The sequence below is a fragment of the Anomalospiza imberbis genome, chromosome 9, assembly GCF_031753505.1.
Source record: "Anomalospiza imberbis isolate Cuckoo-Finch-1a 21T00152 chromosome 9, ASM3175350v1, whole genome shotgun sequence".
Taxonomy (NCBI): domain Eukaryota; kingdom Metazoa; phylum Chordata; class Aves; order Passeriformes; family Viduidae; genus Anomalospiza; species Anomalospiza imberbis.
In genome coordinates, this window is record NC_089689.1 from 31,021,091 (window position 1) to 31,307,942 (window position 286,852).

Consider the following 286,852-nt stretch of genomic DNA (forward strand, 5'->3'; position numbering starts at 1 on the left):
AAAGCTTTACCTTTATTAAAATGTATTTTCCTCTCACATAAAATATACACTTTGCACTGACGTATTTTACATGGGACACCTCTCTGGGGAAGAACAGCTCACGAACAACACGACAGGGCCACCTTCTCTACCCCACACAAGAGCACATCGAAGCGAGACACACGGCTGCTCCCAAGGGCTGTGGCTGTGGAACTCTGCTGCATCCTGGCCTGGGGGTCCTGCAGGGCCCTCCTGCTCCACACTGCTGGGGTTGGTGCATTTTTGGGGTTGGTGCATTTTTAGGGTCGGTGCATTTTTGGGGTCAGTGGATTTTTGGGGTCGGTGCATTTTTGGGGTCAGTGGATTTTTGGGGTTGGCCCATTTTTGGCATCAGTGGGTTTTGGGGGTTGGTGAATTTTTCGGGTTGGTGGATTTTTAGGGTTGGTGGATTTTTAGGGTCAGTGGATTTTTGGGGTCAGTGCATTTTGGGGTCAGTGGATTTTTGGAGTCAGCGGATTTTCAGGGTTGGTGCATTTTTGGGGTTGGTGGATTTTTGGGGTCGGTGCATTTTTGGGGTCAGCACATTTTTGGGTCAGAAGAAGGGACTTTGGGGCAGGGGTGAGCGCGGCTCTGGCGGCTCTTCCTGGGGTTCAGCTGCCAGGAAAGCCCTCCTGGGGTGTTCCTTGTCGCCCTGTTCTTTTGCAAGTTTTAAAGTTCTTTTACAAGTTTTTTGTGCCTTCTGATAATGTTTACCTATTTCTACTGGAGTTCTCACGCCGTTCATGTAAACAATGATTGTTTTGCATTCTTCTCTGTGGGAGGAGAGAATTGATGACCTGTTGGTTTGACCAGTGTGGTTGGAGAGGTGGCAATCCCATCCTCCAATCCACTGCCGCTTTTGGAACTCTATATATTGCGAGGTCAGAAATAAAAGTTACTTCCTTTTGCTCTTTTAGTGTGAGTGCTGAGTTATTTCGTGTCGTAGTGCGACAGTTCCTGGTGCCAGGGCGGGGGTTTGGGGGTGCAACCCCACCGAGGGTCACTCCAAAGCTGCCCTGATTCCAGTGGAATTCTGCATCCACGGGAACCAGTGGAAGTCTTGGCAGCAGAACAGGTGGAGCCCTGCCGTGGTGCTGGGTCCCCAGACCACCAGGACAAACCCCAGGAGGGTGAAAGGGGTGTGGGAACAACTCTGGGTCAGCGGGAGGCTCCGTGGGAGCCCCACAGGAACCACTGGATGGTTTTGGGATTGAATTTGGAGAACAGATGCATCAAGAAATGCACGCATCCCTATAGGCTGGAGTGAAACCTGGGATGAACTTGGGACTCTGCCAACCTCAGGTGAAACGGATTAAAGAAAGGGGGGAAAGGAAATGTCACCGTGGTTTAATCCTGGACAGGAGAAGTTCTGCTCTTAACCGAAGGAAAAACTTCTGGGAAACGGGTTTTCCTCCCTGCCCCGTGTACAGCAGTGAGGGGACAGGGAAGTCAGCGAGTGGCTTTGGAAAAATCTCAGTGTATTTTATTTTAAAGAGGATTTTTATGGAATTGCAGGGAGGGAGATCTGTGGGACATGGACGCAGACGCTCTGTGTGCTGCAGCACTGGGCCTGTAATGATCTGCCTCGGCTTGAGACCCCCAAAAAGGCACCAGCCACTTCTGAGGGCTTGGAGGGCTCAGGCAGCGCTTGGATCTGGGAATGTCAGCCCAAGCCTGGGCTCTTCAGGCACCTCTCAGACCCAGCTCCTCCTTCTGCTCCCGTCCTGCTGCCCGTTGGCTTTCCACAGAAACACCCTCCCTGCCTCAGGCATCCCTGCCTGCCAGGACCTGGGAATAGGGGCTTGTTCCTCTTCCAAAACCTCCTGCCATCCTCAGGAATAAGGCATCTGTTGAGTTTGGTTACTGTAAACCGCTTGTGAAAAACGAAAATCCTCACCGTGTCCTGGTACCCCCGGGGGATTTATTTAGACATGAATAAAAAAGAGTAAAATATATATTTTTTAATATATATAATTATCCTTTGCTAATCGTAACACAATGTACAATCTGAACCTGATTTGGGAATAAAATACAATCCTGGACAGAAACAGAGGGGATGGAGGGAAAAGGGACTCACCACCTCCTGTTGTTTGTGCATTTACTGGGTTCAATGGCTTTGTCCTCTCTGGGGCTCGGGGTCCCTCAGGGACCTCAGGGCAGCTCAGGGGTTCTGCACCCCCAGGTTCCTCCCACGGAGCCAAATCCTTACTGGGAATGAGGATCAAATCCTCACTGGGAGCAAGGATCAAATCCTCACTGGGAACGAGGATCAGACCCTCCCTATGAGCAACGATCAAATGCTTGCTGGAGCAAGGATCAAATCCTCACTGGGAACGAGGGAGGATCAGAACCTTACTGGGAAAGAGGATCAAATCCTCACTGGGAGCAAGGATCAGATCCTCCCTGGGAATGAGGATCAGATCCTCCCTGGAATGAGGGTGAATCCCTCCCTGGAATGAGGATGCAGCTCCCTGGGAGCGAGCCCCAGTGCTGGATTGTTGGGCTGACAGAGGGATGGGCACACACGGAACAAGATCCTGGCTCGGGTGGATGAGGAATTCCCGGCCCCAGGTGCCTCTGGAGCCTGGTGGGAGCTGGCCCTGCTCCACCAGCCCTGCCAGGAGCTCTGGGGCTGTGTTTCTGCATGGCTGCTGCTGACTGATGGAGTTTAAGTGGAATTTGATGCAGTTGGAGTGGCCCCAGCTGTGGGAATAGATTTCTGCAGCAGTGCAGGGGTGACCAGGGCACTGCCAGGGATTTGATTTCCTTGGATTCGCTTGGCTTGTGCTGCTGTCAGCTGTAAACAAGCCAGGAGACAAATACAGGATCTGACCCTTCCAAACAGACGCTGGACGTTGGGCTGGAAGAGGGATTTTGGCAGGGATGGGCGGTGAAATTATGGCTCTGGAATTGTGAGAACTGCACATTTCACAGAAACACTTCCAGGCTGATTATCCAGAGCAGCTGGGGCTGCCCCTGGACCCCTGGCAGTGCCCAAGGCCAGGCTGGACACTGGGGCTGGAGCAGCCTGGGATGGTGGGAGGAGCAGGGAAGAAGAACTGGGTGGGCTTTAAGGCCCTTCCCAGCCCAAAACATTCCATGATTTCATGATTACTCTTGGATTTATTATGATTTCGCCTGTGAGGAAGCTGCCCGTGCTCGCACAGGGCTGGGACTTGGCTTTGCTTTTCCCTCGTGCTGTGGGATTGCCTGGGATAAAGCCAGGACTGTTTGTGGCTCCCCCCTGGGCTCGGTGCTCGCAGACCTGCAGCTCCTTAAGAGTGGCTCCCGTGGCTGAGTTTCCTTCAGCCCCATCATTGATAAAATCAGAATAAATTTATTGAACTAAGCTGAGGTTTGGGGAATTCAATAAAATGGTTTTCTTAACAGTTAAGGTGCATTTGTGGGATATTCTTTAGAATATCTGGAGCATATCTGAAGTTTTTTATGGTTGGGACTGAGCATTCCACATGTCCTTGCTTTCCTTGGATCACTGGTGTGGCTCTGGCTCAACTTTGGAGACATTCTGGAATTGTTTAGGATTACCTGGCTTTTTTCACTGTGGACTGCAGTGAAACCCCTCCATTTGCAGGTTGATTTTATTCTTTCCCACATTTCATTTAATGGTTCTGCCTCACTTTCTGCAGGAAATGAGGAGGGGAGGCCAATATTTGCCATGAATGAAAATGGAAATTCATAAGTCAACAGCCAGGGCCAGCCCTCCCTCTCTGCTACACAAACCCAGCACGGTTTGCTTTGTTTGAACCACCGAGGTCTGACCCTCTCTGATTTTGTGTTTATTTTAATAAAAGCATCTGATGGCTGTGGGTGGCTGCTTCTCACAGCACACGTGTCAAACCTGGCAGGTTTGCTTTTCCAGAGAACGGCTTTGGGCTGGGTTCACCTCAGCCCTTTATTCTGCAGGAGGAAGAGTGCTGGCCTTCTGCCAAAGGGCTTTTTGAGCACTGGAGGGATGGAAGTGAATGGGAAATACGGGTTTTCACTCATCAGCCTTCTGCAGAATGGGCTCTGACAGAGCTTTTCCGAGGCAGTATGATGGAATGGTTGGAACTGCTGATGCTGGAGGCCTTTCCCAGCCCTAGTGGTTCTGTGATTCTTTGTGGTTCTGTGGATCACAGGAAAGCCCCCGGGGTCAGACTGAGCTGTCCCACAGGGAATGCTCCCCGTGGGTCCCCTTCTCTTGTTCTAGGCTGCTTTTAACAAACAAACCCTGTTTAAATGCCATTTACCCAGCCCCCTGCACCGGGAATCTCGCAGGCTGTGCTGCATCGCCGGGATGTGGAGATTCCCTGCCAGGAATGCTGGCCTTGGCCTGCAGGGACCACCGGGGACAGGGGGGAACCTGGGGGAACCCCAGGTGGGCACTGCATCCCAGGGCATCCCCAAAACACCCAACTGCATCCCAGGGCATCCCAAAACCACCCAGTGCATCCCAGGGCATCCCAGTACACCCAACTGCATCCCAGGGAATCCCAAAACCACCCAGTGCATCCCAGGGCATCCCAGTACACCCCAGTGCATCCCAGTACATCCCAGTGCCTCCCAATCCACCCCAGTGCATCCCAGTACATCCCAGAACACCCCAGTGCCTCCCAGTACACCCCAATACACCACAGTGCCTCCCAGTACATCCCAGTACACCCCAGTGGCTCCCAGTGGCTCCCAGTACATCCTAGTGGCTCCCAGTAAATCCCAGTACATCCCAGTACACCCCAGTGGCTCCCAGTGGCTCCCAGTACATCCCAGTACATCCCAGTGACTCCCAGTACATCCCAGTACATCCCAGTGACTCCCAGTACATCCCAGTACACCCCAGTGCCTCCCAGTGGCTCCCACTACATCCCACTACATCCCAGTGGCTGCCAGCCCTCGGCACCACTGTCCCTGCCCCGCGGATCCTGGGGTCCTGCTCGCGCCCCGCAGATGTGCTGGGGATTGTCGAAACGCTGCGTTTCGCTGGAAAGGGAAACTGCTGAACAACCCGCTGTTGGGTGAGGGTGGCAGGGCTTTTGTGGCTGTGCCCAGGGCTGAAGGAGCCGCCTTCCCCCTGCTGCTCCCGGCAGCATCCCTGGAGCCTGGCGCCGGGTCGCTACCAGAATTCATCACAGGAATGGTGTGGGAGTGCCACCTTGTTCTTTTGAGAGTTTTAAAGTTTTTCTAAAAGTTCCTATGCCTTCTGATATCTACATATTTTAACTGTGTTTTTTCACGCATGCTCATGTAAATGATGATTGTTTTGCATTCTTCTCTGTAGGCAGAGAGAATTAATGAACTATTAGCTTGACCAGCGTGGTTAAAGATCTGGCAGTTTCACCCTCCAATCCACTGTCATTTTTGCTATTGTATACATAGTGGAGTCAGAAAAGAAAGTTTACTTTTTTTCAGTTCTTTTTCTTTCCTTTTACATCTAGCCTGCTTCTGTGAGGTGTTTCGTGTCACAGTGTGACACAGGAGCGGGGCAATAACGGGACTGAGTCACGGGGGTGATGCAGAAGTGCAGAACTGGGAACTGCTGAGCAAATACTGATGTCCCACGGGACAGGCCCGCACCTGTCAGGGAGGGAAAAAGGAATCAAATCCCTGGCAAAGCCGTTCTCCCTTGTCACAACGGCCAGCGCTGCTAACAGGATTTCTAATGGATGTGTTATGCTCTGCCCCCCAGCATGCTGCTAATAAAAGTCACACTTGGTCACAGTGTATGGATTTACTCCAGGGTGTAAAGGGAGCCCCGATGCTGGGAGCACAAACTGCTGAGCTGCTGCAGAACCCTGGGGAGAACGGGGAAAATCCCTCAGGGAGCAGACACGGAGGAGAGGGAGCTGATTCCAGGGCGGAATGAGCTAATTCCAGAGTGAGGGAAGCAATTCCAGAGCCGGGGAAGCAGCTCAGACACAGCTCCTGTGCTGCTGTGCCTCCGAGTCCCACCGGGCCAGCCGGGCTGCCCTAGCTGGGTGGGATTTCCTCATTTCCCCATTTCCCTGCCTTGGGTGGGATTTCCTCATTTCCCCATTTCCCCATTTCCCTGCCCTGGAGGGGCTCCCAGGGAGTGTGGAATGCTCTGCAGGCAGGGGCAAGGCCAGGCTGGATGGGCTTGGAGCAGCCTGGGGCGGTGGGATTTAGGGTCCCTCCAAAGCCCTGGGTGGGATTTAGGGTCCCTCCAAAGCCCTGGGTGGGATTTAGGGTCCCTCCAAAGCCCTGGGTAGGATTTAGGGTCCCTCCAAAGCCAGCCCAGACTGGGATTCTAAAATGAAGAGGGAGCAGCTTTGGAATATTGAATTGTTTGGGCACTGGCCACGTGATCTGTGGAATTCCAGCAGCACCTTGGAATGGATGGTGGGCAGAGACAGAGGTCAATTTTATTATTTTATTTTATTTTATATTTTACTTTATATTTTATTTTATATACTTTATTTTATTTTATTTTATTTTATTTTATTTTAATTTCAAACTTCTGAGCAGGCCCTGCCATTGGCCACTGTCACCTCCCTGGAGAGCTCCAGATTGCCCTTGGTGTGCCAGGCAGGGATCAGCCCGCACAGGAGGGGGAAATGGCTTTTATTCCCTCAGCTGTGCAAACAGTGCCCATTTTCCCTGCCCCGATTTGCAGTTTTCCCCCGGAGGTGCCTCCCCTGGTTCCCCAGGAACGCCTGCGCCTGGTTTCTCCCTTTCCCAGTCCTGCCCTGCAGAGGTGGAGCTGCCTCCTGGAGCTGCCTGCTCCCCACCCTGTCCCCCTCATTGCTTTTTCTGTGAGATGAAGATTTTAACAAACCTCTCCTTCGACCCGTGTCCCTCCCTGGGCAGCCAGGGAGCTGTGAAACGCCCGGGGGGTGAGAGCGAGTCATTAACACACTGAGATTATTGTGTTCACTCCAATTCCACTGCTCACAGCTCAGCACAACGCCAGCGCCGCCTAACTCCTAATAAATCACCTCAAAAACACACTTTCATTACTTGTCAGCGAGTATTTTTGTTTTCCTGGGCTATTTTTGGCTCTAATCTCCGCTGCATCATTCAGGTGTTGCTGTGTGTGGGCTGCTGGGTGCTGAGCTGGCTCTTGAGGGTTTGTTTGTTCCTCGAAGGTGCCTGGGGAGGTGATGCTGCCCCAAGCCCTGTGCTTAGGGAAGGGGTGCTGTGGGCTGGGGAGCAGGTGGCTCCGAGGCAGGTGTGCCCCCGGGCACTGCTGCGCACGGGGATTCACACACCACAGGTGCCCCAGCACCGGAGGGGCTTGTGCTCAGCCTGGGGCTGCGTCCCCGATGGAAAACAGGAGGGAAAATCCCGAACTCTGCCAGGGCAGGGGGAGAATCGACAGCTCCAGGCTCTCAGGGACGAGCTGTGCTTGAACTGTGGGGCGCTGCAGCATCCCAGCCCTGCCTGCAGCTGAAGGAGGGGATTGGGATGGGATACTGGGGAGAAATCCTTCCCTGGCAGGGTGGGATGGAATTCCCGGAGCAGCTGGGGCTGCCCCTGGATCCCTGGCAGTGCCCAAGGCCAGGCTGGAGCAGCCTGGGACAGTGGGAGGTGTCCCTGCCATGGCAGGGGTGGCACTGGGTGGGCTTTGAGGTCCCTCCCAATCCAGACCAGTCCGGGACGATGTCCTGTCCTTGTCCTGAGCTTTCACTGAGGACGGGGTGGGATGTGCCTCACAGCTCTGGCTCCACCAGGCAAAGTCCATTTGTGAAAGAACACTTCGCTCACAGATGATGCCACTGGGCCATATTTGGGCAGCACATCCTGACTATGTTTCAGCTATCCTGACTATATTTCAGCTATCCTGAATATATTTCAGCTATCCTGACTATATTTCAGCTATCCTGAATATATTTCAGCTATCCTGTCTATATTTCAGCTATCCTGAATATCTTTGGCCATTCAGGTCACCCCAGTGCCAGTATCAAGCGAGGTGCCCCAGAAAACACGGGTTCTTACACTCGGCCCGTTGGGTTATTTCAGCATCACTCACTTCACCTTCTTATCCTACTGCATTTAAAGCTCTGTCGGTGGAGAAGAGCTCCTGGAATACGTGATCATTTTCCTGGGAGTGGGTACTGGATTCCATGTGCCAGAGCTGACAGTGCACGTGGCAGGAGCCTCCCACGCAGCACTCACTGTCACCACAGCCACCCACAGCTGCTCAGGGATTTTGCTGATGGCTGTGGATGAATATGAGGGAAGAAGTCGGTGTAAAATAAACCTATCACCTGGGAATGAGGGGAAAAGGGCAGGCGCAGGGCTTGCCAGCACCCAGCTCGCTGTTTGGGAGCTGCCTGAGGAAAAGTCAGGGCTGTGCTCAGGCAGCTGCTGCTGGTGGCAGCTCCTGGGCTGCAGGAGCTGGGCTGTGATCACCCTGGCGGGCCCTTCCAGCCCGGCACGTCCTGGGATCCTCTGGTGCCCCCCAGCTCTTCTGTGCCCTGGTGCTGCCCTGAGCCCTCCCAAAGGCAGGGCTCAGGAGCAGCGAGGGACACACCGGCTGCATTTCCCAGCCCGGGCCATTCCCGTGCCTGAGTCAGGGATGTTAGAGATCCCAGAACTCTTTGGAGCCTCTGCCTTTGTCACACAAACCGCTCTTGCTGCCAGGGCCAGTCCTGCCCGATGAGAACGGATTCCCCAGGAGAGGCAAAGGCTGGCTGGGAGTGCCCTGCTGTGCCTGCTGTGCCACATCTGAAGAGAGCAGGCGCCCTGAGCAGCTCCAGGAGCACAAACCAAACCAGCCCCACGTGCCCAGGCACAGCTGGAGCAGTGGCCCCACGGTGGCAGGGGTGGCCCAGTCCCAGGTGTCCCTGAGCTGGCTGCCCTGGAGCCCAGAGCCCGGCAGGGTCACACCCCGGAATTCTGGGGGCTGGGAGTTCATAATGGTGTGTCAGCAGTGACAAAGCTCTTCTCTTTCCCCTTTCCACGTTAATTCCACATTAATTAATAGATGACTTTTATATGTACCTAGGAAAGGTGTGTTTATCTTAATTAGGCGAATTCTGAATGCCAAATGACAGCCTGTATTTTCCTTCTGCCCATTGCTGTAGAGCAATATTCTCCTTTGGGAAGGCATTTAAAGCTCCTCACAGCAATTTAAATATTTTTATGTCCTCTTTACAACGATCTCTGTGAGATTTGCACAGATTGCAGAGGTTTCAGGGATCCCCTTCTCTCTGGGCTGAGCAGGGGCAGCAGCCTTGCTGAGGAGCCAGGAAGCAGCTGCTCTAAGGGCATTGCTAATTAGGGACCACTAATTATGGAGTTTTAAGCCTTACACACACAGACATCAGGGGACTTGTGACAGCACCCAGGGACTCTGGCTGTGCTCAGCCTGTGCTGTCCGTCCCTGCCTTATCTGAGTTAGAGCTGAACCCAAATCCCAGAGCTGAACCCAAACCCCCGAGCTGAACCCAACCCCCAGAGCTGAACCCCAACCCCAGAGCTGAACCCAAATCCCAGAGCTGAACCCCAACCCCAGAGCTGAAACCAAACCCCAGGGCTGAACCCCAACCCCAGAGCTGAACCCAAACCCTAGGGCTGAACCCAAATCACAGAGCTGAACCCAAACCCCAGAGCTGAAACCAAACCCCAGGGCTGAACCCAAACCCCAGGGCTGAACCCAAATCCCAGAGCTGAACCCAAATCACAGAGCTGAACCCAAATCCCAGAGCTGAACCCCAACCCCCGAGCTGAACCCAAATCCCAGAGCTGAACCCAACCCCAGAGCTGAACCCAAATCCCAGAGCTGAACCCAAATCCCAGAGCTGAACCCAAATCACAGAGCTGAAGCCCAACCCCAGAGCTGAACCCAAATCCCAGAGCTGAACCCAAATCCCAGAGCTGAACCCCAACCCCAGAGCTGAACCCAAATCCCAGAGCTGAACCCAACCCCAGAGCTGAACCCAAATCCCAGAGCTGAACCCCAACCCCAGAGCTGAACCCAAATCCCAGAGCTGAACCCCAACCCCAGAGCTGAACCCAAATCACAGAGCTGAACCCAAATCCCAGAGCTGAACCCAAACCCCAGGGCTGAACCCCAACCCCAGAGCTGAACCCAAACCCTAGGGCTGAACCCAAATCACAGAGCTGAACCCAAATCCCCGAGCTGAACCCAAATCACAGAGCTGAACCCAAATCCCAGAGCTGAACCCCAACCCCCGAGCTGAACCCCAACCCCAGAGCTGAACCCAAACCCCCGAGCTGAACCCCAACCCCAGAGCTGAACCCCAACCCCAGAGCTGAACCCAAATCACAGAGCTGAACCCAAATCCCAGAGCTGAACCCCAACCCCAGAGCTGAACTCAAATCCCAGAGCTGAACCCAAACCCCAGAGCTGAACCCAAATCCCAGAGCTGAGCCCAGGGCTGAACCCAAACCCCAGAGCTAAACCCCAACCCCAGGGCTGAACCCAAGCCCCAGAGCTGAACCCAAAGCACCCTCCCTCTCCTCCTGGCTGTGTTCTTACTCCCTGTCTCACCACTTCAGTGCACAGCCCTTCTCCAGCCTGGACAGCCTCATCTCAGTTGCCACATTAGCTCTTGGGGCACTTTTTATACCTGCTGGGGCATTTTTTCTATCTCTTGGGGTGTGTTTTCTCTCTGTTGGGGTACATTTTCTCTCTGTTGGAGTGCATTTTCTATCTGTTGGGGTACATTTTTGGTCTGTTGGGTGTGTTTTCTATCTCCTGGGGCATTTTTGAGCTGTTTCCCTGTGGCTGTCCTGGAGTACCAGGCCAGCCCCCGTGCTGGGTGGATCTCCCTCTCTCCCTCTCTCCCTCTCTCCCTCTCTCCCTCTCTCCCTCTCTCCTCCCCAGGAAGGAGCAGATGTCCCCAGCATCAGCTGTGAGCAGTCTGGGGGTGCTGGGACTGCTCTGCTCCAGCTGGACGAGCTTTGCAGGACTCTGATGGGCCACTGGAATTCCTTAGGAATAACGGAGGAAAAGCTGCTGCAAAGCCCATCTCCATTTGGGATGGTTTTTCCTCCTCCCTTGGAATTCCAGGAGCCTTTCTCAGGACACTGGAGGTTGAAGAAGCCATAAACAAGATCTCCCCATCAGCCTGGGCTGGCTGAGCAGCCCCAGTGAGCCCCCAGGGGTTCATTGCAGGAGGATGGGACTGCTGGGAATGCTCTGCTGCAATTCCAGGCCTCAGCTTTATTCTGGAACTGCAGTTTGTGCCACACATTCCTCACAAACCACTTCAGCCTGTTTGAGACATTTTGAAGACTAAAATAATTCTGTGTGTTACAGTTTTACAGCGAGCGTGGCTTTATATGAAATAGGTCTCCTCTCCTTAAAAATGAATTCTTCACTTTTAGAAAAGAACTCCATCAGATGCATCATTTGTCTGACTACAAATCTAATTTTCAAGAGAGGTTGATTTTTCCACTAGATGTTTTTGATTTTGGGAAGGAGGAGGGCTGGAAAGGCTGCCTCAGGGTGCCACAGGAATTCCACAGAGCCCAAGAAACCTGAATCTTCCAGGGGGGCACCTGCTGCAGCCCCCTGGAAGGTCACTGGCACGGTCACATTTCGTTGGGAAGCCCTTCTCCATCTCGGTGTGAGAGATTTCTAAAGTTAATTACAAAATCTTGGCCATTAAATATTCAGCAACACTTATTTTTGAGTACCTCAGGTTTAATTTAAGTTCCTTGAAATTTTAATATCTGACTTTAATATTTAATACTGCCCTGAGATGGGTGTAGGAATTTAAAGTCTATGCTTTGAAGGAGAGGTATCCTGGATTTCTTTATGGAAAAGGCTGAGATGGAGGCTTGAGGAAAGGGTCTGCCTTGAAAGGATGCAACTTTTCCTTCTGCCATCCTACACGTGTGTGTTTTATGTGGAGGGGCACTGTAGGGCTCACTCTGCTCTAATGAAGGCCTCTCATTTATTAAAATATCTTTAACACGTTTGCAGCACAGCACCAAAAATGGGACGCATTATGATAATTTTCAAAGTTGTTGTTTTTTTTTCTTCTGGGAGGGGGATTAGCTGCCCAATTAACACACACCATTAAGTTGTGAGCTGTGCTTGAAGTGAAACGAGTAACACAGGACTTGTGGAATTATTTAAGAATCTGCATTAGAGTCAAAAACACAAAAGCACTTGGAAAAGTCTCGTGAGCTGCTCGTTAAGTGCTCCAAAGCTGCAGGCGAGCCTGGAGCTGCCTGAGCCCGGGATTAGAAGGGTTCATGGTAAGGCCGGGTGTGAGGCTTGCCTGGAGAGCTCTGCCTCGAGCAGAGGGAAAGGAAAAACCCCATGGAGGGTGTGGGGCCAGCCTGGAGGTGCTGGTGCCAAAGAGCCAGAGGATGAGTGGGAACATGGAACAGCAGCAGGACAGGGATGCGTGTCCCTGATTTTTAAAAGTGTTAAGTTTTCTTTTGTAGTTCTTTTGAAAGTTTTAAAGTTCTTTTACAAGTTTTCCATGCCTTCTGATAATGTTTACCTGTTTGTGCTGGGGTTCTCACACTGTTCATGTAAACAATGATTGTTTTGCATTCTTCTCTGTGGGAGGAGAGAATTGATGGCCTGTTGGTTTGACCAGTGTGGTTGGAGAGGTGGCAATCCCATCCTCCAATCCACTGCCGCTTTCGGAACTCCATATATTGCGAGGTCAGAAATAAAACTGGCTCTTTTTCTCTCTTGAGCTCACCAAGCTTCTGTGTGCTCATTTTGTGTCCAACAGCGACAGGGATGGGCACAGAGGCTGTGGGAGGAAGGTTGGGAAGAGCAGCTTGGGCAGTCCTGCTGCGGCATTTTCCCGGTGCCAGAGCTCCTTCTGGCCACGTTTTATGCTCTCAGATGTTCCCTCCCAGCTTCTGCTGCCCCGTTTCCAGGGCTCTTGCTGTCCCCAGGGATGTCCCCTCTCTCCGGGCTCAGCCACTGCTTGTGCCAAGGCGGTTCATTGTCAGAGGTGGGAATCCCTGGAGTGATAAACCCCTGCCGACCTCTGCAGCAGCACTGAGAGGGTCCTGGGGGGTTGGAGCCGGGTGGGAATGGGCCTCTGCTCCCAGGGATCAGGGACAGGACGGGAGCCATGGACTGAGGCTGTGCCAGGGCAGCTTTAGCTTGGGCACTGGGAAAGTTCTCATGGAAAATGTCAGCACTGGAGCAGCTGCCCATCCCTGTGGGATTTAACAGCCCTGTGCATGTGGCACTTGGGGACAAGAGGCAGTGCTGGGGATGGCTGGGTTTGAGAATCTCAGAGGGCTTTGCCAGCCTGAAGAATTCCAGGATTCCACGTGATGTATCCCATCCATTGCAAAGGAGAAGAGGCCGGGTGTCAGCTCTGGTGGCAGTGGCGCTGTTTAAATCCTGCAGCTGTTGTAGATGCCTTCCAGGGAAATATCCCATTCCATTCCATTCCACTCCATTCCATTCCATTCCATTCCATTCCATTCCATTCCATTCCATTATCCCCCTTTCCTGAGGATGCCCATCCTGCAGAACCACCCTGCTGCTCTCCAGAGGCTGTGGATGTTCCTGCACAGCAGGCTCGAGGGGGGATAAGGGTGAGCTTGGCTTTGAAAGCTCAGAAAATGTGATTTTATGACAGAACTGGAGGCAAACCCTGTCCTTTCTCCTGTCCAAACCCTGTCCAATCTCCTGGGGATTGTCCCTGTGGGAAGATGCAGCTCAGGAAAGGGAAGCTGGGGAGTGGGAGCAATTCAGGCTTGAAGAAGTGACAAAGAAGGGAAGAGTGCCGAGGCCTCTGATGGAAATTCATCAGCTCCCGGCTGAACAAGGAGCTGTGAATCTCTTTGAGTGCAACAGCTCTGCCAGCTTGCAAAGGAGCAGATGTGCTCGCAAGATGGATAGTTGCAAATAGTCAAAATACTGTTTTTTAGGCGTTTTTGTGCTTTGGTGATTATCTTTTTTCATCTAAAATAAATCCAGATTGTGCATAGGCTGGAAAACAAAATAACAATATTTGGAGAGTGGGAGTGTTTATTTAACAGGTGGCCTATTTAGCAAATGGTTTACTCCTACAAAAATAATATTCCTGCAGGATCCTGCAGCAGTGATTGGGAACATCTGAGAGCAGGAAGACGTTTTGGGGGGTGATTGCTCCGTGTGGGCTCGGGGTGGGCTGGTTTAATTAAGAACATCTGCAGGAGCACTTTGCTGAGTGCATTTGCATCTCTAATTGACTGGGGTGGGGGTGCTGGGCCCTGGAGAGTCCCCCCTTCCCTGGGAACAGGGGACCCCAAGGATGGGTTTGTAAGGGACGCTGGGATAGTCCCTATAACAGGGAAATTCCTGTAAATTCCCAGGAATTTATCCCATGGAGGGAACGAGCAGGAAGATGCTCTGGTAGAAAAGGGGAAGGGCAGGAGCTGAGCTGATCCCAGCATTTTCCCTAAGGCTGTTTTTAGCTGCAAGTCGCTCTTTGCCCTTCAGTCCCCAACTCCAGCCCTGGAGTCTGCCGAAAATGTTGAGGGATTTTGGGAATTTGAGGGCTTTGGAGGACGATGGTGTCCCTGTGCTGGGGCCAGGGACCTGCCCAGCTGCCCCCCAGGCCGGGTCCTGGCCCAGAGCAAAGCTGTGTTTGGGTGTTCCCTGCACTGGCTGTGATCCCTGCGCTGGGAGCTGTTCAACAAGGAGATTTTGGGCGGCCAGGGGATAATTACACACAGAGCTGGCTCCCTCCACGGCCTGGCTTTTGTTTTCAGCTGGTGCCTCTTGACATTTAGCAAATACTAATGACTCCAAGCTGTGGGGCTTTTTCACCTAAACCATAAGTAACCCCTCCAGAGGCACTGTCCATCCCCACTGGATGATCCTGAAGGCCCCTTCCAGCCCAAACCACTCCGTGATTCTGTGATAAAAGTTGCAGGTACTGAGCAGCACCTGCTTTGGTGGGCTGTGTTTTGGTTTTGCTTTCTTGCCTCAGCTTGTGGAAAGAATTCTTTTCCAAAATATTTGTAATCCATTGGAATAGTAAAGCATTTGTCTGAATTCCTAGGTTTTTCCAGAGGCCTGAGCATTAAATTCAGGTGAAGTGCTTTTGATGACAGACATAATGAGCACAATAAAGTGATTATTAAATTAGAGCAGCCCTAATTCTTGACATTCATTTGAGGTCTCCCCCAGGATGTATCTGATTTGTCATTTACAGCAGTGATGCCACGATTTTGGGTGGGAGATGATTAGAAATGGAGGAAGTTTTGGAATGGGGGAAAGGCTGGGCTGTTTTTTGCCTGGGCTGGCCAAACCAGCCCTTCTGTAGGAGATCCTGGTGAAAGGGGAGGGGAAGAGCCTGGCAGCAATCCTGGCACCTTCCCCCACGTGGCAAAAGAATTCCTTTGCACCAGCACCAGCTGGATGAGGAAGCAAGGAGAGGAATTTAATTCAAGATCACAGTTCTCAGGGAGATGAACGCACTTGGAACGCTCAGAGCGAGGTCCCGTGTGCTCCGTGGGGATCTCAGCTGAGAACAAAGCCCAGGCCTGCAGTGAAACCCTGTTTCCTCCATCCTCTGGGAAATCCTCCACTCCCTGGGGAGGCTGTCCTGGTGGCCGGGGGGAGCAGCTCCTGCTGCCAGAGCAGCCCTGTGCGTGCTGCATCCCGCCTCAGAAGCGTTCCGTGAAGAAGCCTCTCCTCCCTGCTCGTGCTCATTAACCTTTCCTGGAGTGCTGATTCTGTACTCCAAGAGAAGGTCAAAGCCCTCGGCTGCGTGTTTCCCGGGGAATGAAGTGTGTGATCCGCAGTCTCGTGGAGAGAAATGCCGCGGCAGGAGCGCTCTCAGGGCTCTGCCTGCGCGGTGCCTCCCGCGCGGCGCGGCCGGAGCGGGAGCGGAGCGGCAGAGAGCCCGGGGTGATTAACGCTGGACATTAATTAATTCCCAAAGGCACAGCCACAGCAGGGCCTCGGCAGAGAGCGGCTGGAGGGGCTGGACAGAGCGAGGCTCTCAGCACTCACCACTCACCGGGCTGCGGGACAGCAGGGAACGGGCAAGGCTCAGGAGCCTCTCCTGCTCCCTGGGACATCAGCCGTTCTGTGTGACATCAGCCGCTCCGTGTGACATCAGCCGTTCCGTGTGACATCAGCCGCTCCGTGTGACATCAGCCGCTCCGTGTGACATCAGCCGTTCTGTGTGACATCAGCCGCTCCGTGTGACATCAGCCGCTCCGTGTGACATCAGCCGCTCCGTGTGACATCAGGAGTTCCGTGTGACATCAGCCGTTCCGTGTGACATCAGCCGTTCCGTGTGACATCAGCCATTCCCTGTGACATCAGCCGCTCTGTGTGACATCAGCCATTCCCTGTGACATCAGCCGCTCTGTGTGACATCAGCCGCTCCGTGTGACATCAGCCGTTCCCTGTGACATCAGCCGCTCTGTGTGACATCAGCTGTTCTGTGTGACATCAGCCTGTCCATGTGACATCAGCTGCTCCCGAGGGCGGCAGGATGGCCGTGTCCAGCCTGGAGAGGGAAGCTGGGCTGGGCCCAGGGAACATCCCGGAGCTCCGGGCTCTGTTCATGTTGAACTGGCAGCCAGGGAAGGTGGGAGCTCAGCCCTCCGAGCATCAGGGGGCCCTCTGCCATTCTCTGGCTCTGATGCCTTTTGTAGGGTCCAGGGAATGGGGTGGGAGCTCAGCCTGGGCTGCAGCCTGCTCCTGCTCCTGCTCCCTGCCTGCCCCTTCTGCCTTTGGGGAGAGAAGGGGACCAAGAGATGGCGACCAAGGGACAGGGATCAAGAGATGGGGACCAAGAAATAGGGACCAAGAGATGGGGATCAAGGGACAGGGATCAAGAGAGGGGGACCAAGAAATAGGGACCAAGAGATGGGGACCAAGGGACAGGGATCAAGAGATGGGGATGGAGACAACGGACCAAGAGATGGGAACGGAGAGAAGAGGACCAAGAGATGGGGATCAAGAAATGGGAGGACCAAGAGATGGGGACCAAAAAATAGGGACCAAGATATGGGAACGGAGAGAAGGGACCAAGAGATGGGGACCAAGGGACAGGGATCAAGAGATGGGAATGAAGAGACGGGGATAAATACACAAGGACCAAGACCCAGAGTCCAAGGCTTCAGGAGCAGCACACAGGAAGGTTCCCTGTCCCATCACACACTTTATCTTTCTGCCACTCGTAACACAAAGTACAGGGGAGGATACGTGCACCTGTCCTGCTAAAAGGCATTTCTAAATGAGTCACAGGGATTTATAATTTTTGGCAAACAGACATTAAATCCTCTTTATACAGAAAACAGTGGAACTGAGAGCCATTGCTCCCCTGTCCCAGCCTCCCAGGCTCTGTTTTTAAATGTTTTTGGGGAGGGATTTGCAGTAATTTACTCCAAAGTTAATTTCCTTCCCACTTATGGTAAAAAAAAAAAAGTGAAAAGGTCAAGGATAATGAAAAAGCAGTGAATTTGAAATTCTGTGGAGGAGCAACTCAGTGCTATTAGCAGCTCACTTAAAGGGGGAGGAAAAGCAGTTCCTTCAAGGTTTGAAAGCTTTTTCAGCCTAATGAGCCCTGCTGCCTCCTGCAGAGCCCAAATTCCTGCCAGGACCGGGCTCGTTAGTGGGGTGGAGCAGCTCCTGCCCGCCCCACCTGAAGGGACACATCACAAACGCTGAGCGCCTCTCAGAGGCTGCCCCTGCACGCCACAGCTACCCACGCTCCGAAGAGGAAAGGCTGTTTTATATTCCAAAAGCTACAAAACAGATGGAGGGCAGCCTGGCCCTGCCATCCCACCCCCAGCCACCCACTGGAAAATGAGGCTGCTGCTGCTCCATCTCGGCCTGGAGGGGTGTTCTCGTCTGGGGCTCACGTTTAAGTGGCTGTCGTGGGGATTAATGTGCCTCTGACTCTAATGGGGCTGGGAGGGGGACAAGCTGATGGTGCTGCACAGAAATCACAGGGTGTCGTGTGCCAGCTGTGTTTGTGCGGAGAAATCCTAAAAGGAGGGAGCAGATTTTCCCCTCTGGATACCGACTGGAATAAAGATCATCACTGCAGGCTGTTTGTGAGCTGGGAAAGAAGAGGATGGGGATAATGAGTATCCCAGCACTTGGCTGGTAAGGGGAGCTCCTGTGGCTGGAGCAGCGCTCTGCTGTCCCCACCCGTCCTTGCAGTGGGGCTGCTGCAGAAGGGTCATTTCTGGTGTCCCTGCTGTCCCCTGCTGGGCTGGGGCACTGCCTGGGAGCGTGGGGTCACTTTGGGCCGGGCTGGTTGTCACAGCTGCTCCTGGAGGGTTCCGAGTTCACTGTGGGAGAGCCCAGGCGCTGCTCTGCCCAGGTTTGTGCAGGGAGGGAGCCAAGGTGCCTGTCACACGCCTCCCATCCCCGGGGTGGCTGTGGAATACACTGGAGAAACCCTGGGGATGCCTCTGGCAGTGGCGGGTGATGGAGCCAGCACCTGGGACTGACCTGCACCCCCTGGACGCCCAGGCAGAGACCCCAGGGCCTCTCCCAGCTCATCCCAGCCAAGGGCAGAGCAGCTGGCGCGGGTGGGAACTGCTCCTCCCCATCCCATAATGCGGACTTTCATCCTGCCGACTGACGGGAACGCTTCGTGTGCCCTGAAATGTGAATGACTGAGAGCTCGGCTTATGAGAGGTGGCAAATGTGCTGATCTCCGCATTTTTTAACATGAGAATTTTCTAATAAAAAGGAGCCTTGGAGCTCCTCATGAATTAGGCATCAGGAGCCAGAGCAAACAGCGCTGAAGGTGCCCCGGTAAAGCCCTTGCTCACACAAAGCTCCGAGAGCAGGATTTGCTGAGATCCCTTCCCCATCAGCGCGAGGCCTCGGTGCCACTGCCTTGCCCTGGCTGTTTCCAGGTGGATTATGGACTTGCCTGGCTGCAGAACAAATCCCTGCCCTGCCCTCGGAGCTCAGGGGAGGAACACAAACGAGGAGCCAAGCCAAGCCCGGCACAGCACGGCCCAGGTCCCTGCCCCGCCACATTCCCCTTGCTCTTGGCCAAATCCAGAGCCAGTTCCTCCCTGCCCTGCCTGCACTGATTCCTCTGCTCTCAACACTAAGGCGCGATGGAGAATGTTTAATTCCCGTTTCCTAAATTCCCTTTTTTGGTCAGCATTTCCTCATTTCCCAGGATCTGTGTTGCCAGCTGCGGCATGGCAGGAGGCTGTGGGTAGGTGGGCTCATTCCCACAGCCCTGTGGGACTGAGAAACACCCAGACCCCTCACTCTGCCCCAGCTCCGAGGAGTTTGAGTGTGTGGGGGGACACGGGAGAGGATGTGGCAGTTTGTGGTGGCACCACAGCACTGCCAGCCCCACAGCAAACCCCGCACTGCCAGTGCTGGAGTGCCAGGCTCAACTTCATCCTCTCCCCACTCCTCCTCACACGTGGCAGTTCATGCAAGGATTTTAAAACTATTGAAGATTCTTTTAAAAGAAATGCTCCCCCCCCCTTCTTTTTTTTCCTCCAAAGAAACGCCCCTCTCCATGGCAGCTGTGAAATATGGATTATTTACCTCCAGACTGGGCACGAGGCTGATCCAGCCTTAGAAGTAAATGCATATTTAGTCTTTAAGGCATATTTATCCATGTAAATACATATTTTGGTATACACATTCTTCATAACACAGTTCTGTGGGCTCTGTGGAGGTTTTGGTAGCAGAACATTTGCCATTGTCTATTTTGAACACTTGCTCAGAAAATGTGCAAAAAAAGCAGCTGTCACTGGGATGGGTTTAACACTCCTGGATCTTAAAAACAGCATCGACTCTAAAAAAAAACCTATTGAAAAGTTTAAAAAAAGCTGTCTGGCTCCGAGGGATCCTGCCAAGATACAAACCCTTGAGGAACTGCATTTGTTCCCGAGTTGTGAGACGTGCCTCAGCCGAGTGTCAGCTCCGCTCCAGGGCCAGCAGCGTGTGACAGCAGTGTCACCGCTCCCTGTGGGGACGCGGCCCTGAGGTACTGCACCAGGAGGCCCTCCCAGCCTGGGGGCTCCCACGGGGCAGCAGCCCTGCTGGAAATACTCTGCTAAACCTTTTCTTTTCCTGTTGGGAAGGTGGGGATCCACAGAGTCAGGCTGGCCCGGCAGCCACCAACAGGGGGGCACAGAACAGACCTTCAAACAGCTGCCCCAAGTGCCCCCCACAAATGAAGGGCTGCAACCAGCCCCGAGCACCCTCCCGTCCTGCAGTCCCCGGGAGTGGCTGTGCTCACTCTGGTGCCTGCTTTGGGAGCACAGATCCCAGCCTGTCCCAGCCCAGCTCACCCAAACCTGGTGTCTCCCCCTGACCCCCTCTGCTGCAGCTCCAGCCCTGCCCAGATCCGGGCTGCAGAGCACAGAGCCTCTCAGCCCCCTGCCCCTCACACACCCCAGCACACTCCTGCCTCACCAAAACACCCCTGGCACCCCGACACGGCTCCCAGTTCCGCTGCTCTTGTGGGTTTGGGGTTTTCTTTTTGGGCTCGACGAGAAGGGCGTCCCCCCCAAGTGGAACCAAACGTGGGGCAGGATCTCTCGTCCGTGCCACCCAGTGGTGGGTGGCAATGCAAACATTCAACACTTCACTGTATCATCCTTTTTTCATATTTAATAAAGCTGCTGTTCATTCTATTCTGTTGCTGGAAAGATCAGGTTCCAAATGTCAGGAATCACTGGAATGCAATGTATCACTGGAATGCAGGGTTTGATCCAGCCACAGCATAGAACCCTCTCCCAGTCTTACACACACGGGTTGGGTTATCCATATCCTCAGTTTTCCCTTCTTAAAACTGCACTGACACAAGACTTCCTGCAGCACCACTGTTTCTAGTGAATGGATTCTAAAATAGAGCACTTTAAAGCTGCAATACAAGAGAGATCGGGATATCAGGACTGATAAACTCATTTGAGGTGACTTTGTACCCTTTCCTTCCAGAATGGGTTTGTTCATGTTATTCCAGGTTTTAAAAAATGCCACATTTCTGAAAACAGCAACTGCTTGGCACATGGCTGTAAATAATAGGAGAAATAATACAGTCTGTCACTGACGACATGCAGAGTGACCCAGGATGTTGTACTGCCATCTTTTGGAGTGAACATCTCTGTTTTCTCAGCAGGGACAGCAGAGGCACTGCACCTCCTGGCTGGGACAGCCCAGGCCGAGCCCAGGAAACTCCGAGTCCTCCTTGCTGAAAAACCAGGATCTTGGGACTGCCGAGTATTCCCAGGGCTCAGCTGGGGCTGCCCGCTGCCAAGACCTGCCGTGAGGACAAAAAGTGGGGAGCTGGGCAATTGGTGTCACCTCCTGGAGCTCACACACAGAACCTGGGAGTGATCACAGTGAAAGTGGTGCTGTCCCACCCAAGGCCAGGTTGGACAGGGCGTGGAGCAGCCTGGGATAGTGGAGGTGTCCCTGTCCCTGTCCCTGTCCCTGGCAGGGGTGGGATGGGCTGGGCTCTGAGGTCCCTCCCAACCCAGCCCAGCCCGGGATTCTGTTATTCAGGATTTTGTTATTCCTGCTGTCAGTAGTTGTTGGTGAGCAGGTCAGGAGCTCTTGGGGCCACCAGGGGATCTGGTGCCCAAGGGCTGCTGGCCACGGCCACCCCAGTGAGTGACACAGGTGGCAGTTCTCAGTCGGGTGTGAGCTGCGGGCAGCACTGCACACCACCACTGTGTGATGGACAAACACCATCACACACGGTTTTGATTCCTGGGCTGGTCCTTCAGTGGGTGCCAGCAGGGTCCCCTCGAGGGCTGCAGCAGGGGAAGGTGTCTGGGGGCTGGGAGGGACAGCCCTGCCCAGGGGAGCAGGTCCCCCAAGCCCTGCCTGCCCAGGTGGCTCTCCCAAGTGCAGCCACGTGCCCTCAGCAGGAGCACCCTCGCTGCTGCCACAGGGATAGAAAATTCTGCTTGATGCTCCAGGGATTTGCAGGTGTCTCATGGTTCAAAGCATCCTTTATCATTGCTAAATCAGCCAAACCAGTACAAAACTGAGTGCAAGAAAAATACCAATTCACGTCGGCTTTGCCAGCGATACAAAAGGGACGATCCTGACCTTTACAGCCAGGTGGGAGTTTGGCTTTAGGGGAACATTCTGACATTCAAAAGGTGCCACAAAATAATCTGAGTTCTGTTTTCTAGTGGGAAATGTCGTTTTTACAGAGGTCACCTGCTGCTCAGTGGTGGTGGAGTTGGTGCTACCCTTGAGCTGAGCCCTGCCCCTGGGAGCTCCCCTTTCCTGGGAGCCCCTGGCACCTCTGGCCTCACCCAGAGATCCCTTACGCTCAAAAGGATGCTCCAGCATTTCCCAGAACACATTCCAGACTGGTTGGAGAGGAGGAGGAAAGTCGTGTTTCATGAAGGCACAACCATGCTGAATTGGCAGGAAAGAGGGAAGAGAACAAAAGCAGTACTGCGCAACGCAGTTATAGTACAAGGCTCATTCTTGAAACCTGAATATCATGCTAGAAGAAAATCTAGATATGTGTAATATTTTGAAGAAATATTTTGAAGGCAATATTATTTGATTTTTTTTTGACTCAAAAAAGAACAAATGTTTTTTGTGTAAGTTTGGAGAGAATGCTAGTTGCGAAGGGAACTGAATGTTTGTATTGCAGCCTTAAAGAAGCACATTTTTACTGCAATATCCTTTTTTTGTAAACTACAGTCTGCGACTCAGCAGACCATGACTGAATGCTTCTGAAAACTTGTCGATTACAAACATGAAATCACAATTAATATCCTCTAAAAGTAATTTCAGAGTTCTCACGTCTTAAAAAAGGACAATGTGTACTGCTCCACAAGGTAATGCAGCTAATCAAAAAAAAGGAGTGGAATTAAAGTATTTACATAATGAGCAATTCTACAGAAGGCGATCATCCCCATGTAAGCACTGATTATATCCCACGCCGCTTTTAACAAACTCTACCAGATTGGATCCAGTCATCAGCACTTCCAGAGAATCCTTAAAAGCCTTTTATGGGTCTTTACATTTAGTGCAGAAGGATGTTCTTCAGGTAGAATATGCTGCTGAGGGAGGACAGCGTCAGCACCAGGGACCAGCAGGAGAACAGCACCTCGGCGTGCCCGGTGATCCCGTACTGGGCTGTGCTGGGAGCTGCAAGGCAAGGACAGGGGTCAGTGACAATCCCCTCTCTCAGCCCCCCACATTCTCCTTTTCCAGGAGTCCTTCCCAGCTGCCTCTCAGGGCAGCAGCAGAATTCCTCTGGGAAGCAGAGGGAAGGCTGTGAGCACAGCCCAGCCCCGCCCAGGGAACAGCCCCGCTTGCTCCAGGAGCAGAAATTGTTTTCAGGGCAGGCACTTGGAAATGGGAGTGCTTCATTTTTAACCAGCTGAATAATCGATCCATTTTTAACTTACTGAGCATGAAGATCTGCAGTGCAATCAATGGAAGGGGACTGGATTAAGCCCTGGTGGAAAACAGCTCATTTTCTGGCCAACTCCAGAAGCCAGAGTTTCACAGTTGTGCTCAGCTAAAGACATTAATGCTTATTTTGAAGAAACTGTATTTATTTGTTTACCACAGAGCCTTTCTCGAATTCCTGGGTAAGTGCACACAAAGTGCAAAGAGGGGAAATACAAGAAATCAGTGCTGAGGAGCAAGGGAGGAGCTGGTCCCTGGGACTGGGAATGTCCCAGCTGTGCCTCAGGGATGGACCTGGCAGAAAGCTTGTCCTTGACAGGACACAGGGAATGGCCTTGAGCTGGATGAGAGTTGATTTAGATGGGACATGGGGCAGGAATTGTTCCCTGGCAGGGTGGGCAGGCCCTGGCACCGGTGCCCGAGCAGCTGTGGCTGCCCCTGGATCCCTGGCAGTGCCCCAGGCCAGGCTGGATGGGGTTTGGAGCACCCGGGACAGTGGGAGGTGTCCCTGCCATGGCAGGGGTGGCCCTGGGTGGGATTTAAGGTCCTTTGCCACCCAAACCATCCCAGGATTCTGTGAAAGCCATGGGTTTGCCCTTGCAGAGCCACAGGCAGGAGGGAGCTCGAGGAGCTGTTCCCTCACCCTGCACCAAATCCTGTCTGCTTTCCCAGCTTGCAGCCTCCCAGTCCCAAGGCTTGTTCAGCCCAAATCCTGGATCAAATCCAAAGCACCGGCGTCCCTTTGCTTCCTGTGCACACCCCTGCAGCTCCACGTGGAGCCTGTGACATTTTACTTGGCGCAGAGAATGTGACACAACCCGAAATCCTCTGCTTTCCCCCCGTGCAGAAGGGTTCAGGTAATAACCCAAAACAAAACAAGATTTAACTTGCTTTTGAAGCTTAGTTTAGTGACTGATGACTGTGACTAACTGCAGGCCAGGGCACTTCCTCTCCTCTCATTAAAAAAGGACTTTCTGTGCTAAGTCAGGATGACAAATCAACCTTTAATTTATTACGAGGGCTGGGCGAGGAAGCTGAAGCATAACACAGGTGCTATTTCATTTTATGGTATGAAGAGAGTTTCCCCAAGTTAAGGATAATTTGAACTGCAGTAGCTATAAAAGCGAGCGGAAAATTATGTAAATCTGATTTCCTGCATATGAGCCAGCTCTGTCTTTCCAGGGCTTATTAAATCATACCTGGATTGTTTCTGCACAAAGGCAAGAGGGAGTTAACGGGGGGAAAATGCACTGACTTGGGAGATAATAGAAAAGTTACAGTTCCCAGAGCTGCCTAAGCAGGAGAGTTGGATGGAAAAGAAACCTGAAGGAGAAGCAAACGTGGAGAAGCTTAATTATCAATTATGATGTCACACGAGGCCTACTGGATGACACATAGTTTAAAATATTGGGCTAGACTCTTAAAAGTTTTTAAAAATTAATAATCTCCTCCAGACTTTTTCTTCTCCCCCTCAGAATTTTGATTAATTTTTCCCGTGGCTCCCTGAATTCTTTGCTGGCCAAGCAAAACGCTGTTGATGGATATTAATAAAATTCCGTAGCTTTGTGCTGATATGTAAACTTTAAAAATAAACACACCTTTAAAATTTAAAGACTCTTAGCATGGTCTGCTCAGTCCTTGATCTGCTCTGAGTAATTATTTTGGTAAGGACTGAGCAGTCCTTGCTTTCCTGTGCAAGGCCATGCGGGGTCACTTTGTTCTTGGACTTGGTAATTTTCAAAGCGCTTTTGGATGGTTGTTTGTGTCAGACTAAGCCCTCAGTTTAGGGAAAAATGAAAAGGTTTAAATGCTTGAGAGCAGCATAAGCCAGCTGCCTTTCTTTCCCCCACTGAAATATTACCATGCCATTGTTTCACACACACACACGCACACGCACAAGCTCCCAGTCTTAATATTTATGCAGGGAGGTAATGGTGGAGGAATGTGTGATTAGGCTTTAAATAAAAGCTGGAATTATTTGAGTCTGTGATTACACCTGCAGCCATCCCAGGTATTTCCATAAGCCCCATCCCCAGCATGACACAGAGCTGATTTTAGAGGGTTTGGCAGAGCTCTGGGTGCCCGCAGAGGGGGAGGAGAGCTGTGTCCAGGGAGGGTCGGGATGGACTCGAGGAGTTTCTCCATGGAAAGGGCTGCCCTGCCCTGGCACAGCTGCCCAGGGAGGTTTGGGTTCCCCATCCCCAGGGGGATCTCAAAGCCCGGTGGATGTGGCCCTTGGGGACGTGGCTCAGGGGTGACCCTGGCAGTGCTGGGGATGGTTGGACCCCGTGGTCTGGGAGGGCTTTTCCAGCCTAAACGATTCCATGGCTTTATGATCTGGTGCTGCAAATTCACTTCAGAGCCTGGGGAGCGATACCTTGAAATGCCTGAAAAGAAAGTGAATTTCCATCTAGAAGAAGATTAAAAGGAGCTCCACGAACAGCCTGATGTCTGAAATACCAAATGACCCAGGATTTAGAAGACACAGTGAGTTTAAAATGTCAGCTGCAGCCACCGAGGAGTAATAATTTACTTTTGTGTTACTGGGTAAGTCAAATTTTGCTCAGAGCCAGAGTGGCTGCATCCCTCTGGGAAAGAGAAAGGGGACACACACACAGAGCATCACCAGGGGCTGGGAAGGGACCCACAGGCGCTGGGGGGTGGAAACTGAGCTTGTAGGGGACCTTAAATGTCCCCTCAGGGCAAGGAGAAATCCCTGCCTGGGCCACGGCACCACCCCGGTGCCAGGCACACCTCGGGTGCCCACGTGCCTTTGTAAGCTCTCCTTTCTTCCAATTTAGGGATTATTGGACCTAATCCTAATGTTTTACACCAGCCAGCACTTGTGGAAATATTTAAGACACCCTTAGCACAGATAGGATTATATTCAGACATCTCTCCTGGTGCTGAATAGAAAGGAACAAAGTAATATTATATCAGTATCTCTAATTAATACAAGAGATTAGGAGAAGTGCTATGCTGGAACACACAAGCCAGCATTTCCTAGCACCAAGGGCTGCATTAACCAGAAATAATTATAAGCTTTAATGCTGATGCTGTGTAGACAAAAGCACAGACCCCTTTAGGTTGTCTGAATAAGCAAGACTAATTCTGTTAAATGGATTATGCAGGGAGATGTTAATAAGCATTTCATTTAACCATATTCAGGTTAATCATTTACTAAAGGAAAGCCTTAATAAATTGGATTTTTGGTGCAACATTTAAAACATACAGAGGAGGAAGAAATAAACTAACTCAAGGTCAGAGCAGTAAGGCAAAAAAGAAGGATGAAAAAGGCTGGGCTGTCAAATAACGTTCTTTTAAAAGAAAAGATGGGGAGATAATGGGCCTCAGAAGGCTCCGGCGAGGCCTAGGGATAACATCTCTACATTTTGTTCCACTTGAAGCTGCTGGAGGATTTATGGCTGTGGAGGAGGAGGTCGACAGTCTATAAAAGACTCTGTTAGGGAGCAGCAGTGGTGATGGGTGCCTGCGGAGCTCTGGAACCAGCTCCTCTGGCCAGGGGGAAGAGGAGAAACCTCCTCGGAGGCCAGGGAGGACTGGGCAAAGCTTGACCTTGGGAGAACAAAACCTGAAAGTCTTGTCTGAAAATGAATCCGTGAGGAAGGGATTGTTTGGTGTTACGCAAATGGAATCATGCTGAAGGCTGAGCGAGACAGGAGCTGCACTGGGAGGGAAAGGCAGGAGGGAAGGCACAGGGATCACTCTGAAGGAGCTGCCAGGGGGAGGCTGCCACTAAACACAGCTTTGGCCACGATGGCAACACCTGGAGAAGGCGGGGAGTTTCAGAAACGTGGAAATGCCTTTGGAGCCATTGGAGCCTTTTGGAGCCTTTGGAGCAGCAGGCATGTGGGCACTGGAGGTTCTCTCCAGCCCGCTGTTCCTCTGTCCCTGGCCTGGTTCACAACATCCCTCCTGTTCCGGAGCACCCTCAGCCCTGGGGTCAGCTCTGGGGTCAGCTCTGGGTCAGATCTGGGTCAGTTCTGGGTCAGCTCTGGGTCAGTTCTGGGTTAGTTCTGGGTCAGCTCTGGGGTCAGTTCTGGGTCAGCTCTGGGTCAGCTCTGGGGTCAGCTCTGGGTCAGATCTGGGTCAGCTCTGGGTCAGCTCTGGGTCAGCTCTGGGTCAGCTCTGGGTCAGTTCTGGGTGAGTTCTGGGTCAGCTCTGGGGTCAGCTCTGGATCAGTTCTTGGATCAGTTCTGGGTCAGTTCTGGGTCAGCTCTGGGTCAGTTCTGGGTCAGCTCTGGGTCAGCTCTGGGGTCAGTTCTGGGTCAGCTCTGGGTCAGTTCTGGGTCAGTTCTGGGTCAGCTCTGGGTCAGCTCTGGGGTCAGTTCTGGGTCAGCTCTGGATCAGTTCTGGGTCAGCTCTGGGGTCAGTTCTCGGATCAGTTCTGGGTCAGTTCTGGGTCAGCTCTGGGGTCAGTTCTGGGGTCAGCTCTGGGTCAGCTCTGGGGTCAGTTCTGGGTCAGCTCTGGGTCAGTTCTGGGTCAGTTCTGGGTCAGCTCTGGATCAGTTCTGGGTCAGCTCTGGGGTCAGTTCTGGGGTCAGCTCTGGGTCAGTTCTGGGTCAGCTCTGGGGTCAGCTCTGGGTCAGCTCTGGGGTCAGTTCTGATCAGTTCTGGGTCAGCTCTGATCAGTTCTGGGTCAGCTCTGGGTCAGCTCTGGGTTAGTTCTGGGGTTAGTGCTGGGGTCATTTCTGGATAAGTTCTATGTCAGCTCTGGGGTCAGTTCTGGGTCAGCTCTGGGGTCAGCTGTGGGTCAATTCTGGGTCAATTCTGGGGTCAGTTCTGGGCCGCTCAGGACAAGAAGGACACGGAGGGGCTGGAGCATGTCCAGGGAAGGGAATGGAGCTGGGAAGGGGCTGGAGCATGTCCAGGAGAGGCTGAGGGAGCTGGGAAGGGGCTCAGCCTGGAGAAAAGGAGGCTCAGGGGGCCCTTGTGGCTCTGCACAGCTCCTGACAGGAGGGGACAGCCGGGGGGTCGGGCTGTGCTCCAGGGAACAGGGACAGGAGGAGAGGGAACGGCCCCAGGCTGGGCCAGGGGAGGTCAGGTGGGATTTCAGGGAAAATTCCTTCCTGGAAAGGTTCTCCAGCCCTGGCACAGCTGCCCAGGGCAGGGCTGGGAGCTGCAGGGACAAGGACTCTGGCAGGAATGTCCTGTGAGCTGCCCCTTCACAGGATGCTCTCCAGGAGCTGTCCCAGCCCAGGGCACAGATTTGGCTCAGCCCATCCCTGGGTCGGGGGGCTGCACTCTGGATCTTGTTTTTTGTGTCTTATCTGTCAAGAAGAGCTCAGCACTGCTCAGACAAATCTCTCAGAAAATCCTTGAAGAAGGACACGGAATATTGCAGGAGCTGTCCAAGAGCTGACTCTGCCCGTGGATAAGCCAGAGCTGGGGAGGATAAAGCTGGGAAGTGCCAGGTGCTTAACAGAGGGCCTTTATCATCCTCTGGAATGGGAGTGTTGGCAGAAAGATCCAGGAGATGAGCTCCAGAAGAGTGATAGGGTTGATAAGAGAGGGGTGTTATCAGGCCCTGTCCATCACCATTCACACAGGGCTGCTGGCAGGGCAGGAACTAGGAAATTAAATGCTGATTTGTCCTTATTTTGAATTTAAATGAATAAAAAAGCATTTTATGATTTTTAAAATGGGAAAACAGGGACTAAAATATGATTGCTAGAACTGCAGAAGCAAAAATCAGCTGTTTGTTGCACTAAAATCTGAAAGCTTAGTATTTTAAACACTTGAGACATGCCACCAGCAATGTCTTAAAGTGAAATATTATCCCAGTCTGTGTTTGTGCACGCACAGAAAATGAGACAGAAGCATTTCTTGTTCCAGTCATGAAGACCCTAGTTGGGATGTGCCCTGTGTCTAATGCAAAACCGATCCTGATGCTGGTTTTGACTGAGGTAAAATATAAAATATGATATTTACAGGTTGAAAAAAAAAGTCAGGCAATGAACAGATGGTAACCATGGCCACCAGCTGCGTAATCCTGAATTGTGGGGATCTTTGCCTGGGCACTGGGGCCCAAGGAGGCAGGAGGAGACACACGTTCCCTGCCTGCCCTCCACAGCAGTTAGAGTCACCTTTCCCCGACAAATAACTCATGCTAAATACTGTAAACAGCCACAGACTCATTTCAGACTGCTAAAAATACACCCAGCGCTGGAGATTTTAAAGTCAGATCACTTTGCTTGTGAGGGTGGTGTGGCTCAGACCAGAGCTGTTCCACGAGAGCTGCCAGCCCCGGCTCGCCCGGCACGGAGGGACAGCAGGGCTGGGACTGAGGCTCCGGGGGCAAAGGGGGCTGAGGGTCTCAAAGAACCCTCTGGAACAAAGCATTTCCCGAGCCAGCAGCTGCTCAGGAGCACTGAGTGGTTCCTCACTCGGTGGTACCTAAAAATCCCTGCAGTCCCTGTGGGTCCCACTGTGGTTCTGCTCAGGCATGGAGAGGAGAAGGATCCAGGGAGAGCTGGGGGTGCTCACCTGGAGAGGAGAAGGATCCAGGGAGAGCTCAGAGCCCCTGGCAGGGCCTGAAGGGGCTCCAGGAGAGCTGCAGAGGGACTGGGGACAGGGCAGGGAGGGACAGGACACGGGGAATGGCTTCACTGCCAGAGGGCAGGGATGGATGGGACATTGGGAATTGGGAATTGTTCCCTGGCAGGGTGGGCAGGGGCTGGGCTGGAATTCCCAGAGCAGCTGGGGCTGCCCCTGGATCCCTGGCAGTGCCCCAGGCCAGGTTGGACACTGGGGCTGGAGCAGCCTGGGACAGTGGGAGGTGTCCCTGCCATGGCAGGGGTGGCACTGGGTGATCTCTACAGCCCCTCCCAGCCCAAACCATTCCAGGATCCCGTGGAAATCCCTGGGTGTCCCAGGATCAGAGCAGTGGTGCTGCTCTGGCAGGGCAGGACAAGCTTTAGTGACAGCTCCAGGAACGCCCCCCGTTTTCAACCTTCACACACTGCTCAGGTGTGTCTTCAGTGGAGTTTCATTCAGACAGAGATAAACCTGGTGGCATCAAAGGAAGCACCTTCCCTGAAATACTGCACGGGAAAAGAGTCCCTGTGATGCCTGGGTGGGATGAATGAAGCACAGAGAGCTCTGAGCTGAACAGGATGAAATAGCACAGCCCTGATGGACTTGGATTCTGCTGCAAGGAGTACTTCACAATCCCGAGAAGCATTTATGAGGAAAATTACTGTGAGGGAACAGAATGAAATTTGGCTTTATATGTTATCCTTTATCCTGGAGTCGTGCCCCATTTCTTTGCGTGGCTGAGGAGTGCAGTTGTGTTGGAAAACCTAAACATCTCTGAGCAGCTCTGGAGTGACGGATGGGAGCAGCCCTGAGGAGTGAGCTGGCTTCGGCGCACAGAGGAGATCTGGGCCCCAGCCCTGGGGTGAACTGGGCTGAACCACACCACCTCACTCCCCTCTAACCAGCACAGGAGACAGCAGAAATCAGCCAAGGGAGCAGGGACTCGAGGGCTCTGGGCAGCAGGAGCACACCCTGTCACCCACGGTCCCAAATCATGGCCCCTGGGCCTTCCAGCACTGTCCAAACGCTCCTGGAGCAGCCCTGGCAGGTTTGGGAATGTGCCCGTTCCCTGGGAGCATGGGCAGTGCCAGCAGTCTCTGGGAGAAGCACCTTTCCTGATCTCCAGCCCTGATGGATGAGGTGCTGAGTACAGCTCAGCCTGTCCCTCCCCTTGGAAGAATCCTCCAGGTTTACTGCTCTTGGCACACTCAGGGCAAACCAAACCACACATCCAGCTTGGATTTCTGCATAAACCCCGTTGTCTTGTCTGGAAGAAGTGGAATAGCAACAGCTGTTGAGGGGAGCAGCCGCTGGAAGGGATCCCTGGAAGGGAACAGGCCAGTGCTGTGTTATTTCAGGGCTCTGTGCAGCCCTCTGGTCACACAGCTGGCTTGGGATGGGACGTGCTCAAGGCTGGGACTCTGTCCTCCCCCACATCTGCCCTGATTTTGGGTTCATCTGCAACAAACCCAACCCTGTTTAGCCTGAAGTTAAATAGAAACCAAGCCTGAGGCTGGGTCCTGCCTGGGAATCCAAAATTAAACAGGAGAATGGCTCAGGTTCCTCCACTGGACGTGGCAAACACAGCTTTGGTTAAGGGGACATTGAGAATAAACCATGGACGTGCCAGAGAAAGCACTGGGAGAAGCAAGCTGCTCATCCCCATCCCCATCGCCATCCCCATCTCCATTCCCATTCCCATTCCCATTCCCATTCCCATTCCCAACCCCATTCCCATTCCCATTCCCATTCCTATTCCCATTCCCATCCCAATCCCAATCCCAATTCCAATCCCAATCCCCATCCCTATTCCCATTCCCATTCCCATTCCCATTCCCATTCCTATTCCCACTCCCAATCCCATTCCCATTCCCCCATCCCTGTGTCCCAGACCAGGAGGTCTGGAGAGGTTCCTCAGGGAAGGAGAACCAGGAAGAGGCAAGCACTGAGGCTCTCCATGAGGGATATTCCCACACCAAGGGATGGGGAAACTTTGGAGCCACTTGCCAGGGTTCCAGCTGGACAAATTCCCCGCTCCCACGTGGGGTGAGCAGCACAGCCATGGAGGGAAAACGTCGACTGCTGGGAAGCTCAGGTTCTTCAGGCATCATTCTGGCAGCCTACAATAACTGCTTCCCTGACAATGTAGCTCTCATTTGTAAGTGTCACATTGGAGACAAGGAAAAGCATTTTAATGTGACAGAAAAATTTGACTTGGGAGCTAATTACTTTAATTTGAGAGAATTTTTGGCTCATCTGCATACTTGACAATTATTTACAACTTACATTGGTAATTAGAGGTTGGGTCTCGTGCTGAAATATTGCAAATGGCTTTGGAGACATTTGCTGATCCTCCTAACTTTGAGAGGAAATGAATTTATTAGTAGTTAATATGTAAAATATTTGTACTTCTGACCTTTTGTTAAACATTCTTCCTATATTTTAAATGATTGGTTGTCAGAGCCATTTTTCTCCAAGTGACGTGTGACATTGTAAATAAGCTCTTGAATTAAGCAGCACATTAAATCTCCGTGTTCAGTGGCAATCTTTGATAGTTCTCATATATCAGGAAGACTTTGTTGGTTCTGCTGTGTTGAGGCAATGTCATACAGCAGCGTGAATGATAATTTTTTACACTGAGCTTTCCAGTTTCTGCACGGTTTCCACATCATTCTTGTGCTCTTGACAAAGGATGTGGAGCTAAGCAGGTTGGAACATGATTTCTCTCCTTTTTTGGGTGTATGAGGAAGCAAGTTTTTGGCTGGAAGTGCTGGTAGCCTTTCAGCAAATTTTCCACTGAGGTGGCTGGCAGATGATTTCTAAGATGTGGGGTTTATTCAGATTTCTGTTGATTTTCTTAAGCATTTCTGGTGGGTTCCTCTTGGTCACATGTGTGCATAGTGCATGTATTCCTCTCTTTTTATCGGAATATTAAAAACCCCATAAGCCAGGGAAGTCTATTCCCAGACTGTGCCAATACAGGCAAGGAATTAATCATCAATAGAGTTTTGATTAGAAGGCGAAGGTAGATGAAATAAACAACCAAGTCCCACTGTTCGCTAGTTCCAGAAGTTACAGTGACACCTTGCATCCTAACAGCCTCAGGGGGGACACCAGCAGGAATTTCCCCATGGAAAGGGGGGTCAGGGAACTGCCCAGGGTGGGTTGCAGTGCCCGTCCCTGGAGGTGGCACTCAGAGCCCTGGGCTGGGGACAGGGTGGGGATGGGGCAGGGACTGGACTCAGTGGTCTGGGGGGGCTTTTCCAACGCCCTGGTTTTGGGATTGAGTGACTCTGTGAGCTGTGCCATCTCCCAGGGCTGCCCTGTCCTTTGTAACAGGGTATGGCTCAAACTGAGGGGCACAGGGAAAGTCCCCTCCTTGCAGGGATGCCAGCTGAACTCCCCCAGACCCATTTCTGCAGAACTGCAGCACTGTCTGTGCTCAGCAGCAGGGAGGGCAAAGCAGGCTGCCCTGGCTATTCCCACACCGCCAGCCGAGGCAGTGGCTGCAGCGAGCAGCGCTGAGCCCCTCATGAGGGATGGCTGCAATTTCCACGGGGCCGTGTGTGCGAGGAACAAGCATAACTCACGGCAGGCTGAGCTATTTGCTCTTCAGAGCCAGCAGCGTTTGTCTGCAGCCCTTGACGTGACATTAACTATTCATGGAGCTCCAGAGTGTTCAAACACTGCCCCAGAAAAATTGTTGCTACTTTTCAACTTGATTGAGATCTTCTTCCCCGAACCAGACTGGGCTGCAGCCAGCACCGGGCTCTCCTCACGTCAGGAATGCAGGAGTGTCCAGGTGCTCAGCAGTGCCAGTGTCCAGGTGCTGGGAGCCATCATTCCCGGGGCTCCTCCTCCCAGCTGGTCCACCAGAGCTGTGGGGCACACGGGCTTCAATGCCTGAACCTTTTCATGGAGTGGTTTAGTGATTTGTCACTCTGAGCACAGCGATTGCCACCTGCAGCTGTGCCTCCCTGGGGGTGGCTCCAGGGAAGGGATCCATCTCCCAGCACTGACCCCGCTGAGGAATCCTTTTGTTAGAACGGGCAGGCCCTGGCACAGGTGCCCAGAGCGGCTGTGGCTGCCCCTGGATCCCTGGCAGTGCCCAAGGCCAGGCTGGTGGACCAGCTGGGAGGAGGAGCCCAGGGAATGATGGCTCCCAGCACCTGGACACTGGCACTGCTGAGCACCTGGACGCTCCTGCATTCCTGACGTGAGGAGAGCCCGGTGCTGGCTGCAGCCCAGTCTGGCTCGGGGAAGATCTCAATCAAGTTGAAAAGTAGCAACAATTTTTCTGGGGCAGCGTTTGAACACTCTGGAGCTCCATGAATAGTTAATGTCACGTCAAGGGCTGCAGACAAACGCTGGGGCTGGAGCAGCCTGGGACAGTGGGAGGTGTTCCTCCCACTGGGATGGGGTGGGATGGGATGGGATTTATTTAAGGTCCCTTCCAACCCAGGCCATTCTGTGATTCTGTGGTTCCATTTACCTTTAATCACTGCTCCCTGGGATGAAGTATTTAGGATTGCAGCAGGAGCTGATTTTCCATTGGGAGGACTCTGAGCTCCTGCAGCTGCCTGTGGGTGAGAGGGAATGATCCCCCCACTTTCAGAGTCATTTGGGGTGGGATTTCTGCTGGGGGTCCCTTTCCAGAGCCCCTCACCCTTCCTGCCTGCTGCTACTCTGCAGTTTTTCCTGCTGCTGGAGGATTTTGCATCAGGAAGCTTTTCATGCCCCAGCCTTCCCCACTCGCTTTTCAGCTTAATCCTGAGGATTTTGAAGACATTATGGCTCAGCTTTGCATATGTTATTGCACAGAAGAGAGGAAAAAAACCCAACAGCTGAGATTTTTCAAAGCTGACTGAGAGCTTTAGGCATGCAGGTTCTGTTAAGAGCCATCCCTTTGAAAACCTCTAGCAATTAGTACAGTATATTGGTGCTTTTCGGACAGAGATGGATGCCTTAAAACTGACTCTGAGACACGTGCAGAAAGACATACTCTGCCTCAAAACCAATCTTTTTTTCCTAGTTTGTACCATGCATAACCCCTAAGCACTAAAACCCTTCAGGTTTCTCCAGCACCTGACTGGGAATTGCACTGTGATAACCTGCATCGAGCAGGGTGGGATTTCCACCTCTTTGTAAAACACAGCTCCTTCTGCTGGGAGCTGGACTTGGGTCCTGGTGGGTCCCTTCCAGCTTGGGATATTCTGTGATTCTGGGAAAATTGAGCACAAAATGGGGCTGTGCAGCGTGGGAGGGCAGGGCACAGCAGGCTGCGGGTTTGGGATCCTTACAGCAGCACGGCAGGCATTGCTCATTCCTGCGGGGTCTCTCTGAGCAGAGCTCTCTGCTCTGGCAGTTTCCTGTGGGTTATTCACATCACTCCCCGTTTTCCCATTCCAAAATCCACAACCTGTTTGTTCCAGTGAACACCCTCCGGAGCTTCCAAAGCCAGCTGTTCCCTGAGCTGCCTGGCTTTGCAGAGCACTCACTCTGGGTGGTTTTGAGCAGTGGGTGCTGGGCCGGAGGGCTGAGTGGGAGACAAACACTGCACAGCCATCAGGGGCAGAGGAAGGCTGAGTGACAATCCTCACTGCACAAACAGGCAGCATCTGGGGGGTGATGGAGAGAGAAACGCAGAGCTGAGCCGTGTACCTCCAAGTGAGGGGGACAAAAGGGGCCAAGGCCAATCACTTCACCCCTGTGTTTGGAGTGGCAGGCGCTGCTGGATGTCCCAGTGTCACCCAGCATCACCCCAGCACCTGGCTCGGTGTGGAGCAGGCTGCCACCCACCCACTGGGTTCATCTTCCACTGCCTCATGCCAGCAGCCTTTTCTTATGGAGCTGTCTGACTCAGCAGCTGAAAACGGGAAAGTGTTTTGCACAGCTTCCATCTTAATGAAAAGCATCTTCAAAATTTAAATCAGATAGCTCCACACTGTTCTGTGGATTCAGAGGCTCGGTTAAAATCTGGGCTTCCTGAAAACCATGAGCAGGAACAGGTGCCAGTGCTAAAAGAGTATTTATTTAATTGTTCAGAGCCGCTGCTTGAACCTGTTACCACCCTGCTCCTGGAAGCACGCAGGCCTGGCTCAGCTGTCATGTTTCTACCTACAAATTTTGGTGCTGCTTTGGAAAAACCCACACTCGGCCTTTCATGGGTTGCCTGGTGACATGTTAAGAGCTCATCTGGAAAGTTTAAAGAAGGACAAAACCCAGCTTAAAATCCACCTCAGTGCAGTGGACTGGGCCTTGCAACTGTTTGTCGTGAAGGAAAGGAAAGGAAAGGAAAGGAAAGGAAAGGAAAGGAAAGGAAAGGAAAGGAAAGGAAAGGAAAGGAAAGGAAAGGAAAGGAAAGGAAAGGAAAGGAAAGGAAAGGAAAGGAAAGGAAAGGAAAGGAAAGGAAAGGAAAGGAAAGGAAAGGAAAGGAAAGGAAAGGAAAGGAAAGGAAAGGAAAGGAAAGGAAAGGAAAGGAAAGGAAAGGAAAGGAAAGGGAAAGGGAAAGGAAAGGAAAGGGAAAGGAAAGGGAAAGGAAAGGGAAAGGAAAGGGAAAGGAAAGGGAAAGGAAAGGGAAAGGAAAGGGAAAGGAAAGGGAAAGGAAAGGGAAAGGAAAGGGAAAGGAAAGGGAAAGGAAAGGGAAAGAAAAGGGAAAGGAAAGGGAAAGGAAAGGGAAAGGAAAGGGAAAGGAAAGGAAAGGAAAGGAAAGGAAAGGAAAAGGATGCGGCAATGCAGCTTTTATACACCAGGTTCAGAGTGAGGAAATGGCTGATCCTGTGTCATCCTGGGATGTTGTTTTCCATCCTGGCTGGAAATATTGTTGGCAACTCCATCAAAATGTCCATGTTGCACAGATACTCTAAATGCAGCTGGCATGGAACTGAAATTTCCATTTGGTGCGAAATTCAGACAGGGAAAAGATAAAAAAAGAAGTGTTGCCTGGAATGAGATGGGGAGCCTGGAAAGAAGCCAATGTATTTTTTTTTTCCCACTCAAAACTCAACAGGCCTTTATTTGAATTTCTTTAAAACTGACATATTCATGGAGTTTTCAAACAGGCTTTTTCTGACAAGTCCCCTAATCCCCCAAGCCTTCCCTCCCTCAACAACCCAAGTTTGTCAGATCCTTCCCTGCCAGCTGTAGCTGTAGGCTCCTCTGTACTCCACACAGAACTGGGCCCTCCCTGAAGTTCTGGATACACAGCTCTATATACATTTTAAATCTCTGCACATGGGCACCCATCTCATCGAGATGGATATATGCATATTTATTCCTGTACAATTCCTGTAGTCAGCCAGTTCTGGCTGATCAAACCTTCACTTAAAACATATCCTTCTGTGATAAATAAAAACACGGACTGCTCTCTTCCTGCTGGTGAATCACATTCTGGAATCTCCTGCTTGTCTTCTCTCAGTCAGAACTGGGACTTGTCTCAGTCTCGGGGAAGGTGTAAATAGGTTGTATAAAGAACAAGGGAACAGCTGGAGCCGGGCCAGGGGGGGTTTAGGTTGGATTTTGGGACAGGTTCTTCTCCCAGAGGGTGCTGGCACTGCCCAGATCCCCAGGGAATGGGCACGGCCCCGAGGCTGCCAGAGCTCCAGGAGGGTTTGGATGCTGCCAGGGATGCCCAGGGCGGGATTGTTGTGGGGTCTGGGCAGGGCCTGGGGCTGGATCAATGATCCTTGGGTCCCTTCCAGCTCAGGATATTCCCTGATTCTGTGAATATCTGTGTTTTAAATGCCATTAACTGCGGGAAGTTAGAGCTGCACTGGAAGAGCCCTCCCCGTGTCCCCGGGTTCCCACGCTGGAGTTCCTACACACAGCACACACCTGACAAAGGCTGATCCCATCTACAAAAACATAAACTGACCTGGACACCGATGCACACCCAGCACCAGGGACACTGATCCCTGGATGCTGAGAACCTCCCTCAGAGGTGGGGGGAACCTCCTGGCTTGCCCCCTGTGAGTTTGCTGGCCCCAGGTTGGGCAACTCCCTGGGGGCTCCCCTGGCAGGGGAGACCCTCCTGGAGCAGTTCTGTGTCAGGAACGAGAGATGCATTGGACTTTTTCGGTCTGCAGCTTCTGTTTATTGTTATCTTATCAAAACTTCAGCACACTGTCTGCACCAGACTCTGCGTGCAGGAAAACAGCACAAAAATGGCCAACAATCTCTTGTTACAAGGCCATTTAAGTCTAATCAAAAACTGAGCTACCCAATTAAGAAGTGACACCTAAATTATTTTCCTTTGTACCCCAATAACTGACCCCTAAAGACCCGCAATGAGGATTTTTCTACCCAATTACAAGATACCACCCAAACCCAAGAATAAAGAGGAAGAAGAGGAAAGAAGAAAGGAACACAAGACAACACCCTGTACCCTCCATCTTGAACCCATCTATAACATACCAAAAAATCCTAAGACCTAAATTTCTCACCCTTTTCTCTACAATCTCTACAATCTATTTCACCCTTTTGTGGTCTCTAGTTTACCTTGAGGCTTTGGAAGTTTTCTCCATGAGTGAGGGTCAAAGTCAGTGCTCCCCTGGGGGTCAGGACACCCCAGAGCAGACAGAGAAATATTCCCGGTGCCCTGGGTTTCCACAGCCCCCGGCATCGGGAACGCGCGGGCGGGAGAAAGCAGCAACAGGAGGTTGAGCATCTCCCCACCCTCCACATCCTCCACCCTTCTCACAGCCTCCAGGAGCCATTTCACACCTGGCCCTGCTCTGCTTTCCTGGCATCTCTCAGAAGCTCTCCTTGGTTAAAATGTGAAATTCCAGCCAACTGATCCATGTGTGATATTGTAAAATATTCAGGATTCTCAGAGCAGCTTCTTCTCCTAAGTGGGCTTCTCATATTCGTGGGAAAACTCATTAATATTGAAATCCCCACTGACAGAAGGCTTGTAGGCAATACAGTATCAGGAAAAAAAAACATTCTTGTATTTTACATGCCGGCTTAGAGAGTGGGAATCAATGGACTAAAAACGACCTAGTTCTAGTCCTATTTTTCAGCTGATAGAAAGCAGCTCTCTTGATATTAAATAATGCATCTCTACAGCAAGCAGTGAATAATATGATTTAGTGTGTTCAAACATTCTGCTGGAATGATGATGCAGGCTCTGAACACGCTGAATGTCACTGAGCACACCCTGAGACACTCGTTCAGCTTAAGCAGGAATGTTTACCTAATTCCACACATTCACTCGGAGGATGTGCCTTCACGGGATGATTTACAAGCACGGAGTTCACCTGCTTGAAGCAGCAGGTGACTGCAGCACTGGAAGGCAGCTATTTCCCCCAGGATGTAATTCCCAGTGTGGCTCGGCCGCGGGTTCCCGCAGAAACCCAGAATTAACGGTGCAGGTGCACAGAGCTGGCTGCATGCAGACACCAGCTTTTCCTGGAGCCACGCTGGAATTTCACACCTGCCTGCATTCTGGAATGCGGCAGCAATGCCCTCGATGTGCTCTGAACATAAAGCTTTCAGCCGATTAACAAGGAGGTTTAATATATTGATATTTTCGAGATATTCACCTGTTTGATGCCAAACTACTGACAGCAAGACTTGATAGCCCTGTGTCTGTACTGGGACAGAAGAAGCTCTGGTGTTCTGGGACTGGGTGCTGGAGGGTGATTCCCATCAGCTGATGAAGATGGGAGACTCTGCCTTCGCTCCCAGGAGGGGGATTTGGGAGGCAACAAAGCGGCCACCAAGCATCAAAGGCTCTAAGAACAAACACACATCTGCTCCCAACAGGGTGTAGAAGTTAAATTTGCCATGATCCAGGATCTGCTACCCGAAATCTGGATCACCTTTTCATCGCCCTTTAGAGTTTTGGCAGGAATTGCAGGAACAGGGAGAAGGAAGAGCGGTTGGGCTTTGGCTGCTGAAGCACAGCTGGCCCTGCCTCTTGCCCCAGGGCTCTTCCCTGCTCCAGGGTTGCTGCACCAGTGTCTCCTGCTGCCATGCAAAGTCCCCCAGCTGCAGGAACACGGTGTTTTCCTCACCAACAGACAGAACTAATGGCAAGAAAGAGCACTGTGAATCCCGAAATTCAGAGTCCAGCCCTGCAGATTCTCCTTACACAAAATCACTGATTGATTTAAATGGGATTTGCAACTGCACAAGGGGAGAAAAACTGGAGGGGTTGGCAGGTTTCCCATGAAACAAACAAAGCCTGCTTGAAATGAGGTATTATTTGGTGTTCTGGCATATTAAATTTGTTAGATATGCAGAAAGGCAGAGCAGGGAGAAGCAACTGGAGTTCAAGGAGTTGTCCAACCTGCCCAAGTGCTCATTTGAACACACGCTTTTGTTCCTGAGAAAATTAAATAACTTAAGGTCCTTCTCTCTCCCACTCCAATTTTTATAGAAGTGCCTCATAAGATGTGAAATCATTAATTATAAGAAGATTCCTCAATTATTCCCTCTGACCTGTCACAGTTACTTGTTTAGTCAGCGTTAAGAATTCAGCAACATCTTCAAAGGCTTTCCAAGACACCACCTGTGAACTAATTATGCTGAAGGAGGAAAGATTTGTAAGGAGCTCCAGCTCCTGGCGCTGGCTGACAACACAGATACCAACCGTGGCCCCAATTTTGTAACTTTCTGCAGCTAATTCTACATGCTTGAAGCACTGTCGCTTCAAATTAGGAGAGTAAATCCCCAAATGTAGGGAAAAGGGTTCCAGCAGAGAAATGCACAAATGTGCCACCAGGGCTCTCGAACACGGCGTTGCTTTGCATGAATTAAAAATGTCTTAAATGCTTTGTCCCCTGCTGGGAACCAGGGGGGATCCTGAAAGTTCTCCAGGGTTGCTACAGATTCCTCACTTCCTACAGAGAGTCACTTCCATGCCTGGCCTTTGAGGAAGACCCTGGGCGACCCAGGCAGTGGTGACGGGACATCGACCATCCCACCCGGCGTTTCCCTGCATTTCTGGGGGAGCCCTGGCCCCCAGCTCTGCCTCACCCAGCTGCAGTTAGAGACTGCCTCCCCTTGGGGTGTTCTCACAACCTCTGGCTCAGTACTGAAACCCTACCGAGGATCTGTGTCCTCCCAGCAGCAAAACCTTCTCCAGGCAGCACACCCCCCGAAGCTGCGCTGAAGTGGTGAAGGATGGTGGTAATTAGCTAATTATCTGCAGAGCCTTGATTGAGCAGGAAGGAGGCTGATGCTCTGTTTTCTGACTGATGTGAGACACGAGGCCAAAATGAGTTCCTACAGATTATCCATGTTTTGTATTCCTGCACAAGGGAAGCGGGGCAGGCAGACCCAAAGGACTCTTGGCCAAAACCTCCGGGGAGGACTCGGACAAAGCCAGCAACGTTGGCCCTGCTCCTGGCAGGGGGTGGAACAAGATGATTTTAAGGCCCCTTTCAGCCCAAACCATTCTGTGGTTTATGATAAATCTAATTTTACTGTCATCAGCAGCTGTGGACAGATAACCCAGGTTTTCTGCCACCATCAGCCCAACCTGCTGCCTTCACTGCTGATGCTGCAGCACACGAGGGACTCAGTTCCCGGCACTCTGGGAAGGTTTTCATTGCTTCTGCAGCTGAATAACTTGGTAACAATAGTGCTGGCATTTCCCAGCTATCTACCAGGCTAAAATTAGCTAAGTAGAGGGACTATCACAGTGTTATTTAATTATGGAAGGCAAACAGAACAGTTCATTGCAATGTCACTGCTGGTACCAGGGCTCATTTCCAGGAGGAAAGACTTAATAATAAATTTTCAACCATTTTGAGGACTGTCTTGAAACCCTCCTCCCCTTTTCTGTTGTCTTTCAGCAGAACAGATGTTGGTTTTCAACTGCAAACTGAGCTCAGTGCTTTTCCTGGTAATTTAAAGTTGGATGTGCTCACGTAGTTTCATAACTATTGCAACTTTAATGACTCCCAAATTTTTCTACTATTGTGTTCAGAGGTTTTCATATTCTCAATTTCATGTTTGGAAAAAGCCTTCTCTATTTCACACTGTGCTTTCAGAATTAAGAGAGGGATCATTATTAAAGGACTCTATTCCTTTCCACTCCCCCATCTCCATGCTGCTCCCAAAAATACACATAATTTTGCTTATTTGGTGCAAATTTCTGCAGGAAAGAATGCAAACACATCTTAAAGCTGTGCTACTTGAACAGCAGTTTTTGAAAGCGAGGAAGCACCGTGACTCTGTTGGAGCACTCACTTATGGAGATTGAACCCAGAAATGTTACTGGACTCCATTCCAGCTGCAACCACCCGGCATTATCCCTCCTTCCCTGGACAGAGCTTGGAAGAGGATCAGGCTGAGGGCACTTTTTCAGGAATTACAAACCCCAGTGTTAAACAATAACAGAGTGAGGTTCTCCTATCGCCGCTTTGCACCACCGACACAGCAGCGACCCTTTCCTTCTTCTCAGCTTCTCTTAACTCCAAAAATAATTCCCCAGCTTATTTCCAACTGCTTGCTAGTCCAAAGCAACTGTGGAAAATCCCAAGGATATGGACTTTTATTGCAGGCGCTATCAGCTTTTTGCAGTCCAGTTCCCCCTCCCGTGCCGTGGGTTTGGATGGAGACGTTGTGCAGAGGTTTTGCTGCAGCTCTGGCTGCAGGCACAGGACAATCTCTGCCCTAGAGGAGACGGAGACAGGGCACAGTCTCTGCCCTAGAGCAGATGGAGAGCTTTGCGAAGCTCCCTGGGGCCCAGGGAAGGCAGGGAGGCAGCACCTCTGTCCCCGAGGGACCCTGGAGCTTGCCCTCCCCAAGCTCTTTAATTAAAGCACTGCAGATTTAAACCCTTGGCTTGCTGCTCCTGTAGGTCTGAGGGCGTTGGAATCACCTGTGCCTGCTTCTCCTCCTACAGCCCTTGGTTTAACCTGACTCACTTGGTTTAATCACCTCAATTTCTGTGGTTTTCTGGCGCAGTCCTTCCAGTCTTTAGTTAGGAAATAAAAGCACACATCTGGTGAAGGTTTTGTCAGAGGAAAATTCTGCTTGCTATCCTGGGTGGGATACTGGGAAGGAATTGTTCCCTGTGAGGGAGGTAAGGCCCTGGCACAGGTGCCCAGAGCAGCTGTGGCTGCCCCGGATCCCTGGCAGTGCCCAAGGCCAGGCTGGACAGGGCTGGGAGCACCTGGGACAGTGGGAGGTGTCCCTGCCAGGGCAGAGAAGGCTTTCCCCAGTGTGGGAGTCCAGCACATCCCTCTGGCTGCCCTGGCTGTCTCCAGACCCTGGCAGGGGGCTTGGGGACCTTGGCACCAAGTCAAAAACACCTGTGGCTTCCATTTTAGCTTGTGGGAAAAGCTGCCAACTTTGTGTGAGGAATTACAAGCCACAAGGTTTCAGTAGCATTTTAGGGTTTTAAAATAAGGGGTTCAAGGGGACAAGATGGAGGGATTTGGGTGTGTCCTGACCTTCTTCTCCTTCTCCTTGCCCTCCATGTTTTGCTGTGATGGTGACACTTTTCTGTTGGTTTAAGGTACAGATACGCTGCCCAACATAAATGATAGATATTGGCACGTTATTGTAAACAGACTGTACGTAACTTTTGATATAAAAGGTAAACACCACCAAAGAGGGCAGAGAGATTGCCAATGGCTTCCTTTCTGGACAGACTTCAGCAGGTCAGAGACAAAATGTTCTAGATAAGGAAAAATAAACAACCTTGAGAACGCAATGGGACGCATTCCAGACTCATTCTTTGGCTTCACGGGCTGGGTAGCAAAGACTCTTTACAATCCTGGGGTCACCTCAACCTTCTGAATCCTGAGACATTGACAGCACTGGAGGGGCTTTTAGGTCCCTCCCAACCCAAACCATTCCAAGATTCTGTGAGCAGCTCCCCTGAGGGAGTCGTGCTGGGGAGCAGCAACAGGAATCCCCAAGAAAAGGGGGATGCAGCAGGAGCACCCAGGAGCTGTGAACGCCCTCCAGGCACACGGAGAAGCGTTCAGCCCCCACCAACCCCTCCTGGCACCAGCAGTGAGAAGCACCTCCCAACAGCTCCTGGCTCCATCCCACAGGCAGTCAGAGATGAGACAGCGAGAAATCTGCACGTCCTCGAACCAACATCCACATTTGCAGCAACATCAGCAAGGATTCAGAGGGTGAGGTGGTTCCAGAGCAGGGAATTGCCCACACGGAGCAGTGCCCTGCACAGCCCCACTGGGAGAGACCCATGGCAGGGACAGGAATGGGGGAGAGGCTGCTCAGAACAGGGAGAAAGAGGACGAGACACAAAGCCTGGAGGGAAGACACACCAATGGAAGCACAAAGACAGGGACAGTCCAGCACTACCACAACACAGCAGCCCGGGTCAGCCCCGGGCACGGATGGCAATGAGGCCCTGCAGGCACCGACCCTCCTGCGGGGGGATACTGACCTGGGCTTGAGACACGACTAGAGGTAGTAGGCTCAATAATTTCTACAAAAAGGGAAAAGGAAAAAAAAAAAAAAAAGAAAAAAAAGAGAACATTTGGGAGTTAATCACACATGGAAGACAAGTACAGAATGAGACAGCAAACAGTCATGCAAGAGACAGCACAGTTTAATCTCGACTGGGGCTGGGACAGAGCTCTGTGCTGGAGCTGCAGCCAGCACTGCTCTTACCCACACTTTGTGCACACCATCAGCACCATCACACTCCCACCGGGCCAGGCTTTTTGCCCCTGGAGTTCTGGAGCTCCAAAGCATTTCTCCCAGGAGGCACTGAAACCTGGCTAAGGGAAGGGCTTTGTTCACTCCACTGAAGGCAATTTCCTCCCATGAAGATCAGTCAAGGTAACAATTTTGAACAAAGAATGTTTTTAAGCAATAGTTTTGTGCTTCGGTGAACTTTTAAGAAGGCACATCTTTTTAATTATTGAAGTCTTTCCAGAAGAGAACATTTATCAGAAACATCAAACCCATTTGGAAGTTGTTTACTTCCCCCAGGGCAACCAATACAAACAGGCAAAGTTAAGAGAAGACACAGTTCTCTTGCATCCTGCCTAATGAAACAATCACCTGTGGCTTTTCATTATAATTTGACTTTAGAACTCATTATTCTGGGCCTTTTTATTAGCTTTGAATAGTGCTATGCAAAATGAAATACCGGTCCCAATTAATCTTGCACGGAAGCAAGCTCCCGTCTCAATGCAGCAATTCAACACTGCTCATAAAAAAGGTTTAACAAAATTACCAAGCTCAAAAGATCATTGACCATATCTTGACTATAACAAGAAACTAATGAAAAAAAATGGGAGCGAGTTGACAAGCAGGGATGTGCAGGGAGTGGCTGAGCAGACACCAGCTCCTGGCCAATTTTGAGGGTTTTTTCCACTTACAATTGCTTTTCAGGTTAATACTGTGCAAACACGAGTCCAAGAGAAATAGCAGACAAATATTTCCCCAAATGAAAAGTTATGAAGGTTCTTTACCCAGCTGCTAAACTTCTGCTAATGCAGATGAATGTTTCCAACCTTAAAACCAATTATTCAACACCTTGACAAACACATTGTGGGTGCTGATGAACCCAGATCACGTTTTAAAAGTGAAATGAAATTTGAGCTGTGTTACACTTTTAATTGGCATTAAGATCCATGAAGTTGGTGACACCTTCAGCATAAAAAGGGTTTCAGCTACGAGGTTTTCCACCCCTGTGCAGGAGCAGGAGCAGTGGAAGTGCTGTGGACTGATGGATCTGTCCCTGATATCCCACCTCACTTCCCAGCATGGCACTGGGAGAGAGAGGTGGAGATGAGGCTGCTCTCCATGCAGGAGCATCCCAGGGATGTGCAGCTGGCTCCAGTGAGGAAGAGGAGGGATGGGGAGGATCCCTGGGGGCTGCATTGTGCCTCAAAGCTCTGCTCAACCGGCCAAGGCACAAACAAAGGTTTTTCCCAGAATATTTAACAGAGAGAAAGCAAAATTGCCCAGAAATGCAGAAATTTGTGAGACACCAAATTCATGCCAGTGATGCCTAAGTTTTAAGAAACTGAAGAAACTTGGACTTTGTGACACGGGTGTGGATTGGGAAAGGGGGAAAGAGCCACAATGATGCATTTGTGGGGTTTGGATCACGCTGCTGAAAACCCCAAATGTGCTTTCCCAGGCAGGGGCACAGGGAGGGCCTGGCTGCCACCTGGACCCCTGCAGGGGACATCAGGGATGGTCCCAGCAAGAGGAGCTGCTGGAGCTCCACGGGAGGGAAAGGGAAACTCAACCCGAGGGAAAAGGGAAACTCAGCATGAGGAAAAGGGAAACAACATGAGGGAAAAAGGGAAACTCAACATGAGGGAAAAGGGAAAGGGAAACAGCACGAGGGAAAAGGGAAACTCAACACGAGGGAAAAGGGAAACTCAACACGAGGGAAAAGGGAAACTCAGCATGGGGGAAAGGGAATCTCAACCCAAGGGAAAAGGGAAACTCAACATGAGGGAAAAAGGAAAATTCAACATGAGGAAAAGGGAAACCACACAAGGAAGAAAGGGAAACTCAGCTCAAGGGAAACTCAACACAGCAAATGCTCCCAGCCCAAAATGTTCCCCTGGGAAAGGAGGCTGTGCCCCTTCACGGAGAAACCCTGACTTCAGCAGGACAAACAGGAATTGGGGTCCAACGAGAGGCTCAGAGAAAACAAAAACATATCAAGATTTCCTCAATTTTCTATTTTAGTGGCTGTTTTAAAAGTGTGACAATAATTTGATTTAGTGCTTCTTAACTTCTCCCAAACCTCCATGTTCTGAGCAGTTACAGCCTGCTCCTCATGGATGATTCTCAAACTGGCTCAAATGTGTTGTGCAATGATGACAAACGTTATTTTTCTGGCTACCTTAAATTAACAGCATCCTTTTCTTGGGAATTTAGGAGTCAATCCTCGTGACTGTGGCTTCCTGGGAAAGGGAAAGTTCCTCTTGCTGCAGATGAACACCATTCTTTCCAATAATCAGGCACATCAACACACTCAGTCAGTACATTATTTCATTAAAAAGCAAAATACCCTACCCAAACCAGCAGGGGTTGTGCTGGGATCGTGTCACTCTGGGAAACATCAGATCTAGACTTAATTATAGGTGCTTAAGGTAGCATAAAGTCACAGATTCCTGGCAGCATTGAGGCTGGAAGTGAAGGCAGTGATTTAATCTATTATTCTTGCAAAAAAAATCTCATTTTTAAATACATTATTAGACCAAGGCATTGGAGACACGGATCTATTTCTAGTTTCAAGTTCTGAAACTCTTTGCAAATCTTTATTCATGAAAATGTTCAGGTCTATAGAGAGAAAACAAAACCAGCTGGTTTTGTAGAAGCACGCTAGGCTGGTTCATTCAAATTAAAATCTGTTAATGACTCCTTAGGAGCCCTGGGAGGCAGGGATGCGTGGGCAAGAGTGGCACTATCTGCACTGCACTTCCCTGGGACCCCAGTCCTACAGTATCAGGACTGCTCACATTTCCAAGGATGCTTGTGGAGAAGGAATCTGCAAGTCTAATGGAATCCCACGACTTTCTGTGGCTGCAGTGGGGAATTCTCCTCCAGCTGAACTTTGGGGCTTTGGAAGAGCAGCGAGTGTCCAGCAGCTCCTGGTGTGCCCGTGGCAGAGCTGGGGCTGTGTGTGCCCTGCAGAGCCACCTCCTCTGGGCAGAGGACAGCCAAACCCAGCTCGCTGGTTTAAAGCAGAGCTTGAAGTCAGGCTGGGCTCAAAAACATAAAACCAGGAACGTTCTGGGCGTAGGGATACTGGCACAACATCCCTGGCTGCCAAACATACCTGGAGAACTGGGTATTTCTGCCCAGCTCTAAATACACCAGTGGCCAAGCCCCTGACTGACTTCCTGGCCTGAACTCGCCAGCGAAGGAATTTTCCCTCATATCCAAACTAGACCTGCCCTGGTGCACCAGGGAGATGCTCTGGCAGGTGCTGGTGTGGCAGCTCAGCTCTGCTGGGAAATGTGGGTGCAGGAATCCCTAGCAGGTTGTCATGGGAGGAGGTAAAGCCTGCTGTTCTCCTTAAAATCAGTTTTGGTTGGGGGTGGTGAGCCGGATCTAACGCTGGAAATGACCCAGACAGTCAGCAGCTGAGAGGGTTTAAATGGAGTGGGAGAATAAACCCTGGGGATTTGTAGCTGCAGCTCTAATCCTCAAAAGGGAAACCTCTGCAGAATGTAAGCACTAAAGACAGCTGGGCCAAGGAGGTGAGGGTAAATGTCAAGGACGTTTAGCAGCTGACTTTTACCAAAAGCACAGAGATTGTATCTAGAAATTCCTTTCTGATCCCAGCAGAAAAGAGCTGGCAGAGAAAACCTCTTATCAGAATGGGAAACCATCCCATGAAAGGGGAGCAGAGGAGGCAAATTACAGGGAACAAAAGGAATTGGCTGCAAAAAGGCCCTGTCTGGGAAAGCCAGAACAGGAAGGGAACCACCAAAGCAAACCTGACCCCAGAGACTGCAGGATCATTAAGGCTGGAAGAGACCTCTGAGATCAAGTCCAAGTTAAGCACCACCATGCCCACTCAACCACACAGTGAAGGAATGAGGTACCCTGAGCGAAATGAGAGCCCCTCTGCTCACACAGAAATCCAGCACAGACCCAATCCTATTTTTGTCTCAGTTTTATCACAAGCTGAAACCCTGGAATTCTGCATTAAAACATGGAAATGGAAATTGCCAGACCAAAGTTAAAACAAAATTCAGTCGGCTCAGGAGGCTGAGGTCAGAGGGATTTAAATATGTTTGCACATAAAATTGTCAAAACAACAGTAAATTCCCAGGCAGGGGAGGACAGCGGGACCAAGAATTACAGACGTGCTGGAGGAGGGCAGGACCCACAGCTGCAGCTTCCTGACATCCAAGGCTTGGGAAAAATATGAGCTGGAAGGAGCTATTAGAGGATACAGGCAGGTAAAAAACAAGCAAGTAAATAAACCCTGACTTTTAGTTTACCAGAGGCCAATTACTTGTAATTATTTTCCCAGCAAATCTCCTTGTATGTGGTTAGGAAGGCAGCAATTCACCAGCCCGTTTGCCTGAGCAAAGGGAACAAACTGGGGGCAGATTCCTCCAGAACTCCGGTGGGGATCTGCACCTCTGCAGCCTGGCTGTGCTCACGCTGCTCCTCCTTGGAGCTCCTGAAACAAACCCCGGCTCCTGTGGGGAGGAAACTCGGGTAATTTGAGCAGGGATTACCCGAGGGAGCAGAGCACTGACCCCGGCTCCTGTCCATGGCAAAGCCCAAATTTCATCCCCCACAGAGCAGGGGGAGCTCAGCAAAGGGCAGAGCAGTGATCTCAGCCTGTGCCAGGAGAGGAGAGCCTGTGCCCCCAGAGACATCCATCCCAGGAGCAGCTCCCAGCAGAGCCAGCAGCAGCCTGGGCACTGCCCAGGGCATTCCAGCTCCTTCCCATCCCATCCCATCCAGCCATTCCATCCCATTCCATTCCATTCCATTCCATTCCATTCCATTCCATTCCATCCCATTCCCAACCCATCCAGCCATTCCATTCCATTCCATTCCATTCCATTCCATTCCATTCCATTCCATCCCATTCCCAACCCATCCAGCCATTCCATTCCATTCCATTCCATTCCATTCCATTCCATCCCATTCCCAACCCATCCAGCCATTCCATTCCATTCCATTCCATTCCATTCCATTCCATCCCATTCCCAACCCATCCAGCCATTCCGTTCCATTCCATTCCATTCCATTCCATTCCATTCAATTCCATTCCATTCCATTCCATTCCATTCCATTCCATCCCATTCCCAAGGCCGGTGCCCTTTCCCAGTCCTCTGGAGCCCCCTCCCAGCACGAGCTCAGCACCAGCCCATCCCTGGGACCAGGTCTAGAGTTCAAGCTACCCATCCCACTTTTTGTTACAGTGGTGCCTTCTTTTATCACTCTGCAGCTGGTCCAAACGCAAACGGCTGTGTTGGAGCAATTAAAGCTGCTAGGGGGATACCAGGTTTTAAATGTGAAGAATGTGCTTTATTGTGAGTAAAGCCACACCTAATTTCTGGTTTGGGGAGTAAAAAAGCAATGCTATAATGAATTCTCAGTGTCCTTCACTGTTTCAGTGGCAGAAAAGCCAACCTGTTTTCCAAGGAACAGAAGAAAGTCTGGAATGTTCCATTGCTTTCTGCAGCCCCTCACTCGTGACTTTGGTGTCTGCCACTCCTCAGGGATTTGTCAGGGCAGGTTTAGGGTGGATCTCAGGAGAGATTCTTCCCCCAGAGGGTGCTGGGCACTGCCAGGGCTCCCCAGGGGACGGGCACATTCCCAAACCTGCCAGAGCCCCAGGAGCTCCCAGGGATGCACAAGGTGGGATTGCTGGGACAGTCCCAAGGAGAACATTTCCCAGCTGGAGAATACAAAAAGCTTCTTTCATTTCCATCTGCATCAGTACAATTGTTTGACTTTGATATTTCTGCTCTGAGGAATCAATAACTGGACCAAAACACAACTGGCAGTTAAATACCAACTCATTAGTTAATTAAAAAAATGCTCATAACTGCTTCAATTTATGACCTTTGATAATTAACTGGGTTTATTTAAGCTAATCTCCCCCAGGCTTCATCAGCTTTGTTAAAGATTAATGATTTATTGTGAAATCAAGGTCTTTAAGCCTAGGGAAGCTAGAGCCTGTTTGAGTACCACGAGAAATGGAAAAACACTTCATAATAAATCTTTTGGATGGAAAGTGTGAGTGGATGGGGCAGAGACGTGACCTTAATTTATTCTGTGTCTTTCTCTCACCCTTAATATTTTGCAATTACAATTAGAGCTTTTCTGCAGGTTTGAGTTATTACACCTTAATTGCCTTGTAATGGTTTATTTTATTTAAATGGTTTATTCTTTTATTACAGGATGATAAATATTTAATAGCTCTACACCGGTGAGACGTTAAAAAAATAATAATTGTGAACTTGAAGTTTGAGGCCTGAAATTGCCAAGGAGTTTTCTCACTCCATTCTCTGGCAGCTCTACACCTCCAGCTGATTGTTTTGCTTGATAACAGGGGCTTCTCAATAAATACTCAAATATTCTTATGGCTGTAGAAAGCCACATTATTGACAGCTTTTCGTGCCCTGTTGTAAAAGAAGTCCAATGGAAGGTAATTTTTAAAAGCCTCCAGGTTTGTGCCAGAGCCTCCAGCCCCGGGTCCCAGACTTGTTCTCAGCTGGCAGCACGATGGGATGAATTTCAAATTTGACTTAAATTCAGATGGAATTTGCTTTCTAAATAGAAAGGCAAAGATACTAAACACATTGTTTTACTGCCCCAGTCTACTAAAAGCTTTTTTATTTATTTATTTTTAATAAGTTCCAGAGTAAGCCGTCATGTTTTGTGCAGGATGAACGACTTTATTGTGTGAAAAAAAATAATTTAATTAAATTTAATTTAGTTAAATTAAATTAAATTAAATTTAAATGTGAGGGGCGGTGTTATGTGTGTGTGTGAACCAGCAACAGACAAATTTATATTTTAATTAAAAACATTCAAAATAATATTTTAATTAAAGGTCACACATTTTATTCTCTTGGCAGTAAAAATATGCAGTTTCCATCATCACTCTCATAACAATTTCACATCTATAAGACACTGGTACAAGCTCAAGGCTTTACCTTTCACAGGACTGCCTGTATTTTGAATAAATGAATAAATCAGGGAACTTTGTCCTCAGCAAATGGATGTTGGCAAAAGCAGCCATTCATTTGCAGGCCTCTTTTTGAGTATCACGAAAATATACCCACTAATGTGAGGGCCTGTCTTTGCATCAGTATTTCCAGCACCAAACCATTAAAAATGAAAAGGTGCAACACAGGAAGAAAAAAAATCTACTAAATTAATAATGGATTTTATCAGATTTGAGGAATAAATGTGAGCAGTGAGATCTTCACAGGTTTCAGAAGGACCCCCAGCACTTGCACCCCACCGAGGTGTGCCTGGAGAGGCTCCTGCCAAGCACAACTCCGAGGAAAACCTAAACCAGAGCAGGCCAGGAAGAGAGAAACCCACTGAATTTCACACACTGGGATATGTCTGCGTCACCCAAGGGACATGAAAGACAATGCTTTGATTTCCTCATTCAAGGTACACTGTTCTAAAGGACAAACAATATTTGCTCACTAGCCCTCATCGCCCATTTCGGATTTTTCCAGGGAAAACTGCTGCTTTAATGGTTTTTACAGCTGTTGACACCATAACAAAAATGAAGAAAAAGTGACAAAGTTGGCTGTGTCCTTTGAGCTTGGTCTTTCATTCATATGGATAAATGGAAGCTCATGAATAATGCAGACCTGGAAATCTGTTAGCATTTTCCTGCTCAGAAACCTATGATTAGCACTGCTCTGACTCGCAGTAATGATACTCCTGTTCTCGGAGGTCACTCTTTAAATCTGCACAACTGTCAGCGTACTTCTGGAGATAAATACGGCCAAACGCCCGCCGGAGATGCTGCAGCAGGGGACACCTGTGAGGGGGCAAGTGCCGGGGCAGGGAGACCGGTCTGTCACTGCCCAGGGCAGAGCTGGGAGCCCCCGGGGCCACGGGAGCACCGGGCTCGGGACAAGCCCAGCTGCAGAGGTGACCAGCAGCTCACACAGCCCCCACGGGGTTAGAAAGGATCTTAAACCCACCCAGTGCCACCCCTGCCGTGGCAGGGACACTTTCCCCTGTCCCAGGAGCTCCCAGCCTCAGTGTGCAGCCTGGCCTTGGAGATTCCAGGGATCCAGGGGCAGCCCCAGCTGCTCTGGGCACCTGTGCCAGGGCTGCCCACCCTGCCAGGGAACAATTCTGTCAAAGGGGGGGAAACTGATACCTTGGGGTTTAAGTTGTTCTGTTCTGCTTTTTTGTGCAGCTTTTAGCTTTATACTAAGTGTTACTGGGATCTTTTCTTATGTTAAATGTTACTGGGATCTTTTCACAGGGTGGTGGAGACAAAACAACCCTCTTTCAGCTGGAGACTCAAGGACAATCTCTCCAAACTTCAGGCCCAAAGCATAAAAAACGTGAAGGGGGGGGGGGGGGGTGGGCAAGCAAGGAGGATGAAACTTCATCATTTGAAGCTATTAACTGGACAGTTGGCTCCTGTATGCAAATGGAGCAGAACTTATAAAAATGTCAGCTCTTGTGACCAAGCCCTCTTTTGCTCCCATCTTGGAGCCTGTGCAGAGCCAGGACTGTGGCTCCAGTACTGCCGGGGTGTGGCCTTTGAAGGCCCTTCCACGAATATCCACTTAATTCCTCTTAACTCCATCTAGCCTCGGCTCCAGCTCCTCCAGGCATCACTTCCCAATGTCCCATCCAGCCCTGCCCTCTCGCAGGGGCAACTCATCACCACGTCTCCCAGAAAACCCGAAGGAGGAACCTGAGGAATCTGCCTGGGTTACATGGGAGCAGCAGCTCGGACATGGGAGCTGACTGGGGAGGGTTCCCGTGGATTCAGGTGCCCAGACGCCCAGCGTTTGGGGTCCACTTGTGGCCCAAGGGATGGGCCTGTGGGATTGGGCTCGCTGTGCCTTGGATTCCCAGCCCCCTGTCCCTCATGATCCATGGATTCCCAGCAGCTCTTCCTGATGATCCATGGATTCCCAGCATCCTCTCCCTCATGCTCCATGGATTCCCAGCAGCTCTCCTTCATGCTCCATGGATTCCCAGCAGCTCTCTCTCATGATCCATGGATTCCCAGCCCCCTGTCCCTCATGCTCCATGGATTCCCAGCAGCTCAGAGCAAGCCCCAGCCCCACACTCCCCTCACAGGCCGAACACGTGCCCAGAACTGGAAACTCTTCAAGTGCTCTCCTATTTGCTTTCACTGGCACAGCAATTTGTGAATAACTTATTTAGTAATTACTGTGTAATTATAGCTCTGCTGATCCCTGACGAGCCGAAATCCACAGACAATGCCTATCAAATGAATCATTACAATCTCTATAAATTACACAGGAGATGTGCCCATGTCATGATGAGATTCATGAAATGGCTACAATTTCTGTGAAAGGAGATTAATTAAGATGGAGTTAGAGTTTAAGAAGAAGCAGATTATCCTGCCCCCGTGCCCAGCCCTGGAGGAACCTCTGGGTGCTGTGTCCAGCTCTGGATCCTCAGCACAGCAGGGACAGGAGCTCCTGGAGCTGAGCAAGGGCCTGGAGCATCTCGGTGCCCAGGAAAGGCTGAGGGAGCTGGGGCTGCTCAGCCTGGAGAGGAGCCCCAGTGAGAGGGGCCTCAGCCCTGGGTGTCCCAGTCTGTCCCTGTGTGTCCCTGGGTGTCCCTGTGTGTCCCTGTGTGTCCCAGTCTGTCCCTGTGTGTCCCTGTGTGTCCCTGTGTGTCCCTGTGTGTCCCTGGGTGCCCCTGTGTGTCCCAGTCTGTCCCTGGGTGTCCCAGTCTGTCCCTGGGTGTCCCAGTCTGTCCCTGGGTGCCCCTGTGTGTCCCTGTGTGTCCCTGGGTGTCCCTGTCTGTCCCTGTGTGTCCCTGTCTGTCCCTGTGTGTCCCTGTGTGTCCCTGGGTGTCCCAGTCTGTCCCTGTGTGTCCCTGTTTGTCCCAGTCTGTCCCTGGGTGTCCCAGTCTGTCCCTGGGTGTCCCAGAGTGTCCCAGAGCCACGGGCAGGGACTGAGCCCAGCAATTCCCCTGCACACGAGGCAGAGCTTCTGCCCTGGGCAGTGCCCGGCCCTGAGCAGTCTGTGCAGAGAGGATGTGGACTCTCCTCTCTGGGAATATTCCAGAACCATTGGGACACAATCCTGTGCTCGGGGATGTCCCTGCTGGAGCAGGGAGGTGGCTCCAGAGGAGCCCCTGTGGTGCCTTCAGCCTGGCCCAGCCTGGGATTCAAGAATGAATCTGAAATTTGCAGGTGCAGTAGGGCCAGGAGTGCCGCAGGGCAGGGAGAAAAGAGCAGTGAGCACAGCAGTGAGCACAGCAATCCCTGACGTGGATTTTCGCAGGGCCAGGCGAGCCCCAGGGAAGCACAGCTGCCTCCCTTGGTACAGCTGTGTCCTGGAAAACAGAGCAGGGACGAGCAGCACCTGCCTCGGAACCAGGCTGGTGACGCCCCGGAGCAGGGCAGGGCTTCTGCACAAGTACTTCCAAAAGCACTTTCTGGAACCAGACATCCTTCATGCAACGTTCTGCTCTGGTACCGGCAGGAGCTGATTTTTTAAACTCTGCACTTGATTAAGATGAATAAATTGAATTACCCTGATGGAGAAGCTGAAGACAGGCACAGAACTACTTCTGGCTGTAAAATTACATTAAAAAAAAACAACAACAACAACAAAAAAAAAAAAAAAAAAAAAAAAACAAAAACAAAAACAAAAACAAAAACAAAAACAAAAACAAAAAAAAAACCTAGCAAAACCCGCATTTTTGTGGTTTGATTTTTATCCACATTTTTATCCTTTGATTCAGCTAAGCCACAGCTCAGTCCTGTCTCTGATTTCCCATTCCTGCGGGCATTTCCTCACGTACTTGCAGCACCCTGGACAGCTCAGCACCAGCCTCAGAAAAAGGGCTGGCGAAAGATGGACAATTTATTGACTAGATTAAAGCTGCTACATCGCCATAGGGTGCAGCCACTCCATGAGATTTGCTCCTTTCTTCCTCACATCCCCGGCAATTTAAAATTTCTCTTCTCTCCCTTGGAATATAATTTTAACTGAATAAATTAACAGAATTTAAATGATTCAGCTCTCGTGCTTGTGTTTTATTTTTGAATAAAGTTAGTAAATCTAAATATTGCCAAGCCTAAAAATCTGAATATCAGGGCAATTTAAAGAAATGGTCTCTAAAGGAACAGCGCCTTCCCCCATAGTAAAATTCAGGTTATTTCTCTAGGTGCTTCATGGCAGGACATTTAAAAGTCAAGAAATCAGCTTTGTTACTTTAGATATGTGGGGGAAAAAAGGAAGTTTCTGAAAAATTCATTACAGGCCCTTTTCTGTGAATAGTTCTGGTATCACAAATCAAAGCCTCTGATGCCAGCGCGTTCCACCCGAGGCTTGGAAGAGCCCTGAGAAGAGAAAGCTTTTATGCTCAATTTATTATTGTAAATCCAGTCCAAATCTCCACACATAAACCTGGAGGAGGAATTAAGGGTAGCAGTAATTGAGCTCTTGATTTTCGAGGCTCATTGAGGCACCTCAGCATTTTGTTACCTCTGTGGTTCAGCACTGAGGTTAATTAGTGCTTCTAGTGTGGGCTCACTGAAAACCTCTTGTTTCTAAATCTCTGAAGTTATTTTTAGCTTTCTTGCAGCCAAAAAAAAAAAAAACCAAAAAGGATTCATTTTTTTCCCCTTCCTCTTTTCCTTCAGCTCAGCGAGTGCCCAGACACTCAGGAACTCACAGCAGCTCCCAGGAAGATGCAGTGAAGCTGTGGAATCACCATCTCTCTGTATTTTCTGGCAATCCCTAAATTACAAACACTCGACTCCGTAGAGGCACACAAACTTTACAGATAAATGTTTGGGTTTAAGCAAATGCTTTTGTCAATTAACCCAGAATTTGTCTGTGAAATTATTTCAGTTTTGGCATTTTCCAACCTGTTAGATTATTTGCTTAAATACCAAAGTTTGAAATCTATTTTCTGATCTCTCTGAAAACTCAGCATATCCTTGATCAATATCTAATTCCTTTGTAAAGCCCCCTGAGCTTTGCTCAACAACTCGATATGAAAATAAGTTCTGCACTTAATAACCTTCTAATGAAGAAGTGCTTTGCATTGGGTTTAGAATTGGCCACTGATCAGTGTAAGTGACTCTCTCCTGGGCCTGTGTTATGAGAAAACTTCCTAATGCACCTTTGCCAATATTCCAATAACCCACTTTTCCTGCCCAGGAGAGACAGTAATTGTCTTCAGTCCCTTCATCCGGGGATTGTTTCATCCTCTGTTTCCTGTCTCCCCTTTCTGAGCCTCCTCCCTCCGTCTTCCTCAAGTTTTGAGGCCAGGCTGAAGTTTGTGTTCCAGACTGAGCTGTAAAATAAATCTATACCATTATTTATAATGCTATTTATAGCACTTCTTGTCTCCATCCCATTTATTACACAATGTGTTCTTTGGATTTTCAATTTTTTTTAATTTACTTTGAGGTTTTTGTACTCTGAGAAGAAACTCGAGGTACAGGGAACTCTACCCATGGGTGCTTCTCACCCTGAGCAAGCACAGGCAGGGAATTAAATTCCATGGAATGTTTTAATCATTGTTTGGACACAATCAGGGACAGGGGGGATTGTGGGGTGTCTGCAGGGCCAGGAGCTGGATCAGTGGTTGCTGTGGGTCCCTCCCCACCCAGGATATTCCAGGATTTTATGGTAATTAACTGATGCATAAGATGAAGATCTGGCCACACTTCAACCCCTCTGATTTAACCAGGTGGGCAAGAAGAGGAGTCTGAACCCCGTGGGTAACTGCAAAGTTTGTGCATATAAACAAAAATGGAACAAACCAAAGCACTGGGGCAACTTCAGCAAGAACCCACAGCAAAGACCCTAGGGCTTTTGTTTGATTTCTGTTTGATTTTTCCCTGATCCACTCTCAGGCCTTTACATTTCTGCTAAATGTCAAGGAGAAACTTGTGTTCCTGGCCTTGCTCAAATGGGTTATTTCTGCCTCATCCCATCTCAGTCACTTATTGTCATATAATTCATAATAAAGCTCAAGCTGGAAAATGGATTTAGAGAAAATTCCTTCATAACTCTCGGTAATTGTTACCTGGAGCAGCAGTTGGCATCCATATGGAAGGAGCTCAAACCCAACATTTAACAGAATTATTATGACTCACACAAATGGGGGATTTGGCCATTTATCTAATTCTCTGCAATACATGAATCCGAGGTGCCGAGTTCCCAGCAATGTGCTCTGGAAGGGCTCCCACAGCCCTGCCAGGGGAGGGGGCTCTGGCTCAGCTGAGCTGCTGTCCCAGGGGACAGGGCAGGGCAAGAAGGTTTTCTCTGGCTGGGAATCCCCCTGGGGCTGGCTGGGAGCTCTCAGAGCTGTTTTCCTTTGGGAACAGCAGCGCTCCACCAATGCCCCGGGTCTCTGAGGAGGCTCTCTGTGCATTTACAGCCCTGCTGCTCTGAATTCTGCCCCGGGTCTCTGAGGAGGCTCTCTGTGCATTTACAGCCCTGCTGCTCTGAATTCTGCCCCGGGTCTCTGAGGAGGCTCTCTCTGCATTTACAGCCCTGCTGCTCTGAATTCTGCCCCAGCCCTGAGGAGCTGGGACTTGTTGGACTCCAAGAGCATTTCACTGTGGAATGGGTGCCCTCAGAAAAGAGATCTCCACGAACATCCATCTGAAGGGCACTGAGGGCAGGTCCAGCAGGTGCAGCTGGACTCGGAACACTCCTGGGGACATGGTGGGAGCTGTAGGAACCAGAGGCACCAAGTGATCAGCCACGGTCACCAAGAAGCGCCCAGGAGATCTGGGAGCAGGAAGAAAAAATCCCCAATCTGTGGTTTTGTGCTCAGTCCTGCCCTGAGCTGCAGGAGCTGGGTCCGTGTCCAGGACGGGCCCTTCCCAGGCTGGACCAAAACCTCTCTCCTGGAGCAGCCTGTGCTGTGTGCCCAACGGGCTGGATCCAAACCTTACTAAATCAATAACTGTCCTCAGACTGACTGCTGCAGGCTTTCAGCAGGCTCCTAATGAGAACAGGAATTTTCATTTAAGCTTATAAATATATATATATACCTACAGACACTTCTTCTATTGTATTTTCTGATGCAGACCAGCCCGCCTGGCTGAGACAGAACTATGCAAATTGAAATTTGATTTGCTTTCCAGGCTGGTATTTGAAAGATAAAATAGCAAAATCTTTCTTAGGTAATTGGACAACAGCAGAAACTGTGGACACAAAGGGAATTTCCCTGGAGAGTGTATTTCTCTCCAGAAATGTCAGATTTGGAGGGCCAGGCAAAGCTGTGGAGCTAAACCTGAGCAGAAACCTGACACAGACCCAAAGGTGTTGTTATTGGACACGAAATGAGCATACAGAAGTTTGGTAAGTTTAAAAGAGAAAAAGAGTAATTTTTTTTTTTTTTTTTACTTCGTAATATATAGAGTTCTAAAAGTGACAGTGGATTGGAGGATGGAATTGTTACTTTTCTAACTATACTGGTTAAACTAACAGTCTATTAATTTTTTTCTTCTTACAAAGAAGAATGTAAAACTATTATTATTTACATGAACAGTGTGTGAGAACTCCAGTAGAAATATTATCAGAACATTATCAGAAGGTTAAAGAAGTTTTATGAGAACTTTGGAACTTTTAAAAGAACTGTAAAAGAAAACTTAACACTTTTAAAAATTAGGGTAACACAAAGGCCCTGGGATGTGATTTCTCAGTCAATAAAATGGAGCTGCCGAGTGTAAGGATGAGCTTTGGGAACAGGGCATGCCAGTTAATTAATGAAGTCTGGGTAAACTCCTGATGAGCCTGCCACGCCTGCCACACTACGACACGAAATAACGCACACACGCACGCTAGATGCAAAAGAGGGAAAAAAGAGGAAGTTTATTTCTGACTCCGCAATATATAGAATTCTAAAAGTGACAGTGGATTGGAGGGTGAAATTGCTGCTTCTCTAACTACATTGGTTAAACTAACAGTCTAGTAATTTTCTCCTCTCACAAAGAAGAATGCAAAACAATCATTATTTACATGAACAGCGTGTGAGTACTCCAGCAGAAATGTGTAACCATCAGAAGGCACGGAAAACTTTCAGAAGAACTTTCAAACTTTTAAAAGAACAGGGTGACCCACGCCCAGCCCGGGGTCCAGAGGCGCTGGGAGGTGCGGGCTCAGGGCTGGCAGAGGAGCCCATCCTGCTGCGGCAGGGACATTGCGGGCAGAGCCTCCTCAGGGCACTGCCCTGCCCTTCCCTGTGCCCAGCTCTCCTGCTCCCGGCAAACCCTGCTCCTCTCCCTTCTTCCCCCAGGGCTGCACAGGCTGCAACAGCCGGGGAAAGCCCAAAGGAGAGGGGCCAAAGGGAGCAGGAGCAGGGCTGCACGATGCCCACGGTGCGGAGGCTCTCTCTGGGGCACAGGCAGCGAGTCCAGCGCCTGCCAGGAGCGGGGAGCAGCCGCTGGGCTGTGCCCTCAGTTCCCTCCCTTCTCTCAGGATCATTCAGCCTGGAAAAGACCTCTGAGACCTCAGTCCATGGCTGAGGAGACCTCTGGAGCCCCCTGAGGTCTGGTCCTGACTGCCAGGCCCTGCAGGAATGACCGTGGGGACGGTGCCTGGGCCGTGGGTCAGCAGAGGGGTCACAGCAGGGTCCTGCCCCTCTGCAGGGACCCTCGAGCCAGCACCGACGGCTGCTGGTGCCTCTGGGGAGCCCCCGAGAGCGATTTACACCGAGCGCATTCACATCTGGGGGAGAACACCCACGGTATTTACGTCTGCGACGCGCGGCCGACGTACCGGGAGCGTTAAGACACAAGTTTAATTAGGGATCTCCGTGTCGGAGCCAGCACGCGAGGCAATCAGCACATGGAAATTGAGGGTACGGTCTGGTGCCTCCGCAGTGCTGGAGACAAGATTCCAAACGTGTGGCACTCACCAGGAGTGCACAGTCAGATGCTTGCTCAGTGAAGTCCTCGTGTGATGAAAGCAGCACAGAAAATGCCACCACATCCCTCTCACAAGGCTCCTTCTCCTTCCAAATGTCACTCCTGACCTCTTGGGCAGCTTTCCACAATTATTTACATTTTTCATAGTTTCTGGGAGTATATCCAAGGATTCTGTGTAAACCTGGACATCAGTAACACCTCTGGATCATAGAACCAGCCATGTAAAAAGCAATTTCCCTGGCAGCTGTTAGGAAAGGACAAGGATGCTTCCTGTGGATTGCAAGGTCTTCTTAAGAAAGGTGTCCCTTATCAGGGATCCCGTGCCTCAAATGCTTTCCCACCCCACAAAAACCAACACACCTGGAGGATCCCGAGGACCCAGCCATGAATAATTAGCAAATTGCCATTGATTACCCATTTTTGGAACCACTGCTTCTCTGTGTGCTCCCCGCCAGGCTCAGACTTCCTCTCCTCCGGCTGGGTTTTTATTAATGCCTGGATCTTGGGCAGGGTCTCCAGGCAGGGACAGGACATACTCCGTGTGCTCAGGGGCCTGGGATGTTCACACCCCTAGGCGCCGATCTGCCAGCCTGTCCCCAGGGCAGAAGAGGTCTGGGTGACCTCAGGGGGTGTCCCCAGCTCACAATGGGGCTGTCCCCTGTCCTGGGTGAGCAGCCACAGCCCACAAGGTTCTCCTCATCCTCCTCACCCACAGGCACTGCCCGTCCAGCTCCATGGAGCCACCGTGTCCCTGGCTCCGTCCGTGTCCCAGCTGCTCTCCCAGGGCCAGCCTGGACCCTGTCCTGACACTCCCTGACCCTCCTCTGTCAGCTCAGGGCTCCCTGATGGGTCACAGAGAGCCAGATAAAGGCTTTTCCCGTGGTAAAGGGAACAATCCTTTTCCTTCTGTCCTGGGCTTTTGTCTACGTGGATGCAGATCCCAGTAATGGAGACTGGGCTCAGTCCTGTCCCCAGGCTGGGTCCCCAGCTGTGCACAGCTGCTGTGCCATTTGGGTACATGATCTACATCGTGTGCATTTGTGCATTATGTACATTAGGTATATTATTATTATAATTATTACTATTATTATTATAATTAGGTGTGTTATGTTTGTTATATGAGGACGTGCAAAGAAAAACCCACAGGTTTTCCAACTCTGCTGCAACCTTTTTGTTAAAAAGCCTGCCCTGAGAGCAGAGAGCAGCCAGTGGCCACTGAGTCCCCAGGGGTGCTGGCCAAGGAACTCACAGTGACCATGCAGGGTGCCCTGTACTTGGGGTCACAACACGGGGTCACACTGGGGTCTGAGCTGCTCCCACTGGGGATTTGGGATCCCCCTCCTGTTTCTCTGCACTCCCCAGGGGTTTCCCATGGGATGGAGGATCCCAGGCTCCCCCAGGTCATGGGACAGGGTCACACTGGGGGATTTGGGATCCCCCTCCCGTGTCTCTGCACGCCCCAGGGGTTTCCCATGGGATGGAGGATCCCAGGCTCCCCCAGGTCACGGGACAGGGTCACACTGGGGGATTTGGGATCCCCCTCCCGTGTCTCTGCACGCCCCATGGGATGGGGCTCCCGAATTGCCGCCGTTCTGAGGCCACCGCACCCCTCAGCCTGTGTCACAGCTGTGCAGCCACAGACTGCAGCACGCCCTGAAATAAGGCAGCAGTTCTATTTTAGCTCTCCTCGAGTAACAAACGGGACTCTGCTGAACCCTGCATTTGGTTTCTGAGCGCTGCAGCCAGGCAGAGCTCGCAGCTCCCTCGCACATACCTGAACCAGCACATATGGCCCTTCTCACTGCCAACAAAATGAAATGCAAGAGTTTCACAGGAGGAGATTCTCGCTGAAGGATTAAGGAGGCTGCACTTAACGAGTTGCTACCCTGAGAATTATTGTTACTTCTTTTTTTTTGTTTGTTTTTTTAAAGGGATAATGCTTCTAGATAATATTAATGTAAATTATAAGCAAAGGAAAACTTCACCAAATGATCCTCATTCCCAACCAAAATCCAGATCACCACCTTTAGGACAGCTCTCCTTGTTTGCAGAGCTGGATTAAAACAATCACAGTATAAAATAAGACAGTTGATCTTGGTCTTTGAGTCAAACCTCTGAGCCAACATCCCCCATTTCCCTCCTGAGGTCAGGAGCAGACCCAGATTTCCATATTTTCTCTCAGACCATTCTGCTTCCCCCCTCCCCTTTCTTTCATGATGGAGAACATCTATTTTTATGATTTGTACCAATGCACTTGGTACTTCTATGACATTTTCAACCTCTGCCTCTCAAAGTGTTTTTCAAGGGTGGCTACAGGGCACCTCACAATTTAAGATGGAAAAAATCCTGGCAGCAGCTCAGAGACAGATTCAGCTCTGCTCTGTTCAAATGAAGCCAGACCTTCCTTCTACCTGCTCTGAATTGCAAATACACCAAATTCCAGCTCCTTCTGGCTTAATATTCCTTTGTTTTCACTTGCATTTTCTGTTTAAAATAAGTGTAGCATCGTTCCCGCTTTGGTAATGATCCCTCAAATATTAAATAAATGGCAGCAAAGGCTCCCTGTTATTTTGTGCCTGTTACATCTCTCCTGCAGGAATTTAGAACCTCCTGACAACATTCATCATATGGGGAGTACGTTCACGAGGAAATTTCATGGAAGGAAGGCAACAATTGTGGGATTCAAGCAAATGAAAATTTCCACGCAGTGAGAAATATCCTTACGTGCAGGATACACCCGGAGTTTTGTCTCTCTTTTATTACCATCAGAACAGAGCAGCACCAGAGCTCCACCATTAACACCTTTGGATCCACCAGCAGACGGCTGAACACCGAACAGCAGTGAAATGCTACCAAGCCACAGCTAAAAATCCCTCCCCAACAGCTCCTTGGGTCCCCTTTAGGGCAACCCCCACGCTGAGCATCCAGCGCTTCGCCTCTCACACTGCTCATTGCCTTCTCCAAGGGATTTCACTGCTCTGCACCAGCGAGTGACAGACCGGGGTGGGACAGAGCTCCGGCACATCCCAGGTCTCCAGCTCAGGCTGTTCCTGGGAATGTGCTGGAAAATCTCTGCCCTGGGCTGGCAGTGGCCCCGAGGAACCTGCGGCTGCTGCTGGGAGCAGAGAGCTGTGGCTGCGTGCGTTGTGCCTCTGCACTACCGTGGCAGTGTGGGGTTAGCTGGGATTTCTGGCAGAGCCACAGCCCCTGATACCCCCAAAACAGAGCTCAGAACCCAAAGTCAGCACCCAAACCCTTCCCCAGCACGGAACAGCCACCGCCGGGTGCAGAACCGCCGAGCCCTGACGGGCGCAAGGCACTTCCAGGTGTTCAGGGGGAACGAGCACACTGCTCCTCTTGGGCTGTGGAACCCACGGGGCTGGGAAGAACCAACCCTGAGCACTGGCCACACGTCCCCGTTACTTACGGTTGAGAGGCAGGCTGGCATTGGTCGTCCCTAGCTTGTTGGCTGCGACACAAGTATAGTTGCCAAAGTGCTCTTCTGTCACATTGGTAACAGTAAGAAGGGATCTTGTACTATAATTTTTAATAGTGATTCCTTGTTGACCATTGATCAGTCTAGAAAGCAAAAAGAAAATGTCTATAACTCATATACCACAACCAAGATTTTTTTTTTTTTCCACAGCTCTCTTTTCTGTCCTGGTTTTCCAGACAGCCCCGGGATCATGGTGAGCTCTTTGCAAGCTGCCAGTGCCTGTGCTGAGCACAATTCCTGGCACTGGAGAGGCCATGGGCAGCCCTGGGGCTGGGGGTGCTGAGAGGAATGGTTCTGCCTGCGTGCCCTGCAGCTGAGAGAAAAGAAACACCCACAGCCCTGCCTGCCTGGAGGAGTGGGGACAGAAACTCCTGGATGCAGAGCTCGGATTTTAAACTGGGCAAAGCCAACTGGGAATTGAAATACCCTCCCTGGAGCAGAAAGGGGTCCTGGTGAGTCTTTCTAAGAGGGTTTTTTCAGCCCCTGGAGTTTGCTGTGTGCTTTCACAGCTCTGGCTGGTGGCAGGTGAGGATTAGGAGCCAGGACTGTGACCGTGGTTTCATTTATAGTGCTCTACAGCTGCAAATGAGCCTTGCAATTAGGGACAAAATGCTCCAGCAGCACTGCTGAGGCAGCAGCCTGGGCAGGATCAGGTAATGAAGCACAGAAAAAAGCAAAATCAGGACTCCTCTCACCCAGATTTGAGCTTCCCACCCCAAATTCATAGGAAAAAATGTAGGTGTGTGGATACTGCTCCCAAAGCCATGTCAGGAACATCGCTGGGCACCAGGACAAAGCAGGAGAACCAACTTTAATGATGTTGTCATAGGCAAACCACGTCTGATCAAACAAGGAGGCGAGAAGGGGAATCGTGTTATTAAAAACTCGCTACAGTTATTACTCATAATTCCTTCTATTTCCCATAAGGAGCAGAGTTTTGGATTAAGAATGCAATTTTTGTCTGCTATATTGAAGGGTATAATCATATATCCTGGGAATTAATGCCATCTCCTACTGTTCTGTCTGAAAACCTTGGCAGATCTGTCATTGACTGCACTTGTGCAGGTTGTGGACTGAACACTGCTCATTGTTACGGGGGTGCCTCTCTTCCCGTCAGACCCCTGCAGGTGCTGCTCACACAGGGATTTCTCCTCCCTGGGCAGGTTGTGTTGCTGTGAAGGACTCTGCTCTTCCAGCCCAGGGCTGGGGAGAGGACGTGCCACACCCCATGGGCGTGAAAACGTAGAAAAATGGGATTGCAGCACCTGGCTTGGGGTGAGCACTGCTCTTGGAAGATTCACCTTCTGTCCAGAAAGAGAAAACTTCTGTGCCAGGCAGAAATTTGTCCCTTCAGCCTTTGCACGTGGACGTTCTCCTCTAAACCCACCAATGGCTGTCCCTCTGCTTCCTGCCTCTCTGGCAGAAAATTCCAAAAGAGTTCTTCATTCCCAAACCTCCCCTGCTTGTGCTGCTTCCATGCACAGGGTGCCCAGAGCAGCTGTGGCTGCCCCTGGATCCCTGGCAGTGCCCAAGGCCAGGCTGGAGCAGCCTGGGACAGTGGGAGGTGTTCCTGCCAGGGCAGGGGTGGCACTGGATGGGATTTAAGGTCCTCTCCAACCCAACCCAGTCTGGTCTGGGTTGCACCAGCTGTTTCCCAGCCATCTCCACACTTTTGGCCCATAACCAAAGTCAGAGCTCCACCATCTCCATTTCAGCTGTAAGGTTCACCTCCTTTTTTCCCCAGAAAAAATGGAGTGCTGGGATCTTTGCTGTCGCCATGCCCTGTCCCAGGTGACATCTGCCTGAAAACAACTGAGAGTCCCTGCCTGCTGTGACCTGCTGCCCCCCAGGCTGCCCAGGGGTGCCAGCTCGGGGCCCCCCCCTCCCTCTGCCCCCACATCCCCTTCCCCCGAGCCCTGCTGGGAAGGGGCTGGCACAGAGGGCTCAGGGCTGCAAGTCCTGGAGCAAACGGGGCTGGGCAGAGATGAGCTCACAATTCCCAGAGCAGGAGCTGGCCAGAGCTGCCCAGGGGTGTCTGTGTGCAGCTGGAGGAGCAGAAGCTCTTCCTGGGGAATTCGCTGCTGCGTGTGCGGCTCGGCTGTGCTCAGCACTGAGCTCACATTTATAATTTATTACATAATCGTTTATTATGTAATTGTTTATTATATAATCATTTATTGCTGGCCCTCACCCAGTGACTGCCGGGCTGCAACAGAGCTCTGGGTGTGCACAGCAGCACTCTGGGTGTGCATAACAGAGTTGTAGGTGTGCACAGCAGCACTCTGAGTGTGTACAACAGAGTTCTGGGTGTGCACAGCAGCACTCTGAGTGTGTACAACAGAGCTCTGGGTGTGCACAGCAGCACTCTGGGTGTGCACAACAGAGTTGTAGGTGTGCACAGCAGCACTCTGAGTGTGTACAACAGAGCTCTGGGTGTGCACAGCAGCACTCTGAGTGTGTACAACAGAGTTCTGGGTGTGTACAAGAGTGTTCTGGGTGTGCACAGCAGCACTGGGTGTGCAAACACCACTCCAAGTATGTACAGCAGCACTCTGGGTGTGTGCAGCCACCCTGCACACTCCTTCCCCTTTGCCCTGTGCCTGTCCCAAGGGAAGAGCGAGCTCCTCCTCGTTGCAGGGAGGGCTCCCAGGCATGCCCAGCTCCCCCCGGTGCCAGCCCGGGGCCCTTCCTCTTTCATCCCAGAACACCTGCACCATGTTAAAATTGATGAAGCCATGATAATGAGCTTTGTCATTTCAAATGTAAGTCTTGTTTGCTTTGAGAAGGAAAAGGGAATTAATACTTTAATATTTCATTTAGGTGACTTTTGGGCTTCTTCCCTGTGGCTGTTTAATGTCTGAGGTCTAATTTCTGCAAGCCCAGAACACAGCCTGAGAGCAGACTGGGTTCAGTGCTGGCACAGTGAAGCCATTCTGCTCTGCACAGGGAATCCCTGTGAACACTCTTCACAGGCACACACATTTCTGACACCCCATCCCTGGAAGTGCCCCTGGATCCCTGGACAGGCCTTGGAGCAGCCTGGGGTAGTGGAAGGTGCATTGGAATGGGGTAAACTTTAAGATCCCTTCCAACCCAACCATGTGATGTTTCTAGGACAATTTTGAGATGTTTTTAGTAACCTCTCCCCCAAATTTTCTCTAGCTCTCCCTACCCTGTGCACTAGCACCTGGGGGAAGTTACTGAGCAGAACTCCTGGGAAGTCAGTGATTAGGCAGAATCACCCTCTCTGCCTCAAAGAGCAATAACTTTAACTCCATGCAGTCTGTTACTGCCTCTGTGTTTAGCTTTAATGGTTGTTTTATGATGAGGTGATCCCTGGAGTCTGGGAATGGTGTGTTTGGATCTACATCAATCTCAGTAACAACGATGCAATTTCCACCCCCAAAAGCCTTGTTTCAGACACTGCACGCACAGTTATGATTGCAGGGCTAGCTCCCACTGCTAATTTATTGAACAATCCATCCAGATTTCTAAGAAAGAGGAGTCCTAGCCCAACAGTATCTGACAAAAATGGGATCCTCTCTATTGTGTTAGCTGAGAATCCAGCAGGGTGTGCAGTCCCAGGGAGTAATTTCAGCCGTGGAGCACGGCTGCAAATTATCTGCAGGGTAATGGAGATGCTCCTGTGAGAGAGCTGAACCTTCTCAGCTCTGCACCAAAGCAGGGCCTGAGCTGGCCAATGCTCATCATGAGCTGGCTGCCCATCATCCAGAGGCAGAGGGGAGATAGTGGATCCAAAACCAGCCAAAAACCAAAAATACCTCTGGGTATTTTCCTCTTTCCTGCAAGGGATGGGGCTCAGAGATCCCCAGCACCAACAAGGCTCACAGGATCCCCTGAACTGGAAGGGACCCCCAAGGGTCATCAGAGCCCAGCTCCTGAAAGGATGGAGCATTAGATTTAACCCAACATTTGAGCAGCAAGGCCCAGCAGGACAGAGCTTTTCCTGCTGAGGTGAAACACCCACCAGAACAGGAGCAGAAGCACAGCTTGGATGTCCTGAAATGCTCTGCTTCTCCTCTCCTGCTGCTGCCATGGCACTGAACGTGCTCAGCAGGGAGGAGTTTGGGCAGAGTTACAAACAGAAAGGTGATCAGCGTGCTGGGAGCTGTTAATTGAACCTGGAGTGCCAAAACCTGCTCTGAAATATTCCCAGAGAAAGGGTGTTTGTGCTGCAATGGCCCCGGGATGGGCACCACACACCACAGCCATGAGCAGCCACGGAAATGGGATGCAGATGGATTTCACCAACACAGGAGAAACATTCCTGGTCCGTAGAGGAAAGATCAGTGGAAGAGAAGCTTTAGGATATGGTGGAATGCCGTGGCTCAGCAAAGAGGCAGGAGGACAGCAGCTCGTGCTGCAGGAGGGGAGCAGCTGAGGAAGGAGCTGACAGATGGCTTTCTGTGAAAAAGGGTCATTAATATTCTCCTGCCAGCTCCCAGGTTTAATGGGATGTTCGAGCTGACAAACCCAGCACTTGGAAGCTGGGAAATTCCCGAAGCTTCCCAGCCACAAGGGACAATATCCACCTGCTTCTGCAGCAGTGTGTGAACCCGAGAGAAACAAGCTCCTGCAAAGGCCCAGAGCTGTAAGCCAAAATGTCCTGCTCAAAAGCAAAGCACCTCCCTGTTTAATGAGCTGCCTTTGGAACAAAGGTGACTCTGCAGAGATGCTGTTGCTGACCCAGAAGGGCCCACACAAACCCAGAACACAGGGCCAGGTTTTAGGGTTCAGTGCTCCCCTGACCCCCTTGGCTGCAGCGAGCTGCAGAGCTCACCCCAGGGAGCACAACCAGGGCACCATCCACACCTCCTCAAAGCTTTGCTTTAAAGGTGAGGAAGACAAATTAAACAGAAATCCTTTCTGCAGGTTTTTCCCAGTGCTTTTCTGGCTGTCACCCTTCAGAGGCTGGAGTTCCTGCAGCTCCTTTGGATGTCAGGCTGTGGCCATTTCCACTCTGACAGAGCAGGAGCCATGGCCAGGGGCAGCCCCAGCAGCTCCAAGCAGCCCTGCTGGAGCTGGGGAAGCTGCTGGAATGGGCACCCCGGAGCAGCCCCAGCCTGGTAGCAGCCCTGGCACACGAGGGGTGGGCGAGCAGTGGCTACTTACTTCCTCTCTCCTTTGTACCACTCAAAGACCGGGGCAGGCACTCCTGCACCTTCGCACCGGATCAGGCCGTTCCCTCCAAGCATCACACCGCTGGATTTAAGTTCCTGAATTGTGGGGACAACTGAAAAATAAGAATTGTGAAATAAATGGACATTGGCATCTGGACAGGCAGGTCACCCAACGCCGCTGCTCCTCTCGGCCCCTCCAAGGGCTTTTCTCCAGCTCGAGCCACGTTCCAGCACTGCGTGCTCCAGCAGAGGGAAAATATCCCACACTGCACATCCTGCTCCGTGTGCCCGGTGTGAAACCCAGCTGAGACGTGGAGAGACAGCAGTCCAGTCCTGGAAAAAGCTGCTTTTCAGTTCCCCAGCACAACCCACAGCTAGCAGCATTCTTTAATTAGCTATCAGTGTTTAAATCCTGAGCACTGGGAAAGGCACGGAGCCCCCAGCACTGGGGGACCCTGTCACTGTGGGGGTGTGGCAGGTCCCCAGGGCCAGCACCCCTTGTCTCCTGCTCTGGCTGCACACACCCCCGAACCTTTGAGACCTCAAACGAACAGACTAAACCTCCAAAATTATGAGCCAACCACAAATACCAGAGAAAAGTGACTTTCCCATCATTCCACCGCATACGGAGTTGTTTCAGTAAGTGCATTTTGTCTTTTTAAATAGTAAACATCGTAAATAGTAATAAACTTTTTGAGCTTAGAACTACAAACACAAATAAAGATGAAAAGCAATTGTCAGGTTTTCCAGGTGCCAGCAGAAGGAACCGCCAGCTGAAAATAAAACACAGCAAATTCCTCAGGAAACAGATTATCAAAGGCAGCAACTGCCTCCTCCTGGAACTTTTTACGTTCTCTGTTTTAAACAATAATTTATGTGCATCATCAAAGGCTGTAAAAACCAAACCACATAACTTATAAATAAAAATCTGTTTATTTTTTCCCGAGCAGCTCTCCAGATGTTGCTTTAAGGTGTTTATGGACACGGGGAGCTCTGCCTGCCTCACGTCGTGGTGCTGCTCCCCCAGCCCAGATCCAGGAGCTCCTCAGGAGCCCTGGCTGAACCACCCGAGTGCTGAAGGATCCTGGGACCACCCCAGCTGAGCCTGACCTTGCCAGGAGCTCTTGGAAAAGCTGGGAAGAAAGCCCAGGAGGTGCTGGCTTGGGTTGTGGCCAGGATGGAAGTTGGTGGTGGCCACAGGAAGCATCTTCAGCCCCAGAGCAGCAGTGCTGAGTGAGCACCCCCCTTCTCCAGGGGCAAACCCCTCCCTGGGGGAAGGCAAAGGGATGGGATGGGAATATCTCACTGAAGCACAGGGCATTTTGGATAGGCTATTTCCACCCCTGGAAACAGGTGCACACCCGGTTTTACCTGAGTGTGAGTCGATTATGGATGGGCGCAGCTATCTCAGCTCTGTAGCTGAGCATTGCTGTAGTTACAGTAAACCCCATCAAATCGCTTTGTAAATCTGAAATACTCTGCCACTGAGCACTGCTAGACCCTTGTGCAGCCTTCTCTCTGCATCCCTGTCCTTTGCACTGCCTTTTGCACGCCCATATCCTGTGTGGATCATCCCAAACCCTTCTGAGGGCTCTTCCTTTGTGTGCTTTACCCTGGCAGTGCCCCAGCACCCAGCTCTGCAAAGCCTCATGTGCCCAAATCCAGGGCAAAGCCTGCCTTTGCCAGTCCTTGGGAGGTGTTTAAGTGGCCAAAGCCCTCCTTGTGACACAGGTTGGGATGTCTTCTGTGAGCCTGCAGAGCAGTGACAGCCACGTCCCATGCTGCAGGAAGGGAATCTGCTGGGAAGGCAGCTGCCACGGCCAGGGACAGCAAACAGCCCCAGCACTCAGCACAGTCCCTGGTTCTAACTAAACTGGGAGAGGGAGCTTCACCTGGGCTTAAAGCAGAGCTGCTTCTCCCTCCTCCATCAGACTGGCAGACTCAGCCCTTGCCTCCAGCCTCTTCATCCAATGATAACAGCAAACCAATCCATAAATCCATTAGCTTTCACCCGGTAACATTAACAACTGAAGGGAAGAATGCATGTATAAGCAATTTGCATGGCTACTTCTCCATAAGCTGCATAAGAAAACATACAGATTGTTTTTGTTCCCCCATAAAAACAACAGGGACACAAGAAACATTCCCACTCCTTCCCTCAGGCTGTGTCAAAGATGTGACCACTGGAAGAGCAAAGCCCAAGCTCCTGTTCCTAAGAGGCACCACCTTGCTGCTTCCCCCTGAGCCTGCTCACCTTCTCCATGGTGTTTTGGGGATATTTTTGTCTTGCTTGGCTGGCTGTTTTTTACACAAAAGCAGAACATCCCTGACAATGTGTTTCAGGATGAGCTGGTGCATAAAAACCTGCAGCTTACTGCTGCTTCTTGGGCAGCTGGGAAGGGGATGCCAGCTGCACCCCAGCTCCAAATAACAGTTCCAGGCTCTGCTGCTGGCTTGGAAACCACTGGAAAACTCCTGAGGAGGAAATTTTCTCAGATGTCCCTTTGAGGAGAATTTCAGCTTCTGTTTGTTCAGAGCAAGAACTGAAATCAATGTTCCCTGCTCCAGGAAATCCCTGGTTAGTACAGGCATGGAAACACAAAGCAGAGATAGCTGGAGCCACCATCTCCTGGATTTATCACTGTCAGGTTATTTTATGGCTTTTAGTCTAAAGACAAACTGTGGGATGCAGTTGTGTTCCTGGAGCACTAATTAAGGAGCCAGAAATCCATCAGACCTGGAAGCCTGAGCAGCTGCGGGTGAGAGCCCGCACCCCAAACCTGCTGCTTATGCTGCCCAGGTCTGCCCTGGAATGGGGAGAGACAATCAACTGGGAGCAGAAATTTGGTTAAAAAGAAGCTGAGGCTGAAGGGAGGGATGGGACAAGTGAGACTCCAGCTCCAGCCCTCCCCCATACTCCCACAGCTGAAGCTTCCCCTGGAGCAGCTGTGAGGGGAGGGATTCCAGCTGAGCAGCCCATCATAAACAGCAATAAAGAGCCAGCGAGGAAATAACACCTTGGCTCAAAGACAGGGAGCAGGAGGAGGGAGGGAAGGCAGGCAGGGAGAGGACAGCTGAGAGAGGCTGCAGGAGGAGGGAAGGGGTGCCAGACCCCCACAGCTCCCAGGGCAGCATCATCCAGACAAATCAACGGCTGAGCGAGACACTGCAATAAAACCTAACAGGGACGTTAACGAGAAAACCTGGTGTAAAACTAATAATTTAAAATGCATTTGTCATTTCTAGGGCTCCTAAATAACGGTTAAATAAAATGACAGAGGGAAAATGTGATTATCTGTGTCTGTCGGCAGCCCTGGCTCCTGTGACTCAGATCCGGAGGTTTTTGTCCCCACAGTGGCTCCTTGTTCAATCCCCTCCCGTGGTTCATCCCTGCAGAGCAGGGCACTTAAATAAATGCCTGATTCCTGGCTTGGAAATGAGTTACAGGAACGGCTTCATGGCCGTTTCCCCGGTAGCTCTAAGTGCCTTGCTGGGAAAGGCTCAGTGGGGTGGGCGCTCCGAGGCGCAGCTCCGGAGGCTCCCAGCCCTGCACGCCTGTCCCTCTGTCCCCTGGGAGATGGCTCGGGACGGACAGCTGGCCCTGAGCCAAAACCCCCACTACTGTCCCCAAAACCACAGATTTGTGGCTCCCACGGGAGGGGTCTGGGCAGAAGGGTGGGAGGGAGGAGAGCTGGGCCCAGCGCGCCCCGGAGCTGATGCCAGGTGCCACCGAGGGCTCGGTGTCACCACGAGGGACCCTCCCAGGTGCCACCCCACACACAGCAGTGTCCAAGGCTGAGCGGGACCTGGGCTATGGATGGGGACCCTTATTGGAAATGCAGGTGAACCCTGTGGGAAGAAATGCTGATGTCTGTCTCCAGCTCAGAAGGATGAATGATTTCTTTATTATAACTATGCTATAATACATTAATATACTATTTAAAGGAGATACTGAAACCTTTTTTAACTACTATATCTAATTATCTCACAACTCGTGACCCTCTCTGAGAGTGCAGCCACAGGTGGGTTGGATTGGCCATCAGCTCAAACAATCCTCACCAGAACCCAACCAAGCAATCACCCCAGGTAAACAATTCTCCAAACACATTCCACATGGGAAAAACAAGGAGCAGAAATAGAAATTGTTTTCTCTTTCTTTCCTCTGTGCTCCTCCATGGAAAATCCTGAGAGAGAGAAGAATGTGCCTGCCACGCTCCTCCCATGGCAGGGCTGGGATGAGATGGGGTTCAGGGTCTCTCCCAACCCAAACCAGTCCCTGGTTCTGACTCTGCTCGTCTGAGCTCCCCAACACCTTCGCGTGGAAACCCAAACTTGACCCCTGAGGTTCTGCTCAAAACCAGCCCAAAGGCCTGTTGGACCTGGTCCCCATCCCAGATATTTCCATTTTGCTTCCGAGTGTCCAAAGAAGAGTTAGACCCATGGCATTCCCAGGCACAGGGAATGCACCAGCTCCAGCTCCAGCAGGTTTCCTCTTTTAACATTTTAATGAGCTTCGGGACTTTTAGGCACATTAGTTATGTTGCCCTAATTACTCATTATAATTCTAATGTGCATTTTATATTTAATTACAATGCTTATAAAGATTTGGTATGGACAGTAAATTATTATAACTAGCATGTGCATAATGATTACGAGCTGAATTTATTAACTTTTACACGAGCATTCAGGGCTGGAAACATCCAATTTCACCTTTGTGAGCCCCCATATTGTCTGATTAAACCAACATTTCTATGGCATTAATTGTAAATGTCAAGAAAAAAAAGATCTTTTATTTTCCCTGTTTTCATCAGCTTTTAATTTGGCATCCTAATGACATCTTTTGTTAGTGAAATTGCTTTCCAGGGCGTTAAGATAAAAAATTCCAGGTAAGAGAACAGGTTTTCTGAGATGTGTTTTGTGCTCAGAAGAACAGATATCAGCAATATTCAAATATATTCTTTTCTGTATATGCACCCTCCGAGTGTTTTACCAACGCAGTAACAAGTCAGACAGTGCTACTTGTACTTTAAATAATTAAGATGGGCTTTCGACACTCTGGATTATTTAATTTTTCTAATTTATTCAGCGCAGCAGCCCTCCCTCTCCCCAGATTAATGGAGTGGTTTAATAATGGCTCCTCATGTCAGAACCTTCTCTGCCGTGCAGAAACATTTGAGAGACACGACTGGAACAACCACTGGGCTCAGCAAGTAGCAGGCTGATTTATTCCAGCTTTTCTCCGTGACTTATCAGCACCGTGGATTCACTGCCACCCCGACACGCACATTTCCATGAATTGTATATGCAAACACAGGAGATGTGGGGAAGAATTCAGCTCTAGATGGAGCACAGGGTTTCCTTGGAGCTTTTCATTGCATCCCAGGCTGGTTTGGGTTGGGGGGACCCCAAATCCCATCCATTCCCACCCCTGCCCTGGCAGGGACACCTCCCACTGTCCCAGGTGCTCCAGCCCCAGTGTCCAGCCTGGCCTTGGGCACTGCCAGGGATCCAGGGGCAGCCACAGCTGCTCTGGGAATTCCATCCCAGCCAGGATTCCCTTCCCAATGTCCCATCTAAGTGTGCCTTCCTTCAGCTTTCCCTTTCCCACTCAGGCATTCCCTTTCCCATCCCTGTACTTCCAACATGTCGGAGTCCAGAGCACCCCTCTGGCTGCCCTGGCTGGCTTGAGACCCTGGCAGGGAGCTCAGGGACCTTGGCATGAAGTCAAAAACACCTGTGGCTTCCATTTTAGCCCGTGGGAGAGGCTGCCAACCTTATATGAGGAATTATAAGCCAAAAGGGTTCGAGTAGTGAAATAAGGGAATTGACACAGGGTGAAAAAGTAGAATTTTGGGGTTTTTAGAAAGTAATTCAGAGACACAAGATGGAGGAATCTGGGTGTGCCCTAGCCTTTTCTTCTTTCTTCTTGTCCTCCATGTCTTGGTGTGATAGTGACAGTTTTCTGTTGGTCTAGGATAGGGACACACTGTCCAACAGAGATTTTAGGTATTGGTACAGGAACTGCAAACATGGTACACGTAATTTTGGGTATATAATGTGGGAGACGCCCGGGGCTCAGGGCAGACTGCCATGGCTTCTGTACTAGCTGGACCTCGGCGGGTCAGAGAGAAAATATTTTAGATAAGAAGAAATAAACAACCTTGAAAACTCAGCTTCACGCCTTCCAGACCTCTTATTTGGCTGCCAGGCCAGGGAAAAAGGACTTCCACACTGTTGGGGTCTTGCCAACCCGACCCCGACGTGGATTAACGTGTCAGCCCCTCCAGACATTCCCTGCCTGGGATCTGGAGTGTCACAGGGCACATCTGCTCCCCAAAACGTGCTCCTCCCTCGGCTCCAGCTCATGGATTGCACTGGATCCCCCAAATCCCTGCCTGCTGTGCCATGTATGGGTTTGGACAGAAAACCTTCCTGTGCTGAGCGCAAAGCTTATAACCCACGGGTGATTGGCATGTGGGTGGAAAACATCAAAATCAGCAGCACAAAATAATACTTAATAAATAATGGGCCGCCAGACAAGAAATCTGGACAATCTGTTTTACAGGTACGTCAGGGATGAAAAAAAACAAGAGGAAAGAACTTAATGAAGCCTCCCAAAAAGCAGCAAAGCAAACAAAGGGAGCTGCAGAAGAAAAGGCAGGTTGGAAGGACTGCTTTGTTTCTCTGTCCATTGGGGGCTATCTCACTGCTGCATCTCTTTAATCCTTTTATTTCCAGCAAAGCGCTTTTCTCCCCGCTCTCCCTTTGAGGCAGCTCTGTAAATGCAGTTTGATCCCCTGCTAAAGGAGCTGCTCCAGCGTGGGGACACAAACCCCTTCCCGGAGCAGCATCCGAGGGGTGCAGCTCCAGCCACACGCTGGCATCGCTCCGTGTCCCTGCAGCAGGATCCGGGGTCAAACACGGACTGGGAGCACTGGGCACCAGAGCCAGGGTGGGCTGGGGCAGCCTGGCCCCAGGGCAGGGGAGGCTCCCCACTCTCAGCTGGACCAGGGGGGGTTTAGCTTGGATTTTGGGACAGGTTCTTCCCCAGAGGGTGCTGCCACTGCCCAGATCCCCAGGGAATGGGCACGGTCTGAGGCTGCCAGAGCTCCAGAAGGGTTTGGACAGCACTGCCAGGATGCCCAGGGTGGGATTTTGGGATTGTCCTGTGCAGGGACAGGGGCTGGATCCACGATCCTCTGAGGCCCTCCCAGGGCAGGACAGTCCCTGTTCCGTGACTGTGCCCCAGCTACCCGGCCTCTCCTCCCTCTGCCCGTGCCCACATCCCTGGAGAGAACGGCTCCTGCCCCGGGGAATGTTCCAGTGAACAAACCCCTGGCAGCAGCTGGGGAACCCACGGGGGACAAGGGGGACAGGAGCACCGAGACCCATGGGCACCCATGGGTGGCCAGTGGCACCTCCCTGAGCAGGAGGTGACCAGAGCCACGCTGGACAAACACAACCCATGGGGGACAGGTGGGACAGGAACACCGAGACCCACGGGCACCCATGGGTGGCCAGTGGCACCTCTCTGAGCAGGAGGTGACCAGAGCCACGCTGGACAAACCCCACGGCGCTCCTGCACACCAGAACTGGGAGCTGCAGTGGAAAATCGAGTCTTCTGACTGAAAACGAGTCTTCTGACGGGGAAAAACGAGCCTCAGCATCCCAGAGGGGCACTGAGGGGCAGGGAGGAGGCACGGGACACTGCCACACAGCTGTGCTAGCCAGCAGGGAGAGCTGGCCCGGAGCCTGGCTGGGAGCCCGCACAGAGCTCTGCCTCTGCTGCTTCCCTCCCTGCAGGCAAGGTAAAAGCAATGGACTTCAACCAGTTCCAGGAATTACTAAGTAGATCTTCTGGCAATAAAGTTGAGAAGAAAATGAACTACAGCAGGCTGGTGGTTTGCCAGGGAGGGGAAGTTTGGAAGTCTGACCCAGGTCCCTGAGGGTAGGTGGGGAAGGCAGGCAGAGCCCTGCTGCAGTCCCACGCAGCAGGGAGGGCAGGCACTGAGGGCAGGGAGAAACCAGCCCAGGGCCACCTTCCCGGGGACAGGGACCCTGCTGGGGTCCCCTGAGCAGTGCCCCGGCCCCAAACACCCAGGTGGGGCCTGGCTGTGCCCCCAGTGCAGCCTGACCCCCAAACCCAGCACGGCCACCTGAGCCCCGGCTGTACCCTGCAGCTCTCTGATGAATTGCTTGCCCTCACCTGATGAATTGCTTGCCCTCACCTGATGAATTGCTTGCCCTCACCTGATCACTTGGGCTCACAAGTAGCCAGGAGCACCCAGAGGTGCCCCACAGCCTGGTTACCTACAGCAAACCACCTGGTGCAGGGCCAGGCACTCCTGGGCCCAGCTGGAGCGCCCCAGGCTCAGGGGACAGAAGGAATTTGGCCCAGCAGAGCTGCAGGAGGTGATTTTTGGGGGTACACTGCAGCACTGAACGTGCACCACAGCAGGGAGGAGGAATCAGCTCTAGCCCAGCTCTGTCACGGGCCAGGCTTGCAGTAATCAGCCAGAACTGCAGCAAAGCAGATTTAGGGATGGTGAGACAGAGCTGGAAGACTTTGCTTGAGGGAGATGTCAAGGTGCTCTTGCTCTTTTTTCATTTTAAAGGTTGACAGTGTGAGTGCTGACACCTGGACAGCAGCACCCGCCTGAGCCCTCAGGTCCTTCCTTCCCACGGTGGGAATTGTGTGGTCTCTGAGGTGCTGGGATAATTAAGCACCAGCCCAAATTCCTGTTTATCCACTCGTTTCTGTGGATAAACTAGTTTCATGTGTTTAAACTGAAATCCATTATTCAACACGAAGGGGAAAGACAGAAATCCTGCTCTCGTTAGCTCCCAGCAGCAATGAAATCCCCAGATCCACACTGAGCTACGAGAGCGAGGAAAGGACTGGCACTGGAACTTGGGAAAAGAGCTCAGAAGGCAGGGACAGAACTTTTCTGCAGCGAAGGGATCCCATCCAGCTCGGATGTGATCCGATGCACCACGGCAGCCAGGTGAGGCCCCGAACGCTGCTGCCGAGGCCAGCACTCATTACTGCTGTATAATAAATGGAAGCATAAGTCACAGTTAGCACTGAACAGATTGTTTGGGGTTGCAAAGACAGCAGCTGTCACAGCTTGACAGCTTTCTTGTTAGTGAATCAGCTTTCCTGACAGTCTTTTTGATTGAAAACCCCTGTTCCCTGACAGAGTGTTGGAGCTGATGTACATATGTAGCTCATGCAGAATGAGAGGGAGCCATGGATGGTCTCGAAGCTCTTGCTCTGTGTTAAAAAGAAGTGTAGTTCACATGAAGGGAGGGTTTGGCTGGCCCTCCCCAGCGAGCCTGGCAGATGTGAGCTGATGGGAAGGGCTCAGCCCTGCTGGGGGGGGGACAGGGGCACAGCCAGAGCCACGGCCTCCACGGAAATCCCGTCCGCTTTCACTCCGGGAAGAGCCTGGGCCATAACAAATAAAACTGCAATTTAAAAATGAAGCTGAAAATTTCCCCCTCGGTGTGGCTCTGGCAGGGCTTGCCCAGGCCTCCCCCAGCCCACGTGGGAGAGGCAGGGGTGGGCACCAGGAACACGCCAGGCTCCCCAGCTTTGTCCCAGAGGATGGCTTCGTGTCCTGGGGACATTCCCTCCCTTCCAAGGATGCCGCCCATTCCTCAGGAAGGGACAGCAGATCCTGAGCCGATGCCTGGGCGCAGACCTGGCTTTACCTGGAGCACTGGGAGCTCCCCACTCAGGAAAGGGCTGCCTTGGACACAATTCCTGACTTTTCCCTTTCTCAGTACTCTCTTGGCCACCGATCCCAGCAGGTGCAGAACACGTGGATGATGACACGTCTGATATTTCACAGAATTTTGTTCCAAATGCACTGGAAATTGAGCATTTTGAAGGGAATTTTTCCAAGTGAACTGAACTCTCCCAGTCCAGCAGCGACTCTCACAATCAGGAGCCAGAGCCAGGGGCTCCGTGATGCTCCTGGCCGTGCCTGGAGGCACCACCTTCCACCACAGAGCCTCCTGCCTGCTCCCCAGCTCTGAGGTGCAGAAAAGGTCACTCCAGCCTCAAACCAGCTTGGTTTTATGTCAGGAGAGCAGAAGAGAAGCAGCTTCATGGATTCTGATGCCTGAGGAGTGACGCTGGGAGCTTTTCCTCTCTTTGGCATCCACAGCACAGCTTTGTTTTAAACCATGAAAGCAAAAGGGGGCTTCTCAAAGCTCCTGTAGCTCCCATCTGCTGCCTCCACCACACCTTTGCTACCACAGCAGGTATTTGAACCCCAGGAAAAATCGGGTTGTAATAATGTCATTACAGCACATCCCTAGTGCAGAACCATTTCAAACTGCAATTACTGGGATAAAAAACACACACACACACAAAAAAAAAAGATATCAAGGGATGGAGAGCTGCACTAGGCTGACACCACTCAGACCTGGCTTTTTGTGGCCCCAGCTGGTGTCAGCAGCTGCCCTCAGACCCCTCTGACCATCAGCTCAAAGGCTCTGCAAGGGACAGGGAGGCCTCAGCCCTGGCCCCACAGCAGCCAGGAACAATGCAATTACAGGGAGAAATATTGCTTTGCAGTCTCTTGACTATTAGGAAATATTTTAAGTAATTGTTTTTCTGCTGAAGAGTGATCTGGGCAGGGGAACACTCCTGGAAGCTCGAGAGCTCTCCATTAATTTTGGCTCTAGCCCGGAGTCTAACGCAGCTCTGTTCCAAATTGCTGCTCCAAACGCAGCAGCTCTTTAGAGATGACTCATTTCCATTAAAGCTGCAATCTCCCCGAGCTGTATTTTCACTGGTGTTTAAAGTGGGATCACCTGGAGGCTGGAGAGATCACCTTTTCCTGGCAGAGGAAGAAGGCACCTGCTGCAGGCAGGACTGGCTGCCCAGGCAGCTCTTCCTCGGCTGGGGGATCCACTGCCACCCCCAGACGGGGATTTCAGCACCTCTGAGGATGAGGGGAGCTGCTCACCAAGCCTTTAAGGAGCCAAATGCGTGGAGAGGAGCACATTCCTGCTGCCCCCTGGCCAGGAGGGGCAAGAAGTGTGGCAAGCTCATTTCTCTCTCTCTCAGGATTTTTTCATAGAGGAGCACAGTGGAGAGAAAGAGAAAACAATTTCTATTTCTGCTCCTTGTTTTTCCTGTGTGGAATGTGCTTGGAGAATTGTTCACCTGGGGTGATTGCTTGGTTGGGTTCTGGTGAGGATTGTTGGAGCTGATGGCCAATCCAACCCACCTGTGGCTGCACTCTCAGAGAGGGGCACGAGTTGTGAGGGAGTTAGATATGGCAGTTAGAACAAGTAGGTTTGTAGTTTTAGTATCTCCTTTAAATAGTATATTAATGTATTATAGCACAGTTATAATAAAGAAATCATTCATCCTTCTGAGCTGGAGTCACACATCAGCATTTCTTCCCACCAGGTTCACCTGCATTTACAATAATGAAGGGCTTCAGACACGGATGTACGGCGGTGTCCAGAGTCTGACTGGAACCTTGCTTTGACGTTAAAATGACAGCAAGAGCAGAGTAGTAGATAAAACCTCCTAAAAACCCTGCCATGAATTTTCCTGCCCGCAGATCCAGGGGCTGGTGCCACATTTTCACCAGCAAGGGCCTGAAAGCTTCACAAGGTGTCTTTGTGAAAACCAGCAACAATATATTGGTTAGACCAATTATTATATTGGTTACACAATATATTGGTTACACAATATATTGGTTACACCAATTATTATATTGGTTACACAATATATTGGTTACACAATATATTTCCCACCAATTCTGGGGCACTGGCTCCTCCATCATCTCACAGAATCTGGTTGGGAAAGGTCTCCAAAGTCATGAAGTCCCAGATGTCCCCTGTGGGAGTCCAGGACATCCCTCTGGCTGCCCTGGCTGTCTCCAGACCCTGGCAGGGGGCTCAGAGACCTTGGCACCAAGTCAAAAACACCTGTGGCTTCCATTTTAGCCTGTGGGAAAAGCTGCCAACTCTGTATGAGGAATTACAAGTCACAAGGGTTTGAGTAGTGTGGTAGTTGAGTTAACACAGGGTAAAAAAGTAGAATTTTGGGGTTTTTAGAATGTGGTTCAGGGGGAAAAAGATGGAGGGATCTGGGTGTGTCCTGGCCTTCTTCTCCTTCTCCTTGCCCTCCATGTCTTGCTGTGATGGTGACACTTTTCTGTTGGTTTAAGGTACAGACACACTGCCCAACAAAAATGACAGATACTGGAACAGAATTGTAAACAGACTGTATGTAACTTTTGGTATAAAATGTAAACACCACCCTGAGGGCAGACAGAATGCCACAGCCTCCTTGCTAGCCAGAGCTCGGCAGGTCAGAGCCCATGTTCTAGATAAGGGAAAATAAACAACCTTGGGAACGCGATCCGAAGCATTCCAGGCTCCTTCTTTGGCTGCACGAGCTGGGAAACAAAGACTTTTGCACTCTTGGGGTCATTCCAAAGCAAAGCAGACCCCGAGAGTGCCCCAGCCCAGAGCTCTGAGTGCACCTCCAGGGACGGGCACTCCAAACCTCTGCTGAGGCCTGAGCACGCTTCCCATGGGGAAGCACTCCCTGACACGTGAGCCGAACCTCCCCTGCCCAGGCTGCCTCTGCAGTTCACAGACCGAGCTGGGGATGCTCCAGCACAGCCGGAGCAGAGCCTGAGGAGGTTCCTGTGGCCTGAGCTGCTGACCTGCCTTGCAGCAGAGCTGGAGCACCAGCTCCTTGCCGCTGAAGCAGCCAGGCTGAATCCTGGTCCTGAGGGTGATGCCTGAAGTTTGAGCTTTCATATTTCCCAGACTCTGCACTGCACTGGTACAGAACTCTGAACTCCATACGAAGTGTCAGCAGCTCTCCTCACAGCTCAGGCACACACAGCAATCCTTTTCCAGCCCAGAACCAAGGACACCGCTGCAGCTTCAGCCCAAAAAGTGCCAACAGCAGGGACTGGAGGAGAGCAGCCTGGGAGGATGGGACTGCAGCACCTGAGCTGGAATTGGACACTGAACCCCAGTGTGGAAACGGACCAGAACTCATAAAAGTGTGAAAACTCGTGACTCAGAGTCCATCCTGCGTCCATCTTGGTGTAGAGCCTGGGCAAGGCTCTTGCACTGCCCAAGGTGTATCCTTTGAAGGCCTTTTAATAAATCCCTACTTTGCTCCTTTAACACTGCCCAGCCTCTGTTCCAGGCAGCCTCTCTGGGCATCAAAGGTCCTGGCACCTCAAGGACAGCAGCATTCACTGTCCTGGCACACCTGGCACCCCAAGGACAGCAGCACTCACTGTCCTGGCACATCTGGCACCCTGGGGACAGCAGCACTCACTGTCCTGGCACACCTGGCACCCCAAGGACTGCAGCACTCACTGTCCTGGCACACCTGGCACCCCAAGGACAGCAGCACTCGCTGTCCTGGCACGCCTGGCACCCCGGGGACAGCAGCACTCACTGTCCTGGCACACCTGGCACCCCGGGGACAGCAGCACTCACTGTCCTGGCACACCTGGCACCCCGGGGACTGCAGCACTCACTGTCCTGGCACATCTGGCACCCCAAGGACAGCAGCACTCACTGTCCTGGCACATCTGGCACCCTGGGGACAGCAGCACTCACTGTCCTGGCACACCTGGCACCCCAAGGACTGCAGCACTCACTGTCCTGGCACACCTGGCACCCCAAGGACTGCAGCACTCACTGTCCTGGCACACCTGGCACCCCAAGGACAGCAGCACTCGCTGTCCTGGCACACCTGGCACCCCGGGGACTGCAGCACTCACTGTCCTGGCACACCTGGCACCCCAAGGACTGCAGCACTCACTGTCCTGGCACACCTGGCACCCCGGGGACAGCAGCACTCGCTGTCCTGGCACACCTGGCACCCCAAGGACAGCAGCACTCACTGTCCTGGCACACCTGGCACCCCAAGGACTGCAGCACTCACTGTCCTGGCACACCTGGCACCCCGGGGACAGCAGCACTCGCTGTCCTGGCACATCTGGCACCCCGGGGACAGCAGCACTCACTGTCCTGGCACACCTGGCACCCCAAGGACTGCAGCACTCACTGTCCTGGCACACCTGGTACCCCAAGGACTGCAGCACTCACTGTCCTGGCACACCTGGCACCCCGGGGACAGCAGCACTCACTGTCCTGGCACACCTGGCACCCCGGGGACAGCAGCACTCACTGTCCTGGCACACCTGCCCCACCCTGACACCGCTGGCTCCCGACCAACACCTCCTGGCAGAGCAAGCAGAGGTTTCTCTTGAAGGTGCAAACCATCTGCTTGTCTTTTGGGAGATGTGGAGGCTGATGTGCAGCTCCCTGGGCTCTGCCAAGCCCCGTGATGAGCTGTGTAGCACAATGCCACCCTCTGAGCAGGGACAGCAGCTCTGCCACGCTCCCACAGGAGCCGTGCTCAGCGGGGATCTGCAGGAGCCAGACAGAGCTTGCAGAACCTCTGCTCAAACCGTCCCTCCCCAGAAGAAATCCAGGGGAATTCAAGAGCCAAACTGCACTCGAGTCTCAAACGTGAACTACATTGTTTGAATCCGACTTCTGAAATGTTAATAAAAACACCTGAAGGACATAAAATGACAACCATTACCTTACAGGAGGCTTCCCTCCCCAGCAGCAAAGGGAAATACTTCCTTCAAAGCAGCAACATTCTTCCCTCTCCAAGCAGTTGAGGTGCCTTTAATTGTCAGAGCAGTTCTTATCGAATTGGTGTAAGCTGTTTCTCATTGTGTGGCTATGAGATAGCACATCACATAACTCAGAGAGGTTCTCAGTGATGAGACCAGCTTGCAAATTAGCTAAATAACAATTTAGTCCTAATGGTGACCAAAAATAACCAGATAAAACTCAAAAAGCAAAAAGAGAATCCCAACTGATGTCATTGTGCATGTACAAAACCTCCAATCTATAGGATTGCAGGAATTCTCCAAAGACCTTTATCTTATGTAAAAAACCCAACAACCCAAAGCTGTTATTTGCACTGGTTTCACCTGAAATACTTTGCTGGCAGCCCTTCACTGGCAGCTCCAAACCCAGCTCTGCTGGCCTTGACTTAAACCACCACCCAAATTTCCACCAGGGCTGTGCTGCCCCCTCACCTCCCTCAGCCCGGTGGGCAGCTCTGTCCCCTCTCACTCTGAGCCCACAGAGACAACTCCTGGCCAGCCTCCCCAGGCTCTCTAATTGCAGCAGTACCTCAAATGTGAGAGTTCTCAGGGCTGGAGCAGCTGCAGGGGATCCCATCTGCACTATCAGGTACTGACAGGGGATCCCATCATCTGCACTATCGGGTACTGACAGGGGATCCCATCATCTGCACTGTCGGGTATTGACAGGGGATCCCATCATCTGCACTGTCGGGTACTGACAGGGGATCCCATCTGCACTATCGGGTTAGTATTGAGCAGGAGGATCGAGCCAGGAGCTGGGCTGGGCTGAGAGAAGGACCTGCACAGCACAGCCCCCCAGCAGAACCCACTCCCCCCCAGCAGAGCCCACTCCCCTCCCAGCAGAACCTGCACAGCACAGCCCGCACAGCAGAGCCCACTCCCCTCCGAGTAGAACCCACTCCCATCCCAGCAGAGCCCACTCCCCTCCCAGCAGAGCCCGCTCCCCTCCCAGCAGAACCTGCACAGCACAGCCCGCACAGCAGAGCCCACTCCCCTCCGGGCAGAACCCACTCCCATCCCAGCAGAGCCCACTCCCCTCCGGGCAGAACCCACTCCCATCCCAGCAGAGCCCACTCCCCTCCCAGCAGAGCCCACTCCCCTCCCAGCCTGGCCACGGTGCCGCTGTCCCATGCAGGAGCCTGACAGAACAAGAGGACACAGCCTCCAGCTACGTCAGGGAAGGTACAGGTTGGATGTTAGGAAGAAATGTTTCACTGAAAGAATAATAAAGTACTGGAATTGTCTTCCCAGGGAGGTGGTGGAGTCACCATCTCTGGATGGGTTTAGAAAAAGACTGGACGTGGCACTTGGTGCTGTAGTCTAGTTGAGGTGATAGGGCATGGGTTGGACTTGATGATCTTAGAGGTCTCTTCCAACCTCATCATTCTGTGATTCTGTGATTCTGAGCCACCCCTGTCCCCAGCAAGGTGTCAGGGAGCAGGACCATTGTCCCACTCAGAACATCAGCACAGCTCCAGCCGTGCTCTCTTGCAGATGTTTTTGGGTGGAAAGAGGTGAAGGGAGGACACTGCATTCCCCACGTCTGCAGCAGCTGGGGAGAGGAATCCTGAACAAAAGGGGACCAGCTGCATTCCCACAGCAAATCAGAGCTTCTGTGGCACACAGGGCAGGCTGGAGCCGTGCCCTGGGCACAGCTGGCACGGGCAGGGGCACGGCCGGTGCCTGGGGACTCTGCCCAGCATCACCAACACCACCCAGACCGAGGGCACCACGCAGAGCAGAGCGTGTCCTGCAAACCCCACTGGGCACTGAACCCCCCTGCTCCACAGAGAGAAACAAGAGTCAGAGTTCCAGGAGTCCCCTGTGCCCCTCAGAGCCAAAATCCCCTTTTGGAATGCTCCCTGAGACCTGAGGAAGCAGCAATACCCCTGGCAGTGACGCTTGGCTCCTAAAGCCAATACTGACCTTAACCCCAGGCCCCAAACTTAGTCAGGGATAAAAAGATGGAGCTGTAAATCAGGAGCTATTAAAACCAGAATCAGAGTTCTTGATTTCTGCTTTGAGAGAAGCCCCCTGCTCCCCTCTCTTTTATTAGAGGAAAGTGGAAATTAAAATTAAATTGCTCTGAGCAATTTTATCTTTGGTGCCAAAGCAGAGGAGGACTGAGACCTCCAGAAAATATGTGGGCTTTGCCTTCATATTTCATAATTTAACCGAGGCAACTTTCCTTCTTGAATCCAAACTCAAAAGCTTGCCAAGGCAATGCTGATCCTAGGCCAGGAACGGGTCACACTTCCCGGGAAGAGTCTCAGTGACATGTCCAAGGGACTGGCAGCCCCACCAAGCCCTGGCCCTGCGGTGTTTTTCCCCAGGCGATTTAAGGTTACAGATTTAATTAGGCTGGCGTGGCATGTACAGGATGTCTGATTTCAAAGTAAAATCGGAGCATTATCCATAATGTTATGCAAAGCACCATAGCAACAGCGAGGAGCCTTCGAAGAAATGCTAATGAGGGGAGAAATGCTAATGAGGGGAGGAATGCTAATGAGGGGAGCTGTTCTGCACAACCCGGCCTGGCCAAGCGAAAACAAACACCCCACTTAAAATTCCTAACAAGAGCTCACACATTCCTGCATCAGAAAAACCCCACTGCCAGAAATTCCTGATCAAAGCATCCTGGAGAAATTCCTGGTCAAAGCATCCCAGGGAAGGGCACAGGATCTGCCTCGGGAACAGACTCCCCAAACCCCACCAGGCTGGCTGAGGACTCCTGAAAGGGCTGGGATGTCCACCAGAGTCCCAGGCAATGTGGAACCTGCTCCCAGCACACAGACCCAGGCTCCAGAGGCACAGGAAAACCCGATAAAGTTGGGAATAAAGCCCCCAGGCCCCAAACTGAGATGATTTGCTGAAGGACACAAAACACGTGCCTGAAAAGGAAAGGGTTAAATCACAGAGTCTGCTGAGCTGGAGGGGATCCATGAGGATCATGGACTGCAGTCCTGAGCCCTGCACAGGACACCCCCACGAGCCACCCTTTTCCTGAGAGCATTTCCAGGCCCTGGGGGTCTGTCAGGTTTGGGGCAGCACCGTTCCAAACCGAGGATTTTACCAACTCAGCGAGCCCAGGCCTTTGTTTTGCATCCCAGGTTATGACAAGGAAGGAACGATGCAGTGAACACTTGGATAAACCCAACTGATTCGAACTAAATCAGCCTAATGAGCTTCAGAAACTTGTTAAAAGGCTGAATTAGGCAAATGCAGGGCTGCAGTGTAAGCCCTGAGCAGCCACCACAGCCTGGGTGAGGCTTTCCTCGGCAGGGAGTGGCAGCCAAGCCCTGGAGAGCCCCTGAAGTGCTGTGGTCAGAGGTGTGAGAGCACCTGGAGCACAGTGGTGAGGTGAGCTTGGCCGGCAGGGTCCTGAGGAATGGACTGGGGCAGCTCAGCAATCCAGCTGGGTCTGAGCACCGCTCCCAGGCACAGACCAGCTGAGCTGGGCTCAAATCTGCCTTCGGCTGGGCACAGCCTGCGTGCCAAACCCTGCTCCTGCTCTGCTCCCGTCTGCTCACCTGCACACCAGTCCTGGGCCTGCTGCTGGGGAGGGCTCAGTAACACAAAACCAGGGGTGAGGACCCTGAATTCATCCAGGGAAATGGAAAAAGTAGCCTGAAAACTGGACAAAACCACCCAGGAATGAGTTCAAAAATGTCTTTTCCCTCCCCAAAGCCACCGGATCTTGATTCAGTCAAGTCTGAAAGCTCCAGGTGTAACAGAGCTGTCCAAGGTACAATTACAGGCACCCTTAACATGGATTATCCTAAGAAAAGGGAATTCCGCAATGCCACTCCACTTTAAATCCACATTTTCTAGTTATTTAGACAGCTGACACTTTGAAATAAATGCAAATAAATGTCAGTTTCCTGAGGCACACATCCCATTCCTCATCCTCTCACTGTGGCCTCAGCTCTACTGGAAATTCTAGGATTTAGCAGCTGCCTTTAATATTTTCCAAGCATGGCAGTAATAGAGCAGGAGAGAACGAGCAAAGTGACAGTAGCACCTGGAGAGTTTCAGACCAGCTTTCAGATGACACATTAAATCCAGACACTGGTTCATTCAAAGCAGGGTTCAATATTACAATCTATAAATCAGTATTTGCTTTGCAAAATGTAATGGAAAATGCTAATAGGATTTACTTGTGAAATGAAATTGGATTATGTCTTATCTATTTTAACTTGATTTGGTGGAGCATTCCTTCAGCACCAACCAGCAGCTTCAGTGGCTCCTCTCCTTTCCTGAACCCCCATCCTTTTGGAATTCAGGCAGATTCTCAGGCCACCCTTTTCCAAAGGGGAATTAGGGAGGACAGACATAAATTAAGTAGAAAACGTAGATGCTGGAGTATCAAGCAGTGTAATGAACCCCCCTGTAAGTCACTAGAGCCACGGCACGAGTGCCAGGAGCTCCTTGTTTGTGTGGGGCTGCAAGCTGCCCAGCCCAGAAACCCGAATTTCACAGAGTCCTTTAAACCTGATCACCTTGGTGTCCCTGCCTGGGTGACTGAACAGCCTCTCCATGCCATGAACAGCCACGTGCCAACACCTCCCTGCACCAGGAGTGGAGTCAGGGAATGGCACCAGGAATTGTCAGGGAATGGCACCAGGAATTGTCAGGGAATGGCACCAGGAATACAATCAAGGAATGGCACCAGGAATACAGTCATGGAGTGGCACCAGGAATTGTCAGGGAATGGCACCAGGAGTGGGTGAGAACAGCAGCAGAGGAAAAGAACTCACAGAATCATTTAGGTTGGAAAAGACCCCAAGACACCAAGTCCAACCTCCCCCCAGCACTGCCAAAGCCACCACTGAGCCACGTCCACAGGCACCAAAGAAAAGGATGGAATTTCTGGGGAGGAAGCCTTGCTCTTGTCAGTTTGTTATGGAAATGGAGTGCCACTGCATTGTCCCCGTGCCCAAGGAGCCCCGGTGCCACTGAACGAGAGCAGTCTGGGCAGCAGGGAATGCCCCAGGTGACAGCAGTGGCCCCACAGTGACAGGGGATGAGGGGCAGCACATCAGCTGGGACAAGGCCTCTGGGGGAGACACAACGCTGACATCTCATATTTGTGACCAATAAAGCTGCCACAGCAACTCCAAAACCAGAAACAAATCACACGCTGGGTAACTGAGGTTAACCAAAGAAAACTCAGAATGAACAAGAGAAATTATTCACATTGTCTTGCCTGTGTTTTCTCACATGTTGGAGAGAAAAAGAACATTTCACATCACGCTGAGTGCTAAATCAGAGTCAGACCCAAGCTGAGCACCTCCTCGGTGTGGAAATCCCACCAGGTCAGAGCTGCTGGTGCCACCAGCACCCCGCAGGGTCCCCACAGCGGCGTCCCTCTGCCCGCAGTGGGACTGATGAACACCCAGCTGCCTCCTCTGGGAGCAGCTCACACTCCCATGGAGATCAGGCCCCATCCAAGGACCCAAGCAGAGGTTCTCATCTCCTCACATCACTTCCAGCACCACCACGACAAGAGAAACCAGGGAGGGCTCAGCCCAACATCCACAGCAGCCACCAGAACCTGCTCAGATCATCACCCAAAAATGAGAGTCTGCACCTCGAGCTCGCTGTGGCTGCTTTGGTGACACCCAGGTGGCCACCCCAGAGCACAGCTCCCTCAGCCACTGTGACAAAGCCAGCAGCTCCAGTCTGCTGCTCCAGACTCTCCTTCTCCACCACACTGAGGGAATAACAAATAACAGCACTTACAGTTTACTGTGACTTTTACTTTTTTCACGTCTGGGACTGAGACATCGTTTTCTGCACTGCACTCGTACTCCCCAGCCTGGTCTCTGGTGATTCCATAGATGTCCAGGTACTGCCCGCTCTCGAAGGGCTTGGCTGAAATGAAATAACCACAGGAAGAAATTACTGCAGGCTGAGCACACAGCTCCTGAAATCCAACACCTGCACGGCAGCCAGAGGGTTTAACACGCTCAGCCTCTGCAGCCTCCATGCAGCAACCCCAGCTCCACGGGGAGCTGAAACCCCCAAACTCCAGCAGCTGACCAGAGGCTCTCTCCTGACCCAGCTCCATAGAAAAGCTCGACAACCCCGAGAAACACCCGAGTAATTTGTACCCAATGGGTGCCACGGAACAGAGCAGCTGTGGCTGCCCCTGGAGGTGCCCAAGGCCAGGCTGGACAGGGCTTGGAGCACCCTGGGATAGGGGAAGGTGTCCCTGCCCATGGCAGGGGTGGACAAGATGAGCTTTACATCCCCTCCAAGCCAAACCAGCCTAGCACTGCACCATTCCTGCCTTCCAGGCTGCAGCACCCCTGAGTGCTGATGGTTTGCAGGTGGGCAGAGCCCAGCCTGTCGCTACTGGACACGCAATGAGTACACAGAAACTTTGTGAGCTCAAGAGAGAAAAAGAGCCAATTTTATTTCTGACCTCACAATATATAGAGTTCCAAAAGTGGCAGTGGATTGGAGGATGAAATTGCCACCTCTCCAACCACACTGGTCAAACCAACAGGCCATCAATTCTCTCCTCCCACAGAGAAGAATGCAAAACAATCATTGTTTACATGAACAGTGTGAGAAGTCCAGTAGAAATATGTTAAATAAGTTTTATGAGAACTTTAAAACTTTCAAAAGAACTATAAAAAAAACCAACGCTTTTAAAAATCAGGGCAACATCAGCCTGCCCTGCAGGATGAAGCAAAGCCAGCTCAGGGCCAGCTGCAGGGACAAAAGCCACTCCTGGAGCAGCTGATCCCAGCCAGCTGATCCAACAATTAACAGCTCTCCTTGGCCACAGGACCCAGAGGAATGGGATCTGGGCGTCACACAGGAATAAGGACAGTCCGTGAGCGATTCCCAGGACAGGCAGAGATCTGCTGGGAAATGACAGAGAACCAAAGAGAAACATTGGTGTCTGTGCCTGCTCTGTGCCCTGGAACCCACTGGGAATTGCTCACAGCCAGGAACACTGGCCCAGCTCAACTGGGACCCACTGGGAATTGTTCCAGGAACACTGGCCCAGCTCAACTGGGACCCACTGGGAATTGTTCCAGGAACACTGGCCCAGCTCAACTGGGACCCACTGGGAATTGTTCCAGGAACACTGGCCCAGCTCAGCTGGGACCCATCAGGAATTGCTCACAGCCCAGGAACACGTTTGTCCCCACCTGACACGGGGCACAGGCGCTTCCCCAGCTCCTGAAATCCCAGCCCCTCCCAGCCTTCCCCTGCTGTTCCTACCAGGCAGGGAGTGTTTGGTGTCCCTCAGCTGGAGCTGCTCCCTCCTCCCAGCTGGGCTCCCAGCCTCTCCATGGCCAATTAGCAGTTTGGGTTCCTCACAAGGCGCTCACCACATCACAAACCCCAAAGAGTTCAGTGCCATTATTACTGCAGCACAGCCTCTCACAGCAGCCACCACCACAGATGCTGGAAATTATAGGTCTAAGGGTTTAAAAGCCTTGCTGGAAGTGTTTTCCCAGCCTGAAAGCCTTTAATTGGCTGTTAATAACTGTGGCTTTGGGAGCTCTGGGAAAAACCCGAGTGGGCAGTGGGGACAAGGCAGAGCTGCTATGTCATGGCCATCAAGGGGTGAATTATTGGTGTATCTGCACAAGCCTGGGCTTGGCTGGCTCTGGAAAGAGGGGGAAACATTGGGCTGGTTCTGAACATTGAGGCTCTGACGTGTCTCCTGAGATCCACACACTGCTCATTCAACACTGCAGCGTTTCTCAGGTAAAAATGAACTGGTATCCGTGGGAATAAGCTCAGCCTGCATTGAAACTCTCATTTTCATTGCATTCTATGAGTTATTAATGAGCCCATCTACTTTTGTTGAAAAGTAAGAAATGCTTCCCATTTATCATAAAATTGTCAAAAAGGAAAAGATCCTGCTCATTTCTGTGCAGCGCTTTTGGGCAGGTTTAGTTTGTATCTCTCTAAGATTTTGATCTCACTCTTGTCCCTCAGTTCCTTCACAAAGCCCCAGTTATTTGACCATCTTAGCTGGAGCATTCTTCTCCTGACAAGTGTATTTTAAAGAGAATTTTTTAAAGGATTTTAAGGAGGCCTGAGGATTTCTAGGAATGCCTTTAATTGTTCCTGAAGGGATGCTCAACCTTCTGAAATGGCCCTTTTCTGAGCAGTGTCCCTCAGCCCCAGCTGCAGGGTAATGTCACCTCACCCTGAGCAATGGCTCCTGGCACTGAATATCCCTTAATTGGATCCTAACACCAAACCTCCCAGGGCTGGTACCTACAAGTCCTGTTCAAAAGAAAAGGCCAAAATTCCCATAACTGAGCCCAGAGGACGTGGCCCTTTCCACGCAGAGCTGTGCTTTGGGAAGTTTTGGGAGTGATTTTATTGCTGATCCAAAGGCAAAGGGAGGAATGCCACCCAGCCGTTTCCACTGGATGCTCTGCTGTCTTTAAACCATTAATTAGTGCCCTCATTTACTCCCCTGGAGCTCCTGGGGAGCCCCAGCCCCGTGTTTGATAGCAGGGACAATTGATTTAATGACAAGCTATGCCTTCATCAGCTGAACAATCCCCCAGGATAACCAGCAGGACATTAAATTCTTATCAAATACTCATAAAAATCCTCAGCTCCCTGAGAGGCTGCAGGAAGGACTGACCCACCCGAGCCATCAGCCGTGCCCCATGAATGTCACTTCTCTCACGAGGGGCTGATGGAGGAGCCTGAGGCCACCTGAACCAGCCCACGTCCCAGGGAATGCAGGCTTTGGGTGTTTTCCAGGGAACATTGCTCATCCATACTTCCAACTGACCAGAGCTTCTTCCAAAGGAACCTTCCACAGCAGCTGTGGCTGGCCCTGGATCCCTGGCAGTGTCCCAGGCCAGGATGGACAGGGCTTGGAGCTCCCTGGGGTGGCACTGGGTGGGCTTTAAGGTCCCAGCCCAAACCATTCCAGGATTCCTGACCCAGGAGAAAATGATCCCTGGGTTTGAGCTCCCTGGGCCAGAGCAGCCTGGGGAGGGAGGTCACTGCCAGGCTGTGGAAGCCCCTGCCAACTGAACCTGGAGCTGCAGAGTCAGGAAGGCGCAGTTTGCCAGTGAGAGCCTTCCCACAACGTGGTTAATCCTGGAGCGGCCCCTCTGTGTGAAGGGCGGGCAGGGGCAGAGCAGCTCCTCTCTGCTCAGAGATCCCACAGCGCACAATTGCTCTGCTCTGGGGGGAGCTGGGGGAAAACAACAGCAATATCCTCCCCGGCAACATCTGCTCCCTGTTTGGGAGATAGCAAGAAAAAAGAAGCAAGCCAGAAACTTCTTTCTAAAACTTCCAGCTGTAAAACCATCTGTAAGCAGGAGATGGAGCATTTGAAGGGTTTGCCCTTTGTACACAGGAAGAGCCCTGGAAATCCCATAATAATTCCTGTCAGTTGAGGATTTGCAGCCTGGAAATCCAGGTCTGAAGCACTTGCACTCCAGCAGAGCCCTTCTCCTTCCTGCCAGGGGCGGTGGCTCCGGGGCAGGGGAGCCCAGGCTCTGGCAGGGGCTGCCTCACACCCAGCTGGGTTTGCTCCTCGGGATTTAGGGAGGCTTTTCTCAATCCCTCGTTGTTTCTCCCTCAAAGAACAGGAGTGTTCTGCAGTGCTGGACGGAATGAATGCCGAGTGTCCTGGTGCCAAGGACCTGCCTGGCATTCCACGTGGGAAAATCTGCCTTTATCTACAGTTTCTGGAGCGCTGCTCCTCCCAATGCAGGCCTCTCCCTACATCCAGTCATCCTCCTGCTTTGAGAAAACTGCTGGCCAGGAATGATGGAGATAAAAACGCTGAGAACAGGGAAAGAGAGGAGGGAAGAGCTGGAAAATGTGAAACTGGAAGTAACCAGGGATCCCAGAATCCTGGAATGGTTTGGGTTGGAGGGGATCTTAAATCCCATCTCGCTCCACTGTTCCATGGGCAGGGACACCTCCCACTGTCCAGGTGCTCCCAGTCCCAGTGTCCAGCCTGGCCTTGGGCACTGCCAGGGGCCCAGGGGCAGCCACAGCTGCTCTGGGCACTCAGGGCCTCGCAGGGAAGAATTCCATCCCAGTTCCGATCCAAAGTGACCCTCCTTCACCTTAACTCCACTGCCCCGATGCTGCCCCTGCCTCCCCCGAGCATCCCGTTCCTTCCCCACTGGGGAAGCTCCCCTTGGGAAACTTCTGCCAAAAGCACAGTGGAAAAGAATTTTGATGCACGGCACCTGAATTTTGGCGAAGAGGACCGTTTTATCGGGGGATTTCTGAGTGCCAGTTGCTGCTGCTGCCAGGAGAGCTTTGCCCAAGCATTGGTGGGACACGGCAGGGCTAAAGCTGGAGCGGGGTCCCCGGCAGAACTTCATCCTTTAACATTCTGCCTTCATTCCTAAACTATCGATGCTGCACTTTGCTGGGAAATGTCAGAACAAAATAAGTAATACCTGCAATTTATTCGGGTGACATTTCAACAATACAGATTTGGAGATTACAGCCCGCAGCCCGACGCTGTTACGCTGAGTGGGGAGATTTGCTGGATTTACATAATGGGGCTGTGTAATGAATATTTATAGAATGCGAGCATTTACATAATGACTGCAAGTTAAACATGCACAATAAAGATTCCAGGCCAATAATTTACGGACTAAGTTTAAAAATCACCTTGAAATGCATTTTATTTTTATTCCTACGAAAGGTTCAATTTAGCTCTTGTTCAGAAAAATTGGATCCGACCTCATGCAAGTCGAGGCTGTGTTGATGTAAATCACGATCATATCCTGGAATTAGTCTACATTGAGTCATTTGTATTCAGAGATTTCAGTTCCTTATCTTTTAGCAGCAGCTTTGACAAACAATTTGAGAATATTCTAAATATGCTTGGTTAATATAATTTAGTGCTGGATGGGAGATGCGCTGCCTGCCTGGGAGCCTCATTAGTGCCGCTGGGAATTGCAGCGAGAACGGGCAGGAATTAGCAAGTGCAGATGAAGCCGAGGCAGGAGGGAGGTGGGGTGCTGCAGACAGAATGCCAGCCACGGCTCTCAGGCACGGGGGCTCTCAGCTCTCCTGCCTCTCCTGGTCTGATGGAGCCAGGCTGGGTTTGCTGGCAAGGGCTGCGGTGCCACTCGAGCCTGTCTGCCCCTGGGCACGGAGCTGCTGCCCTGGCACCGAACATCCTGCTGCCTCCGGGGCACAGAACAGTCCCTGTCACCCCCGGGCTTGCTCCCATCACGTTTGACAGGATTCCTGAGCAAGGAGCCCTTTGGAGCCCGTGCTCTCCCTCCCCAGACCCAGCTGTGTCTGTGAATCCCCGGGGGACACCCAGGCCACCGAATCCCAGATCTCTGGGGATGGAAGCGTCCAAGGTGGGCTTGGATGGGGCTTGGAGCAAGGAACACATCCAGGGGGGCACTGAAAGCCTTTCTGACTCCCTGCATTCATTTCCACAGATTCATTTGGGTTGGAAAGTCCCTCTGAGCCCCTGGGGTCCACCACTGACCATGTCCCCAGGTGCCACCTCTTCATTTTGCCTGAACTCCAGATGAGGATGCTCTGCCTCCCCCTCAGCCCCTGCTGCGGCCTGAGTGCAATAATTTTCTTTTTCTCCTCCTCCCTCTCCAGGAACATCACCCCAGCTCCTTTCTGCAGCCACTCAAATGCTTTAAGCCATTAATCCAAAGTATCACCAGGGCTTCCAATAAAATTTTATTTGACATTTAGTTAAAATCCCTTTTCTGCTACAACTGAATTTTACCTCCAGTCCCTTGATGGACACTTCAAGCCAAATTCATTGTCATTGTTTTAAAGGTCAAAAGTGAGGGTTTTTTCCCAGATCTTGCTTTGTAAAGCCAACTGTTCCTCAGGATGATGAGAGGCTGTGGCAGCCCATGGAACCCTTCTTGCCTGTAATTACACGGATTTTATACAGGCTGGGGGAGCAGAGCAACCCCTCACTGCAAAGCCAGCTCTGACTGCAGAGTCCCAGTGACAGAGGCAGCTCCAGTTCTGCCTGAGACAGAGCTGGGACAGAGCTGGGGAGCACAAAATCCTCATTTCCAGAGCAGGGATCTCCCCAGAGCCCCTGCTTTTCTCACAGGGAGCAGCTTTCAGTGGCCCTGACACCGGCCAAAACCTTTCCTTTCAACATGCTACGAGGAGCCAAAGGGATACAAGGAAATATCAAACAGCAGGTATTCTTTCCTTTGCCATTTTGTTCACAATTTTTCATTTAATTTGTTCAGCAAAACCAATCTGATGAACTGTATCATGAAATAGTGGTTCAGTGGTGTGGAATCCTGGAATATCCTGAGGGAGGGATCCACCCGGATCGTAAGTCCCAACCCTGACACCCCAGAAATCTCACCCTGTAGCAGTGGAAGAAATGACAGTAAACTGAACCGACTGCATGACCTGTTCCTGTGTTTAACTGTCACGTTTCCCATTTCTAGAGAGCCCCTGTGCTCCTCATTTCATCCTAGCTTGGATTTTTACTGGAATTGTTGGATCCATGACTGTGATTACAACACATGTATGGACATATATTCATATTCAGGGTGCTCTGTGCTCATTCCTGTGTTGTGGTGACGCCTGAAGTTTGAGCTTTCATATTTCCCAGACTCTGCACTGCACTGGTACAGAACTCTGAACTCCATACGAAGTGTCAGCAGCTCTCCTCACAGCTCAGGCACACACAGCAATCCTGTTCCAGCCCAGAACCAAGGACACCGCTGCAGCTTCAGCCCAAAAAGTGCCAACAGCAGGGACTGGAGGAGAGCAGCCTGGGAGGATGGGACTGCAGCACCTGAGCTGGAATTGGACACTGAACCCCAGTGTGGAAACGGACCAGAACTCATAAAAGTGTGAAAACTCGCGACTCAGAGTCCATCCTGGGTGTAGCCATGGCTGGGCTCTTGCACTGCCCAAGGTGCATGCTTTGGAGGTTCTTAAATAAATCCCTGGTTTGCCCCTTTAGCTCTGCCCAGCCTCTGCTCCAGGCAGCCTCCCAAGGCGCCACTGGCACCACACCAGCTCTGACCCTGTTGTGTTGTTATTGGGCACGAAATGAGTGCACAGAAGTCTGGTAAGTTCAAAACAGAAAAGACCCAGTTTTATTCCAACATCTGGTATTTATAGAATTCCAAAGGTGACCGTGGGTTGGAGGATGGAATTACCACCTCTCCAACCACACTGGTCCAAAGATCAATCCATAATTTCTCTCCACCCACAGAGAAATATGGAAAAACTATAGAAGAAACTATTCTGTTTATACATGAAATTGTGTGGGAACTCTGACTCTCAAATGTGTAAACATGATCAGAAGGCTAAAGAAGTTTTATGAGAACTTTAACACTTTCAAAAGAACTATAAAAGAAAACGTAACACTTTTAAAAATCATGGCAACACCTGACAGAATGACAGTTGCCCGGGGCTCAGGGTGGGCACGGGGGGACACAGCCCTGGTGCTGCTGTCCCCGTGCCCGGGCACTCACCCGAGGGGGAGATGTGTCTCCAGGAGATGGAGGGCTCTGGTTTCCCCGTGGCCAGGCACACCAGGGTGACGTTGCTGCCCTCGTTCACGACGATGTCGCTGGAGATCCGGAATATCTTGGGAGAGACTGCAACGAGAGGGGACAGGGCGTCAGGGGAGCTCGGGGCCACCAGCAGGGACAGAGACACACAGGGGCCGGGGAAGCTGCAGAACCTCCTGTGGGGGAGCACAGCCCTGGATTGCAAACCCCACAACCAAAAGCAGCGATTCCCTGTGTTTGTGCAGAGCAGGAGCTGCAGGACAGCCCCCGGGAAGATGGATGCTCCTGCTTAAGGGAAGACTGAGCTTGCTCCTGACAGTTTGCAAAGGAGACAAAATTGGGTTTTTCTGGTACTTTTAAAAATTAATGATGCTGTTCCAGCCACTCCGTGTGCACCTGGAGAATCCAAGCTGCTCACAAAGAGGACTAAAACATATTTATTTTGTTGTTTCCTGTTGCTTTGGGGCTCGTCCATTCCCCTAACCTAAGTGCCTGTCCAGCTGGGGCTTTTCTCTCCCAGATGTCTCCCTGGTTTTGCTGTGTCCCAGCCCAAATGCCCCCGCCTGAAGCCGTGGCTGTGCCTGGACACCCCCTCAGGGGCTGGAAAGCACAGCCCAGCTGGGTGCTGCAGGATCCTCCCTTGCTGATGTTCTCCAGCCCTTTCCCTGACCAGAGCTGGGCTCAGGCTGACTTCAGCAAGCTGGGGATTCTCACCCCCTGTGCTTGTGCCTCTGCACGTGTGAGCAAAGTCACTGGGAGTCTGTGGGGAGCATTTCCAATTAGCAGAGAAACTCCATCCTTAGGGAGAGCTGTGGGGAAGGCTGATCCCAGCTCCTCTGATCCAGAATCCCAAACACCTTTAGGATTTTGGGATTTTGGGCTGCATCCCCGCCTCCCAGTGCCGATTTGGTGTTTTTCCCAGTTCCCTAAGGAGGCACAGGAGGAGAGGAGATACTGCTCTCAGCAGCTCCACTGTCCCTTTCCTCCGGGCTGGAAGTAATGCCGTGTCCAGCCCACCTGTGCCACTGCTCCTGCAGCTCTGACTGGGAGCTGGAGTCAGCAAAACACCTTCCAGAACATTCCTGAGCCCCCGGGATTCTGTGCAGCTCCCTCCATGCCACACCTTCCCTGACGGGGCTGCCACGGGGGCTGGCACAGGCAGGACTCTCCAGCTCTTGGCACACGGGAGGAATCTGCTCCTCCAAACACAATTTGTGCCCCTTCCTGTGAATCCCAGCACTGAACATCTTCACCCAAAGGACGAACCAACGCCACCCATTCTCCTCCTGCTGCTGTTTGGAGCCTTGGGGTGGCAGAGCCCAGTCCCAGCTGGCAGCACTGCATCCAGCAGCTGCCTGGCACTGCTGGAACTGTGCAATCCCAGCCTGGGCTGGGCTGGGGGCACCTTGAATCCCACCCAGTGCCACCCCTGCCCTGGCAGGGACACCTCCCACTGTCCCAAGCTGCTCCAAGCCCTGTCCAGCCTGGCCTTGGGCACTGCCAGGGCTCCAGGGGCAGCCCCAGCTGCTCTGGGAATTCCATCCCAGCCCCTGCCCACCCTGCCAGGGAACAATTCCCAATTCCCAATCTCCCATCCATCCCTGCCCTCTGGCAGTGAAGCCATTCCCCGTGTCCTGTCCCTCCCTGCCCTGTCCCCAGTCCCTCTGCAGCTCTCCTGGAGCCCCTTCAGGCCCTGCCAGGGGCTCTGAGCTCTCCCTGGATCCTTCTCCTCTCCAGGTGAGCACCCCCAGCTCTCCCAGCCTGGCTCCAGAGGGGCTCCAGCCCAGCACAGGCTGTCAGACAGGCACAAACCCTCCCCAGGTTTTGCTGGATCCACAAAGATCTGACCCACAAGAAATGTGCAGGCTTTTGTTGCATTTTGGGGCTTCCCACCAGGAACTTTCCAGTCTTTCTGAGGGAAGATTGGAGCTGTGACATGGTAGAAGGTGGAGAATTTTCCAGACTTACAGGGTGCAGATTAAGTGATTTCCTTTTAAGTACGAGCTTTGTTCCATTCCTAATTGACTGGGCTCTTCTTTAATCTGGGCTTTACAGCAAGGAAATTAAATCAAACCTCACTGAAGATGTCTGTGAGTCTCGTTACAATGACACTGAGCAGGTCACAGCATTGATGCATTTCCAAAATAGAATTAGAAAAGAAATGAATCTGAGAGGTCCATTAATTAAAATAACCCCCGAATAAGCAGAGAGCTGCAGCCCAGTGTAATCCTGTCAGGTGACAGAAGTGACACGGTGTGATCTGGGGCTCATGGCACACCGTGGATGTTATTACTGGCAGCGATTTCCCAGGAACATCGTCCTTCCCGGGATAGAAATTGGCTTCCAAAGCATTTCTGGAGCCTCGCAGTTTGAGACAAATCAGGATTTCTGCCGTATCAGTATGCTGCTAATTTTTCTGCTATTTACTGGCTGATAGGGATCATTACATTCAGATCACTAAAATCTGTGGAATTTACTAATTATGCCTCAAGTATATGTGCAGCATCACAATGGAATGTTAATATTTATTAGGAATTAAAAAATGTTTGTTTTGCATCCGTATTTCTTCCCACGCCTCTAAAGACTCTGATCTTGGAGCAGATTTGGCATTTAAAATCTGCTCTGCTGAGCTTGGAGCGCACATTAAACCCATCACTGAGCTGCTCCCCACTTCAGCAGCTCCCACCCAGATCACGTGGAGCTGTGAAGGTCAGGGGGAAAATTAAATAAAGCAGCAAATAAACATTTATTCAGAAAATGGATTAACGGAAGGCCAAAGAATTGAGATAATAAACAAGGACGAAGGAGGAATTAAACTCCCAAGGAAATTTGGTGCGGGGGTCCAACATGGAAAGTGCTCTGCAGTCATCTGGCTTTTTCTTTTTTAATGTTAAATTAAAACATTAATGTTAATGTTTTAACAGAAACCCTTCCCTTTTTGCACAATGCCTTTAATTTAAACTTTCCCTTTTTTGGACAGGGTGTGTGAGCAAAGGCCTGGGGAGCTGCTGCAGGAGGAAGACTGAGAGAACCAGGGATGGTCAGCCGTGGGAAAAGAAGGCTCGGGGGAGACCAGAGCTCACCTTGTTCCAGGAGTTACAGGATTAAAGCAGGTGGAGACCCCTTGCTATAAAGGTACCCCAGTGTGTTGGGAGCGGGGGTTGGAGTTGTTTGTCAGGGAAGTGACTCAGGAGGTCCTGGCTGGGCTGAGAGTCCCCACAATTCCACAATGAATTCCACAGTGAATTCCACAATTCCACAATCCCACAGTGAATTCCACAATGAATTCCACAATTACACAATGAATTCCACAATGAATTCCACAATTCCACAATGAATTCCACAATTCCACAATGAATTCCACAATTCCACAATGAATTCCACAATGAATTCCACAATTCCACAATGAATTCCACAATGAATTCCACAATGAATTCCACAATTCCACAATGAATTCTACAATTCCACAATGAATTCCACAGTGAATTCCACAATGAATTCTACAATTCCACAATGAATTCCACAATTCCACAATGAATTCCACAATGAATTCCACAATTCCACAATGAATTCCACAATTCCACAAGGTATTCCACAGTGAATTCCACAATGAATTCCACAATTCCACAATGAATTCTACAATTCCACAATGAATTCCACAGTGAATTCCACAATGAATTCTACAATTCCACAAGGTATTCCACAATTCCACAATGAATTCTACAATTCCACAATGAATTCCACAATTCCACAATGAATTCCACAATGAATTCCAAAATTCCACAATGAATTCCACAATTCCACAAAGAATTCCACAATGAATTCACAATGAATTCACAATGAATTCACAATGAATTCCACAACTCCCTCCAGCAGCACATCCTTGGCAGCGGCAGGAGCTGCAGGCTGTGGGGGTGGCTGTCCCCTCCCCTGCTGTGCCCCGAGTGCTGCAGTGACACCCTGGGGACCCTCCCGGGCTGAGCTGCCTGGTGGAAGGGCTGGAAGCAGCAGGAGAGCCCTGGGCTCCTCTGAGGGACAGGATAAAATTGATTTCATCAGCGTGGGGAATAGCTGGAAATCACTGCCAGGACACGGGAAACAGATTCTTGCTCTTCTTTTTATGGCTTGGGCGTAATAATTGGTTTTGATGAGAAATCCATAGAAAAATTAAAATGTGCTTATGAGGGTGATTAAGCTCCATTCCCACTAACTGAGAATCCTCAGTCTTCCCTGCCACAAACCCCCCCTCTCTGCCTCATGGGCTCAGGAATTCCTGCATGGCAGGAAAACCCTAAATTCCCAATCTTTCCTTCTCCTGTTCTTCCCACTGTAATCAGGACAAAGCAACTTGTGCCTGGAAAACCACACACAGCCAGAACAGTCAAATCATGGAATGATGGAATCCTTAAGGCTGGAAAGGAGCTCTAAGAACATCATGTCCGACCATCATTCTGAGGGGGAAAAGTAGGGAAAACACAACAGGTAATCAAAGGAAACATTTAAGGGAAAAACCAAACCCAATGCAGGTGGCAATGGAATAGTTAAATATTGTTCAAATTGTTCAAAATATCAGGATTGCAGAGAACCCCCCTAAAAGCTGGACTGTGCAAGGCTCACTCTGTCAGGTGAAAGTTCTGTGCTGTAAAATCCAGAATTGCCATCAAGGAGCTGCTTGGAAGGCTCCCAGAAACAGGGAACCACTGCAGGGGTGAAAACTGCCTGGATTTCACCAATGTTTCCAAAGTATTTGTGTGACGAAATCCCAGAATTCCAGAATGGTTTGGGTTCACAGGGACCTCAAACCCACCCCTGGCCTGGCAGGGACACCTCCCACTGTCCCAGGCTGCTCCAGCCCCAGTGTCCAGCCTGGCCTTGGGCACTGCCAGGGATCCAGGGGCAGCCACAGCTGCTCTGGAAATTCTATTCTATTCTATTACAGGGCCTCCCCACCCTCCCAGGGAACAATTCCTAATTCCCAAAATCCCATCCATCCCTGCCCTCTGGCAGTGGGATCCATTCCCAGTGTCCCGTCCCCCCATCCCTGGTAAAATAAATCCTCCACCTCCTGGCAAGCCCAGGTACTGTTTTCATCCTCAGCCCTGGAAACAACACTGATCCCCTAAACACTGGATGCCACACCCCAAATCACTGATTTTATACTAAAACCAGCCCTAAACAACTCCAAAAATTATTTCCAACAAACTCCATCTTGCATCCTAAGTATCAATCATGAAAAAGATAACTGTGCTTTTTGGGGTAGTATTTTTTTTTTTATCAATGCTTACTGAAAATTGCTCTGTTTTTTATAGCTCTTATATTTTTTTCATTTCATACTCAGATGAGCTCAATATTTACAGAGCAGTGAAATGCCCCCACCACAAACACCATTTCCAGAGTGTCTTGAGCACAGATTTTAAATCAGGAGAGCTTTTCCAGCAGGAGCCCCCAGCCTGTGCTGGCACCAGCCCTCCCCTCTGACAATCAGTCACCAGCGGGGACAGCTCCCAACCCTTTTGCTTTCCCATGATTAGTTCCTCGAGGCACTTTGATTGAAGAGCGTTGCCTAAAGGTCTCCACCTCCTCCTAATTAAACACAATTTGTCTCAAACACAGCAGCTTTGGCAAAGTGGGGCTGAGGAAATAAATGATGGGTGGGCTGGGAAGAGAAATGGTTTGATCTGGAGCCTTCATTTATTTCCCATTCCTGTCAGCGCCCAGGCGTGACAAAAGGTCTCACAAAAGTGGCACTTCCCTATGTTTGGGATGGATCTTTTAGCTCTTTGCTCTCCGTGGCAGTAACCATAATCTCTGCAAATTCATGGGGCATTGCTGGTGTTCAGAACTCTGTCTTCACCTGGTTTCTGTGCTCAGCTTACCTGAGACCAATTTGAGGGCATTATCAGGGCACGAGTGGAAAAGCAATGATCCTGTTTGGGAATTCCGTGTGTCTGTGGGTTGTGCCTCTCCGCCTTTCCTTCTGCCAGGGCAGTCCAGCTGTCCCACTGGGACATTCCTGGACCACAGAGCACGAGGAGCAGGAGGTGCAGCTCAGCTTTTCCCACTCCCTGGAAAAGCTTTGAGACACTCCACAAGCTCCTTTCAGCGAGCAGCACTCTCCAATCAAAGCTCTGCCAACTGTTTAATCATGGAAATGGAGCCAGAAACTTATAAAGGGCAAAAATAATGATAAAAAAAGCAACCTCCCGGTGGCTGGAGCCAAAGCCCTCCCAGCTGGGCACTGATTGCTGGCTGAGCAGGGCCCCATTGCTGGAGCTCATTAACACCCAGGGGTAGGACAGGGCTCTGGAAAAGCAGGGATGGCTTTCCATCCAGCACCAGTGAAGAGGGGAGCCAGTGAATTATTTCCTGGGCACTGGCACAGGCTGCCCAGAGACGCTGTGGCTGCCCCTGGAATGCCCAAGGCCAGGTTGGATGGGGCTGAAGAAGAATGATCATAACTGTGAAAACAGTCAAAGGTTGAAATAATACAAGATTTTTATCTGGGTAAAACCAGTGCTCCCCTGGACTCATAAGTCAAGAAGACAGGACTTCTAAGGCAGGACAAGAAGAGAAGAGTTTACCCAGGGTAAGAAAGGGACAAGTGGGTGGGACAGGATGAACATTTGTCAGTTTAACAGAGCCTGGATAAATCTGAATAAACCACTCTGAACATCTCTAAAAGCTCCTGGTCCCAGGAAGCTCCTGAAGGTCTCTGTGATTAAGGAGTTGCAGAGTGGAAGAGGCCAATGAAATACCAGCAAAACCCCATCAATATCCCAGCCCATGGATCCCAGCAAACACCTCCACCTTCCCAGGCTGCCAAAACCAGCCCCAGCCCTTCCCTCCTCCTGGGCCATGGGCCACACTGGCCTGCTCCTCCAGAAGGCATCAAAAAGCTGCTGGTATTACATAAGGACACACACATTATCCCCTTAAAACCCCACTGTTCCCCTTTCCAGACCACAACCTAAATCCTACAAGGTTCGAGTTCCAACCAGCAGCGAGAGCACCATTGTTTGCTCAGCCAGAAACGCAATAAAATGTAATAATTCAAAATAAACTCAGATTTCCCTTTCTTTATCCTCGCAGACAAAGGAAGAGCTGCTGGCTGCTGAAGGGGCTGTGCAAGTTTGGAGTCAGAAAGCCACGGAATTATGGAATATCCTGGGTTGGAGGGGCCCCCAGTATCACCAGTGCCACCCCTGGCCCTGCACAGACAGCCCAACAATCCCACCCTGTGCTCCTGGAGCTCTGGCAGTGCCCAGCACCCTCTGAGGGAAGAACCTTTTCCTAAAATCCAACCTCAACCTCCCCTGGCCCAGCTCCAGCTGCCCCTGTCCCTGAGGTTGGAATTTGTACACTCACATAGGGATGTCCATCTTTTAAACACAAATTCCAGCGTACCTGGGCAAAGGGATGTTCACTGGAGGATTCCTGTCACACAAGATGTGCCAAGAAAAGAGTTCTAGACTGGAAAATTAGAGGTAAAACCTCATCACTGCTCCTTACAGGCAAAATGAGAATATTAGAGGGTTGTGACAGGTAAACAGTGATATACCTGTTGCTGCTCATACTGTCACAGGAACTAAATAAAAGAGCTGTAATGATTTGAGATGATTTCTTGTAACTCTGCATTTTTCCTTTTGGAGAATTCTACAGGTTCAGTCTCTCTCCAGCAAGCCTGAATGACAGATTTACATCGTATTCCCAAGATAGTTATTAAAATAATTTCCCTTGACAGTTCTCTGGCTGCATCACTCCCCCATCCCTGTATCCCAACCATATGGCTCTGCTTACTTCCCATTTTAAGCGTTTTGCTCTGATGTGAAAAGCAATTCCTGGTCCTTTCCTCTCAGCCCCAGCTCTCTCCCACCCGTTCTAGAGCACAGCCCCACAGAATATTTGGAGCTGGGAGGGACCCCCAAGGACCCCTGACTCCAGCTCCTCAGGGAATTCCACCACGGAGCTGCTGCAGGGCTGGAGCCCCTCTGGAGCCGGGCTGGGAGAGCTGGGGGTGCTCACCTGGAGAGGAGAAGGATCCAGGGAGAGCTCAGAGCCCCTGGCAGGGCCTGAAGGGGCTCCAGGAGAGCTGCAGAGGGACTGGGGACAGGGCAGGGAGGGACAGGACACGGGGAATGGCTTCACTGCCAGAGGGCAGGGATGGATGGGACATTGGGAATTGGGAATTGTTCCCTGGCAGGGTGGGCAGGGGCTGGGATGGAATTCCCAGAGCAGCTGTGGCTGCCCCTGGGTCCCTGGCAGTGCCCAAGGCCAGGCGGGAGCAGCCTGGGACAGTGGGAGGTGTCCCTGCCAGGGCAGGGGTGGCACTGGGTGGGATTCATGGTCCCTCCCAGCCCAGCCCAGCCCAGGCTGGGATTTTGTGAGCCTGCAGCTCAGTCACACAACTCCCCCTTGGATGTCACTGCCTGCCCTGTCCCTTTCTCCTCAGCTCACTGGAGAGCCCAGGGAAGGGTCCCCACCATCCCCATGGCCCCTCGGACCCTGATGTGATTTCCCCTGTGAAGCAGCTGCTCCTCCCTGTGAGAATTCCCTGTGAGAATTCCCTGCGAGAATTCCCTGCCCTCGGGGATGGAACCTTCCCCACTCGGGTTGAGTCAGGCAGAAGAGGGAGGAGGGCACGGACCCTGTCCGGCCCCAGCCCTGCCTCTCCAGCTGCCCTCTCCTGCTCTGTGCCCGGCCACCCTCACCTTGCTCAGGCGCTGCTCCTTGCCCTCATTCGTGCACTGGATTTCTCCCCGAGGCTCCTGTCCCGTTCTGTCCCCGCTGGATTTCACCCCGTTGATTCCAGAGCCTTCTGACCTCCATCATTTGGGGTTTGCAGCCTGTTGTCACAGGCGCTCGCACTTTGATGTCACTGGCCAATTGCAGAGGTGTGTTCTCTGCTGCATCACCCCAGGCGTGAAAAATGCATGTTTTATGATTGGCTCTTTGCAAATATTACAATGAATATTATATGTGTAATGTTAGAAAGTTATGCTGTACTAATTCTCTTAGGTAGTGTGTTAAATATAGTTTTAGGTTATAACACAATGTTAAAATAGAAACTATGCTATGTAAGATACTTTTTAACTAGCTCAAGAAAGGGTTGAGATAATCAAGAAACTCTTTGCACACAGGTAACAACAGGAAATCTAAAGAGTTACAGCCTCCTTATCAGAAAAAACAAACATTCTTCCACCTCCTCTCCATCTTTATGGAACCACCAGGATTAAGGGGAAAAAGTTGACAAAAACCAGAAAAAAATCTTAATTTGCAAGGAATTTATGCATCATGTTTGAGATATATGAATATGCAACAGGCTGTTGCTTTTAAGGGTTATTCCTTTGTTCACCAGGCATGTTTTTGGCGGCTCAGTGCCCAAAAACAACCAGACGTCTGAAATTCTTTGTTTTTTATTGTCTCGTAGTGTCCTGATCCTCATTGTCCAAATTTTTATTACTCTGATTTTATTACTAATAAACTTTAAAAATTTTAAAAAACAAGTGACTGGTGTTTTTCACACATGCATCGACTGAAATCCCTGCTGAGCCCTTCTGGGATCCCCGGGGGCTGAGCTCCCTCTGCACAGTGAATTCCTGACAGCCATTCCCTTGGGAATGTTTGGAACAAGCTGTGCCCCCACCTTGCAGCAGTTTGGCCTGGCTGTGTCTAATTTTTGGAAAGGAAAGGCAGGGCCAGTTGTGTCTGCAGCACTCCAGCACGGGGATGTGGCTGCCATGCACTGTGACCCTTCCCAGAGAGGGGAGTTAGGCTGGGCTTTGGTGGGGTCAGCATTAAAAATGAGTGCTGCTCATTCAGCCCCTGCTGCCATGGGATGGTTTAGGAGATTATGGCTCTCTGCTGGTCCTGAACACAAATTTATCCTGAGCAAGTTTCCAGTGCCTCCGCTCAGTCCAGGGGAGGACAGGCTTCTTCCCTGGATTAAGTCAGTGGATACAAATTTATTCAGTATTTATTTTTGTTCTCACCACAAAGCCTAGAAATTAGTAACGATTATCTAACACTGAAACCTGGAATTGCTTTCCACATTATTAATTCCTCCTCTTGAGCTGCTGCAGAGCTGCCCCCATCCCACGGAAACGCGCGGGGAGTGGTGTGATTTAATCTTCCTGACATTCCAATGGCACGGGAACTGCTGGGATTAATGGGGATTAATGGTGTAATTAATATTCATACTCTACAGACAGTTAGCACCGAATTAGCATCGGACTGTTGCCTGCCCAGCACTTTGGGATGCCTGGTGCACAGAATTCTGCCCTCGTTTCCCTGCAGGAAACTGAGGTGGGTTCCAGGTTCCTCCCCAAGGGGCCCAGCCCAGCCCTGAGATGCGGATCACACAGAATCACAGAATCACAGAATCACAGAATCACAGAATCACAGAACAATGAGGTTGGAAGAGACCTCTAAGATCATCAAGTCCAACCCATGCCCTATCACCTCAACTAGACTACAGCACCAAGTGCCACGTCCAGTCTTTTTTTAAACCCATCCAGAGATGGTGACTCCACCACCTCCCTGGGAAGACAATTCCAGTACTTTATTATTCTTTCGGTGAAACATTTCTTCCTAACATCCAACCTGTACCTTCCCTGACGTAGCTGGAGGCTGTGTCCTCTTGTTCTGTCAGCGCTGCCCGGGGGAAGAGACCGACCCCACCTGTCCACAGCCTCCCTGCAGGGAGTTGTGGAGAGCCATGAGGTCACCTCTGAGCCTCCTCTTCTCCAGGATAAACACCCCCAGCAGCACATAAAGAATCATTTGCACAGGATCTCCGGGATGTCAGGATGTGTACTGGAGATTCTTTCCCACCCTGTGAGTGAGCAGAAGCAGCTTGTTGCCATAAATCAATGGGAGCTTTGGACAAGGAGTGATTTCTTGTTCCTAAAGGGCTCTGGGTATCTGTGCTGAGCAGAGTTATGAAGGAAATGATTTGCCATAGCTTTCAAACCCCAAACCTGGGCTGAGGAAAGTTCACTCAGAGATTGCTGTTATCACATACAGCCATTTGGGAATATTTATGGGCAAAATATTTGGGCGTGCTAACTACATCCAATTCAGTGGGAACACAAAACAAAGCCTCTGCTTTGAAGTGTTTGGAACAGAAAGACTTTAAACCAACCCTTTCACTGTGTAATGGAACGCTTGTGTTAATTATAATTCCTTTTGCCAGGATCTGCTTTACATAACAAAGCTAATCTGCCAACTATTAAGGAAATTTCCCCATTTTCTCTTGCAGATGATAGAAGGGGAAATAATATCATATTTTAAATGCAAAGTGGGGATGATTAAAATTTCAGTCTAAATAAAATAAGAACATTTCTGAATCCTAGAGACAACAAAACAAGTAATCCATGGGGGTCAACAGAATAACTGACTTACAATTCTCTACTTGAGCCTTTGGTATTACAAAGCTTTTTATAAGTAAGCAATTTTTAGCTGTTTATTCTGCTCCCTGTAATGTCTTCAGCACCGCTAGCCTTGAGGCAGGTTTGGAATCAGAGGCTTAGGAACGCTCTGGTTTTATCCAGCTCCTGAAGTGCCTCTTTATCCATTCAAATCTGCACACTAACATTCAAGTTCACGTCTCTCTCGTGAGATTTTTGTTTAATCCTTTCCTTATAAATGAACAAATTAACCAGGGGGGAGAAATGTTCAAAACATCAGGTGGGGAAAAAAAAAAAGGATGCCAAAACCCACAGTAAAAGAGGAGATAGAAGAGATTCTGTGCATGCATCTCCTTGAGCACAGCATTCAAAATTTACTGGTGGGGCTGTGCCGTGCTGCCTGCACAAATTCCCGAGCTTTTATCTGAATAGCTGGGATAAAAGACCTGTGATAAGTGGGTATAATAGGAGTTGGAGTCACATTATGGGATTGTATTATGAATCAATGCTGTGTGGTTTGATTTTGCTGTCGTTTCCTTGTCTGGAGCTAAAGATCTTGTGCTATTTATTATCCTTGTTCCTGCCTCACAAGTGACACCGTGCAGGAAATGGAGCCCCGGTAATTTTAGTCTCAGGGTTTGCATTGTGTGGCTCCTGTGAGGAAGCTCCTCAGAACATCTCCCTGCAAGATCTGCTCCCAGGAACAAGCACGGAATGTTACAGGGCTGGGATTAAAGGAAACAACATCAGCCTCAGGCACCCAGCAGAAAGACAGAGAAAATCAGGGAATCAGAGTCCTTCAGGTTGGAAAAGCCCTCCCAGCCCATGGAGTCCAATCATTCCCCCAGCACTGCCAAGGCCACCCCAGCCATGTCCCCAAGTGCCACAAGCTCTGAAATCACTCCTGGCATGGGGACTCAGCCCTGCCCTGGGCAGCTGTGCCAGGGCTGGACAGCCCTGTCCAGGCAGAACTTCTCCTGATCTCCACCTGTCTGAGGCTGGAAATGCAGGATGTGGCTGGGCTGTGTACTCCATCCCCATCTGTCAGAGCTGGGGCAGGTATCTGCTGTTCACTGGGCAGTTTTCTTTATCTCTGCCACAACCAATCCTCCCTCCAGGAGATCTCTGCTGTTCATGGGCCATTAATTATTAATTATCTTCTGTTCATGGCCACTGAGTGTCCCTGCATGGCTGAGAACATTCCATCATCCCATGGGGAGATGCTCTGCCCAGGGGAGGAGCCAAGCATTCCTACCTGGATACAATCTGTGGTTGGAACACCACAGCAGCCTTTGCCCACTGCATTCCCAGAGGAGCAGCTTTCTTCCCCACTGCATTCCCAGAGGAGCAGCTTTCTGCCCCACTGCATTCCCAGAGGAGCAGCTTTCTGCCCCACTGCATTCCCAGAGGAAGCCCAGGCCCATCTCCAGCAGCCCTGGAGCTTCAGAGGAAAACTCCACCCTTGTGCAGGATCCCTGCTCCAGCAGAAGCACAGCTGGCACTGCAGGAGGGCTGAGCCACCATGGGATGGGACTGCTGCCACCCCCCTGACCCACAGGCTGCCAGGGCCTGTTCTCACTCTGGCAGTGCTGTTTGTATTACTGCATTTTTTTTTAAAATTATTTTTCCTAGTAAAGAGCTGTTATTCCTGCTCCCATATCTTTGCCTAACAACCCCTTAATTTCAGAATTATAACAATTCAGAGGGAGGGGGTTTGCATTTTCCATTTCAGGGGAGGTTCCTACCCTCCTTAGCAGACACCTGGTGTTTTCAAACCAAAACACCAACTCAAACCTCCCCTGGCACAGCCTGAGGCCCTTTCCCCCGTCCTGTCCCTGTCCCTGGGCTCAGAGCCTGTCCCCCAAAGCTGTCCCCTCCTGTGACCCTGCACCCCGCCAGGGAAGGGAACCACGGGATTTGTTGCCTTGGAATCTTTGGATGGACAACTGAAAAGTTTTCTTCACACCTTTAGGAAAGCTGTACAATCAAAGATCCACTCCTTCAAATGGAGATTTTCCAGGCAGGAAACATTCAATCCTATCCTTTAAAGCTGCCTGTCAAATTCCTCACAATTCAGTCCTACAGGATGAATCTGCCACTTTACTTCTCAGTTGTTTTTTCAGTCGTCTCCAGAAATTTTCCTAAATTAGCTCCATACATTCTTTTTAAAGACAGGCATTTGGTTCTGCTCCTCCCAACTGGTGGATTTGGCTGCTTGCAAATATCAGATATTGTCATCATACTCCCTTTACCCTTTCTTAGGCTATGAAATGGAAATGAAAATGTTGGGGTTTGGAAGTAAGGAGTGTGTGCAGAACACGAGGAAATGCTCCTCGTGTGTGCAGCGTGAGGAGGAGCTGCTGAACCAGGGCCACCCCCAGCCCTGGTGGCTCTCCCAGAGCCACGAGCCCCACACAGCTCTGAGCCCTGAACATTTTCCTTCTCCGAGTTCCCAGCTCATCAATCCAAGCCAAGACGTGCCATGGGATAAATCCCAATGGGAGAATGGCATCCTCACACTCTCAGGTGGGGTTTAGAGAGAAAATGCACTGTTATTATTTCCAGTTTCAGAAATCACCTTTGCAATGCAAAGCTCTGTCCCCAGCCCCTCTTTCCCAGCTGGTAAATCCCGAGGGGTTGGATGGAGGGTCCTGTGCATTCCCAGAGCCTTTCCAGGACACTGCTCTCTGTTTTCCAGCACAGCCTCCCAGGCCCAGGGAGCTCCTCCTCTGAGCCCAAATGTTCATTTTTCCTGGCTCAGTCACAGGTTGTTAAAGTGCTTCAGGTTTGTGCATTTCTCCTCTTTCCTCTGCATTTCCCAATGAGCTCCTTGCCCCCTCTCCTGTTTCTGGCTTATGAATGAGCAGCTCAGCAGAGGTGGGACATTCCATAGCTCAGCCAGCTCTGGGAGGGAGGCTGGCACACGAGGAGCTCCTGCAGCAGCATTTGCTGAGGCAGAGCTGGCACCAGGAACCTAAATCAGGGCCCCTGTGCCGCTCGGGGTAACAATCCCATCTCTCAGGCTGACAGGAGTTTAAAAGCAGGGATAGACAAACTCCCTCCACAGTCCCTTCCCCTGCGCCTGGGAGAGCAGCAGCAGCACAGGCTGCAGGCGGCAGGAGTCTGTCCCACGAGAGGAAGGCAAAGCCAAAGTGAGCCCTCTGTGACCAGCTCCCCCAGCACCAGCCATGGAAACGCAGCTGAAGTGTGCAGCTCCTCTCACTGCAGATATTCCTCCAAAGTTCACTGCTCCTTCTGCCCCTACCCCCAGCTGCAGTTTCACTTGTGCCTGGCCCAGTTTCACTCCTGCCACTGGAGCTTCTTCAGAGAGAAGGGGGAGTGTGGGTAGAGGCTGACACAGAAAAATGAAAAGTGGAGCATTTAAAGCAGCCCCCCAAAAGGACATGCTCTGTATTAATGGCATTTTGGACCTTGTTATTGAAGAATCACAGAATGGTTTGGGCTGGAAGGGACCTTAAATCCCATTTAGTGCCGTCCTGCCATGGCAGGGACAGTTCCCACTGTCCCAGGCTGCTCCAGCCTGGCCTTGGGCACTGCCAGGGATCCAGGGGCAGCCCCAGCTGCTCTGGGAATTCCATCCCAGCCCCTCCCCACCCTCCCAGGGAACAATTTCCAATTCCCAATGTCCCATCCATCCCTGCCCTCTGGCAGTGAAGCCATTCCCCGTGTTCTGTCCCTCCCTGCCCTGGCCCCAGTCCCTCTGCAGCTCTCCTGGAGCCCCTTCAGGCCCTGCCAGGGGCTCTGAGCTCTCCCTGGAGCCTTCTCCTCTCCATGACCGAGCAACCTCACAGAACGAATTTTGATGCTGCTGCTTTTAACTGCAAATACGGTAAAATCATGAATCCTTGCAGCCCTGGAGCCTGGAAAAAGGTTTTTGTTCCTTTAAAGAAGTGCTGGATTCTGGAATTGCTCACGGACCTCGTTCCAGTGCCGCAGCCACAGCGGCACCCCCAGAGCAGGGCGGCTGCAGGGCAGCTCTCACTCCTCAGGAAATCTGGGAATCCAGCCCAATTTCCATTTGTCTCACTTTTTCAATGCTGACTGGACTTGACAAAAGGTTTTTATCCAATTCTGGTGTCTCCAGGAGGACATTTAGTGTGTCAGGAGCCATTAGCTGCAGTCAGGCTAACAGGGACACCAGAGGATGTTCCAGGAGTCCTTCTGGTTCACCCCCTTTCCTTCCCAGGCTGGTTTTGTAGGAATGGTTCTGGCACATGGACCGCTTTAATTCCCACAAGTCCTGCCAGGCCACAGCTGGACTCTAAAATGCTTTTGCAGTGCCTTCTCCTCAGTTTTATAGGAACAGAAGAGAGGGACGCTTGGACGTGGGAACCTCATTTGGGGGAAATCAGTGGGTTTGCTCCTCCTTAGCAAGACTTCATTGAATATTAAATATTTATATTGAAATCCAGGATATTCCAGACCATCAGGTGGGATGGCTTCCAGATCCTCTTTCCAGTCTGGGGGTGAGGAAGAGGATGCTCTGAGGAAGAGCTGCAGAGGTCATGTCCAGTGTTCTCCAGAGCTGTTTGATTTCCTTTGGTATCAACTCTCCAAGCAAAAGCTGCACTTTCAAACAGGGGGTGCCTTTATTTCCCCTGACAACTGATGGGCTGAAGCTAGGGAAGAGGAAATAGCAGAAATCCAGTGGGAAAATTGGGATAAATCCCAGCAATCACAGAGTTCAGGGACAGGCAGCACAGAGCTCAGGAGATCTCCCACTGCTGGCTCAGCGTGTGCAGCTCCAGCAGCACGGGGTGAGGAGATGATGGCAGTGATACCAGGATAATTACTGCCCCGTTTGCCCAGGGCAGCCCGGTCCTGGGAAAGGGACATTCCCAGAGGGGTGATGGGGCCCTCAGCCAGGACAGTGGGTACCTCCATGGAACCAAGCCCTGGAGAGGGCCATTAAACAAACGTTACAGCTTCAATTCTCCTGCAGTCCACTCCAAAATAAAGTTCTGGGGAAGCATTCAAATGAGACTGCCCCTGCATGGAGCAATTGTCCTCTAAAAAGGGAATAATGATTTAGAACAACCCAACAGGTTGTGGGGGCATCAACCCCAGCTGATGGTTCCAATGTGACATCGTCCTACAGCAATTCCCTTCATTGCAAAGCAGATTTCACCAGTTCCCTCCATTGCAAAGCAGCAGATTTCACCAGTTCCCTTCATTGCAAAGCAGATTTCACCAGTTCCCTCCATTGCAAAGCAGCAGATTTCACCAATTCCCTCCACTGCAGAGCAGATTTCACCAGTTCCCTCCATTGCAGAGCAGATTTCACCAATTCCCTTCATTGTAAAGCAGATTTCACCAGTTCCCTCCACTGCAGAGCATCAGATTTCACCAGTTCCCTCCATTGCAGAGCAGATTTCACCAGTTCCCTCCATTGCAGAGCAGATTTCACCAGTTCCCTCCATGGCAGAGCAGATTTCACCAGTTGCCTCCATTGCAGAGCAGATTTCACCAGTTCCCTCCATTGCAGAGCAGATTTCACCAGTTCCCTCCATGGCAGAGCAGATTTCACCAGTTCCCTCCATGGCAGAGCAGATTTCACCAGTTCCCTCCATGGCAGAGCAGATTTCACCAGTTCCCTCCATTGCAAAGCAGCAGATTTCACCAGTTCCCTTCATTGCAAAGCAGATTTCACCAGTTCCCTCCATTGCAAAGCAGCAGATTTCACCAATTCCCTCCACTGCAGAGCAGATTTCACCAGTTCCCTCCATTGCAGAGCAGATTTCACCAATTCCCTTCATTGTAAAGCAGATTTCACCAGTTCCCTCCACTGCAGAGCATCAGATTTCACCAGTTCCCTCCATTGCAGAGCAGATTTCACCAGTTCCCTCCATTGCAGAGCAGATTTCACCAGTTCCCTTCATGGCAGAGCAGATTTCACCAGTTCCCACCATTGCAGAGCAGATTTCACCAGTTCCCTCCATGGCAGAGCAGATTTCACCAGTTCCCTTCATGGCAGAGCAGATTTCACCAGTTCCCACCATTGCAGAGCAGATTTCACCAGTTCCCTCCATGGCAGAGCAGATTTCACCAGTTCCCACCATTGCAGAGCAGATTTCACCAGTTCCCTCCATGGCAGAGCAGATTTCACCAGTTCCCTCCATGGCAGAGCAGATTTCACCAGTTCCCACCATTGCAGAGCAGATTTCACCAGTTGCCTCCATGGCAGAGCAGATTTCACCAGTTCCCTCCATGGCAGAGCAGATTTCACCAGTTGCCTCCATTGCAGAGCAGATTTCACCAGTTCCCTCCATTGCAGAGCAGATTTCACCAGTTCCCTTCATGGCAGAGCTGATTTCACCAGTTCCCTTCATGGCAGAGCAGATTTCACCAGTTGCCTCCATTGCAGAGCAGATTTCACCAGTTGCCTCCATTGCAGAGCAGCAGATTTCACCCCCGTTTGCCTTGATCCCTTCAAAGCCCAGAGAGCCCAGGGCACAGAGCAGGCCCACCACCAGCTCCTGGCTCATTCCCACTCTTTCCAAAAACTCCATAACCCCTGTCCTTCAGGATGCTTTGGGATCCTTCCAGCTGGGTGGGTTTGTTTCACTGAGAGAGGTGGATTATTATTTCCTTTAACCTAAGCAATTTTTTTTGGTGGGGGGTTGGTTTATTTTTTAGCTTTATCCCCCTATTTTTTCTTCCTTCTGCACCTGGCATGGCCATGTAACACAAGAAGTTCCTGGAAGACCCTTTGGACTCTGCAGAAGGCACCTTTAGCAAGACTCCCACGGGTCACCAACCATCCCACTCCACTCAATTCAATTGGACTCAATTGGAACAAACTCAATTGGAACAGAGCAAATGCTCTTCAGGCCCCAGAGGAAATGATCATTTTGTGTCCATTGTCCTCTGCCTGCAGATTCCAGAAGATGGAAATTTCAGGCTGGTAATGGAATTTCAGTCGCAGCCGTGACCAAAGCACCTCCAACATGGCAGAGTTATGAGTTTCAGATGAGAGCAGCCCTGCTCCATTCCAGATAAAATATCCTGATTTCTATCCCTGTAAATGAGATCACCTCCCAGCGCCAACATTTCCTGTGCCTTGAGCCCGGCAGAGCGGGGAAAAACCACTCAGACTTATTTTAGAGTGAGAGATCCCCCGCAGCTCCTGGGAGGGACAAGTGTGGGAGGAATTTAATGAATGGATAAGAAGCACAAATCCTGGAGAGAACACTGGGATCAGTCACTGCTGACACGTTAATGGGAGTGGGAGCAGTGAGGCAATGGCAAGGCCGAGGATGCTGCTTGTGGGACAGGGACAGAGACCCTTCGGGGGTCTCTATCACAAAGCAAGCCTCCTGTGGCTGCCTCCCCCCCGAGAAATGTTTTTCCAAGTCTTTTTCTCCCTGTGCTGAGCAGGGACAAGATGATAACAGTGGCTGGCACCAGCAAGTTAATTTTATAAGGAAAACTGACACCCTGCTCAAGTGCTGGCAATTTAAAAGAGTAATGCATTGTCAGTTTTAGCTGGGAAGTGGTTGTTAGATGATTTTAAAGTCTTTTGCATATTTATTTTGTCCCACTTTAAATAAATTTGGGGAAGATTTATCTCGTTAGCTTCAAATGCAAGTCCCTCTTGGCCTGGCTGAGGAAACAAATTAGACTTTGCAAACATTGCAAAGACTAAATCAATACATTAATATTTAGGGGACATTAAGGGGGTTTATTAAACAGAAAAAGGGCCTAGAGTATTACTTTGGGAACATTATACATGTTTAAATAAAAACCCGAGGTTGTGGTTCCTGACTGAATCTATAAAAGGCATTTCCACAGATAACTGAATTATTTACAGCTCCCATGTCGGGAGCAGATTCCTGCAGGGATGAGGTGGAGCTGGGAGGGTAGCACAGGAGTTGGGCTGGGCTGGGAGCCACCCTCGGAACTGTCCCGGGGAGCTCCAGCCTGGGCTAGGGTCAGGGGAAGAGAAGATGCCAGGTGATGGTGGCAGCAAGGGTTGTGTCCGTGACTGCCCGGGCTGGCCGTGTGGGACCGCTGGGAGCAGGGGCTGCTGCAGGATGGGGATGGCACAGAGGACAAGGGAGGGCTCTGGGGGCACTTGGGGACAGGGCTGGGACCGGGATCTGCACCTGAAAGGCAAAGCAGGGACCTGTGCCAGCTGTGCAGCCCCAGCACCCAAACCCGCCCCAACACCCCTGGGATGAGTTTGGGGCTGGGGTCCCTCTGAGCCCCTGCTCTGTGTCCCTTTTGGGGCTGGGGTCTCTCTGAGCCCCTGCTCTGTGTCCCTTTTGGGGCTGGGGTCCCTCTGAGCCCCTGCCCCGTGTCCCTGTGTCCCTTTTGGGGCTGGGGTCCCTCGGAGCCCCTGCTCTGTGTCCCTGTTTGGGGCTGGGGTCCCTCGGAGCCCCTGCTCCGTGTCCCTTTTGGGGCTGGGGTCCCTCGGAGCCCCTGCCCCGTGTCCCTGTGCCCCTTTTGGGGCTGGGGTCCCTCGGAGCCCCTGCTCTGTGTCCCTTTTGGGGCTGGGGTCCCTCGGAGCCCCTGCTCTGTGTCCCTGTTTAAGGCTGGGGTCCCTCGGAGCCCCTGCCCCGTGTCCCTGTGCCCCTTTTGGGGCTGGGGTCCCTCGGAGCCCCTGCCCTGTGTCCCTGCTGTCCCAAACTCCCCTGGCCCCGCCGTGCCCAGGTGCAGGAGCATCTGTCACACCCCCTGAGGGACGGGGACACTGGGGCTGTCACCCAGCCCCGAGCCCTTCTCAAGGACGCTGGCAAACGTGGCTGCAGACTTCTGCAGACTGACAGGAAAACAGCTTGGAGGAGGCAATTTCCACTTTGGTAGAATAAATGTCAGATTGGAGATGGCAGAAAGCACAACCTTTTGGAGAAAAATTGTGAGCAACAGAGTGTGGCAAGAGGAATTTCGGGTCTTTACCTTGCTGTGACAAACGTCTGATTTTTAAATCACCTGCAGCTCATGACTTTGCAGATCCAGCGTCTGGCACTGAGGTAGACTGAGTTGATTACAAACTGCTGCCATCGAAACTTGCAATTAATTATTTCATAACTCTCACTTCTTTTAAGTAAGGTCACTGAAATTAAAGTTAACGGGATTACCTTCCTCTCTTTCATGTGATTTTTCCTTCACGGATGTAAACGTGGGCTAAAGACAGAAGTTCTATTTTCTTTTTTATCCAATATCTCAGTTAATTTCCCTACTACAAAAGGGAATAACTGCAATGAGTGACACTGACTGAGACTTGACCTGCTGGTGTCCTTCAGGTGCTGTGCTGGCTGTGGCACAGGGATTTGGGAGCCCAAAACCCAACCTGCAGCTCTGCCAGAGATCCCTGGTGGGCAGTGGCCAAAGCCCCCGGGCCTGGGTGTTCCTGAGTGGGACAGGGCAGAGGCTGCTGCTCCCTTGGGAACTGAGCCTGCTCCCTGGGCCTGGGCATTACGGTGTCTTTAACCCACGAAAATGCGTTTATTTCCTCCCGTGAGCACGTTCAGAACCTGTCAGCCCAAGCAGCAGAGAGGAGCGTGCTGCACACCGCAGCTCCTGCTTCTGCGTGCGTGGAGGAGTCACACATTCCAGGGGGAAGGAGAAGGGGCAGCTGGCTTTGCACAGCTCTTGGTGGGCAGCTTCACTGCAGGTCGTTTTCCTCTCTGGAGTCTGAAGCTGTTTGGGAGCTTTGGATGCCACCTGAGCCTTCCCTCGTTTCCTCTGGGACACAGAGCAAACCCCCCTGGCTGCTCCAGCTGCAGAAGGGTTCCTGCTCCTGGAACACAGCCCGTGGGGCCGAGGGCTTGGAAAGGGCTGAGACTGCTGCCCAGTGTTCCTTCTCTCCTGGCATGCCCTCGGGTCTGTCATTCATTCCCAACACCAGGGGAAGCCCAGTGCCCTCGGACAGAACGGTTTTGCTTTGCCCTCACTCATTTCTGCCCAAAGCAGAGCTTGTTCCTACTCTCCAGATACCAAGCTGGGGAAGATTTTACAGGGAAACCTAACGGTGCTCCCAGGACAACTCCCTGTGTGATACCAGGATAAAACCTTGAGTGATCCCAGGATAACTCCCTGTGTGATACCAGGATAAATCCTTGAGTGATCACAGGACAACTCCCTGTGTGATCCCAGGATAACTCCTTGTGTGATCCCAGGATAAATCCTTGAGTGATCCCAGGATAACTCCTTGTGTGATCCCAGGAAAATTCCCTGTGTGATCCCAGGATAACTCCTTGTGTGATCCCAGGATAATGCCCTGTGTGATCCCAGGATAAATCCTTGTGTGATCCCAGGATAATGCCCTGTGTGATGCCGGGAAAATTCCCTGTGTGATCCCAGGATAAATCCTTGCGTGATCCCAGGAAAATTCCCTGTGTGATCCCGGGATAAATCCTTGTGTGATCCTCCCTGACAGCTCCCTGTGTGATCCCAGGAAGCCTCTGGAGCGGGAGAGGCTGTCCCAGTCCCTCACAGCAGTGACCTCAGGGCCCCTGTTCCCACTGGGAACACAAATGGGTGCCAGGGAGTCCCTGCACAAAGCAGGCACTGAGGGGCTGCAGGATCAGCCCTCCCAGAGCACTGATCCCCACCTGATCCCCAGCCCAGAGCCCGGAGTGCCACCTCCAGGAATGCCTTGGACACCTCCAGGGATGGGTACTCCAACCCTCCCTGGGCAGTTCCTATCCCTGACCCCCCTTTCCATGGGGAAATTCCTGCTGGTGTCCACCCTGAGCCTCCCCTGGCCCAGCCTGAGGCTGTTCCCTCCCTTCCTGTCCCTATCCCTGTGCCCCAAACTGAGCCTGAGGGTCCTGAGGCCTCTCAGCAGGGTCACAAAAATGACTCCATGCTATTTTAATAAAACAGACACACTGAGCTCCGAGCTGCAGCCCAGCATTCCTGCAGGATCCCTGCAGGATTCCCGTGGGTAAGGGCCATTCGTGTGGGAGGTGGCTCACCCTGTTATTTCTAAGGGATTTCCACATGCCACATGGATTAATGGGGATTGCCAGTTCAATTCTCCTCCTCTATATTCATTGCTTTATTACTCATAAAAATGCAAAAGAAAATGTTAATGATGATTGCACCAAAGACTAATAAGTTAAAGCCTTAGGTTATACTTTGCATTTCTGAAGATATAAATGCAATTGCTTAATAATTATGCATATTTTTAACTATTGAGTTATTATTTCTCTATATGCTTGTAGTTAGCCTAATTAATTTTAAGCTCCTGTTGATGTATTTTATACACGCAATTAATTCCCAACTTGTTTTTTTAGCCCTTGCATGAGGGCATTAATTATTAGGAAGACAATCAAAACCAAGAATTGTTCACCCTGGAACAATACAATAAATATTAAATCCATGTGAAAGCTGACACCAGAGCTTGGGAGAAAGGGAGGGAGGGAGCAAGGAAGGACTCCAGGAAGGACTCCAGGAGGAAGGAAGGAAGGACTCCAGGACAGACTCCAGGAAGGAAGGACTCCAGGACTCCAGGAAGGAAGGAAGGACTTTGGGATGAAGAACTCCAGGAAGGAAGGAAGGACTCCGGGAAGGAAGGACTCCGGGAAGGAAGGAAGGAAGGACTCCAGGACAGACACCAGGAAGGAAGGACTCCAGGACTCCAGGAAGGAAGGAAGAACTCCAGGAAGGAGGGACTCCAGGAAGGAAGGACTCCGGGAAGGAAGGACTCCGGGAAGGAAGGAAGGAAGGAAGGGAGGGGCTCTGAAGGGGTTGCAGTTTCCCATCCCAGCACTCTCGCAGCCCTACCTTGCACGGTCAGGTGCACCTGCATGGTCCTGGGCGTGTGCTGGGTCTGCACGGAGCAGGTGTAGGGGCCGTCGTCCGTCACGTCCACGTCCTGGATCTGCAGGCTGTACTCCCTGTGGTTGGCCGTGGCGATGGACACGCGGGGATCCACCGACCACTTGTCGCTGCCCGCGAAGATGATGCTGGAGCGGTTCAGCCAGGCCCCTTTGGAGGCTCCATCTTCCAGGTAACACCTGGGGAAAAGGCAAACCCTGAGCATGGAGCTGGAGGAGCTGCTCAATGCCACTCGCTGCTGCGTCTAGGCTGAGCACAGCTGGGATTTATCAGAGCTCAACTCACACCAGGAATCACTTGTTAACTCAGAACCATCCTAAACCCCAAAGCCCAGCTTACAAACACAGTAACCACAGGCTGCTCTGTCTGCTCTGTTCTTCCTGCCCCGTTCTCCTGCTGGGAGACGCTGCTGGAGAACTAGGAGGAAAGCCTCAGTTATTATTGCTGCCTGGGCTGGCCCAGCCCTTTCTCCTGCAGCCTCAGCCCTGAGGGTCAGCAGCAACGTGTGCTCCATGGGAAATTGATGCCCCGTTCCTGAGGCACAGCCCCCTTCTGCTGCTGAGCTCAAGAACCAAGAGACTTCCAGGACAAACTATCTGGACATCAGAGAACCCAAACCAGCTTCTTTTCAGAGGGTTTTCAGAGCCCCCACAGTGGTTTGGGTGGGAAGGGACCTGGCAGTCCATCCCATCCCATCCCATCCCATCCCAGTCCATCCCATCCCATCCCGGGAGTTCCTCTCCCTTGGGGGCTGCAGTGAGGGGGTCCCAGGACAGAGAGGAGAGGCAGGAGCAGCTTTATTCCAGGAGCTGATGGAGGAGCCTGAGCCTGCCTGAGGGGGTGCAGGATGTCTAAGCCTGGCTCAACACCACTGTGCTCCGTTTCCCACACCCAGCACGTGGGAAAAGGCGGAGCAGCCGATGGAATAACAAGCCCAGGAAAACTTCCATGGGCTCAGGGCTGAGAGAAGGAGGCTGCAAACCCAGGAGCCATCAGGAAGTGATGCTGTGGCACTGGGAAATCTGCATTTCTCTCCACAAATTAACCACTCTTCAGGAAACGTGGAGAATGAATTAGGCAAATTTTAGACTCACCCCCATGCCCACCTCGGGATTTAAGGCTTTGAAACAATTTTAAAAGCTGAAAGAAGCTAAGAAGGAGGATAATACAAAGTGCAACAGACTAATGGGACATTTTTATTTCATAAAGAGCTTCCTACATGAAGGAAATGCAGGAGAAGAAGGGAATGCAATAGAGCTCATCCCTTTGATGAAACATTAAAATAGCACAACCATAGAAACTGGAGGGAGAAAATGGTGATTTGGTGGCTTAAGCATCTGGCAGTATTGTTTAAGTGGAAAATGACATTCCATTCAGGAATAAGGAACTGGAAACATCAGGCTGAAATGGTTCAGAAACAAAGCATGAGAATAACCATTCATTTAATTAATGATCTCAACATTAAATCTGAAAGGGTTCTGAGGGAAGCTGCAATGTGGGATAAAAAAAAAATCCCCATTTATAGAGCAGAGAATTGGGATGTCACCGGGAAGTGGCACTTTGAGGTTGGGATCCCTGCAGGAGGAGTTCTGTAGGGTCTGGTCCCATCCAGGGAAGGCAAGGAGCCTCTTTCAAAGTCTTGTGAGTGCTTTGAACTTGATTCTAGTGAACAGCAGGGCAGGAGAGGCAGAGAAAGCTCCAATTCATGGAGGTTTTTCTAGCACGTGTTCCTTTCCCACTGAATCTCTGCAGCAGCTGGATCCAGTCCATCCCAGCACAGCTGAGCAGCCTGGCCTGAGGGAGCTGTCCCTGCCTAGACTGGGCTGGAATGAGATGAGATTTAAGGTCTTTCCCAGCCCAGACCACTGTGGGACTCCACGAATTACAAACCAGCATTTTTGCACTAGCCTGTAGCTCAGTGAGCATTTCCCACTTCATTAATTTCACTCTCCCACTGTTTATTCACGCTCACACGTCCAAACCTTGGAGGGAAGCCTTAGCACTGTGAATTCTTCCCTGAGGAGAATTCTTCCTCCTCCTCTCCCATCACAAAAACCCAGCTCCACCAACTCCCTGCTCTCTGTGTGGCTCGCCAGAAAATAAAACAAAATCAGAAAAGAATTCACAGAACCACTGAGGCTGGAAAAGACCTCCAGGATCACAGGGTGGGATAGGCTGGGCTTGGAGGTCCTTCCCAAGCCCACCCATCCTGGGACACCCCCAGATGAGCTCCTTGAGCACCCCCAGCTCTGTGGCTGAGAGCTGCTCTGGAGCTGCTGCCCAGTTTGCCTGGAGCCCTCAGCCACGGTGGTTTTCAGCTCCAGCAGCAGCCGATATCCTGTGCTTTCCCACCACCCACGTGGGAGGTGATGGATAAAGCGCGTATTTACCCCACGGAAGCAGCAATCAGATGATTCATCTCAGAAATGTTTTCTAATCTAACAAATTTAATCCCTTTCTGTTTGCAAATCACTTCCCAGCCCTGGAGTCCCAGTTATTGCCTGCAGCTCTCCTGCAGGACACTCAGAGCACACCTCCTCCCACGTGAGCCTCTGGCCAGCAGAGGCTGCGCTGGATTTCTGCAGGGGAACAGAAATAAGGAAAATCCAGGATTTTTTACTGTTTTTAAAGGAAGGCTTGGCCTTTCCCCCCCAAACCTTCACAATTTCCTAAGGAAAGCAGCCTTTCCATGCAGGGTTTGCGTGCCACTGTGCTTCTGCTGCCCAGAACAGAGCAGGGATTCCAGCAGAGCACAATGAGCTTTAACAAAAATATTAACAATAAAACCCTTCCTACAGCAATCTCTGGGAAATCATTCATTGAAAGGATGACCAACAGTAAAAACTGCAAACATCAGAGGCCTTCTCTCGCTTTTTCCCTTCCTCTCTTCCCCTTTTCTCTCTTTTCCTTTTCCTGTCTTTCCCTAAATTCTGATTATATCAAACTCCCTGTACATCCTAGCAGCATTTCCTGCAACGTAATTTTTAAAATATATGCATAGAACCAATTATTTTTAGCAATTAATAATAAAACTGCAGCACAACTAAAGTAAGCATCACAGTCATTAAATAAAAGTGACTTTTGCTCTTTTTACCTTGCCATGGCTTGGAAAGTATTGATGAAACCATAGCTGAACTCAGCAGAGAATTATTCTATATTTAAATGTGGAAGATTGGAAAGAAGCACAGTTTCTTTTTAACTGATGATTGTAATCAGAAATTCCCCACACAACAAGCATAAAAAATAGATTTTAATGTTAACTGTCATACATGGCTGAGGGCACTTTATTATTTTTCCAATCATTATTAATGGGAATGATCTACTGTAATTTGTAAGTACGAAAAAATATAGTCTCACCCAGCTTCCCTCAAGTTTTTAATCCTCTTTTTTAATGCCTCCCACTTTCCCAGCTCTCTAGTCTATTATTCCACCATAATTAAAACAGAGATCCATTAATCTTTGTAAAAAACAGTTCTTCCACTTGCTTAATTAAAACTGCACGGGGGCTCTGCTCCAGGAGCCTCCACGGGCTGGGATCCCACCTGGCTCCCCCGAAGGACAGGAATTGCCTGGAGTTGCCTGGAATTGCCTGGAGTTTCCTGGAATTGCCTGGAATTGCCAGGAATTGCCTGGAGTTGCCTGGAATTGCCGGGAGTTGCCTGGAATTGTCTGGAAGTGTCTGGAAATGCCTGGAATTGCCTGGAATTGCCTGGAATTGTCTGGAATTGCCAGGAATTGCTGGGAGATGCCTGGAATTGCCGGGAGTTGCCTGGAATTGCCTGGAATTGCCGGGAGTTGCCTGGAATAGTCTGGAAGTGTCTGGAATTGCCTGGAATTGCCTGGAATTGCCTGGAGTTGCCTGGAGTTGTGTGGAATTGCCTGGAATTGTCTGGAATTGCCAGGAATTGCTGGGAGTTGCCTGGAATTGCCAGGAATTGCCAGGAATTGCCTGGAATACCTCCCAGCCTTGCCCTGCTCCAGAAACCCCAGGAAAGGGGGACATCTGTGTCCAAGGGCCTGGGACCCTCCCTGGGCTGCAGCTGGAAGGTGCCTGGGCAGCGCTTGAGGGGAGAAAAATCTCAGAATTCTGCAATGGTTTGGGCTGGGAGGGACCTTAAATAAATCCCATCCCACCCCTGCCATGGCAGGGACACCTCCCACTGTCCCAGTGTCCAGCCTGGCCCTGGGCACTGCCAGGGATCCAAGGACAGCCCCAGCTGCTCTGGGCACCTGTGCCAGGGCTCACACCCTGCCAGGGAGGGATCTGTCCCTAATCTCCAGTCTAACCCTGCCTCCCTTCAGTTTAAAGTCATTTTCGTTATTGATCCTTTTGCTTTCGTGGTCAGAATTCACTGTAGCTCCCAGCCCATGATTCTGCACAGAAGCTGGCTCAGCTGCTCACTGCCCTCCCGGGTTTGGATTTTATTTACAGAATTTATTTTCTCACATCACATCAATCCCTGGGGGGGATGAGGCCTCGCTGGCCAGGATGGGAACAGTGCTGGCCCAGCCCTGCTGTCCCCACAGCCCAGCTCGGGCTGTCCCCACAGTGCAGAGCTGCTGACACCCCAGTTTCACCTTTCCTGGGGATTTTCAGCTGCACCAGAACCCCCAGAGCAAAGGGGGGTCACCGGGGCAGAGATGCGCACAGAACGGCCCCTGAGGGCAGCCAGCTCTGGGCAGGGCAGAGGAACTGCTCCAGGAAGGGAGAGTGGCGACCAAAATCACTAAATAGGGATTAAAAACCCCAGTCCTAGGGAGCTTTTGCTTCCCCAGGGGGTAACACCATTATCAGTAGCACCGTTTATCAATCAGTACCACCGTTTATGGGTGAGAAATGCAAATGTCACAGCTCCCTGCAGAGGGAGGCTGCCCCGTCCTGAGGGGACACAAACCCTGACCCCACAAACCCCGACCCCACAAACCCCGACCCCACACTGCTGGTGTCCGAGTCCAGGACATCCCTCTGGCTGCCCTGGCTGTCTCCAGAACCTGGCAGGGGGCTCGGAGACCTTGGCACGAAGTCAAAAACACCTGTGGCTTCGATTCTAGCCTGTGGAAAAAGCTGCCAACTTTGTGTGAGCAATTACAAGCCACAAGGGTTTGAGTAGTGTGATATTTGAGTAGTGTGATAGATATCTGAACTAACACAGGGTGGAAAAGTAGAATTTTGGGATTTTTAGAATGGGGTTCAAGGAGGTACAAGGTGGAGGAATTTGGGCGTGTCCTGGCCTTCTTTTCCTTCATCTTGCCCTCCATGTCTTGCTGTGATGGTGGCAGTTTTCTATTGGTTCAAGGCAGAGATTCACAGTCTAACGTGGGTGATAGGAATTGGTTATAAATTGTAAACATACACACGTAGTTTGGAGTATATAATGTGGGAGCCGCCCAGGGCTCGGGGCAGAATGCCATGGCCTCCTTGGTAGCCCAAGCTGGGCAGGTCAGAGAAGGAATGTTATAGGTAAGAAGAAATAAACAACCTTGAAAGTGCAATCGGAGCATTCCAGGCTCCTCCTTTGGCTGCCAGGCTAGGGGAACAAGGACTGTCACACTGCTGGGGTCACACCAGCTGACCCTGACAAGGCAGCTCCGGAGCTGCCCACCAGCCCATCCCATCACTGTTTGCTGATCCATGGATTTCTGCACAAGGAGCGGGGAACAGGACAGGGATTTCACCCGGCAAAGCTCCTGTCCTGTGCTAGCCCGGTGCTGCTGAGCAATTAGCATCAATAACCTCCCTCCCTGCTCCTGCAGCACTGCTCCAGAGCCCAGGATTGTTTCCTGGCCAGGGAACTCAGATTCCCGTGGGCGGGACACCGGGACCAGCAGCAGGGACCTTGTGCACCGGGCATCTCCAGCTGCTGGGCTCACAATCCCATCTGCCTGGAGATGCTCCAGGAAATCTGTCTGCAGATAACCAGGGATTAACCCCTAAATCTGAAACTCCCCAGACAGAAAACCAGCCGAATATTAGTAATTAAGAGCAAAAGTGCTTGTTCCTCTGCAGGATTTGAAATGTAATTTTCCCTACAGCTGATGCCATGTGACCTGTAATCCCTGTGGGTTCCACCCTCAGCACCTGCCAGTCCATCCAAGCCAGGGGAAAGGCATTTTCCCAGGGGTTTCCACCTTCCCAGGGGTTTCCACCTTCCCAGGGGTTTCCTGGCACACAACCCCCAGCCATGCCCTTAGTGGCTGTTTCCCTCCTGCCACCAGGAAATGGATTTTTCCCCATGGCAAGGACAGAGAAACTGCTGCAGCCACAACTACAATAAATTCATTTGGTTTAAATTATACAAAAATATCCCACCCCACACCCTTTCACAGATGTACTTTCATACTAAAATGGACAAAACACTGCAGTGTAAAGCTCAGAATTTTTAGTCATTAATCATTTCCTTCATGGGAGCCCATATTATTTTCTCTTTGAAGGCTCAGAAATAACATCCCACACCAGTGTTGGTGTGAGAGCCTTGGTTTCAGCTTCAGAGAGTAACTCCCAAATTCATCACATTATTTGAAATATTAAAAAGGATCTGGCTGCTGCATTTGATATTTATTAATTCCTGGAGATTTATGATAGACAAACACTGACTTCCAGAAATGACAAAGAAGACATTACAATGCAGAAAAGTAAGGAAACAATCCAAGACATGGCTTTTCCTTTTCGTTTTGCACTATTCCTCGGGGAAAGGGGTCTTGGAAAATTTGGGAGATTATTGTGTTTATTTTAAGGGACTGCCAAAGTCACAGGTTTTTTCTGACTCTTTTTTACCACAAAACACTGAAACACAAATTAAAGGAATAAAAAGCACCATGAGCTCTGAGACCAAAGCAAGGCAAAGGTCTGGAGAACGAGAAAACATTTCCTGTTACTTCCCAAATTTCCAATATCCCAGCGTGTTGCTGAGGGGTTTCAGCCTCCTGAAATATCCAGCTGGATTCGAGCAGTCAGAAAGTGACTTCATTTCGGTTTTGGACACGAACATTGGTGCTGATTTTTAATTCTGGAAGGAGGCCCAGGTGTGCTCCCCGGGCAGTGGCTGTGACCAAAACCCCTTGCAGGGTTTGCAGGGGAGGCTGTGCCACAGCCCTGCCCTGGCTGAGAGCGGGGCTGGATGGGCAGCGTGCCCCAAACCCTGGGAATGCCCTGGCACGGCCCAGACCTGCTCAGCAGGGACTCTGAACCTGTCCTTGTGCACTGCTGCACTGCGCTGGGCTGGTGTGGGAGGTGGGACTGGGCAGGGCAGGGACAGCCCGGGGAGGGGACAGCAAAGGGTTTGGGACAGCCCAGGGGAAGGGAGAGCAAAGCTGCCTCAAGCTGAGGGAGAAGCAGTGAAGTGCCACATCCTTGGGCACCTCCAGGGATGGGCACCCCAAACCTCCCTGGGCAGTTCCAGTGCCTGACCCCCCTTTCCATGGGGAAATTCCTGCTGGTGTCCACCCTGAGCCTGCCCTGGCCCAGCCTGGGGCCGTTCCCTCTCCTCCTGTCCCTGTTCCCTGGAGCACAGCCCGACCCCCCGGCTGTCCCCTCCTGTCAGGAGCTGTGCAGAGCCACAAGGGCCCCTGAGCCTCCTTTTCTCCAGGCTGAGCCCCTTCCCAGCTCCATCAGCCCCTCCTGGGGCTCCAGACACACCCCAGCTCCCTCAGGGATTCTCCAGCCCCTTCCCAGCTCCATTCCCTGCCCTGGCCACACTCCAGCCCCTCGGGGTCAGTTTTGTCCCGAGGGACCCAGAGCTGGAGCCAGGATTTGAGGTGGGGTCTCAGCAGTGCCAGCACAGGGGAGGGCAGAGGGAGCAGGAGCTGCAGGCAGAGCTGTGGCTGCTCCTGCTCCTCAGCAGAGCTGGGTCCACTCCCCTCTTCTCTCCCAGGCTGCTGCTGCCCAGGCTCCAGGGATTTCTCAATATTCCTGTTCTTCCCCATGTTCTCCCTGGAAAGGCTTTTACTGCTATCAAAGCTTAATGAAAAAAGGACCTTTCCAGGTGCCAACAGGTTGGGTTTTCCAATCTCCTCATAATATCTGCAGTGTGAGTGGGGAGGACAGACAGGAGGGGGATAATTGTGTGCTGGGCCACGTCCTTTATCAGATCAGCCTTGACCTGGAACCCTTCCCCGAGTAGGTGATGCCAACCCTGCCCCACAGCTCCTCCAGGCTGGTTTAAATAAAATAATAGAGTTAATGACAGAAACAAAACTACCTGGAGAGGTGTAATTCATCACGGCGTGTTCCACACCATTATCTTAAAAACATCCAGTGTAGTAATCACTTGAAGGAGTGATAACACATAATTGTGTGTTCTCCAAAATTATAGGTGAATGGGAGTTGCAACTAATGAGAGCCAAATAGCAGCTCAGGAGCTGCAGTGATTACAGCAGATGTGGTGATGAATGCATTTATTATTGGGCTATTGCAAAGCTTTTTATAGCAGAGACAGCAGGTTTATAAATAAATAACCAGCCCCAGAGGTACCACACGTCTGACCAAGCAGCTCCTCTCCCAGCCTGCAGCTCCTGGTGCAGAAACCTCCAAAGGTGGCTGAAAACAGCCCAGAGGAGTCCAAATCCCACCCAAACACTTGCACCCACGGGGGCCCACGCGCTGCTGCGTTGCCACTCAGAGAGGAGCAGAGTGGAGAGGTTCTGGAGCCGCTGGGGCGTTGGTGCTTCCAAACCCCAGCTGCCTGTGCAGCAGTGTGAGCTGTGGGACCCCTCTGCTGCCCCTCCAGCAGCAGCGCCAGGGCAGAGCAGGAGCAGCTCCAGCCCCCAGGGCTCTGACAGCACCTCGGAGCAGGCTGGCTCCTGCTCCAGAGGCAGGATGACCCACGGCAGGACTCTGCTCTCTGGCAGGCAGAGCACATTCCCCAGGAGTGTCCCCCCGGCAGGTCACTAGAGAACAATCTGTGTCACACCGTGCTGCTGGCACACACGCCGTCCCTGCAATTCCATTTTTGCCAGAATAGTTCAGGAGCAATCTCCAGCCCCCGGCGGAATGAAAACAAAATTTCAAAATACCAGAGGCTCTCTCATGAAATAGAATTCCTGCCCAAACTCATGACTGAATGAATCCATTTGTCTCCCTTCTACCAGGGCTGATCCATGATTTCATCTGGCCTTATCTTCCAGAACATTTACTTTGTTGATATACCACTGGTTGGAATATTAGTGATAAATAATAAAAGAAGGCAAATTTAATTGTGCTGCAGTCTTTCACCACAATGAATCTTTCAGGAGGATCACAATGATCTCTTGAGTTACAAGAGCAGGAGCTGGTTGTGGATGGATGATGTAAATACAGGGCCTTGGCACAGATGGCTCGGGCTGTGTTTGCCAGCACCAGTCAGATTTTTGGATGAACCTCCCAGCTGCTTGCTCCAGACTAATGCATTATTAACAACACTACTGAACAGCCCCGGGGGGGAGCAGATCCTGGCAGGAAGGAGGGGAGGAGACCCCCAGCCCAGCCCAGCAGGGCAGCACTGGGGAGGGGTCCCGGGGATGGATGGGGAGGGGTCCTAGGGAGGGATGGAGAGAAGTCACAGGGAGGAATGGAAAAGGGTCCTGGAAATGGAGGGAGAAGGGTCCCAGGGATGGATGGGGAGGGGTCCCAGGGACAGATGGGGAATGGCACTGTCCTTCCCCTGCCATCACTGCTCCTCACACCACCTGGTGCAGCAAGGAAAGGAGCTGTACCTTGGGGAGGAGAGCACACCCAGGGAACTCCAGGGCTCAGACCTACAGAGCGGTGCCCACAGGAGGGGAGCAGCTCACCGAGCTCTCCCTGCCCGCCAGGCAGGGCCAGGGCTCAGGGCTGGGGTGCCTCTGTGTCCCAGCACTGCCCTGAGCCCCTCAAACCAGAAACCTCAGCCCACGCTCCGAGCAACCTCAAGAGTCAGCCAGCCCAGCCTTTGGAGGAGAAGGGATCCAAATGGGGGGTTTCAGTTTCCTCTGACATTAAACACCCCCACTGCTGCTGGAGACAAATGGCAATTCCCAGCACAGGGGGTCTGGGGGGGCTCGGGGGATGGTGCACCCAGAGAAGGAGGAACGACCTTCCCAAGCAACATTCCCCCCACAACCCAAACAAACAAACACTGGACAACACAAACAAACATTCCTGGACTACCCAAAGAAACCTTCACCAACTGCCTTTCTAAAGGAACAGTCCTGACTGACCACCCAGACAAACACTGACCACTTAAATCGTCACTTAAACAATCCTTAAACACCCAAACAAACACTGACCACTTAAACAGTCACTTAAACAATTCTTAAACACCCAGACAAACACTGACCATTTAAACAGTCACTTAAACAATCCTTAAACACCCAAACACTGACCACTTAAACAATCCTTAAACACCCAAACAAACACTGACCACTTAAACAGTCACTTAAACAATCCTTAAACACACAAACAAACACTGACCACTTAAACAATGATTGAACACCCAACACTGAGCACCTAAACAAACACTGAGCACCTAAACAAACACTGAGCACTTAAACAATTACTGAGCACTTAAACCATCACTGAACACCCAAACTAACATTGGGCACTTAAACACTGAACACCCAAACAAACACTGAGCACCTATAAACACTGAGCAGCTAAAGAAACACGGGGCACTTAAAAATTCCTTGAGCACCTAAGCAAACATGGAGCACTTAAACAATGCTTGAACAGCCAACACTGAGCACATAAACAAACACTGAGCACCCAAACATTCAGCACTTAAACACAGAACACCTAAACAAACACTGAGCACTAAAACTGTGTTTAACACCCAAACAGTGAGCACCTAAACATTGAGCACCTAAAGAAACACTGAGCACTTAGACAGTCAGTGAGCACCTAAACATTCAATACTTAAACATAGAACACCGAAATAAACATTGAGCACTTAAATATTGAGCACATAAACTTTGAGCACTTAAAAAAATCCTTGAGCACCTAAACAAAGATTGAGCACACAAACAACCATTGAGCACCTAAATAAACATTGAGCACCTAAACAAACATTGAGCATCTAAACATTGAGCACATAAAAAATCCTTGAGCACCTAAATAATCATTGAGCACCTAAACAAAGATTGAGCACACAAAAAAACATTGAGCACCTAAATAAACATTGAGCACCTAAACAAACACTGAGTACCTAAACAAACACTGAGCACCTAAACCATCCTTGAGCACTTAAACAAACATGGAACACCTAAACAAACACTGAGCATCTAAACATTGAGCACCTAAACATTGAGCACATAAAAAATCCTTGAGCACCTAAACAAACACTGAGCACACAAACAAACACTGAGCACTAAACATTGAGTATTTAAACACTGAGCACCTAAACAATCACTGAGCACCCAACAATCACTCCCTGATTACCCCAAAACCCCTCAGTGCTACCCAGACTCCCTCTGTCCGTGTGTAGCTGGTTTTATAACTCCTGGGAAATCCCTTGGTGCCCCTGGAGTCTCTTCCCAGGCCATTCCCCTTCCTGCACTGCTCTCAGGCACTGACAACATTTGCACAACCCTGTGCACCAGGGGGCTGCTCTGGAGCCGTTTCCTTGAGCACTTCATCTATAAACAGCTTTTTAATAGCAAAAACCAGTGGGAATTCTATTTTCTCTTTATGTTTCCCCTTTGAAGGAAGCATACCCAGTCTCCTTATTCATGTTCAAAGTAAGTTGGCTGTTCATTTTACTTGCAGAAGAAAGGGGAAGATAGAATCACATCTTTTGAAATGGAGCAATTTCCCATCAGAACAGACTTTTATAAACTGCATCGATTACTGATTATTGATAATGTCTGTGTGAGGTGTGGCAGGATGCTGAGTGTGTTAACAGGTGGGAACCAGGCACTGAAACCACACTGGAAAACACACAACAACCAACAACACACATAAAAATTCATATTTACATTAAATATCTGCAAACTTTGAATTTTTTTTAGATTAAATCATGAGATATTTTCGGTTGAAAAGGACCTTAAAGCTCATCCCATTCTCACGGGCAGAGACACCTCCCACTGTCCCAGGAGCTCCCAGTGTCCAGCCTGGCCTGGAGCACTGCCAGGGATCCAGGGGCAGCCTGGGCTGCTCTGGGCACCCTGTGCCAGTGCTGATATTTTACTTTTATGCAAGAATAAGTGTCAAAGACCCTCCTCCAACAACTGGAGAAGAGGAGCTTCAGGCTGACCCAATTGTGGCCTTCCAGGACCTGAAGGAGCTACAGGACAGATGGGAAGAGGCTGCTCACAAAGGACAAGGGGGGATGGATCCCACTGCCAGGGGGCAGGGATGGATGGGATTTTGGGAAGGAATTCCTGGCTGGGAGGGTGGGCAGGCCCTGGCACAGGTGCCCAGAGCAGCTGTGGCTGTCCCTGGATCCCTGGCAGTGCCCAAGGCCAGGCTGGACACTGGGGCTGGAGCTCCTGGGACAGTGGGAGGTGTCCCTGCCAGGGCAGGAGTGGCAGGGGTGGTTTGAAGTCCCTTCCAGCCAAAACCAGTCTGGGATTCTGTGGAAATGGCACAAAATCAGCCCCAGAGCTCAAAGCCCGAGAATTCCCACACAAATATCCCCTAAGTTTTCTCATGTAGCCTTGTCTTAATTGTGCTCATATTTCCTGTCTAGAAATTTAATTTCATGTAGTTCTTTAGTCGTGTGTCAACACATCTCCAATTCCTGTAATATTTGTTCTCCTGCTCTGGATAACCTTGTCAATCTTAATTAGAGCTGAGGGGAGGCAAACAGAATTGGCTGCGAGGCTCCGGATGAGATTCCCATTGTTCAATATGCTGCTGGAACATATTCCAGCCTCCTAATGCTCCCAAGCATTTGAAGTGCTGCTGCCCACTGTGCAGACACTCATTTGAGCTCTCAGCCCCATTTATTTATTTCGATTGCAGCCTACGAAACACAAAGTAACACATTGCTAAGATCCTGGCTGCCCTTGACAAATAATTAAACCTGCAACTCCCCCAGTTCTCAGAGAGCACCAGCACATCCCAAACTTTCCTCTGCAAAAACCCTCACCAATGTCACAGGATAGGACCAGACAGAGAAATACAGAGAAATCAGAGAAGCCATTTTCCAACCTCTGCAGTGTTTTACAGTACTTAAACATTGCCTGTGCTTTTGTCCTTTTGCCTATGTTTATGTCCTTTCTTTCATTTAAAGGACACTCAGAATTCATAACCAGGATTCAAATTCAGGAGTGCCACACTGAGAATCCTTAACTCTTATCAGCGGTCCTCCCCACATCCCTTTACACAACCCCTGTGCTGCTCATCCCTCCCTGGCATTGCCTGATGGACCTGGGGGTTCCTGCAGCTCTCCCGAGCTCTCCAGGCCCTGCTGGTACCATTCCCCTCTGGAAGCCCAGCTAACAACCTAAAAATCCTGCTTTTAGCCACCAGACCCTTCCTCCTTGCACCAGCCTGACCCAAAATCTCCTGCTTTTAGCCACCAAACCCTTCCTCCTTGCAGCAGCCTGACCTAAAATCTGGTTTTAGCCACCAAACCCTTCCTCCTTGCAGCAGCCTGACCCAAAATCTCCTGGTTTTAGCCACCAAACCCTTCCTCCTTGCAGCAGCCTGACCCAAAATCTCCTCATTTTAGCCACCAAACCCTTCCTCCTTGCAGCAGCCTGCCACAGCCCCACAGATCCCTCAGAATTCCCACATCCAAGGTGCTCCGGGAGTGACAAGCCCCAGCTGAGGAGGCTCCCCAGGGAGCAGGGCGGCACATCCTGGGAATATTTAGCGGGTTTTGAAGTGCTTTGAATTTGCAGCAAGTATTTTGCAGTTGCAAACAAATTTTGTAGAGGTTAATCAGGGGAATTAGTGAAATAGCTGAGAGGCTCCTGCCGTGGCAGGATCCAGCCACCAGGTGATGGCAGGGTTGGAAAAGCCAAACGCTGAGGGAGTTTCTGTGACTTTAAAGGCTTTATAGACTTGGTCCCTAAGGGAATGGCTCCGTACAAATCATATTTGCATAATGCAGCCTGGGAAGTGTGGCTGGAGAGCTTTCATCTCATTTTCATGAGGTAACTTGGATGAGCAGGAAGCTCCTATCCCTTGAAAAAGGATGTTTCAGAAAAATTAAGGAAAAAACTGTCTTAGTTCAAACTTCCCTAAGGCAGTTCAAGTGGAGGAATCTGGACTTATTTAGCAAATGGTGGAGGTTGAATTTCACATACAGATATTGTGCCACTGGTAATTATCAAGGATTTGCTCAGAGGCCAGGCTCTCCCTCTCCCTTCAAACCCCAGGATATGAATGGGGAGGAAAGCACATTTCCTCAGCAATTAACCTTTTCCCACACAGATCAGGAGTGGATGAGCTGTTGTCCGTGTGATTCCCAGCCCTCTGTTCAAACCCACTGGGAAAATCTCAATCTGCAGTGAGTTCTCCCATTTGTGCAGCTCCCACTGCTGAGATCAGCCGCTGCTGTGTGCCAGCGGGGTTTTGGCCTTTGGGGAAGGCCAAAATCACAAAACCCAGAGTGGTGTGGCTTGGGAGGGACCCCAAATCCCAGCCAGTGCCAGCCCTGCCATGGGCAGGGACACTGCCACCGTCCCAGCCCCAGAGTGCCTCTCATCCCTCTGGACCAGAGTCCCGGGATGTCCCAGCCCCAGAGTCCCTCCCATCCCTCTGGATGGAGCCCAGAGTCCCAGGATGTCCCAGCCCCAGAGTCCCTCCCATCCCCCTGGACCAGAGTCCCGGGATGTCCCAGCCCCAGAGTCCCTCTCATCCCTCTGGATGGAGCCCAGAGTCCCAGGATGTCCCAGCCCCAGAGTCCCTCCCATCCCCCTGGACCAGAGTCCCGGGATGTCCCAGCCCCAGAGTCCCTCTCATCCCTCTGGATGGAGCCCAGAGTCCCAGGATGTCCCAGCCCCAGAGTCCCTCCCATCCCTCTGGATGGAGCCCAGAGTCCCGGGATGTCCCAGCCCCAGAGTCCCTCCCATCCCTCTGGATGGAGCCCAGAGTCCCAGGATGTCCCAGCCCCAGAGTCCCTCCCATCCCCCTGGACCAGAGTCCCGGGATGTCCCAGCCCCAGAGTCCCTCTCATCCCTCTGGATGGAGCCCAGAGTCCCAGGATGTCCCAGCCCCAGAGTCCCTCCCATCCCTCTGGATGGAGCCCAGAGTCCCAGGATGTCCCAGCCCCAGAGTCCCTCCCATCCCTCTGGACCAGAGTCCCAGGGTGCTCCCAGCCCCAGAGTCCCTCTCATCCCTCCTGGAGCCCCTTCAGGCACTGGGGAGCAGCACCAGGATCCCCTGGGAGCCTGCTCCTCTCCAGGCTGAGCGATCCAGCCCTCCCAGCCTTTCCCCGGCTCAGTTTCACACCCCGAGTGGCTCTGTGGCAGCCCAGAGGTGGCACCGTGCTGGCACCGTGCTCTCAGGGCAGCCAGAGCCAGGCTTTGCTCCCTGTTTGCCCATTTCCTGTTGGGGTCAGCCTGTCGGGACCCCAGCAGTGTGAAAGTCCTTTCCCAGCCCGTGCAGCTGAAGAAGGAGCCTGGAATGCTCTGATTGCGCTTTCAAGGTTGTTTATTTCTTCTTACCTATAACATTCCGTCTCTGACCTGCCCAGCTCTGGCTACCAAGGAGGCCATGGCATTCTGCCCCGAGCCCTGGGCGGCTCCCACATTATATACTCCAAACTACGTGTGTATGTTTACAATTTATTACCAATTCCTATCACCCACGTTAGACTGTGAATCTCTGCCTTGAACCAATAGAAAAGTGTCACCATCACACCAAGACATGGAGAGCAAGATGAAGGAGAAGAAGGCCAAATCCCTCCACCTTGTACCCCTGAATTATATTCTAAAAAACCCCAAATTTCTACTTTTCCACCTTATGTTAATTCAACTACCATACTACTCAAACCCTTGTGACTTCTAATACCTCACACAAAGTTGGCAGTTTTTTCCATGGGCTAAAATGGAAGCCACAGGTGTTTTTGACTTTGTGCCAACGTCGCTGAGCCCCCTGCCAGGGTCTGGAGACAGCCGGGGCAGCCAGAGGGATGTCCTGGACTCCGACAATTTCCCAGAGCCCTCTGCCGTGGCAGGGCCAGCTCCCCGGGCAGCAGCTGCCCTGCCCTGCTCCTCAGTGTGGGTGTGCGCAGCCAGCTCTGGAAATATCAGTATTTCTGTCCCCAGAAATATCAGTATTTCTGTCCCCAGAGCAGATGAAAGCAGCAGAACGCACCCGAACACGGGTCAGGCGGCTCAGCGTCAAACAGGTTAAATGAGAACCTGCAGCAGGCAGGAGGAAAAAGAGTCAGGAGGGGAAAATCAGCAGGGGAGGGGAGGAGAGCTCGAGGGGAGCGGGGACAGGAGGCAGAAACTGGCACACCTGGGGCCATGCCCACCTGGGACAGCAGGGAATGACACGGGGGAGCAGGGACAGCCACCAGCACGGAGCAGGCTCCGGGGGTTTCTCTCTTTTGGGTTATTTTCACTAAATCCTCCTCGCCTGGCCGTGACAAAGAGCCTGTCTTGGGCTCACTTGGTAACAGTTTGTGGTTTTGTTTGGGATTGCAAAATCCTACAGCAGGAAGAACTTAGCGTGGTGTGTGATTTATTTCCTGGCTGCCCTTCGTTCCACTGGCCACGGAGGAGTCCCAGAATCTCCTGAGAGGGAAGGCTCCTCTCAGCTGCATTTTCAATAAATAATCCCTTTCCACAGCGGCTCTAACACAGAGCTGTAGGCAAAACCACATTTTGTTATTGTTTCCTCACACCAGACATCACCCAGATTAGCAAATATTGAACAGCTGAGTGGAGGGAGGTTTGAGGCTCAGTCACTCCCCTGTGCTTTTCCTTTGGTTTATGGTTTTAGGTAGGCTGCTCGTTAAACTTTTTGTGAACTGGCAGTTGAGATGCAAAAAGCTGTGGAATGCCAGATTCTGGAGACTTCCAGTGATTTTTCATTAAGCCACAGAACTAAACAGATTTTCTCTGTTTTTTCTTCAGAAAAAACAACAAAACCTGCCTGGTGAAGCCCCAGTGCCTTTCTAAGGCTCAGATTGCTCCAGGCCCCCTCCTCCAGTATTCCCTCGCCTGAAGATTGACTCTGGATCTTTCTAATTTTCTTTTTTAAATAATTTTCATGTGCCAAAAATGATGTGACTTAAGAGCTCTGAAAGAGAAGCCCGGCAGTCTGCCAATGTGAACAGAAAAAGCTCCTTTTTTAGAAGCAAACACACCTCAGCCAGGTGTGCCATTATTAGCTCTGCCATTAATTATACCATTTTTAAAATTTAAACCTTTTCCCAACTACCTCACACATATCTGAGATAAAATATTCAAATGCATTCAGTGTCTCTAAAAGGGTAAATTCAGCTGTGAAACAGATTTCCATTTTCCTAATGCTTTCTGGCACTTGCTGCTGTCCAGTTACATTAGTCTCTAAAAATGTTTCCAGATTTATCAGCCCCAAGTCCGTGCCAAACCAAATGTGAATTTATAATTGTGGGTAAATAAGTCCTGCATGAAAACTGCGTCAAGAACTAATAATTTGTAAATAGAAAGCTGCAATAGAAATGCCTGCAATCACAGCACTGCAACCAAAAATGGGACGGATCAAGGAAAAAAAAAATCTTTTCAGGTAAATTCTTGACAAGACTAATAGCTCGTATTTGTTCCCTGTTCTGCACAGGATCCTGATGGAGAAGGCGAGGACATTTCAGACACATTATGCATTTTGACACTAAGTAACTGGCAATTAGCTGAAGTACATAATTGCATCCTAATGCAGCAAAGGAGAAAATAACAAAAAAGCCTGGGAAAAGGGTTATACAACTGAGGGGTTGATGACAGCTCCAACCTACAACAAACCCAAACAAAATCTGGGAGAAAATGAAGGATAAAAACAGAGCCCTGAGGCTCTGGAATGACTCATTCCAGGCTGAAAGGGAAGGTGGGTTCCAGCACCTGTATCCATCTTCAGCCAGGAGCCCCGGGAGGAGCTTCCAGGTGGGCTCAGGGCAATGCCTTCAGCTTCAGTCTTGGAATTGCAATTATGATAATTAATATAATTACAAACAGGCCGCCCAGGTTGCCCTTGGATCCCTGGCAGTGTCCAAGGCCAGGCTGGACACTGGGGCTGGAACAGCCTGGGACAGTGGCAGATGTCCCTGCCAAGGGACCTGCAATCACCCCGTGCTGGGGAAGATGCTAATTGGGCTGGTGTTGGGGAAGATGCTAATTGGGCTGGTGTTGGGGAAGATGCTAATTGGGCTGTCCACTTGGAGCACGGGTCAGGCTGATGGCACTGCTGGAGTTCTGTCATCTGCTGGGCCCCAGCAGCCCAGGGCAGTGCGTGTCCAGCGTGGCACCGTGGTTTGGAGATCGTCACAGCCACAGCAGAGTGAGTCTTTTCAAAAAGCACTGCCTCAGGCCAGCTCTGCTTGCTGGGTGTGCTGTCCCAGCTGCAGAATGGGCACTCCCTGCCTCAGTTTCCCCTCTCCAAGGTGATGCTCAGTGATCCCGTGTCCTTGGCCCTGCCCTGGGTTGTGCCCTCACTGTGGCCAGAACCAGGGTGGGCTCAGGAGGGTTTGGAAGCAGGGCAGATGAGGACATGATCCAGGTTTAATCCCTAAAAGCCAGCCTGGAGGCTCAGGCCAGACCATCCCAAAGGAGCCAAGGGGAGAGGAAGGGCCAAGGGACAAAGGGACACTTGTGCTGTGGGGATAGCACTGCACAAAGGGACACTGTGGGGATGGCACTGTCGGCAGCCCAGGCAGGAGAGGTCCCTGCTCTACTCGGGGTCTGGGGAGGATGGGAGGGAGGAACCCAGCTCCTGTGGGGTCTGGGCAGAATGAGGAACCCAGCTCCCGTGGGGTCGAGGAGGATGGGAATGGGGAACCAAGCTCCTGTGGGATCTGGGAGGATGGGAGTGAGGAAAACAGCTCCCGTGGGGTCTGGGAGGATGGGAGGGAGGAACCCAGCTCCTGTGGGGTCTGGGAGGATGGGAATGGGGAACCCAGCTCCTGTGGGGTCTGGGTAGGATGGGAGTGAGGAACCCAGCTCCCGTGGGGTCTGGGCAGAATGAGGAACCCAGCTCCTGTGGGGTCTGGGAGGATGGGAGGGAGGAACCCAACTCCTGTGGGGTCTGGGCAGAATGAGGAACCCAGCTTCCGTGGGGTCTGGGAAGATGGCAATGAGGAACCCAGCTCCCGTGGGGTCTGGGAGGATGAGGAACCCAGCTCCCATGGGGTCTGGGCAGAATGAGGAACCCAGCTCCTGTGGGGTCTGGGCAGAATGAGGAACCCAGCTTCCGTGGGGTCTGGGTAGGATGGGAATGAGGAACCCAACTCCTGTGGGGTCTGGGAGGATGGGAATGAGAAACCCAGCTCCTGCGGGATCTGAGGAGGATGAGGAACTCTGCTGGGAGAGGCTCCTGTGGGGCTGGTAGAGCCTGGAGGGTGTAGATGGGAAATCCCTGTTCCCCCTTATCCCTCCAGGACAGGGACACAAATGTCCCAGCCTTGACTGTGCTTCTGAATTCCAGAATTAAACCCAGAATATTTTTATCTGGCCCCAGAGCCTTCTCTATTTAAATTTACCCAGGAATTCTGGGATTTTTTTCTCTAGCCCACAAAAGACTTGCACACCCTTCCTGTCTCTGGCGCAGAATTTCCACCTCAGGAATGAATGCTGGTGGCTGCACAGATTTGCCTCGGTGGGAGGCTGTGAGCCGGCCACGGGCGAGAGCAGCAGATGCTGCAGTATTACAGCTCTCATTTGCGTGGTAATTGTGCTCAGTAGTCACAGCTTGCTCCTTATAGATCATTTGTTAAAAACACATTAATAATGCAAACGGAGTCCTGGCCAGGCCCCGAGCAGCTGTGGAGCCATCCCAGACCGGGCAGAGCTGCCTGTGAGCGCACCCACTTCAGAATGGTCAGGGAAAGAGCAGGTTTGTAAAAGAATCCTCTGAGCCCTCTGTTTGCCTGGAAAAGCCACGAGCTGCCTGCTGCCAGCTTTGCCAGTGCTCCGTGGCTTTGGGAATGGGGAGGACTGGGAAGGGCAGGGATGTCCCTGCCAGCAAGGGAGAGACTCCCGCTGAGCCACTGCCACCTCTGCAGGCAGGGCTGGCATACAAGGGGCAAAGAGAAGTGTAGAGATGAGTTCCTCTGTGTCTTTTCAGCGCTGCTTGCAGAGGCAGCTGCTGCTTGTTACTGAGATCCAAACTAGAGTAACGTTTTTAATTGTAAAAGTGATAAAGACAATGAATTATAAACGCTTTTAAAGGAATATATTAATGAATGTGGGGTATGATATAAAATTTAATTAGAATTTTAAGCCTTTAAGGATAAAGTGAATTAACTAAAAGGCTTTATAATGAACTAATGTAATACACAAGCCAGAATTTAAATAGATTTTGAAGGTCTTTTAGACAGTTCTTGTATGGAAAAGCAGCCATACATGTGTCTAACTTTTTAATTGGGTTGGAACGCTGGGACGGAATCGTTGCTGGCTTCATTTTATTTGAACATAACTTTTATTTATGCATATTTATTCTCTTATTCTAATGCAAATAGAACACTGGAAATTAGGTAGTTATGCAAATAACTTGATTGGATTAGGAAGAATCATGGAATATCCTGAAGGCACCCACAGGGATCCTGGGGCCCAACCCCCGGCCCTGCACAGACCCCCAGCCCCAGCCCGTGGTGACCAAACTGACCCCCAAGGTGTCACCGGTGTCCCCTCAGCCCCTCGAGGGGCTGCTCCCAGCTCCAGGGAGAGCTTCCAGTGGGAACAGCTGGATCCAGCACTCCCCATGCCCAGGGGTCCCTGCCTGCCCTGCCCCAGCTCAGCCCCCACTGCCCCTTCCAGCCCGTGGCCCTCAGGGAGCCCAAACCAGCTTTGGGAACATCCCACAGCACATCCCCCAAAGCCCCAGCAGGGAATGGGTTGGGTGTGAGGGACCTCAGAGCCCACCCAGTGCCACCCCTGCCATGGCAGGGACCCCTCCCACTGTCCCAGGCTGCTCCAGCCCCAGTGTCCAACCTGGCACTGCCAGGGATCCAGGGGCAGCCACAGCTGCTCTGGGCACCCTGTGCCAGCCAGCTCAGGGGCACAGGTCTCCTGTGGATATTCTCAGTTCAGTCAGAGAGAAAAAGAGAAAGATTTCTGCCAGGCTAAGCCTGGAATAAAGTCCAGGAGGAATGTAAACAATCTATGATCTTGCTTTCCATTCATATTGTTTATAAATCTGTTCTACCACACTGACCTAAGTCCAGGGTACCAATCAGGTGAAATGTTTTTACTCTAAGACCAATGGAATTAACGTTCACGATGTTCTCTATAAAAGAGAGAAGTGCTTTTGAATAAATGCTCATTTGCCTTCTGAAACTGTGTGAGTCGTTTTGCTCGTCCCTGGCTCAACAGCGTCAGTCTCCCACTCAGGACTGTCCCACACTGGGACAGGTTTCTTCAATCCTGTTTTGTTCCAGGCTAAAGTCAAAGAACTTTAAATTTTCCACCTTATCATTGATATTTTTAGTTCTGTCTAAACCTTTCTCCAGCTATTCCCTGTTTTTTCTTTCCCTGCAGGTGCACAGCCACGGCTGTCAGTGGAGCACAGGGTCACAGGTGTGGCTGGATGGGCAGAGCCACGGTGCCACCACTGCTCAGAGCACCCCCAGGCTCCTGTCCCCGTCCCAGATGTCACAGCTGCCCAGTCTGACAGAGAATGAGCTGGTACCACTCGACCTGCTCACCTGGGGCAAACGTTTCTGGAAGAGCCAACTCTCCAGAGCACCTGACAGCCAGGGATCCAGGGCTGGGAGCTGGGGGCAGATGCAGGCTGAGCTAAGGCTGGGAGAGTTCATCCCAGGTCTCCTGAGCACGGGCTGCTCCTCAGGCAGGGATGGATTCTTTCCCAAAAGCTGTTTTAGCCGGAAGGAGCTGGGACTGGGCACAGGACAGCACTGTCAGAGCACATCAGATCATTAATGCAGGGCTTAAAGTCTCTGAATCAGTCTCATGGCAAAGGTTTGGGGCACGTTCTGTGTGTCCACGTGCAGCTCTGCTTTGGGCCAGGTGAGAGCTGCAGAGGATCTCCTGGGAGCTGCCCCTTGGCACCTGCTGGGTGCCACCTGGAGAGCTCACCAGGGCTGCTTCCAGAGCAAGCTGAGCTGGGCCAGCGGGGCTTGGTGGCCCTGGAGCCATTCCCCAGCTCAGGTCTGCGGTGCTGCAGGGCCCCAGCAGCTGAGACAGAGTGAAAATTGAACAGGGCAGAAATCCATTTGGATTTGGGTGAAATGTGCCACTTTGAGCTTGCTAACATTAGTAAAATACGCTGTTTAGTCTGGTAACCGCAGCACTAGCAAAATTGCCCCAGCTGAGGAGGAAAAATGTGGATTTCCGAGCTAAAAAGAGATAAGAAAGACTCCTCAGACCTTGAAACAGACAATGCAGAGTGACAAAAAAAGTGGCAATTCCATGATCCCAGAAGAATGGGAGATGAGGAGAAAACCCCATTCCTGTGAAAGGGGTGATGGTGCTGATCCCCAGGAGCTGTGTGGGCACGAGGCTCAGCCTGCCCTGGCACCACCTGTGGGCACTGACGCCTGAAAATTCCCCTCTGAAATCAGTGGCACTCTGGCAACAGCGTTCTGGCCTTCTGCTGCTTCTGCCCAGCCTGGCCCAAACCCCCTGGTGGGATCTGGAGCCTCTTTAATCCCTGAGGAGCAGCTCCTGCTGCTCCTGCCCTGCTCTGCTGCTGGCAGCCCGGGCTTGCAGCATCCCCAGAGCTCAGCAGCTCTCCACAGAGCCCAGAGCTGTGTGAGAGGGGACCCTGAGCCCCGCAGAGCTGTGTCAGAGGGGACCCTGAGCCCCACTGAGCCCAGAGCTGTGTGACAGGGGACCCTGAGCCCCACTGAGCTGTGTCAGAGGGGACCCTGAGCCCCGCAGAGCTGTGTCAGAGGGGACCCTGAGCCCCACAGAGCCCAGAGCTGTGTCAGAGGGGACCCTGAGCCCCACAGAGCCCAGAGCTGTGTCAGAGGGGACCCTGAGCCCCACAGAGCTGTGTCAGAGGGGACCCTGAGCCCCACTGATCTGTGTCAGAGGGGACCCTGAGCCCCACTGAGCTGTGTCAGAGGGGACCCTGAGCCCCACTGAGCTGTGTCAGAGGGGACCCTGAGCCCCACTGAGCTGTGTCAGAGGGGACCCTGAGCCCCACTGAGCTGTGTCAGAGGGGACCCTGAGCCCCACAGAGCCCAGAGCTGTGTCAGAGGGGACCCTGAGCCCCACAGAGCTGTGTCAGAGGGGACCCTGAGCCCCACAGAGCCCAGAGCTGTGTCAGAGGGGACCCTGAGCCCCACTGAGCTGTGTCAGAGGGGACCCTGAGCCCCACAGAGCTGTGTCAGAGGGGACCCTGAGCCCACGCCCTGGTGAGCACAGGCTTTGGGCTCACAACCTCAGGCTGCCCCTCGCAGGGCTCCTGCTGGCCGGGGGCCGGGCAGGGCCGTGGCTCTGTGGCCGTGGCTCTGTCCTCAGTTTTGCAGAGGGAAACACGGGCAGAGCCACACGCCAGCCCCTGCCAGCACATCCCTCCCTGCTGAAGGAGGCTCCTGCTCCTGCGGAGCAGCACGTGAAGGAAACCATGGTTACAGCCCTGGACTGCTGCTCAGCAGTGCAGCACTGCAGCGCTGCCGGCCTCTCGTCTCCTCAGCATCAAAGCCTGGCCAAGGACTAAAGCCCAGATTAGGAGCAGAGCAGGAGGAAACCCCATCCCTCTGCAGGGACAGGGCAGAAAGGCCTTGGTATTGATTAGGAGCCAGAGCCGGGTTTACTTCGCTAATTATTTGTTACTAAACGAGCCCTAAGAATCTCAGAGTCCTTCTGAAACCGTGGATTTCACGGCACAGAGCTGGAAATGACCAGGGCATCTGTCACCTGCTCTGCACCCCTGTGGGAACGGGAGGGAACACAGGATGGGGGAAAGGAGGGGAGAGGATGGGAAGCACTGTGGCCCCATCCTGCCTCCTCCTCTCTCTCAAAGGCTGCTGAGTGAGCCTGACCTGGATGAAGGCTGTGGCAAGCAGCAGCAGAGCCGGGGCAGGCCAGGCAGGGCAGCTTTGGCAGAGGGGCAGTGCCCCAGGTGTCTCCCAGGCTGCAGCCCCAGCAGCCCAGCCGGGATGAGCAGGCAAGTCCCAGCACCTCCCCGAGCTCCCCAGGCTGCCCTGCCCTCACAGGGGGCCTTCATTACGGGATGCAAAACATAATTACCCTCTAACTTAGCCTCTCATCTCCCCGAGGTGAGCCCGCGTCCTGCTGCCTGCCTGGAACATTTAATGAGATATTCACATTATTTACAGCCGGCTTTCATAAACGTGCTATCTACAGTTGCCTGCCTAGGAACAGGAGCGAGCCCAGTTAACCCTTTGCCCTCCAGGCTGTCACCTCTGGCTGTGCTGTGGAGCCAAGACACGTTCCAGCCCACGGGAGAGCTGGAAATGGGGTGAGGGAGCTGTGCCCACCCTCACAGCTCCAGGGGCTCCTGGCTGCAGTCTCCAGCTGCTGCTCAGAGGAGCAGGAGGGACCCAGGCACAGCCACTGCCAGTTCCACGCCACTGCCCTCTCATGCAGAGCACAAAACTCAAGGATCTTCGTGGCTTCTGTCAGAGCAAGGGGAGCACGGGGAGATGGCACAGACCATAAACCAGAGAATCACCAAAACTGAAAGACACCTTCAAGATCCTCAAGTCCAGCTTTGACAGAACAGCACCACGTGCACGAAACCATATCCCAGAGTGCCTCATCTGCTCATTTTTGGGACACCCCAGAGATGGGGACTCCATCCCTGCCCTGGGCAGCCCCTTCCAAAGCCTGCTCAGCGAGGGAAGGCTCCCACCTGAGCCTCTCCTGGCACAACTGCTGCCTGGGAGCAGAGCAGAGCCAGAGGGGCCCCCTGAGCCTCCTTTTCCCCAGTGCCCAGCTGGGTAACAGCACACACACACGCGGGGGTGCAAACCAGCCCAAAGGGCTCCCTGGGTAAAACGAGAGGCTCTGTGCTTTCTGGGATGATCTTGGCCCTGCTGGTGACTCACCAGGCTGAGCAGAGCTTCCAACCAATTTCACAGCTATCATCATGCACAGAGCTTATCATGTTAAAAAGGGAACTTGGTTTCAGAATATAAGAAAATGTTGACTATTAAAAAAACCAAAAAAAAATGTAAATAAATACTCTAAATTCCTCGTGCTGAAGTGTCTGATGTGTGTGCAGAGCCCCAGAGCACAGGCTTTGAGGCTCCTGGTGCCACCCTGAGCCACAGGAACCAGGCTCAGCAGGGCTGGGTAAGAACAGAACTGCAATTCGTTCACTCTGGATCTCACTGCAGGAATTTCAGTCCGTCTCAGCCATCAGAGGCATCTCTCCCTCTGAGCACTCCGTGCCCCAGAGCCCCAGTGACCTGGGCAGGTCCAATCCCTGCATGGACAGGGCTCTGGAGTGCCATGGAGTCACCTGAGCTGAGCTCCTTGGCCACCTGCAAGCATTGCCTGCTGTCACAGACCTTACAGACCGTTCCTGCAGCACACCTCGTTCCACCTGTGGGGCTCCTGTGCTTGCACAGGCTGAGCACAGCCAGCTTTGTCCCACCAGGGATACCACTCCCATCACCGTGCCCTGGGATGCCAGGTGGCATTTCCTGCACAGAGAGTGTCACCCCCAGCCCAGGAGCCCGGCCACAGGGCTGAGATCTCACCCAGCAGGGCTGGGCTCGAGCCAGGGTCTGCATCTCTGGCATCCTGTCTCAAAAAAGGGCCACAAGACCTGAAGAAGATATGGGAAATGTGATGATATTGTAAATGCAGATGAACCCGGTGGAAGAAATGCTGATGTGTGACTCCAGCTCAGAAGGATGAATGATTTCTTTATTCTAACTATGCTATAATACATTAATATACTATTTAAATGAGATACTAAAACTACAAACCTACTTGTTCAAACTGCCATATCTAACTCCTCACAACTCGTGCCCCTCTCTGAGAGCCCAGCCACAGGTGGGTTGGATAGGCCATCAGCTCAAACAATCCTCACCAGAACCCAACCAAGCAATCACCCCAGGTGAACAATTCTCCAAACACATTCCACATGGGAAAAACAAGGAGCAGAAATAGAAATTGTTTTCTCTTTCTTTCCTCTGTGCTCCTCTATGAAAAATCCTGAGAGAGAGAAGAATGTGCCTGCCACATGATGAGAATGGTGGAGTGATGGGATCCCAGGATCCCACAAAGGTTTGGGTTGGGAGGGAGCTTAAATCCCACCCAGTGCCACCCTGGCATGGCAGGGACACCTCCCACTGTCCCAGGAGCTCCAGCCCCAGTGTCCAGCCTGGCCTTGGACACTGCCAGGGCTCCAGGGGCAGCCACAGCTGCTCTGGGCACCTATGCCAGGTCTCCCAGGCCAGGGAAAACCAGGTTCTGATCAAAGGAATACTGATCCCAGCTCTGCTCAGGGAGGAGAGCCGGGAGGAACAGCTGAGAAAACCACCGTGGCAGCACAAGTGTGAAGTGGCCAACAATTATTTGTTGTTTCTGTAAATGCAAGAACAAAGGGTTGTCAGAAAATAATTAGAGAGTGGGTGAAAAACAAAGAAAAGAAAGTAATTTTTCACATAGTGCATAATTAAAATGTGGAACTCATTACCACAGGATGCCGTGGGAGCCAGACGCATAAATGGATTTGAAAGGCAATTAGACAAATTAATGGAAGAAAAGTCCATCAAAGCCTATTAAACACAAAGCTGTGGATGGGAGACTATTGACAAACCCACAGCAGCAGCAGCAGCACCTCTCTGCTCCCCTGGTAATCTCAGAAATGCCATTTCCTGAGCCCCAGCATGGGCAGCGCTGGCCAGAATGGCCAGGGATGGGCTGGGAATGGGCAGGGATGGGCTGGGAATGGGCAGGGATGGGCAGGGATGGCTGGGGATGGGCAGAGATGGGCAGGGATGGTTGGGAATGGGCAGGAATGGCTGGGGATGGGCAGGGATGGCCAGGAATGGGCAGGGATGGTTGGGAATGGGCAGGAATGGCTGGGGATGGGCATGGCTGGGCAGGGATGGGCAGGGATGGCCAAGAATGGCCAGGGATGGGAAGGGATGGTTGGGAATGGGCAGGAATGGCCAGGGATGGGCAGGGATGGGCTGGGAATGGCTGGGAATGGGCAGGGATGGGCAGGGATGGGACACCTGGAGCTCCCTGAGACAGCCAGGTGTCGCCACAAAGGGAAAGGAAACCCTCACTGAGCACCAAAGAGGTTATAAATGAACGGTGAGCCCTCACAAATAATCCTGGAAATACCAGCTTGGAAAACAGCACCTGGGGGAAATGAAACCTTTGCTGGCTGTTAAAGACTTCAGCTGAGTGCCCGAATCCCAGAATGGCCCAGGCTGGAAAACCCCACTGAGCCCATGGAGTCCCCTGGCACTGCCCCACGTCCCCAGGTGCCACATCCATGGGGATTTATGTCCCTGCAGGGATGGGGACTCCCAGCCCTTTCCATGAAGGGATTTTCCCAGTGCCCAGCTGACCTTCCCTGGCCCACCTGGGGTGTTTCCCCCTCTCCTGTTTGTTGTTCCATGGCAGAAGGGGCCGAACCCCCTGATGCCCCCTGGCACGAGGGGCAGAGGACCCTGCAGGGCTCCTGGGCCACAGGAACAGCCACCCCAGCAGCTGGACATTTCCACCCTCACCCCAGTTTTTATGTGGCAACAATAAATGCCCTTTCTGCCTCTTATTGAAGAAATGAGAGAGAAGTGAGTTTTGCAAAGTTTTGGATCTTTCCTGGTGACAGTGAGAGATCCCAGCTGCCCCAGCACAGCCCAAACACTGCAGTCTGTTATTGTGCTGATGGGTTTTCACTTAGGCAAAAAAATTACAGCTTGGGTTATTTTGTCACATTTAAAGGGTGATGCTGGATTCTAAGGTGTTTTTCTCATAATTTAGAATTTATACAGGAATAAAATAACAGCGACTGTCAGTGCTGGATTCCTGACACTGTGCTCTGCCCAGGTGAGGAGAGCTGAATGCAAACCCTTCTTCAGACACCCACTGAAAAACAAAACAGGGCAGGAACCTCTCCAGCTGCACAGCCCTGCCTGTGTACGTGAGCATTTTTCACTCGAGCACATTGGCATTTGGGTGCTTTTACCTGAATTTGTAAATTCCAGCAGGAGGAGCTGGCTCTGAGACATGCTGAGCTGAAAAAGGAAGATGTGGAATCTGAAATACTGCTCCTGGCAAACCTCCTGCTTCCACAAACACATCCCAAACTCTGCCCTTCCCACCATCTCCCAGCCCCTGTCCTGTTTCACTTCTGTACCTTGGAAAGCCATGGCAGGAAAAGGCTGCATAAAAATACAAATGCAAACACCAGCCCACCAGCTGTATTCTCTAAACAAAAGGCTTTTCTTTTTAAAGTTTTCTTTAAACTTAACAAAAGGTTTTATTCCTGATTAGTTTTTGTTCTCACAATGGTACCTCTGATTTTCTAAACAGCTCCATTGATTTTATATTATATACAGATATAACTTAATTTTGTAAAGCTTTTCACAGATCTGCCATGTAAAAGGTTTTGACAGTTTTTTTTCCTAACGTCGCTGCAATGCTGATTAGGAATAAATAAATAAAAAATGCTCCCACTAAGATCTGTGTATTTGGGTTTATACACAACAAGTGTGGATTTCATTTTTGGCTTTAACAGCATAATTGCTTTTTTTTAAAAATTAATTTGCAGGCCTGCACAAGTTGGGTCATTTCCTCATTTGAAGCAGAACCTCAGTGCATAAAATATAAAAATCCCAGTTTTGTAGAATTTCCACTTCTGGGATGGATAGGAGCAAATGGTAATTACAGCCAGCACTAAACAGGTAAAATCCAGGTCTGTGCCCTCCCGAGGTGGCTCTGTAACATTTGTGCCTGATGATGGACAGAAATCTGCAGCCATTAAACGGAATTGGAGCCTCGTGGAGGTTTGCAATAACTTTTTAATTACAGCTTAATGCGGCTTTCTAGCCCTGGCAAAATTGAATTTTCCCTTGTAATGGCTGCGTTTCATATTACAGCTTTCCTTGTGCCCAAGGTGCTCCCCGAGGAGCTGCAGCCCAGCAGCTGTGACTGGAGCAGGAGAGCTCTGGGGCAAAACGAGGCTTTCCTGCCTTCTCTGCCAAGTGCTGCTGTGCTGAGGGGTGTGCCCAGGCCTGGGGCTCCTGCAGGGCGTGCCAGGCTGTAGGGAACCCATGGCAAGGACTTTGGGGACAGCCAGAGCACTGTCCTTGTCACTCTACAGCTCCTGAAAGGTGGCTGTGCTCAGGTGGGGTCGGTCTCTTTCTCCAGGAACTGACAGGACCAGAGCACACAGCCTAAAGCTGCACCAAGGGAAATTCAGGTTGGGTATTGGGAAAAAGTTTTTCACAGAAAGGTGATAAAGTTCTGGAATGGCTGCCCAGGGTGGGTGGTGCAGTCACCATCCCTGGGTGTGTTTAAAAAGCCTGGAGGTGGCACTGGGAGCCAGGGTTTGGCTGAGGTGTTGGGGCTGGGATGGACTCAATGATCTTGAAAGTCTCTTCCAACCGGGTCATTCTGGGATTCTGTGGTTCTGGGAATCTGTAATTCAGTGATTCTGTAATTCTGTGATTCAGAGATTCTGTGGGCAGCCCTGGCACAGGTGCCCAGAGCAGCTGTGGCTGCCCCTGGATCCCTGGCAGTGCCCAAGGCCAGGTTGGACACTGGGGCTGGAGCTCCTGGGACAGTGGGAGGTGTCCCTGCCAGGGCAGGGGTGGCACTGGGTGGGCTCTGAGGTCCTTCCCAACCCACATCTGGGATTTCTGGGATTCTGTGACTTCCTCATGCTGGGACTGGAGCTCTCTTTCCTCAGTGCTCCCTCCCCGGACACTCTGCAGCAGAGTGGCTCAGCCACACTCCTTCTGCCACTCACAAATCAATAATTTACAATGCCCATAATGCCCAGAACCTGCTCTCAGACTGAAGGAATTAATCCTGATTGTAATTACCAGGAACATCAAATGAAATATTAATTCAGCCCTTTCACGTTTCCTCCCTCGGTCCGGCCCGAGTGCACAAAGGGTGACATTTCGGGAAGACAATATACAATGTTCCATGGCAAAATTCTGATGTGCAGCAACTTTCTGGCTCTGAAGGGTTGTACTGGCTGTATTACAAGCTCACAATATAGGGCTTTAAAAGATATAAAAGATGACATTTCATTCTTGTTCTCTGGAACATTTCTGTTTGAATGGAATTCTTTCCTAAAGAAAATATCAAAAAAGAGGAGATTCGAATGACATTTCTAGCACTGCAAAGCTTTGATTTCAAATGCACAGATCCCAGCCCTGAGCTTCGGAGCCTGGGGGGCCGACAGGCTGATTCCCAGCCAGACCTGCAAGATCTGGGGTGAATTATCATCACCTTTGGGAACTATCTTGGTGCAATTTAATCTGGTCACACCACTAGGGATCAGTTAGCCAGGGAGAAATTAGCAAACCATTTCAAAAGACTGGCAAAAGTATTTCCAGATTATGAGCAGAAGTTTCAGGCAGTCAATAAAAGCTGAAATATTCTCCAGGTGTAGGAACGTGAGACCCAAACCTGAACCCTTGTTCTGGGGGAGTCCCTGGAAGAACCCAGGTGAGTTCTGCTCAAAGCCACCATGGCAGGAAGGAAACTTGGATTGATCCTCTGCTTCCAACACAGAGCTTGTGTTTCCAGCCCTCCTGCTGGAATAGTCAGCATCGTGGTGGGTTTAACCAGGGAGATCAGGACAGGTTCTTCCCCAGAGGCTGCTGGCACTGCCCAGATCCCCAGGGAATGGGCATGGCTCCGAGGCTGCCAGAGCTCCAGGAGGGTTTGGATGCTGCCAGGGATGCCCAGGGTGGGATTGTTGGGGTGTCTGGGCAGGGACAGGGGCTGGGCTGGGTGATCCTGTGGGTCCTCTCAGCTCAGGAGATTCCAGGATCTAACGATTGATGGCACTCAGCCAAGGCAGGGTGATGATGAGATCCACGAGCTGAGCTGGCTCTCTGGGAGAAGCGGGCACAGCCTTGGGCCCAGGTGGATAACAAAGGCTCTTTCTGCTCCAGGAGCCTCTGGAATTCAGGTGGTCTAAGCCAGGACTGAGCCCCCTTTAGCCCTGGGCTCTGTAAGGTGGTGCCACGCCCTGACAGGTCCATCAGGCACTTTATGGGATGGAATTGCACAGGCTGCTGGAAAGGGAAACCCAGCCCTGAGCAGCTTCTGTCTGCCTGATGGTCTGAAGTAATTAGTCCTTTGTCTGTGCACTTCTGCAATTCCAATTATGAGCAAAAAACCAAAATATAATCCTAATGACCTAAAGAATGCGGCAGGGGCGTACTTGGTGTTCATCAGTCGGGACTAACAAAGCCTGGCTCCTGGAGGGCTGCACTGCCAATCCCGGCCACTCCTCACTCCCGAGATCAAAACCAGAGACTCACTCATTTCCTCCAACTAAAACTGAACCCAGATTTCCCTGCTGGTGTGCAGGGCCTGCAGCACGAGTGAGGGCTGAGCACTGCACCCAGCACACAAAGGTTTTCATCCCCTGCCTCCTGAAAAGCAGGGATCACGCTCCCCCATTTCCAAACTCGTCACTGTGCACTGAGCTCCCCTGTTCAGCGGGCACTGAACTGCCCTGTCCTGGCAGAGCAAAGCTCCTCCAGTGCCCTCTCCCCCTGTGCCTCAGGGGAGGGCAGCAATGAAGCCTCTCCTTTACAGCAGGGAATCGATGGGGACCAACAAATGCTGACTGAGAAGGGAACGTTCATTTCATATCCCGAGAAAACTCACAGAAAACACCACAGTGCAGCCCAAAAAGCATCTTTGTACTCGGCAAAACCGTGGTGGGGGTGTGAGCACGCACCTTTTTGGGTAGTTAAATATGGGATTCCTGCATGGAAAAGAAACATTTGCATGGTCCAGAGCAAGTAATTTCCAGTTTCCAGGCGCTGACCACACATTCCCTGGTAAATTCTCTTATTTCCCCTGGCACAGCCCTGGGGCACATTCCCACGGGACAGGCCCTGGCTCAGGTCCCTTCCCTGGGGAAGGAGCTGTGGACACGAGCTGGGGCTGGCAGCTCTTTGCAGTCACTTGTAGAACCTCGTCCCCTTCCCCACCGAGGGCATTTGTGCATACCTTTGTCTCCCTCCAATTACCCCCGAAGTTGCTGGGAAAGTAACACTGACTCATTCCTGACAGAGTCCAGGATCCCAGAGGGACCCAAATTATTCCTTCCACAAGGCTAATTTGCCTCGGCAGCAAAATGATGAAGAAGGAATGAAATCGAAGCTTGAGGGAAATCTTATGGCCAATAATACATTATTTATGCTTGAAATTAGTTTCTCACGTCCCTCATTAGCATAATTGCCCCGGTCTGGGCCAGGTCTGAGCACGTTCCCTGACGGAAATGGATCCAAGGCAATCACAGGAATTTACCTGGCTGGGAATGAATCCCCCAGTGCTTCCAGGAGCTGGGGGTGTGTCAGCACTGGGCTGAGGGAAATCTCTGCACAGCCCCCACAGAAACACCTCCAAGTGCCACACATCTGCTGGGTCTGCTTCCCTACTGCACCTTCTCCTACTGCCCTGGGCTTGGTTTTATCTTTTTCCTTTTTCTCTCTGGAAAGAATAGTCCTCACATAATGTTTAATGTAAAAAAATATCTCCCCTCTGTTTTCCAGCTGGCTCTAAGCTCTCCCAGTGTCCCACACCCCCCCTCTGCCAGGATCTGGGCTGTCACATTTCCATCACTTCTCACTGCAGCCTGGACTCTCCCCATCCCACGGACTTCTGCCCTCCACCAGCAATCCCTCTGTGTGTTTCCACCTTTGAGGCTGAGGGCAGGATTTGTGTAAAATCAAACGTGGTATTTGCTTTCCCAAAGACCTGTGCATGTCCATGATAAGCTCATTTCTTCATGCCCTTCTCCTTTCTTTGAAGTTTGCTCCCCAAACTGAGACCCTCGTGCCATTGGCTGCCCCTCTGCAAGGTGGGAATGGCATTTCTAAAGGGATCAGATGAGGACATCAAATGCTAAAAGCCTTTGTAGGGAAGAGATTTCCGCTATTTTTTAAGCTCAGATCTCTCTAAAAGCACTTCAAAGACAAAAGGGAAGGAGTTGGCCCCGCTTTGAGAAGAGGGACATAAAGATGAAGTTGTTAAGTGATCTCCCTGCAGCACCAGGAACTCCCCACATCAAAGGTCAGCACTGCTGCACTGCCAGGCTTTGGGACACAGGGACACTTTTGTCCTCGGAATGCCAGAGCCATCAATTCCAGAAGGGATGGCTTTGATGACTCCTAAATGTGCTCCCCACTAGTCACACTCACGCAGTTTCTTGTTGTTTTAGTGTAGCACACAAAAAAAAAGGGGCGTATTTTCAATCAAGAGTAATTAATTTAAAAATCAGCGCTTTGAAACACTTCATGCAGCATTTGACCCCATGCAACAGTGAAGAAAATCCATTTAGCCAATTATATTGAAAGCTAGCCTGGCAAAATAAATGCCATTTTGCATATTTGGATTAAACTTTTAATTCTTCCATGTGATTTCATCTGAAATACCAAACTTCAGTGTCTCCGTGGTTATCCAGCAGATTTTCCCTCCAGGGAATGTGTTCCACAGCCACTCTGTGCCTGGGAACGGTCCCTGAGCAGGCTGCAGTGTTTGAGATCCTCCACTGCTCAGGCAGTGCCACACCTGTGGCACACACAGTGGCTTACACCCATGAGCTGCACATGGACCTTTCCTTACTCAAGGAACGTGGCCAGGGCAGGCCTGCACGGGGCACTCAGGGCTCTGGGCTGGTGACAAGCTGGGGATCAGCCACAGCTTGGACTCCATGCTCTAGGAGGGCTTTTCCAGCCTCAGGGGTTCTGTGATTTCACCAATTCACATCAGGCTTTATCTGGCCAGGATGGGATGGCCTAACCCAAACACCCCTCCAAGACATCCATGGAAACCATGCTGTGATTTATGGAAGCAATTTCTGCATTGTGTGATACCTTTAGCAGGGAGACAACAACCAGCTCCTGGCAGTGTTTGGTCCTGCTCCCAAAGGCTCGCTCACCCAGAGGAGCACAGCCACGGTTCTGGGGCAGGGCACAGCGTGCCCAACAGGGATTTCCATGGGAATTAAACCATCCTCAGGGCAGCCCTTGCCTGCAGTGCTGCCTGTCCCCATCAATCCACGGCCAGCTCCATCCCAGCCAGCACTCCCTGTCCCGTGTCACACAGGTGTCACCCTCAGGGCTGACCCCTCAGCATCCATCCACCTTTTATTGCAGGGCTGCCCTCAGCCAGACGAGTCAAACACTCCTCTCCTTTTTGAGGAGTGCTTGGCTTGCTTCCAGAACTGTTACATGTTTTTCCAGAGGCCTTTGATACAGGATGAACTGTCTTTTTATTATAAACACTGTCAAAGGTTTGACTTGCTGCTCTGCATCCCATCATTTATCATCTCCCGAATCCACACCGATCACCAAGCTCGCAACTCTGCCCTCGTGTTCATTCCTGCCCTACACAACAACAGCTTCATCCTGGAACAACTCCTTCATGGAGTCAAGATCCCAGCCCTGCACATTCCTCATTGCTGCCAAATCAGCACCTGCCAAAACAGTCCTGAGCAGACACTCCAGGACTTCCAGTTCAGGGGATAAATAAATTAGCAAGCTCACATCCCTTCCCGAAAGTGTTGGCATCACTTTGTGATTCAGCCCGGGGACCAAAGACGGTCTGTCCAGGGCTGCAGTGTCAGATGTGAGGAGCAGGGGTGGCTCTTGGGGAGCACTGTGGCTGCTGAGGCACCCCAGGAGGGGCCAGGGCTGCCACAACCCTGCGGCAGCACCAACACCCTGCTCCAGGAGGAGGCACCCTCCCCAGCTGGGAAACACAGCTGGGCCCTGTTCACAGGAATGGGAGTGGATCCTGACCCCAGCAGCTCCTGAAACCAGCACCTCCTGAACCCAGCACTTCCCAGTCTGAGCACCTCCTGAAACCAGCACCTCCTGACCCCAGGAGCTCCTGAAACCAGCATCTCCTGAACCCAGCACTTCCCAGTCCGAGCACCTCCTGACCCCAGCACCTCCTGACCCCAGCACCTCCTGACTCCAACACTTCCCAGTCGGAGCATCTCCTGATCCCAGCCATTCCCAGTCCCAGCATCTCCCAAACCCAGCCCCTCCTGACTCTGACACCTCCTGATTCCAGCATTCCCAGACTGAAGCATCTCTTCCCAATGAGAAAATCTCATGGAAAAGAGGGTGAGAATGATCGCAAGGAAGAAACTGAGAATGTTCCAATGGGAGGAAAAAGGAGCAGAGGACATAGGACCCCAGCTGGCCTGAAATGAGCCTTTCCTGGTGAAATGCATCCCTGACTTGGGATGGAGGTGGCCAAGTCCCTTTGGCTGCTCACTACAAATCCACCCTCAGGAAATCACTTCTCACCCAGCCATCAGCAGCCCGAAGTCAGCGATGCTGAGCTCAGTGGAAGCCCAGCCCTGCACAGGAGAGGCTCCCCATGGGGCGGAAGGATGACTCTCCAAGTCCCTGAGACCACCAGCAGAATTCCCAAAAATATGTAGAACTCCACGAAACCAATTTATGCCATGAGCCAACTACTCTGACTCCTGCAAGGTCTGCACCTGTTTGTTGTTTCTTTAAAATGCCACGAAAATTGGCAGCAATGTGAAGTGAATGTGCTGAAATTGTTCCTTAATAGGAGTGAAGTGAGAATTAGAACAAAAATAACACAAATACTGTGTTTGCAGCTGAGAGAACAAAGTGTTCACACTTCCAAGCTGATGTCTGAATGTTCTTATTTTTTCGGTGGTAGTTTACTGCCAATTTCAAAGGAAAAGAGGCAGTGGAGGGGGTATGCTTGGGTTTAATAGGAAACAGATTAGGACAGGCAATTGTAAAGGAGAAAAATAAAATAATCTGCGAGCAGACCCTTCAGGGTGAGGGTGACCCTGGGGGTAATCCAGCTCCCAGACACAGAAATTGAGGTCCAAGGGGCGTGTATCAATCACTGTGACGACAAACAAGCCAAAGCAGCTTGGCCCTGGCTGCAGGACTGCTCGGTGCCCAGGACAGCTGGAATTGTCCCATCCCAGCTCTGTCCCCTGAGAGGGGAAGGGCAATCACAGCCTGCCGTTGACCATGGCAGGGACAGCCCTGTCCCCAGGCTGAGCTGCACCCAGCAGGGGCCTGGCACGGCTGAGCAGGGACCCTGACTGTGCTCCTGCCTTGGTGGTGATCCCGTTGCCCCTCTGCTCTCTTGGGGCCAGACTTCCTTCAGCATGGACAGGCAGAGCACTGATTTCACTGTTTCCTTCTCAAAAAAGCCTAGAGTTGCTAATCAAAAGCTTAGAAGTGACTTGAAAAGGTCAAAGAACAGATGAAAATTGCTGAGGTTAATGGAGTCCAAGCACAGGAGCCATGGCACAATCTGGGTTTAGATACTTGTAATCCCTCCTTAACTTTTCTCTGAGATTTCATACCAAATGTTACCCATTTGGGTAAGACTTGCCTTTGTCCATAACCTGAATACATCACAGGAAACACCCAGCTCTCCTGTAGGTTCCCTTCTGGCACTGATGCTCAGGGGGGTCACCTGAGCTTATTTCCAGTGCTTCCCTCACAACCACAGACTCCTTTTAACGTCAAAATTCTTCTTTCTCTGTCATAAACATTTGTGAAAAAATTCTTGTTCTTGGGACAGTCCCTTCGACACCAGGCCACTGCTCCTCTCCCAGGTGCTCCTGTGGCCAGTAAAAACCAAAGCTGAGCCCATTTCTCAGTGCAATAAATTCTGAGGAGAGCTAGAGAGGATTACACGAGCAGCTGAGCAGGCATATGGCATTCCATCCAAGCTGACAGTCGTCCAAACTGTTCCTGCAACAGTTATTGGGAACTGCTTTATCTACATTTGTGTGGGTCTTGGAAAAAAAAAAGTATCTTAAAAATTCGAGAATGAATAAACCACCACCATTCACTGTTAACAAACCCTTTCTTCAATAGTTAATTAGTTCCAACTGCTGAAATATTTTGCTGTGCCTGACAACTCCTACCAGCTATTCTGAAGGCTTCACAGAGCTCTACAAAACCCCAGGCAGGAAAGCTGATGGGCTAAAATCAGTGCTTGATACCCATGCAAAGCAGCAGAGACAGAGCACACAGGGAAGCAGGAAATACAATTTGTGCATCTATTTCTGTATCTGTACACACACACAATTTCCACAGCCTCTGGATGGAGTTTGTAATCAAATCCTTCTGTGAAAACCTATCAGGGAATATGGAATTTAGACTGACTGCTGTCCTAAAGCTCCCCTCTGAGCCTCCTCACCACTGGCTCCCACACTGAACTGCTGAGCTCCAGCCATTGATTTGTCTGGAGACCTTTAGAAATTGACATTTTACCAAATATTTAATCCCTTTATTTTCTTTTGTCTCCTGCAAAAATAATTGTTTTAACATTTTAGGTAAAGTCTTTTGTCACGGACTGGGTTTTTGGTGGATGTTTTCCGAGGCTGGGATGAGATCTGGCATTTGAGACCATGAAAGGGATGGAGGGACAGGACACAGGGAAGGGATCCCACTGCCACAGGGCAGGGCTGGATGAGATATTGGGCAGGAATTCCTGGCTGGGAGGGTGGGCAGGCCCTTGAATAGAATTCCCAGAGCAGCCGTGGCTGCCCCTGGATCCCTGGCAGTGCCCAGGGCCAGGCTGGACACTGGAGCTGGAGCAGCCTGGGACAGTGGGAGGTGTCCCTGCCAGGGCAGGGGTGGCACTGGGTGGGCTCTGAGGTCCCTTCCCACCCAAACCAGTCTGGGATTCTCTGGTTCTTCCAGCACAAGGCAGGCCTTCCCCCAGTTTACATATTTAATTAGAACTTTTCAGATCATTATCATTCAGAGGTGCTAGTACAATTCTCTTCATTTTCAGGTTTCATGAGGACTGAAACTTTTGTTTTCTCTCTCCCCCACTCAAACCTACACAACCCCTCAAATCTATCCTACCCCTCAAACACCCAACCCCCCAAACACCCAATCTCCCAAACACCCAACCCCCAAACACTCAACCCCCAAACACCCAATCTCCAAAACACCCAACCTCCCAAACACCCAACCCTCCAAACACCTAATCTCCCAAACACCAAAGCCTCCAAACACCCAACCCTCCAAACACCCCTTCACTCATCCCATGCCTGGGATCTGCAGCTGCTGAGGCTGCAGGAGCTGTTGGCCATGGCCAGGCTCTGAGAACAGAACCCTGTGGTTCCTGCTCCTCTGCACACAGCCAGGGAGCCAGGGCAGTGCAGGGCTCGGTGGGACCTGGCAGCAGAATTCCCTGCAGGACTTCTCCTCCTGGGCAGGCAGGCTGGGCCTGCCTTCTCCAGCCCTGTGAGGGGAGAAAAGTCCCCACGACATTGCAATTATGCAAAGGTGACATATAAATAAAGCCTCCTGGCAAGAGGAGCTGCCTGTTCACATTAAGACTGAGATCATTCTCAGATCAGGCCTGTATTTCTGTGAGCACTGTCACAGCAATTAGAGGTTGTAAGGAAACCAAAGTCATGGATAATGTATTGAAATAATAAAGTGACATTTTGATATGCAACCAGCAGACATTAAGGAAATGACAAATAACTCCAAAACGTCCAGAAAGATATTTAAATCGGTAATGCTGAATAAATTAAATGAGCAATTACTGGTATGTTTGACAAAGCATGATACAACAATATATTAGGCATATATTAGCTCAGCCTTTACTCACTGATCTTTATCTGCTTTAAATTAATGAATTTAATTGACTGTAAGGGAGATTTGAGAATGGCTTGTTACAAGTCAAGGAGGAAAACCATTTCATGTTTTGGAGAGGAGAAGCAAAGGGAGTCTGCAGTGGGAAACACTGGGGAGGAGCCACTCCAGGACTGTGTCTGTGCCCAGAGCTGGGAAGGGACAGGAGAGTCTCCAATAATTGTGATTTTTGTTGTCATTATCTTGTGTGTTCTCTATGCTCTCCTGTGCACTTCTCTGTTTGCAGTTGCCTATGTCAGTCCAAGATATGTGTTATTCCAAAAAAGCATCAGTAATATTAAATCAGAAAATAAGAGCAAACTCTCTCAAATTGAAGATTTATTGTGCTATTATGCACATAATCCTTACAAAGACTGAACATTATTATCATTATTACTTTAGCTTTATTTTCAATTGCATTTTAAATAGTAACCGTTTGTAGTTTTCTCTCTTTGCATACCTGGGGATTAAAATAGATGCTTAAAGTATTTGAAATCAGTTGAAATTAGTTCTATTTTCTGTATCTGGGGAATAGAATATAGGCTTAAACTGTTTGAAATGAGTTAAGCCTGGAACTGTCAGATGGAGCTCACTCCTGGAGTTTCTCCCAGTAAATGATATTTAAATGGCTCGTGGCTGTGCCGCTTCCAGAAGGGAAGATTTTTGTCTCTACCAAACATGAAACAATAGGGCCAGAAATGTGCTCTAAATCCTGGAGGTGCCATTTTTAACCAGCCTAGCACAGAAGGAATGATCCCTCACAACTCCCTGAGCTTCCAAGCACAAAGGAGGAAGGGAGCAGGGAGTCAGGGCAGCAACCAGGACAGGAGCTCAGGGAGATCTTCTGGGGAAGGGGTGAAAAAGCCAGGAGTGCGTAGGGGGATGCATTTCTTGGGTGCACAATTCCTTTCATCCCTGAGTCTGCCACCACAAAACCCAGCAGCTGCAGAGCAGCTCCTCCTGAGCCAAAAGCCCCTGGGCCCACAGAAGTGCAGCCCCTGACCCCCCAAACCCCAGAGAAACCTGGCCATGAACTACTGATAATACCTTTATTGTCCCAGAACTCTGGTGATCTGGGGAAGTGCCTTGGGCTTTTCCCAAGCAGGAAGAGCTGGCAGAGCTGCAAGTGCAGTTCTCCTGCACAGGAGGGAACCCAGCTCAGGAAACACTCTGGAGAACAAGTCCTGATCCTTCCTGCAAGGGGGAATGGCTCCCACTGCCCGAGGGCAGGGCTGGATGGGATACTGGGAATTGGGAATTGTTCCCTGAGAGGGTGGGCAGGCCCTGGAATGGAATTCCCAGAGCAGCTGTGGCTGCTCCGGGATCCCAGGAATGTCCAAGGCCAGGTTGGACACTGGGGCTTGGAGCAGCCTGGGACAGTGGGAGGTGTCCCTGCCATGGCAGGGGTGGCACTGGGTGGGCTCTGAGGTCCCTTCCCACCCAAACCAGTCTGGGATTCCCTGGTTTTCCAGACAGGAAATATCCCCACACAGCCCTCCAGTTTTCCCAGGAACACTGGAGGAGGCTGTTTTTTCAGTGACCTCTGATAAGCCAGGACAGAACAGCCCTGTTTTTGTTTACACCTTTTGTCAGAAGCCCAAACCTGTCCGAGGGAGGCTGAGGAGGAACTTTGGGAAGCAGGAGCAGCCCCCTGTGGGCCCTGCCTCACTCTGCTCCCAGACAGCTCCATCAGTAACAGCCCAACAACAACCCATCAACCATTCTAACAATGTCATTAGCTGGGCAGCTGCTCAGCACAGCACCAGAGGGGCCAGCAGAACGAGCTGCAATAACAGCTCCAGTTGTATTAAATATTAAAATATTGTTAAATATTAAAACAAAACTTCTAAAAGATAAAAGCCAAGCAAAAGTCACCACCCATTCTAATGTTTTACGTAGCTCTGTCTCAAAGCATTTTGTAACAGGAACGGCCTGGCCTCTTGGGAAAAACCAAAGGACAAGAACAGCACTTAATTACAGCACTAAACCATCGAGTTCCTGTTGACTGAGAGAACACAGAACCCAATAATTCAGATTTGCTTGACAAATTCATCTTCCTTTTCTCTGACTATGCACAGGAGGAAGAGGAGGAGTCACCAAAGGGAGCAGCTCCTTTGAAATCCTGCCCCTAACCTGCTCCTATAAAATGAATTTAATTTTTTTCTCTTTCAGAAAAAAAAAAAAAAACTCCTTTTATTTCTCCATGTGCAGTGACCCTGATCAAACCCATTCTATTGAACACGGGTGCAAGACAAGAGGAGGGTAAATTCTGTGAAGCCTTTGCCCAATTGAAATCTCTGTGTTCAGTGGCAAAGTCACCCAGGAGAGCTTTCCTGGATCACTGCATCCCCTGAGCCTCTCTCAGCACAGCCAGGAGCACCCAGAGCTGGCTCTGCCCTTCCCCAGGAGCTCCAGGCAGGGCTGCAGGTTTTAATGGCCCTGGAATGGGAATGGGAGAGAGAACAGGGAGGGAGAGGCAGACAGAAGAGAGGAGGAATTCCAGGCTGCCACTGAGCTGGAGGTGTGAGGAACAGGAATCTGCTCTTCCAGGAGAAGACAACAGGATTCCGTGTGGAAGGGCACAAAAAGGGAGATCTCAAACAGCTGGTGCTGGGGACTCCAAACCTCAGAACAATCTGAGAAGGAGTCCAAGAACAAGCACAGAATCCCGGAATCATGCAGGATGGAAAAGCCCTCTCAGAGCATCCAGCCGTTCCCAGCACTGCCAAGGCCAGCCCTGCCCATGTCCCTGTTCTCCTTGGTGTTAAGGTGTTTCATTCCAGGCAGCTGTCACTCATCCAAGCATTCCCCTGTCGAAACTCCCAAAGCTCCCCCCACGTCCAAAATACCCAGAGCTTTGAGGGGGGAGCCAACATGTGCAGACCACTAAGAGAATACAGGTTGGGGTACAGGATTTGTGGGATCCCTGGACTGATCACACACGGGATCAGAGCAGACCGTTCTGCAGGCCTGGAGCTGGGAAGCACTGGGATTTTCCATGCCAGCCACCAGCACCTCCTGGCACCCCCTTCACCCCTGGCACCCCTCACCCCCAGCCCAGGCCAGCAGCAAACTCTTAATTACAAACACTGTGCTCTAAAATTGGATAAACGCACCGAATTGGCTTTTTGGTCGTTTGCACAAAGGAGTGGGAAAAGCACTTTTGAAGGACGGCAAAGCAAGCAGGATCTCCAGCCCCTCTCAGAATAATTGTCCCTTCATTCAAGGCCGGGGTAACCATGGCAAATAACTGCTCTGTGCTCAGCCTCCTCCTGCTCAGGCTGAATTACCTCTTCACTAACAACCACTTGGAGAACAATTAAACCCGCCTAAAAATCGGAGTTTTTCTCCTCAGAAAGCTCAGGGATGTCCACTGACGATAATTTTAAATTTTTTTCCAGGAATCCCTGCTTGTGCAGCAAATACCAGTGGCCACCACTACTCACACAAACCTGTATTTATTAACATCCCACCCATTAACAGAAGAGGAAATGCTGGCAGACACAAGGAGGAGGGACTTCCAAACTGGGAGTGGGTTTAGCTGGGATTTTGGGAAGGAATTCTTGCTGTGAGGGAGGCGAGGCCCTGGCACAGGGTGCCCAGAGAGGCAGACACTGCCCTGCCTACAGAAAAGGCCACGAGCACTCGTGGTTATTCCCTGGTTTGCTGACTTGAGGCCTCAGTGGTTCGGTGTGATGAGGTTCTGGAAGGAGCTGTGCCTTGCACCTTCCCAGGGTCTTTGGAAAGTCTCGGAACCCAGCACAGCAAAGGAGAACCCACCTCTCCCTGCTCACAGCAGCTGGCTGGAAATTAAACCGCATTTCCAAGAGACTTCCATTTCCAGCTGCAATGTACATCAGCTTTTGCAGACAGCAAAAAGGCACAGATAAATCAAACAACTGGTTTATAGCAGCACTCCAAGTATTTCAGACTGGAGAAACCAAGTTAAAGGAAACCAGTATGATTACCTGTTTCTAACTGGAATGGTTAGGGCAGGTTGTCCTGGTTTGGAGGTTTATTGCTGCTCCTATGAGCATCCTTCCAGCCCTCACTCACTGTGGCCACACAACTGAATATAAACCGGAATATTCAAAAACTTATGGACAACAACACCTGCAGGACATGGGTTTCTGTTCTTTCTTTTCTTTCTTTCTTCCTTTCTTTCCTCTTTCCATGTCTCCCCCATTTTAATATCTCTCAGTGCAGACCAGTTATAACCTCATTAATTAACTGACCACCACACTGAGATTTGGTAAATTTGGTTGTAAACTGGGCATTTGATAACCATTATAACTATGGATATAAACTGGCATCGCACATTTTGGTGAGAGCTGTGGGCAGTCCCTCTACTCCCTTTGCAGTTGGGAGCGGCTCTCCCCCCTGTGGTGCTGGACTGTGCCCCGTTGCTGTTGTTTAGCAGAGTCCTGACCTGAATTCCAATGGAGAGGGAAGTGCTGCCTCCCAGCACTTCGGTGTTTCCCTCAGCTCAGTGCCAGTGCAGGCTGCTGGCCTCAGCTGCTCCAGGCAATTCCTATTCAGCTCACACTCGTCCCTCACGGACCCCACATCCGTATTTCACAGCCTCGCTGCGTGGCTGAAAGATCAAGGATACATTTAACTCCATGGCACTTATTTCCTAAGCCTGGAAAGAGGAATTTTCTTGGAATTTCCTTGTGCATGTGGCAATTCCCTTATTTTCTGCAGCTCCTTTCCTTCCCCACTGCACACGGAGCCCTTTGCCTCCCAAACTGCCAGAAGCCCACCAGCCCCACTCCAGGCACAGCAGTTTGCCTCCAGTTAAATCCAATTTGGCTTCCCAGTTCCCAGCTGTGGGAGTCTGTGCAGAGCGCTCTGATGCTGTGAAATGAGGGTCCAGATGATCCTAATTTGAATTTCCACTGCCAGCCCATCACCTGCCACGGTTCCGTCTTGGAGAGAGGCACAGGCAGGAGCAGGAGGGGGCTGCATCCCCCTCCTGCTGACAACACACCTGGGAGCCTTTTTCTCTCTGTCTCTCTGCCTTTATTTCTTGTTTGTTTGGTGGATTTGATATTGGTTGGTTGTTTCTTTGTTTGTTGACTTTTGCTGGGGCTTTTTGTGTGTTTGTGTTTTTTTTTTTTTTTTTTTTTTGTTATATCTGTGTTGGGATTTTTATGTAATAACAAGGGACCTGCTTTGTTCCCAGTGAACAACTGTTCTACAGACCAACATCTCTGGAGCTGCTGCCAGTCCCAAACAGTCCTAGGTGGGGAAATGCAGAAGGAGAGCAATATCCCGATTTCCAGCATTTTCTCTGCAATCAGGGAGAGGCTATTGCTGTGCACACAGGTGCATTCCTTTGGGAACCTCCTGCAGCTGCCACCAGCCCCTGGAGAAGTGTTTCAGAATCCAACACCAAGGAGTTACTGCAAAGCCAGAGCACATCACCCCAGCCTGTGCCTGTTCCTCCCCAGGTGCAGGGCCCTGCACTGGCCTCTGTGAAACTCCAGGAGCTTCTCTCTGCCCAGCCTCGGGAAGAAAGCAGGAATTAAAGGACTCTCCCTGCATGGAAGCTGTGTCACATTTGCCACCCAGCTGCTCGCAGACATCACAGCAAATTTACCAGAACAAGTCGACTTCAGCCGTTCCCAGCCACGGGGAAGCCGCAGCTCTTGGCTGCTCTCATCCCTGCTGCAGACCTCTCACGGAGAATTCCCAGCTCTGGGGAAGACGTGGTCCCTCCATCCCAAGTGGAGGATCCCCTGGGATGCTGTTTTCAGGGAAAGGTCCCGCAGGCACTCCCAGAGCCCCGTGGCCCCAGCCCTTGGCAGAGGCTGGTCCCAGTCCCAGCCCTCTGAACAAACCTGGTGCTTATTCACAAAAACGCCTTTGTAGAGCTGGCTTAACCAAGGGAACGGCTGTGCTTCCCCTGCCAGGGATCATAATCCCTGCTCAATTACTCCCCATTTACTGGCACAGCAATCCAGAGGAGCCACTGCACCCAACACAAAGTGACAGCGCTGCGCCGCCCAGCCCTTGTGCAATTAAATCCCCAGGAAGGCTCCTCTTATAAGTTTAATACACGAGTCAATTTCAATCTGCTGCAACAAGATGGTTTCCACATGTTATTTCTCTCTTCTCCTTTGAGATGAAGAAAGAATCCCTAACTTAGGAGATTTGGGGCAGTACCCTGAGCTGGTATTAAGCATCATATCACCAAAGCCAGGGATTCACACCAGACTCGAGTTTGAACCTGACAAGTTAAACTGACTGAAGCAATATATTGCTTTTTAATTTATCTAATATTATGTGCATTACTGCATTATTACTGTATATGTATGTACACATATATATAAAATATAAGTAGTATAATTTATATTACTGGGATATGGAGATGAACTAAGAAATCACAGATAAGGAGAGGAATTTTCCTCTGTTTTCAAGATTTACTGGAAGCCCTCACACATATTGGAGACCTTTCTGCTCACATCCCATCCACAACCACACATATCCTGGATTCCAGAGAGATGCAGCTCGAGCCTTATCCTTGGCGTGCCAGTGCCAGTGTAATTAACGCCATCGCTAATTGCCTGCAAGCAGAGGGAGCTCTGACTCTTCCAAGAGCAGCCTCGGTGCTCAGCTCCTCGGGATGGGGCCGGATGCTCTGTGGTTTGTCCCTGGTTGCCCCAAAATCCGCCCTGGCAGCACCGGGAATTCTTTTGTAGGAATCAAACCTGGCACCAGAAACGATCCTAAAGGAAACACCTGGCACTGGAAACGATCCTAAAGGAAATACCTGATCACAACAAGGGAACTTCACCCCTCACCTGCAGGAAACCCCTTTGTTATACACGGAATGCTGTCCCCCAAAAGGAACCAAATGCCATTTACTGCCCAGTGGAAAATGCAATTTTTGGTGCAAATTTCCGGCAGAAATGGTCCCAAAATCTGCGTTTGCGCCCATTTCCCCAAACATGAGTAAAGCCAGCATTGCCTCAAGGCCAAACCCTGCTGAGAAGGGCTGAGGCTCAGCCCAAATCCCTCCCCACACCCCAACCCCATGTCTGGGATAGGACCCCACAAAAATTAATCCCAAAGTGGAGCAGCCCCTGCCCAGCCCCACTGCTGCACAGAGACACCAAACTGGCTGGAAATCCTCTTTGCTCTTTTACAGACTGTGTGGTTGAAAATAATTAACATTACTGTTATAAAGTTGTGAAGGGGGAACTTCACCCAGATCACAGAATGAAGGCTTGGCACCTTAAGGATCGTTTTGTACCAGTCCTTCCATTCTCCCTAGAATCCAAACACCAAAATCCCAACAGGGTTACTGCAGCCTGGGACGTTGGAGAGTCCTCATTGCAAAGCAGATTCTTGCCTTCTGTTGCATAGTCAGCGCCTGTCCTGAAGAAACCCCACCCTGGCACCACAGGGACAAACAGCAGAAAGCCCCTGGAGAACACTCGATCAGCTTTCTGATCAGGCCTGGCAGAAACCCTGACACGTGCAATTAGCTTGATGCCACGTGTTCACTGAAGGCACAAATTTGGCACTTTGGCTATACGTGACCTAATGCAATCAGAATTATGAAACACTTTGAGAGGGAAGAAAATCTTCCTCTTATGAAGAGTTTCCTTGAACATGCCACAGGCTGAATTAGGATGAACAACTAGACACAGTCCAGTTTTGGAATTTTACCCCAAATAAAGTGGATGCCCTTGAACAAATGTATCTCACCAGGTGGGTTTAAGGCCCCTCCCAGCCCAGCCCAGCCTGGGATTCCCTGATCCCACTGCTCACTGGTTCCTGCAGACTTTAATGCTGTTGATTTTGACCTCTGAGCTACCTGGGCTTAAATCAGAGTTTGCTTTGATGTCCCAGCTGAGCAGAGCAGGCAGCATTTGCAATTTGCTGTGGGTTGCACACACATCTAGAACAAAGGAGAGGAGGAGCAGATTACCAGTGATGATTACAGAGCCCCATGTAATCAGTGGGATTACAGAGAGGAATTGCGTTAGAGCTTCACCAGCACAGCTCCAACCCTCCCAAAGAGAGACACATGCTCCAATAACAGCTGGGGAACAGGTGGAGGCTCAAGACAAAAAGTCTGGAAGCACAGCAATAAATCATGGAACCTGCCCGTGTGACACCCTGGCTCCATCAGACAAAATGAATTGCTGAACACAAAGTGTAATAAAGAGAGATGCCAAGGCATGGTCGTGTCTGCCAGTAGTAATTTGAAATTGAAATATAATCACACACAATATATATGATAAATAATGCCAGACAAGGTCTCCAGCGACAAAGGTAAATAATAAATTTGTGTGGAAGTAAGGATTCACACTGAAGCTGTGAAATGGAATCAGAGGGATACTGTAAATATTGTCCTTTCCAGGTGATGACTTTAATTTCTCAGACAAGCACCTCTGAAGTTTTCCTAAGGATTTCCTGGACCTGGAACCCACACATTTCCCATCCCTAAAGCTCCAGGACAATATCCATGCTGCCAGCCAGTGGCCAGCACTCGGGTCTGAAGGGAGGAATGCATTTGGCACGGAGAGGGTCAGTAAAAGATGAATTCTGGAAACTTGTCCCACAGGGCCAGGCTGTTCCCATGCCAGAGCTCAGAGCAGAAAGCAGCAGGCAGAGCAAAGCCCTGCCAGGAGCAGAGGCAGCTCCTGGCCCGGCATGCCCCGAGCCCTTCAGCAGCTGCCAGGGAGCTGCTGCTGCTGGAGGGACCCCAGAGTCCCAGCCCGAGCCCAGCAGAGCTCAGCCCTCACAGGCAGAGCCTGGCTGGGCAGGAACGGGCTGTGGGTGCCCCAGCCCTGAGCTGGGCACAGCCAGCCTGGCCCCCGGAGCAGGAGCAGGAGTTTGTGTTCCCTCCCCAGAGCAGATCCCTGCAGGAGCCCTGTGCTGCTGGCAGCCCTGTCCGGGGGCCGTGAGGGGCAAAGGAAGCTGGAGCAAACCTCCTCAGGAGCAGCAGGCCTGGCACTGCCCTCCTGAAGCTGGTATTTGTCTCGATTACATCCATCAGCTTCTCCAGGCAGCTGCAGGGAGGAGCCCAGCCTGACACATGGGAAACTCAACTGCAACACAGAATTTCACACGGGATTTCTCCTGGGATTTCTCCCTCTGCCCCCGCAGAACGGCAAATGCATCAAATACCACGTTGAGAAATCCTGCTTTTCATGTTTAGCTCCAGGCAGGTGAGTTTATCTCTGTCGCAGGGCAAGGACTTTTCTCCAGGCGAACGGTCACTCCTGACACTGGGTTTTCGCTGGCTGTGTCACAGATGTGTGCAGGGGTTCAGCCGCAGCGGAGCCGTGCCCGGGCAGAGCTGCTGTGCCCCGCAGGCTCTGCTGCCAGCAGCAGCGGGGCTCTGCAGGGCCTGCAGGTCACGACAAGAGGGAGACGGAGCAGTCGGTGGTGCTGCCAGCCAAAGCAGCACCAGGGACAGGCAGGGAGGGCCGAGGGTGGTGAAACAGAGATTTTTGGAGCTCACTTGAGTTAACAAAATGATTTAAGCATTTGTATTTTAGCTTGTAGGGTTATGTGTTGAATTTTAACCTTTTACTTAAGAAACCTCTGCCATGGTTCAAAGGGCATAAGAAAATTCAAATTTCTGAAGCCTCCTGCATAAAGAACAATACCAGAGGATGCAAAGAACCCAGATAAAGGGGCTCCAAGCCTATCAAGACTGACAGACGTTCACAGATAGGCACTGAAGGACCGAAAGCGCACGCGCAAAGGACAAAAGTTCTAAAGTTCAGTCATGAGGAAGACCACGATCTTCAGCCTCAGAGACCCCCGAGAGACCCCCGCAGGACCACCACAGCAAACCACGCGTGCCCAGAAGGGCGTGGACCTATTTGGCATGAGAGGCGAGGCCAGGCGGGGCCAGGGGCTGAATATGCATGGCAAAGTTGTGCAATGTGTTACACATGGAACACCTTTGGGAATAAAGGCGTGGGTCGGAGCGAGGCTCGGGGCACAAGGTTTTGGAGAGCTATCTCACTTGTGCAGGGCGCTGACATACATACCCACTTCACAACCACCCCAGGCTGTGGAGTCTGTTTGTTTATTCCGCGTGTCGCTTCGGCGGCAGGGACACGCCGGGCTGGCGGTGCCACCTCGGCGGGGCCGTGGCAGCCCCGGCAGCGGCGTGGCCCCGGGCCAGCTGCCGGTGCTCCAGCCGTGGGTGGAGATAACCCCGGAGCTGCCCGGATTATCCCTCGAAACGTTCCCTTAGGGCTTTTACACTGCCCCAAACCACTGAGCTCACCCGCGGGCCCCAGGCACAGCTGGGCCAGGGGCTGCAGGCTGCCCCGGCCTCCAGCCGGGGATGGGAGCTGCGGGACGGGGACAGCACGGCCCCAAAACGTCCCTGTGAGCCCGGTCAGCTCCTGCAGGGCCGGGCTCACCCCACAGACCCTGTGCTGAAGGGATTGGGATCTCAGCTGGGCCGGGCTCACCCCACAGACCCTGTCACCCTGTGCTGAAGGGATTGGGATCTCAGCTGGGCTGGGCTCACCCCACAGACCCTGTCACCCTGTGCTGAAGGGATTGGGATCTCAGCTGGGCTGGGCTCACCCCACAGACCCTGTCACCCTGTGCTGAAGGGATTGGGATCTCAGCTGGGCTGGGCTCACCCCACAGACCCTGTCACCCTGTGCTGAAGGGATTGGGATCTCAGCTGGGCTGGGGCTCCTGCAGGGCCAGGCTCACCGCCGGAGCTGCAGCTCTGGGGGTGCCGCAGGTGCCAGGGAGCAGAAGGAGCTCCTGTCATGGACAATCTCCACCCCATAACCCCACCATCGTCCCCTGGACGCCACTGGAGGGTCTGACCTCCCACGGCAGACTCCAGCCCTCATCCCAATGTCTTGGCCAAGCAGCAGAACCCTCGGGATGGCAGAGAGCAAACACTGGTAGGAGGTGGAGCAGCTCTCCCAAGGAGGGAATGGGGAGCGCTGCCTCAGCCCTAAGGATGCAGCTTCAAAGGAGCCCTCATTAAACCTGGGCTGGAGCTCAGGCTGATTGAGATCTGACTAATTGGGTCTATTGTAAACAGGCAGAGACTGCAGAGGGAGAATATTTAGGGTAAGCAGGTGGCCTAGAAAAACCCAGAGCTCCAGTGAAAAATGAACTCAAGTGCGTGTTCCAGAAACAGATTTTTTTGTCCACAGCTGGATGGGAACTGGGCAGTTCGGGGCGTGGGTGATGGTTCCTGGGGAGCCCAGGGAGGGAGCCAGTGTCCCACTGCTGCAGGAAAGCTTCCATTGCTGGTAATAGGATATTCCTACATCATTCCTAAAATGCAGAACTTTGACATCATCACGCTGCTGTTTACACTTCATTCTCTTGCAGGGACTGATTACATTGAAGGGATTATCTCTGCTGCCTCGCTCTGTTCAAAGCAATAAATGGCTGCCAACTTTGGTTAATGGCCAAGAGGAACCTCAGGCATTTAATCAATTTCAAAGCTTTTTATTGCAAATATTCTACCAAGAGTTGATTCCCATTATAAACAAACTATGGAGTGAAAATAAAGAGAACTGTTCTCCCCTCCCCTGGGAAATTGCAATCCAACACAGCCCTGCATTTCCAAGGGATGGGAGATTTTGCTGGTCTCGAGGCACACAGAGATCTGTGTGTGAAAAAAAGGCATTAAAATGAATAAATGAGTGGCACGTGTGGAAAATTGTGAGCACTCCACACCTGAGGCCCGGTTTGCAGAATTACCCATGCAAAACTGCGCAATTGCGTGCTACCAACTAATTACCTGATTTGCATACGCAATGTAATCTGAGGCTGGCCGTCCCGCCGGGATTGCAGGGTCATTCCAAGGGATGGGAACATTCCCATTCCAAGGGATTGGGACATTCCTGCCTGCTGCAGGAAGGGAATGATTGCCAGGTTCTCAGCTTCCCAAAGTTTCCCCGAAGTTCAGTGCTGGGAAAGCATCCAGGAGAAAGCAGGGGAGAGCAAACCTTTCCTGGCAGCCCGGGCAGGAGCCCAGCACATCCCTGGGGTGGGCTCTCATCCTGCTGGGGCTGTGGGGATATCAGCCAGGCCCTGCTGGAGAAACGTGCCCCATAAAACACCGCAGCCCCTCCCGCACCCACACCAAACCGGGTGTGCTCAATGCAGAAGGATGAGCAGATAAGCCCTGCTGTGCCAGGAGGGGACAGGAGGGCTCACAGTGGAGGTGTTCAGTGGGGATGGTGACACCTGAGCAGAACTTGGGCTGCCTGAGTCCCTGGAAGTCTTTTCCAGCCTCAATAGTTCTGTGCTTCTCTTTTTGGAAACTCCCTAAGCCAAATCCCTGTGGGTATCAACACGTTCCAGACCACACTTCCCAACACCTGGAAATGTCCAAGTGTTTCACAATTCAGCCTGACCCAAGCAGGAGAAGGAATCTCAGAATCCCAGAGCCATGAATGTTGGGAAAGATCTCCGGGATCCTCAAGTCCAGACTTTGTCTGGATACCCCCACACCACAAAGTGCCACTGCCACACATCTTCTGAACACCTGCAGGGACAGTGACTCCCCCACTGCCCTGAGCAGCCCCTTCTAGTGGAAGCAGCAATAACTTTATTTTTATTTATTTCTAAACCCTTGGGATTAGTCATGCTTGAGTCCTGTTGAGCTTCCAAGGAACCACAGCAATCCCCTTGGGGAGATCTGATTTTCTATTCCATTAGATTTCCCTTGATTTAATTTTGTCTCACTAAACAGATCACCGTGACAAACATGTGCACAAACTCCATTCCAAGAGACTTTTTTTTTCCCTGTTATAATTAATTCACTCTATCACATATAAAAGATCACCAGCACTGCGAAGGGAGTGTTGTTGACCAGAAACAAATCAAGAGTTATACCTAAAAATGCAACTAAAAATATATCAGGAAAAAATACATCAGGAGAAGCTAAACAGGTCACTCAGGGAACACTGTGTGAAACTGACTTCTTGCAAATGGATCTCTTTTGGAGAACAGAAGCAGAAATTCCTGCTCCAGTGAAATATTCTGCTCCCAGCCCACTGGGAAGCTGGGACAGGGAGCTGGTGTGTGGGAATAGCCACGGACAGTTCCAGAACCTGGCAGTGGGCAGGGACCGCTCCTGTTACTTGCTATAAATTATTTATTATTCCTTGGTCTCCTCCACACAGCGTGCAATGGAAACTCTCCGGTGTGCTGACCCTGGACCTATGGTTTTGCCAGGTGCCCAGGGCTGTCCACGGAACAAATCTCTGCACTGCTCCAGGCTCCCGTCCCCAGCGCTTCCTTGTTAACCAACAGGAAAACGCCTGCCAAGGAAGAGCTGGGCTTTAATCGATACAGGCTGAGCTGTCAATAAATTCATTTTCTGTAAGCAAGAGCAGGCTGTCCCCAGCACGAGGGCTGGCATGAGAAAGCTCTGGCCCTGACTGGGTCCCAGGGCCAGTGATGGATGAGGGTTCCAGCCTCCAGCCCCATCTGCGGCCGTGCTCACGGATGCACTTATTGATCCGGAAAAATTACTCAGCCTAAATTTTCCTGTGCTGCTCTCCAATCCTGAATTTTATAGCACAAACTACCACAGGACTCCAATAGAAATAAATCTTTACAACCAATACTCTGACAACTGCAGCTTCTCCCAGGCACACTGGGGCAATAATTAAAAATTCACAACAAAAAAAAAAAAAGGGTGGATATGAGCATGCCTCCCCTGGCACAATATGAGGCTGTTTCCTCTCATCAAACAGGAGAGGCCAGTATTTGTAGAATAATTTAGCCATAGAAAGTAGCAAGCAACAACTGAGTGATAATGACAGAAATTCAATTTCCTACACTGAACTGCCCAGGTGCCTCCAGTGTCTGGGAGCTCTCTGTTTGTTCAGGTGGCCTCTGAAATGCTTTGCTTTTTCTGCTCTGGGCCTGTCAGAGGGATCTGCTCGTTCCCCTCACAAACCAATGCTCCAAATCCCCCAGTAATTTGCCTACTTGCAATTCATATTTTAGTGCATTAAAAGTCTGAACCCGGATGTCTCGGGCTGAGAAGATTTTCAAGATTTCCCCTGCCATTCATTTGTTGTCCTTCAATAATAATTTGCATCCCCAGTAAAGCTGACAGCTGTCAGGAGGAACAAACCTTTCCACCTGCAACAATCCCATGAATTTGGAACTGACACACTTGGACTCAGGAAGAAAAAGCTCTTTAGTTGTGGGTTTGGGGTTTGTTATTTTAAGGAATGCATAATGAGAAAAGAATTCTGGCCGAGCTTTCTCCATTAATGCTGGAGGGGTAAGTGACTGGAATAGGAAATCTTTGCACTAGCCAGGTTTATGGGAATTGCAGAGAACAGGACCTGGATTCAAAGGACAACATTTTCTAAGTCCCTATCAGGAAGATTTTAGGTCACATTTGAGTGAGTTTCTCGGCAGGGTGAGCAGCCTTTCCACACACATTTTCCCTTTGGCTGTAGGTCCCTGGGCTGCTCTGATCACAGCAGCTTGCTCCTCACAGCAGAACTGATCCATACTGATTATGTCTCAATAAAATAGGAAGATTTTCCACCACACTGCAATCACAGCCGATTTCTCACACTTTGTTTCTCAAACTAACATTTAGTTTGTAACAGTGTTTTATTTTTTAATGGAGTAGGAATAACACATCTCAATCTTCTCAGAGCAAGCTATAAAAGCTGGAGTGAAAAGCAACAGAAAATGAACGAGGCATCACCCTAATGAGGAAAAATCTCTTTGGCTACATTTGCCCACATCAGAGCCTGTCAGAATGGATCAGGGGGGTTGAGGAGAGAACACAAAGCTGCAGAGCCATCGAGGGCAGTGTTTAACTGCACTGTGCTGGCAGGGGCTGCCTGGTGAGCCCAGGCAGGGAAAGAGCTGGGCTTGGTGCTCAGGGCTGGAACTGGGGCCATGTGGAGCCACATGGAAAGGAAAAACCCCTACAGGAGCTGCCTGGGCAGAGCCACTGGGACTGACAGCCCTGAGTCCAGCCCCTGTGCCGGCCACAGAACCAGAGAATCCCAGGCTGGGTTGGGAGGGACCTCAGAGCCCACCCAGCGCCACCCCTGCCATGGCAGGGACACCTCCCACTGTCCCAGACTGCTCCAAGCCCAGGCTGCTCCCACTGTCCCAGGCTCCAAGCCCAGCCTGGCCTTGGGCACTGCCAGGGATCCAGGGACAGCCACAGCTGCTCTGGGCACCTGTGCCAGGGCCTGCCCACCCTCACAGCCAGGAATTCCTTCCCAATATCCCATCCATCCCTGCCCTCTGGCCGTGGATGCCATTCCCTGTGTCCTGTCCCTCCATGCCTCGTCCCCAGTCCCTCTCCTGTCTCCCAGTCCCTCCCTGGCCCAGGCTGTGGGACCAGCCCAGGACACAAAACCATCTCATTGCAGCTTCACACTCCATTCACGGCACAGACCCTTTCCACTGAAACCTGCACATAAGAACCGGGGGGCTTTGCTTCTCCCAGGCCTCCCAAAGGAGCCTGTCCCAGCATGGAATGGCACTGGCGCTGGGAGCTGCCCCGGGGCCAGGCAGGCTGAGCCAGAGCAGCACGGAGGGAACAGGAACGGGAATGGAAATGGACTGTGACTCCATCAAGGTTTCATTTCTGCTCCCAGCCCCAGCAGCTGCTCCCCTCCTGCAGAGGCAGGTGCAGGAACAATATTGCTGCTAAAGGAACAGGCCATTTGCTGATAACCCTGCTCACTACCACACCGCATCAAAAATGCTTTTAAATTTCCCAAAGTGTTCAGCTGGGAAACAAAGTTAAACAAAAAAAATTATATTTTGAGAAGAAGAGGAGAGAAACAAATATTTTTCTTGCTTGCCTTCACCACAATCTTTTTTTTTTTTCTCTTTTTTTAATTCATGCTTGAAGTAAAGGTGAAAATAAAAGATACTTAACTTCTTCTAAAATATAGAGAAATATTTGTTAGTTGAGACAAAACAATTCCAGAGAGTTGATCACTGAGTGCTTTGTAATCCTGAATTGCAGTGCATTAAAACTCACTAATCCCAACACACCCCTGCAGCCAGGTATCTGCACAGCTCCTCCCCGGGCCAGTGATCTTGAAGAAAAAGCTGATTTAAGTGTGTGCTGGATTGCAAATGCTGCTGCTGATGTAGAAACCCTCGTGGGGTTAGGAGTGTCCTGCCAGGAAAGCAGATGATCCAAGGGCAACTCCGGGAAGGGTCAGAGGAAGTGCTGCACAGATTGAAACGATTTGTGACTAGTTCTGGAAAATCAACCAAAGCACGCATTTCCCCAGAAACGCTTCCCCATCGCAGGGCTTCATTCACCCCGTTCCCACCCGGGCAACCTCCCGGGGCCGGGGAGGGCTCTGGGCAATGGTTCTGTGCCACTCTAATATATTTTCGTGCCTCTCTAAGATGGTTTTGTGCCTCTCTGGAGCTCCCACCGCTGCTACCGCCCGACGGCAGGGAGGCTCCCCCGACCCCCGGGAGTCGCTCCTGGAGCTGCCGCCCGAACCAGCACCAGGAACGTGTCCGAGCTCAGGTTCTGGGCGCAGAAGTGCCCGTCTCCCATGGAAACAGGAGCTGGCAGGAACGAGAGGAGCCGCGGCATCCCCGAGGCAATCTCAGCATCCAGGCTGCGCGGCCGGCTGGAAGCGCAGCGCTCACACCAGCTTCCCCGCGCTGCCCGCACTAGAGGGATTTATTTACCCTCCGGAGAGCAAACTCCGCCTGTGCTCCGGCCTGCCCAGCGCTGCCGCCGCTGGAAGCAGCCGGGGATGGCAGCTAAAGCCACATTTTGTACCTAACGCGTGTTCCCGAGCCGCGGCTGCAGCGCTGAGGGCTCCTGCATCCCACCCCCTCCGTTATTCGCAGAGGTTTGCCTGCTGTGTCCTTCCTGGACGGGCAGCTCGGGAACGCTGCACCCCGGCAGCGAGACAGGAGGGGAGCCGAGCCCTGGGACCCCACTCAGCCCCTCGGGAATGTCCCCTGCCCGTCCCCTGCCCCGGGCTGTGCTGCTCACCCCGGCTGCCATCAGCGCTCCCCTGTGCTCTCCTTCCCCCTCTGCCCTGTCCCGGAGTTTCTCCTTCAGGGAATCACAGATTCCTGAAGTTTGGAAAAGCCCATGGACTCCCAGCTGTGCCCGATGCCCACCTTGTCCCCAGCCCAGAGCACTGAGTGCCATCTCCAGGGATGGGGACCCAACAACTGCCAAGCAAATCTTATTAACAGGAAAAAAAGTCTCCCATAAAGGAAAGATTCCCAATTACAAACTTATTTTACACTTGCTGTAGTGGTTCAAAGCTAAAGAGAGCTCCTGCTGAGAGCAGGGAGATAACACACGGGATTTCTGTCATCGTCTCTTAATCATGATCAGGCACTAAGGAAAAACCTGCGTCAAAGTGGGACGTAGGGAAAATAATACTGGCAATCAGAAAAGGAAAAACAATACCGACCATGCTGATAATCTGAGGGGCTCTACGAAATGTTCTTATGAAGAAAAGGAAACGGAGGCAATGATGGAGTGAGAAAAGAGAGACTCGAGCTGGGAGAGGCAGAGAGCAAAGGTGGAGGGAAACCTGTATTCCCCAAAACCAGAAATGCCATCTAGAGCATCACAGAATGGTGCAAACCCTTCAGGTTTCTGACAGGCAGGTTCCCCTCCGGCCCCTCTGCTCTGATTCCAGCCTAATCCCAGCCAGAGTTGCAGCAGCAAAAGTTTCCTCGTTAACACTCTCATTATCACCTGCCTCCCCCTTTGCTCTTCACAAGTGTTTGTGACTGGGAGGGAGAAATTAAAGAGGAAAACAAATGCAAGACCTCCTAAAGCCCTCAGGGGAAGCCTCACTGCAGAAAATCCAGAGCTCCAGCACTTACAGAGGGGGTTGTTCCCCTGGAGGGTCCAGGGGCGTGCGAGTGCAGCTCCTCACCCCAAAGGAACAGCTCCTGCTCAGTCCTGAGCTCTTTGGGAAATGCCAGGTCAGCCAGCTGAGTGCTGAAGTGAAACATGGCACTTTCCTTTCCCGTGGGGTCCTGCTGGGGAAGGAGCTGGCTTTGCAGGGCAGAAGGGCTCCACGTTCCCGGGCAGGGAGTCAGGATGCAATCCTTGCAGCGCTCCCAGCCAGCCCAGGAGCTGTGCCCAGGGGAGACACTGCTGGCACGGGGAGGTGGGCAGGAGCTCGAGAGAACTGGGGCATTTTGGAGCATTTCAGAATCACAGGGAAAGGCCCAGGGTTCCTCAGTGCTCCCTGATAGCTGATAAACTCAGAAAAACCTAAATTATTAAACCCATAAATTCCTCTCCAGATTCAATTGAGAGGTGCATAAAGGTGATAGAAGTGTCTGGTGCTGCCTCACTGATAAATTCCACAATTAAGCCCAGGAGGCCCAGCCCAGGATGGAGCTGCCTGGAAATTGCTCCCAGGAGCAGTTTGGAGGAGCTCAGCAGCAGGGTGGTGGTGTTGGCAGCTGGGCACGGCTGGGGAGGCACAGCCCACAGGAGCAGGGTGTCTCTGGTTCCTGTGGGCAGCCCGCAGCTCCTCCTCCTCCTCCTGGCTGAAGGTCTGCTCTGCCACAGCTCCTCACAGCCCGGGGAGGCTCCTCTCAGTGACAGGAAAGGTTTTCTCAGCCGTGGAGAGCTGTTCTCATTGCAAGTGCAAAGTGAGCTGGAGCAGGCGCTGACAGGCACCGTGCAATTCCAAGGGGGGAATTAAACTCCACTCTTCTTTTTCTGCATCCCATGGATCTCATTCACGTGACGAGAGGAATAACTGATTTCCAAAACACCTCAAAGCAAGGTGGTCTGAGGTTCTCTTGAAACCCCCCAGTGACAGCTCCCCGTGACACCTTGCCCCACAGCAAGGCTAAAGCCAAACCAGCCACAAACACCTCGGGGTTACAGTCACACAGGACATGGGCAATGCCTGCTGGGCAGGGCTGGATGGGAGACTGGGAATCAGGAATTCTTCCCTGGGAGGGTGGGCAGGCCCTGGCACAGGTGCCCAGAGCAGCTGGGGCTGCCCCTGGCTCCCTGGCAGTGCCCAAGGCCAGGCTGGACACTGGGGCTGCAGCAGCCTGGGACAGTGGGGAGTGTCCCTGCCAGGGCAGGGATGGGAATGGAGGGGCTTCAAGGTCCCTCCCAACCCAAACCAGTCTGGGATTCTGTGACACTAACAGGAATAATAAATCTGTCTCTTTTCAGATTCACAAACATCTCTGAGGACTCTCAGCCACAACCCAGGCATTTCTATGCAGATAATGCAATTCAAAATGCAGGCAGATTCAAATGGTGGTATTAAAAAGACATTATATGAAAATAAATGAGCGTGTGGGTGTAGAATTTGGGATGCCAGACCCCCAAGTTCAGTGCACATCCATCTCTGCCTGCAGCCTGTCCCACGCTGGCAGCAGAGCCTCCATTTCATATTTTACACTTATTCTCCTTCTAAACCACTGAAATTGCCCTCTGCATTGACAGCAGTGGGCCTTTATTAAGTTGCCTCAAAGCCTTGCTCTTCATATTTATTCTCTGCCTGTTCCTCATACAAAGCAATCACCAGGCTGGGCGAGAGCTTTGGGGAGTGTTTATGGGCATGTCAGCAGCATCCACCTTAAATAAAAACACACTTACTCCAGATTGCTGAGATTGCCTGGGAAATTAATGCAGGAAAATGGGAACTCAGATGTACAGAGCCTGCTTTTGGGCTTAGATGAAAAGAATCAGGTGAATCTATTCTCTAATTCTGATAGAAGTCAAAACTCCCAAACTTCAGTCTCATTTGTAGGAAGGAAATGGAAAATTCAGGTGGTGAGGAAAACACAAACACGTTCCAGGGCCAGTCTCACTGCTGGCATTTTTTTTTCTATACAGACAGCATTCGTGGCCAGACTAAAAATGACTCCTGAAGGGCCCAAGGAAACAAAAAAAGGATTTAAGACGTGGCTTCTCAGCAATATTGACTAATTTATCACTGAAATAGCACAAATTAGTCACTCAGACAACTCTCAGGAAGAGAAAAGGTGTCTGTCTTCCTCTGGAACCAGCTCTGGAGTAAAGCACTACTTTGTGCAGGAGCACAGAAAGGAAAGTCAGGGGGAGGCAGGCTGGGACAGCTGCAGCTCGAGGGCTGTAAAACCAGTCCCAGTGGATAGAAGGTCCCTCACAGCACAGGCACCCACCACGTCTTGTTTTCCTAATAATGCACCGAACGAGTGAAATCTCATCAGAAAAGGTAAGAGGGACCTCAGGTCTGTTTTCCCATTCAAGATCAAACCAAGATGAAGCCCCCTGAAAAGCTGGACCTGCTCTCTGAAGCCTCCCAGGACTGAACTTCCAGTCTCCTGAATCATTTATTGCCCTGTTTTGGCCCTGGGTACAAAACAAGTTTTCCTTCCAGCTCTTGACATGATTCACGTTTCCACTGACAGTGACTGGAGCAGCAGATCTTGGCTCTGCTGGCACCAGCTGGAGCTCTGCCCCTGCCCATGGCAAGGTCTTGCCCTTTCCAGCAAGGCTGCAGCACTTTATTCTTGTTTTTTTTCTGGAGAAAGCAGGAAGAAGTTCTGGGATCCTGCTGGGTCTTGTCCAGTTCAGGAGATTGGATGATTCTGTGGTTCCAGGTTTGGCATTTTTGTTGTATCCTGTCCACACATGAGGTAGATCCAGCTCCTGGGCATTCCCAGATGACAAGGGGGAGGGAAACATTTCATTTTCCTTTTCATTTAAAGACTGAAAGGCCTTGGATTTCTAATCCGAGGAACAAAGATTTCCGCTGTTTATAAAATCTGATGGCAGAGTCCTGTGTCCTTGGGTTTCTATGGCATCAAGATTCCACCATCGCAGACTTCAGAAAGGGAGAAGATTGATTATGGAGCATTGACTTTATATCACTGTGAGAGAAATTAATTAATTCATGAACACAAACACATTGAAGTGCATTTGATTTACAGCAAGAGAACCATTTCAGATCAGGAAAAGATGAGCCCTCCAATGGTTCTGTGACCTGTACAAATTTGAATTACCAAATGGGAAAGCCAAGGTTCCTTACTACACAAAATATGAGTGTTGTAAAAGCAAAAGCATTGCAGCTCTTGGAAGGCAAAGCCCAAACTGCCCAGCTTTTCCAGCCTCCCATTTGATTAAAAACACAGGCAGCCTTGGGACTCCAGTGAGCAAAGAGCCTGGCAGCCCAGCACAAGTGTCCTGCCTGAGACCCCTGTCAGCTTCCCCAGCTCGCTCCCTTCCCCAGGGGCTCCTGCAGCAGCAGCAGCAGCTTTGTGCTGCTCTCTGCCCTACACAGGACACATCTGTCCTGTCCTGGGGAGAAGGGACAGCTCCAAAGAGCTGGAAATTCCCTTCCCTACAGTGCCTCAGCTCCTGACTGCCAGAACACGAGCTCTGCTCCCCTTCCTTTCCAACAACTCCAAGGGAAGAGATTTTTTCAAATGACAGTTGTTCTACCACTAAGTAGGATTTCTCATGCTGTGAAGAAGCCCAGGTGTTTCCCAGAACTTTTATGATCAAGGTTAGGAAATTATTTTCCAATTCACTAACCAGCAAAATAATTCAGTTACTCAGAATCCTTGGAGGAGCAACCTCAAACAAGGGAGAGAAGTTTTCAAAAGAGGCAAGAGAAGACAAATTGCACAGGGATGCCTTGAAGATGTATTTCATTTAGTGTGGCCTTAATTACTCACACCCATCATCTCTTTTAATCAAGGGTCAGCTGCTTTATTTGTCAAGAATAGAGGTTTAAATCATTTTCAATGCAAGATGCAATAATTACACTTTCTGCTAATGAGTCCTTGCGCAGATTATTTGTCATTGCCTCTAACGAGGAAGCTTCACTTTTTTGTTCAAACGCTGTAAACCCCACACAGGCTGCTGGAGGAGGGTTTCCAGCAGCTCCCCTGGCACAAGGACACCCGCAGGACACCCAGAGGTCCCAGTTCCCCCAGAGCCTCCACACTGGGCAGAGCTGGGTGTGGGTCTGGATGCAGATCATTTCCAGAGCTGGATGTGGGTCTGGCTGCAGATCATTTCCAGAGCTGGATGTGGGTCTGGATGCAGATCATTTCCAGAGCTGGATGTGGGTCTGGCTGCAGATCATTTCCAGAGCTGGATGTGGGTCTGGATGCAGATCATTTCCAGAGCCGGATGTGGGTCTGGATGCAGATCATTTCCAGAGCTGGATGTGGGTCTGGATGCAGATCATTTCCAGAGCTGGGTGTGGGTCTGGATCCAGGGCATTTCCAGAGCTATCTGGAGTGCACTGCAATTGTCCCTCAGCATTCCAGACTCGTTACTCTGAGGAGCACTGAGTAATATCCATGTGCAATTTATGAATTCCTGAACAAACAGAAAACTCCGACTGCCTGCATGCATTCCCAGCAGGGATGAGCAGAGAATTCCCAGCTCTGACCACTGTGCTTTTGGTAATGCTTGGCTCTTCCCGGCCCTGCAGAGGAACACAACGCCACAGAGAACAATGGCGTTATGTTCTCGACCCCTTCCAAGGGAGAGAGTAAAATCATTGATGAATGCCTGAACCAAGCCCAGGCGCCAGAGCAAAGCCCGGGAATGGGGATTTACACCCCAGACACAGCCATTCTTTTAGGAATACTGAGGACACCATTTGTGTTCATTCTGAGGTGCTGCTGACTGATGGCAACCTGTTCATATTTAGATAACCTATGAATCAACAAAATTAAAATCCTCGGATTAGGAAGAGGACTGGACAAGAGAGAAGATACCAACTTCATCTTCGCAGAGCCAGCAGCAGGGTGCTGCTCCCAGCTCTCCCTCCACACGGACACAGCATCCCCGTGTCCCAGCCCTGTCCCCTCCTGGCACGGGCCCCGGTGTCCCCCAGCTGCAGTGGCACAGGGCCATGCTCTGCAGGATGTCCCCCAGAGCAGGACACCGAGCCCTGCTCTGCCCATCCCAGCCAGGCTCAGCTGGAGGAGCCCCTCTGCTCCTGCCCAGCCCCAGACATCGCCCTGATTGTTTATCCATGCTGCTGGGAAGCTGAGCTGGGACTCCCGAGCTCAGGGCAAGCTGAAAGCCATGGGGGAGGCAGAAAGCCATGGGGAGGCCACGCTGAGAGCCCAGCCCGGGTTGGAGCCGCTGGCTTTGCTGAGCACAGCGGGTCACTGCTGGGAAAACCTTCACCCCAAGCTGCACACAGGCCCTGGGCTCAGCTTTGGACTCCCTGCTGCTGTTAAGGCTTTGTCAAAGCTGTGCTTGGTTCAAATTGGGAACCTTATCTTCCAATCATGGGTCTGTCAGGAGTGCCACAAACGTTGCTGCAGACACCAGCAGGCTGTGAGTGGCAGGGATCAGTTATTTAGGAAACAATTGTTGTGCCTGCCAGGAATATTTCACCTCAGGATTCATTTGCATTAGCATTTTGAACCCTTTTTATAGAGCTCATATTGATTTGCAGAGGTTGCTTGCATTTTAAATCACAGCTATGTGTGTTTCAGCGCCATCTCAATTCGCATTATTCGAAAGGTGCAGTGTTAATATTTCCCTGTTTCCACAGGAAAGCAGCTGTTCCAGAAGACCTTTCCCAGGGCTTCTCACCCTCCTCACACCCACCTGGCCCGGGCTCAGGGGTGCTCTGCTGCCCACATTTCTCTGGGAGATATTTTCTTGAATAAGATAAAGTGCTTGAAGTGATTTTGTCTGAGCAGCGAGCTGCAATTTGTACATTGAAAATAATCATTAAAAGTGTATTTTTGTCCCTCTCCGTGTCACCACACAGATCTCTGGATATCTCATTCCCAACCAGCAGAAAACACATTTAAGTTTGTTGCAACATCACAAATTTCAGTGTAGTGAACAAGCCAGACAACACAAATCACAAAAAGGCAATTTTGTGTACTCTGCACACAAAATTCAGTTTCTGCATCTCACGTTGTAGAAGCAAACAATAGAAGTATACATTTCTACCATGTAAAGCTGTTGCTGTGTTTTTCATTCCCTAAGGGCCACACCCTTGACCACATGGCACACCCAGACCCTCACACGGGTAACAAGGGTTTGCTAAACCTATAAAATATGACATGCTACAGAGGTGCTATTATAGCAGTGTATTTATCCATAAAAGTGTCTGGTAAAATCCACACAGATTTATTGTTTCTATTCTTTTTCTATATAATTAAAAAGTGAAATATTGCACTATTTTCCATCTCCACATGTTTGGATGACCACTAAGGACTCATCTTGGTGCCACAGGAGCTTCCTGCTCCTCTCAGGATCCCTGAGGTTGGAAAAACCCTCCCAGACCATCAAGTCCAAGCTCTGCCCAATTCTCACCTGGTCCCCAGCCCAGAGCTCCTAGTGTCACCTCCAGCCCTTCCTTGGACACCTCCAGGGATGGGCACCCCAAACCTCCCTGGGCAGTTCCAGTGCCTGACCCCCCTTTTCCATGGGGAAATTCCTGCTGGTGTCCACCCTGAGCCTGCCCTGGCCCAGCCTGGGGCCGTTCCCTCTCCTCCTGTCCCTGCTCCCCTCCTGTCAGGTAGTTGTGCAGTGATCCAGTCTTGCTGGAACAAGTGTGAATTCCTCGGCGTTCCCTGCCCTCCTGTGAAAACCGACAATAAAACTTTGTGCGCCTACAAGTGCCTCTGTATTGTTGGAGGACTTGTCTCGCATCTCATTAGTAGCTTCCCTTCATCCTGCAAGTTTAATTAGCAGCTCCAGTGTGGGATTTACCCACGACTGCCATGGGTGAGGAGTGCGAGCTAATGAATTATTCAAAGTAAATTAAGAGACTGAGGGAGTTCTCTTCCTGTCTCACACTAATACACAGTTCATTAGCAGAGATGTTCACCTGTGACAGTCACAGGTACCTCACAGGCTGAATTTCTGTGCTCACCTGAAATGGGTTCTGTCTCTGTCCGTGGGAGTGTCAAAGCCCGAGTTTTACTCACAGAGATTTCATTAACAGTGACAGTCAGTAAATTGGATCCCCAAGATGTGGGATATCTTCATTAAACCTGGACAGGCAGATTCCCATCACCCTGGGAACACCCCACTGAGCCTGGCAGGACCCATGAGGATCTCTCACCCACCCCAAACCCCTTGGGGCATTGTGTGAAACCTCCTGAAAGCTTCCAGCAACTGAGAAAACGTGGAGAAAGCTCATCCAGTTCCACCACCTGCTACTGTCCCAGGCTGCTCCCAGCCCCAGTGTCCAGCCTGGCCTGGGACACTGCCAGGGATCCAGGGCCAGCCACAGCTGCTCTGGGCACCCTGTACTTGAATCCTTCATGCAGTTTATTGTATGGACTGTGTCTATTTTCTCTCTGGAGCTTTCTGTTTCCAGTGTGTGTTGTGTGAGCTCTGGGACACTCGGTAGTTTGGGAAGTTAAAGCAAATTAATCACTCCTGGCGTGGGCTGCATCCCAATCAGCGTGAGCCAGCAGCCCTGCTCTGGCAGGGACTCCCACGGGACAGCGAGCTGCTCTCGAGGATATCGACCTGCCCCACTCCTCTCCCTCCTAATTGCCACCAGGGCAGTCCCCTGCAATCAGCAGGGACCCTGCCTGGCTGCCAGCTTGTCCGGGATGGAGCAGCAACATATCGCCCACGAGTACAAAGGCAGCGTTTTTCTGCTGCTGACAGAAATCACTGCTTCTCAAAAGTCCTGACGTTCACAATCTGCAGATAAAATTGACTATTAAATTGAACTGCTTACTTACAGCACAGATTTATGGGTTTATGAGCAGAGGACACAGGAGTAAATTGTTTCCTAAATAACTGTGGGGAAAGGCACAGCAATGCTCTGAGTTGGCTGCTTGGCTCCTCGAGGAGCTGGAATCATCTCAGCTGCCCTCTGCAGCCCTGTGCCACAGGGGTGACAATGACAAGGCAGAGGTCAAGCATCCCTTGAACAGGATTTGCATTTTTTTCCACACCTGCAGCCTACATTAGAATATTCTCAATCCCATCCCTACAGCTTTCACTTGGGTAACTAAAGAAATCAGATTTTTAGCATTAAAATCAAATAACAATTTAATGCATTCTAAAGAACAGAATTAATTGCACACTGACACTCACTAACACTCAGAAACAAAGTTCTGGATCCAGGAAATCCTCAAAAGGATTTCATGGTTGTTCTCTGCTGTTACGCCAGTCACAGTGCTGGGGCGGAGCTGGGCTTCAGGATAGCCCTGCACCCCCCTCTGGCCTGGGAAAAAAGGGATTTCTCCCTTCCCTCTGCCCAAGAAACCCCTTCCTGACATCATCCAGCTCAACGAAGGGCCTCGAGGTACCTTCTGCAGAGGCAGCCAGCCTCGAGAGGTGTGGAGCCCTGCATTGCTTTGAGAGCTGATTCCAGCAGTTAATTGCCTCTAAAACCCTCGCTTCACAGTTAAGTTGGAATTGTTCAGTTTCAGCTTTTAGTCATTAGTTTGCATTGTGGGTTTTTTGCCAAGATTGGATTTTCAGAGTTTTTTTGACATTAAAACATTCTCCAGCACAATGAGGGTGCCTAATGCCGTTCTGCCAAACTAATTAGCTGGAGCTCCTGAAGCTTCTCCCTGTAAACATTTTTTATTTCCCATACAATATTTCTCTCCCTCCTCTGCCCCTTTCTGCTCTGCCAGCAGCTTTGGGAGAACAGGTCCCAGCACATTTCCATATCAGCAAAGTTTTTGGATTCTCCTGCATGCCCAGCTGTGCACACCTCTGGATCCTGGCCCTGGGGCTTTGCTGTGGTGTTGAGTTAGGCCCAACATAAAGTCTGGTTTTAAAATAGACCCAGCTTATTGGGATGTCCCTTTGAGCAGCTTCCCTCCTCCTTATCTCCCATTCCTGTCATCCCTGTGTCAGCAGGAATTTCCCCATGGAAAGGGTGCTCAGGTCTGGGCACAGCTGCCCAGGGAGGTATCCAAGGAAGAGTCCTTTCCTGGGGACTGGCAGAAATGAGACAGAAGGGATTTTATTCTCTTTTAGTGGAATGCTTGAGCTCCTTGGAAGGTATCTACAAGGACGGTTTAGCAGATAAAGTGAACATTTCAGTTTGCAAATCTGAAATAGAAAAACATCTCTGTGCCATCCTCATGGAGACTGCAAGCTGAGTTTCCAAGAGCAGAGAGAGAGGAAATGAGGAAGTAACCAAGGGGATCCAGAAGGATCCAGAACCTGCCTGCAGGGCAAAAGTGTGGGATAATAGGAATATTCAAAAGGGAACAAAAAAAAAATTGAAAAAAAAAAGGAGTAACTTCATGAGCTTTACCTAAAAAATGCATTCACAGCCATATTCATGAAACCATCCTTTGAGAACAGATGGTCGATAACCTAAATAATTTTTAGTTTAGGCTCCAGTTTTGCAAGAAATCTGAAATATTCTGTTTCTGTGCAAGTCTTGCCCTGGAAAGAGAAGCTGATCAAATTAGTGCAGAAATAAGTTTTAGGGGATCTTGCCTGGACCCTTTTCTGCAGGACTTGGCAGCAGCGTGAGGCACCCCAGCCCCAGCATCGTGGAAAGCAAAGAGCTGTGGCCCATTTCTGTAACAGATCCGCTGCAAGAGGGAAGTGCCACAGCTCTGCCCGAGCCTCTGAGACTCCGTTTTCCTAAAAATATCACTTCCTGGGGAAAATGGAGCACCTGTGTAAGATGCACCCTTAAACATTGCCTTTTTGGGTTCCCAAACCCACACACTCAGAATAGACATTGCAACACGGAGCCAACGTTTGCAGCCCAAGTTCTGCTGAAGTCAAAGATGATCACTAAACCACCTAAATCTTCATTTCCTTCTGCATCACACTGCCAGGTCCAGCAGATCTTTATGTGGAGCAAAGGTTTTTGTTATTTAAACCACTTTCAGGCCATTTTTCAGTATGGATTTGAACTTACACCAATGAAGATGATAAAATTACCTTCCTTCTTAAATAATCAAGCCAGTCTACTAATGCAAAATTAATGGCATGGAATGAAAACGTTGGGCAGTTTCAAAATAAATTAAGTGTGGAAGCAGGTTACCTTTAATCAAGCTGTCATGCAAATTAGCAGCCTCACTTTGTGAGGACTATTTAAAGAATTTCTTAGCTGGTGAAAATGTTTTTGGAACCACTACATGAACAGCCTCTGTTTTGTTGAGGCACAGGAATGTTAAAAAACTCCCCCAGAACAGGGTCAGAATGCTGATCCCACAGAGCTCTGCTGAGAGGGAAGCACCACATCAGGGGCTGGGGGCAGCCTGAGCCAACATTCCCAGAAAATCATGGAATCTAGGATTCTACACACAGCTGCCAGAACAAAACATGCAACCGAAAACAAAACAAAAGGAAAAAGTAAAAGCAAACAAAGCAATGAAAAATACCAAACCAAAACAAAACCAGCCCAAACAAACAAAACAATTCTATAAACACAGGATTCTTACCGGCAGAAATTCACAGACTCCAGACGGGTTTGGGTTGGCAGGGACTTTAAATCTCATCTCCTTCCAAACCCCAAGCCCTGGCAGGGACACCTCCCACTGTCCCAGGAGCTCCCAGCCCCAGTGTCCAGCCTGGCCTTGGGCACTGCCAGGGATCCAGGAGCAGCCCCAGCTGCTCTGGGAAGTCCAGCCCAGCCCCGTTTCTCTTGCACAGTGTCCAGCCTGGCCTTGGGCACTGCCAGGGATCCAGGAGCAGCCCCAGCTGCTCTGGGAAGTCCAGCCCAGCCCCATTTCTCTTGCACACCCAACCTCTTTCCCAGCAGAAGTGCCTCGGGTCCTGTAACTGGTCTGCTCTGCAGTGATGGAACGTGTTTTCTCCCCACATCTGGCAGTGGTTATTTCCTGGCAGTGCCCCTGGCGTGTCTGACCTGCTGCCCTCGATCCTGCCACCAGGTACGGGGTGGGAATGCTGCGTGGCTGGGAGGGGCACAGAGCTCCTGAGGTTCATTCCACGGGCTCAGGGGTTCCACGGGGATAGTTCAAGCTCCCGTGCAGGCTTTGGTGGGTTCCAACGCAGCCCAAGGGGTGATAGAACAATAGGTAGGTCAGGATGCCTGGGCTCTGCAAACACGGCTCCCTCGGCCACCTGCGCCCTGGCCCTGTCCCCAGCAGTGGCCCCTGCCCTCCCTCCCGTCTCTCCCAGCCCGAGGCGGCTTCAGGGAGGCTCTTGCTGCCCACAGGACACCATTCCAGCTGGGAGCACAGCCTGACCCTGAGCTCTGCTGTGTGCTTGGGGCTTCATCCCAGCACTCCCGAAGCTCCCCTTGCACGGGCTCTGCTGCCTCCTGCTCTTTTACACCAGCCCACCAAAGGGAACGGCAGAGGAGATGATTTCCTGTAACCAAATTTATTTTTAATTCCAGTGTGATGGTTCTGGGCTGGCTGCCTTGAAAAGCTTGATTGCTGTGAATTTCATCCACTTTTTTGATTCTGTGACTTTTCATGTTTTATACATGTCCAAATCCATTTTCCTTTTACAAGATTGGCTGAGGGAGGGCTCAGAAGGAATATTGTTTTGAGGTATTAATGCAAATTAAAAAGTGGAATAGAAGGTTAAGGATGACTCAGTGCATTTCTCTGTCTCTGTGGGTTGAGGTGGTTGTGACTCAGGGCAGAGCCAGGCCAGGAGCCAAGAATCCAGAACTGGCTGTGGGAAGGGGATACTCAGAAGGTGTCCATGGAGCCCCAAAGGTGTTTGGGTAGTCGATCTGGTCAGTACAGCTCCAAGAAATCATGACGACAATCCAGCACCCCGCTGAGAACAGCTCAGGGTAAATATTCTGAGGTGATGTTTGGAACTGTAGGTGCAGAAACCAAACCCATGCCAAAGAAACCAAAGCTGGAGAAGGTCACTAAACCTGAGTTTGTGTGAAACCCAGAGAATCAGAGACTGACTCTTCTTTGGGTTGAAGAATTTCTTTCTAATATCCAATGTAATCCGCCTTCCTTCAGCCCCAAGCCGTTCCCCTGTTCCTGTAGGATGCCCTGGATCCTCTCTGCCCCCACCCCCAGCCCTGAGCTCTCCTCTCTCACTGGGGCCATCAGCCAAGTTCCCCTGCTGCCCATCCACCACCTCCTCTCAGCTGGGCTGCAAGAGACATTTTCACTCCTGGCTCCCTGGGGAGGCTCAGCCCAACGTGTCTCCCAGCCTGGGGCCACCCCCAGCTGCAGTGCCCCCAAATGACCTCATTACCCACATTTAATTTGCTGCCTGTGGTTTATGCTCAGCATTTGCACCTTCACGCTGCCAGAAATGTAACACCAAGGGGGTTTATGCAGGTTAAAAAACAATCACAAACTAAATAGGATAATTAAATTAATTTGAGACTAATTTCTGACCAAGTGTAGGACTCTATACCAAAAAAAAAAAAAAAAAAAGAGCTGTGACAAAAGCTATATTTTGTTCTCTCTTCCTCTGCTCTTTAATAGTCTCTGAATGAAAAGTCTAGTACAATTTTCTAGTCCACTTGTTCCAGCCAGGGGGAAAACTGCTCGTTATAATTAGGCCACTTTCATAACAGATTTCCTGCTGCCCCTCCTCCCGTGGATGTGGCCAAGGCTCTGCACCTGGGAACTGGTGCCCGCTTCCCCCAGCACAGTCCCTGCCCACCCCTTCCCTCCCCTGGCCACAGCTCACGGCCACAGCAGCAAAGCCTGCAGAGAAACTGCAGGGAGAAGTCTCTCCAAGAGAGGTTTGGGTTGGAAAGAGCTCTGAGTACCCAGCCATCACCTTGCTGAGCCCAGTGTGGGAGCCCAGGACATCCCTCTGGCTGCCCTGGCTGGCTCCAGACCCTGGCAGGGGGCTCGGAGACCTTGGCACAAAGTCAAAAACACCAGTGGCTTAAATTCTAGCCTGTGGAAAAAGTTGCCAACTCTGTATGAGGAATTACAAGTCACAAGGGTTTGAGTGGTGTGGTAGGTGAATTAACACAGGGTGAAAAAGGAGAATTTTGGGGCTTTTTGGAATGGGGTTCGGGGGGACAAGATGGAGGGATTTGGGCGTGTCCTGACCTTGTTGTCCTCCATGTCTTGCTGTGATGGTGACACTTTTCTATTGGTTTAAGGCACAGACACACTGTCCAACATAAATGACAGATATTGGCACGTTATTGTAACCATGGCACACGGAGTTTTTGGTATAAAATGTGAACACCACCCTGAGGACAGACAGAATGCCATGGCCGACCTGCTGGACAGAGCTCAGCAGGGCAGAGAGAGAATGTTCTGGATAAGGGAAAATAAACAACCTTGAGAAGCTGATCAGACTCCTTCCTTGGCTGTGCAGGCTGGGAGAACAAGGACTTTCACACTCTCGGGGTCACCTCGACACCCATACCCCTAGAGCCCAGCACAGCCCATTAACGAGGACTGCCCTCTCTACTTCACCCCCACCTTTCTGGAGCCCCACCTGTGCCCTGTGAGCACAGTTCAGCAGCAGAGGAAGTCCACCCAGCCAGGCTGGGCCAGTGCCATGGACCCAGGAGATGCTCCATGGACACCAGGTCTCTTGGTGGAGACTTGGCAGGTCCAGGGCTGGAAAAACAGAAGCAGAAACTCAGGAGGCATTGGCCATGCCAATTATCCGCTGGGAAGGGCTGAGACAAGAACTGGGGCTCCAAAGGGCAGTTCCAGCTCCCTTTGCCACTGCTCGCAGCACAGCCCTGCCCCCCAGCAGCCACAGCAGCCTCTGCCCACGGGGATTTGGGCAGGGAGGCTCTGATCCGATGGCAGATGGCATCAGGGATAATGTACAGCTTGTGCTGAGCTCGGTCGCCAGCTCCATCCCCCTGTGCCACCCACCCAAGCATCAGCTCTGACCTGGCCATCCTGCACTCACAGCTCCGTTGGAATCCAAGTGACACCACAATCACTGCAGGCCAAGCTGGGGCCAAACCTTCCCAGGGAGCAGCAGCAGCCATGGGGAGAGGGAGAAGAGACTGAGCGCAATCCCACATCCCCCACTGCACTTCCCTGAGGGTCCTGAACCAGCTCATTCCCAGTGGGATCAGGGACAGCCAGCCCTGGAGTGTCCATTCCCAGTGGGATCAAGGGACAGCCCTTAGAGTGCCCTATTCCCAGTGGGATCAGGGACAGCCCTTGGAGTGCCCCATTCCCAGTGGGATCAGGGACAGCCAGCCCTGGAGTGTCCATTCCCAGTGGGATCAGGGACAGCCCTTGGAGTGCCTCATTCCCACTGGGATCAGGGACAGCCAGCCCTGGAGTGTCCATTCCCAGTGGGATCAGGCCCAGCTCCACACCCTGCTCCCACAGCTCTGCCCCTGCCCTGGCTCACACCCCACACGACTGGGGCAGGGCTCCAGCTCCCAAGGAGAGCCCACGGGGATCACTCTGGGATCACTCCCGGCTCCCAGGAGCTCCCCAGGGGAGCAGAAGCAGCAGTCCCCTTCCAGCACCACTGTTCAGCTCCGTGGGCTGCCTGGCCCAGGGCAGCAGTGCCCCAAACCCCCGAGATCCTTCTCCTGGGACATCAGCTGCACTCAGCTCACACACGGTGACATGGAGAAAGTCATTAAGTCTCTGTTTTCCCCTCAGCAAAACAGCCCTTTGGAACAAATCCCAGTTTTCATCCCTTACTGGCTCCTTGTTTTGTTAGCTCCTCTGCAGAACAGCTGAAACATTCACCATCATTTAAAATGATAAATTATTTTAATTTGCGCTGGATTTATTTATTATTGCCGCGCAGACAAGAGGCAAGTGCCATAATGTGCTTGTTTAATAATTGGCAGGGACTGGGAAGAGGAAATTCTTATGCAAACAACAACTTCATTTACTGGGGGTGTGCACAGGAGCCTGATCATCCCACAGTCACATTTCAGGAATGAAACCCCATGGAGCCAAAGGATTTACGACCCCAAATTGCACCAGAATATCAAGAGTATGGAAGTCAATAAATCCTTTTGAAATCATAAAGGAAAGAAGGGGACTTTTATATTTATTACACTCTGCACAGACACCAGTGCCTGTGTTCACAGCCACACCCTGCCCCGGGCAGGCACTGGGGGCACTGGGATGCACAGAATCTCAAAATTCCAATTGCTGCATGAACTCATTGTCCACCTGCTCTCTTCCCACTGCAGAACTCCTTTCCAAATGCTCAGTTCTCAGTAACACGAATGACAATGGATGGATGTCTGACAGACGTGTCACAGCTTTCCCAGGACACCATCACTCCTTAGGCAAAGGCTCTCAGCTATAAAGGATGGCTCTTCTTGGAAAAGAAGGCAAAACTGGTAAATCCCAATCTCCAAAAGTCACTGGCCCCTCAGTAATTTAAATATTAATTAGGCACCCACATCCTCCTCAGGAGCTGATCCGTTTTGGATGCAAAGTTTGCTCAACAGAGGTGCTCCAGCTCCACAGGGTCCCCTGCCATTCCCACCCGAGAACTGGGTGTTCCCAGGACCACTGCCCTGGGCATCCATGGGATTCACAGCTCAGGAAGGACTGCCAAGGAGCTCCCAGGAGAAATCCATGGTGCTGACATTAACGCTGTGGTTTTGTTTTGAGCCCCCGGAGCCTGAGGAAGCCGAAGCAGGACCTGGTCCCAGGCAGGTTTTGTCTGGCCAAGCCCCCCTGACCCACGGCAGGGCACTGCTGGGAGTGGGGAAGGCCAGTGTGGAAGTGGGAATGTTTGCCAGCCAGAGGAGCAGGAGGGGTGGGTTTGGCTGCTGCTGCTCCAGCTTCTCCCAGCAGGGCTCACCCCACAGCTGGGACCCCTGCAGGGCCCTGGTTTAGAAAACCCATGTTAGGAGTGCATCTCCCCCTGAACCACCAGCACCGCCAGGAGCAGAGCCCCTGTGGGGAGCAAGGAGAATCCCCTGTGTTCCACCGGGAGCCAAGAAGGCACCTCCCGGCTGGGAGAGCCGTGTTCGGCAGGCAGGGAGAGCTCTGAGCCCCGGCAGCTCCAGGGACCCTCAGGAGCCCTGAGGCAGCAGCCAGGCTGCACAGGACAGCCGCTCCTGGCACTGCCCCGGGCACACGGCCGGCCACTGGCCACTCTGGGGACACAGAGTCACTGTGTGGGGACACAGGGGGACACAGGGTCACTGCCTGGGGACACAGGGTCACTGCCTGCCTGGGGACACATGGGGACACAGGGTCACTGTGTGGGGACACAGGGTCACTGCCTGCCTGGGGACACATGGGGACACAGGGTCACTGCCTGGGGACACAGGGTCACTGCCTGCCTGGGGACACATGGGGACACAGGGTCACTGCGTGGGGACACAGGGGGACACAGGGTCACTGCCTGGGGACACAGGGTCACTGCCTGCCTGGGGACACAGGGTCACTGCCTGCCTGGGGACACAGGGGGACACAGGGTCACTGCCTGCAGGGGACACAGTGTCACTGCCTGCCTGGGGACACAGGGTCACTGCCTGCAGGGGACACAGAGGGGACACAGGGTCACTGCCTGGGGACACAGGGTCACTGCCTGCCTGGGGACACAGAGGGGACACAGGGTCACTGCCTGCCTGGGGACACAGAGGGGACACAGGGTCACTGCCTGCAGGGGACACAGAGGGGACACAGGGTCACTGCCTGGGGACACAGAGGGGACACAGGGTCACTGCCTGCAGGGGACACAGAGGGGACACAGGGTCACTGCCTGCAGGGGACACTGCCTGCATGGTCACAGGGGGTACACAGGGCTACACTGCCTGCCTGGGGACACAGGGTCACACTGCCTGCATGGTCCCTCTCTGGGGGCACACGAGGTCACAGCCCCCCCGTTTGGGGCAGTGGTGCTCCCAGACACCAGGAGCTGCTCCTCCCATTCCTCAGATGGGAACTTTTCCCACAAGCAGAAGAACTTCGGAACAGAAGAAGTTGAGAAAATCGAAGAGCAGGCACCAAAGGAGGCAGGTAATTTCGGATCAGCTGTTCCCCACATGCCCAAACCTTTGCAGAGCAGTAGAAGCCAGCCCTGGGCAGTGCTGGGCTGCAGGCACAGCCCATCCAGCTCCCCCCGGGGCTCAGCCCAGGTGTCTGGTGGCAGCCCCAGGTGTCCATGGCAGGGGACAGTGCCACTGCCCAGCACACGGACCTGGAACTCTCCAAGGTGCAGAAAAGCAGCCAGGCTGCACATAAAGTATTTCCAATTCAGCAAACAAACCAAAGCTCCTGATCTGTGACCAAAAAAAGGCATTTTCCTACAATCACCCCTCAGGTGAGCACTGGCTGCCCCAGCCCCAGCCAGCACTTGGCCCAGATGGCCAAAGGGAGCACTGTAGTCAAACACACGTGGCTGCATCTCACCGACCTGCTGGCCCAGAGCTGAGCCCCAGACTTCCCAGCCAGGTTAGACAAGAGCCCAGCCCCTGTGATCACAGCTGGACACGGATACCTGCCGTGCAGCTCCCCCTGCTCCTCCCTGCCAGCCTTCGGGAGCACCAGCCCCAGGGACCCAGTTCCAGGTTTAACTCTCTGCATGAAGAGCCCACAATACTGCACAGACTGCAGAGCACACCTGCTCCAAACTGCCCTAGAACCACACACTGCTAAAAAGATCTTCTGCTTTTTTAAAAACCACGACAACTTCTAAAGCCCAATTTGCTGTGCTGACACAAGGTAAAGGTACTTTAAAGGTACCCTCACTCAGACTTGGTGTCATTACCTGTGAGCTTCGAGGAAAACAAAACACACAACAAAAACTTTTACTCGCTAGAAAAAACTTGCTCTCTCCTTTTGATCATCTTCAGCTCCGCACGTTGTTCCGATCTCCAAGGGGATCTGGGCTCCAGACTGCAGGGGGGCTCTGCAGGCACTGCTGGCACTCCCTGTGCCCTGGCTTAGGTAAAGCCCCGAGAGCCCCAGGCACACGCTGGCAGTGCATGGAGCAGCTGCAGCAGGGGAAGAAGGGGAGTTCTTGGTTTTCCCACAGCAGCAGCAATGCCTCTTGCTGCCATCCTGAGGTGAGCTCTCCCCTGCCCTCCCCACATCCCCTTCCACCTCCTGGGAAGAGGGGAGCAGCCCCCTCTCAGCTGGAGGTGGCCTCTGTTTTCCCTGAGTGTCCAGCCCTGCTCCCCGGGCACGGAGGGAGGTGACACAGGAGGTGACACAGGCTGTCCCTGCTGGCTCCCCACCAAGGGCTCTGCATTTGTCACCTCTCCTAAAACACTCCTCTCCCGAAATTCCATTTCTGCTGTCAGCGAGAGGGATGTGCTGCAGCACAGGGTGATCCCTCTCGTGGATCATGCAGAGGGTCACAGCAGAAGCCTGGTTCTGAGCGCACAGCCTGGTTCCTGAGCTCCTACCAGTGCACAACGCAGCAATTTATTCTTTTAATAAAACAATGGCTTTAGAACTTGCTCTCCCCTTCCTTGTGTGTTCTCATAAAATCTTAACTGCCTGCCCGGGAATAATACAGAAAGGATGCAGGATGGAATTCTACTCCTGAAAATCAGCAGCTTCCCAAAATTGTTCTGGCACACAAAACAACTGCCTTACTGACAGAATTTCTTCTAACTCCAACAAACACAAACAGCTGGGACTGGGGGATCCATCACCCATTGAAACCAAACAAAAGGGAGCAGGCCTTAATTACGGAGGCTGCAGAAATAACTCATCACAGGCAGAGCTCCTTGGCTAAGGAGGGATTTTCTTTAAAAAGCCCCATGCTGGGGAGCTTCTGTACCAAAACAGGTGCCCAGTGACATCCTTGGCAAACCTTCTCTTCTGTCAGCCCCTCGGGAAGAGACACATGGGCACTGCGACTCTGCTGCTGTTGGGGAGTGCTGGCCTGGGAGGCCATGGGAGAGTCCAGGCTCCCTGTGCCACCAGGGCACCAGGGGACAATCCCAGCTCCCTGTGTCACCAGGGCACCAGGGGACAGTCCCAGCTCCCTGTGCCACCTGGGCAGCAGGGGACAGTCTCAGTGCCACCAGGGCAGCAGGGGATAATCCCAGCTCCCTGTGCCACCAGGGCACCAGGGGACAGTCCCAGTGCCACCAGGGCACCAGGGGACAATCCCAGCTCCCTGTGCCACCAGGGCAGCAGGGGGCAGTCCCAGCTCCCTGTGCCACCAGGGCACCAGAGGACAATCCCAGCTCCCTGTGCCACCAGGGCACCAGGGGACAGTCCCAGCTCCCTGTGCCACCAGGGCACCAGGGGACAGTCCCAGTGCCACCAGGGCACCAGGGGACAATCCCAGCTCCCTGTGCCACCAGGGCACCAGGGGACAGTCCCAGCTCCCTGTGCCACCAGGGCACCAGGGGACAGTCCCAGTGCCACCAGGGCACCAGGGGACAATCCCAGCTCCCTGTGCCACCGAGGCACCAGGGGACAATCCCAGCTCCCTGTGCCACCAGGGCACCAGGGGACAGTCCCAGCTCCCTGTGCCACCAGGGCACCAGGGGACAGTCCCAGTGCCACCAGGGCAGCAGGGGACAATCCCAGCTCCCTGTGCCACCAGGGCACCAGGGGAAAATCCCAGCTCCCTGTGCCACTTGGGCACCAGGGGACAGTCCCAGTGCCACCAGGGCAGCAGGGGACAATCCCAGCTCCCTGTGCCACCAGGGCACCAGGGGAAAATCCCAGCTCCCTGTGCCACCTGGGAACCAGGGCACAGTCCCAGCTCCCTGTGCCACCTGGGCACCAGGGGACAGTCCCAGTGCCACCAGGGCAGCAGCAAAGCACTGTCCGGCCCCACCGCGGGCCTGGCACAGGGTGGGGAGGGCACCCACCCCTCAGGGCCATGGGGGTGAGGGGTGAGGGTCTGGCTGAGCAGGGGCAACAGCAGGGAGCCGTGCTCCAAGAGCACCAGGACAAGGAGGGAACGATCCTCCCGGTGCTGCTTCTGCAGCACCAAGAAAATTCTGTGTGCTTGATCCAAAATTGATTGATTACACTGGGATATGAATGAACCATTTAAATGAGGGACCTGCACTTTTTTACTGTTAGCACAAAGAGGCTTTTCCTGGCAAACCCCAGCCGCCCAAGGAGCCTTTACTGCCCATCCTCAGGCAGACAATGAAACCTTGGGGTGAGAGCTGGGGCCGGGACCCAGCTCAGCCTGACCCTGGACTCATCGAGAGGGGCTCTGCGCCTTCTCCCCCAGCATATCGGCACAAAACAAGACTCGTGAGTGGAAGTTTGTCCTCGGTGCCAGCGGCAGCCCCGCGGATCCCCTCTGCTCTGACCCCCGGGGCACGGGCAGATGTGCCCTGCTGCAGCCAGAGCCCCGGGGGTGTGTGCCCAGCGAGGGCACCCCCAGGCCCGGGCTCCAGCTCAGCCCCCAGCCCAGAAATCACGCTCAGCTCCCCGCAGGCTCGGAAACGCTGACTCAAAGCCGCGGGAGTGCCGCCCGTGCTCCAGCAGGAGCTCAGGCCGGGAGCCGGCTGCTCTCGGCGCGGCGCTGCCCCTGCACCCACGGACGGGTGATTTTGGAGCCCTCGCTGGCAGAGGGAGGCTGAACCCAGAGCAGAGAGGGGAATCAACACGTGCTGGCCGCGGGGAGCCACGGCCACCCTGCCAGGAGAGGCCAGAACTGCCGAGCACGGCCAGCTTCGGGTCTGCGAGGCACGGCCGTGCACGGGCTGAACTCAGCCGGCTCCGGAGCTGGGGGGCACCAACTCCTTCTTCTGCACCCGAACGGCTTTTCCAGCTCTCTGGAGTTTAGAGAGCCGATTCCCAACACTTCCGACAGCCAGAGCAACCACTTTAATGTGTATTGAGGTATGTTTCCAGCGCCTGCAGCCAAGGACAGCCCCAGAGGAGCAGCCAGAGGCTCGGGGCGAAGAGCCTGCGGCTGCTGCTCACGCTGTGATCCCGCATTTCCCCTTTCAAGTTACCAGCTTAAACCAGAACGACCCCCGGCTTAAAGCGAGCCTGCCGAGGGCACGGGAGCGAGAGGAGTGGATCAGAGGGCACGAGGGAGCAGCCCCGGCTGCCGCACACGGCATTCCAGCATCCCCTCGCTCCGCGCCGGGGCTCAGCAGCGCTGCCAGCCTTTCCTGTGGCAGCGTCTCTCCACAAAACACACACCGGCCCTCCCCAGCGAGACCCCAGCCGTGTTTCCAGCCCGGAGCTCCCATCTCCTTTATGTAACCCGCCCAGCTGCACCAGCACCGGGCTGCGGACGCCAGGCCTGGCAGCCGGGATGCGTTCCAGCTGAACCCCGGCGGGAGCTCACCTTGGGAGCAATCGCGCCGTTCTTTAATAAGGCATTTGGAACGTATTTAGGTACTAACAGTGTTCAGTTGTGGCTGAGTATGTCTTAACAGCCCAAGAACCCATCAAGTTGCTTTCCCTGCAACAGTACAAATAAACCACTTTTTAATTATTATTTCCTTTGATTCTCCATTTGTGCCTCAGAAAGCACGAGGACCTCAGCACGTCTCAAAATACAGAGGATAATTGAGGTACATATAAAAACCACTTGTCAGCTGCCCTACATAGACATCTACTGTATTTTCAGGAGCTACTACAACAGGAGCAGCCTAAAAAATGCTTCCAAATCCCCACCGAAAATGCCTCATGCAGCATTTTACAGCAGACTGTTGGATCATTAAAAATGCTTATGGATAAAATGCATTGTAACCTGGAGATTTCCGTGACAGCCCAACAAAAAACAACACAGCCAGAGACTTCATAGCTGAGAAGTGCTGCTAATTTAATCAGAGATTTCTCACCAGCCAGGAGCTTCAACCAACTGCAACTATTCCAGAGAAGGAGAAAATGGGGGGTTTTGAACTATAGTGGGATCAAGCAAAAGTACAATTCACGGATAAAAAGTTAGAGTGAGGGCTGGGGGATAATTAAATCAAGGCAGAGGATTGCTGAACACAAACCAGAAGGAAAGGTTCAAGTAGATTGTGGTGTCTGACTGCTGGTAAACAAATTTTGCTCCAGTCAAGAGATAAGGAGATCTGGGAGCACAGGGTCCATTAGGAGAGGCAGGAACAGAGCCACGGGAAGCACAAAATCTCCTCGTGGCATGGAGCCAGTGCTCCAATCGTTGGGAAATATAGAACTATGTATCAAAATAAATACTACCGATGGTAATGCTCCCGGCAGGGTTTAATCGTCCTCTCCCTGCCACAGCCCCGCGCTGCTCGCTCTGCAGAGCCCCCAAACTGCTGCCGGAAGCCAAAACCGCATCATTTCACCCCAACAACCCATTTCTAAACTTCCAGCAACAGCCAGGGCGTCTTAAATGGAGTGAAAAAAGGGCAAAGCGCGGAACAAAACCACGCCGGGAGCCGGCGAGCGGCCCGGAGCTCCAGGGCTGCGGGTACCGGCTGGCGCTGGGGACAAGTTCCCGCATCCCGGGGCACCCCGCGAGCGGCCCCGGGGCCGAGCGCCGCCGCAGCATCCCCGCCAGGGCTCCGCCGGAGCCTCGGGCAGCTCGGGGATGCTGCGGCAGCGCGACGCTCCGTCCTCGCATCCCTGCCGCCCGCGGCCGCCTCCTACCTCAGCACGGCCGTGTCCCCTTTCCTGACCACCAGATTGTCCACGGCAGAGCCCGGGAAGTCTCCGCCCGGCGCGGCGAATCTCCCGGGAGGAAGGAACCAGCAAAGGCCGAGGAAAACGATCGCCAGCCACTGGTGGGAGCCCCCGGCGCTCCGCACCAGCGGCACCATCTCCGCTCCGCGCCGGCCCCGGCGGCGGAGAGCGAGCGAGCGCTGCTGCTCCCGGCGAGGGCGGCCCCGGCTGGGCGGGCGGGGAGCGGCGGAGCGCGGCTGCTCCCGGGCGGCCGCCGCAGCATCCAGCGCGGAGGGCAGCGCGCCCGCTCCGCTCCGCTCGGCTCTGCGCGGCGGCGGGCGGTCCCCGCTGCCAGCCCGTTGCCACGCAGCCGTCGCCTTGGCAACCGGCCCGGCGGCGGAGGGATGCTCGGCCCTCTTCTGCCGGGCTTCCCGCTCCGCCCTCGCCGGCTCCCCGGCCCGCGGGCCCCCCGCGCCCCCCGGCCGCCTCCTGCCGTGCCGCGTCCCGCCCACCCCGCAGAACGCGGAATGAAAATTGACCGCTTCGCCAAAAGCCAGCACAGAGGCGGCAGCGCTGGGAACGGCACCAGCGGCTCCAGCCAGGGGCCCCTGGGACCTGCTGGAAGCTCCAGACCTTTCTGGAACAGAGGGTTGCCCACTCTGGTAGTTCCATTTCCTAATATTCTACCTAGAAAAAAAAAGACTCTAGGCTAGAGACCTTCACCAAAGAGTAAATAAATCACCGACAGATTATTTCACCAGATTCTACCAGGGAAGTCATAGACCATTACCAATGAGAAAGAAAAATCACCAACAGATTATTTCCTAAAATTGTCCTAAGACATTCAGAGATACTCACCAAGGAGCTAAAACCCACTGCTCTGTTATTTCCTAGAATTGTACCAGGGCATCTAGAGACCTTTGCCAAGGACCTAAAATCCACTGAAGGATTTTTCCAGGATTTTTAGAAGCTTTCGCCAAGGAGCAAAAATCCATTGACAGATTATTTCCCAAAATTCTACCGGGACAGCCAGAGACCTTCACACCAAAGAGGGATAAACCACCCACATTTCCCCCCAAGATTCCAGCAGGGCATCTGGAGACCCTGCCTGACAGATCCTACCAGACCATCAAGAGCCTTTCACCAAGGAACAGAAATCCACTGACAGATTATTTCCAAAATTCTACTGGGACACCTAGAGACCTTCAAAAATGCAAGAAAGCCCCTGGCAGCCAAACCCGCTGCAGACAGCCAGGAACGAGCAGCCTCTTTTCCCCTGGGATCCTCTCCAGCACACACAGCCCCCTGGCAGCCTGGGGCAGACACACAGAGCAGGGAGCTCTGTTTGCTGCCTTTGTTTACCCTTTGTCCCCCTGCCCAGGCTGAGCGCTGCCCAGGTTCAGCATTCACACCAGACCCACGGCTGCACCTTGCTGGGCTCAGCCCGGGTCCCTGCAGGAATTCCTCTCCTCTGGAGCTCCAGAGAAGTTGCATGAAGGCCGCTGTGGAACAGGAATTGCAGGAACGCTGCACTGGGGCTGTTCCCAGAGCGATTCAGGCACATCTGGCCCACACAATGTCCCAATTGTCCCTCCCACAGCCCCGGCCCCGCGTGTGCCACTGTCCCTGTGCCATCTCCCTTTCATCCCCTGCCAGGGTGTGCATTGCTCTGTGTGCCCTCCTCCCCTACCCGCAGTTTGCATCAGAAGGATCTGGGAGTAGAATGTTCCAGTTGAAGAAGATCTGTGATAATCAGGATGCTTCTGCCGCTCGCTCTTTCGGGAAACCCAGATCCCCGTTCCTGGAAGCTTCTCCCTTCATTACCACATCCCATTAGATGCTTCCAGCTGCCAGAAGAAATTCGAGCGTACACAAAAGGGAATTCTTCCTCTTCTCCTGCAGCACTGAGGCTGCAGCGTTTCCTTGGTAAGGGAGGAGAGGAGGAGAGCAGGGCTGGCTGCCCCGGGGTGTCTGGGGGCAGCACTGCCCGGGCACAGAGCTGCTTTTAGCAGCAAACACAAGTGCCCAGTGACACAGCCCCGTGCCACACGGGCAGCTGCCACAGCTCATAGCCCTCGGAATGTGGCAGCAGGAGCTTCTCACAAGCACCAGCGGAGCACAAAGTGCCAGAAGTGTTGTTGGGAATGCTTCCATGCAGCTGGGAGCTGGCTGGGCACAGGATATGGGGTCTCTCACCCACACCGAGCTGTTCACAGAGGTGCAGCTGTCCCACCCCTCAGTCTGACACCACCACCCGCTCAGAGATTCACAATCACCTCCCCCAGGGCCTCTCCAGAGCTGGGAGCTTCTCGAGGGAACAACCAAACACATCCCACACCAGGCAGCTGGAAAGGGAAGGGTCCTGAAGGGCTTCAAGAGCCCAGACAAGGGCTGCGACAAGGGGAGCAGCAAAACCCCCACACCGGCTCCTCAAGGCTTTCTGCTCCTCCTCCCATCCCACCGGGGGATGTACCCAAACGAGATGATTCCATTTGCATAACAACTCTTTAACTAAAAGGGAGGTGCACCCCAGGAGAGCTCTGATCCCTCAGAGCAGACTCTGGTTTCGCAGAGCTGTGATCCCGAGTGAAACATGGTCCTTCCTCTGCCACACCTGCACAGCTGGAACGGCTCATCAGACCTCTGCCAAACGCAGTCACTTCTGAGGCACGTTTGTGCTTGTCAGTGCTCCTGCACAGGCTTTGGGGGAACACCACTCTGAGCTCCGGGCAATCCCTGCAAACTCCATCCAGAGCAGGGCCCACACGGGATTTGGGGCTTGGATGTGCCAAACTTCACACAGCTGTCACATGTGAGCCGTCACATGTGAGCCCTTTGAGTGTTCTGGTACGTTCAGTGCTCGGATCACCCAGGATGTAACAACAGTCTACATCTCATTTCAGGGAGAGCTCTGTAACCTTTAATGAGTCCAATGATGTTCCTTTCGCTTGACCTTAATGAACAATCAAATCATTTGCTCCTCTCTGAACGAGCAGGACAAAAGGCATCTCTCCCCAGCACCATTTATTCACGTTGCAAAAGATCCCATAAATCTCAATCAATAATAGCAAAGATGAAGCTTTTTGTTTTGCTCATTTTTAGATTCATATCTTGCCTTTCATGTTATTTGTAGATCAATGGGAAAACGAGCAGGTCAGGTGGCAAGAGCAGTAGTGCCAATCAGGGCTGGGCTGGAGACTGAATTCTTTCATCTGGATCTGCCCCACCTCCTCCCCAGGCCCAAGAAGAATTTTAGGGAAAAAAAAAAAAAAAAAAGAATAAAAGAGGAAAAATCTTGCACCAGACATGTGCACAGATAGAAAAAGTATTTCACAGAATGCCTGAGGTTGGAAAAGCCCTCCCAGCCCGTCGAGTCCAGCCTGTGCCCAGTGCACTGGAGGTGCCCCAGCAGTGCCAGCACAGGGCGACAATCCCCTGACACGCCGGGCTGTCACTGGCCTTTGGCCATCTGGGCACAGGGCTGGCAAGTGAACACTCCCTGTGAGGGCAGACAGGAACCCTCCCCAGCAGGCACCTTCAGCTCACTCTGACTGCATTTGGCTGGTTTAGCACCAGGTCCCTCAAACCCAGCCCTGCTAACACCATATGATAATTCCTTGTAATTCAGCTGCATATTTTTGTTTAGAATAATTTCAAAAAGCTAAATATAGTTGTTGTTTGCAAGTATTCGTTCAACAGTTTGCACAAATACTCAAGACTGATTCCCAGACTTCACACTTGGCTTTTTGCTTCGTTTCCTTCTGTGTGTTTAACTCTCCTGCGCCCATTCCCTCCCGCTGGCGACACAAGATGGGACTTGGATGACTAAAATAAACTCCAAGAGGAATCAATGCTTTGGGTCTGCATCCCAGAGCCAGCACATGGGAACAGATCACAGGCAACGGAGGCAGTGTGTCCCTGGGCTGGCACCTGCTTGTGAGCAGAGCACTGGTCACAGAGCCCTTCCTGCCAGGACACAGCACCGAGCACTGGGACAGTGTCCATCCCACCAGGACACAGCACTGGGACACTGTCCATCCCTCCAGGACACAGCACTGGGACAGTGTCCATCCCACCAGGACACAGCACTGGGACACTGTCCATCCCGCCAGGACACAGCGCCGAGCACTGGGACACTGTCCATCCCTCCAGGACACAGCACTGGGACAGTGTCCATCCCACCAGGACACAGCACTGGGACACTGTCCATCCCGCCAGGACACAGCACTGGGACACTGTCCATCCTGCCAGGACACAGCACTGGGACACTGTCCATCCCACCAGGACACAGCACCGAGCACTGGGACACTGTCCATCCTCCAGGACACAGCACTGGGACAGTGTCCATCCCACCAGGACACAGCACTGGGACACTGTCCATCCCGCCAGGACACAGCACTGGGACACTGTCCATCCTGCCAGGACACAGCACTGGGACACTGTCCATCCTCCAGGACACAGCACTGGGACACTGTCCATCCCGCCAGGACACAGCACTAGGACACTGTCCATCCCGCCAGGACACAGCACTAGGACACTGTCCATCCCGCCAGGACACAGCACCGAGCACTGGGACACTGTCCATCCTCCAGGACACAGCACTGGGACACTGTCCATCCCTCCAGGACACAGCACTGGGACACTGTCCATCCCGCCAGGACACAGCACTGGGACACTGTCCATCCCGCCAGGACACAGCACTGGGACACTGTCCATCCTGCCAGGACAGTGTCCATCCCACCAGGACACAGTGTCCATCCTCCAGGACACAGCACTGGGACACTGTCCATCCTGCCAGGACACAGCACTGGGACAGTGTCCATCCTGCCAGGACAGTGTCCATCCCACCAGGACACAGTGTCCATCCTCCAGGACACAGCACTGGGACAGTGTCCATCCTGCCAGGACACAGCACTGGGACAGTGTCCATCCTGCCAGGACAGTGTCCATCCCACCAGGACACAGTGTCCATCCTGCCAGCACACAGCAGCTGCCCCTGGATCCCTGGCTGTGTCCGAGGCCAGGCTGGACATGGGGCTTGGAGCTCCCTGGGACAGTGGGAAGTGTCCCTGCCACCTGGGACACCTGTCCCTGGCTGGGCTCTGAGGTGCCTCCCAGGACAGATGAGGTGACGGGACAAGGAGGGGACACAGCAACAACAAGTCCAAACAAACCCACCCACACTACACATCATTTTAAGAGCTGTGGTTTATGTCCAAATTCACAGAAACTTTGGGAGGTTTAAATGTTTCCACAATGACCAAAGGACAGCAGAATCATAGAGGAAATCAATAAAATGCTCCTGGAGGTAAAACTAGTTTTTAAATATTATTTTAATATCTTTGAGGAAGAAAAAAGTTAATAATTCCAACTGGCCGAGGAATTCTCAGGTAATAATATCTAATACAGCTGCATTTTGTTTTTTCTCCTGGAGCAAAAATACCACAGAAATGAGGACAACACTTTCCTCCTGTGCTGTGGCACAAGCCCTTCCAAGGAGCAGCCAGCCATTGCTCAGTGTTCTTCAAAAAGAGTCTCAAGCTGCCTAAAATTTACACAAACAACCCGGGGCACCCTAATAATTTGTCAGTTTGGTTTTCAACGAGCAGTTTCTGATGGTTCTGCAGAAGTTACGGGGAACAGCCCACCCAGACCAAACCCACTGGATCATCAGTCAGAGCCTGACAAGGCTTTGCAAAAGGCACTCCCCGAAAATTCCATTTGGAAAAGGGGTGGAAGGTGTGGATAAGTCAAAGGATTGAGTCTCAGAAAACACAGACCCAGCACCCTGACATTTTAAAAGGAAAGTTTTTCTCTGTCTACTTTTTGTTATTCCTTATTATTATTTAAATCTCTTACATGTAAAGAATGGAAATAGTGATTTTGTCAAGAATTGGAGTTAACAGAAATTTCCTTTTAAGTGTCTCATCACCAATGACTTCAGCATTCCTGACACAAAGGTGGGGTTTTTTGCTAATGGGATTGAAAGCAAATGCCAACATCTCCATAAGATGCATTTTCCATTTTCTGCATAGTCTATGACACAACCATGTACAGAAGCGTGCAGTAAAATACAGAATTATTTCCCGTACTCCCAAACCCAGGAGAATCCTGCTGTGCTCCCATCCAAGCCGGCAGCTCCAGCTGTAAGCCAGGAATTCTCCCAGCACAGGAACAGCTCCTCACTTGCACAGATCTGAGTGGTCTGATTCAAGGTTTCAGACTGACAGAACAAGGCTGCAGAGCAGCTCAGCCCGTACCAGGCACAGAACACACAGATAACAAGGAACTCTCAAAGGAGGAGCAAGCCCAGGGATGCCTATTTATAAAACAGGGGCTCTAATTACTGTGCTCTCAGCCCTGGGAACGTCACCGTGCTGGAGTCTGTCCTGCCTGAGAGGATTTCACTGAAAACCGGGAGGCAGAGCTGCTCCCACTCGTGCCAATCACGCACATCCTCCAGATGGAAAAGCCCTGAGCCCATGGATCCCACCGTCCCCAGCACTGCCACTGCCCCACGTGCCACATGCACAGGGCTGGAATCCCTGTGGGGTGGGGACCCAGCCCTGCCATGGGACAGCTCCTTTTGAGCAGAGAGGCTCAGCACCTCAGGAGAAACCAAAATTCACAGAACCACTGAGGCTGGGAGAGAGCTCCAGACCACCGAGTCCAGCCTGGGGCTGGTCCCCACCCTGCCACCAGCCCAGAGTGCCACATCCAGGCCTTCTTGGACACCCCCCAGGACAATCAGCGCAGCACTGCCCCGGGCAGCCCCTGCCAACGTCCAACCACCCTTTCCATGGAGAAATGGTGAACAATTCCCTCCTTAGCCTCGACAGGGGCCTCAGGGCCAGCAGCGCTGCCCCAGCACCTCCCAGAGCAGCTTTTGTCACCCAAGAGCAGCATGGAAACGCTGCGCCCCCACAAAACATGCCCTGAAAGCCCGGGCCAGCTGCCCGGCAGGAACACACAAGTGCCTTGGGCTGCAGCAGTCCTGGGCAGGGCTGCCCTGCGCCCGGCACAGGGCTCGCGGCAGAACCGCGCTGCTACGCGGGGGAACGACAACATTTTCCTCACCATATGGAGCAGGATGAAAATATTCACCAAACGGCAGCAGCTCGCTAATATCGGTGCCAAAGGCAGGAGAGTGCTGTCAGCTCCCTCAGCCCACTGCTCCCTATTTTGAGAGGTGCGAGCGAGCGCGGATGGAAAACATCCACCGGGAGTTCCGGGCTGGGGAGCTCGGCACCGCCACGGATCCCCACACAGGGAGCTCCTGGGGAGCTCTGGGGTGTTTCACTGCCCGGGAGCCTCTGGTTCACAAAGGAGAAGGACGGAGTTTGCTGAGCAAAGAATCACAGAGGTGTTTCTCTTGGAAAAGCCCTCATAGGTCACCGAGTCCCAGCTGTGTCTGATCCCCCCCTGTCCCCAGCCCAGGGCTCTGAGAGCCTCCTCCAGGGATGGGCACTCCACTCCTCCCTGGGCAGTTCCAGTCCCTGACCCCCCTTTCCATGGGGAAATTCCTGCTGGTGTCCACCCTGAGCCTGCCCTGGCCCAGCCTGGGGCCGTTCCCTCTCCTCCTGTCCCTGTTCCCTGGAGCAGAACCTGACCCCCCAGCTGTCCCCTCCTGTCAGGAGCTGTGCAGAGCCACAAGGGCCCCTGAGCCTCCTTTTCTCCAGGCTGAGCCCCTTCCCAGCTCCATCAGGGATTCTCCAGCCCCTTCCCAGCTCCAGACACACTCCAGCCCCTCAGGGTCTGTCTTGGCACGAGGGGCCCAGAAACGACCGCAGCACGCAAGGTGCCCCAGCACAGGGGGACAATCCTGCCCTGGCCAAGACTTGGCTTTCAGCAAATCCAGGGAAAGAAGCAGGGAGTGACAGCAGATGAACATCCTGCTGCCACAGAAATTACATCTGGTGGTGGTGACTGCTCTGTGGTGGGCAAACCTCCTCCCTGTTGGGGCTGCAGGGAGGGAATTGCAGCAGTTTGCAACTCTCCACCCTGGAGCCAAGCCAAAACTCTTCCTGTATGAGTGTGGTGAGCTACCTGAAAGAAATGCTTTTCAAACATTAGGAAAAGGGTACCAACAGCTCTGCAAGGCTCCCTGAAGCACACACAGGGCCAGGTTAGAGCCCAAGGGTTTCACATGCAGCATACCCCAATTTTAAAATAATTTCCTAACCAAGACACTCCTCATTTACAGTGCCCTGGTGGGGATCCCTCACTGCAGCCAGTTTGTGGACAAGGCAGGCTGTGTTGTGTCAAAGCTCAACAAGTGTGAACAGTCTGTGACTCCGTGCTCAGCAGTCTGGCTCATCCCTTCCTGCAGGATTTCATTTATTTACCGGGAGCAGTTTGTCCAAGCAGCCTCCCACACCCACCTGGGCAGGAGGTGGGACAGGGCTGGCTGAGCCAGGCACAGCTCCTTCTCCTGAGAGCCGGGGTGTTGGTGTCTCGGGGTTCTGAAGGTCAGGGTGACCCCAAGATCGTAAAGAGTTTTTGCTTCCCAGCCCGTGCAGCCAAAGAAGGAGCCTGGAATGGTTCTGATTGCATTCTCACCATCGCATTCTCAAGGTTGTTTATTTCTTCTTACCTATAACATTCCTTCTCTGACCTGCCCAGCTCTGGCTACCAAGGAGGCCATGGCATTCTGCCCCGAGCCCTGGGCGGCTCCCACATTATATACTCCAAACTACGTGTGTATGTTTACAATTTATAACCAATTCCTATCACCCACGTTAGACTGTGAATCTCTGCCTTGAACCAGTAGAAAAGTGTCACCATCACACCAAGACATGGAGGGCAAGACGAAGGAGAAGAAGGCCAGGACACGCCCAAATTCCTCCACCTTGTACCCCCTGAACCCCATTCTAAAAATCCCAAAATTCTACTTTTCCACCCTGTGTTAGTTCACATATCTATCACACTACTCAAATACCACACTACTCAAACCCTTGTGGCTTGTAATTCCTCATACAAAATTGACAGTTTTTTCTATGGGCTAAAATGGAAGCCACAGGTGTTTTTGACTTTGTGCCAAGGTCGCTGAGCCCCCTGCCAGGGTCTGGAGACAGCCAGGGCAGCCAGAGGGATGTCCTGGACTCCCACATTGGGAAAGTCTCCCCTGCCCTCAGCATCGACACCAGGGGATCCCATCCCGATGGCACAGCCAAGAACACAAGTGACAGCAGGGAGGAAGGGTTTTCTGTCCTGGGACTCTGGGACAAGGTCACCTCCGGCATATTGTCACAGCATCCCCTGGCTTTTCCTTCTAAAGCACCCTGAAGAGAACATGAGTTTCCTGGAGCATCGAGACCTTGCCCCAGTCAAATCCCAGAATCCCAGGATGGATGAGGCTGGAAGTGCCCACAGCGCTCCCAGCTCATCCCAGAGCACAGGATCATATCCAGATGGTTCTGGAATATCTGCATGATGGTGAAGGGGTGACGGATTTTTACTCTTTATTTCTGGTATGCAGCACAGTGGTTGGAGGATACAAAGATTGCTGATCACAGCACATCAAACAAACCAGGCTGATAAATTGATTAATGTGCTGACTTCATATTATCCCATTCTGTTTTCTGTTTGATTTACATGTATAATTTACTTACTCATTTAATCTCATTAATAAAATATCAGATGGGAAGGCTGTGTGGACTGGATGTTTTCTCCTAGGGTGCTGAGATTAAAAACCTGAGGAATCTCCAGACAGTGCTGTTGTAACTCTCAGAGCGACGCTGCAAAGCCGTGCCTTATAGCACTTCCATAATTGATGCTGGAATCACAGCACTGCTGGAGTTTATAGGAAACAGCATTTGCATATCAGTCATTTCTTCTGACTAACAACAGGGGCTGGGGGAGCGGTGAGTGGTGGGCAGAGAGCAGCAGCAGGAAGGTTCATCACTGCTCCTCAGGAGCAGTGTGGTTGGAAAAGCCCTCCAGGACTATTAACACCAAGCTGTGACCAATCCCCACCCTGTCCCCAGCCCAGGGCTCCTTGTGCCACCTCCAGCCCTGCCCTGGACACCTCCAGGGATGGGCACCCCAAACCTCCCTGGGCAGTTCCAATCCCTGACCGCCCTTTCCATGGGGAAATTCCTGCTGGTGTCCACCCTGAGCCTGCCCTGGCCCAGCCTGGGGCCGTTCCCTCTCCTCCTGTCCCTGTTCCCTGGAGCAGAGCCCGAGCCCCCCAGCTGTCCCCTCCTGTCAGGAGCTGTGCAGAGCCACAGGGGCCCCCAAGCTGGGCCATTATTAGTGAAAATGGGTGAGTAAGTGAAAATAAAGCCAAATTTAACCATGCTCTTTGTCAAGGACAGAAATGGATTTTTACAATCACATTATCAGAGACCAATTATCCTTCCAAACACAGAAAGGTTTGTGCAGGAGGAGGTGAAACAGCAGAGAAAACACAAACTAACCACTTCAGAATGTGATTTATCTCCCCCATCTCACAGCAACTCCACGCAGCTCAGGGTTTGAATATTCCCACTCCATCCTCAGAGTGGCATTTGAAAAAGAGCCTGTACCTGTCAAATAAATTGAATAACTGCATGAGATGACCCTCAGCCCGCTGGGAGATGATAGACTTCTAAAATAAGCTCAGCTGCTCACGGAAGCACACCTGGCTGCTGCACACACTGGTGATTCCTGGGAGGTGAAGTGTCTGTGCACGGTGCTGCACACACAAACACTCCATGCACACACACTCCAGAGCCCCAGCCCGAACAAATCCCCTTCCCGTGCAGCAGCCACCACGACAGGAGGTAGCACAGACAAGGTGACCTGGTTCAAAGGCTACATTTGGAAGAGAAACCTTCCAACAGCCACTTAAAATTCTGATTTTCAGGTATTCCAAAACCTGCTCAAAGATCAGCTCCGAGACCTGCCTGTGAAACACTCATTTGCACTTTTTAAAATACTAATCCAAATCAGAGCAACATTAAATGAGTCAGTCAGATATTACTGCCCCAAAAGCAAACATCTGGTGACTTACCTAAATTTTTTTTAATTACTATTTTTTCAAACTGAAATATCAATGAAAGGCCTGACCTTAGCATGAAAATAAGTTTTACATCAATCACAAGTCTATTTGTTACACTTCAGCAGGTTTTTATCCCAGTTTTTTTTAATCCAGTGAGGCTGATGGCCCCAGCCCTGTTGAGGTTTTGTGCCCGCCCACCCTGAAGATGGGTGCAGCCCCCTGACTGATTCCAATCGGGCTGGGCACAACGACAAAGGTCTAAATGAGAATTTGCTGCTATCATCAGGATGAAATTAAGGAACCAGAGGCACTCCATTAGTGCCCCACTGGAGAGAAATCGTGCACCACAAGCTTGTCCTTTATCAGCCACCAGGAATTCAGTCCCGAAATGCTGAGTCAAAAGACGTGGGCAACAAAGAAATTAAATCTGCATTTAAAATCATTGAAAACCAGCTGTGTCTGAGAATTTAAGATGTCCCTAGGTAGGTTTCACATGTCCAAAATTCTCTGGGATGTCTGCTGGCCTGCTCCTATCATGCCTTTCCACACGGAGTTGTGATACCCACAGAAATCTTTCCACGGAGGTCCTGGTGGGCAATAATCAACGCTTCACCTTCCCCTTAGAGCCTGCAATTGCAAAGGCAGATTTTTCAGCACTTGCACCAGTCTGTGTCATCATAACTTATATTTTTCCAGCTTTTGGTGTCTATTTTCAGTCCAAGCCCCCATGCCATGGCCCAGCACTCAGAGCTGCAGCCACCAGCTCAACACTGCTGCCCCACCCTTGGGTGCTCCATGGTCCCACCTGCACAGGCACAGACTGGAGGGCTTCAGGCACCAAAGCAGCAGCACCTTGGGGTTTTTAACCAGAGATTCACGGATTTAAAGGGGAAGGGATACTCAGATCCAGAATTCACTTCACCTCTTTGGCTCTCAGAAAGATCTCCTGGCCTTCGTGGCCAGAGATTTTGGAAAGCATCAGGACAGAATTTCCAGCACCAAGAGTCAGCTCCTGATATGCAGTGTGCTGAGCCCAGAATCCAGTCTAAACTAAGTCTAATCAAGAATAAAGCAATAAAAACCATCAAGCAAATAATAAAGCAATAAAACAAGCAGTCTTGATACACTTGAAGCAGCAATGTAGTTTTTGGGTGTGTAGGCAGAGATGTTCTACTGGTGAACATGCACAAGGCTGAAATGTTTGTGTCTGACACATCAACAAGAAAAAAACATTTTAAACAATGCAAAAATATGATTTTAAATAATCTGGGACATAATTTCAATCCTTAGTTGAAACCCCAGAACCAGCTGAGGTTTATCTGTGCACAAGAACGAGCCACTGCAAGGATTGCCAGCAGCGTTTGACCCCTCCAGGAAACAAACCACAGGAGAGTGCTGGGAAGTGGGTTTGCCCAGAGCAAGGACTGGGAACCGGTGTTCAAATTCCCATCATTTGCTAGTGATTAGTCACAGCAGTTTGAAACAACAGTCTCCTGCAGGAGCAATGACTGCCACTCGCACTTGGCAGAGGTCCCGAGGCACCTCGAGTGCAGGAACCCAGGGGGGCTCACTGGTGAGCTGGCAGCAGGCAGCACCACGGCCCTGGGAGAGCCACAGACCCCTTCCTCGGCAAGGAGAGCCGTGGGAGGCAGAGGAGGGGATGTGCCCAGCCCTGGTTCCACTGCCAGGGCCGTGGCCGGAGCTGCCACGCCAGGGCTGGGCAGTCCCAAATCCTGGGTCCCCTCCAGACTGTCCACAGAGGGCAGGAGCACCCAGAGGAGCCCTGGGGACACAGCCCAGCTGGGCACTGGGCTGCAGCCCCCCTCTGAATGGCTTTTGTCCCTCAGCCAAAGCCCTGCCCAGAGCCAGCACTCCGGCTCGGGGAGGAGATGCTCCATGGGGAGCCCCTGTGCTGACAAAGCCCAGCTGAGAGCTTCAGGTTTGATGCACTGGCGTGTATGGAAAGGCAGGATTGCTGCGGTGGGGTCACGGGCTGGGCTGGACGCTCCCAAAGGGCTTTTCCCACCCAAAGGTGCCGTGAGTGTCACCAGTGACACTCTGGGGTGGCTGTCCCTGCAGGAGCCTGTGCACCTTCCCTCCCTGCCTCTCCCCACAGTCAGCAAACACAGAGAAAGAATAACGTTTGCCATTTGCATTCTGCTAACAACTCACTCAAAATAAGCAGATCAATCACATATAATTAAGTTGTCAACCCTTAATATAGGGTGCTGCACTACTTTAAAAAAGGCAAATATAAATACCAAAGCAAAGCAACAGGAAACAAGAAGAAAAGGTCTCATGATGTTTATGGCCAGCAAAAACCCAGGCCTCTGATTTTCGCCATTATTCCAGTTAAAACCTGAAATTTAGCTGCTTAATATTTCAGCTGGATAAATCTCAACCACGTTTGAGACATTTAAATCTGCCATTTGTGGATATGTAGCTGACCCTTAGCACAATGTAATCCCTGCAATATATTTATGAAATATAAACCCAGCCACGCTGCCCAGCAGTCGGGGTTACAGAGACTCAAAAACTAAAATCTCTTTTCCAAGGAGCGCAGAGGGTAAATCAATGGGAACGATTTACACAAGCACAAGGCAGCTCCAACATGAAATAGAGGTGGCTTGCCCTTTTAGGGAAAATGATTTCTAACGAAAACTGACATTTTTATGAAGATTGTTACAAATTTTAATGGCATGTACAGAAAAAAAAAAAAAGTAATAATTTAGGTAAAAAAAGAAGTCTGGAGCAGTTGGGAGGGTGAGGCCACACAGCCCATGTGTCACCCTGGGGTCACAGTAGCCTCCAGCACAGAGGGACTTGGGCTGGCCAGGGACAGAGCCCCAGAGTGGTCAGTGCAGTGCAACCCCTCCTGCCCAATTCCACCTGCTGCAGGTTATCAGTTCCCAGCACAAGCGCTGGTTTATTTATTTCATTTTGTTCAACACCTGAATGAGGGTTTTTTGGCTGCAATCTCATTTACAGGGCTGCATTATGAACCTGTGAATAGGGTTTTCTTCCACACAGCCAACTTTATCTTCTGCTGGCTTTATGCTCCAGCTGTCCTTTTCTTGTCTTGCATGAGGTGTCTAGAGAGAAAAAACCCCACTTAAAAAAAAAAAAAACAAAACTATTGCTGAAATTATCCTCTCCCTTTGATTAGCGTGGGGTTGACATCAAGGGAATGTTTTCCTGTTGCTGTTTCCTGCCCAAGACTCAGCAATCACCCCCTGAACCTGCTCAGGAGCTCAGCCTGCAGGGATCAATGCCCAAACACCCCCCAGCCAGGGGAGGCTGCTCCTGCCTCTCCCAGGTGCCACTCAGGTTAGGATCAAATTAACATTTCAGAAGCCTCCCAGGTCCCACAGGGTAGGAGTGTTTGACAGGTGAAGTTCAAAATGGATTATTTTCCCTCCTCAAACTCCAGCAAGATTTTGATCTTTGACATCGACATGTACTTCAAACATGATTAAGTGGCAAAAAATAAATCCATCCTTTATTAAACTAAATGACAAGTTATTTCCTTTCTTTCAGTGGAGAACTTGCACAGGAAAAAAGTTACACAAAAAGAAGAAAGTAATAAAGAGTCTGATCCAGCGATTTTGGTTATTTCAGGAAAAGCTAGGAAGGATGGAGTGCCTCTTCAGTAAAGCTATGAACCATCCTGCTCAGGAAGGATCCCAATGAGGGGAAACTAAAACCAGGGAATTAAGCCCAAATCCATATTCAGTTCAGCACTTTGATTGACGGTATTTTTATTGCAGGAATATCCAATAAATAAAGTGAAAGGAACTGTAATTATATAACTTTTTTGTAATCATATCTGAAATATGGACCTGTAATTTTATCTCTGACCCCACAAATAGCCCCTGGGGATCAGGGATCCCTCCTGGCTACAGTCCAACACAAATCTTGGCTGCTTTGGGCAAACCCCTCCCTGTATTTGAGCATTTTCACCAGCAACAGGAGAGCCCTTCCCAGGAACAGCACAGGGATCACATTCCTTTGGGCAGAAACCATGCAAAGAGAGAAAATCTGCAGCGACACCAGGGAAAACAACCTAGACAAGAGATTAAAAGGAGCCATTAACAACACCCAGATAAATAAAACCAGACCACACCACTGTCACAGACTGCCTTCCACAGCAGCAGCCACAACAACCAGGCTGGGAGCTGAGCTGGCGGCACAGTTAAGAGCAGCTGTTGGAAATTCATGCCATCAAATTCAAATCTGGCTTGTTGGTTCTATGGATCAGCACAGTGTGTCAGGTGGAGCATTACCCAGCACTCCCACCCCTCAGGAGGCAGCAAACACCTCCTCACCTGCCCAGAGCCCTGGGGACAGAGCTGTGCCTCGTGACACCGTTCCTGTGCTGGCAGCAGCACCCTGAACTGGGAATGGAAGTGCTTCAGTCAGAGTTCCCCGGGACACAAGGGTGGCAGTGCCCTTGGTGACACCCAGAGCACAGAGCCCAGAGGGGTTTGGGGTGGAAGGGACCTACCCATGGCAGCAGGGGTGGAATGAGAGGGTTTGGGGTGGAAGGGACCTACCCATGGCAGCAGGGGTGGAATGAGAGGGGCTCAAAGGTCCCTCCCAGCCCAAACCACCCCCGGGCTCTGTGAAAGGGCCTCGGGCAGGGCTGGTTTTGGGATCCCTCCACAGGAGCAGCATTTTTCCCAAGCCCACTCTGGGCATGGCAAAATGCTTACCTTGACCAAATTCAGATGCAGAGTCTGGGTCAGCTGAATCCAAAACTCTTTCCAAACCACAGCTCTGAGTCATCAAATCCATGGCCTTATTAAAAACATATTCAATTGACAGATTTTTTAGCAAGCAGGTAGAGTTCTTTCTAGCAAGTTAGGTTTGATTTTTTTTTATTGGCAATCACACTGTAAGCTGCTTATTTTTGCTATAGACATCATTTCTTTGTCTGCATGCCTGTTAGTGACTGGCAAGAGACTTTTCCTTTAAATGATTTTGCTGGAAGTGCACTGTGAATAATTGATTGGCTGTAGCCAGATTGACTCACAGCCTCGCTCCGTGCTACCTGCTTAAAATATTACAAACCCCAGAAACATTTGCTAGCCAGAGGCAATGCAATATGTGCGGATCCCGTGTTGCCTGCAGCCATAACACTGTAACCAGACAGTTAAAAGACATTTTAGGGGAAAAAAACCCTCCTAATAAGCAGCTGTGTTCCTACCTACTAGATATGGATGACTCTGCTTGTATCTCCAAAAATCAGCTCTATTTTGTTTTTCCTTCAGGACTGACACAAAGAGTTGTGACACAGCGTCAAGAGTTGACAACAGGCTTTTCAAGGGAGCCTTTGATCATTTAAAGCCCTGGGAGTTGTTGCACTTCTCCTGTGACATTTATCTTTCAACTCCTTCTCAACAGATGAACTCTGATCGGAACGAGACTTAACGGATCAGGACGTGTCCTCTCTCCAGCAGTCTCTGTTCGTGATCCATTGGAAATAGTTTTTTACGCTTGGATTTACCCATTTCCATGTGTGTCACCTGCCCAGGGCAGCTGGGGCTGCCCCTGGATCCCTGGCAGTGCCCAAGGCCAGGCAGGAGCAGCCTGGGGCAGTGGGAGGTGTCCCTGCCAGGGCAGGGGTGGCACTGGGTGGGCTCTGAGGTCCCTCCCAAACCATCCCATGACTCTGATTCGTGGTGGGAGAGATGGGGGAAATCCAGTACTGGCTCCATTTCTCAGCCAAATTAAACACACATCAGCAAACCACAGGAAAGGTCACCAGAGCTCCATCAATAATCCTTTAAATACATCTTGGCTGAAGAGGTGCTCCAAGAGCAACAGAAAGCAGCAGCACAGGTGCAGCAAATGTGAAATAACCATCCAAAAACCCCAGCCTTGGGGTCCTGGGGAGCAAACAAGCCACAGTGATTCAGTGCCAGGACTTTTTCAGGAGGAACAGCCAATCAACCAGGGAGATAAAAACCTAGAATTGTCATTTTCCTGCTTCCTGCAAAGAACTTGGACAGACTACATGGAAAATTGTCCTTGTCTCTAACCCTGACTCCATCATTTAAGCTATTCTTAATTCCAGCAGGCTTGCCGGGAGTCCTCAGTTCCTTCTGAGCCTTCAGCAGGTGCTTCAGCCTCATCTTTTCAAAACACAGTGTGAGTCCTGAAAAAAACCCTGATCCTCTACAACAGGAGAAAGAACTATGCATATAAACGCAGGGATGATTTTTTTTTTCTCCTTTAGCCACAACTCCAACCTGAAAAGCAGCAGCACGTGTGAGGGAGATGGTGACATCCCCACGGATGGCTTGGCTCGCAGCACTGTCCCCAGCACAGAAGAAAACAGGAGGGAAACCACGAGTGGAAGAGGTGGGATCCTCTGGCACGCACCAGGATGCCAAAGGATGTTCCTGTGAGCACAGGAGCACCAGGACTGGGGGCAGAGGAGCTGGGGGCTGCTCCTCAGCACAGCTGCAGCTGAGGACATCTGCAGCCAGAGGCTGCAGAGCAAACCCAAAATAAAACCCTGCCAGTTGTGGGGTACAGCTCAGACACCAGTGCCAAAGGTAACCAGTGCCACACAGGGGCAGGTTGTGCCATCAGCCCCAGAAAATCTCCCAAATTTGCACTCGTTACCAGGGAACTGCCTCTGCTCAGCAGCTCCGTGGTGCGCACTGAAATCCAGAACCAGGGCTGGTCCTGGTACGCAAGGTGGAAGCAAATGTGATAATCCAAATAAATCACTTAATGAGATGGAACAAAGCCTCAGATGAAGGCTTACAATTAAATAGCATTTAATTATTTTAATTAGGGGGGAAAAGAAACCAAATCCCTTGGAAAAGAAATTGCTGTGTCCCATACTGGTGCCTGGAGCACCTGCAGAGCTGAGCAGGTTTGGTCACACCGGGGCTGCCACAGCAGCTCTGCCTTTGGGGATGGCTTCACACAGATTTTATCCCCGTGTTTAATACTTCCCAACAGAAAAATCACAAAGGGATCCTGGCACAGACCTCGCAAACCCCAAACAGGTCACTCCTGATGGACTCCAGAAGGGGTTACTGACCAGCACAGGAATAGCCCAAGATCCATAAGAACATAACCTGGGTCTTTGGCCACAGAAAATTAACACAGCAGATAAATGAAAGCATTTGAAGACATGAAAGTTTGAACAGCACTTTCAGCTGAGGACAATCTGCTTTCCTGCCACACCCACAGAGCAGAGCAAGAGTACAACTGCCAATTCACACCATTCATGTCGGGGTTTAAATGCTGCCCTACAAAACAGTCCTGGGGAGGAGATGCTGAAATAAAGCAGGATTTTATACAAAGCCTTTGGAAATAGAAGGCCAAGACTGGCTCATAACGACCTGCAGGAGGAACCAGGGTGAGCTTTTCACCATGTGCTCTCAGGATATAAGGTACAGCCTGAAGAATGATACAGAGCAGAGAGTCCTGCTCTCCTCAGAGTATTCCTTCAGCTCCTTCAGTATTCCTTCAGGTGGGGGCAACAATTTGGCTGGATTGCTAACAGTAGCAAGATAAGTACTGGACAGAAAGTATAAGCTACCAAGGGCTTCCCCCCTCCCCGTGCCCTCTACATCTGGATTTTGAGCAGCAGACATAATATACAGCTACCATTACATTTTCTTATCAAGAGCAAGATTAAAAGCCATTTTTAATAAAACCTGGTCCAAAGAGGAGTAAATGAGTGATTTACTCCCTGATTTATTGCCCTGCATTCCTAGTTGTTTTGTGCTGTCTTGTTTCTCCCCACGTGGATGAAGAACACCATATTTGTGATGACCTACATTTGCCTGGGCAGGTACAAACCTGCTTTTGCTTTCTCCTGATCCTACACGGGTTTGCTCAACGAGCAACACAGACCTTCAGAAGGAATCACACAGTCGCTGTGGCAGTCCCTGTGCCAGGGATCCCTCCCCAGTGGGCTGGGAAGGGCCCTCAGGGCCACCTCTGGCCAGGACCTGCAGAGAGGCACAAGCACAGGGTGGCAAGGGGTGATGCCCCCACCTCACCCGGGGGACAGCACCCAGCTGGGCTGGAGCTGGGACACAGCTCCTCGGGTACAAATGGGTGAGGATGTGATTTACTAAAATATGAATGTCGATCTAATATCAAGATCCAACTGAGATGGACAAAAGCTCTCTAACAGTTTAAAGTTAAAATGTGTATGTTTATTGCAACGGCCGGGCAGCACATGGGATAACTCCCTAATGTGCACTGCAAAAACCACAGGCATTACGAAGCCCTTTTATTTACAGAAGTATTGAACACACGAAATATGAATGCATATTCATATCCCTGTCACTTCCTCTGCTAATTGGCAAAAAGGCTATTAACATGCGCAGTTCTGTTCCCTGAAATGAGTCAGGGGTCCATTTTGGGGAGGGGTCTCCAAAATGAAGATGTAAAATAAGTCTTCCTCGTTCTGACCTTTCTACCTTTTCAATGCATACGTGACAAATGAACCCTTGTAGTTTTCCTGTCTTCAATGAATTCCTCAAGTATGGGAAGTCAGCAGCTGTTTTTGTGTCCCTGAAATCTGTTTATCACATTCTGTTTTTCACGATAAGCACAGGTACCTAAACATAAAGCTGAGAAGCAGTGAGTTACTAGATCCTGGATCTCTTATCTCAGATCTGGCTACTGTTAACTATGAGCAAAGCCTACTTTTCTCCTTCTGCTAACTCAGCAACATCTAGTTTAACTATCATCTGAACTTTCCTAGAATTCTTAATTCTTCAAAATTAATGTCTCAGATGGAGAGCAGGACCTGCCCTCCCACAGCCCCAGGGAGGAGCAGCAGCCACTTGCAGCTCCTGGCTTTGTCCCCGTCCTGCCCAGGGCAGTGACAGGGGCAAGGAAGGAGGAAGCATGGGCTGTCCCATGGGGGGCTTGAGCCCAAACCTGAGCCTTGCTGAGGTTACAGGGAGCACAGAGGAACGGGGTGGCACCAGCTGGGCACCTGAGCCAGGTGACAGAACCTGCAGTTCAATGGGCTGGAGCTAAAGGAGAGCCCAGCGTATCTTAAGTCCAGCATGTCTTTTCCATGGAAGCCCTGTTAAACTCCCAAAGCAGGGCCAGGGACTGCCCAGGGAGCAGAGCAGCAGCTGGGTGCCCCCAGCAGCCCAGAGAGCAGGGCAGGGGAAGCCTGCGGAGCCCTGCCCAGGTGGATGGAGAGTTTTACCAAATGCAGAATGACCCCGTGCTGCTGCAGCTCTGCCAGATTTACCCCTCATCACCCTCTCCTGGGAGAAGGCAGGCTGTCCCTGCAGGGACAAGGACTGCCCCCCCAGGCCACGAGCAGCCTGGGTGGCTCTGGAGCTGCTCCAGCAGCTGCAGTGTCCCCACCACGGAGGAAGGGAAGAGGCACCGAGTGCCAGCTCAGGTTTGTTTTCCAAGGGCCCAGGAACACTTTGTGCCCGTGCAGCTCAGCTCCAGGCACTTCAGGAGACGGCACAGCTCGTTCTCAGCTGGAAGAGCAGGGCTTGGCCAGGGTGGCACAGCTGCAGCCCCATCCCCCAGGAGCCTGCCCAGGGTGGGCACACCTCCAGCTGCAGCTCTGGCCAAAGGGACACCCCGAGTCCAAGCTTCAGCTCCTGGTTTGGAATCAAAGCAGCTGAAAAGGAGCAATTCTTCAAGCACCAGAAGGTATTTCTTCTGTTGTTCTGGGGAGTTACACATAATTTCAGTGAAATGCAAGATACTCCCCTTTCCCATTACCCTGTTTGCAATATTACCTTCATTTTCACTTTTATACAACCAAAAGCTTTTAACAAGAGTGTTTAACATCAAGAGAATCAGCTGAGCATCCTCTAGGATTTTCAGGGAAAACACATCTAAGAGCAGCAAACTGGGATGTCTGCTTGGGAAAAAAAAAAAAAAAAAACTAGCAATAGATAAGTATTATTTATTTCCCAAAATTGGTTTAAAGAGAAAAAAGATTTTATCTGGATCACCAAATGTAATTTAGCCTTAGACAGCTAAAGTAGGCTTTTAGCTCACATCAGCTTTGGAGGGAAAAGCTTCAGCAACCTGAAATGGATTTGAACAAACCCACATGAATGATGAACACATGAGGAAGGGATTGCAATTATCATCCGAGAGACAAAACAAAGATACTCCAGAAGGGATACACAGAATGAGGGGCAATCAGGGAAACCCCGTAAAGTTATCCTGGCACCTTGAGGCACCAGTTCAAATCCTGGCACACTTACATCAATTGTTAGAACAATTAGATCATCAGTTGTTAGATCCAATCCCACTGCAGGTACAGGTGGGAACCCAAAGGTAAAGACAACAAATCTGGGGAAACTTGTAAAGCTCTCCACTGCTTCTGGTTTTCCTTGCAATGAAACATGTAACAATGAAACTTTTTTTTAATATGAAGGCTTATGATAAGCACAGATGTGTTACTCCATGGGAAAAACAACTGGAATTTCATTAGCCAGAAGATGAAATGGAGATCATGGACACAAATCCTCTCCCCTGCACACAGGCAAACCCAGCACTCCAGAAACACTGGAGCAGCATCCTGCCCTGGGAATGCTGCTCTCCCTGTGCAGGGAGGGCTCCAGGGCTGAAATCCAGCAGGATTGTTCAGAGTCCTGGCAAACTGGAGAGATCCTTTTGCTCGGTGCTGAGCTGCTGCACAGCCCGGGCCGTTCAGAGCAGAGGGGAGATCCAAACTCACAGTCCGAGCGCCTCGAGCCTGCCTGGGACACAGAACAGAGGATGGGGAGCTGCTGCAAGCCACTGACATTCCTCTCAGTCCCAGTTTGGGACCTGAAGGGTTTTTGCTGTGTGCTGGGAGCACAGGCTGAGCTGCCCCAGGTGCACAATCACAGGTGAGAATGCAAAGTGCAGGTCAAGCTCTCAGGGGACCCCAAAGAAACCAGCCCTTCCTGGGTTTCCAGCTGAATTCATGGGCCCAGCTGAACTACACGTTAAAAAGGCACGGCCAAATCACAGATAGCTTGGCACTCCTTCATGCAAATGAAACATGGGAAGATCGCCCAGGCCATTCCCATTGCTGCAGCTCAACCCTCTCTGCCCAACACCACTGCTAAAGCTGAGAGACAACATCTCATCACCACGGAGCCAATTCACCCCCCAGACTCCAGCCCTCCTTTGGGCCGTGTTCAGTAACACCATTCCCAGTCAGCTTTGGGATTCACAGCCCGCCCTGGCAGCACTTAAAGGCCAGAAAGTTACCAGACATTTTGATTAAAAAAAAAAAATTATCAGAGCAACATCACAGCAGCAAAGAAAAGCCTTTTCAGAGCACCCTGTGGACAGAGTTATCTTTCATGCAGGGACTTGTCAGGGCAGCATAAGCCAGGCAAGTTCCCTGGGTGTTAGCAGCTGCAGCAAAGCACGGGCAGCTCTGCAGCAGCTCCTGGGCTGCTCCAGCCTGATCTACCCCATCACGCCAGGACCCTCCCCCAGGGCAGCACGGGGGTCCTGCTGATGGGATTTTTTTTCCCCCTCTTGTTTTCTGAGCCCCTCCAGTCCCACAAACTCGGGAGAGGGGGGGTTAAGGTCCTTAGGACCACGAGTCCAAAACTGCACCTTGCCAAGCAATCCCCATCCCCTGCAGAGCCATGGCCACTGGGCCCCCCTCTGACTTTTCCAAATAGTTCTCTTTGAATTAGGAGGATTTTCCCACAGCCAGGTCACCTCCTCACCTGTGGAAGGGTTTGAGTAACTTTTAGCAGAGCAGAGTTCCACTGACATCCTTCATTCATCTTAAATTGATTAAGTCATTAACCACTAAATACTTGCTCATCAACTACTCCACACCAAGCCCATGGAACTCCCACCTGAGCTGGACTGGAGGTTTTTTCATGGAAACAAAGTGGTTTTGCTAGTAAAGAAATGAAGCATTTGATGAGTTAGCCTACACAAATCTGAGAGGCTTTTCTGCAATTCATTCACCGAGCTTCCCACATGCCTTCACCGGGAGAGACAAAAGCAATAACCCAATAACCTCATTCCTGAGACCTTTGAAGGCATTAACTGAGCATATTAAAATGTGTATCTCTATTCCAACCAGCAGCCTATGCCCTGGGACCCAGAAGCCCAAACTACTGGCTGGGAATGGGCAGAAATGTGGGGAGGAATCTCTGTTCAAAAGCCTTCCATGAAATAAACCCACCAGTTTTCTCCTCAAAGCCCCAGTTCGTGTCTCATCTTCATAAAATCTTCAATGCTTCAGTTTGTGGGTGTCACAAAAGGAAGTCAGTCACCACCAGGACCTAAGTAGTGCTGGGTATCTTTTATTTCAGAATATTTTCCCCCAAAAAAATAAGCATATGAGTGGTATTTGTCACCTCTTTACAATAGCAGCACCAGCCCTGAGCTCCAGGGAACTGTGGCTTGTGGTGCCTAAACTCACTCACTTCAGAGCCATGGACATCTTAGAGGAGCAAGATGAAGCGAACTGAATGGCCACTCTTTCCTGGACTATGGCCCAGAGAGGGTTAAAATAACCTGTCATTCTTCATGTAACTCTTCAGAAAAGAACTGAGGTGCATAATGCAAATCATTTAACTGCAGAGACCCAGCCCCCAGACCAGAGCTGGGAAATAAAGAGGTTTTGAAGCACAAACACCCCTTGAAGTCTGAGGACATCCCCTGGAAGAGTCCAAAGTGGAGAAACAACAGCAGAGGACAGGGAAGGTCGCAGAGGACTGAAAGACAGAAATGTCTGACCAAGGAGTGGAAAAGGGGACTCGAGAGGCTGAGACAGGCCAGAGTTCAGCAGCTCTGGGATCCCCCCTGGCTCCTGAGGAGCACCACCAGGGAGCCTCAGCTACACCTGGCAGAGGGAGCCAATGCTGCTGAGCTCGTCCCCACACCCAGCAGCCCCAAAAACAGCCAGGAGGGATGGGCACTCCCTGGTCTTACCAAGTTCTGCCCTATTGGCTCCAGCTAAACTCATTAAACGCAATTCCACTTTGCTCTGGAGAAAAGAAACCTCTCTCCTGCAGGCAGGTTCCCCACAGAGCCGTGGTGGAACCACCACACCAGGAACCTTCCAGAAGGGACACGGGCCCATGGTGGCCTTGGCAGTGCTGGGGAGCAGCTGGACTTGGTCTTGCAGGGCTTTTCCAACCGCACTGGTTCTGTGACCCCACTGGAATCTCTCACATCTGCCCTGGGGGCAACACCATGCTCCATAAAAACAGAAGAACCTCAAAGCCAGGCTCACAGCTTGGATCAACAGCACAAACCAATTAAATCCAATTTCATGAGGTCTTAAAATCACCACATAAAAAGCACATTTCATGCTTTCCTCTCGCCCACTCTCCAGTTTCTGGGTAATGGTTACATCCAGAGCCAGCAGAGCTACAGCCACAGAGTTCATGAGAAAAGCTGTGCCTGGCAGAGCCTTGCACCCAGACAGGGACTGGAAAGGACCAAACCAGCAACAGCATTTGGATCACAGATGCGTGGAATATTTTTACAATTACAGCTGATTTAATGCAAGATAAACAAGGCTTAAGAGACACTTTTACATCTATTGGTTCATAGGAAAAGGAGCGAACATAAAAGGATTTATTTAATTGCCTTTGTACTTTAAAGTGTGGGTTACAGCAATTAATCACCAGGTGCAGACGTGAAAGTGTCCCAGAGGCTGTGGCAGCGTGAGGACAGCTCGGAGCAAGGGCACATTCCCGAGCTGGAAATGGCCCTGGGCCACTGCTGCCTTCCCCCAGGAGCACAGGACACACAGACACACACCCAGCAGGAGAAGCAGCCCCAGCCCCTCCATTCCTGCCTGCTCTGCGGGTCCCTCACACAGAGCACACGCGAGCCCTGCGCCACCCGAGCCCCTCACCTGTGCCCAGGTGTGCCCTGCAGCCCTTTGTCCACCCAAAGCCACGGCAGGGGCTCCAGGCCAGGCTGGACACTGGGGCTGGGACAGCCTGGCAGGGTGGGAGGTGTCCCTGCCACAGCAGGGGTGGCACTGGGTGGGCTTTAGGTCCCTTCCAGCCCAAACCTGTCCGGGGTTTTATGAAAGCACAGCTGCACCAGAAATTAGACCGCTCTGATTCACAAAAGACAAAGTGAGTCCTGCAGCATTTGCTATTTTATTATTCCCTTTTGCTCTGGTTTTCTTCAGCATCTCCAGCTGAACAGGACACTTTGGCCTGCAGAGCAGGTTTCTCAAGCCTCTCCCCTCCTGCCACCAGTGGGGGGGGAAGGCATCCATCCCCCCAGAGCCACCCAAGCACTCAGAAGGATTGCTGCATTGCACTAAATCTTTATTTAGCTGTTGTTGGGGTTCTGAATTTACAGAGGATGACAAGGAGCAGCCCCACCCTGCACTGGCATCTCAGGGCTCCTTCTCCTGCCAGGCTCAGAGGGACCCTGCTCCCCCTTTCCTCTGCCCCCAGTCCCATGAGAACAGCTCACTGCCTGCCCTTTCTAGTAGTTGGAAAATGCTGATAACTAATTGCAAAAGTACACTCCTTGCAGTTAATTAATAGCCTGAGTAATTGCAGGGCATTTCCAAGTGTCATAACAGCCTGGGATTAATGCAATTTATTACTTCATGGCCCCATCTGAAGGCATGGTGTTGGTTACAATAAACATTCTCATGCCAGGAGATGACTATCCCAATGCTGGAACTATCCCAAGCTGTGGGGCTGCCTGGCAGTGCCCAGGCCAGGCTGGACACTGGGGCTGGAGCACCTGGGACAGTGGGAGGTGTCCCTGCCAGGGCAGGGGTGGCACTGGGTGGGCTTTGAGGTTCCTCCAACCCAGCCCAGTCCAGGATTTTAGCCTGACAAGGGTGATCCTGCCAAATGCAGACCACGTCTGCCTCATTTCAACCCCAACCCGAGCTGCAGGGGGGCACCAGGGAAAGGGGAGCCACAAACACCTCAAGTACACCACTGAATACATACCTGGATTTAAAAAAAAAAAGTTTCTCATCTTCATTTCTCTATGCCAAATATGCAAATCATCCTGATTACTACCAAGTCATTAAATCTAAGATATGTCAAACTTTGCTAGATAACTGAATGATAACAAGGAGGTGGCTGAGCAAGCCCACGCTCTCCAGGTGACACAGAGTTACCCCACGGAGCAGTGGCTGCTTCTGAGAACACGAGGGGCCCCTTGTGAAACACACCCACAGCTGGTTTTGTGTTTGCAGCAGTGTGCAAAACCCTCAGCATAATTTTGGGTCTCGTTTTGTCACACAGCTGCTGTGCCTGACCTTCAGGAGCAAGTATGGGCTTATCATTTAACACGGATGAGATCTAAAATGAACATACAGAAAAGAGGAGCTGGGGACTGCAGGTACTTCACACCCCTTCTACCTGTAAATTGAACATAACCTGAGCAGATTTGAGCTGCTTGCTGCACCCCTGCACCATTCTCCCAACTGCTGGAAAACTGAGATTTAAGTCAAAGTTGGTGCATGAGGGTAGAAATGTAACAAGAAAAAGGATGCTTTTCCTATTAAATAACAATTTTGGGGTGGTTTATTTTCATACTTGGATTTCAAATGAAGTAGCTTGACCATTAAAAAAAAAATCAAATTAAAGCCCAGATGTCGGTCCTTTTCCCACCTTTGGCACCAGTCTGGCCCAGCAGTACACTGAGTCCCTCAGCCGTGGCCTCTTTCAGCATCTGGAGCAGCTCTAATGAAGGAGGAAAATTCCTTCTGACCAAGGATGTTGGGATAACAAGAAACTACTCCCCCTGTCCCCAGTTTTTCAAAGTGCTTTGTTTCACCTCCCCCTGCACTGAGCAAGCCCCTCAGACACAGCGTGGAGGGGGGTGAGACTGCTGAGGTTCCTGTCACACATTCCGGGATCGTGCAGGACAAAAAGCTTTCCCCCAGGAACGGTGCTGAAACAGGCGCAGAGGCGCTTTTGTCACGGAAATGTTGCAAGCACAGAGGTGCCTGGCTCCTTTTGCAGCCTGTGGAGAAGTGCACCGGGATCAGCATCCCTCCCACCCGGAGCAGCCCTGGGCTGAGCTGCAGGGCCCAGGTCCATCAGGCACAGCTCCTGCTGAGCAGGGATGGGACCCCCACAAACGAGGAGATTGCTTTCATGATCCATCTCATCTGCTGCACCAGTAAAAACAGCCCAAACCCTTCTGGCACCATCCCTTCCTCACTCTCAAGTGGGCCCCAAACACAAGGAGTGGCACCTGCCCCGACTGATGACAGTGCTGAGCACCCCCGGAGCCCGGGGAGAGGCCACCCCCCCTGCAGCAAGGCTCCATCCAAACACCCGAGCTCAGCTAAGGAAAAAAAAAAGGAAAAAAGGCTTTTCACTGCTTGAAAAACCAGTGGCAGCTGTCCGGTGACAGGTAACAGCTCAGCTCCTGGCTCTTCCTCGGGCTCATTTTTCTGGGAGGGGGGCTGTCAGCTCCTGCTGAAGCTGCCCTTATTGAGCAGGAAAGTGGAAGGAGAGTGAGCCCCACTGATGTCCCAGAAGTCTGTAACTGACAGCCTGGTGACACACCCAGGCTGGCACACTCGTGCCAGGGCGCTCTCTGGGGTCCCTGCCCCTGCGGAGGCAGAGCGGCCAGTGCCACACCTGGGGAATTGCCACACTGCAGCTGGGGGATGGAATTCCTTAAGGAGTTGTCAGGTTTAATTGGAGAGTTCACACAGTCCCAGCTCTGGTGCTAAGATTTATCCAGCAAGTGTTTCTCTCGTCACTTTGCACGAACTCACAGAGCTAAATAAAACCATCTGTGAACAAAGGCACGGGGATTCAGCGAGCAGCTCCCACAGCGTCCCAAGCTTTTGTCCGTACCGTTGGCTGTTTCCTGGGTGCTGGTTGTGTTTTAAACATTTTAAACACTGCAGTGTCAGTGTTTGGTGATGCAGACGGAGAAGGGAACCTGCCAGCCAGCTCCCACTCCTTCTTTTGGGGCACACCAAGGGTATTTAAACTTGGTGGACCTGCATCCCTCTGGCAGAGAATCCCACTCCCTGCAAGGCACTGCAGGAGGAGAGGGATGGGGCCGTGCAGCCCCCAGCACCAGCCACAGGGCAGCCCCACACAGACAGTCACCATCTGGAGGGGTGGGCATTGTTTATTCACCATCCTTTTGACTGGTAGGCGCAAGAGAATTGTGCAAGAGCCTTTTCTGCCTGGCTGAATGCCAAGAGGACTAAACCCAAAGAGTGCCAAAGCCCCACCTTACAACATAAGCAATGATGATTGCTGCAATTATTCCCTGGAACTGATTTGAATAAGTTTCTGTTATCACCAATAGAAAAAAAATTTAAAAAAAAACTAGAAAAAAAAAAAAAAAAAAACACAAACAAACCAAGAGATAGAAAACATCTTGAGTTGGGAAAACATTCTGAGAAAACACCCCATCCATGAAGATCCATGCAAGGATCCTCAATCCAGCCCCTGTTCCTGCACCGGACAATCCCCAAATCCACCCTGGGCATCCCTGGCAGCATCCAAACCCTCCTGGAGCTCTGGCAGCCTCGGGGCCATGCCCGTTCCCTGGGGATCTGGGCAGTGCCAGCACGCTCTGGGAGAAGAACCTGTCCCAAAATCCAAGCTGGCACAGCTCCCTGGGTCCTGTCCCTGTCACAGAGCCAGGAATCAGAGCTGCAGCACCCTCAGGTCTCCCCCAGCCTCATTTTCTCAGGAGAGGAAGGAGCCAGTGCCCTCCTCAGTCCTGCCCTGCAGGGTGCCCTCAGAGCCTCTGTTTCACCCCCATTTAGAGGAGGGCAGGTGCTCAGGAATGCTGTTCATCTCCTCACAGGCCGTGCCTGTCCCGGGCAGCCCTTCCAGAGCTCCCGAGGGTGCTCTGGGCTCTGCTCCCTGCCCCAACGCAGCTCCCGCTGGTTTTGCCTTCAGGACTCACTACCTGCAGCCTGGAAACTCTCTCAAAGTGCTCGATGAGGTGGCTGAGCCAGGGATGGAGTCATAAAAGCCTTTTGCAGCACTTTCCCTTGGAAAAAGCCCCAAACCCTTCCTAAGTGATGTCTCTGGTGCATTACACAGCAGCATTTCAGGGTGTTAGCCCCTCTCCTCCTCTGCCACAGCCAGGAGAACAAAATGCATTTACTCAGGCAGAAACTGCTCTCACAAGAGCAAGAGTCAGATACTTCAGCCTTTCAAGTATTTAGAGCTCTCAGCTGTACATATTTATTTCACTTCCATAAAAACATATGGCTGGAAAGACATATACCAAACCATAAACGTAAAAATGGGAATTGAAGCCCTCAGCTTCCTGCAGCAGTGTGGGAATTACCCCAGCAGAGATGAACAGCAGATATGGGTTTACAGAGAACACTGATAATGGGTGCAAATTGTGTTTTATACCAAAGAAGTATTTACAAAAACAGCCCTGAGAGTACATGAAAGTGTCCAATCACATCCCTGCCTTTGCAAAGTCCCCTTGAACAGCATGAACTGCAAGGATCAGGACTGAAGGCTTTTCTAGAGCGTCTGGAGCTCTTTAAAGAGGCATCACAACAGCTTCATTACGTTTGTGCCTTAGGGCAATACCAGATGACTTCAGGCTCATTTTCGGTGTTTATTATGCAGAGTTTACGCAATCCAGTGCCATTCTCTTATTAACATGAGCAGAAATTCAGAGGGCCTGACCCACTCTTGGTCAACTGCTCAGTTTGCAAGAGGAGGAATTACAACCACACAGACATTCCATGAAGAGAAAAATCCAAACTCCATTACAAGTCCAGACAGCTGGTGAGCTCACATCCCTGGCAGTGCCCAGGGCCAGGCTGGACACTGGGGCTGGAGCAGCCTGGGACAGTGGGAGGTGTCCCTGCCAGGGCAGGGGTGGCACTGGCTGGGCCCTGAGGTCCCTCCCAAGCCAACCCAGTCTGGGATGCTGTGAACTGCCCCTGAGCAGCCAAATATGCCGGTGCCCTGGCAGAGCCTTCCCCAGGTGAGGGGCTGGTCACCAGCACAGCTGTGCCTCTGCCTGCCTTGGGCCAGCAGCAGCAGCTCCCTGCCAGGACAGCAGTGGCCACCAGCCCCACAGAGAGGGCAATCACAGCACCCATCCCATCCCAGCCCCACCAGGCAGGGACACCTCCCAGCTGAGCATCTCTGCTCCACAGCAGTGCCCAAACACTGCAAAAAATAGTAACAGGTTAACTGGCTTTGAATACAAAATCTCCTGGAACTCTAAGAAACTCTTCCCTAGATTCCATTCTAGCTTGCAAACCAATTCAGCAGATGAGGAGAAAACCTCCACAAAAAAGAATAAAAAAATTCACCATCCAGGAACCAGACTCCCCTGGCCTCAACAATTGTGCCCATGGAGAACCAGGAGAAGAATCCACACCTGGCCATCAGCTCAGCTTGTGCCATTTAACTCCTAACACAGTATTTTTGTACCTTCCAGCAGCCATTCTTTCAAGGGCTTTTTGATGGCCATTCCTGCATCAGGGATTTTCAGCACTTGATGAAACCACTCATCCCATCCTGGCATCCAGGTTTTTGTTATTAGCTTCAACCATGAACCTTCACCTACTTTTCCTTAAGGCAAAGCATTAAGGAATCATTTTCTTAGCCAAAATGATGACTTAGAAAACACACATTTTATATAAAAAGTGTTTGAGGAAGAGCTCTTTTCCTGTGACACATTCTCATTTCTCAACATAATTTTGACACTCTTATTCCTGAGTGTAACACTCTGAAGATGTAGATGTGAAGGAGAGCTATAATTAGCACATAATTTGCTCTAAATTTCCTGTTCTAAAATAATGAGATACAGAGATGAAAAAACTGCTGGACAGAGAGGAAGGACAGCAAAGAGCCCGTGGCTGACCTCGGTCAGGCTGCTGGCCATGGAGCAGGTCTCCCCCAGCACCCGTGGAGCAGGAGTTTGGGAGGTCGGGGTGACCAGCAGGGGTTTCCCCTGGGGTGGCTCAGTTCCAGCCGGGACCAGCAGCCCAGGGCTGGCTCACAGCAGCACTGCTGCTCCCCTGGCACCCTCGGGATGCAGCAGAGAGATCCCGGAGCACAGAGCCCGGGCTCTGCACAGAGCCCATGCCAGCCCCCAGGCACTGAACACAGCCCCGTGACCTTGTCACCTGTGCTGCCACCACCGGGCTCCTCGGGAGCTGCGGGGCCACTGCCAGCCAGCACAACCCCGTGAGAGATGGAGGGATGCACCTTGGCGTGCCATGTGGCACACACACTCTTGTCTCTCTCAGAATTTTTTCATAGAGGAGCACAGAGGAAAGAAAGAGAAAACAATTTCTATTTCTGCTCCTTGTTTTTCCCCATGTGGAATGTGTTTGGAGAATTGTTCACCTGGGGTGATTGCTTGGTTGGGTTCTGGTGAGGATTGTTTGAGCTGATGGCCAATCCAACCCACCTGTGGCTGCACTCTTGAGAGGGTCACCAGTTGTGAGGAGTTAGATATGGCAGTTAGAACAAGTAGGTTTGTAGTTTTAGTATCTCCTGTAAACAGTATATTAATGTATTATAGCATAGTTATAATACAGAAATCATTCATCCTTCTGAGCTGGAGTCACACATCAGCATTTCATCCACCGGGTTCACCTGCGTTTACAATAGTGCCACAGACCTGGTGTGTCCCCTCTGCCTGTCACACCGGCTGTGCCAGCTCCGGTGCCCCGGGGGAGCCCGGGGAGCAGAGGACAGGGTCTCCTGCAGAGGCTGAGCTGCCCCTCCCCTTGCTGGGGCACGCTCAGCCTAAAGCACACGGGTTTGGGAGCTGCTGGAAAGCCTTCTGGCAGCTCTGCCGGCTTTAAAAGCACTCTGTGCTGGTAATGGCCTGCTGAAATCCCCAGGCTTTTGACTCAGACCAGTTGTTTACATCTAAATTACTTTTCCTCATTAAGCCCAAACTTTAATTCCCAATATATTCAACTTGTGTTGTTCAAACCAATGACAAGTCCTTTTTTATTGGCTTTGTTCCTGCAATTATTAGATTGAGGATGTCATTACAAACTTGTCAGGACCTTTTTGCAGCTGTAGTTTGGTAGTTATGAACCGACCAGATTTGCACATCAATTTAGAAAGGAGGGGGAAAATGCACTCAGCATTTGATGGCCCTGTACCAGCCTGCTGCATGTTATTAAAATTGCTGCTTTTTCTGGATGGAGGAGGCTCAGGGGAAGAGCCTGGTGACACACAGGGGCTTTGGGCTCTGCTATCCCTCCCCACTCCTCAGCACAGGGGGCAAAGCCCTGATCCTGCTCTGCTCGCACCCATTTGCCATCAAACAAGACTGGGAAGGGACCTCAAATCCCACCCAGTGCCACCCCTGCCATGGCAGGGACACCTCCCACTGTCCTAGCTGCTCCAAGCCTCATCCAGCCTGGCCTTGGGCACTGCCAGGGATCCAGGGACAGCCACAGCTGCTCTGGGAATTCCATCCCAGCCCTGCCAGGGAACAATTCCCAATGTCTTATCCAGCCATGCCCTCTGGCAGTGGGAGCCATTCCTCCTTGTCAATGGTGTTGCTCCATCTTCCCAAACAGTGTTCCACAACTGCACATGCAAAATTATGCTCAACAACTCCGATAAAACAAAATAAAAGCACATGTAAGGCAGGATGCAGCAGGAACTGTCTTGTGTTTTATCTCAAAGTGGATAAATTCTCAATAAATATTTATATTGGAATTCCCAAGCGCCTGAAAAGCTTCAGGGCCATGATTTTCATGCACACAAACACACAAGATGTACATTAGATAGACACACTTGCAGACTTTAAAGCTGAGTGCCTGCATTGGTTTGTTTGCTGTAGAGTTACATTCATAAGAAGTTTTCAGGTGCCTGGTTAGAACCAAACTCTCAGAGCCTCTTCCAGGCAGGGCAGGAGCTCAAACGCGGAAATTCAGAGCATCCCAGCACCCCCGGCTCAGCCAAAGACAGAAATTCAGAGCATCCCAGCACCCCCAGCTCAGCCAAACGTGGAAATTCAGAGCATCCCAGCACCTCCGGCTCACCCCCACACAGAAATTCAGAGCATCCCCAGCTCAGCCTCACAGGGAATTTCTCTGGAGAGTTAAGGGAATTTTACTCACATCAATAAACTTTTTTTAAAAACCCACAGCAAAACCGTTTTTATCAAAGAACATAAGTCTAATAGCGCTTGAGGCAATGGCGGTACAAGCACAAAATTGGCCTCTGTTTTAATCCCCACACTGGGGCTTGCTCTATTTTCCCTGAGCTCCCTCAGCTGCTGATAACAAAAGGATGGAGCTCCCTTTGCACTCAGTGCCTGTTCTGTGTGCTCCACAATCCTTATTTATCCTTCAGGACACCAGCAAAAGCTGAACTGAGATTACAACACTGCATGTGCTGGGGAGCCAAACCCAAACTGCTCCACCCCTCAGAGGGTTAAACCAGGACAGGAACATGGCACTGTTTTACCAACTTTCCAGCAAAGAGAACAACACTGCAGCTAGCACACGCAGCCCCACGTGTTTGTATAACACAGTTATAGTCCAAAACAGAACCTCAAGCCTATATGATAGCTTTCCTTTTACTGATATCTTTCACACACACACAGCAGCAAAGGTTTCTTTTAAGCAAGGAAAGATCAATTCAAACATTATTCTGAATCTTTCAGAGACCCCCAACTAGTCTGGCAAACCACAAATTAATAAATAAGAAAACACAGCACTCACCCTGCAGATGCTTGAAACACACCTTGCACCCTTCACTTCCCCAGTCACAGAGAACTATTACCTCAACCCTCCCCAAACCCAATTTTTGGCCCCTTCAATCAGTGTTAATGACCCACAGCTGATTCGAGTTTGGGGCAAAAAGATGAGGAACAGAACACTGCTCGGGCAGGGAGTGCTCCTGCTAATGCAGAACACCTGGGCTGGGGGGCTGCACCCGGGGCTGGGGCTGCACCCAGGGTGCTGGCTTTCACCTGGGGCTGGGGGGCTTCACCCGGGGTGCTGGATTTCACCTGGGGCTGGGGGGCTTCACCCGGGGTGCTGGATTTCACCTGGGGCTGGGGGGCTTCACCCGGGGTGCTGGATTTCACCTGAGGCTGGGGGGCTTCACCCGGGGTGCTGGATTTCACCTGAGGCTGGGGGGCTGCACCCAGGGTGCTGGATTTCACCTGAGGCTGGGGGGCTGCACCCAGGGTGCTGGCTTTCACCTGGGGCTGGGGGGCTTCACCCGGGGTGCTGGATTTCACCTGGGGCTGGGGGGCTTCACCCGGGGTGCTGGATTTCACCTGGGGCTGGGGGGCTTCACCTGGGGCTGAGGGGCTGCACCCGGGGTGCTGGATTTCACCTGGGGATGTGGGCTTGCCCCTGGCTTGGCCGCTGGCCCTGAGCAGCCCCCACATCCCCGCTGAGCTGGGACCAAGGCTGCTGGCCGTGGCAGGGCCAGGGCACAGCCCATGCCCGCATTCTGCTGGCCGTGGCAGGGCCAGGGCACAGCCCATGCCCGCATTCTGCTAGCCCATGCCCGCGTTCTGCTGGCCCTTGCCAGCCGGTTCTGTGGCAGGAGGAAAGGCCCGTTCAGGCAGCAGCAGCTCGGTACATTTTGGAGAGCAGGCTAGGACCAGGAGTGAACCTGAGCAGACAGCCCTGGAAGGGTTCATCAGCAGCTGGTGCTAGCTCCCCTCCCAAATGTACACTGCCAAAATAACCGGTGTTTTGGCTCTGAAGGTGCAGGGTGGTGACATAGCACTTCTGCTTCTCCCTCGTTAGCTGATGGAAACCTTACACAGGTGTGTCTCCGGGATTAATTGGACTGATCCCGCTCTCTCAGCTGCCTTTGCCATTTAAATAATTCTCCCATTAACGCAGCTGCTTCCTTGGCCTGCCCGGGGCTGTAGGAGCTGTCACTCCTAACAGCACTGCGGGGTGAGTGACCCTGGGCAGTCAGCACACGGGTGACGTGATTCGAGCCCTGACACAGCTACCCCCTGTACCCCCACAGGCAGCCTGAGGGGCTCAGGTTCCCTAAGAAATAACTCAGCCTGCAGTGGAAGAGGAATCCTTTCCCACCTCGAAGCAGCTCCAATCCCCTCCCCAGGGCTGCTCCTGGTCCCCTCTGTGGGATGCTGGTGCTGTTCCCCCCTGAGGCACCCAGCTCTGTTACCAGGAGTTCCCATAGCAAGGCCCCTCAAATGGTGTGAGTGTCCCACTGAAATAAAGATGGCATGGAAATAAAATGCTCAGTCTGCTGTAAACCCCTTGGTTATCCCAAAAAGCTGTAATTTAAACTGGACCCTAGTGGATAAGGAAAGGAGCAAACAGTGTGATGACTTGTAGGGGATTGAGCTCTCCCTGGTACAACCTGTGGCGTTTTGTGTGTGCCAGGAAAAGAAACTCGGGATTTAACAGCCCCCCTGGCCCAAGGGCTTCCCAGGCAGCAGGAGGTGGCAGTGGCTGGTGTCTCTGCCAGGGCTGTCCCTCAGGCACTGGGTGTGCATGTGGAAGCAGCAGGTGATGCTGTAGAAGCAGAGGAACAGACGCTGCTGTTCCCTGGATGGAATGCACCAGGAGGCTTTCCAGGCTTTCCACACCTTTTCCACCTGCTGGGTGGCACAGCCAGCTCACCGGAGGGCAGTGGCCACCCCTGGGCCTGCCCGGGTGGGTGTTCCTGGGCCAGGGCAGGGTCCCCGGGTGCCAGCAGGACCCGGGTGCTCTCTGTTCCCCCATCCCTCACTGACTGCTTCCCTGCGAGCGCTTCCCAGCCAAATCAAGAGATTGTTCTCCAAAGACAGGCAGCTGCGTAAATGTCAAGAGCTCCAAAAGTAAATTATAGTGCAAACAGGTTTGATATTTCTATGAAATGAAAGTTAAGCACATTTCTTTTTAAAATACAGATTTTTATTTAAAGCAAGAGAAAACCTTCCACTGTGACCTTTATGAGATCCCAAACAGTGACAAATTTGGTCATTACAAATAACCTTTACCTACCAATGGGGACTTCTTTGCAGTAATAGATGTAAATTAATTTCCAACCTACAAAACAATAAATAAGAATCTTTTAAGATACCAATTCCACAGTAAAATATGAATCATAAAAACCCAACCAAAAGGCACCTTGATGGCAGGATTTATCTTGAATGCAGCATTCTGGGAAGCCAACTCTGTCTGTCTTCCACTCTTCCAGCAGTGAATAAATATTCCAGGATTTGCCTTGCTATTTGTCTGCGTGATTAACCCAACGGTGAGGATGAGATCATTAACCTGTGATTACTCCCGTGTTCAGAGCTCTCATCATGCCTGTGGTGCCTCGTTAGGCAAACTAAAAATACCCCCAAATTTCTTATTTTTCCTGCATCTTTACACCGACAAACATTGTTCTATTGATGTAAATTAGAGAGCAAAATCAATGGTCACTGAATGAAACCTGAGATTCTCAGTAACTGGCCCACGGAGCACCAAAGCCTCTCGCAGGATGTGACACCAGACTAATGAGGTGCTTTTGGGGCCGATGTTCTGCTCTGAGCGATGGAGCTGGTGTTTTTTGGTGTTTCCCAGAGCCGCGTTCTGCTGAAACGCGGGGACACGGAATCAGAGGCGGCTTTGCCGGAGGATCTGAGGCTGCATCTCCCCTGCTTATCAGGCACAGCAGGGAGGGCTCATTTCCTTATCAGAGCGGCTCCCTGCACTTCAGAGGGAGCTCGCTGTGAGCCGGGGCTGAGCGGCAGCTCGCAGGTGGGAAGGGCACAGGATTTACCCTGTCAGCTCTATCCCATAAAGAAGGGGTGCCACAAACCTCTGCTCCCAGAAAAAAGGCACCACGACCCCTGTTCCCACTCTGAAATAGCTCCTAGAAGCAAAAATCACTTTGGAAGAAGCAGCGTGGGAGGAGAACTGAGCTGAGGGCCAGCAAACTGATCAGCAAACTGATTTTAATTCATTGGCGTCACTACAATTTGAGTACCACGATGTCTCTTTGTGGGAACTTGAAACTATTTCTAATATTTAGGATTTTTAAAAAAATGTCAAAATGTGACATTTTAAATGTGCATTTAAAAATGTTGATAATAAATTCCTTCATCTTTCACACTGTGTCACAAGCATGGCCTCTGCCTCACATTCTCTAACAAGGTGCAGCATTTGCTATTTAATTATATCTAGAGAGCAAATGCAGTGTCTGCTCCACAACTGACAAAACCAGAACAAGGAGTAGCACGTTAAAAAATGTCTGTGATGATCACAGGGAAGGGCCCCCTGTCCATCCCCTGTCCCGAGGAGGTGTCCCAGGCCGTGTAGCACTGGGGAGATGCTGTGGGACCCGAGTGGCCCAGCTGGTGGCTGCTGGGGACAGAAGCCCTGGAGCGCCTGGCACAGTTTGCCATCCTTGCAGCTCCATCAGGGGCTCTGTAAACAAGAGCTTCTTCAACAAACAAGATGAAAGAACTAATCAGTGCATAAATCTCCTCACACCAAGACATTAGAGGCAAAATATTTATTAAAGAGTCCTATAGTTTTGTAGCTGGAGATGATGCATGGGGCAGGCAGACGTCTCTTGAATAAACACCGCAGGCTCTGTGCCAGCCCCAGCTTCATCACCATCCCTCTACATGAGGGGAGCGAGCCGCTCCTCTGGCCAGCTGCTCCCACTGATCACAGCCCTGCCGTGGAGCACTGGCCTCAGAAATAAATACTGGGATCTGTGCCTCCCTGTGTTTCCATCGGAGGGAATCACAGAACCCCAGAATGCTCTGGCTTGGGACAGAGCTTAAGGCTCAGCTCGTTCCCTTGGACCCATAAGATCAGCAGACCGTGACAAACCCTCCCCACTGCAGGTGCCCAGTTCCCTCTGCACCCCATCAAGTGCATTTTGACCCCCCTGAAATAAAGCTCTGCAACAACTCCTTGCCTTTCTGTGTCTGCTGTTGTAAAGCTGTCAAGGCAGCAGCTTATTTCAGCGTATTTTTACAACTGAACTGAAATGTCCCAAAATCTGTGTAAGAATCCTCACTTTTCCTTTTGCAGTCTAGCTAGCAGGTGACAAAATATTCAGGACAGAGAAGCCTGAGAGCAAAAGGAATTGAAGCCACGAACAGGAAAAAAAAAAAAAAAAAAAAAAAAAAAAAAAAAAAAAAAAAGAAAATCTGCTTAAGTAGCATAATTCTTGCCTCTTGGGGCTGAAGAATTGATCTGCCCATCTGCCCTTGCCCGTGCCTCCCTGGGCTGGCTGCTGTGACCGCTGCGGGCCCTGGCCAGCCTCTCCCGGCTCGGAGCAGCCCGGCCGGGCGGGGCTGGAGGAGCGATCGTTACTCAGAGACAATTCCCGGCCTCTGGAGCGCCAGCCGTGTCCTTGAAGCTGCTCAGAACCAAGAAAGGAAATCTTTGCCGTGGACTCTGCGGCTCCACACACCGCTGCAGAGCTGTTCGTGAACTGAGGCGAGCAGGAGGATTAGGGTTGGTTTGGTTTCCTCGCATTGTTGTTCCTGTAGCTGCTTCAGTTTGTGTGAAGATTAGGAGAGAGCAGGCTTGAATTAAACATTGCTCAGGAGAAACAACTCGGAGAGGGAGGGATTCCCCAGCTGCCCAGCTTCCTTCATTGGTCATTTGGTTTTACTTCGTCTCCATCATTCTCCAAAAATATCTTTTTCAGTCACTTATTAACTGGTGGAGCTGCATCTCCTCCACCATTCCTTCTCCATTCCTTCTTCTGTTCTTCCCTGAACATTTTCTCCCTTTGTTTATCATTGTCATTGTTACAAATAGAGTTTCACAGACTAAATTGCTTTTCTTGTTATAATTCCAGTACCATAAAATGTTAATTAGGGTTGCCTGTGTTTCAGAAGCTATTTAAAATGTACTGTAAGATCATCACCTATTCTTCACCTTGGTACACAACTCCCACTGTTGCTGGCTAAAAAATAGTCCTGAAGATTTGAAGACTGGAATTTTTTGTTTTACTTTTTTGTTCTTTTACTGTGGGCATTATAGAAAGTAAACAAAGTTCAGCACTCCAGTGTAGGGTCTGTCAAAAGTGCCTCTGAAACTCACAAGCACAAAAAAATCTATCTCTTCCCACAGCTCTGCTGGAAATTTCCATCCCTGACTTCTCCACAGGGACTTGTCATCCCCAAGGCTTTGTGGATAAAGGCCATGGATGCTCTGCAACTGCAGCTTGCCAAAACCTGGATTATTTTCTGGGAAGGAAGGGCTGGCTTTCAGAAAAGTCCTCACTCTGAGGAAATGTCCCACACCAAAATAAAACCTTTGATGCCATTTGAAGGAAAGGGAATAGATGGTGACTTTTTTTTGGGGAAAAAAAAAGCCATTTTCCAGGCTGGGGAGTCCCTCTGTGCTGGGGGAGCTCTGCCCTGGTACAAGGATGGATTTGGAGGGATGGATGCTGTTCCTGAGGATGGGGGGATGCTGCTCCCGGGGATGGGGGGATGCTGATCCCAGGGATGGGGGGATGCTGATCCCAGGGATGGGGGGGTGCTGCTCCCGGGGATGGGAGGATGCTGATCCCAGGGATGGGGGGATGCTGATCCCAGGGATGGGGGGATGCTGATCCCGGGGATGGGAGGATGCTGATCCCGGGGATGGGGGGATGCTGATCCCGGGGATGGAGGGATGCTGATCCCAGGGATGGGAGGATGCTGATCCCAGGGATGGGAGGATGCTGATCCCGGGGATGGGGGGATGCTGATCCCAGGGATGGGGGGATGCTGCTCCCAGGGATGGGGGGATGCTGATCCCAGGGATGGGGGGATGCTGATCCTGGGGATGGAGGGATGCTGCTCCCGGGGATGGGGGGATGCTGCTCCCGGGGATGGGAGGATGCTGATCCCAGGGATGGGAGGATGCTGATCCCAGGGATGGGGGGATGCTGCTCCCGGGGATGGGGGGATGCTGATCCCGGGGATGGGGGGATGCTGATCCCAGGGATGGGGGGATGCTGCTCCCGGGGATGGGGGGATGCTGATCCCGGGGATGGAGGGATGCTGATCCCGGGGATGGAGGGATGCTGATCCCGGGGATGGAGGGATGCTGATCCCAGGGATGGGGGGATGCTGCTCCCGGGGATGGGGGGATGCTGCTCCCGGGGATGGGGGGATGCTGATCCCAGGGATGGGGGGATGCTGATCCCGGGGATGGAGGGATGCTGATCCCAGGGCTGTGGGGATGCTGCTCCCGGGGATGGGGGGATGCTGCTCCCAGGGATGGGGGGATGCTGATCCCAGGGATGGGGGGATGCTGCTCCCGGGGATGGAGGGATGCTGATCCCGGGGATGGAGGGATGCTGATCCTGGGGATGGAGGGATGCTGATCCCAGGGATGGGGGGATGCTGCTCCCGGGGATGGGGGGATGCTGATCCCAGGGATGGGGGGATGCTGATCCCGGGGATGGAGGGATGCTGATCCCAGGGCTGTGGGGATGCTGCTCCCGGGGATGGGGGGATGCTGCTCCCAGGGATGGGGGGATGCTGATCCCGGGGATGGGGGGATGCTGATCCCAGGGATGGGGGGATGCTGCTCCCGGGGATGGGGGGATGCTGATCCCGGGGATGGAGGGATGCTGATCCCGGGGATGGAGGGATGCTGATCCCGGGGATGGAGGGATGCTGATCCCAGGGATGGGGGGATGCTGCTCCCGGGGATGGGGGGATGCTGCTCCCGGGGATGGGGGGATGCTGATCCCAGGGATGGGGGGATGCTGATCCCGGGGATGGAGGGATGCTGATCCCAGGGCTGTGGGGATGCTGCTCCCGGGGATGGGGGGATGCTGCTCCCAGGGATGGGGGGATGCTGATCCCAGGGATGGGGGGATGCTGCTCCCGGGGATGGAGGGATGCTGATCCCGGGGATGGAGGGATGCTGATCCTGGGGATGGAGGGATGCTGATCCCAGGGATGGGGGGATGCTGCTCCCGGGGATGGGGGGATGCTGATCCCAGGGATGGGGGGATGCTGATCCCGGGGATGGAGGGATGCTGATCCCAGGGCTGTGGGGATGCTGCTCCCGGGGATGGGGGGATGCTGCTCCCAGGGATGGGGGGATGCTGATCCCAGGGATGGGGGGATGCTGATCCCAGGGATGGGGGGATGCTGCCTCCGGGGATGACGTCTGTGCCCTGCCGTGATGGGAGATAAAAGGCGGTTCACGCCCCTGCTGTGAGGGGTTTAACAAGTCACGCCAAAACAATGGGTGTTGACAATCCAGGAAAATCGGCATTAAGGTTTACGGTGCCCTTCCGTGGCCTGGCCGAACGATTCCCGCGGGCTGCGGAGCGGCACAAGCAGCCCGAGCAGGGGGAGGGAAGCGGTGGATTGTAAACAATCCAGCGGAAAGGATAAAATGGCAGAAAATGAATTAAAATTACACCTGGCTGTTTCCATGAAATGGAGTGGAAAGCTCCGTGGGCTGCGCTCGGGAGCGGGAGAGCGTTCGCTGTCATTATTCCCGGGAGCTGAGCGGCACAGCCCAAATCTCCCGAAGGCAGCGCTTGTGACAGCTCTCCCCGCTTCACCTGCAGTGTTACGGAAAATTAAAAGCCTAGCTTGGGGAAATCTCCCGGGGATTGTTCCCATCGAGTGGGAGAGAGGGAAGGAATACTCACCTAGTTTTCTCTCTCTGTTTTCCCCTCTATTTTTGCTTTTATAAGAACACAGATTAAAGTTCTATGGAAAGGATGTTACTAAGACACTGCTGAGATGTGCCTAAAAAAAGGACAGATTCATATAAAATATTTATGATTAATGTATTGTACTTCACCAGAGCAATTTAAATAGAGAGATTTCAGTATTTCTTAACATTGTGATGGAGATGTAAAAAAGCATTAGCAGCGAATACCTGCTGCTGATAAGCAGGTGGAGCAGGCAGAGGAGTCTGTTTGGGTGAGGAAAGGAGGAGAGCAGGAAACCCAGGGATGCATTGGTAGCTTCCCACGTGTGGCACATCCAGGGCTGTGGGCTCTGCCACCCAGGGATGCTGTCAGCTGCCAAAATTCCGTCTGTGTGCTGCACAGGAGCAGCAGAGAGTGCTTGGCTACCAGCTCAGGGGAAAATGAAAAAAAAAAAAAAAAAAAAAAAAAAAAAAAAAAAAAGCCAAAAGGGCATTAAACTTTGGGTTAAATTCGCTCCAGAAAACTGTGGCCCACTCGGGAATGCTGCCAGCCTCACCAGCACCTGACACCAGTCACACCCTGAACTTTTGATTTAATCACCAGCGTCACCAAACTCCATCTTTAAATTTTAATTGCTAAAATTCGTCTTTGAAGAATATTTTTCAGTATCAAGAATGTAAATAGTGATAGGGCTGGCCAGGAATAATATGAATAATTCAGCCTTACAGTATGCAAGTTTTATAATTGGAAATGAGGGGTTCACTCCTCCTGTATATTCAGTCATCATGGACTGCAGACACGAAAATAGGGGAAAAATGGGAAAAAGCCATAATTATTTAATGTTGTCATAGCACTGGAATGTTTTAGATTATATTTTGATGATAACAAAACCATGTGCACAGCTGAGCTACACCCCAGCAGGGGCTCAGGGCAGGTGAGGGGCTGCCAGCCCCACTCCTGCCCCAGCAGGAGGAGGGCAAACCCCGGGGCACCTCGGTATGCCCAGCAGATTCAGCATTTCCCGAGCTCGAGAAGAGCCCCTGGTGCTCCACGCTGCTGTTGGGTGTCCCACATCAGGGATGGAATAACAGGAATAACAGGGAGCAGCAGGAGCAAGGCCCGGCCCCACCTGCACCACGATTTCAGCACCCTCACAGTGGGGAACGATCCCTGATTCCAGCAGGGCAGGGAATGGATGCCTAATTCCAGCACTGCACTGAATTGATCCCTAATTCCAGTATTGCACAGAATGGATCCCTAATTCCAGCACAGCACAGAATTGATCTCTAATTCCTGCAGAGCAGGGAATGGATCCCTAATTCCAGCGTGGCACAGAATGGATCTCTAATTCCAGCACAGCACAGAATGGATCTCTAATTCCAGCACAGCACAGAATGGATCTCTAATTCCAGCGTGGCACAGAATGGATCTCTAATTCCAGCACAGCACTGGATGGATCTCTAATTCCAGCACAGCACTGGATGGATCCCTAATTCCAGCACAGCACAGAATGGATCTCTAATTCCAGCACAGCACTGGATGGATCTCTAATTCCAGCACAGCACTGGATGGATCCCTAATTCCAGCGTGGCACAGAATGGATCTCTAATTCCAGCACAGCACAGGATGGATCTCTAATTCCAGCACAGCACAGAATTGATCTCTAATTCCTGCAGAGCAGGGAATGGATCCCTAATTCCAGCACAGCACAGAATTGATCTCTAATTCCTGCAGAGCAGGGAATGGATCTCTAATTCCAGCGTGGCACAGAATGGATCTCTAATTCCAGCGTGGCACAGAATGGATCTCTAATTCCAGCACAGCACTGGATGGATCTCTAATTCCAGCACAGCACTTGATGGATCCCTAATTCCAGCACAGCACAGAATGGATCTCTAATTCCAGCACAGCACTGGATGGATCTCTAATTCCAGCACAGCACTGGATGGATCCCTAATTCCAGCGTGGCACAGAATGGATCTCTAATTCCAGCACAGCACAGGATGGATCTCTAATTCCAGCACGGCACTGGATGGATCTCTAATTCCAGCGTAGCACTGGATGGATCCCTAATTCCAGCATTGCATGGAATGGATCCCTCACCTCTCTGTCAGTGACCCCTGCTCTGGCCGGGTGTAGGTTTGGGGACCCCCAGGCCCCGCTCCTGCCCGCCCGTGCCCACAGCCCCATGCTCTAGGGACAGCCACGGGTCTGACCCCTCCCACTGTGCCCCTGGCCAGTGACCACAATTACCTGAGCAAAACCCACGCTAAAAGATGGTCAAAAGCCTCTCAGACAGAAACTGTTCCCCTCTTAGATAAACAACATGGAAATAATTCCTGCTGGGGCTCCTGCCAGCGAGCAGGGACAGGACGGGCAGGTGGCTGAGGGCAAGTTACAATAAATATTCATACCCAGAGTTAATACTAAAACATTTTCTTTACTACTTCCACTTTACTTATTTGTAGCTGCTGGAGAAGCAGGCATATTAGAATATTAATTTTCCGCTTTACTGGAATGACTTCAGAGTCAAGTGCCGTCGGAACACCGAATGCAAATGGGAGCAGTGAGGGTGGGACTCTCACTAATCCCCTTCAACGCCTTGGAAAGAAAAGCTCTGTTTATTTGCATTTTCCTTTTCGGAGTGTTCTTCAGATGTTTAAAAACCGCTGTGGAGAAGGTTTAGGCAGATTTCAGGGAGATGTGCAGCGCGGATCCCGTGGCGCAGGTGCTGCCCACCCCGCTCCTGCAGCTGAGCCTGCCCCAGGAGCGGCTCCCACGGAAGGGGTCGTGGGCTCACAGGCAGAGCCAGGCTGAAGGCTAGACTGGGCATTTTCTGCTGAATTTGCACACCATTCCTTGCAAATGGCCAGCTTCACATTTGTCCATTTAAATTCCTCTCCCTGAGGTGAAGAACAGAAGGAAGCAGCAGTTTGTGGCTTCTCAGGGAATTCCAGCAGAGCTTGTGAGGAGAGCCCAGCCCATCGCTGTGGGTGCACAAAGTGAAGGTCAAGGTCAAAGCAGCCTCGGCCGGGCCTTGCTGGGGCTCAGCTGCCACACGGTGACTTCATATCAAACAGTAAATTGGGTGTTTTCCTTCTCCACAAAAAACGAGCCATCCCCTGAGCAGGGAGGAGAGGAATGTCCCCAGAAGACCTTCCTGATGAAGGCAGTAATGCTATGTGGGTAGCAATAATGTTTAATTTTAATTAGCTGCTAATATTTTGGGAGGGCAGTTGGGGTTTTGTACATAGCGATATTGGCAGTTTGCTCATTTTGTGGAATTTAATATTGGATCAATTGGTTTCGGCAGCTGGGGAGAAGGGTCTTGGTAATGTTTGAGATAAAAAATGCCATCTCTCTCTACAATAAACCCAATCCAATCATTATTAAATCTTTTGGTAAATATCTTGAAGAAATTAGGTCTCCTAGTGTTTGTGCTCATGGATCAAGGAGAGAAAGACAGAGTCAGATGGTTTCCAGGTAAGCAAACAGGGAGAGTTTATTTCAGGGCATGGTAACATCAGCAGGGTGCCACGGACACACGGCTGGTTCCAGGTGCCAGGAAAGCAGGAAGTGCTTCAGGCACAAACACCTTGTGCACGGCGAAAACACAGACCTGGAGATTCATCACCTGCACAAGGGGGCTGGGGCAGAGCCACAGCACGGCAGGGAGGGATCCCTCACTGGGGACAGCATTGTCACTGTCTTCACTGGGACACAATGGGGACAGGGCTGTCCCCTCCTCACTGGGACACGGGGGACAGGGCTGTCCCCTCCTCACTGGGACACAACGGGGACAGCGTCGTCCCCTCCTCACTGGGACACAGGGGCATGGCGCTGTCACTCTCCTCAGTGGGACACGGGGGACAGGGCTGTCCCCTCCTCACTGGGACACAACGGGGACAGCGTCGTCCCCTCCTCACTGGGACACAGGGGCACGGCGCTGTCACTCTCCTCAGTGGGACACGGGGGACAGGGCTGTCCCCTCCTCACTGGGACACAACGGGGACAGCGTCGTCCCCTCCTCACTGGGACACAGGGGCACGGCGCTGTCACTCTCCTCAGTGGGACACGGGGGACAGCACTGTCCCCTGCTCTCTGGGGCACTCCCAGTGCAGCCCCCGTGCAGGCCCAGTTGTGCTCCCTGTGCCACGCAGGTGCCATGGCAATGCACGCGGTGTCTGGGCATGCTGAGCCAGGCCAGGGCCTGGCCACAAGGCAGCAAGTCCTACAAGCTCTTCCCTTAAGTTCCCAGGATTCCCAAGGATGAGATTGATCAGGATACCCACAGGTGGGGACCCTGAGCAAAACCCCTCCCATCGCAGCCACCGTGCTGTCGTTCTCTCCAAGGCAGACGCAAAGGTGCAGAGTTTGTAATTCCAAGTGATGTGTCTCTGCACCTTTGAAGGTCTGGAGAAGGCATTAATTACCCCCCTGGCATTAGCTCCTGCAGACGTGTTCCTCGTGTTCCTCGACGTGTTCCCTGCTCCAGCACAGCCGTGGCATTTCTGAAATTAATACAGTGGAGTCCGAGAGCTTCACACCTCCCCACGCCTGCCACGGGCAGCTTCGGGAGAAATCTGCTGCTGCTACAAGATCACATTTAAAATTTTGATATCTGCTTTAAAAGGGCAAACACTGCCAGCTGACAAATAATAAGTGGCCCTTTTGTATTCCATTCCAGTCTTATCCATTTTTCATGCCGTAGCAAGGTGAAGCTTTCCAATCAAGGAGCGGCAGCGTGGGCAAGTGCAGATAATATATTTTGATGGAGGTCTGTAATGAATATGGTATTTATGAAGACGCAAGTCATTAAAAGAAACCTTGCATGGTTGTTGCACATTATTTTATTGATTTTTCCAAATGCACAGATCAAGGCGAGGATCATACTTTACAAGAAACGTTTCAATTTCTAATCTTTAATTTGATAATGCATCACAGTATTTGCTGATTTGTGCCGTTGAGAGTTGGTGGGTTCATTGCCTCTGCACACACCGTGAATTCTAAATTCAGGGTGTGCTTTGGAAGTGGTGGAGAGGGCTGGTGAAAGTTTGGAGAGCAGATGGAGGTCGTTGCTCCTCTTCCCAATCCTTTATTCGTGTGTGCCACTGAAGGGTGTGCTGACTCCACTGAAGGCAGTTACAACGCCACTCGTCACTGCGGTGCTGAGGGCAGGAGCTCCTTGCAGACACAACCGATGTCAAACAGAAACTCCTGGGCACGAGGAAGCATTTTATTGACAGAATAATGCCTGGGCATCAGCGCTGAGAGCTCCCTGCACCCTCGTGCTGATCCGTATCGATCTGTATCGATCCGTATCGATCCCAATCGATCATCACCGTCCATGCACCAGGCAGGATCTGGGTGGGGACGGTGCTCAGTTGGGGCTGCCTCCAGCAGCTGCACTGCTGGACAAACCCTCTGCTTGGAGGACCTCTGTCGCCCTGATTTTTTAAGATTTTCGAAAGTCTTCTGAGTTTACATTCTTGTAGCAAACTTTCTCACACACATTCTGTAAATAACTTATTGTTTTGCATTCCTTCATAGAGGCAGAGAGATTTGATGGACTGGTGGTTTGTCCAGTGTCATTGGAGAGGTGGCACTTTCACCCTCCAGTCCTCTGTCACCTTTGGAAAACTATAAATGCTGGAGTCAGAAAAAATAAATTAGTCTTTTGCTTTGACAATAGCAGTAGCTGGTGTCGTTCTTTCTCGTGTCCTATAGTGACAGACCTCCACTCCTGGAGATTGGCCCCTTTATCAAGAAATCAGACAATGCTGGTGCTTCTCACTGTCAATCACTGCGTGTTTGGGGGGCATTTAAGGATTGGTTTTACTTGGCATCTGCAGTGCAGCTCTTCCATTTTTGTCTTCCTTTGTGTATTATATATATGTACTGATTTAATACAGTAGAATATGCAATTTTTTCTAATTTAAAAAGACAGAAAAAAATTAAACCTACCTGGGGGCTGTGTGAGGTGGGAAGATGAACACACAGCTTTGGTGAATGTCCTTCCTTCCTACACGTGTTCATCCTCTTGAGAGGAAACAACGATTACCTTCAAAAGGCCAGTTTCGTGCCCCTGTTGCCCACTGGCACGGTGTACCAGTGGGGACATCAGGAAGGGCCAGTGACACTTTTCTGGGTGACACAAAGAGGAGCAGGAGACACAAGGTGGGAGGAAGAGGGGACACCAGCAGTGACATGGAGCCAGGGACAAAGGCCACACCAGCCAGTCCTGCTGCTTTCCCAGCCATGGGGTCAGGGAAGGAGCCCAGTGGTCAGCAGTGGTCAGCAGTGGTCAGCAGTGGTCAGCAGTGGTCAGCAGTGGCTGTGTGGCAGCAATGCTAACTGACTTGTACTTTAGGTGCACAGCTTGGAATTCTCCCAAGGTAGGAGAAAAGCCAGGAATTAGACAGAACCTGCAAATACGAGTTTAGATAGACCGGTTAATAACAGATTATTGTTTCCTGTGTCTGATCAGGAAAGTCCAGTATAAACAAGTCTTTTGAGAAGAAATGCAGGAAAAGAACCAACAAAAAGAATAGGAGTGTTCTTGAATGTCCTGCCTGAGCACAGAGCGAGCTCCATCCCAGTGGGGATGAGTGGTGGCTCAGGACACTGACCCACTGTCCTTTCCCAGAGAGCTGCCCACGGGGAAGGTTTGCTGTGCTCTGCTGCGGGTGCTGCAGTGCCGGGGGCGATGGAAGCACACAGGAACGGGGCAAGGCAGAGCACGACCAGCAGCAGCCTGAGCACAGCAGGGAGGCGAGGAAGGGCTGCCTTCCCCAGCCTCCGGAGCTCCTGAGGAGGCTCCCACCCTCCCATCTGTTTTCCTGAAAACACAGCAAATCAAACATCACAGGCATTTCAAAAAGTAAAATCATTAATCTATGAAATGGGTCCAGCATGTGCACGCTATTTTTCCAGTACTAATTTTTCAATAGTGATTTATTTTTCCAATACTGATTAATTGATTATCTGCTCTTCGAGGCTTCCTGCTGCCACCCCACAGCAACAACGGTGAGTCCCTGGGATGTCCCAGGGATGCAAGACCCCAGGTGTCCCACTGGGCACATCCAAGGAGATGCGCCGAGGCATTTTAGCCTGCAGAGCTCTTAGGGGATTGTCCTGGGAGCAAAGAGCCCTGTCCATGGTCCCTGCAGCCACGATGTTCCCAGGAGAGCCTGTGTGGTGATGGGAGCTGCCTCCCCCCGGGTGGGTCCATTCTGGGGGCTTGGCACCGCCCCAGACCACACGAGGCTGCTCCCTGGTCACCAGGTTCTCAAAGGGCCATGGGGATGGGATGGGATGGGATGGGATGGGATGGGATGGGATGGGATGGGATGGGATGGGATGGGACCATCAGCAGGGCACAGACTGAGACTTCAGCAAATGGGATCCATATGGATGAGGCAGTGCCTCTCTTCCTGCTGGATGCTATTGCCTTCCCAGCAGCATTAATGTAATTTTCAATGAATTTTCATGAGACAGAATCCTTTCCCACTCCCTGTCACACTCAAGCAAAATTCCTTTGGGTCTGCAATGTCTGCATTAAACACCAGGTGACTGCCTGATTCTCAAGAGTATTTTATGATAAATAAATTCTCCTTTTGTCTTGGGAGCCATTATCCTCTTGCTGCCTAAGAAGGGTCTATTATTTGGTTTGTGCTGCTGACATCCTGCTTTTTAAGAACAATGTAGATTATTATCCCTAAGTGGAGGAATCACAGTGCTTTATGGAAACCCAGCTCTCTTAGTGAACTTGAGATTTGTTGACCCAAATCTGTAGTTCCCAGATTTTCACTCCTGTATTGTGCTTTCTGTGTCAGTTTTCTGAAGCAGCTTCCGCTGACAGCTGTGCTCCTGAGCTTGAGCACCTCCATTCACTAGCTCTTGTTTTCTCACTCTGAATAAATATTCACTTTTGGGTATTTACCATTTTTAAAAGTTGTTTTTCCTTTGTTGTGCTCTCTGTACAGACCACGGAACGCTCCCAGGACATGTGTGATGTGTAGGGCTGGGGTGGGGTGCCCAGGGAAGGGGTGCCCAGGGGTGGGGTGCCTGCTCAGTGGTGCCTGCTTAGCTCTGTTATAATGGTTCCACTATGCAACAAAGCACAAGAGGGAAAAACTGTCTGAGCCCTTCAGTGGAGCATGGGAAAAAGGCATAAAGGACACAGCTGGAAACAGCCCTGCCACGGTGTGCTGCCTGCCAGCCTCAGCCAGAGTGAATTAGATGGAGTTTGTGACCAAAAAGTGAGAAATTATATTGTCAAGGTAGCAAATGCCTCAGTGGGATTTTCAATTGCACCTGCTGGAATTGCAGACAGTGCTGGGAGAGAAGTGTCCCCAGGAGAGGGGCTGGGCCTGGCGGGGCAGTGCCCACAGGCACGGGAAAGCCTTGGGCTTCATGCTGGGCTTTGTGTGCAGCCCATAAAGCCAAAACAAGTGCCTCAGAGCATGGGCTGGACCTTGCCAAACGAGCTGGTCGAGCATATGACCATGGCTGAAGGCTCAAGGACAGCAGCAGCAGTGAGTGTTGTTAACAAAAATACCCCAAAAGTGGCGGGTTCCCCTTCCTTCCTTCCTTCCTTCCTTCCTTCCTTCCTTCCTTCCTTCCTTCCTTCCTTCCTTCCTTCCTTCCTTCCTTCCTTCCTTCCTTCCTTCCTTCCTTCCTTCCTTCCTTCCTTCCTTCCTTCCTTCCTTCCTTCCTTCCTTCCTTCCTTCCTTCCTTCCTTCCTTCCTTCCTTCCTTCCCTCCTTCCCTCCTTCCCTCCTTCCCTCCTTCCCTCCTTCCCTCCTTCCCTCCTTCCCTCCTTCCCTCCTTCCTCCCTCCCTTCCTCCCTTCCTTCCTCCCTTCCTCCCTCCCTTCCTCCCTCCCTTCCTCCCTCCCTTCCTCCCTCCCTTCCTCCCTTCCTCCCTTCCTCCCTCCCTTCCTCCCTTCCTCCCTTCCTTCCCTCCCCAAGAGGTGACAGGAAGAAAAGGACTTTCATATTTGCTCTTTTATGTTGCAAATGCTGTGACCTCTACGATTAGTTCGATCAGGTGACAAAATTCTGCTGGAAGTTTGAACACTGAATCAAAGATTTTCCTTTTTTTTTTTTTTTTTTTTTTTTTTTTTTTTTTTTTTTTTTTTAATCAAGCTAATCTGGGCCATGACAGGGGAACACCTCCCTGCTGTGTAGCTCTGTCCCCCATCCCATCCTGGCTCCCCAGGTGCAGCTCCTGAGCCCACCTCTCCAGCCCTCATTCACACTCCCACCTGCCAGGGGTCGGGGAGGGGGCTGCTCACACCAAGATTTGTCTGATTTCTCATTTCTCCTCTGCTCGCATCAGGTGCAGCGAGGAAGGTGTTATAAAGCTTGAGAGAAACTGTTAAAACTAATTTCCATTATGCTGGATGGTTTAGCACAAGCTCTGCCACTGCATTTTAAGGAGGTTGTAGAGTGGGAGAAGTAGCCTAGAGGCAGAAAAGTAATCTAATCAAGGTACACCACAGAAAAGTTAATTAAGGCACCCTGGACCTAGTGGCCTTCTAGGATGGAGTGACTCCAGCAGTGGATAAAGGAAGAGCTCCAGATGTCATCGCTGGACTCCTCCAAGGCTGTAGCACAGTCCTGCTCAATTCCCTTCCCTGTAAATTGCAGAGAGATGGGATTGGTGGCTGGGCTGCTCGTGGGCAAGGAATTGCTTGGACAGTCACAGCCAGAGGGCCCAGGGCACAGCCAGAGGGTCATGGCACATCCAGAGGGTCATGGGCACAGCCAGAGGGTCATGGGCACAGCCAGAGGGCCCTGGGCACAGCCAGAGGGTCATGGGCACATCCAGAGGGTCATGGGCACATCCAGAGGGCCCTGGGCACAGCCAGAGGGTCATGGGCACATCCAGAGGGCCCTGGGCACAGCCAGAGGGTCATGGGCACATCCAGAAGGTCATGGCACATCCAGAGGGTCATGGGCACAGCCAGAGGGTCATGGCACATCCAGAGGGTCATGGGCACAGCCAGAGGGTCATGGCACAGCCAGAGGGTCATGGGCACATCCAGAGGGTCATGGGCACATCCAGAGGGCCCTGGGCACAGCCAGAGGCTCATGGGCACATCCAGAGGGTTGTGGCCAGCAGCTCAGAGCCCTGCTAGCCTGATGTGACACGTGGTGTCTCTCAGGGCTCCGTGCTGTGGCCAGCGCTGCTCGGTGCCTCCACCCATGCTGCAGACAGTGGCACCAGGGATGTCTGCAGCTGACAGCGAGCTGAGGGTGCAGCTGACACTCCTAAGGACATCCAGAGGGACCTGGGGAGCTCAAGGAATGGGCCCAGGGGAGCCTCAGGGGGGTTAATGAGGAACATGCAAGGTGCCACGCCGGGGTCATGGCAGCCCTCGGTCCTGGCACGGGTGAACGTGTGGAGAGCAGCCCTGGGAGCGGGAGCTGGGGATGCTGGGGGATGGAAGGACACCAGGGAGGATCCTCATGGCCCAGCATTTCCGAATTGGACGTCCTGCTGCAGCCTGAGCCCCGGCACACGAGCACCACATTTCCTCTGCTGCAACCGAGGGGCCTCCTCTGCCCCCAGCTGGGGCTGCTCCTCCTTCAGCTGAGCCAGAACTGGCAAAAAAAAAAAATGCTGCAGTGCTGGAAACCAGTTTCTTATTGATCTGATTTGGACAATTTACTCGTCTGCTGCTTTTTTTTTTAACAGACACCCTTGAAACCAGCCTCACCATAGCAACACACTTCATTAAAGCACATTGTAAATCAGCCTAATCTGGCAAAAGTGAGTACACAGAGCTGGTGCTGGGACTGCAGCAGGGATTCGCCCGGGTTCATCTCTCCAGACCACAGTGAAGCCAGCAGGATTTTAGCTGTGCTAAGAGGGAGGAATGCAGGGGCTGCTGCTGCCTGGATGCTGCTTCAGGGAGTGCAGTGCTCACAGAGGAGCTGCAGGGGTGCTGCACTGCTGGGCTGGCCCCTGGCCCCTGGCCCCTGTGCCCTGTCCCTCAGCCCATCCTTTCCTCCCTCATCCCCCAGAGCCCCTCAGGGGAGGTTTTGAGGGTCCCACCAGAGCAGCCACGTGTGGAACCCGCTGGATTCTGAGTCCAGAGCGGCTCTCAGCAGACAACTCCCACTGCCCCTCAGTGTCCCAGCTGTGTTCAAAGCCCAGAGCTGTGTGCCCAGGGAATGGGAACTTCCACAGGAGCCTGACAAACTGTGTCTGCACCGTCCCATGTTCACCCTGGGCAAGCAGACGTTTGCCTGGAAGAGCCTCTTTGAAACAGCAACACACTTTCCTGCATTTGAATGTGACATCTGGGGGAAATCTTTGCAAATTATCCAGAAAACGGAGGCAGAGAGATGCCATGAAAGCCACGGGTCCGTGCACGAGGAGGGAGAGACTCCTCACTCTCCAAGGCAAGCAGGGGATGCGAGAGGAGCCTGACAGCAGTCACGGGCAGGCTCTGTGAAACAACAATTACAGCTGGAAAACACCTCGGGAGAGCTCCTCCCTGCTCCTCCCTGCAGAGGTACCCCACAGACCTGGCAGCAGGCTCTGTCCCCCCACTGAGAGCTCACATGGTCAGAGGGTTCAGTCTCCGATGCTTTTTAAATGTCTACTCCCAAATACAGCTCCAAAATACCTCCTCACCCTCACAAGAAAAGTAGCACATGCTGACATGCTCACAAAGATTAATTTATCGTCTTGGTACACTTTCCCTAATAGGTTCTGGAATTTCCCTGGTCATTTTACGGGCATTTTCACAATCCATTTTATGGCTTTTCTTCACAAGTCTTTCTCTGCTTGGAAGAACAAATAAAACTTTTTTATTTTCCATTTCTACAGGCCCGATCTCCCGACATGACTTCAAACCCGAGGTTCACATGGTGCCTGACTTGTGCCCATCCCTCTCACAGCCTCCCTTGTGCCACACCACGCTCAGCTGGAAGCAGCTCCTGTCCTTTGCTGTTAGCTGATACAACAGAGCAGGCAATAAATAAGCTGCAGGAACCAAACACAGCAAATAATGATCATCTCCCATCCCAGCTCAGGGCAGCTAATGAGAGCTGATTTGTGGAAAAGGTCACGAGGAGAAGGAAGACGTTTCACAGGGATAACAAAATCCCTCTGATCATCCTGGCTCTCGGGGAGGGACTGCTCAGGGAGCAAAGGGAGCTGTTGGGATTTGCTGCTGCCTCCCCATCAGCTCTTCCAGGTGCTGCCCTGGCACAGCCCTGGGGGTGTGACACCTGGGGACGTGGGGCAGGGTGGCCTGGGCAGTGCTGGGGGAGCGCCCAGCCTCGGTGACCTTGGAGCTCTTCTCCAACACAACGATTCTGTGATTCCCTGATATTTTATGGCCCCTCTTTGTGAGGATGATGAGCATTAGGATTTGTATTTAAGGGGCTGGAAATTACATTTTGTTGCTTTGGCCTTTTCTCCTGTCTTTCTGGGAAAAAAGAGTTGACATGATTAATCTTCAGCTGAAAATTGAACTTTTACTTCAGAGATGCTCAAAATAAAGTGTTAAAACATCATATTGTAGATATCCAATGGAATATCTATCCATGGAAGTGTTAAGAGAAAAGTGGTAAGAATAGAAAATCTTAGACATCTTTAATTTGCATGTATTTAAGAAATAAGTAATTAAACATTATTTACTACCTGGCAGTGCCCAAACCACATTTCCACATGATATTTTGCTAAAGCTACATTTTTAAAACCTAATATTTATCATATTTTCTAACTGTGACTTGAAGGAACATTGGGCATTTTTTGTTCTAGACTCAGAGCCATTTACAGAGGATTTTATGAACTTTATTTTCCTCCTAAGCTGTTGCCAAATTTTTTGCATACCATAGCAGAACATCACCTTCAAAAGATTTCCTGCCCCAAAATAATTGAAACATTTAAGAAAAGGTTCAGTTGTCGTAGGAATGAATGCTCTAAACTGGGACATCTCCAAAAGAGTTAGATCAGATTGTTCTGTTAATAGGATTTTTTAAAGTAATTAGATCACAAAGCTGCTTTTGTCTTTCCTCATTCAGAGCATGGTGTGACAGCGCCAAACAAATTATTGTGAAAATAATAACTTGTTTATTTTAATCAGATATTGCCATTGGAATACTTTATCTGTTATCGTACAATTTTCAGTCGGATTCACACTGCAGAATTGTCTCACTTGATTCTTATCACCTCTGATTAATCTAATTTTCTGGGCATTTCACTTGAAGCTGCTTCCTTGCCTTCTGATCAGCAGAAATTGTGAGTTTGCTTTGATACTGGAGCTCAAGAGAAAGCCAGGCTTTGAAGGGGATCCTCTCTTGGATTAAAACACAGATTGCTGAGAAATTCCCATTTGAACCCCTGCTCAAAAGAAAACCAGCTCCTTTTTGGCAGTTGCCTTTCCCTCCTCACGTCAGGTTTATGTCTCCAGAAGGCTTCTGGCTGCTGTGAAGGTTTCTGGGTGCCTGGAGAGGCTCCGCTCGCCGGCATTGCTGGGGAGGCTCTGCCTGGCCAACATTCCAGATGTTTGCTGTGGGATGGGCACCTGCCAGGAGAAGAGGAGTCACTTAGCCATGGACTGGTGTAAACGTGTCCTGGAGAAGCAAGTTCCTGCCTCCATGTTTCCTTCAGAGGGTTGAGTTGCCTGGGAGATGTGTAGGGTGCTACAGAGACCACCTTCAGCAGAGGTGGGAAACAGGGACAGATTTGAAGTGGTCTGCAGCAAACAGTGGGGTTTTTTCAGCTCTGAAAGCAAATGAGAAAACCTGGGTTAGGCTGAAGTGAAATGGAACTGCTTCACTTTGGATGAATTCAGAAGACTTTGTATTATTTACTGTTTCATTAAATCATTTTCTCTTTATTTCACAGCAAAACATCAGCAAAAACACTTGGGTGATGAAAAAGAAAGATTCCCTTGTAACACAAAACCTGGTAGATGACCTGATTGCAGGCAGGTGCCCTGCTGCTGCAGTCAAGAGCTCTTCACATAGGAGGAGCATGTCATAAAATCCTGCAATGGTTTGGGTTGAAACAGACCTTAAATCTCATCTCATTCTACCCCTGCCATGGCAGGGACACCTCCCGCTGTCCCAGGCTGCTCAAGCCCCATCCAGCCCATCCTGGGACAATTCCAGGGATCCAGGAGCAGCCCCAGCTCCTCTCTGGGCAGCTGTGCCAGGGTTGCAGAACCCTGTCCATGCCGGGGCCAGCAGGACTGGACGTGGCCAGAGGCAGTGGCCAGAGGCAGTGGCCAGTGTCCGCAGGGCGCTGTGCCAGGGCTGAGCCCAGTGACACAGCCCCGCAGCTGGCACGGCAATAAACCACCCGGTGGCCACCGTGGGGTGCAGGCTGTGAGCCATGTGGGCTCTGGGAGACACGAGGCAAGCCAGCAAACCGCTGGGGCTGCTTTGCAGCTCCAAATCAGGGTCTGCAGTGCTGCTCCGGGGCTGCCAAAGGCCCTGCTGCTGCCACGGGACAGCACCCAGCCATGGAGAGCCCTGCTGCCCACCCCCGTGCCACAGGGCTCCGGCTGGGGTGCCCACCGGGCACAGGGAGCAGCAGTGGAGCCGGGGATAACAAAACCAGGGAGTGTTGCCTCCAGGACTGTGCAACTCTAAGGTGCACCGGGGCTGCAGGTGCTCAGTGCAGGTGGGGTTAAACTCAGGGGGGGCCTGCACACCCAGCAGCACTGGCACGGTCAGTGGGAATGAGAGAGGACTGGTAGAAACTTATTATTATTATTATTGTTGTTGTTGTTGTTGTTGTTGTTAATTATTTGAAGAGTCCTGGTGTCTCGGCAATGGTGCAGTCCGTGTTTGGGTGAGTTGTCAGCACAAGGCACCTGCTGCAGTAACACACCAGAACCTGCTGAGCAGGTAATGATGAAGGAGAGAAGAGGAGGACGTGGCCTTTCCACTTCCCCTGTGTGACGGCAGGAATTCTGCACACAAGCCCTCGGTATTTCATGTGCACAGCAATACTTGGATAATAAACCAGCCCTCAGCAGCTCGCAGGAGAACTTGGAATTGCTGTGTATGTGGTAAATCTCCAGCCTCAGCTTTATTAGCCCTGGGAGATTTATGGAGAGCCTGAAAGCCCATCATGGGCTGTGGCACGCTGATGGCAGCATTAAGACAATATTGTAAAACTGCTGTACAGTATAAACTGTGCGTTGTTATCACACAATCACCATAAATCTGCTCATTTTGCAAACTGGTTTTAAGAGATGGTGATTTCCTGTTCCACTGCAGAAAACCTGTTTTCTGCTGGAGTATCTCCATGTAAGTCTGACTTGTTGCTGTCAGTTCAGCATCTCTGGAAAGCCGACAGGTCCATAAATCTGCTGTGGGGGGAGGGAGGTGTTTGGCTTTGTTTACCATCTGAACACAAAGCTTTCTGGAGTGAATTGGTGGAAAGCAAGGCAGGGCTCGTCCCCTCTGGAGACCGGTGTGGTCATCCCTGCTCGGGACTGCAGCCAGGGCCCAGGGCACGACAAGGAGCACAAGGACCGAGGCAGAGAAGGAGCCTGAGGTGTCTGTGGAGCAGCAGGACGAAGGACAGGGACAGACACAGCCCTCAGCTCACCTGCTGCAAGTGGTCACTGCCCCACGCCCTGCCCTGGCTCACACCGAGCCTCAGAGAATCGTGGAAACAGCAAATTGTTAATTTTGGAACTGTCCCCACAGAGTTCAAACATCCCCCAGCAGCACCAGGGCCACCACTGACCCCTGTCCCCAAGGAGGAGAGAGGAGAGGAGAGGAGAGGAGAGGAGAGGAGAGGAGAGGAGAGGAGAGGAGAGGAGAGGAGAGGAGAGGAGAGGAGAGGAGAGGAGAGGAGAGGAGAGGAGAGGAGAGGAGAGGAGAGGAGAGGAGAGGAGAGGAGAGGAGAGGAGAGGAGAGGAGAGGAGAGGAGAGGGTACCCAGGGCTCTGCTTTAAATGACAAGCCCCACACTTCCTGTGATTTTCATTTGGCTGCAGAAGAAAGGCAGATGGCCACATTGTCTGCCTTACCCAGAGCAAGGCTCCTGTTTATGCAAACCTTTGAAGATTTGGCAATGTGCAAATCCCAGGCTGGGGCAGCCCAAAACCACATTTGTGCAAAAGGCTCTGTGAAATGAAACAAAATAGTACAAGCTGTGGGCATTAACTGTCAACATGGAAACAACCCCCAACCCCTGGCACATATGCTGGGTATTTTCGAGGATGGGGTTAGTGAGATTCGAAGGGAAAAGCTGCAGTTGCCCCAAGATCCCCCCAGCCTGTCCAATTAATATTTTTTCTCATTAAAACTGCCATTAACCTGCTTGTTAAATTACCATGTTTATTAATGAAAAAACTAAAACACACACATACCCTGTAATGACAGAGCATCAAACAAGGAAAAAAATAAATGCTAATTTCAAGTGAAGGCACGAAGAGGTCAGCGGTATTTTATGCTGTTATTTCTGCCTCCTCCATATGGTTATATTTTCCATTTTGTTTTTTCTGTGACAAGAGGTGAAGACCCAGGAATGCGTGAACATGATTAATTATTTGCAGAAAAATAACTTTTCAAACTTTTAAATTTTAAATGGAAAGGGGTAAAAAACCACTCAGTGTGAGAAGCGCTGGAGAGTGGGAAGGGAAACAAAAGAGGTGAGAACACACAGTGCAGAATGGTTGGGTTTGTTCTTACCTACCTGCCAGTCACTTGCCTTGGTGAGAACACAGAGAAAAAGCTGAGATAAAGTTACACCACCACAGAATCACAGAATCCTGGAAGATCTGAGCATCGCTGAGTCCAGCTCCTGAACAGAACCAGCCCTGGAACCCCTCCATGTGTCAAGACAAAAGCTCACGGGTTTGGTCTCCAGAAATGAGCCCTCTCAGATTGCCCAGTCCTCCCATTTCCATCAGCTCTCCCATCCCAGGAGCAGAAGGTGCCAGCTGGGCTCAGTCCCAATGTGTAGTTTGTAGCTGCTCCCAGCAGTTGCACTCGTGCTGCTTCTCTTTGCCTGCCTGCAGTGTCATTTGGGGTACAACTGCAATAAAAAGCAGTTTTTATTGCTAAGACTTTTCCCTTTCCAGCACAAATCCCAGAGGTGAACTTTTTATCCCACCAGCCAAATTGCAAATTCCAGCTCTGTGGGGAAAATGTTTTTCCCAGCAGGTACCAGCCACGTGTGAACCATGCCCCAGGTGTGTCTGCCCCAGCCCTGCAGCCCTGAGCTCACAGGGGCTGTCAGTGGCAGCCAGAGGGTTTGGGGGCTGCACATGGCCCAGGGGCAATAACGGGGAGACAGAACACAAGTGCATCCACTGCCAATACAGGGCACATTAATATTTTAATTAGGCCTATAATTAACTGATTTGCTGTCATCAGCTCCTGTGGCAGGCAGGAAAGGCCAGTGCTGTGATTGCAAGGTATTAATCATGCACAGGGTGACAAGCTCCCCAAGCAGTGACACGAACTTTGCTGGCTGTGAGTGGAATGCTCAGGCTCCTGGTTCTCTCCATCCCTGCTCAGGCTCCTGGTTCTTTCCAGAGCTGCTCAGATCCTGGTTCTCTCCATCCCTGCTCAGGCTCCTGGTTCTCTCCATCCCTGCTCAGGCTCCTGGCTCTTTCCAGAGCTGCTCAGGCTCCTGGCTCTTTCCAGACCAGAGCAGCTCAGACTCCTGGTTCTCTCCATCCCTGCTCAGGCTCCTGGTTCTCTCCATCCCTGCTCAGGCTCCTGGCTCTTTCCAGAGCTGCTCAGGCTCCTGGTTCTCTCCATCCCTGCTCAGGCTCCTGGCTCTTTCCAGAGCTGTTCAGATCCTGGTTCTCTCCATCCCTGCTCAGGCTCCTGGTTCTCTCCATCCCTGCTCAGGCTCCTGGCTCTTTCCAGAGCTGCTCAGGCTCCTGGTTCTCTCCATCCCTGCTCAGGCTCCTGGCTCTTTCCATCCCTGCTCAGGCTCCTGGTTCTCTCCATCCCTGCTCAGGCTCCTGGCTCTTTCCAGAGCTGCTCAGGCTCCTGGCTCTTTCCAGACCAGAGCAGCTCAGGCTCCTGGTTCTCTCCATTCCTGCTCAGGCTCCTGGTTCTTTCCAGAGCTGTTCAGATCCTGGTTCTCTCCATCCCTGCTCAGGATCCTGGTTCTCTCCATCCCTGCTCAGGCTCCTGGCTCTTTCCAGACCAGAGCAGCTCAGGCTCCTGGTTCTCTCCATTCCTGCTCAGGCTCCTGGTTCTTTCCAGAGCTGCTCAGATCCTGGTTCTCTCCATCCCTGCTCAGGCTCCTGGCTCTTTCCAGAGCTGCTCAGATCCTGGCTCTCTCCCATCCCAGCTGGAAGTGGCAGTGCCTCGGGTGGGAGTCTGTGGTGACCGCTGGCAGTGCCACAGCTGGTCAGTGCCAGGACCTCCCCAGGACACTGCCCAGGACCTTTAGACACGAGGAGTGGTGCCAGTCCCAGCTGCTCACCTTTGGGTGCTGCCCTCCTGCAGCCCAGAGAATTCCAAGCCATGTCACAACGTGCTTTCTCTGAGAAACTTGGTTTTGTTTCTAGCAAGAGTCTGTAATTATGATCGACTGCAGCAGTTTTATTCCCATAGCAAAAAATATCCATCACACTGAAGGATTTTTTAGAGCACTTTGGATTCACTTACATAATTTTCCCTGCAAAGGCCCTCGTGAGGAGTTGGATAACAACGATAAAAAGATCCTTTATTCTCTTTAGTATTATGCAGCATATACAATGCAGCACATGTTTCTATGTAGCAACTTGGCCTTTCTTTTCTGAAAGATCAAATTTTCATCCACATCATAATTTAAATATGCTGCATTTCCTGTAAGAATTTGATCCCACCCACCTCACTGAAATCTGTGTCACATTGCAATCATATTTAATAATAATGCTGAGAATAAAAGTCTGGTTACACGCACTGAGTGCTGCACTAACAGAGATGTAGGAAACCTTTGTGGAACACAAGCCAGAAAGTGGAGCCTTGCTGGGAACAATGTCAATGGAGAAAAAAACACCGGTGAGTTTGTGTAAAAAAGTTAATTTGCTCCATAAATGAGGCAAAATAAACACATACAGGAAATGCCATTATTCCCTCGACAATGAGGTTAAATAAGCACTTGATGGGTAGTTCTCAAAGGCATTTGTGTACAGGAGAGATACTTATCACAGTGCATGGTGTTATGGATGGTAATAGAATTAAAATGAATTAAAACTCAGCTGTTATCTGTGCAAGGGAAAAAAGCCCAAGATATTAAAGCAAAGAGGATCAATTTATGCCTTCCTAATTGGAAATTCTTAGTATGAATGGAATTATGCAAAAATCACTGTCCTTTAATTTTCTTTGGTCTTCCATGCTGTGAAGATCCAAGAAGCTCAAGTCAAATGCAATTTCAGCTGCCAGAGCTGGGCAGGAAAATTGTTACCGACCAAAAAAAAGAGGAAAAATCCCCCAAGCCCTGAGCCTATCTCCGGGTGATCATTGCAATCCCTGTTCCAGGCTGCGAGCAAACAGACTCTCACACTTGGTGATTAATTACCAGCAAAGGTCAGGACGAGCTCTTCCCTCCCCTCCTCTCAGGCCTTGTTTCCACAGCTGACAAGGAAGGGAGGGCACTGTGATTAATCCCCAAATCCATCCCTCCTCGAGGAGGGTAAACAGACCCACAGTCTCCTTGTAGCCAAGGTGTCTCTGTCCACCCCGAGGAACTCTGGATGGAGACTGGGGCTCAGCCCTTCCCCAGCCCCGTTCCCTGCCCTGGACACGCTCCAGCCCCTCAGTGTCCTTCTTGTCCTGGGGGCTCAGCACTGACCCCAGCAGTGCCAGCACAAGGGACAGCAACTGCCCTGGTCCAGTGACCACCCTGTGGCTGGTACAGGTGCCAATGGCCTTCTTGCCCACCTGCACACACCTGGGCTGATATTCAGCTCCTGTCAGCCAGCACCCCTAGGTCCTTTCCTGCTGGGCAGCTTTCCAGCCACTCTTCCCCAAACCTGGAGCATTCCACAGGGTTGTTGTGACACAAGTGCAGGACCCGGCACTTGGCCTTGTTGGACATCACACAGCTGGCCTTGGCCCATGGATCCAGGTTTTGCAGAGCCAGCTGCAGGGATGATTCTTCATCCTGCAGGAATGTTACACTTACTACAGGCTCCCCTAGTAATTATTCTTGTTCTTAAATAGCAGAATAAAACCTAGAGCCAGAGTCTATTTAAAGTGAAAATTAGATCCACCTCCTGCTTGGTACAGTTGAATTAAGAACTTTTTATTCTGGTTTATCATACTTTTTTTTATCATGCTTTTTTTATCACTTTCCTCCTTTTTACCATACCTTCCCTTTTATTCAGGGTTTTACTTTTGCTCCAGATAGTGAATATATTTATATTGAGAGGACTGGACGTGACACTTTTAGCTGGGCAGGGGACCACTGTCCATAAAGGGGCCATTTTGGGTAGACAAGGAGTCTGGTACTGTCAGAAAAGTGCACCAGGGCTTTCTCAAAGGGAGTAAGAACAAGTCAAGAAACACAGAGTGTTTGGGTTAGTTTAATGAAATGCAGCAGCTGATTTCTCAGTGCTGAGCAGTCAGACACCTCCTGCAGCTGGGGGAGTTAACTGGGAATGTTGGGTGAGCACCGGGAGCACCCCTGAGCTGTTCCAGCACGTGCCCTGCAGCCAGTGCCAGCCGTGGGCCGGGGTGCAGGCACGGCCCAGCCACAGCCCAGGGAATGGGGCTCTCACCCCCTCCTGGTGACCCGGGCTGGGGCCACCTTTCGCTTCTGCAGGAAAGCAATCAGGGAACGCAGCACTGTGGGCAGATTTGTTCCCCAGTAGGCAGAATAATATACTGTTCTGCTGGATTTTGGCTCTGGAGATAAACACATACCTGTGCCCACATGTGTGGAGGGAGATCTGAGGCGATAGACTGCACCAGGGTAACGACAGTGATCTCAACCTCAGGAGAGAGGCGCAGAGCGAATATATCAATTACGAGCATATTCATGTCATGGGGAGGCACTCTGTGATGTTTGTGGTCATTCTTAATCCAATAAAATTGCCTGGGGTTTTATCTATGAATTTAGAATATGATAAAAAATGACTTCAGGAAATGAAGATGAAAGGGTTCTTTTTTTAGCCTCTCTCAGAGCTGCATATCAAATTGTTCGGGAGGAAGCAGAAGATGTTTACTTCTGCCAGTTTTGCCAATTCAGGTCAAGCTGTGAAAGACCAAGTTATCTTTTACTGGCTGTCTGATGAAAGGTGAGATAAAAGCAGGGCAGGGATGGAGCTGAAAGCTCCCTGTGTGTGTCAGGCTCTGCCCCATCCCCACCCAGAGCCGTGTGCTGGCAGCAATGCCAGCTGGACCCAGGCATGGCCCAGGCCCCTCAGCCCTCGGAGGGGAGGGTCACTGCTGGCTGTCACCTGCTGTCACCTGCTCTGGCCCAGAACTGCCTTAGGGGGAGCAGCTTTTCTGCTTCCCCAATAACTCTGGCTCCCGAGCTGCTCCCTTCTCTGTCTGGACCGGTTTCTTCCCTCTGCTCCTGGAAACCCTCAGTGTTTTCTCATCGCAAGGAGCTGCAGAGCTTGCAAAGAAACATTTTCTTTAGAATTTTAATTTACTGTCTCTCACCCTCACTGAATCTATATTTATCCCTGTACGTGAGAAGAGGGAGACAACAAGATCTCTTACGCTGGTGTTTATGTTGCTTCCTCTACGCAGGAAGATGTTTGGGATTGCAGAGCGTGGAATATCAAAGAACAGGCTGGGAGGGCTGACGTGCCCTTCCTGAGGCCCTGGGGACCACTGGAAGCACGGGATTACCCAGGCACCATCCATTCGAGGTTCAGAGCAGCCTGGCTGACCTCGGGGCAGCTCCTCCTCCCGGGATTCCCAGCCCAAATCCACTGCTCAGCACCAACAGGAGCGAGCTGGCATCCCTGCCTTCCACTGCATCCAAACACTCGCTTTTCCAATTTACATTTGTTCTGCACAGAGGATAAAACCAAGAACATTTCTGCTTATGTTCTATTTCTCTTTTCTTACATTTTTATTAGAAGAAAAGCAATGAGAAATGGGAGTGCTCCAAAAGGACTTGGAAGCGGGATTCAGTCTGCAGCAGCAATGTGGATACAGACAGAAAAACACAGACTGTGAAATGGTGCTGTCTGCTCAGTGGCTCCAGGAAACTGAAATTCAATGGAACTTCACACCTTTTTAATTTTTAAATGAAAGTAAAGCAAGAAAAGAAGAATCAATGTCATTTATGTGTCCTCTGTGTCTGTAGAATACAGCGTGTGGGACAGGAGCTGCTGAGGGGGATCTCCTGGGGGCCTGCAGCTGATCCCCAGCTCTGTGCCCCACACCTCTCCTCCAGCCCACCTCCCCTGCAGAAGCAAACAGCCTTCCTGCAGCCTGTCCTCATCCAGCTGCAGACCTGATTCCCAGGAAAGCCCTGGGATCACCCAATCCTCCCACCGAGGACACCGAGAGCCTGGCAGGGCTGGCTGACCCCTCTCCCCTGGGCACGGTCCTTGCCTAGGGCCCCATCCCAGTCCCTCACTCCGGGGTGCCCACCTGGGCATTCCGTGCCGCGCTCCAGCCCCTCCTGCGCTGCCAAGATCTCTGCACTTGCATTGCCATCAGGTTTCCCTCTCACTCTGCCCAAGTCATTAATCAGAATTTAGAAGAGGGCTCGTTAAAGAGCCCCGAGGAAGGTCCCTGGTGGCTTTCCCAGCCTGGCACATGCCCTCCCTCATTAGCAGTTGTCCCCATCCTGCCTGGTCCCTTCCCTGGGCACTCACCCCATGGCCTCACGGGCACCAGCTGACCCTGAGCGTGGGACAGTCCCAAAACTGTGGAGCAGAGGTTTTATTCTCGTTGCTCCTCCTCTCCCCTGTCACCCTGGAGCAGAGGAAACCTCACCAAAACACAGAAGATGTGCATCCAGCCCCTTCTCCTGCCTGGAGGAGATGGCCCCGACCCATCTCACCTGCATGGAGGGAGGCAAACGCTCATTTATTAAAACCAGAAACTACAATATTTAAATAAAACAACCCCCAGAGGTAGGACCCTAATGATATTTTACAAAGTTGTGCCACCTCAAAATAAATTATTAAACTTCCAATGTTAAATCCATTTTATTGCTGTAAAGGAGCTCAAGTATTTTTAATTTTAGAAGCTCATATATCCTCCTATTTGATTCTTATGATTAAACAGGGCAGAAACTTGTGGCAATCACCTACTTGCCTTCAATTGCACGCTTTATAGCAATGAAATCAAACCACACTCTGCCATGATTTGCTGGATTATTAATAGTGCTGCCAAGCTCATTACATTATAATTTAAAGACAGATCTAGCACAGACATGTGTGAAGGATGGTCTGAGATCAGACCCTACAGCAAATTGCTTGAATCTTGATCTAATTACCCCAGAGCAGCCGCTGTTACCAGCGGCTCACGTCTGGCAGGAAACTTGTGAAAATCAGACTGGTGCAAGAAGTGGGAGGGGAAGGAGATGTCGGGGCGTTTGCCCTGAGAGCAAGTGGTGGATAAGTGAGCATCCAGTGCTCCAGGACCCCCGAGGTGCCTCTTCTGCCCATCCCCAGTGCAGGATTTTGGCAGTGGAGGAGGATTTGGGGAACGTGGAGGTTTCCCTGCGCCGGCTGAGCACGGCGGGAGCGGCTCCGGGCGCTGGGGTGTGCGGCACAGCCGGGATTGTTCATGCCTGAAGTTCAACTGCATTTTGGAGCAGCAATTGAACTGTTTGACCTCCACCAAATGCTTTGCCTGGCTGCAAACTGCAAGGCAGAGGATAAATCCATGAGTTCTAGTAGGCATTTGAGTCATAATCACTTCAGGACCCAATACATAACCGAATATTGTTCTTAATTAATGAGACAATTAGACTTTGATTATGGCACTACAGTGCCCATTACCATTTTTATCTATCATGACCCTCTTGTACAAAGCATCCACTTTTCCTTATATGCTGCTGTATTTCTGTCTGGCATAATATTAGATAATAATTTATATAATGGCATGGACTAGATGAGCATTCAAATCATCTGTGTTACGATCCCGTAAGGAGCAGCCAAAACAGCCCAGAAGTGAGTTATGTGCTCAGTGATCCCGAGGGAAGGGCACTGAGGGGCCCTGCAGTGCTGCCAGGTGACTGTGTAGTGCCACAGCTGTCCCTGGGCCCGGTGACCTCCTGCACGCCTGGCCCTGGCACTGCCACGCTGGGCCACATCTGCCCGTGCCTCTGCATCCTCCTCCTTCCCCTCAGCCAATTCCCCTGGGCCTTGGCCACCCCTGTGGTTTGGTGAATGAAGTTGAAATAAGTTGAATTAAGAACTTTTAATCTTGATTTTATCATCCTTTTTTTATCATGCTTTTTTTATCACTTTCCTCCTTTTTACCATACCTTCCCTTTTATCCAGGGTTTTACTTTTGCCCCAGATAGAGGATTTATTTATTTTGAGAGGACTGGACGTGACACTTTTAGCTGGGCAGGGGACCACTGTCCATAAAGGGGCCATTTTGGGTAGACAAGGAGTCTTGTACTGTCAGAAAAGTGCACCAGGGCTTCCTCAAAGGGAGTAAGAACAAGTCAAGAAACACAGAGTGTTTGGGTTAGTTCCTCATTTAATGAAATGCAGCAGTTGATTACACAGTGCTGAATTAAGAACTTTTAATCCTGATTTCATCATACTGTTTTTTATCCAGCACCAGTTGGTGCTTTTTGAGCTCTTGGCCATCTTTGCCACCCTGCTGTGTTTGATCTCCCCAGGGAGGGGTCACACCAGGAGTCCCCTCCCCACTCTGGGGCCAGTGCTCCCCCAGACCCCAGCACGACTCCCCCAGAGCTGGCTCTGCTTGGTCCCCTGAGTCACAATCCAGACTTTGTGTGCAGGCTCTTATGGCACCAAGGGAACCAGGGATAAATAAATGACACTGTGCCTCACCTCATGCCACGTCCCTGTGAGCAGGAGTCATCCAGTGATGTGTAAAACACACAGAAAGCTCCACCTGCAGCGCTGGGGAGGAAAGGGAGATTTCCTCTAGCATGTGGATTTATTGTTCCACTGTGAACTCAAACATTTGCTATTCAAATTTTTGCCTCAGCATCCAGAGAAAACAAAGCCGTCAATTCAAAGTGCCTCTATATTAATATTTCTTTGGGTTTCCAAATGCTTCTAGAGATCAAATCCACTACTGCTGTGCCAGCTTTCCTTTCATATGGGGCTTCCTGTCAAAGCCAATTTTTGTTCAACAAGTCAAGCAGAGTCCAGGAGCACTGGGATGGTTCAGTGGGAAGGGAAGGGAAGGGAAGGGAAGGGAAGGGAAGGGAAGGGAAGGGAAGGGAAGGGAAGGGAAGGGAAGGGAAGGGAAGAACACAGCTGAGATCCGTGCTCCAGGGGTCACTCCAGACATGCAGGTGCCATCTCTAAACCTCTGCTGGTCCGCAGCCCCTGGACCGCTGCAGACACTGCCAGAGCCGCCCTGGTGCCCTCCACAGTGCTGTGCCATCGTGCACCTCTGCAAGCACACGCCTGGTCGTGCTGGGTGGGAAAGCCCTGCAGATGTCCATGAGCTCAGGGGAAAGCTGCCATGGCTCAGCTCCCTGGCTTTTAGCAAAAAGCAGGGAATCGCAGAGCATTTTACTGCAGCTGGCAGCCAGGGCTGGGAGAAGACACAACTGTGCCTCCAGTGGGGGCTGGAGCTGGTGACCACACCACGAGCTCTGCAGCTCTCAGGGCTGCCCGCCAGGGCTCCAGAGAGTTATAACCAACATTTTTACAGATTTTATTTAAGGCAGGAATTATTTCAGTGCTGACTTCTCGTGCCTTCCGAGAGATATTCCCACAGGCACATAAAAGTAACCTAGGAGGAATAAAACCCTTTCATACCTTGTGGAACCCTCTGTAGAACACGAAGAGGGGCCGTTCAGTGCCACAGAGAAACTGGGGCAATGCCTTTGATGGGCAGCTGTCAGTCTGCCCTCCTGCCAGGCCTGGGAGCACTCACAGTGAGAAACCCTGGGTTTGGCTGGGAGGTGTGGGATGGAAAGAGCTGACAGAAATTCAGCAGCAGGTAATTGCAGGACAGTAAAGCACAGGGAATGAAATTCAAGGGACAGTGAACCTGAAGTCCCAAGCAGTGTGGCCAGGCAGAAGCAGGGGCTGTGCCAGAGCTGCCACATCCCCACCTGTGCTGCCAGGGAAGGTGTGACAGTGTGAGGACATCTCGTGGCACCGTGTGAGCCTCGTTAGCTGCAGAGGAAACCTGCATCCACGCCAGCCCTGCCCAGGGAGAGAGCTGGAAAGGAGAGAGTGACTGGCAGGGGTGGGAGTCTCTCCCCTTCTCCAGTGAGTGATGTGGTGTCCCTGAAATGTTCAAGGCCAGGTTGGATGGGGCTTGGAGCAACCTGGGATAGTGGAAGGGGAAGCTGGGATAGTGGCAGGTGGAATGAGATGTGTTTTGAGGCCTGTCCCAGCCCAAACCTGTCTGCGATTCTGTGATAATCTGGGGAGAAATCTGCCTCCAGCTGGGATGCACCTGCACAGCCTCACCTGTTCCACCACCTCTGCTCCTTTCCTGTTTTCTTTCACTCCGTTTTTGGGGTGCTGTCTGTGCAGCTCTCTTCAGACACTGAATGGTGCTAAGCAGCTGTTAACCTGGGATGGAGCTGGGGCTCTGCAGCTCAGCTGCACCATGCACTGGGATCCCTGAGCGCTGCCAGACCGGGCAGGGGTGGTGCCTGGAGCCCCAACCAGCAGGAACAAACCTCTCTGCCTGGAGAGGATCACAAGGAAAAGATGGATAATAACGTTCTGAGAGCTGCACTATCTCCTCAGAGTGATGAATATTCCATAAAACACTTTGGGAAGCAGTTTATCGAGGTGTGAGCAGCAGCACTTTATGGCTGCTCTGGCTGTCAGAAAGTGTTATTAGAGCTGTTCCTGAAAATTGTGGTGTTAATATGCTGCTCATAGTGCTGGGATTTGATCTACTAATGATGATCACCTGGGGCTCACAGGCTCTGCGTGTGGCAGGGCTGACTTCTGCTAGAAATAATAATAACCAGGTAAAATTCATGCACACTCACATTCCTGGAGTAACTAACAGGATTGTGCTAAGCAATTTGTAGATACGAGCTATACAACAATAGGCAAATCACACTCCACACATTTTCTCATTTCCTTTCCTTTACATTTCATTATGTTTCAGGCTAAAAAGTGCTTGGATAGAGACCGTGGCAGTGGCATCCCTTGACACTTTATGAGTTTAAGAATACAAATACTTTCAAAATTCCTATTCCAAGCCAGCCTTCCAAATGCCAGCCTGTGTCTTTCTGCCCCTCAGGGAGGTATCGCATCCATGATCCCAAGCAAGCAAGAATCTCACACCCGGGTCTGTAGATCCGAGGGGATTTTGGTGGGACAACCACGCAGCGCCCCCGGCTCGGGTTTGGCAGCTCTTGGACCTAGAGCAGGCAGAGCCTGAGCAGGGTCTGAGCTCCCACCGTGTGTCCTCAGGAATGAGGGCATCACCCAGCTCCCTCTTTGTCCCTTCCCCACCCAGTGGCAGTGAGACAAACAATGCTGTCCCGAGCATGAGGAGGGCGAGCACTTGGTACCTTTGGCTCAAGCCAGGAGGAGCCCCAAGCTCAGCCTCTGCCAGGCCCCCAGCCCCTTGAGCAGATTCACAGCCCACCCTCCCTGGGGAAGGCCCTGCCCTCCAGATACACCTTTGACTTGGGTCTTGGGATTTTTTGCCTTGCCCAGGTTTATGGGGCCAAGGTTTGCTCCACCTCTGCTGTGTGACAGAAACAGCAGGACTCTGCCATGACAACCTTTGCTGGCACCTCAGTCCTCCCCATGAGCAGCACACTGCAAACTCCCACCGAAATCACCTCTCTGTTGATAAATCCTTCACTGAGAGGGAAAAGTGTATGTAAATATAGTCACACTCTCAATTGCTGGCGCCCCTGCAGCTGTGGGAAGCAGTGCTGTTTGTCATTTGTCAGGGAATTGGGCTGCACTAACTGCGTGGAGAGATACAGCTGAGATCTCTGCTTCAGAGTCGCCCAGTTATAGTCCACATGTCCAACCACTTGCAATGAAATCCATTCCATCCCTCACAGCGTAACCATCATCATTGCTCTGCGGTGCTGCTGTGCTGGCTCCTCCTCGCTCTCTCAGCTGGTGACACCAAACTGGCTTTGGCATTTGCCAACCTCTGCAGCGTGGTGGAGCCTTGGTGACCCTGAGTGAGGGCTGCCAGCAGAGCAGGGGAAAGGGGGTGCTGGGTCCTGCTTTGTCCCCGTGCCCCAGGGCAGTGCCAGTGCTGCCAGCACGTCCCCATGACGGGGACAACAGCCACAGAGCCCCAGGGAAGAGCTGCTCAGCCTGGGCTCAGCCCCGTCGCTCGTTGCCAGCCTGGGGAGTGTCAAGGGGTGGCTGGAGCTTTGCAGCTCCTACTGGCACCCAAACCTGTGTTCTCCTGCTTTTGGATAATGCACACAATTATCCTGATTACCCTCCCAGCACCTCTGAACTCCCACGGCCAAAGTCCCCCGTGTGTCCAGGGCAGATGTAAGCCTCTGCTGGAGTCTGTTGTGATGAGTTGTGTCCAGAAAGTGAGTGAGCAAATTCACTGAAGAAAATTGCATAAAGAAGCACAGAAATCCTGGGAAGGGCAGGCCTTCTTCCTGAATTTCAGTTACAGAATCACGGAATGCTTTGGTTTGGGAGGTGCTTGAAAGCCCACCCAGGGCCACCCCTGCCCTGGCAGGGACACCTCCCACTGTCCCAGGTGCTCCAGCCCCAGTGTCCAGCCTGGCCTTGGGCACTGCCAGGGATCCAGGGGCAGCCACAGCTGCTCTGGGAATTCTCTTCCAGAGCCTGCCCACCCTGCCAGGGAGGGATTTCTTCCCTGCATCAGCTGCAGGCCAAAGGCTGGTGATGTGGAAGGCCTCAGCACCTCACCGTGATTGCTGATTGATTCCACAGGCATTGGGCCATCCTGGAGCCTGCCAACAGCTCTTGCAAAGCAAACATAAATTTAAAAATGTATCGGTAGCCATTTATTTCTATGACACTTTAACACTTCTGTCAAGAACACATTTAAATTAAAAATGAACAAGAAGCTGAAATAAGAGACGGGGTGAATTGGAATGGATCAAAGGAAAACACTCAATCCTTAAGGCACTGCTCCATTGCTAAATCCCTGTCCTGTGACAAACACTCCAGTGCTGATTAAAAGCCTTCAAGGTCTCTTCATATTTCTAAGATGAACAACTTACTAGTCTTGGATGTAGAATTATTTTGCTATTTGCAGTTTTTGTCAAAATTTTTCATAGTTTTTTAGTGCATTTTTTACGATATTCACGAAAGAAAAAACACAATCATTATACAGTGGGATTGTGGGATTTACTTGCCGGTAATGGGGCACGTTGCTGTAAGAAGCAATAACAGAGCAATGAAGGTGCTGCCATTGTCTTTAAGTGCATCTTAAGTACAGTCATTACAAATTGGACATGGGTAATTCCACCTTTATGACTGGCTGTTTCATCTCCCCTCTCCTTCCCTTGACAAGAGAGTTCCTCAGCTAAATTAGTCTTTCCTGAAAGTGAAAGTCATGAGAGTTGGAGAAAGATTAGAGAGAACATGAGGAGAGGCTGGGAATGGGGAAAATGGGAGATGTTAAAGCACAGGAACATGTCCTTGACTGAACTGCATTTTCCCTGCCTGGCTGAGCCGAGCGCTGCAGAACACGTACAGGCACAGGAGGGAGGGCTCAGTTCTAAAAAATAACTTAGAGTAAATCCTCTAGGAACATCAGAGCCCTGGATAGGTCACTTTGGCAGTGCTGGGTGATAGAATGATCACAGAATCAAGAAATCCCAGAATGATTTGTGCTGGGGGGGACCTTAAATCCCACCCAGTGCCACCCCTGCCAGGGCAGGGACACGTCCCTCTGTCCCAGGCTGCTCCAAGCCCCAGTGTCCAGCCTGGCCTTGGGCACTGCCAGGGATCCAGGGGCAGCCACAGCTGCTCTGGGCACCCTGTGCAGGGCCTGCCCACCCTGCCAGAGAGGGATTTGTCCCCAGCATCCCATCTATCCCTGTCCCCTGGCAGAGGGAAGCCATTCCCTGTGGTCCTGGCACTCCAGCCCTTGTAAATCCTCTCTCTCCATGTTTCTTGCCGGCCCCTTCAGGCACTGGAAGGCCACAATTCTCTCACCCCAGGCAGGACCTAATGGGGTGCACAGAGCCCGGGTTCCTCAGCCTGCTCACCGTGCTCTAAAGGTCTGTCAGCCCCTTCAGGGAAGCTGGAGAGAAGTTTCTCCAGCATCTTCAGTCTGTTACTGCAGCCATGCTGCTGCTCTCATGAAAGTTTGTTATTATGATTCCTAAATATCGACATCTTCCGTATTTCCACATCAGAGGGTACAGAACGTTCCGCCCATTCTGTAAACATTAGCCAGCCCCATTTAATAACTTCATCATGATTTCACACCTAATAGTTTTTTGCAGTTAAAGAATAATTTATGAGTTTATTCAGTGCAGTAAACATGTGTTTGTGTCTGTACAGAGTCAAAGCTCACGGCTGCATGGAAGGAAATAAGTGTATTTCAATTGATCTTCACTGTGCAGCCCTGATTCATGTTCCTTCAGCACCTTCCCTCTGGAGGTAAAGCCCATTTGCTCCGTTCATGGCTTTGCTCCCGGGTGGAAGCACAGCCTGGGTTCCCCTGGGCCGGGCTCCGTGGCTCTCCCCACGTGCTGTCTCCCCACGTTTCCGACGTGGACGCTGCAGGCTCAGCAGAGCAGCATTTGTCAGCATTGATTTCTCGCTGTCAGGCAGCGCCGTCGGAACTGATGGTGGGGGTTCCAGCCAGACCAGCACGTGCCCTGAGCCTCAGCTCGGCTGGGATTTCACCCTTCTGCTGCATGTCACCCCATGAAAGCAGCAGCACCTTCAAAACAGGTTCAGCTCTTTGACTGGAGGGGTGGCCAAGCACAGGGAGGGCTGCCCTGGGCGGCGGAGGGTCACCGTCCCTGGGAGGGGACAAGAGCAAGGACTGTCACTTTGTGACACGGCTTAGTGCGCATGGGGGTATTTGCCAAAGGCTGGACTTGAAGATCTTGGGGGTCTTTTCAGACCTCAAGGATTTAATGACTCAGTGTCATTCAGCTTGTCCTGAATCCCGGGGATTCCTGAGTCCAAGGACAAGCGTGACAGTGTTTCTGTCCCGCGCGAGGGCAGGCCCGATCCCCATGGTGATGGCACAAGGAATGAGTGTCCCCATGGCTGCAGGAGGGTTTGTGCACAGCTGGAAGGTCCCACAAGCACCCTCCCACACCCACCCCCTGCCCACAGGCCTCCTTGCTGAAAACAGAAGGCAATTTTTCCTCAGCATCCTGTGCTATCAATATGCATTGTGCATATCAAAAATTAAGATCCATTTTGTCGTTTAAATAAAATATGAGGACATTCCAGGAGCCAGATTGCATTTCAGTTCCTAAAGAGACTCCTTGGGTTTCTGGAACACTCTATGGAAAACCAGGGTGAGCCAAGAACTGCCCATGGCAGGGAGGCTGGGACTAGGTGATCTGTAGAGGTCCCTTCCAACACACAGTCACAGATAATTCTGAGTTGGAAGGGACCCATGAAGGTCATCAAGTCCAAGTCTGCAGGGAATAGCCCGTGCAGAGCCCACTGGTGTTAGCAGTGCTGGGCTGTGACCAGCCGAGCCAACCCCTCCACGGTTCTGTGACAATAATAAATGACTTTTCCAGCACAGGACCCCTCACTTCACGTGTATCAAAGCACAGCGTGTGCCAAACCAGCCCTGGCCCACAGCTTGGGGCCTGGCCCAGCCCCAGGGACAGCCAGGTGCTTGGCTGAGGGGAGCTGGTGTTTCCCTGCCCAGCCAGCAGGACAGGGCTCAGGGGAGCCTCTCTCAGACACCACAGTCACTGCAGTTTGTGCCCGCAGAAAAATACTTCTTCTTTAATTGGGCACTCGTGGAAAGTGTTGGATTGCATAAAAAAAGAAATAAAGCTCAAAGTAGTAAAGTAAACTCAAAGTAGTAAAAACAGCTGAAAAAGGAGGAAAACCACCAATTTATGGGATTGCATTGTTTAGCCTCAGACTGAGTCCAACCCATAACATTGCAAATGACCCCGAGTCGGGTCCAGGAGCTGGCCCCAGCAATCCTTGTGGCTCCTTCCAGCTCAGCACATTCGGGGACTGTGCTGGTTGGGCCCTCTTTGGCTGCGTGGCAGAGCAGGAGCCAGGTGAGCTGCAGCTCTGTATTTCAGGGCAGAATGGCACCTCCCTGCAGTGAGCACGAGCCTGGCCTCGCTGTCCTGCCTTGAATGACTCACCTCTGGCTCTGGGGATGCATTTCCCCCTCATTCTTAGCTCTGACCTGAAAAACTTGCAGTAAATAATGTTTTCCGAGCAGCGAGGAGGACGTGTTCCATTTCAAAGGTGAGGTGACTAATCCTTTCACTGTGTTAAGCACTTTGAGATCATCCCGTATAAAAATCACCATAAACATTTAATATTCTTATAGAAGCAGTGTCAGTGATGGCTGCCTGGGAACCCGTCCCAGGAGAAAAGGGCAGAGATCAAGGAAAGTATTCAAAAGGATAATTAAATATTTAATAAAAGCCATTAAATAGTGTGGGCCAGGACTGCAGCCAGCATAAATCACAATGACTCTGTTGGTGGGTCTCTGCTGGTTTATATTAAAATAAGCTGCTTTGGGGTGGCTTCTAAAAGCCTTTTAGATTTACTGGTGTCATTACAGTGTCTTCTATACTAGGGCAGTGTCAGAGCTGCTGTTTTTCAGCACACCTAATGAGGAAATCAGGGTAGAAATATACTATCAGGAGTAAAATGTTTTTATGTAGAAAACCCATTTAAAAATTCAGTATTGTGGAGTGTGTGTGTGACGTGCTGCTGACAGACACTGAATTTATTCTTTTGGTGGGCAGAGAGACTGAAACTCTTCTGCTGGACGTTTGTGGAAGTGGATGGCCGTGGGATACTCCTGGGCTTTGCTACCTGACACAACAGGAGCAGCGGGGATGTGCCGAGGGCAGATGCAGCCCCACTCTGCAGCCTGGGTGACAAGAGCCTCAGCAGCCGTGTCCCCCTGGATGAAAGCCCAGCTCTGCCCCCCAGATCCCCCTGCTCCCTCTCCTCATTGAAGGTCAGTGCAGCAGCCCAGGCTCTGCCACCTGGCACAGAGGAGAGGCTTTCCAGACCCCCCTTTGCTGGCCCTTTTCCTCCAGACACCCTCCACCAGGCCATATGCCACCTCTAATCCGCCGGCACACACAGGGAATAATTGGAATTATTCTTTATCCTATCTCAGCTTGCACTGTAAAACAAAGAGGCAAGTGCAGAGGGGCTGTGTGAGAGGAATAAGTGGGTTTAATTGAGGTCACACTGATGTGACAAGTCTAGGAGCTAAATGAGGTTTTAAGTTAAAGTGGGAAATGGCTGAGGTCAACTCACACATCCCTTGAACTTGTTTTTCTTTCAACTTCTCTCTTTTTGGTACCTTAATTTTGTCAAATTAGTCTGTTTTAGATTCTGCAAGTTAAATTTAAGACTAATGTATAGGGAGTGCTTTGAAAAATGAGTTTGTGACAAAACCCTGCTGCCTGAGAAGTGAACAAATGACCAGAAGAGCTTCTTGCCCGAAACTGAGGGTCTCTCCTGCCTGGTGCAGAGCAGCACATTCATTTTTTTCATGCAAAAGGTAAAACTCACAAAAACTCCAAGTGGTTTCTGGGAGTGGGGTGCAGCCACACAAGCCCTGGACATCCTTTTTGCACAGGCTGGGGGTGAGAAGGAGACTGGGACGTGACATAAATCCATTCTGTGTGGCCTGGGAAGAGCAGCCGTGCAGACAAGCCAGCGTCTCCAAAGGATATTTATGGCACTCTCCATATAAATATGCACATGGGATATAGGCGAGAATATCACTTTTCATATCCTCACCACAAGTGCTGCTGCCATTAATCTGTCACAGCCATCCTTTAGGTGCAGTTTCAAGTTTGATGTAGTAAAGATATGTGAATTTTATTTCAGTGCTGTCATGTGAGTACATAAAAAAGAAAAGAGTAAGGAACTGTTTGTGTGTGAGCTGTGGCAGCGCATGCACTCAACACGTGATTCCCAAAAACGTGGAATGCATGGAGTTCATAATGCTACATTTCAGAAAGGCTGAACTATTCTAAAATTTTATTTATCCTTATCTTGAGAAATCACATCCCTGTAACATACCATAAATGCAGCTTTTTGGCCATCTCCTGGCTGTACATTGAATTTTTGTGGGAAGTTCTTTGTTTTGTCAAAGGGGTTGCCTAAGCTCACAAAATTAACCTCGTGCTCTCATCCCTCAGACCCCTTTTGCTTCTCTTTCCAAATGCAACAAAAAAATCTCCACCCCTGTAAAACACTCTGAGAAAAACATTCTGTTTCCATGACACCCACAATTTGTGCTGATTCTTCCACAACTAAGGGTTCATGCAAGTGGCTCTCAATATTCCTGACCAGGGTTTCATTTCGGTCTTTGACTTAACTGCATTAATAAGTTAAGGTAATGCTCAGTGTCCACTGAAGTCAATGAGACTTAGGCTCATGGAAAATAGGTTTGCTGAATTAGGGTGGAAATAGAATTATGTTGGTCTGCCCTGCAGCCACGAGTGACTGGTTGAGAGGGGATGAGTTCATTTGATGCACACAGGAAATTAAAACTGACCTTCAGATCACCGATTTTTGGAGGAAAAAAAAAGAAGGAAAGCTCTTAAAAATGGAGCCTTTGACTGTTGGAAAAGTGTGATATCTATTTATAGCAACACATGCCATTTTGGTACAGTGCTCAGAGTTATTTAAAGTTGATGACAGCGTGTCTGCTCCTCTGAGGGAGCAGTTTCTTGGAGGTGAGGTCAATCGGATCACGTCACTGAGGGGAAGAACACAAAACAATCCCCGGCAATGAGCAGAGGCTGGGTGTGGAATGGAGAAACCTCCCAGTAGAGCACTGTGGTTTTCCTGCACCTGCTTTTCCTGCTCCCAGTGCATGCTGCTGGCAGCAGCTCTGCAGAGGAGCTCTCACCCCACGGGCGTAAACCCCAACACCGCACAGCGCTCTGCGAGCTCCGTGCTGGGGCTACTCAAAGGGAAGGCGCTTTTCCTCCATCCCCCTGAGCTCCAGGCAGGGCTGGAGCTGGGCAGAGCGCAGGCAGGGCCGGAGGGGCTGGCTCTGCAGGCACACGGACACTGCTCCTGGCTGCTGCCTGACAGGCGGGGACACGGGAGGAACTGCAGACACTGGAGGGGAGCAGTGCTGCTCCAGGAGGGGATGGATGGATGGATGGATGGATGGATGGATGGATGGATGGATGGAAGGAAGGATGATGGATGGATGGAAGGATGGATGGATGATGGATGGACAAATGGATGATGGATGGATGGATGGATGGATGGATGGATGATGGATGGATGGATGGATGGATGATGGATTGATGGAGGGATGGATGGAGGGATGGATGGAGGGATGGATGGATGGATGGATGGATGGATGGATGGATGGATGATGGATAGATGGATGGATGGAGGGATGGATGGATGGATGGATGGATGATGGATGGATGGATGGATGGATGATGGATGGATGGATGGATGGATGATGGATGGATGGATGGATGGATGGATGATGGATGATGGATGGATGATGGATGGATGATGGATGGATGGAGGGATGGATGGATGGATGGATGATGGATGGATGGATGGATGGATGGATGATGGATGGATGGATGGATGGATGGATGATGGATGGATGGATGGATGGATGGAGGGATGGATGGATGATGGATGGACAAATGGATGTTGGATGGATGGATGGATGGATGATGGATGGATGGGTGGATGGATGGATGGATGGATGGATGATGGATAGATGGATGGATGATGGATGGATGGATGGATGGATGGATGGATGGATGATGGATAGATGGATGGATGATGGATGGATGGATGGATGGATGGATGGAGGGATGGGTGCTCCAGGAGAGGATGGATGGAGCACTGAGCATCAGTGCCTGCCCGGGGCACAGGAATATAGGGTTTATTTGGGAATTCTTCCCTCCTCCTCCAGCTCAGTGGGCAGCAGAACGTTCAGCTGAGTCTGCAAAGGGGACGGCTCCAAAGCAACAGTTTAATCACAGGACATTTATTGTGGTCACCAGTGAGTCTTGCCAGCCTCGGCCTCTCTCCGGAGGCGTTATCGCTGTTGCTGGGATGTGCAGGATTTTCCATTTATCTCCAAGTCAGGTTCTATCTGGTGCAAGCAACTGACATCAGCTGGCCACGGCCTTTGCCCAGGAATAGAGACCACTGCTAAGGCAGACCTCACAAACACCTCTCTTTTAACATGTGAGCACCTCTCTCTACCCTTTCTATTTGTTTCTTGACCAAGTATGGGTTCCCCATCTGTGTTTTTTTTAATAAGACAATCTGCCTGGTTTCCATTTTTTCCTCCAGAGCCCAAAGAGAGCACTGACACCAGCAGAAATTCCCAGCCAAGGCTGGAAGGCAAATCCAGCTCCTGCCCAATGGGGCAGCCCAGGGGGTCTGGGCACAGCCTGCAGTGTCCTCGTCCCCTCTGCCAGGCAGGGCAGCACTGGGCCCCTCCCTGTCCCTTCCCACCCGCTGCATCACGTGCAGGGAGTTGCCAACCAGTTCTGAACTCGCAGACCATCATTTATATCGAGGGGTCTGTGAATAAGCCATTAGTGAGCAGATCAAACCCCACCTCTGGCTGCAGTCATCTGCTGCCAGGCTGGCAGGGATGGAGGATGGAGGGGTGGCAGGTGGGTGTGTGCAGGAGCCAAACACAACCCTGATGCTTTAGGGAATCCAAAATTGGATGTCAGTTATTTCTTTAATTCAACATTTCAAGTAGAAACCCTTGCACATTTTTCTTCCTAAAAAGTCATAAATAATGTCTTATTAACAAGAAATCAGTCATTACTTATATCTCCTTGCCTGTTTGCCCAGGAGGAGTCTCCATGATGTCCCTTCTTTGCAAGTACGTGGCAGAAACCACAGATTACCCTGACCCTGGCTCAGCCTCCTCCACCATCCTGCCCCAGGAACCTGTAGCTGAAAAGGGAATATTAGGGTTTTAAAGGACAAAAATATATTGGTGGCCATGAAGCATCATGAGCTTGCTCGGGGTTAAATGAACCATTTTGTTTGACCTGAAATGACTTCTGGCATTCTTGGAACTGCCAGAACATTGAGAAGTCATTTAGTTGCACAGCCTTAATTAAGCAACTGCCTCCAGTTATGATTTACTCCATCATTCAGAAAATTAGACCTTCACACTGTTCCTAATTTTTGCCAGAGTCCTTAAGGACAGTGTTTACCCAAATCAACTGTGGTTTGGGGTGTTCCAGCTTTTAGATGCTGAGCCTGGAATGCAGTCAGGTTTCCAGAAAGGTCTCTGCAGATCAGGGCTAAAGGAGCTCTGAAGAGCTGCTGCTCCTCTCCTACAAATCCTGGGGTGGTTATCTTCATTGCAGCACGGCTGTAAACTGCATTTTGGTGCTAAGGGCAGTTATGTCCTGTTACAGCAATGCACATCCCGATTTCTTACCTTCTTTTGCAGCTCACCCTAAAGTGATAGCACTTTGATTTTATTGAAGAGTCATGTGTGCTGTGGATGGAATGAAGCCTTCCTGCATATTCCCAGTGCTTCCCATACCTCCCTGCCTGACACTCTGCACTGGATCACAGAATCACAGAATGGCCTTGGTGGGGGGGACATGAAAGTCCATCCCGTTCCAACACCCCCCAGCCATTTCCACTCTCCCAGGCTGCTCCAAGCTCCAGTGTCCAGCCTGGCCTTGGACATTCCAGGGATCCAGGGGCAGCCACAGCTGCTCTGGGCACCCTGTGCCAGGGCCTGTCCACCCTGCCAAGGAACATTTCCTAATTCCCAATATCCCATCTATCCCTGCCCCTTGTCCTGTCCCTCCATCCCTGTCCAAAGTCTCTCTCCATCTTTCCTGCAGCTCCTTCAGGTCCTGTAAGGCCACACTGAGGTCACCCCAAAGCTTCTCCTCTCCAGGTGAACAATCCCAGTTCTCCCAGCCTTTCCTCCCAGCAGAGCTGCTCCATCCCTGAGACCATCCTGGTGCCTCCTCTGGACCCTCTCCAGAAGCTCCAGGTCCCTTCTGAGCTGGGCCCCAGGGTGGGGCAGCTCTGCAGGTGGGGTCTCACCTGAGCAGGATCCCCCCCTTGCCCTGAGATGAAAGAGTTTGTTGTGCCCTGTGGATTTCTGCAGGGCTGCTCTGGCACCCAGCACAGTGCTTGTGTGCATTTATATATACATAAATACACATATATTAAATTAAATACAAGTTAATACATACATTCAATTAAATAAATACACAGTGCCACATATGTATTTATAAATATATGTGTGAGTGTGTTAAGAAAGCCTTCAGAATGGGAGAGACAGAAGGCTGGGGTATTTCTAATAGATTGCCATAATCATAGATTCTGATTCATACTCATCATCTGAAAACAGCCATCCAGAAGATGAAATAACTTCACATCAATCGAATACTAAATGAATATGTTATTAAGGATATTTTACACTACCAAAATCACCACGTGAGCACTGTCTGTGTTCAGTGCCTTCCACGGGCACAGCAGTGCTGTCAGACAAGGGTCACTGCCTGAAACAAACCAAAGCAGGGAGGGAGAAACGATGCACACCGTGTTCCCCACACAATCCTCTCCTGCTTTCTCTCTGTGCTCAGTGCTGGACTCCTCTCTTGAGGAAAATGCTACAACACGTGTTCCCCGCCCTTGTCAGCAGCCAGCCGAGCCCTGCCCTGCCCTGCCAGCCCTGATGGCCGCCTCACACTGCCAAGGCCAGCTGGGGCTCCAGCTCCGTGGCACCCCTGGGTTTGCCAGGGGGTCCTGTGCCCAGGATCAATCCTGTACTGCTGCTGTGGGAAGCTGCCTGTGCCAAACCCACAGCACTGGTACCCAAACCAACACCAACACAGCTGCCCCAGCAGTGCCCCCTCACTGGAGGCCCCAGGGAGGGTTCTCCAGGGTGGGAGAGGGGAAGGCAACTCCTGGCTCCTGATCAAGGAGCAAATTGCAGATGTCTGAGAGCACTGAGATGCTGAAGACTCCGGAGTGCAGGAGTTCAGGGAAAATCAGTGCAGGTGAAGAAGCCATGGAGCAGCGGTGCTGGGGCAGATCAGAAAAGCAGCCAGAGCACAGTGCTGGCATTCTGTGTCCTGGTGCAGCAGCCTCCTCCTGGGACCCCTCTTCTCCTTCCCCATCACACTGCTCCAGTGGTCCAGTGCATGGCTGGCACATGAATGATCTGCAGAGCAAAGACTGAAGGAATAAGAGAGTGGATCCTCTGCTGTTAGAATCAACAGAGGATAAACATCACAAATCCTCTGGACTTGGGGAAATTTGGTTCAAACAACCAGAGGCAGAGAGCACACATTGCTTTGGGAAGAAAAGGAATGAAAGCAAAAGCTGTGTACAACAGTGGCATCTGAGATGGAAAGAGCACAGTGAAGCTTTTCTCCTGCTGTCTGGAGTTGAAAAACGCTGCCCAAATGCTGTGACCCGGGGGCAGAAGGCTGGGAAGGACCATATGCAATGGGAGCTGCTGCCCCCAGGCAGCCAGAGTGTCTGGAGTGAGAGGTTTAGGATTCACAGAGCCACAGCCAGAGCCACGCACGCACCTCATTAGCGCTCGGCTTGTTTATTACCCGCACCTTACATTGTTCTGCTTGCTTAATTAAAACGTGATGTGCTGCAATTCAGATGCTGTACAGACACCCATTACCACAACACTATTACCTTTATCAACCAAGCTCATCACCTCATTAAAAGAAGATGTCAATTCGGCTTGACAGGATCAATTTCCAGTACACACTCCCTGACTGGCTTTATTTATATTACACTTCCTCAGTTTATTAATTAGAAAAGTAATTTTTGCTGTTCTGATTCTTGCTAAATACTGATTTTTCTTATTGCCTTAATATTATTCTGAGTTTCTACCCCTCATGCTATTAATTTTCCCTTTATCCCATTTTTCCATTAAAATCTCTGCAGTTTTCCTGTAGGTCAATTGAAGGTTCTTTGCCTGGTATTTTTTAGGCACTATCACTTCCTTTCCTGATCATACCATACAGTAAGTGACCTCCGAAGGACTTCAGGATGTTTTTATAAAATGGATTACAACTGTTTCCACAATTTAATGATTTGTTTACATTACAAAGCCTGGACTTCGTCTTACCAACACCTGTTATCACCAGCAGGCTGCGATTGCCGGATCTCAGCTACCACCCAGTTCTGGGGCTGTTAGAAATTTCTCCTTAATTGGTGAGTCAGTCCTGAGACAAAGTGTCCCTGTGTCACTATGAAAACTGCCTCTCCTGCTGGCGGGTGGCACTCCTGGGGTATCTCACACAAACACACCCTTACTCAGGTTTGGAAATGTGGATATTGCCAGTTCAGTCAGAGAGAAAAAGAGAAAGATTTCTGCCAGGCTAAGCCTGGAATAAAGTCCAGGAGGAATGTAAACAATCTATTATCTCTCTTTCTGTTCATATTGTTTATAGATCTGTTCTACCACACTGACCTAAGTCCAAGGTACCAATCAGGTGAAATGTTTTTACTCTAAGACCAATGGAATTAACTTTCACGATGTTCTCTATAAAAGAGAGAAGTGCTTTTGAATAAATGCTCATTTGCCTTCTGAAATTGTGCGAGTCGTTTCGCCCATCCCTGGCTCAACAGCGTCAGGGAAACACCTCCAGCATCCTCAGCTCCAGCCTCTGACCCATCACCACCGTGCCCACTAACCCTGGTTATAAAGTGCCCTTCTGGCTGTTCTTTGAGCACCTCCAGGGATGGTGGGCAGTCTGTTCCAATGCCTGACCATGCTTTTGGTGAAGAAATTTTCCCAGATATCCAACCTGAACCTCCCCTGGTGCAACTTGCAGCTGTTTCTCCTTGTCCTGTCCCCCGGGAGAAGAGCCCCAGCCTCACCACCACCACCTCCTTCCAGGAGATCTGTGCTCTCTCAGACAATAATTTTATAAAACTGACCTCATTTTAGTGCAGGTTTTTTCTGTCAGTGTCTTGATGGAGCTGCACACCTCTGGAACCATCCTCCCACCCAATTCCTGTAAAATCCCTGCCAGGGACCCACGAGGCCAGCTGGGTTTCCTGTGGTCACCCCAGCAACTCCCACAGCTGCCTGGCTTTGCACTTGCAGGGGAAGAGCATCCTTGTGCACAGATGGATGTGACATGGCAGGAAAGTAGGAATTAGGAGTAAAACATGAACTATATTTTAATTGGAAAAAAATAGGGTTTCTGTTAATTGCTAAGATTTTGTACTGGATCAGAATTTATTGCATTTTTAGTTTCCTGTTAGTGTAGGGTTTAGCGTGTCAAACTGTAAGTAGGAATAACAATATACACACTGGGATACAAATATAATAAATAAAACATGTTGCCACTGTGATTATCAGAAATAATAAAGCACTTGACAGAAAACCCCAAAGGTATCTTTCGCCCTGACCCTCCAAAGGATCTGGGCAGTTTCACCTTGGATATTTGATCTTGTTTCTTGGGTTTAAAGTGTGACGTTTCACTAAAGCTGCCCTTGCTGGAGTAATTGTTGCTGGGGATAAAGACAACTGCAAACTTTGAGGTTATGGATGGGCAAAGCACCACAAATCCTTTTGTGCCAGTGAATATCATGCCTGAAATGTGATAATAGATCTGATTTTGTATCATTTAGGAGCACGAAAGGGGGTTTTGCTGCTTGAATTAACACACGAGGTGGTATTAAAGCTTTTCAGTTAAACTAATAGTCAAACAGATACCAAGAAAAGTCTACTTTTATTGGTGATGCTGTGCATAAAATTATCCAGGCATCACAGGGAAGGAGTGTGAAATCAGCCCAAAGTTTCCTCCCTGAATCGATGCCTCTTCCTTTTCAGAGTGTGCAGCTGTTTAACAGTGACATTTAATAATGTATTGGAATAATTGCTGGAGTTTACTGCTCATTACTTCTTTAAAACCCCAGGAATACAGTAAAAGTTCTTTGATTTTTTTTTAATATGAAAATAATTTTCACTATAAAGGTTGAAGGAAAACACATGCTCTGTACTTATAATTTGATAAAGTCATTGCTGTTTCTCTGCTGTATTTTAATTCTTAAAATTATCATTTCAATTGCATTTGTGCAGACTCTAGAAAGAGGGCTTAAAAGGCGAGTTATTAATTTTTCTGAGCAAAGAGTTTTAGGCCAGCTCTGACGATCCACAGTGCAGCAGCTGCAGATGTGCTCTGCCAGGCAGTGCCCACCCTGCCCCAAGGCCCCATTGTGGGAACAGGTTTTAGGGGCGCTGCCCCAGAAGGGGATTAGCTGCCAGTTTTCCCGGGAAGTTGTGCTCTGGTTCTGGGCACAGGCTTTGTCTGCTGGGAATCACCTGCTCACAGCTGCCGGGCTCTGGGGGCTGCACAAGGCACCCCAGGGTGCTGCCCCACATCCCCACAGGGTTGGCTGGAGCACGAGGTGTGGCTGTTCCTCTGTCCCTTGGGCAGCAAGGTCCCTGCTCCTTCCCTCCTTTCCTGAGCACAGCTCAAGGTCACGGGCTGTGGACTCTACCAGTACAAACATGCTTCACCAAATAAAGGACAAGGCATAATTATGACTCCTATTGTTAAAAGTGGGCTCAGATCTTCCTCGTGCACTGGAAACCGAGGGGGTAACACAACATTTCTGCAGAGGAAAAGCCTCCTCTGGAAGCCTCTCCCTTCCTGACACCGTCATTCATTAACAAAATTGCTATTAAAAAATCAAATTCATCTCCCTGCAATGCACTGCCTGGTCATCTGATGGACACTGCCATAATGCTCTGCACTGAAATGCAGCTTTACTGGTTTTCACCCTCTGGATAGTAAATCATTGTGCTCATCCGACAATAATTAGCTTTAAAATAGCAAATAGCCTTCTCTGCAACATGCAGAGAAGGGAGGAGGGAACGGAGCTGGGAAGGGTCTGGAGCCCCAGGAGGGGCTGATGGAGCTGGGAAGGGGCTCATCCTGGAGAAAAGGAGGCTCAGGGGGCCCTTGTGGCTCTGCACAGCTCCTGACAGGAGGGGACAGCCGGGGGGTCAGGCTGTGCTCCAGGGAACAGGGACAGGAGGAGAGGGAACGGCCCCAGGCTGGGCCAGGGCAGGCTCAGGGTGGACACCAGCAGGAATTTCCCCATGGAAAGGGGGGGTCAGGGATTGGAACTGCCCAGGGAGGTTTGGGGTGCCCATCCCTGGAGGTGTCCAAGGAATTCCTGGACGTGGCACAAGGAGCTCTGGGCTGGGGACAGGGTGGGGATTGAGCACAGCTTCGACTTGATGGTCTAGGGGGGCTTTTACAACCCAAATGATCCTGGGATTCCTCTGTGATTGCTTTTCAAGCCAGAGAACTCAGGTCCTTCCCCAGCTCCACTGACCATGTCTGGGCACAAAGCAGGGCTCGCTCTGGGTGTCGGTAAAAGCAGGTTTGTCTTTCATACGTGTATTCACCAGTGTGCCAGAAAGAGTCTCTCAGCACAAATATTATTCACTTCTAAATTCTTTTTAAGCTTCAAGTTGTTCAGCAATGAAAGGAGAGAGCAATCTAATCAGAGCAGTACTTGCTACATTCTGAAGTGAGAGCCGTCTCACAATTCGCAGCTCAATCATTTTCCAATCACAATTAACGTCATGTTAGCTAAGGAGTCATGAGAGAAAAATAAAGGGATGGGCACTCAGAAAAGGAAACGTGGTGAAGGCTCACATGCTGCTCACTTTCAGAGCTCCTGAGCTCACATTTCTATATAATCAAAGTCCTCCTCTTGCAAAACTGAACCAGACAGACAGTCCCCAATGAGGTCCACCAAACCAAACCTTTCCCACCTGAGAAGGGTGACATTCTCAGGGTTGTTTCTTTCTTTCCCCCAGCTTTCCTGCAGTCAGTGGAGGCTGCAGGCAGGGAGGGGGACACAGGAGCTGTGGCCAGGGGAAGGGGCCTCTGTGCCATGCTGGCCATGTCCTGCTGAAGCCCCTCTGCACCCCTCTCTGAGCAGGGAGCTGCTCTGACAAGACCAAACCCAGCCTCTGCAGTGGCACTTCCTGACTTCCAGCAGCACACCTGCATGGGGCATTGCAAAATTCCACTTCCCTGAACTTCAGTAAGTACAGAATTTATGGCGAGGTTGACCAGTCTGGTCAGAGGATGGTGCATTTCCATCCTCTGGCAATTCCAGCTGCACCGCATTCCTGGTGTGTTTGGCCTTGCCGTGGGGATTGTGCTCACCGATTTCAGAGCATGAACCAAGGCAGTGAGCTGCTGTTTGCAGAGAGCAGCATCAGCTGGGGATCCTCTGGGTTTGTTGCTCTGCAGAAGGCCAACATTGGGATCATCTCTTCTGCAGGGATTTGGAAGATCTAAAGTGAAACGTGAGTCCAGCAGTGTAAAAGGAAGAAAGGAGAAGAGTTAGTTAACCAGAAGCAAACATGAAGTGATGTGGTCACATTTGTCAGCTGCTGTTATAACACTATCGCTCACGGTTTTTTCATATAAAGTCATTTCCAATTGAAATTAAACCTTCTGAGCCCTCCAGTTATCCCAGCTGACAGCCCGCAGCCGTGGCTGGCTGGCCCACGCTGGCATTTCATCAGCAGCTGTCACCTTCTGTGGGCAGAAGGATTTCCAGGATAAGGCAAGAATTATCTCTTGACATCAGTCCCAGCTGTGTGAAGGAAACGAGTGGCTCGTGGATCTGTGGGGCAGGCAGGAGCGGTCGTGCCCTCGCCTGAGCCTGTGGGGTGGTGACCCCATGCAGGAGGAGCCTCCAGGTCACCCCTGGCCATGGAGTGGTTCAGCACACTGGGACTGTTGGCAGCAGCTGGAAAAGCAGCAAGCTGCTGTGCCAGAGAGGCCTGGGCTCTGCTGTCCATCCCTGCAGGGCACACGGGCAGTGCCAGCTCAGCAGGGCTGGCAGCGAGGTCAGGCACCCCTCCCACACCCAAACCTCTGCTGGCACAGGCAGCGCCCCACCAGGAGGGACATTTCCTACTTTTAGCATTCTTGGCATTCACTCAAATCTAAAAACATCCTTTCCCTGCTCCTACTCGATGCCCATTGGGCTCCCATTTATCATTAGCCTAATGATTTTAGTAATATTGTAAATTAAATTATTTGAGCATAGCTGCTTTGGATCCCCAGATTTTACTCTAATTAGTGCTAATGTTTTGAATCATCTCTGACTTTAAAGCAAAATTTGGTTTGGGCTTAACAAATGATAATTCTTATGTATATGCAGGATCTGTTTTCTTTTTCAATGCATTAATTTTCCATCTACAAATTGAAATGAAAAGAAATAAAAATTTCTAGCACAATTTAAAGTCATTTTGAATTAGTAAAACTATTCTGTGTTAATGAAATTGAAATGTTGTCATGATGATAATCTTCAAAAGTCTTTATTTTTGTAAGTGTAAGCACTAATGGCTTCACTTGGACAAGCTCTTTGGGAATGGA

The 286,852-nt window shown here is 51.3% G+C and overlaps 1 protein-coding gene across 6 annotated transcripts; it reads right to left on the reverse strand.

The window, feature by feature from the left end:
• Nucleotides 1-22,449: 22,449 nt before the first annotated feature.
• Nucleotides 22,450-200,021, reverse strand: NEGR1 (neuronal growth regulator 1). Of its 6 annotated transcripts, none has more exons than XM_068199031.1 (8): nucleotides 199,676-200,020; nucleotides 120,405-120,637; nucleotides 97,207-97,332; nucleotides 89,483-89,614; nucleotides 69,040-69,160; nucleotides 63,838-63,989; nucleotides 44,250-44,291; nucleotides 22,450-23,050 (listed from the first exon to the last, which is right to left on the reverse strand). In XM_068199031.1, exons 1-8 carry the CDS (start codon nucleotides 199,843-199,845, stop codon nucleotides 22,926-22,928), a joined length of 1,101 nt encoding a protein of 366 aa, XP_068055132.1. In that variant the 5' UTR covers nucleotides 199,846-200,020; the 3' UTR covers nucleotides 22,450-22,925. The 6 variants fall into 6 exon arrangements, with proteins under 6 accessions (XP_068055132.1, XP_068055135.1, XP_068055134.1 ...); XM_068199032.1 differs by lacking the exon at nucleotides 22,450-23,050 and adding an exon at nucleotides 36,643-36,758 and having other exon boundaries at nucleotides 199,676-200,021; XM_068199034.1 differs by lacking the exon at nucleotides 44,250-44,291 and having other exon boundaries at nucleotides 199,676-200,017.
• Between the last annotated feature and the right edge of the window lie 86,831 nt (nucleotides 200,022-286,852).

Coding starts and splice junctions, on each gene's coding strand:
- NEGR1 (XM_068199031.1), bottom strand. CDS start 199,845: ATGGTGCCGCTGGTGCGGAGCGCCGGGGGCTCCCACCAGTGGCTGGCG. Junction 97,333..120,404: donor GGTGCACCTGACCGTGCAAG/GTAGGGCTGCGA, acceptor CTCTCGTTGCAG/TCTCTCCCAAGATATTCCGG. Junction 89,615..97,206: donor GAGACACATCTCCCCCTCGG/GTGAGTGCCCGG, acceptor ATTTCATTTCAG/CCAAGCCCTTCGAGAGCGGG.